Genomic DNA, 243,263 nt, shown 5'->3' with positions numbered 1-243,263 from the left:
TCGATTGGCTTCAAATTAGTGGGAAAAGTTCAAAGTTTCTTCTTCTGTTGTCTGATTTTTCAAGCTCATCATCATGAATATGATGAACACTACTATAGCAATATAGGATTCTCACACAGGTTACTCAATGAGAGCATTCCTATCTCAATTAAAGGGTGTATCTACTTGTTGGCCAGAACAATCAAATAAACCAAATTCCTTGTTAATGTGCAACTTCTCAACTGGGTTTTATTTAAATTAAGATTTACATAATGCAGTCACATGCCGTTCTTCTTCTTTTCTCCAATATATTATCCTTCATCCATTTTGTCTTGTTTTCTTTTGTGAATAAAGATGTTTCTTGGTTGCAGGAAAAGCAGACCAAAGCTCACATCTCGCATCTTATGTCACATCTTCTTGGGTGCCATAGTGGGGTTAGTCACATACACTCACCTAGCTAGATGCCTGGTGTCCCCCCCATTAATTAACTTCATTTGATGCCCAGTGTCCCTCATTAATTGGATGTCATTCATTCATTCTGTAAACACTGCATCTGAAATAATAATTTAACTTGTTTTCAGGCCAACACTGACGCAATATTTCTTTCTTCTTGGGATACAATATACATCTGCAACCTTCTCTTGCGCTTTCATCAATGTAGTACCTGTGCTCACATTTTTAATGGCGCTTCCATTCGGGTCTGTAGTAGATCAATTCAATCCTCATCACTAATTAGACTTTTGAATGAAAAAGATAGCTTCTCATTCACTTCTCCTTAATTGAAAACCATACTAACTATTCCTTATTTTCTTGTTGATTGAATATGTAATTAATAATCACCATAACAGTCTAGAAACTGTAAACCTGAAGAGCAAAGCAGGGAGAGCCAAGCTGTTAGGGACAGTGGTGTGTGTTGGGGGAGCCATGATGCTAACACTTTATAAAGGGTTGCCATTGACAAACCGACCGAGTTCTCAAGCCTCGACTCAAATGACAAACCAGGCTAGCAGCAGGTTTAGCCCACAGAAGAGGGCTGAGAGATGGACCATTGGTACAATAGCCCTGGTTGCAGGCAGCATCTTCTGGTCTTCATGGTTCCTCATTCAAGCACGGATTAGCAAGCAATACCCCTGCCAGTACTCTAGCACCGCAATTATGTCATTCTTCAGCGCAATTCAATCGGCTGTACTGAGCTTGGTCATTGAAAGAGACATTTCCTTGTGGGTTCTGAGAGGGAAAGCAGCCATCTTAACTGTCTTGTATGCTGTAAGTACCCTCTATCCCCATCTACAGTCTCTGAATAATGCACTTCAGTTTAAGCCTCAAGTCTCTTTTTGAAGAAATGAACACACACACATATATATAGAACAATACAATAAATGACAAACCACATGAAGTGGGCTCTAGTCGGGTGCTGGGCTGTGCTAGTTCAGGGGCCCATATGGGTAAAGTTTCTGGGCCCTGCGAAAAGTTGGGCAGGTCTGCACTAGACACTAGTTAGTTCCAAGCGTTTTGCCTAGAGCCATCAGATGTTATAATTATGTACACATATATGTAAAATATAAAAACCTCCCTTCAGGTTTTTAACAATCATAAAAACCTTCCCTATATTATTGAAAAAAAACCTGCAGTTACTTTCTTTTTTTCATTGTCATGGATGGATTAAAAAAAAAATCTTGAGTGTGATAGATATTTACTAAAATACTTCCAAAAGATTTTTTTTTTCAATTTTAATTAAAAAAAAAATCTCTAAGTTAGAGTGAAAAGAATAAAGTTATTTTACTCTATTAAAAACGTTAGGTCAGGTGAAGTTTAAAAGGATAAATCTGATATTTTGAATTATATTGACAGATATCAAGTGTAGTTTCCTAACATTGAAGTCTGCTTTACTTGAACAAAGATGGAAGGGAGGCAACTGCAGATTTTTAGGAAACCATAGGGAGGTTTTTATGAAAATGAAACCTGAGGGGAGGTATTTATGATTGTCAGATTTATTTTTTATCCTTTTAAGACCATTTGGAAAGAAGATTCCTGATGTCTGCTTAAGTGGCAGGCCAGAAGGCCCCACCATGCACATGTATGGCCCATCCCATTGGGAATGACTGCCAAAAAGTTGACTTGATCCAACTTAATTACCCAATTAGCATGTGTTAATATTAAGCTTAATTTGATGCAAAATAATTTTAAGAGAATTAAAGAACCATATTTTCAGCTAAACTGGTTTAGCTTCTTTGAGGTGCTCCATAAACTATTCTATTGAAGGAGGCTTGAGACGGAAAGCCCTTCAAATGACAATCGATTTGGGCTAGCTTATAGGCTATCAGTGTGGGCTCATTTTCCAGAAGCCGCTATGCTTCAGCGTTCAGCCAGTGCCCGTTTGAAAGGAAAGGGCTAATCCTATGGCGGCTTTTGGCTTCACAAGGTAGGGCGAGGGCCTCACCAGGACAGCCTATAAAGTATAAACAGTGTTTGGTGAAAATTCCGGGAAACCCAATTTTGGTGTCCTACAGCTGAGAAAACGGCTTTGCATTTAAGCTTCTTTGAGTGGCTTCTCCAAAGTCCAAAGCCGTTCTATCAAAGGCTTCAGGCTTCAGCCCTCCCAATGGAGCCCTAAATAAGTGACCAACCTAGGGCTAGCTATATATAATTATATACCCTTCCCCTGTCTAGTAGTGTGTATCATCTGATTTCTGCTTTTTCTGAATCAGGCCTAGTGATAACAGGGACCCTTTTTAAAGGAGGCACAACTCAAGCATTTAACCACCTTGCTGCTGCAGGTTGCAGCATTCAAAGACCGGCTGGCTCAATGGTCCTTAAGCCCTAGATCCAGCCGGATCATAAACTTAACTAACTATTCATGCACTGTTACTTTCTCCTCCTGATCACTGAACTTGAATTTGAATATGAATCTGAATGGAAAGCCTTGGTTGTCTTAGGGAATAATGGGATCAGGATTAAGCTTTGTGGGGATGTCATGGTGTGTAAAGAAAAGGGGACCCCTCTTTACTTCAGCATTCAGTCCACTCATTCAGATAATTGTAGCCATAATTGATTTCTTTATTCTACATGAGCAACTAAACCTCGGAAGGTTAGGCCTCGATCAACAATTCCAGTGAAAGTACTGATTCCATATTTATCTCTATTTGCACAATCTAATCTTGTTTTGTTGTCATTGCAATGAACAGCGTATTGGGATCTGTTCTTGTGATTATTGGACTCTATATTCTCTTGTGGGGAAAAAGCAAGGAGGCCCAGAGTTGCATGATCAAGCCCCAAGCAGTGGAAGAGGAGGAAGCTCATCAGGAGGCACCAGTCTAAGTAATTTGGTCTGGCTATTGATTGCTCATGATGTCAAACTACTGGAGTCTTCACAAAAATTGCTTGGCTGTATTTCTTTTGAAGTACAGGGGGCAGAAAACAAAGTTTTGGATGTAAAACAGGCGAAATTTTCACTAAAATTTTTCAGGTACAAAAAAAAAATCCACATATTTTACAATGAAAGAAATCACTTATAAGATTGAAAGACTTGTTCCTTTTATCTTCTTAGATGGACTCTTAAGAGTGCATCTAAAACAGATTCCAATTCCATACTATGTTAATTTTAATGTGATGAATGATAAGCGTGTGGCCGTCTAATAACAACTGAAGTTGCTGACTTATTACTTTTCATTTTAATGGATAAAATGATTAAATAATCAACCATTCTAAATTATAGTAAACCCCCTAACTTCAGCTTTAGCCATTAAGGAGCCCCAAACCTACTTAAAATCTTATATTATTTACTAAAAGACAAAACAACAAGTTTTTTGGTTCAACCACTTCAGCTGCTATCAAATGGCCCCTTGGTGTAAATACAATTTTGGGAAGAGATAATGTTGTTTAGTAGAGCTAAGTCTATTATGGGAGATGCCTTGATCATGCACCTATTGTCAACACCTAATTTTTGCTTGGTCCCTTCATCCTACTTCTTTATAGAGACTCGAAAATTTTAAAATGTAACTAGATCAACTTAAAACTTTCCAAAATCTAAAGTTTCATATTTTTAGCATAATCCTCATGTCAAATGCCTAACTAAACTATACCAATAAACATAACCTTTGATTAATGAGAACATTGATATCAACATTTGACAATATATAAACTTTACTAACACGATCAAACACAATCCCTATATTTAAAAAACTAAAACTCATTTGCATGTTGAATTTCATGACCAAACTCCAAAGATTCACTGTTTTGTTCATCACAACTTTCTTTTTGACAGTCTTGATTTACATAATGTTTGAACCTCGACTTAACAAAATCAAATCCAACACATCCATTGCTTTAAGGAGACTATGATACAATCAACCCCCCCCCCCCCCCCAAATCCCACATCAAATTTATGACAATTAACCTTAAAAATGTCAAGATTCCATTTCAACAGCTTTGAAAGAATAAAACTAAACAACCAAGATCAATAGTCTCTTTCTCAAATCAACAAGCTCCTTTGTTTAACTACCCAATCAACAAAGATTATTAGTTGATGTTTATGATTAAATCAAAAAAAGAAATTATAACTCAAGAAATCAAACCACTCTCATTAAGTCTAAAATCCTCAAAATAGTGCACATATTCAATTACATCCTTAAATTCCTTTAGTTCCTTCCAAAACAAACAAGATTCCATTTTAAGGTTTTTTTTATTAGTTGATAAGCCATAAGCTAAAACCTTAATCTAAACCAAATCTTTCAACTCACATCTTTGATAAAAGATTTTCACTTTCATCAGATTTTAGATATTCAAAAATGCCTACCACAAATTTCATCCCAATGTAGGTTTATTTAGATTTGGGTATTAAAATGACAACCTTGCCATTGGAGTCCATGTGAATTGTAAATCACTTTTTTTTATGCCTACCACAAATTTCATCCCAATGTAGGTTTATTTAGATTTGGGTATTAAAATGACAACCTTGCCATTGGAGTCCATGTGAATTGTAAATCACTTTTTTTTTTTTTTTTTAATTCTGGGATGTTATGAATCTCAAAAATTGCATAGGTATCTATTATGAATCTCAAAGCATGATGTGGTTGACCTAAATAAATGAAAAGTTCGTTGAGGGAAAAGTATGACTAGTAACCATCCTTTTAGCTTTGATTCCATTTTAACACATCAAACTTCACTATACAAGAAAATACCATATTTTGGAATCAAATTTCAATTAGCTCACATGTAAACTTCACCCCTTTCACTTTCCAAAACTAGGTCCATGATGTAAACTTAGGGTTATGGCTACCCTAACTCTTATTACACTTTTCTTAATTATATTTTTTATTATGCACTTGTACAATTAAGTAGATTATCTTATCTAGTAATTAGGTTGGTAGAGAAGCCAGCCATGTATTGGTCCCTATGGGAAGACATTCACAAATTTTTTCAGACAAAGAAAGAACCCTGGAAAACCTATTAGACTTAATACTTTTAAGGGCTGTCCACTGGTTAAAATCTATGGAATTTTTTTCAGACTTTCCTATGGCTGACTTGTTAAGAAATTGGAAAGAGATAGCTACCTTTGCTCTGTGTAAGAAGACTCTTAGTCCCTCTTGGTCCCCTCTTCCCTCTAGATTTATAAAATTGAATTTTGGTGGTAGTAGTTTAAGGAATTCAGGGCCCTTTGGGATTGGGGGAGTATTTGGGAATGAGGAAGGGATTGTTATTTCTTTCTTCTCAGGCCCTATTAGAGAATGAAACTCTCTTAGGGTTGGGATCCTTGTAGGTTTGGAAGGGATTCAAAGAGCAAGGGAACTAACTATTAGACGTTTGATCTTAGAAGGTGAATCAAAGGTGGTGATTATTTGGTTGAAGAAAGAGGACAGTTTGTGGAGCTATAACAATGAAAAGAAAATTCTTATGGCTGTGTAGGGACATTGAGAAAAATACAGCTGGGTGAAGAGGACCGCTAACTCATTTGCAAATGGGTTAGCCAAGCAAGGGGTGAATAGGGACTCTATCTTTTGGGCTAATTTTTAATTTTTTTTATTGTATTTTGTTGATGGAGAGCTAAGACATTTTATCTCCCCCATTTGTATCTAAAGTTTCACAAGTCTTCACATAATTAATAAAGTTTTTTGTTATTGATAAAAAAAAAGTATCTTTATGTCCTTATGTTACTTTGATGTCTTAGATTTGATAAAATAATTTGATTGTAGGATATGAGTTAAATTAAGAAATTGTGGACAAAGTAGTTGTAAGTAAATATCTATGCAAAAAAAGAAAAAAAAAAGAAGAAGAAAAAAAGATATTGATTTGGGTTAAGATTTTTGAGAGGTATATGTTGAAGTATTAATAATGCATGAAGAGCCTTTAATAAGGCCCCATAGATACTATAAGACACTTGGTACATCCATTGGAGTTACTATTGCATGGCCTTCATTTTTGGTAATATTACAAACTTATATATAATTATTTTTTTACTTCATATTTGTAGCTATATATAATTAGATAGCCAAAAACTACTAGTTTCCAGCAATCATTTCTATTTATTTAGTTTGTTTTTCTTTTTGTTATTTTTTTTTACAGGTTGTAGAGGAAGAGAGAACTAGAAGATGATTAAAAAGAGCATTTTTTACAAGTTAAAAGGAATTCTTTTGGATTCCAACTTTGACTTGTAGGTTTTCAAGAAAGAAGTCATCTACTAGAATAGAAGAGGGAAGATAATAAGTGTTGAATAAAGTGTTTTTTTATTTCTTTTCAGTTCTTAAAAAGAGGATGAAAGTCGACTGGAGTATTTTTTTTATTGTTTTTGTTTAATCATCATAAAACAATATTCACAACTTATGGTTAAGGTGTATCTTTTTGGATGAAGTATATATATTGTTTTATACATGTATTGTATCTCAATGTTATATAAAAGTTGCCACAAGTTTTTATCTTAATGTTTTACACAGGTTTTATCTCAATATCTTTTGCGCTCTATGTAAAGAAGTCATCTATTAAAAAGGAATAAGGAGAAATTGAGAATTGAATATCGTGTTTCTTTTTTTATTCTTAGAAATGAATGAAAGTTAATTGGAGTATTTATTATTTTTGTTCAATTATCATGAAACAATATTCATAACTTATAGTTAATATATATCTTTTTGAAACAAGTTGCTACAGATTATATCTTAATACCTTTTAGACAATATCTAAAAAGTCATCTACTGTAACGGAATAAAGAAGAGAATGAGAGTTAAGTGTAGTATTTTTTTTTTCCTTGTTCTTAGAAAGAGGATGAAAGTCAATTAGGGTATATTTTGATTATTTTATCCAATCATCATGAAACAATATTTATAGGTATCTTTTTAAATGAAGTGGTATAGATATGTTTTATACAGGTTTTATCTCAATATTATATACATGTTATTATAAGTCTTGTATATGATAAAATAATATATTTTTTTTAAATCTAAAAATCTTTAGAAGCCAAAAGTGCCTCTAAAAATTAAAGCAGATATCTTTAGACGGGGCCAAAGATATTTTGATTAAAACATTTTAATTGAGTTGCTTCTTCTTCTTAGATTGTTTTTAGAAGCATATAAAGTCATCTAAAAAGCAATTAAGGCATTCAAATGAGCCTTTAAATTGGACTTTAGGCACTTTTAACTACCTCTATACATGACCAGTGGCAGTGCAATAGAGACAAAGTTGTATGTACTTCTAAAAGCCCAATTTAGATGTAAATATCTATCCACCTCTAATTCTCAATCAAGTTCCTCTAAAACATATAGAGCCAAGTGTCAGCATTTGATTTTTGCTTGATCTGCCACTTGAACCTCCAATTTACCTCAAACACCTAATCAAACCCTTTTGATCACACCAAAACACCTAAAATCCCAACAAACCCAAATTTCGCCCCGAGAGCCTTCAAATCCACCATTAAATCTACCTGATACCAATCCAATGGCCTTAATCAACCCCCATCCACACTTCAAATATGTGCATATGATCCTTTTTGGTCAATTTTCTTAACAAAAGTTATTTGATACACATAAGAAAGTTGACTTTGGATCTCTTGCCCACAAGAGCTCTACCCACGTCTACCCACAATACACTACCTCCATGCATTAGAAACATCTCCCCATGTATAATACTATGTAAGAAGATGAGATGTTCCCCATGTGATTGCAATGTTTTCAGGGTAGACGTGGGCAGATTCTTGTGGGCAGGAGTTCCAGACTCAAGAAAGTTAGGAATTTGGGTTTACTCGCTCCTTGCAATAACCTCACAACCATGGTTCTAAATATCGATACAGGCCAATACGCCCCCCGGTAGGCCGTATCGGTCTGTATCAGTGCATTTTTTTGTGTTTTATTTATTTTTTTTTCAAAACTGGTTCAAAAGAATCAGTTTAAATCCTGGATATCCTCTGAACCATGGCCTAACACGATACACCCCCTGTAGGGGCATATCGAGAAACATATCAGCCAATACGTAATGATATTCTGAACCTTGCTCACAGCCATTTCCCATATATATTGAGAACATCTCCCATGAATGTACAGCCATATACCATGTATATCAGAAAGTTGATCAGGGGGTTCTTTATAGCTTTGGAAGAACTGAAATAAATTCTCATGTGAATCTTATAACTGCCAAAATTTAAAATTAATCTGTTGATAATCCGACTAGTGCGACTAAAACCACATGTCCATAAATATTAAGTCGAGGGAAACAATATTAATGAGAATCTAAGCCAAATGCGTTCAGTTGGGAATAAGGCCGGGTTCAGTTTAAATGGATAATTTGTTCTCTATTAGCCCAATTGAATCATTACCAACCCATACGACTTCCTAGGTCATGTATCATGCGAATTTGTTAAACCTTTCGGCTCAGTTTGGAAGTACAAATAGAAATATGTATAGTTCAAATACATGTAAAATAATACAAAATACAAGGTTTTGCACTGTACAAATTTGTATTTGTATTCCTTCCAAACTCAGACAAACTGCAATTGCACTCCGTCCTTTCATTTGTTAGTTTGGAACCTTCAATTAAGTCGCATAAATGTAATGCCGAAGCCAAATACGGGCTCCAAGTAATACTCGTGCAGTTATGAGAACCCTTATTAGACATGGTGTAATCAGGCATTTAGCCATCCTATAAGGCTATAACGTGAGAGCCCCCATCACCTACAACATAATCAATCATTACTGTATAAAGGATTCGGCCAGCCCCATGGGCCATGGCAATACATTACCACATTTAAATCTTAGGATAAGATCCGGTTGATTTTGTAGACAGCATTATCTAGGGAAGACCCATCACCCACCAATCAATGTTTAGTTGGTAATATACATTTAATAGAAGAATATATTAATATTATATAAGAAGGCTCATCCAACCGGGTAGTGAATGGAGATGTGAAAGCCTTCCCTGTGAAAAATAGAGGAAACAGAGGCCAAAGTAAACACATACACTTAAAAAAGCATTTCGACACAAGAATTTTAAATCACCTTCATAAATATAATTAGACAAACCCATAAGCCATGCATTCACATTAGCCCAGTAAAAAAATGGGGGACGGTCTGGGCTTGCAGTGGGCTAATGGGTGCGCTTTGAATTAGGAATGGCCACTCATCTTTTCAAGCAATACCAGATTCAGCTTCAGTCAAGAGGGCATCCCTCTCAGCCAACAAGTAGTCACAGAGCTCCAAGAGCTGATCTGCAAGAGGAGGAATACCAGGATTGCGCCCATCATTGTACAAATGAGCATTGTACCTTATTTGGCACACATCATGCCTGAAGTCATCCCTATTCTTGTACTCCATCCTCCTCACCTTCTCCCTAATTGTGGAGAGATCCATTGGATTTTTTATGATGTCAAGGTAGTCAGGAGCTTCTTTCTTGGATACTGGTTTTAGGAACAGGTAGGATACATCAATTTGATCTTTAAGGGCATCTACAATGCTCTCCAAGATGTTTGCCAACCCAACCTGTGTGCAAGCACAACTTATCAGATGCATATTGCAAGATATCAGTAATAATAGATGGATTAATGAAAACTGTGTGCAAGCACAACTTTAAGGGCATCTACAATGTTCACATCTTTTCGATGTGAAATCAGGGAAGTTCATGAAAACTGGGGTTCATGACATAAATTGTTGTGAAAAAGGCAAAGAATCATGTTTAAGGTATGGATTCACCATTTACACATTTTCCTATAACTCAGAAAAACTGATGAAAAGGAAAGTTTACCTCCCCTCCTCTACGGCGCTTTGTTTGTGGGGCATATTCTGCAGCATACCTCCCCAACTCGACCACAGGCCGCCTCTTGGCAGAACGGTCCCTCTCTGGCATTCTTCGATCACTTCTACTTGACCTATGCTCCTCTAAATATTCATCCCTTATCTCTGTTTTTTTCTTCTTTTTCTTCTTCTTTGCTTTCTGCCTTTCCTGTTCTTCCATCTCCCTTTGCCTGGCTTCTTCATGTCTTCTAATCTCAGCTAACCTTCGTTCTTCCTGCATCCTCTTTTTTTGCTCATAAAGCCTCCTTGTTTTCTCCTCTCTCAACCTGTCTGCAATTCTCCTCTTTTCCTCTTCCCACAATCTTCTCTCTTCTGCAGCTTTTCTCCTTGCCACCTCTTCAGCCAATTGCTTTCTCTCTTTCTCTCTATGTTTCTCAAAACTTGACAACTCCATCATCTTTTTTGTCTTTCGATGTTCTTCACCCAGTCCAGAGCTAGCTTCCTGTTTGACCAGATCCACATTACCAACTGTCTTTGTCTGCTTAATTATGATTTTCTTGCGAGGTTGATCTCTATCTGCCTCCGTTGGTGGACGTATCACAATAGATGGCTTCAGAGGTTCCACCTGGATATCTTCATTTTTCATCTTGTTGGAAATTTTTATCTTACTGATCTTTGTAGTAGGTTTAGTCCCAGTTTCAGCATCAGAAGTCATAGGTTTCTCAGAACTCTGCATAATCCCAGGTATTGTTTTCTCAGAAGGCTTGTCAACAGGACCATATTTGAGCTTCAGTGAGGGGAGTTTTGCTTTTAATCCCACTTTATTGGCATTTTCCAAGGTTCCTACAGTAGCAACCTTTGACACAGTCTTTTGTTTTAGTTTCTTCACTGCAGCTTTTTGCTGGGGCGGGGCAGAAGGATCAAGAATGGTAGATTTTCCTGATACTTTTTCCAGGCTTGTGTTATCAACCTGTATTTCCAAGTCTTCCCCATACTTCGGGCAGTTCTTGTTGGTCCTCATGTGCCCTGACTGGTACATCGGAGGGTAAACAATCACTATTGTAAGTAAAAACCATTCTTCATTATTTCATGGCAATGCAACATACCTGACCACATGCTCCACATACAAAACTTTCTCTTACTGGTTTGTCTGTATGTTTCTTTTCCTTAATAACCTGGATATAAAATTTACTTGTGAGGAATCTGACCACAGCTTACAAGTGGGAAGAAAAAGAGGGGGTGAGGTGGGGTTAGCGCTATTAACACTAAAAATGTGGGAAACTCATAACTTGAATATTTTCTTAACAGCAAGTTCTACAACATTTATAAAGTATATTTTTGCATGTTCTCGTACATTATTCAAACATCTAAAGGCGCATGCATGTCATGTATTTCACACAGTATATCCAGACAAACTACTTCAACCTGTGACTTGACACTCCTGTTAAACAAATAGCTGTTATATTTTCCTGAATTGATATTCTGCAGACAAAAAGCATTGACAATGAATTTGCCAGAGCAGTTAGCTGAAGACAAAGTGTAGATCCTAAGAAACAATCAAAATTTTGGATGCCAATAGCATCTGTGCTACTTGATATTTTCTCTGCCTGCAACTTTGATGAAACAATGAAATTACTGTTACAAAATACAAACATTAATTTTTTCATCTTTTCATGAAATGTAACATAATTATCAGATTTAAACCTTCCGATATAAAACAGATGGAAGTAATTTAGCACTAAAAATTATGTGCACCAGGATTCAGGAGAAAACATAATTATTGGTGTTTTTGGTGTTGGTTGCATCCCAATTAAATTTGCAAACATATTGAATTAGATTAGTTTCCTTATAATTTAGAATTAACTGACTAAAACGACAAAAACACCAAGATGGGGCTAGCTAGAGAAGGCGAGTCATGAGCTCACCTTAAATCCGTCTCCTGCTACATTAGTTTTCTTTTTCAGTACACCATTCTTCCCATTTCCTTTCTTTGATTTCATCTTTTCAACCTTCATCCAGAAAAATGAAGAAACTTTTTGTTATGTTATTTGATAAAGTGGTTTATCCACCAAAACCAAGTATGGCCTCTTTATAGGGAAAAAAGGCATGTAACAAGTAGGACGCAAACAGAATAGAGAAGCAATTGAGGATAGAGTCCATCAAGGAGGCTGAGTGACTCACTATTACCTCCATTGGCCCACGAATGATGTTCTCCTTGGATATAAATGATCCATCAGATTGGACAGTACGAATTATCTGCTTGGCTCCACTACCTTTTTTGGTTTGATCTGCATTTTCAGAATTAAAACCTAATTGGGATCCCAAACCTCCTTGCCATGTTGCTTTTGTCCTTTTCTTCTTCCTTCGCTCAGCCTCATCATCTGCAGATGATTTTTCATAACTGTTCATCATGGTATTCGAAAGGCCATTTATTCTATAATTTATCTTATCATCAACATTGTAGTTATTCCATTGGTAAAAAACATGTCCATACTGTCTTAAATACTGACTTGGCATTTATACTTTAATTTTTTTCAAAAAAATCTCAATTCTATTTGGCATATATTCATGATTACAAGCAATTTGGCATATAAGTTTCTATTAACATGTGCAAACTTATAGAAATTTCTAAGATGGTTTGGTAATGTGCATAGAAGACCATCAACAGCACCTGTATGAATAAGTGGTTTGTTACAAGTTGAAGGGGCTAGAAGGACAAGGGGTAGACCAAAAAGGACATGGGTAGAAGTAGCCCCTTGTCCTTATAGTAGAAATGTAGAATAAGTGATTTGTAACTGATCACCTTTTCTAATGGGTTCTATAGGTGGTCTTCTATACACGTGACCTAACCATCTATTATTTGTATCCACATGTCCCCAAAATTGCCCGTTCTTCTGTCAAAACAACTAATTGAAGCCTTATTCCACTCCCCACCAAAGGAAAAAAAAGGAATAAAAGAAACTAACAAGGCTTCAATTACACAATCTACTAGCTAATTCAACTATATTACCAAAATAATGGTTCTCTAAATAGTCATAATTACTTTATCTTGAGGGGTTGGAGATGGGAAGAGGTTTAAGTAAAAGTGGAAGAACTGTGTGGAATAAAGTACCGGCAACTGTGTTATGGGTATTGTGCCAACTGGCAAGAGAGGAATGCTAGGATCTTCCAAAAACGCAATTAAGTAGATTCAGTGGTTTAAAAGATAGTGGGAAAGCTACATTCATGGTTAGCATTTCATAGACGATTTAAAGGAAGAAAGTACAGCTCATTTTTTGTTTTGATAATCTTTGTAAACAGGCAGGAAATATCTGTATAGGGATGTCAGTATTGGGGTTTTGTATATATTCCTAATGTACAGCCTCTAGTTGTACATGGTTATTTTGATTAATGAAATTCTATCTTTACCTTTTCTCAAAAAAAAAAAATAATTATTTTATCTTAAAATAAGTTATGTAAAATTAAAAACCAAAGTTATGTATGTATGTATGTATGTATGTATGCATGTATGATGGTAATTGTAGGAAAAAGACAATGCCAAAGCATGTTTTGTTTAATGCAACAGGAGGTTCTCCTGTTTAAGCCTTTTAATATAAAGAGTTGCTTTCCATGCAAATGACATGGCATTACTAAGGTATTCTTTTGGCAGTAGCATTTCCCTGTATCCAATATAAAACGAACATTCTCTTGATATAACAATTCAATATATATACATATAACATGTAATAATAAAACATTACGTATTTTTGTTTCAAATCAAATATTCAGTTAAAACAAAAATGCAAAAACATAGTTATAGAAAAGATCCTCTTAAATAGTATTGTGCAATTCATTATATATATTTGTTTTCTTGTTATTTTCTGCTTATTTGTTAGCTGCATTTTCTTCACAAAATTCAGTGTCACAACCAAAAATGTTCTCATCAATTGGCAAACAAATTTCTAAAGTCATCTTTAGAGAGTGATTAGGAACTGAAATCAACCATACCATCCATGAGCATCCTACACAACTCTGCTGCTTCTGCAGCTTCATCTTCAATTTCCTCCTCTGCCTGAGCCTGCGATGGGCGTCTTCTCATTTTAAGTCCTCTAACACCATCTGCTTTATCATGTTTGGATTCATAATTACTTTCCTCCCCTTCTTCACACTCTTCAGCATCCAGCAAATTTTCAAGGTCACCAGCAAAGGAATCCAGGTCACTATTTGCTTCAGAGTCACTCTCATTTTCATCGCCATCAGCAGCTGAAAGACTCTGAATTTGGCGATCCCAAATCTCCTGGCATTTTTCTCTTGTCTGCTGCTGAAGTTGAAGAAATGACATTCGCTGTCCACGTGCATACTTGCTGATGGTTGTTGGATCAACCTTAACCCCTGATGCAGCCTGCTCACTTGAAAGTTTGCGTATCATAGCTATTCGATGCCACCTTGTTTGTTTTGTAATCTGTTCTTCAGGAACATTAAACTTAAGGAGAACCTAGAAATTTAGAACATCAAGGGGTTAGGGTTAGTGAAGAGAGAAAAAAGGTACATCTCCTTAGAAAATGTAACTGATATGGATATATAGATTTATTATAGATGCCATAACATAATATCATGCACTTCATTGTAAATATTTATTTTATTTATTATTTCTGTTTAACCCCTTCTAAAGGTGTTTTAGCATTTCAAATGAATTAAGAATATATAAATATAATCCAAACAGAGGACAGCCAACAGTTAGACTTCCTCAATGTTTATTCAAGCCATTTTCTCTTGCTTTCCTAGAAGCAGTCTAGATGCACCAATCTAAGAGATCAAAGAGAATTTACTAAAAATTCAAAAGCAGAAAAGCACAATAAAAAGGAGAAAATAAAGATAAAACACTTGGACCAAATCAATCAACCTAGGAAGCTAGTACACACACATGCATAGTGAGCGAAGTGATTTTACCCCATTTCCTATCCACCTATACCAAATGTGTGCTTCATACAACAGAATTTACCACATTTATATTGCAGTGTAAGATGATATAATCAGTCTTGAATTAAAGATCAGTTAATCCAAATCTAATGACTCTTTAACCTACATATGATGGAAATAAACTCAATAAGGTTTCTAAATAGGTCATGAATAACCTAAATGTCTTAGGGTCCATTTGATAATGGGTGAAGTGACTGAACTAAATGACATTGCTTTATCTGTCAATGGACAAGATAATTAATAACCTAAATATGTCTTAGGGTCCAAGTTCAGTTCCATCCATTAAGGAGATCAGAACCTCCATAATAACTTATTCACTAAAAGACAAAGCAATAAGACTTACCAAAAAACAGAAGAAAAAAAAAGCAAAGCAATAAGCTATTCAGTTCAGCTACTTCAGCTGTTACCAAACAACCCGTTACTCTAGTAAGGATTTAAAAACATAAAAAGAACTTGAAAAATATAGGAAACTTATCAAAAAGGTAGTATTTCAATTTCAGAAGAAATATAGCTCAACAATAATCCTGATTTTAGAGAAGAAAATAAAGAAAGGAGAAGAAAGAAGATGTTCAGGAGAAAGATAAAGAAAGAGGAAAAAAGAGAGGAGAGAAGAGTTGAATCATGTCCCTTTCTCTATCCCTCAATCAATTTATATATGTTGAATATTAAAAGATGCAGAATTACATGGGTGCCCCTAGTTAGGCGGCTGACCAAAAGAACAAAAGAAACACCAAGTATTGTGGCCCATAAAGAAGGCCCTCTACAGCTGAAACAAAACTAAGGCTCATTCAGCCCAACATCTCTACACTTCCCCTCAAGCTGAGCAATAATGTCAATCATGCCCAATTTGCTTACACAGTGTTGGAGCTTTGCCTTAGGAACTCCCTTGGTCAAGATATCTACTAATTGTTCCTCTGAAGAAATAGGAAGACATACTTCCCCCGAGGCCACTCTCTCTCATATCAAATGTCTATCTATCTCAATGTGCTTAGTTCTGTCATGCTGATCTGGGTTATGAGCAATGTTAATGACAGCCCCATAGGCCATAGCCCTATACTTTGCCTCAGTTGAAGATCGAGCAACCACAAATTGCTTCTTACTCCTTCAGGAGATGATATTTCTAATTACCATGGTACAATAACCCGATGTGAATCTTCTATCATCTATACTACATGCCTATTCGGCATCTGTATAGGCCTCTAACTTCATATGACCATGCTTGGAAAAGAGTATGCTCTTCTTAGGAGTTCCCTTAAGATAAAATAGCACCCTTTCTGCAATAGCCACATCTGTCTTAGGGGGGGCATGCATAAATTGGCTAATCACAAACAACTTGCTCCATTGATTAGACGGAAATGAACAAAAATAAAAACAAGATACTACTAATCAAAAAACACTAATCCGAAGCCAAACTTGCTTCTCTATAGCCAAAAACTATGGTTTCACAATACCCAACAAAATAGAAGAAAGAGAGAACTTATAACCACTCCTACCAATGACTTTGGAAGCTTCTCCAACCAAAGTTGACCTCCAAATAGGTTAATAAACTCTCCTTTAAGCTCCAAGCTATCTCTAGACCCTTTAATCTAATTTCTCTAGTTAGCTAGGGTTTTCAGGAAAAAAAAAAGAACCTGTCTTGAGCCTCAATCTGAATCTTTAATCTTCTCTAGGAATCTCACCCAACTGGGAAACATCAATTTTTAATTGATTAGTAATTTAATTCTCCACACATTCTGTGTGTCTAAAAAGAGAAAAGCAGGAAGTGGGAGCCTACTCTGATGCCAAGGAGAAATATAATCCAGCAATAATACTGGTTCTAGAGAAGAAAATAAATAAGAAAAAGAAAGAAGATGTTCAGGAGAAAGAGAAAGAACGAGGAAGAAAAGAGAGGAAGGGAGAGCTGAATCGTCCCCCTCCCTTTATCCCTCAATCAATTTATATATGCTGAATATTAAAAGGTGCAGAATTACATGGGTGCCCCTAGTTAGGCAGCTGCTCCAAAGAACATAAAGAAACATCAAGTATTATGGCCCATAAAGAAGAACCACTACAGCTGAAATAAAAACTACTGAATAGATAAACAAAACTAAGCCCATTCAGCCCAACCTCTCTACAATTTCCAATATCAACCAAGGATAGTGCAGTTAACACCAGCTGAGAACAAGAAAGTTTCCTTATATTGCTTATCCTATGTTATTTTCATTGAAACTTAGTGTCCTATAATCATGCCATAGAAATCCAAGTAGATATATGATTAGTAGTTTGGTTCTTTATAAAAGAACAAAACAAAAGGAAAACAAAAGAAAAAAAACAAACACTTCATCTTTGATGGAGCACTCTTTATTTAACAATAATAGAAATGAATAGACAAGGCCATTAGATATCCAAAAGCCCTTTCAGAAATAGTAGCTGGGCAAAAGTTGAATAGCAGAGGACATAGTGAACACAAATCCCTATTGGAGGAAATTTTTGCAAAGATTTTAGTCAACATTCCCTTATTCTAAGTGAAAATTTAAAAATACCAACTACCAAAGCTTTAAGCAAAGGAATGATGAATTAGAGAACCAAGTCCAATTAAAATGATTCAAATTGAATGAATAATATAAATATTAAGATTCAAAAATAAAATCATAAGATTTTTTTTTTTCAGAATAAAGATTCATACATAAGATTGGAATTGAAACCCTTGGGATTCATGATTAGAATTGTGAATTTTAATGTAAACCATAAGATTTTGACAACTAGGTCCAACATTGGGTGATGGCCAGGTCGAACATTGAGCAAGGCTTTAAGATATTGACAATATCTTGTAGAGCTTACGCAGAAACCATTCCAGAAATCCTTCATATGAATGAGCATACCTCACGAGCTGCCTCCATGCTCAATCTGCGAAGATCAGCATCTGTTCCAGTGACAGTTGAACCTCCTCTAGCAGCAGTTACCTTTTTCTTTACTATAGCACTTGAAACTGGTGCCTTTGGAGCAACTCGAACATAACTAAAACCTAAGCCCCGACCAGATGGATCACCAACACCAGTAATTTCAAGGCGCTCAATATTTTCTCGATCCTGCAAACAAAGTAAATGATACATGAAGACTTGAATAAATCCCAGGCTGATTATAATACATTGAAACATGACAATTAAGGAATTGCTTTGTTGATTGCATTAGCTGATTATAATATTCTATGAAGACAACCGCAATGACATTACACCATTACCTGCTGTAATGGTAAATCCCAGGCTGACAAGTGTGAGAATACAGGTTCAAGTCTGAGAGTGATCACTTTGTGCAAAAGAATGCAAAATGCCAGGACTATATCCAGTCCACCCTTTCCAAGACCCCAAATAGCTGGGACCAGCATTAGCTAATGGCCTTTTTTATCACACCTATATGACAACCACCTTGACATCAAAGACACTTTCTGTTCTGAAGCAAATTGTACGTCTTCAGTCTACAGCCCTCTGGAGCATAAAGGATGAATCTTTTTTTTTTTTTTTTTTTTATAACAGTATAATTGTATTAAAAGAGGGAGAGCTTCCCCCAAGTGACTCAATTTAGTTGGATGAACCTTGAGCTGATCCTATATATATGAAAACATATTTAAATCGAATCGAATCAGATTACATCAGAGATGGGGGTGGATCCATATTTGATTAATTTATAAATGGACTGAATTCAGATCACCCATAGTGGGGTCGAATTCAAACAATTGGATATCATTTGCAGCCTTATATGCTAATGACCTTCCAGTGGCATCAGTCCTAAGGCACCACCTCAGAAATGGCAACTTGTAATTATTACTATATTTAAAAATTAAATATAATTAGAAATTAACTAAGCCTAAAAGGTCCTTGTAGGGATTTGCATATATCAAAAAGTGGTATATCTGATACTGGAGTAGGGAATGTGATATCCTTTTGGATCTTCTATCATGCTGGTCTCCATTTTATGTACTTACCTCCAATTTCCTTCTAATTTTATGGGTTATACTTATTTCCTTCTAACCATAGATTGGCAAATCATCCAAGGAATATATCAGATTAACTTAATCTCAGGAAAAACTGTTGCTTGGAAGTAGATTTCACTTCAGAAGAACAGGCTCTAGAAAGTATTTCAAATAAGTATGGTTCAGTAAATTCAAGTGGATATTTCTTAATCTAAGAGGCATCTGTAAGAATCATCTTTTACCAATAAAAAATAACCCTTTTTGGATAATACTATGATGAAAAATGCACATTTCCGCTGATCAGCAAGAAATTGAAAAGAGATCCTACTTGACATACTAAATGACAATAAGTAAAGTGGATAAGCTTGTTCACCACTGGCCACATATTGTTTGACTTTCACTCCACAGGCATCAGAAATTAAGCACCACTTTCAAGGAAAATATACAAAATCAATTTTACCTGACTTGTACAGGCAACAAAATTGCTAGTCAGGTTCCACGGAGTTATCTGAAGTTCCCTCTCAATATGTGATGCTGCAGCTAGAGCAATAGCTTCATCTGGGAGTTGGTTCATTGCAGAAGACAGTCCAGTAGGGTGTGTCAACCTACTAATTCCTAAACGTTTGAGCCTGTGAAGACCAGCTAGCATGCTTTCATAGGTGCAAACCTGAGAATAGAAAATGAGTAAGAAGTCGCACTACAATAAAAAAAAAAAAAAAAAAAACTCCAAAACTACATGTAAACTGTTGGAGCTTTATTATCTTGGGCCAAATTTACAACATTAGGAATGTAATAGCCACTATAATTTGCACCAAAAGAATGAAAAAGAAAGCTATAAGAATAGTCCAAGAAAAAATTTCCCCAATATTTTCAACCACTATACTCAACCTCATAGTAAATATGATACCCAGATAAGATTTAGAAAGAAGAGGAGAGATTTCCACTTGGTATTTATTGATTAAAAAAACATATGATATGTTCCCTAGAGAAGTCATCTGTTGCACTTTGGGAAAGAAGGGGCTTCAAATAGATATGTTAATATCATAAAAAATATACATTAAGGATCAATAACTAGCATGCTAACTCAGGAAGGTGATATAAGAGAGTTTCTAATCATAATGGGCTTACATCATGGCTAAGTACTTAGTATAGAGGTAGTAACAGTGGTAGTTCAGTTGAGATTGATGATCAGGAGGAACCCCAAATAACCACATCCAATATCTTGGATCAAATAATGAATGATCCATAATGTGTGAGAAATTAGAGGTTAGAACAAGATGGTTAAAGTGGATAGATGGTGTACCATGGTGACTGGTATATACCTTGATACTAGAAATATTGCCTTGTAAATTTCTGGCAGTCATTTTTACTTGTAGTCTCAACCCTGCAGGATCTGTCAACCAATTATCCAATCATTCCCTCTATTATCTGGGTTATCTTTCAAGTGAATGACTAAATCTTTCACTGGTGAAGACTCAAATGCTAGAAAATTCATATCTAATGGATATTGCTAGTAAGAAGTTCGAGACTATCATCCCAATTCCCCTAATTGGATCATTGGCTAAAGCAAAATCTTGTTTTTCGATAAGACATGCAGAATATGGTAGAGTTCTATGGCAATGCACAAGGACAGCAATGATGTGGAGTGTTTGGTGTGAAAGAAACTATAGAATTTTTAGCATGAACATAATGAATCTGCTGAGGTTTTAGACAAATTGTGTAGTCTATAGTGGTAGTTTTTTATTATTTATTGTTTAGATAGGAAGTGGGGACCACAGCACTCTTGTTGGGTCCTTTTTGATAGTTATTTTAATTATTTTATCTTGTTTTATGTGTTAGTCACCCTATAAGGGCATATTGGTCTTTGTACTCTTTATTATTTTAGAGTATAAATAATAATGAAGAGGGTGGCCAGCATTACTGCTCTCTTTTCTCTCTCAAATCTCTTCTCTTCCTTTTCTTCTTTCTGCTCTTCTTCTTCAAGAAATACTCTTTTCTTTTACATATCTTAATTTCAGCACCTTTCTACTTGGTATCAGAGCTCCACTAAGGTTTCTTCTAAGTTTTTTCCATGCAGTCCTAGATCAGCCAATTGCATGAGGAGATAAAGGGCTGATCGATCTACTTCAGATTGCCCAGTTCTTGGATTTTTTGGTTTGGTCTAGCCATCAGGAGGGTGACCTATGTTTTGGCATCAAAATCAGGAAGAACTATAGTGCGGGGAAGAGTCCTAGTCAAGTTGGACTCTTCAATTTTGATCTGATTTTGGGCACTCAAGTATTGTTGGACTTCTCTAAGTATTCTATAGGGGGTGGTTAGGTTTCTGGAATTTTTTGGGCCTTTTGTAGTGGCCAATTCACTTTTCTCTCTGATGGGAGACAGTGGGAGGAGAGAGATTTCTCTCCAAATAGGGTTTGCTTCTTCCGAAAAGGTCTATTACCCTTGTGTATGAGATAGATTTGATCTTGGAGGCTCTCTACCTAATTACTTTCTGCTTTTGAACTGTTTGAAGTAAAATGGAGAGTTGGAATACCGAGTAGAAGTTCATCAGTAACATGGGTCTGGGTGTTGGAGGTAGTAGTGATATTTTTTGGTCTGGAATTATTACTATAGCGAAGTTTTGATGGTACAAATTATCTAGAATGGGCACAATTAGCCAAGATGGCCATTGGTGCTCGTTGGAAACTAGGGTACATCATTGGGGAAGAAAAGAAACCTGATACAGATCCCTCCCAGTGGATACAGGAGAAAAACATGGTGATGACCAGGCTATGTAACTCTATATTACTTCACATTAGTAAAAATTTTTTTGTGGGCTAATACTGCAAAGGAGATTTGGGATGGAGTGACTAGAGCCTATCAGTTAAGGAATCGGGTGATTAGTACAAAATAGGGAGATAGACCTCTTGCCACCTATTTCTTCATGCTGAAAATTCTTTGCCAACAGATTGACCACTTAGAAACTGTGGTTTGGGAGAGTATGAAGGATGCAACAACCTATCAGGGGTTGGTAGAAAAGAATAGTATGGAAGATTTTCTAACAAAGCACGGAGCGGATAGGAAGAAATTGAATAAGAGAGAAATTATTGGGGATTTTGGATCCACTGGATTATACATTTAAAATAGCGGAGAAAGAAAACAGTTGGTTCTTGGAACCATTGGAGTTGCTTGGCATTTTTTTCCATTGTTCTTTAATCACCGATTAATAAATTTAGCATTTTCAAAAAGAAAGGATATTATGTCACTCAACTCAATTTAGCATTAATCCCAACTATCTGGATTGGTTTACTATAGCAATTTAATGTAAAAAAGGAAAAAATCAAAGAGTTAAGAATCTTAAATATGTCATATGTCACAAATAAACGATTAGGCTAAATAAATTGCATAAAAGCTAAAAAAAAAAAAAACACTTTCTTGAGAAAAGGCGTCTCAAGGTGTGAGGCATGACTTCTAGGCATAAGCCTTTATGCCTTACCCTAATGCAAGCCTCAAAGAGCAAGCCTAAGACATCATTGGAAGAAATATGGAAACAACTATGGAAGAATTAGCTTTCATTAAGCATTACGAAGATGTTAGAAATGTTTCATACATTTCAACTTCACAAGATAATATCAGACCTTCCAACAGTTATAGCTAAATCTCCTACATAAACAAGAAGCAAAAGGACAAAAAAATAAAACAGAACTTACACTTTCTGGAGTTACCATCCTTCTGAGTTCTTCTTCCAAAGGAATGCGGAAATTGCGTTTCATAACCCAAAACAAATGTCCATTTGATATCCTCTGTTGTGTTGCATGCCCCCATCATTTTTCGAGATCAATAGATAAGGTTAATAGATATTAAAACAGAACTCAAAAGCAGAAGTGAACAAAAAATATATATGGAATGGCTCAAACATGAGTAGAGTAAATTGCAGAAGATATTGGAAATTTATTATGCCAGCTAACCTAAAATAGGTTTGGGTCTTCAAGAAAATGTGCAAATTATAGAGGTTCTTTTGTTTTAAAAACATAATGGACCAATCTCAAACCAATTTTGAGATTACCAACTAAAACCTGACCCAAATTTAAACTGAATCAGCATCAACCAAGCAAAACCTAAAAAATGGTTGAGTTCAGTTGGGCAGTGCAGCAAGAACTCACAACAATAATCATAATGCAAAACTACCTGCAAATCGGCACAGTGCTTCAACCTCTTCCGAAGAAAAGGTTCTGAGAGATTAGGAAATTGTGCAGACAACTCATCTGCTCGGATGCAAGGAATCAAGCCACGCTTTTCATTGGCACGGAATTCACGGTAAATACAAACTAACAGCCTGTTCCCAATATATGTCTGAAGGCTTTTTGATCCCGGAGAAATTACTTCCATGTGAGGTTCCTGAGTAGAATGTGAGCAAATTGTGAAGTTGTAAACAATTTAAAAGATGAGTTATGCCATCTTAATCATTGTTTTGCATAAAATCACCGTATGTTAAATACCAAGACTTCTTTTCTGAAAATGAAATCTTAGGTGATAAAACTGGATGACTCAACTAGCCAATTTACATAACAGTGAAGGATCAAACCATGTTTGTCTAAAATGTACAACCTTAAGATTATTATCATACCAAAATAGTGCAAGGCTTTCTGGAAACTCAAGACTCAAATGAGAATAAGAAAACCAGCAATAACTCATTACAAAATATTGCATATATCAATTAAAATTTAAAGCAAATCACACAAAATATTTAATTAAATCTAAATTTAGAAAGAAAATCATAATATCAAAGCATACTGCATACCTAGTAAACAAGCATAAACACAAGGGCTTCACGTAATAGTAAACAAGATTATGATAGAAAGCATCAAGGAAAAGAAATAATAGTATACTCATGTGATAGAAATGTTTATTTATAAATAACCTAACCAAATTAACCAACCTGTTGTCCAACAACATCTATTCTGTCAATACGTCTAAGGGAAAGTTTTCCCTTTGCAGAACGAACCAATAAATAGTCAGTTGATGCCAATTTGTGGGGAAATATGGGTGCTCTATACAAGTTTGTTTCAAGAGAAGACTGGCTACAACCAGGTCTGATATCTCCAAGGAAAGGTGATTTATCAGTAGGATCAAGACTGAGAACATTCCCCAGGCTGTTGTCTCCAATGCGCAATGAGGAGGTAGTTTGATCACCTGACACTGGTTTTTGATAATAAGTGCATAGTCTTGCACCCATCCCAACATTACCTAGAAGTAAAGGTCTTTCTTCACAATACCTGCAAATATCAGAAAACAATACTAAGAATAAACAATTAATAAATTTAGGAGCAACAGAAGTAGATGAATTCACTAAAGTTTCTCATCACTAACTAAAAATAGTAAATAGTAATAAAAGAGAAAGGTTAAGCTGTTATTTTCCAAGTATAAGGATTTAAGGAAGAGATAGAAACCACTCAAAGCTTTTGGTGAGTGGATTAGTGGGCTGGAAGATGAAAGTTGTATTGGGGGCAGCAGAAGATTTTTCAGAAAAGAAAGGAATCCCCTAAAATACCTAGCACCCACTGTTCCAACCCTGAAAGGATTAATGCCCCCAGAAAGACCAGGCACCCTGGGCAGCAATAGAGAAAATAAAAGAAAGAATCATGCCCACAGCACTAGACAAATCAAACACCAAGGCTTCCATCCAGCCCCCTTCCCAAAGACACATCAAATGACCAAAATACCCTTGCTGAAAAAAATACAAAAAAAAGTCGGAAAACTCCAGGGACTTGTTTACTCCTGAGTCAGCATCATTGAAGGAGTTCTTTTCTCAATCAAATATAGAATATGTCAAGGCAAGGATGCATCTGGAGGATGTGGTGAAAGAACAAATAGTAGGATGGTTATCGGTCATTATTTTTCCAAAGGCACTTTATCTTTTCAGTTTTTTGGTAATGGAAGGGGGCTTGATATCAGGGTCCAAGATTGGGTAATGGCCCTTTTTAAGGGGACCTTGATAGAGCAGTATAACAGGGACAGGGTTCATGTAGATAATCCCAAATAGTTGGTGTTAAGGATGAGCTGAATTTTGAGGAAGGGGGATACTGACCATTGAGGGAGATTTTTTCTTAATCTTTCCATTGTTACTCTCTCCTTTTATCTCTCTTATTTCTTCAGGTTCCTTTCTCTTCGTTATATAGTTTTCCACATATTCATCTTAATAATCACATTCCCACTATGAAAAAAGAAAGAAAAGTCTAAATGTTTTTGTTACAGAACTGATCTGTACTGGTTTCAGCCCTAGAATAGCAGAGAATAATAGCAGGAAAGAAAGAGAGAGAGAGATACAGAGAGAGAAGAGAGAAAGAAGAGAAGAAGGAGAGAAAAAACTGGTTTAAACAAGAGAAGGATCCTTTCTCTAGTCAGCCAGGTATTATCTACATGTTTCTGATTAAAGAACACAAAGACACTTATGCCCCAGTTATGGGACAAAGTAATTAAACCAGAACAAAGAAGGCACTACACCACACTCTTAATACAAAATGAAATGATCAAACTACCCCTTTATATATCATATAGTCCCATCTTCTTAAAAATGTAATCCACTCTTCCCCGACTCAACCCCTTGGTGAACAGGTCTTCCCATTAACTTCCTGTGTTTACATATGCAATACTTATTACTCCACTGAGCACCTTTTCTTTCACAAAGTGACAATCAACTTCTATATGCTTTGTTCCCCAATGGAAAACTGGATAAGATGAAATGTGGAATGTAGCTTGTTCGTCACAATACAGATTCATAGGGTTATCAATGGTATACCCTCATCTCTTGTAAGAGATTCTTCAACCATACTAGTTCACATGTAGTGTGCGCCATGGCTCTATATTGAGCTTTTGCAGTGCTTCTTGCTATCACAGCCTATTTCTTGATCTTCCATGTCACCAAATTGCCTCCAAGAAAGGTACAGTACCCTATGGTGGACCCCCTGTTAGATAGAACTAGCCCAGTCAGCATCTATGTACCCTCTATCCCAAGACTTCCTCCACTCTTGTATAACAAGCCACGATCTAGATCTCCTTCAAGTACCAGTCAATCTTTAAAACTGCATCTCAATGTGGAACCCAAGGATTCTGCATAAACTGACTTACTACACTAATTGCAAAAGATTGTTTGGTACTTGAAGGACCATAAACTAACTGCATAAATTGTCTGTCTAGCCGAGTAATGATCAAATAATTTAGCTTTCCCACCAGCCTCCAGTACCTTCTGAGGTCCTCAAACTCCTCACCTACATTACTACTCAACTAGACATTCGGTTCCCTGGGTGTTTCAGCTGGTTTGGCACCCAAAAAACCTGTCTCCTCCAACAAACCAAAGACATACTTCCTTTAGCATAGATTAATACCATGCTTAGACCTTGCTATCTCTATCCCCAAGAAACATTTTAACTTACCAAGGTCCTTAGTTTGGAAGTGATCATGCAGAAATGTCTTCAACTTGTCAATTCCCAACCTATCACTGCCACTAATAACAATGTCATCTACATATACCACCAACAAATTCTTCTCGAGATACGAATCATAGCTAGATATTGGATGATCAACCTGACATTGTCTCATGCCAAATTCATTCACCAGTTCACTAAATCTACCAAACCATGCACGTAGAGATTATTTAAGTCCATAAATGGTCATCTTGAGTCTGCACGCCTTACCATCCTCCCCCTGAGCAACAAACCCTAGTGGATGCTCCATATAAACCTCCTCAGGAAGATCACCATGTAAAAAGGCATTCTTTATGTCAAGTTGGAATAGAGGCCAATCATACATAGTAGCTAGGGAAATCAAAACATAGACAAAGAAAATCTTAGCAACAGGAGAGAAGGTCTCAATGTAGTCAATGCCATATAACTATGAACACCCTTTTGCAACCAATCGAGCCTTCAACCGCTTTACACTACCATCTAGTAAATACTTGACAGTGTATACCTACTTACAACCTATAGCATGCTTGCCAAGATGGAGAGTAATGAGATCCCACACATGATCATGAGCTAGAGCAAAGAGTTCTTCCATTGCTTGGTGCCACCCTGGAGAGGTAAGAGCTTCCTAGAAATTCTTAGGAATAGAAACAAAAGATAGCAAAGAAATAAGCTGTCGATGGGAGGTAAAAAGGTGAGATATAGAAACATAATTAGAAATGGAATGAAGAGTCCAATTGTGTTTACCTTTTCGCAAGGCAATTAGAAGGTCAAGGTCGGAGAGAGGGGGTGAGTCTGGTGCTGAAACAATTGTTGGATCTGTCAGCGATGAAGAAACTTGAGTAGCCAATACATGTCAATGCGTATACACTTGCCTGATAGGTGGTCGATCAACAAGAGGTTGCACTGGAGCCCACGACTAGGACACAACTAGAACAAGAGGAATGGGGTCCTCGATAGGAACTGAAAGTGGAGGTGGAGGAGAGACATCAAATCCAGAGAAGAATGGAACGGACTCAAAGACCATAACATTGGGACAAACAAAAGAACATCGAGAACTGGGGTTATAACACTTATACCCTTTCCGGGTTCTAGAATAGCCAAGAAAAACACACTTAGTAGCTTGTGCATATAATTTGTCCATTCTAGCCCCAATATTATGAACAAAACACACATTCATAAACCCTAGGAGTGAGAGGGAAAGGAGACAAGGTGGGAAACAAAACAGATAAGGGAGAATGAACTTCAAGGACAGTCATGGGCATCCGATGAATGAGGAAGCAAGATGTAAGGACAACATCACTCCAAAAACGTTTGGGTACATTCATATGGTGCAAAAGGGACTAAGCAGTTTCCAAGAGATAGTGGTTCTTTCTTACAACCACCCCATTTTGCTGAAGGGTGTAAGTACATGAGGTTTGATGGATAATGTCATGTTGTTCCAAATATTGTTGAAAGGGTGTATAAAAATATTCTTGGCCATTGTTAGAACAAAGAATCTGAATAAGTATCTCAAACTGAGTATGAATTTCAACATGAAACATTCGGAAAATAGAAAACAATTCACTCCTTTCTTTCGTAAGATAAAGCCATGTCATCCTTGAATAATCATCAACTAAAATTACAAAATATTTGTAACCATTGTATGACACTACTTTATTTGGACCCCAAATGTTTGAATGGACCAAAGAAAAAGGATTCGACTTACGACTATCAACCCTAGAACTAAAGGAAACACAATGATGTTTCCTATACTAACATGACTCACATTCCAAAGTAAAAAGACAACTCAACAACAGAACAAGTAACTTAAGTGCCTTAAGGGACGGATAACCAAGCCTGCAATGCCACTGGAGAGGAGAAAGAGACGAATAAAGAGTTGTTGACAACCCACCACCATTAAGGTAATACAGTCCACCAAGCTTCATTCCCTCCACCAATCTTCATCTCCATCTTGAGATCCTAAAAGCACAAGAAGGGTAAAAGGTGATGGAGCAATTAAGAGACTTGGTTAATTTACTAAATGACATAAGGTTAAAAGGAACTTTGGAAACACACAAAACTGAGGATAAAGGTAAGTAATCTAGGTTAACATTACCAATACCACAGATAGAGGATGGGTAGCCATTAGCAAGAGTAACTGTGTGATGTAGAGGACTGAGAAAGAGAAGGAAACACGCTTGGAGTCCCGGTCATATGATCGGAACCTCCAAAGTTAATAATCTGATGGCAAGGTTTGGATGCTACACAAGCCATACCTGAGTGGGCAAGGGTAGATGTATTCTGCTGAGATGTAGACTAAAGGAAGCGCTCATACTCGGAACATGGGACACTCATCATCTCTTTCCCGGAGACATCTGTAGATGTAGGTGCCTAATCAACTTGTTGAATTTCATCTCTCATACCACCATCACTAACCAGTAACCACTGCATGATTGGCCTAGGTACAGGGTGGCCCAAGTAGATCGAAACTAAAGTTGATAGTACATCCCTCCATTCCATAGTGTGTACATTTCCTCACACCATTAACACGTTCTCCCCCTGAATCTCGACCTACAATACACCCACCACCACAATTAAACATGGGACCACAACTACCACCACAACCTAGCTAAATTCCTCGAGCTCCTCTACCACCATGACCTTCACCTCCAATTACTGCAAAAGCAGACCTATCAGACATAGTAGAGTGCTCTAGATGTCCAACAGAGATCCTCTAGAGACAAACAAAAACTCCCTCCAAAGAGGGAAGGGAAAACTCACTTAGTATTTGTGCTTTCAACGATTCATATTAAGCTTTCAACCCTACTAAAAATCTTGTTACATCAAGTTGCTCTCTCTATTGTTTCTAAATTTTGACATAAGATGTAAAGGGGTGACAAACATTCAACTCATTCCAAAGATTCCTCATGCTAGCATAATACTCCTCAAGACTCTAATTACTTTTGCTGCAGATTAAAGTACTCTTGGTAAATCTGATATACTTTGGTAGTGTTATCTTGTCTAGAGTAAAGCTTCTTTGCATGGTCCCAAATCTCCTTGGTTGTATATAAGAACATAAAATCACACTATTCTTGGGTTCCATACTATTCCACAACCACATCATAATCTATGTACCCCCTTGTTTCCACTCATTGTAACTTGAGAATCAACTGAGGGTTTTTCCTCTCTCACATGCTTCGCCTTCTTCTTAGCCCTAAGAAAGACTTCTACAAAATTAACCCAAGGCACATAATTCTCACCATTCAGTTTAATAGAGGTCATCTGCACACTAAGATAATCAAGGGGAATCATAACACTAGAATTGTGTTCACTATTGTCTCCCATAGATGCCATAAAACAAAAAAAACTCCACTTGCTAGCCACCACACTACACACTAATGATTCGTTATTACTGAAAAAATATGTTAACACAGTTTTAAGCCCCAACTGTCACTGCAGTCCTACTCTTTCAGCACCATAAAAACAATTAAATGCATCAAAAACACATAACACTAGGTCTGCAACTGATCACTACTTGTTTCGCACTGTTTCACCCATATAACCCACTTGTTTAAACTCCACAAATCAGTCCTGCAGTAACCTGTTCACTACACACCTTAAACAGCCCTCTTTGATCCAGCAATTAGAGGGTTTCTACAAACCACATGAAACGAACACTGCACAACCAACTGGAAGAATGAAAACCTCCAAAAGGAAAAACGACAACTCATTTTCAACGTTTCTGTGAATCCCCAAGTAACCGATGAGATCTCTGCAGAGGTCTAGGGCAAAAGGCAATCCAGAAAATTCTGGGTTGACCTGAACTGATTACAGTGGCTCTGATACCATGTTACAGAATTGATGTGTACTGGTTTCAGCCCTAGAGCAGAGAATAATAGCAGGAGAGAAAGAGAGAAGAGAAGAAGAAAAAGGAGAGAAAACTGGTTCGAACTAGAGAAAATTCTCTCTAGTTGGCCAGGTATTAATTATATGTTGCTGAGTAAAGAACACAGAGACACTTATGACCCTAATTAAGTAGGGACATAGTACTTAAACCAGAACATAAAAGACATTACACCACACTCTTAATATAAAATGTAATGACCAAACTACTCCTGTATAGCCGACTCTTAAAAGTTTTCACTGATACCACAAGACTTTTACGAAAAGAAATACAGAAAGAAGATTTATCTCCTCTATATGTCATGGATTTACAATACTAGCAAATTCTTATGTACAAATGAAGGGACATACATTACAAGAATGTTTAAAGATTACTTACTCCATCAGGAAGACATGCCCATCTTTCACAGACAGATCCGACTTCTTCTTAAATGCCCCTGGAGGACGCAAAGACTTATTTTCACCAGGGATCTTTTGTGCCCTTGGCCACAAATGTATTTTTGTACGAACAAGATGCAGCACTGAATTTGGTCTAACATTTTCCATGGCAAGAGATTTAGCATCTTCAAGTTCCTTTCCAGAATAAAATATTTTAACTTTTTCTGATGGTTTAAAATCTGTGCAGGAAGAATTACAAAGTTGCTGTTAATATAGAAAAAATCTCAAATAACAAAAGGAGAAATGCATAAAAGAAATATTGAGACCAATCGGGATTCCACACAAGTAGCAATTAGAAAAAACAATCAATATAAATAACAAGTGTGTGAGAGAAAACTAGCCTAGCTTTTTTGAGCCTTTTGCTTTAACAGAAGAGACGGTTTCCTCTGCATCCACATGGAGTTTACTCCCCTTCCCTCCCAAGCTTTTCAATATAATTTTCATGGGCCCTTTTGTAGCTAGTGGTCCTTGTTCCTTTGCTGCAACTTCATTGTCATGGGGGTACCATAATGCCTTAGGCCTATGAAAATTAGCAATATCTTTACTGCAAAACAGAACAAACCAGACACTCTCAGCCCACAAAGAACATAATATAAGTAGAAAAATATTCAAAGGACTAGAAAAATGTGAATATGAAGAATATAGTCCAAAAGTGCACAATTTCCTATGATTAGAGCATGATGAAAGTAGGAATCTGCTGAATTAAAAAAATATGAAAGAAAGTAGTTTCTTGAAGAGAGAAGGAAGAGAGAAGGAGAAAAAGAGAAGAGAAGTTGAAAAGAAAAGAGAGCAATAATCTGGCCGCCCCCTTCACTTATTATTTACACTAAAATAATAGAACAGTACAAAGACAACTATGCCCTTATAGGGCGACAAAACATAAAACAACATATATAACACTCAAAAACATAATAAGATTTGGACTTACATAACTACTGTGGTCCCCACCTCCTATCTAACAACTAACATAAAACATCTACTCAGAAAAACATCATAAAACTAATTAATCTTCAACACTCCCCCTCAAGTTGGGAGTAAATGTCACACATTCCCAACTGGTGTAGATCATGTTCAAGCTTATTCTTTGCCACCCCTTTATTGAGAACATCAGCCAGCTGCAACTCTGAAGAGACATAAGGCAAACAAACTTCTCCGGTTGTTACCCTTTCTCTTATAAAGTGTCTATCAACTTCAATGTGTTTCGTCCTATCATGCTGAATTGGATTGTGGGCAATATTGATTGCAATCTGATTGTCACAGTATACCATCATAGGTTCCTCTACTTTCACCCCAATCTCACTCAAAAGAGATCTAACCCAAAGAAGTTCTGAGACACCATGAGCCATGGATCTACACTCAGCCTCTACACTTGACATTTCCACAACCGCTTGCTTCTTACTCTTCCAGGAGATCAAGTTTCCACCTACAAAGGTACACACTCCTGACGTAGACCTCCTGTCATCTAAGCATCCTGCCCAGTCTGCATTTGTACAGGATTCTAGCTTCAGATTCTCATGATTCAAGAAAAGAATGCCTCTGCCAGGGTCCTTTTTCAGATATGCAAGTATTCTCTCAATAGCTTCCCAGTGCTGAACCCGAGGTGCATGCATGTACTGACTCGCAACACTGACAGCATAAGAAATATATAGTCGTGTCATAAACAAATACAGCAGTCGGCCCACCAATCTTTGATATCTCCCCACATCCTTTACCAATTCACCATCCACACCATTAATTCTGTGATTTGGATCAATAGGAGTGTCTGCTGGTTTGGTCCCCAGCTTCCCAGTCTCTCGCAATAGGTCAAGTACATACTTTCTCTGTGAAATGAAGATCCCATGCTTGGATCTTGCAACTTCAATCCCTAAGAAGTATTTGAGCTCACCAAGATCTTTGATCTCAAATTCTTGCTGCAATGATTTTTTGAGATCATCAATCTCCTCCAGATCATTTCCTATCACCACTATATCATCCACATACACAATCAGAATTGACACCAAAGCATCTCCCCTCTTCACAAAGAGGGTGTGATCAGACTGTGTTTGTGTGTATCCAAAACGGATGAGTTCCCCTCTGAACCTGTCAAACCAAGCCCTAGGTGACTGTTTCAGTCCATACAGAGATTTTCTGAGTCTGCACACCTTTCCTTTACCAACATTTTCATAAAAGCCTGCTGGAATGTGCATATATACCTCCTCCTGTAAGTCACCATTGAGGAAAGCATTTTTGACATCAAGCTGGAACAAGGGCCATGAATAGGTGGCTGCTAGAGATAAAAGGATACGAACTGAACTCATCTTAGCTGCTGGTGCAAAGGTTTCCAGATAATCAACACCATAGGTCTGAGTATACCCTTTTGCTACCAACCTTGCCTTGTACCTCTCTATCTTGCCATCGTTCTTATACTTCACTATGAATACCCATCGACATCCGACTGTCTCCTGGTCTGGGGGGAGATCAACTATTTCCCAAGTTTGGTTTTTGACCAAAGCATCCATCTCATCTTGCATGGCTGTTTTCCACTCGGATTTGGAGAGAGCCTCAGTAACATTCCTGGGTATAGACACAAAATCCAAGGAAGAAAGAAAAGCACGGTAAGAGGGTGATAAGGCACTTTAGGAAAGATGGTGTGAAATGCAGTGGACTGTATACTTTCTCTTCCCCTTACGAAGTGCAATGAGAAGATCAAGGTCAGTGGGATCAGCTGCAACAATGGTGTTAGGGACAGAAACATTATCATCAGAAAACATAACAAGCTCAGGCTAAAGAGGAAGACCTAGAATTGTATCTACCGAATCTGGAGTTTTAGAAGGACTGACAGAGAGTGGTGTGGGTCGAGGATGTGTGGAGTCAACCATCATCTGTCGGCGCTGATATTGCTGTGAGGTTGCCCGTAGTGGCTCAGGTAATGAAACTGGAGGTGCAGGTGCTAGCTGAACTAATGCTGGCTGAACTGATGGTGCAGGTGGAGGTTGAACTGATGTAGATGCTGGTTGAACTGATGGATACACCATAGAAACAGGAAGCGGAAAAGATTGTGAGTTCTCCTCCCCAAAGCTCTCCCCCTGAGGAGAACCACTCGAGAAGAAGAATGTGGATTCAAAAAAGGTAACATCCGTAGTGACAAATCTGCTCCTCGAGCTAGACTTGTTCATGGGTTGGGTAGCCCGACGACCCGACCCACACCCCGGCTGGGCTTGGTCATATAATTAGGCCCGCAGGCCTGACCTCGGGCCTAACACAATAAGCCCGACTGTGTTTCGGGCCGGGCTTGGGATTTGTCAAAAAAGCCCGGCCCGAGCCCGGCCCGGCCCAACTCAGTATTATATATTTTATAAAATATATAATATGTATTTTATATATTATACAAAATATATAAATAATATAATATTTATTAAAATATATATTTATAATTTAAAAAAATATATATATATATATATTTTATTCTTTTCTTTATAATTTCAATCTCTCTCTCTCTCTATTCAGCCACTTCAACATTAATAATAGTAATAGTATAGGCTAAATTTCGGGCCTGGACCCAGGCTCGGGCTTTTTATGAGGGCCGGGCTCGGGCCCAAGTTGTAAGCCCGATGGTCAATTCGGGCTCGGGCTCAGTCCTTAGAAAAATTTGTTAATACACAGTAAAAGCCCGACCCGGCCCATGAACAGGTCTAATAACAGCAATACCTCTTTTGGTTCTGAGCATACCCAAGAAAAACACATTTCTTGGCCTTAGGATCCAATTTCTTGCGATGAGGACCAAGAATGTGAACAAAAGAAACACAACCAAAAACCCTCAGAGGTATATGAAACATCTCTCCATCTGGAAAAATAAGGCTAAATGGCACCTTAAACCCCAAAGTCGTGAAGGAACACGATTAATCACATGTACGGCTATAAGAACTGCATCTCCCCAAAACTGCACAGGAACTGAAGCACACACCATAAGACTCCTTGCCACCTCCACAATGTGTCTATTTTTCCTCTCAGCAACTCCATTCTGTTACGGTGTATATGCACAACTGCTCTGATGAACTACGCCATGTTCTAAGAGATACGTGGTTAGGTCCTTCTCAAAGTACTCTCTGGCATTATCTGATCTAAAAGCCTTAGTTCTCACTCCAAATTGTGTGAGAACCATCCGGTGGAATTGTCGTACTAAGTTAGGAACCTCATCACGTGATTTCATCAAATATATCCAAGAATATCGTGTATAATCATCCACAAACAAGAGAAAGTAACGGAATCCTCCCATGGAAGGGATTTGATATGGCCCCCATACATCAGTGTGAACAATATTAAAAGTAGAAGTACTTCTTTTATTACTTGGTTTAAAAGATTGTTTACAATGCTTTCCTAACTGATAACTCTCAACTTTGGGAAAAGACATTTCAAAGAACTAAAAGAAATGTCCCAAGCGATTGTGCCAAAGCATAATCTCGTCCACTGACTCCGACCCACTACTACTGTTGTTGCTAACATGATGGCCCTGATGTCTCGGAATCTCATCCAGAAGGTAGACTCCATTCACCTCACGACCACTCCCAATCATCTTCTTTGACTCCAGATCCTGCAAAACACAATTACCAGGAAGAAAGGTCACAGAACAATTCAAATTTTTTGTCAAAGAACTAACAGGCAGTAGGTTGGTATGAAGTCTAGGGACATGTAAAACAGAAGACAAAGTTATATCATTGGTCACTCTAACTGTCCCCTTCCCAGCAATGGGCATATGTGAACCATCTGCTGTAGAGACTCTATCTCTACCAAAACACAACTGATAGGAACTGAAAATGGTAGGGGCATTAGTCATACGCTCAGATGCTCCTGAGTCTATAATCTAGGGAGGTCCCTCCTTACCTGAAGTGGATGCAAGATTTGCAGTTGCAGATGAACTACCTGTATGTGCAAAGGAAGTGGTGTAGTTGGCTCCTGCATTCTGTTATCCATCTGGAAGGCTAGAGCTGGGTGAATCTTTCTTACTCATAAGCTGTCCAAACCTCTCCAATTCTGTTCTCACTGCTACTACTGCAATGGATTCCCAATCAGTTAGGGAGAGAGAGGGTGAAGAGTCTCCTGTAGTGGCTACATTTGCATTTCCCTTCTTGTTTCTTATCCGAGCAGGCATAAGATTTGGATGAAACTTCCAACAAGTGTCCCTGGTATGCTTAGGCTTCTTGCAATAATCACACACCAAGTCCTTATCTTCCCTTCTAGTCTCACTACTCCCACTGTCTCCATTCGGCTTAGGTTTTGTTGTACCAACCATAGCCGACTGGTCAATCCTAGGTTGTCTCAACATTACATGCCTCCTACTCTCCTCTCCAGAGACAAAAGCATAGGCTTGAGAGAGTGTCACACCCTCCCTAGAAAGAATATGTTGCCTAGCGATGTCAAATTCAGGGTATAGCCCTGCCAATAACTCAAAAAACCTATTCCTCTCTACCAATTTGTGATAAGTTGTTGCATCATTTACACTTTCCCATACCACAGTTTCTAAGTGATCTATTTCCTGCCATAGGGTTTTCAGCATGAAGAAATACACAGCAAGAGGTTTTTCTCCCTATTTCATACTTATCACCTGATTTCTTAACTGATAGGCTCTGGCTTCATTTTGCTTCTGAGAGTAGGTTTCAGTCACTCCATCCCAAAATTTTTTGCCCTCCCCACGCCTCCCAACAAAGAGAGAAGTGAATCGATCACTCCTAGAGGCCTAGAAATTTTTAAAACCAAACCACCCACTTTAGAAAATCAAAAGAAAACTAACAATACCTGGGCGCCCAAGATCAGATCAAAAACAAAAAGTGCAACTTTTCTGGGACTCTTCCCCGTACTCCAGTTCTTCCTGATTTTGATGTCGAACAGTAAATCACCTTCCTGATGTCTAGATCCCACCAAAAACTCCAAGAACTAGGCAATCTATAGCAGATCGATCAGCCCTTTACTACTTCATACAGTCAGCTGATCTAGGGCTGCATGAGAATGCTTCAAGAAACCCTAGTTGATGCATTGAAACCAAGTAGGAATCTGCTGAATTAAAAAAAATATATATGAAAGAAAGTAGTTTCTTGAAGAGAGAAGGAGAAGACGAGAAGAAGAGAAGTTGAAAAGAAAAGAGAGCAATAATCTGGCCGCCCCCTTCACTTATTATTTATACTAAAATAATAGAACAGTACAAAGACAACTATGCCCTTATAGGGTGACAAAACATAAAACAGCATATATAACACTCAAAAACATAATAAAATTTGGACTCACATAACTACTGTGGTCCCCACCTTCTATCTAACAACTAACATAGAACATCTACTCAGAAAAACATCATAAAACTAATTAATCTTCAACAATGAATATGCACAACAAATAGAGAAATTTAAAGGGTTATTTTTTTCCTTTTTCCAATAAAGTTTCTTTGTTATTCATGAGAGAGAGAATAACAAAATAAGAAATGAAAAGAGGGAATTAAGAATGACCATGATAATCTGGACATAGAAAACAAGATAATTAGTAAGCATAATACTGTAACAAAGAAGCTAGTTAATGCATGATTTTGATACCTAAATATGGCAAGAACATGGCTGGACAAGGTATAGAATACCAAAATTTACATTGGAATTTAAGTACCCGATACATCATGGCTTCCATGAATAAGCATCCGGTTACCAAAAATTTTAAATATTTCAGTTGAAACTCACTAGAAACTATAAGAGAAAGAAGTAATATGATAACCATCTAGAAAAATAGATAGTAAACAAAATTTACTTTGACAAAAGTTGACACAGCAGAAATTATCATGGCTTGATAAACATGAACCGTTCTAGAATCCTGAGAAGAAGCCAAGGGATGGTTTATTGAAGAAGAATCAAGTTGGAGATCACTTTTGGACTTGCAGACATGATCACCAACTAGTCTTGATTTCATATTAAGTCCCAGTGTCACAATAAGTAGGGAAATGAGAATAGATTATGTTCTAGGAAGATGATTGGTGTCACTTAAGTGAGGATCAAAATTTCAATACTATACGCCCCGTATCGAGCAAATCGTATTGTATCTTTTGGGTCCCAATACACCTGTTTACAGGTGTTTTAGGACCTCCCCCCCCCCCACTTTATTTTAATAAAAAAAACTCCCCAAAAATCAAGTTTTGAAAAAAAAGAAAACTTAAAAAGCATAGCACGCATAGTTTTTAGTACTGATACGCCTCTGCTGATACACGGGTGTATCAATACTTTGAGCCATGCACGTAAGTATGTTGTATGAAGTAATGGCCAATTGGCCAAAATTGCATAGATTATACACAGAAAGGGTAATTGTGAGCTGGGAAACAAATATCAGGGTTGCCACTCTTTCCTCTCCCAATGAAGATAGCTAAGAAGATTGAAAAGATCCAAAGGGATTTTTTTTGTCAGGGTTGTCAGGAGAGAATAAAGTTCACACAGTTAACTGGGATCAAGCCTGTCTCTCCCCAGAAGAGGGTTGTCTTGGCAATAAAAGAATAAAAGTTTTCAATGTGGCCTTAAGTGGATTTGGTGATTTGGAGTTGACAGAGAAGCTTGGTGGAGAATGATGAATCAATGATTGCTACTAAATATAAAGTGGTGATTGGATTTTGGGTTATCCAATTACTTCCTATGGCAGCTCAGTGTGAAAATAGATCATGAAAGCCTATTATGTGTTTTCAAAAGGAATCACCTATAAGTTGGGCAATGGTGGTAGATTGAAGTCCTGGCATGACAGATAGTGTACTGACAGACCCTTAAAGGAAGTCTTTCTTCAGTTATATATGTTTTTGGTTGATAAAAATGCTTCTGTGGCTAAATCCTAGTTGACAGGTGGGAGTGTGACTTGGTCAACAAGTCTCTTCAGGAATCCCTACAATTTAGAGATGGATAGATTGCTTGAGTTGTTTCAGATTCTAAGGAACCAAAATATTTAGGAAGGCCAACTAGATCAGTGGAGTTGGAAGTGGGAAAGCCATGGGACTTTTACTATCAAGTGGCAAAGAATATCAGTTTAGGGTGTGCTGGTGGCTTCTAAAGTTGGTTTTCTGTTGTGGTCTGCAACTTTAGAGAGATGCTTAACTAAAGAAATGGAGAGTGATGCTCATCTGTTTATCCATTGCAATATTTTTTTAAGGATATAAAAGGAAATTTCATTAAACTGAGAAAAGGCAGTAGATCTCATAAATAATGGTTGTCAAGTTGACAAACCAACTACATATCAGAAATCAAACTGAAAATGAATCACTATTACAAGGATGCAAATCAAGAGTGCTCCAGAAATTCTATAAAAGATCAGTCTTATGATAGCAATATGGCCAGGAGGTTATGATTGCATTTTATCAGAGCTGTTAATCTAAGCTGGGTTCACCTAAATCTTTGAAAGAGCTGCTGCTGACCTGGTCACTTCAGGAGCTGAGCAGAAGAGAACGGCTAGTTTGGCACTGGTACCAGCATCTGTCTCATGGATCTATGCTTCGAAAGAAATAGGAGAATCAACAACAAAGCAGGTCTAAAAAGGAGCTAATCAGGTTACCAATTGGTAGATTGAGGTCCTGGGCTTCTGTTTCTAAGGAGTTCTCCCATTAGCCAACCATGCAGCTTCTCCAGTCTGTTGATTGTGGGGTCTTTGGTTGTAATTTGACATGAATATAAAACCTACATGGGTTAAATGAAGTGCCAACTCTTTTGCTGATGGTTTAGCTAAACAAGGGATGAATAGGGATTCTCATTTATGGGCTCACTTGTAATTGTTATATGTTATTTTTGGTAGTTTTCTCTTTGGGTGAGATAAGAGAGCTTATCTCTCCTTTTCTGACTCTCTCTTTAATCATATTTTAATGAAATTGTTATTTGTTATTGGTAAAAAAAAAAAACAATTGTGTGTACCTTTGGGGTTTCCACCTGGATGTAGGGTGGGTCCCTGAAGATCTGTCATACTGTTTGCCTTTTTGCTTCTGAAAAAATTTTACTTCCCCTACTTCCAAAAAAAATGTACACACAAGGGTAACGCAACAAATGAATGTTTTGAAAACCAAAAAGGAACAATTATTTTTGAATGAAAGCATCATTCCAATAGAAAATTTATATTTGACATATGTATGATAATTGGTAGTACATCCAGAGTTTGAAGATGCTGACAAAGGAATGTTTGGTTCAGATTTTTTGTCAAACTTTGGAAAATCTGTTGATGTGTAGGTGCAGACTTTGGTTTGTTTTTTCCCGTCTTTGAAGATGCTACCTCTTCACCTTATCCTTATAATCCTTGTCATTATTACTAGTACTAGCATTCTCCCACTTAGCTCGTTATAACAGTGGGGCTACAGAAAAGTCTTCAACTGGTAAGATTTGGTGAGATCCAATTATATCTACAGTTAAGGCACTTACAAAATTTTAAGCCAGAGAATCCTTAGGTGATGTCTTGGTAAAGGTCCAATCCTAGGGTTGCATGAAGGAGCAACATACCCCTTCCTATGTATTTCTGTTGGCTGTTATGATTTCATTTGTATTTGTATTGGTGCCATTTTTCCACCTCATGCCTTGGTGCTGGCCCAAAGTTCATTTTTCTTCTAGGTAAATGCTTTTGTATATTCACCTTTTATGGGCTTATAGCCCAAATTAGGAACAGAATAGATCAAAAAGAATGTGCAAATGCCATTACACATTATGTATGTTTGTATCTGAGCATGTTTGTCCGTGGGTGTGAGCTTAGATTTATCATACACATTATAAATAACTAAATATATTCTAGGGTGTATATGACATTATAAATATGTAATATACATAGATATGTACATTATCATAAATACAGTGTACACATACATGAAGTCATCCATAGGAACCTAGGAGTAGCTCAAATAGGTGATAAAATGAGAGAAAGTAGACTAAGATGGCTTGATCACATGCATAGAAGACCATCAACAGTAGGAGTGATCATTCTTGGACCAGCACACAAATTTCTGGTCGGGGCCTAGGTTTCAAATATGTAATGTATAATATACATAATATTTTATATTATAATATATTTTATATTTTATATTATATGTAATATGCACGCAAATATATCTTGTTTTATATTAATGTTCGTTATTTTATATAAAATATAAAACTTTTAACGTGTAAATAAATATTCATGGATAGACACGTGTCAACACATGTGCCAAGCATTTCTAAAAAAACGCATGTGCCAACACATGAATCAACTCAAGTATGAGAATTGTCCTCCTAGGCAAGGCCTAATAAAGATGAAAGCAAGGCCTTCATTCTCATTCCTAAGCAATGTGGGGGTTGGGAAAATACTCAATGGTAACCCTCACTATTGAGTGTTGTTCCAAGTCCCACATTGTTCAAGAATGGGAATGAAGACCCTTGCCTTTAAAAGGATAGGTAAGCGAAGCCAAACTAAGTCTAGGAATTAAATGAGGTTGATTCCTTATTTTTAGTGCAATAGGCCACCAAAGCATAGCCAAGCCCAACTTTGCTTGGACTTGTGCAATATTTTCTTTCATGTATTAATATAATATTTAATTTAAAATTTTCTAAACAAATAAATTTTTTCATTAGACCTAAAAAGCCCATAAGTCTGGCCCTAGGCAGAAGCCCTTATCATTGGTGCTAAACCCAGACCATGATCACCCCTAATCAACAGCACTAGTTAGAAGAAGTGATTTGTTACAAATTGAAGGAGCTAAAAGGGCTAAGGGTAGACCAAAAAGGACAGGGGTTGAAGTACTAAGAAATTATTTAAGCACTAATAATTTAACAGTGGATATAGCATTAAATAGAATGGATTGGCGAAACAGGATTCATGTAGCCGAGCCCTATAGTCGGGGTATGATGATGATGACACATACACATGACTACAAATTATACAATATCGCGCAGCTAAGGCTAGGGCTACCCCAAGGCCTAAACCAAGCCCAACACGAGTTCAGGTCAGGCCCAAGCACAACCCAAAACCTGAAAACTCAAACAAAACCAGCACAAAAGATTGGGTTGCAGTGGGCTCACCCAAGTTAAGGCCCCATTTACAATTTACAACTAGAAAACCTGTTAGATATTGTCAATTATTTGTTTCCAGCAATGGCATCTAAAACGTGAAAGCCAGTTTAGATGCATTTATACCACATATAAGAGCGGTGTTCATCCTGCTTCATTTTGAAATACATAAAACTGAACAAGTTTTTTTTCCTTGAAAGGTAAAATGTGAAAAAAGAAGTTACCTTTTCACAACATTCACCAAAACAAAGGTAGGTTATTACTTGTTTCAATATTGTGCAAGTGTTGCTTAGTTAAAAAATGCAAAATCATAAACATATAAACAAACAAAACCATGGAAAGGTAAGGAATAGAGTTAAATCTTACTTGCTCAACTTTGGTTTCATTGTCTGCAACTTCAGGGCAGGTATTGAATGCATGACTTTGATCCCATGAGCTGCACGTTTTTTAGAATGTGATTTTAATTGCTGAGAGGTTTTCCTATTTGAATAATACTTGTCATTAGAAATATTAAACCGGCCAGCAGACGGCCCCCCTTGACCAGGTAGATCAAATGAATCCCCACCAGTAGACTTCACAGACCGAGTAACTATCATAGCCCCAGCATGAAAGCGAAGATGTCTACCTTCCTTGTTATCTAAAATTTCAAAAAGCATCTGCTCATCTTGAAGGTCAAGAATTAGTTTTGGTTTTGATATGGACTCCTTTGGTTCCCAAATAACGTTGTCTAACCAAGAACCCTCCAACATCTCCCTATTCTGTAAGGCAAGTCTTCCCAAGCGTTTAATTATGTCGAGTTGGCGAAATTCTCCATTATTGCTCTCCTTTCTTACTTCCGAGTAATTTGAACTGTCCACTTTCAAACGAGATTCTAACCTCAATAACTGGGGATGATTTTTTTTATCTGTGAATGGAAGGTTTGTCTGGTCTGAAAATTCTGTTGAACCAAAGGGATCCACTGACACAGGAAAGTTATGCAAGAAAAGATTATGTTCCTTCTCATCAGGCTCCATCTGGTGCTGCAATACCACATTTTGTGGCCTAGCCTCAAATTCTGTTTCAGCATTGTAAAATGTTTCAGAGCCTGGTCCAGACATCATACAACTCTCTGAGGAGTCATAACTCTTGGTGGGAGAATTGTCCCAAATAATTCCATCTTCCCAATCTTGTTGATCAAGAGGGTAAAATTTAGGATAGGATGGCGATTGCTGTCCAGTAAAAAGATCTAAAGATCTGCCCTCTTTCATTGGCTCAGCGCTAAGACATGAGTCTTTCCTTTGCCCATCAACCTGTGTAGCTCTAATATCAACCCCTTGCCAGCTACCAAAAATTGCTGATTCTGTATCACCATCCATTGCCAGTGCATTATCATCTTGAGTAAGACTTCCATGTTTCATGGCAACTAAGCCAGGGGAAGAACCCTTTAAGAAAGCTTCTTCATCCTCTTCAACAATATCAAAAGTATCCATGGCTTTATACCTCTCTGAGATCATATGAACAATTACAGAAATTACATAAACCCAAAAAATAAACCAGGATAATACAAATCAAATAATATAGTCAACAAAGTAACAGTGTAACTCTTAAAGCATAAAGTGAACTCTCTCATCAAAACCATGAATACCAAGCAGAAATATGAGTAGGAATTCCACTCTAAAGCTTGATAGACTAAACTCAGATAAGAATAGATGTAGCTAGAAGGTTATTTGGTCTTGAAACATCAAGCCCCCACCATGTTATTTACTCATTTCTTAAAATAATTTCACATTAAATCAAGAAAACATAGTTATCAAGGTGCTGCCTAGGTTTTGTGAGGTTTACCTACTGTAACCTATAGGCTATAGCAATATACCTACCTGAATGGAAATAAGGTGTGTTGGCTACAATATACTGTAACCTATAGGCTATAGCAATATACCCCTAAATAGGGGTGTGTTGGCTACAATATATCATAATTATTTAAAAGGTGACCTGAATGGAAATAAGGTGGTTTCACATTTTTCTACACAAGAATTTAAGGTTTTAGGCGTTAACTGCCCAGTAGCAGGAACTGAAACTGAATGCCAATTTATGTATGTATGTATGTATGGCAACTGAATCTTAGCAAATGGCATAAGTAACCATCTCAATGGTTTAATCTATATATATATATAGGCAATGTGCCAAGCTGGCACTTCCCTGCTTCCTGGCATTTATCTTTTTTCTGTTTTTTTTGAGTTTTATAATCTTAAAATTGAACAAAATAATTCAAGTGACCAATCACCTATAAGACTTTTAACACTCCTCATTAATACATCATTAACTCTCTCACCCCCTCCCTCTCTCTCTCCTCTTTTCCATTAACTCTTTTAATAATCTCTCCTCATTAATTATGCTATTAACTCTCTCTCTCTCTCTCTCTCTCTCTCTAGTTATACTTATATCTCCTTGAGTGTTCTTAAGTCCTATTACTGTTCATCCACATTTCTGTTCTATCTCCATTTGGTATTAGAGCCAATGATCCAAGCAACATCCAAACTATAGGTAAACAGTAGGTACAGAGTTCTAACCCTATCGGAATCAGGACTATTAAATCATTGGATACTGCCTAGAACCCTTGGCTAGAACCCAAAACTGTAGTCCCCTCGGAGAAATCACTTGGCTAGCACCCAAGTTGTTAGACTAGACACCTAACAGTTCCCCCAAGGCTAGAACCCTTGCACGGTTGCACCCAGGGCGAAGTCGCGTTAGGCCAAAAAGGTTTGGTGAAAGGCCATTGAAGTTGACTGCCAACTAACGGTTAAGGGGAAAGATAAGATGAGGAGATTGTTTAGGTCAGGATCCAGAAATGAAAATAATTCTGAGTATAGTACAAGCTCATCCCTTACAAAGTCTGTCTATAAAAAATATGGAAGAAATAAACTATAGTAATATAGAGAAATCTCTTCAAAACTGGACTATATCTAAGATGGCACCCTCCGAAATATATAAAAAAGGAGTAATTAGTCTAAAGACAGACTTTAACATTAGAACCATAGAAAGAACGGTCACTCTAGGCAACGAATCAGAAGATTTTCATCTTATAGATAGAAAGGTGATAGAGGCATATAAAAAAAAAAAAAGCAGATTATCATTTTATACATTTTGGTCTAATACAAGTAGCCATAAAACCATTAACAAGGTTGGGCCTCCAGACAGCTGCTCTAGCCTGTCGAACAGATTCAAGGCACAATAAATTCAGTGATTCCTTACTAGGAGTAATAGAAGGAAGTCTTCATCAAGGGCCAATATATTTTAATGCTTTTCCTAATTTCTCAGTGTCGCTAATGGACCCAGGGATACATGAAGCCTTAACCTTAAGACTACAGACCTAAGGCTTTGATATAAAACCAGGGTCAGAGAATGTAGCATTAGTCTATAGGGTCTATTTTAAGACCACGAATACCATCTGTCCTAATACCAGGATCACCAGAACAAGGGGAGTAACTACCCTGTTCCAGACCAACGCTAGGAATAATATAACTATTCCTAGGCAAATTATGTGGAAAGACGTAAAACTATTGGACAATTGGTCAATAGCTAATGCAGAACCTCCCAAACCTATGGAATCCACTGAATTAGCATTGATATTCAGTGAGCAGGATGGATCTGTTGAGTTGCGGTTCAGAAGAGCCTCTACTTCTTCAAGGCCCTCGTATACTGAACCACTGGAGGTAAGATCTTCTCATTCAAGAAGATCGGTAGATTTGTCAGAACCACCTCGCCCTCCTCCTGGCATCATATATGCTACCTATGAAACTCCTATAATAGATACACCACCTTCAGATTATCACGCAACCCAGAGGGGTAACCCCTCATTGAAGTCATACCAACCAATTGAAGCAGATTTTGAAATAAATATCTTGGAAATTGAAGAAGAATTCCAAATAGATAAAGACCTAATAAGGTTAGACTTTAATTCACAACTAATAAAGAAAAAAATGGTTCTTCGAAAACTTCTCTAAAAATGAGAGAGTGTACCCGAGAACTATGGAACAAAGATATGTTAGAATTAAAGGAAAATATTCCCTTCTGGGATTGGTTTCTAAAGAAAAAACAATTCAAAAACATAAAACCACCAGTAGAGGAATTAGAGCTTTGTGTAACAGAAATATTATCTAGAGCATGGAAAATTGTTTCTACAAGTAAAAACAGAAACTGATCATATCTGCCTCTAGAAGCCATTACAATAGGCAAAGAAGAGCTGATAGCTAGCCCTATCAAAAATTCTAATATAATAAAAGAAGCTGAGATAATAATACTTGAACACTGTTCTCAAATAATATAACAAAATAATTACACTAATATATGCCTAAATGTCTTAGAAAAACAGACTAACAAGATAGAAACAATATTAAATTCATAAGAAATCTCTAAACAAAGAACAGTAATCAAGAAAGAAAGGCATATGAGAATAATGACCGAATTTCCTCCTAATATGAAAATTAAGAAAGCTCCTCTAGATTTATCTAAAGTAGGTTGTAAGGAGCTATCTACAAAATTAATTCCATCCTCTAAATGGGAAAAAGGAGAAACATCTAAATCGTCTAAAATAGAGAAAATAGAAAAGGCATCTAATTCACACTCAGTAAACTTATTGAGTGAAGAATATGAAATCGAATTGGACTCAGAAGAAGAATTTCAAGAAAATCCCTTAATAGACCTAAATAAGCTCTCACACAAAAGTAAGGAGCTCTATTATCCTAGGCATATGCCGGTAGACTTATTGTTTGAAGAATCGGTTAAACCACAAATTAGTTATGATGGGAATACCTTTTACGAATGGAATTTAGATGGAAAATCTGAATACTAGATTCATGAGATGGTTCATCATATGACCATGTATGCTAGTGCTAGCAAATTGGCAAGAAATGAATAAAAGGTAATAGCCACGGTAATAACGGAGTCTTTCACAGAAAAACATGAAGGATGGTGGCTCCATTACCTAACTCAAGAAGAAAGGGATTATATCCTTAATTTTATAAAAAGGGATGAAGATGGTGAAATGGTCGTAAGTCAAGGCCAACCCATTCAGGATGCAGTAACTACCTAAGTCTTAAATATATTAAGTCATTTCATAGGAAACTGATCATATGACAGAGAGAATAAGCAAACAGCTTACTAATCTTAGATGTAAAACACTATCTGATTTTAGATGGTATAAAGATGTATTTTTGTACAAAGTACATAGGTTAACCACCTCTAGACAAGATTATTGGAAGGATCAATTCATTTCGGGCCTCCCTCCATTGTTCACAAAAAAGGTTAGAAACCACCTTAAGCATCTAGGTGGTGAAAGACTGTTATACACTCACTATACATTTGGGTATTTAGTACAAGTAGTAAAACAAGTAGGCTTAGACCTATTTAATGATTTACGTCTAAAAAGGCAAATTAAGAAAGAAAAGTTAGGAGATTTTTGTTACCAGTTTGGTGTAGCTCCCAAACCAACCAGCTATAGAACAATGCACAGAAAGAAAAAACCAAAGTTCTACAAGAAAAAATATGAAAAGGGAGCAAAGAAATCAAAGTATTCTAAAAAGAAGAAAGAACACAAAACCCCTACATTCTTCAAAAGTGGGAAAAGGAACACTGCTAATAAGTGTTTTAAAAACTCAAAGAAAATTAATGAGTTAAAAGAATCTGAGAGGGAGGAAGAGGTAACTTAAAAACGAGAATCTTCTACCTCTTTGATAACCTGCTACAATGGTGTTGTCTACACTTGTATAAACGAAACAAGTACAGAAGAAAAATTAAAAAGCATCAATATGCTTTTATTAGATGAAAAACACCTTGTAGAAATCCTAGAAGAAATTTCTGATGAGGAAACGAGAAAAAGAAATTTGCTCATAGCAATGCAAAATAAAGAAAAGGATAAAAAATCAAAAATCTAAAAGATTGTTTACAACAGAAAATATAATCTCATATGATGAAATTATGAAGAAAACTCGGGCCAGTACCTCGCGACCTCCTCTGATAGACCTTAAGCAAGAGGTCAATGATCTTAAGAGGGAAGTCAAGAAACTAAAGTCCAGAGTTGAACATTATAGATATTTGACAGATCAATCTGAGAAGACGTCAGAAGTCGAACCCGCAGAATTCATAGGAGAAGATGAGGAGTTTATATACTCTATTGAAGAAGTTAAGTACCAAAAATGGTACTCACAACTAACCATTCGAATTAAAGATTTTAGCTTTTCAGTCGTAGCCTTAATTGAATCAGGGGCAGATATAAATTGTATCAGGGAAGGAATTGTACCTTCCAAATACTTTGAGAAAACTTCTCAGCAGGTGAACGTTGCTGAGGAAAGAAAATTAGGGATTAAATACAAAATCCATGCGGGTCATATCTATAACCAAGGAAGTTGCCTGAAAACCACATTTCTCATGGTTAGGGACTTACGACAAGACGTCATCTTGCGAACACCATTCTTATTATCAATTCTACCCTATCAAATAGACTCCACACGAAGTACCACTACCATAAAAGAAATCTCAATCACCTATAAATTCTGTCAAAAACCCAAAATTACTACGCTAAATACTCTAAAAGAGAGTTTAAAAGGCAAAGTCAAATTTATCTCTGAATTATAGACAAAAATAAAAAAAATAATTGGAAAATTACTTACTGAGCCAAAAACCTAAATGGAAATTGAAAATTTCCAATCAAATGTAGAAAAAAGAAATATGCGTTGAAACTCCCAGTGTATTTTGGCATAAAAAGAAGCACATGGTGGATCTCCCTTATGAAGAAGGATTTAGCAAAGCTAAAATCCCCACTTAGGCCAGACCCATTCAAATGAATAGCAGATTATTATAAATTTGTAAAAAGAAATCCAAGAGTTATTAGCTAAAGGTCTAATTAGGCCACACAAATCCCCTTGGAGTTGGCAAGCATTTTATGTAGAAAATGCTACAGAAATTGAAAGAGTACTAAGGCTTGTAATAAACTATAAGCCATTAAACAAAGCTTTAAGATGGATTAGGTATCCTATTCCTTAATTAGGGAATCTTCTCTGGCAATCAATGAGGCTAATTCCAACCAATACATAACCAATTCAACAGAATCTGTAGTAACAATATCTCAAGAAGAAGCATCAACAGTGTCCTCTCATGTCAACCCAAGGGGTCCCTCCAGCGCCTCACTTTGGAATACGTCGACGGTAATCATTTCACAGTATGTGGTCTTAAAAAAGACCAAAAATACCATGAAGAAATTCTTCTTCATACAAGCTTTGCTAGAATCCAGCACTACAACAGAGACCCCGGCAAATCCAAGATAGCTTATTCAAATCTAGTAATCGTTAAATTTTATGACAAGACATCATGGGGAGACTCTAACAAACCAAGATTCATTACCAATCCAATGGATAGAAGACCCAGAATGTTTTGTTTTCTTCTTTTTTGATCAGCAAAGGAGAATTTTATTTGAAATTAGAGTTAAAAAGTTTTACAACTTTGTGTATGGGATTCAAGCTCCCACACTATTACATATTTCTGTCCCTCTTTACATTGCAGCCCAAAACAATTGTTTCCTCAAAGCCCCTTGTTTAGCAAGATAATCAGCTAGGCCATTTGCACTCCTTCTAACCCATTTGAATTCAACCTTTACCTCCTTGGGGATCTTTTCCACGTCCCTTATTACTTGCTTGAAAGTCCATGAAGTAGTTCTATTGTTTTAGGCCCAAGAGATGATCACCTTGGAGTCCCCTTCAACCTCAATATGCCTCATTCCTTGTTGCTTAGCTATCTTCAGTCCTTGTAGTATAAAGTGTTCTTGTAGTATAGAAGACCCAGAATGTTCAATTATTGGGACTATCAAGATGCTTGGTATAAAGTGTTCTTCGACCAGAATTCCATCTTCAAGCATTCATGGTTCATTCGATTTTCTGAAGAATTTCTGGGCCCATATTCAGATTGGGTCTATTTTTTATGGACTTCGTGGAGAGCATCAGACAACATCTTCCCCCAAAAGGAATTATTAGACAAATACTCAAACTTTAGACGAGGAATAAGTTACTTAGAATTTGATCATGTAAAATAGTTTGAATTCTTCAAAACATATCGCCTCCCTTGGATTCTAAAATGGAGCTATCATTTAGACACCTCTTGGATGCCTCCGGAAATTAAAAGGATTATTGAAATTAAATGGTGGGACAAATTTGATCTCGCAGTTGCCATCAAGTCGGTGAAAGAAGACAACGTCTTTCAGGCCCTATTTGAGTCATACATGGAAAAGCTTAAAAACAAATTCCCTGACCTCGACCCCATTGAGCCATCGCCACTGCAACTCTCTCTCTCTCTCTCTCGGCATTCAATTTCCCTCTCCCTCTCTCTCACCAACAGTGTCTCCCTCTCTCCCTCTCCCTCCCTCTTTTAACACTTCTCATTAATAAAACAAGTCACTAACCAAGTCACTTGAATTGTTTTGTTTAACTTTAAAAATAAAATATAAAAGAGACATGCTGACATGGTACATTCCCTTTTATATACTAGCCATTATAAAATAATGGTTATTTTATAATTAAGAGTAATTACTTTTTAAACTGTAACAGTAATTAACAGAAATCTAATTAACAATAATATAACTAACAGTAATTATTTTTATAAAATAATGGTTATTTTATAATTAAGAGTAATTACTTTTTAAACTGTAACAGTAATTAACAGAAATCTAATTAACAATAATAAAATTAACAGTAATTATTTTTATAAAGTAATGGTTATTTTATAATTAACAGTAATTACATTTTAACATTAATTTTAAAAATGGTTATCAGAAAATTACATTCAATTACCAAAAAACATAATGGTTAACAGTAATCTAATTAATAATAATATAATTAACAGTAATTATTTTTATAAAATAATGGTTATTTTATAATTAACATTAATTATTTAAACTATAAATATCAGAAAATTATATTTAATTACCAAAATTTGTCATAAATTAGCCACTGCATGATTTGCCCAGGTTGAAGGTGGGCCATGTAGATCATAACAAAAGTTGATAGTATGTCCATCCATACCATAATGTGGACACCTCTAACCATTACTATGTCCTCTGCCACAGGCTCCCCCTGAATCTCGACCTCCAATACCACCACCACCACGATTGTACATGGGTCCACCCCCAACACGACCAGGCTGAACTTCCCAAACTCCTCTTCCTCCACGGCCTCCCCCTCTTGTTACTACAAACGCAAATCTATCTGATATAGTGGAGTTCTCCGTAGGTCCAACCGAGATCCTCCGAAGATGGGAAAACACCTCTTCAAGAGAGGGAAGGGTAGACCCACCTAGAATCTGTGCTCTCACTAGTTCATATTCAGACTTCAACCCTACTAAAAATCTGGTCACATCCAACTGCTCTCTCTATTGTTGTTGAATTTTGACATTAGATGTAAGAGGATGATACACATTCAACTCATTCCGCAGATTTCTCATACTAGCTTAATATTCCTCGAGACTTTGATTACCCTGTTGTAGATTAAAATACTCTTGGTACAATTGATAAACCCTAGTACTGTTGTCTTGTCCCGAATAAAGCTTATATGCATGATCCCAAACCTCCTTGGCCATATCTAAGAACATAAAGTTCACACTAATCTTCGACTCCAAACTATTCCATAACCATGTCATAATTTGTGCATCCTCTTGCTCCCACTCATCGTACCCTTGAGAATCAGATGAGGGTTTATCTTCCTTCACATATTTTCACCTTCTTCTTAGCTTTCAGAAAAACATCAACAAATTTAGCCCAAGGCACATAATTCTCACCATTCAGTTTGATAGTGGTCATCTGCACATTCAAATAATCAGAAGGAACCATTACACTAGACTTGCATTCATTGATGTCTCCCATAGGTGCCCCGAAAAAAAAAGTCTACCACTCCACCCACCACACACCAATGACTGATTATTGCTAGAGTTTACCAACTATCAGAGGTTTCAGCAACAATACTCATTGTTATTCACCACTTTCAGCAACACCACTGCTGTCTTCCACTTTCAACACCCTAAACCACCCGAATACACCTCACATATATAGTACTATGTCCTGCAACACATCAAAACTTATTCCTCACTCCAGCACCCTTGCAACCTACCTATTTGAATCCCCACAAACTAAACCTGCACTGACAGTCCACTGAGTAAGTGGGGAATAAGTGATTTTATGGTCAAAGGCACTTGAGTCAATTATCCAAGGGATTTTATGATTACCAAAAATAGTAGCACAATTTGTAGTAGTACGAATATCTGTGTGAATATGCAAAGAAGGAATAGCCTTTGAAGGAGTAGATGCTATAGCAGTAAACTCCAAATAATTGATTATTCGGTTATACTTCTCATACTTAGCCCTAGCGGCTGCAAGTTCCTCTCCCACTAACTTCTCACCATTCTGCCCATGTTCACTCTATGAGGAGGTGGCTACATTTGCATTTCCACCTTTTCCACTCTTAATCCTTTTTCCATTGTTTTCATTCTTGAGTCTGGCAGGCACGAGCTCAATGTACAGCTTCCAACAGGTGTCTTTAGTATGTTTAGGCTTCTTATAGTACTCAAAGACATCTTTCTTCCTAGTGTTGACCTTCAGCTTCATCCCGGCATTAGCATATTGATCAACCTGTGGCTCTACAAACTGAACTTATCTTCTACTCCCCTCACTACTCACCATAGCATAAGCTTGAGACAAAGTCACCTCATCCTTTGTCAAAACATTCTGCCTCACAATATCGTATTCCGGGTTGAGTCCGCTAAGAAACTCAAAAACCTGATTTCTCTCCACCAACTTCCTATGTGTTTTAACATCCTTTGTGCATCCCTAAACAACAGACTCCATCAAATCAATCTCCTACCAAAGCAATTTCAACAAGGAGAAGTAGACAAGCCCCTACCTTAGATTATTCACATCATTCTTCAATTTGTAGGCCCGAGAAACATTCAGCTTTTGGGAATAGGTCTCCAAGACACTACCACACACTTCCTTTGTCATCCACCAATAGTGTTGACTAATATTGAGCTACATAAAGTTCAAAAACCCCCCATGTCCAAACCCAGAATCTGTGGGATATTTGGTTTCTCCTCTAGTTTGCTCCATTGAGTGAATAGATGCGAACGAAAATCAAATTAGGGCTTTACTGAGCTAGAATTGCTAACCCAAGCAAAAAAAATGCTCTTCAACCACCCAAAACTAGGGTTTCACAAGACCCAACAGAATTGGAAAAAAGGAAAAAGTTCAATCGCTCCTACTAGAGGTTCTAAATCACTATCCAATACAAATAGGCCATAAAGAACCCATAACAAAGGATGTTGAAACACATAGGAAGTTGGTGTTTCTCCAGTAGCACCAGCTTCTAAGTGTCTCTAGAAACCGTAACCAAAGTTCAAAGTATCGGAAACGCAAGGTGTATCGGAAAGGTAATTTTAAGAGACATATCGAGATACGCTTTGGAAACGTATAGATACAGACGAAAAATCAAGATACGCATTGATACACTAGAAAATTCAAAAAAGTCCTTAAAAAATATGAACAATAATAAAAATGAGTTTTATGTGATTATAACTAATTTATTTAAACATAAAAACCATTCTTTAATGATTTATATAAAGTATCGAGATATAATTAGTAACCATTCAAAAATAATAGAACTAAAATGTGTGTATATATATACTAATATTTATTAGTTAATATTTTTTTTGAAGTCATTTATTAGTTAATATTTATTATATATAGATTTAGATAATATTTATTATGTATACAAGTTAATATACACCTTAATTTTTAATAAATAAATATAACTTGTATTCATCTTATTATTATATAAATACTAATAATCAAATTTATAGCACTTGTTGGGAAACATCCACAAGGCAAGAAAGACTACTTTAAGTATAAAAAAACATATTGTTCTAATAAGTAATTTAAGGTTGGCATAATGGTTAGTTAATTAATGTTGCAAGCAAATGACTTGGGTTCGAAACTTGTTACCTTTGGTTTGTGATTTTTAACAAGTTATTTGACTTAAATAACATTTAATGACATATTAAATGCTATAATTAAAGGTAACTTAAATGAGCATTTAATTAAATTATATTAGCATTTAGTGACGTCTCAAACTTTAAAGGCTTAATTAAAATCAATATTAATGAGAGAGAGAGAAGATATAAATTAAATTTAAATTTAAAAAGGAGAGGGAAATTAAATTCGGCTGATACACAATGCATATCGGCCTATTTCGGGTTGTATTGGCCGATACATACCCGAAACGGACCGATACGAGGTCGGCACGGATCTATATCGGTCTGATATGGGTGAAAAAATACGAAACCATCTAATTAGTCATGTTCTGTGTATCAGAACTCTTTCGAAACGATACGTATCGGCCCGTATCGGCTGATATGTTACAAAATTTAAAACCTTGACCGTAACAAAGTTTCTCTAGTTATCTAGGGTTTTTTGGAAAAATATCCAAGAGCCTGCCTTGGGCTTCAACTAGAGACAAAAAATCTCCAAAAACCCTCCCAACAAGGCTACATAAGCTACTAATTAATCAATCGATTAGTTCTTCGTACACTGTGTATGAGCCAAGAAAGGAGGAAGACGTCGAAGGTGAGAACCTGCTCTAATACCAAGTTACAAAACACACCTATAATAATTCAGAAAATACAGAAAAGAAAAGAAAGAAGTTTCTACATGAGTTATTGGAAGAAGATGAGAGAAGAATATAAGGGAAGAGAGAAGATAAGAGTTTGATCCCTTTCTCTAGCCCCCAAAGATATCTTTCATTTCTTTAGTCCTAAACTGAGTACAATTCCATGAATGCCCTTAATAAGGCAACCAGAACTAAAGAAATAATATAAAAAAAACAAGACCATAACTGAGGTCCACTACTTAAAAGAACATAAGCATTAACATGACATAAATAAAGAAAGGAACTAAGGCCCATTCAGCCCATTCTCACTACATACACCCATTAAAGTTGAGCTTTACAACACCCTCCAGAGGGGGTAACTACTCATATAGTTGAATTTTATTCTTTCTGAAGGCTGTGGGGGCCACCTTTGCACAACTTCTTTGAAGTTCATTACAGAAAAAAGTTCACAAAGAGGTCTGAAGTTTTCTGGCAACAATTTGCCGTTGTCAAAATACACTCCTTTACTTCAGCAAGGCTTCTTTCATTTTCTTGGAATATTTTGGCATTCCTCTCCTCCCAAGTAGTCCATAAAATAGTTGCTCTAATACATTTCCACATTAGTTTCCCTCTCTTTGTTGTCAACCCAAAAGTAGACGGATCAAAAAGCATATTTACTTCAGAAGGAAAGGTTCTATCTGTGCACCTAAGCAACATAAAAACCCATCTTTACAGCAAAAGAACAAGATATCAACAAATGGCGGCAGTCCTTATTCTGCACAAAGTACACCAGTTTGGGGGCAAACACAAATAAGGCCTCTTCTCTGCAGGTTATCCAAAGTATTAATCTTAACATGATAAACTTCCAACAGAAAACAATTGTTTTAGGGGGAATGGGCATTAACCAAATTTCATTAACTGAGAACAATTGAGGGGAAAGAGTGGAACAAAGGGACTTGAAGAAAGTAGCACAAGTGAAGGAGCCACTCGGAACCAAAGTCCAAATTCTTCTATTAGGTTTGAGGGTGTCCAAACAAACAGAATCCAAAAGAAGAAGTAAAAGCCTAGAGACACGAGCAAATTCCTCATTCCTCAAGCCTCTACGAAACCCAAAATCCCAATTTAAAATCAACAAGAGAATCAGGGGAGAAAGCAACCTTGAAACAAGCTTCTTTTTATAGAGAATATAGAATAAAGTGAGGGGAAATGGACTTTTAGAGGTTGAGTACCCACTCAAACATCTTCCAAAAAGAGTACCCACTTGTAATCAGTAAATACTTTGTTTCTCATGCACTATAAAATATCCCATTGCCCAATATATGCCCCATGACCTTGTTTCCACCACCTATCGTGTCTTTTTATCTATCATTGACAGTATCCCCAAAATCCAAAAGTGTTGTAGAGGTCTTAATACATCCTGAATGGATAAATGCTATGAAGGAAGAGATTAATGCCCTCCAATAAAAACAATACATGGGAGTGTATCGGGAAGCCCCTGATACGATACATATCGACCAATACGGCCCGATACGTATCGAAACTTTGAACCTTGGAAAGACCTAGTAAGGTGCAAATGGGTGTTTTCAATAAAGCACAAGTTGAGGAGACAGTAGAGAGGTATAAGGCAAGGTTGGAGGCAAAAGAGTATACACAAGTTTATGGCAATGATAATGCTAAGACATTTGCCCCAGTAGAAAAGATGAATTCTATCTAAGTACTTATGTCATTAGCTACAAACTAGATTGGGAGTTGCATCCACTTGATATCCAAAATGCATTCTTGAATAGTGATTTAGAAGGGGAATGTATATGGTTCAGACACCGAGTTTTTGTGCCATGGGCAATGAAGACTAGGTGTGTAGGTTGAGGAAGACCTTGTATAGCTTGAAAGAGTCTCCAAGAGCCTTGTTTAGCAAGTTCCAGCAGATGGTTCAGCAAGTGTATTTCAAACAATGTCAATCTTTGTTAGGAGGATCATGGACAAGTTGCAATACTGATAGTATATGTAGAATTGTAGATGACATTATCATCACAGGCAACTAGGAATCTAAGATACAAAAACTAAGAGTTTTTAGCCACCCAAATTGAAGGGAAAGATCTAGAGAATCCCTACAGTATTTCCTTAGAATCGAAATTGCCTGCTCAATCACTCACAAAAGGGTATCTTTGTTTCACAAAGAAAATATGTCCTAGATCTCTTGAAAGACAGCAACTAAGGGAAAAGCCAGTTGATACCCCTATTGATGCTAATCACAAAGTATGTGATTGCGATGGAGAATCTTTGAAGGATGTGAAACAGTTTCAAAGTCTAGTGGGAAGACTGTTGTATCTCTCCATGGCATACCCTAAAATTGCTTATTTTTTGGGGTTCTAAGCCAGCTTATGCATTCCCTAAGGTACCACACTTGGAGGCTATTGAGAGGGTCCTCAAGAACTTGAAGAAGTATTATCCTAGAACTAGTTTGTTGTTCAAGAAGCACAACAGCATGAAGGAGGAGATTTTATACAAATGCAGACTGGGCAGGTGTTGTGGAAGATAGAAAATCCACCAATGGGTATTGTACCTTGGGTGGGAACATGGTGACACGGAGGACCAAAAAACAAAATGTAGTTGCAAGGCCAAGTGCTGAGGCAGCGTATAGAGCTATGGCACATGGGGTGGCTGAAGTACTACGGACAAAGAACTTGTCAAGAGAGCTGGGGTTTAATGTTCACAGCCCTGTCTCACTATTGTGACAATAAGGAACCCATAACTATTGAGACTAATCCTATTCTTCATGATAGAACCAAGAACATTAATGTGGGCAAGCATTTTATAAGGGAGAAGCCTGAGAAGGGGAAAGTCTACACTCCATATGTTAGTTCAAAAGAACAACTTGCTAATGTTTTCACAAAGGGACTTCCATGTCTGCGGCACAATGAACCTTGAGACAAGTTGGGCATGATTGACATATACAGCCCAACTTGAGGAGTTTTGTTAGTTTTGTTGTCATAGTGCTGTTACTGAGTTGTTATAAAGTTGTCCCATGTTAATTTTATGTTATTTTTCATTAGACTGTCAGTCGGGGGTATAGATGTTATTTCATCATTTTTATTTTGTTTCTCTATTATAAATAAAGAAGAGGACACTGCCAACCTATCTTTTGTCTTTCGATCCTTTCCCTTCCCCTCTCCCCTCCCTCTTTTCTCTTCTCTTTCTTCTCTATTCTCCATGGATTCTCTTGGTGAAAACAGTAACTATCTCAATGGTATAATATTAGTGAACTTAAATGATTTGTGTTACAGAAGTTGAAAGAGAATCAGCAATGCGTGACATGGTACAGAAGTATGGGTTACACTATTGCATAAAAGATACAACTCTTCTTTGAAGTCCAAACCATCAGGTATCCTTTTATTTTTTATTATGAACCATGGTCTGGAAAAAGAAATTAAAAAAAAAAAATTGAATAACAGCTTGAATTGAATATTAAACTTTTCCCACTATCAAGTAATGGGCACTTACTAGAAGGTAAGAGGTGCAAGGACCAAAATCAGTGATTTAAAAGGCGCACCTAGGTGCAAAGATGAGGCACATTTTAGGGTATGCACCTCACCTATGTCTTAGGCGCAACACTTTCAAAATGTGTGCACCTAGTGCACCTTGCGCTTCAGCCCATGTGTGCACCTTCTGAAAACCCCATATTTGCTAATGTTTCTCATTCATTCATCCTAATAAAAGGTATTTTTAAAAGACAATTCTAGTTCTAAAACCTGTTTTATAGGGATTAAGAATTTACGACCCTGATATGGACTTCTTTGGGCTTGCCTCGAGGGATTGGTACTAAGGTGGCTCAAAGAATCAAGAATGCATAATGTTTGACATCACATTAGCTATTTCAAGTAATGCAATTGAGAAAAAAAATAAAAAGATTTAAGAGTTTGCTTGAATATGTGCTATATGCTATGCCTGATTTTATTTTTAAATTTTCATTTTATGTTTTACATGTTATGTTTATGTATCTTAATTTGAGATAATAGGTTGTTTAAGCATTTATTTTAAAATTTAAGTTTATACTTTTAATTAATAATATGTTAATTATTTTGTTTTTTTATTTTTTGGCATTTTTTGAAATTTTCAGTTTTTGCCTTGCTTCAAAAAGGTGCACACCTCGCCTTGCACCTCTGGTGCAAAATGGCCCTTTTCACATTTTACACTTTTAAAACACTGAGCAAAATCAACAATGCCGCCAACCCTCCCCCCCCCCCCCATTGAAACTCTCTCATTTCAATTGGCAAACAGAGAGGGTCCTCTTCCCATTCTCTAGAGAACACAGGATAAATAGGGCTTCTATCACCTTCATTTGCCTGTATTGCTATTTTAGGCATTAGAATAGAGTCTTTGCCCCAATAATTTATTGCATGCCAAAATCTTGTGCATGTAGAAAAATTGATGTCCAGTGCATTTTTTCAAGTTTTTTGAATTATTGCATGCTGAAGTATGTTAAATGTTGTTTATTTTACTAGTTAGGATTTATAGGAAACGTGGAAGCATAAATCTTACCAACATGTAATATACACTATGTTATAGATCTTATTTCTACTCAAAAACCATCAACTAGTTGACAAGGTCTACCCTGTTGCCTAGTCTTGCCTTGCTTCCTTTATATCCATGCATGAAAATTTGAAACCATTAATTTCTGAATAGCCACTGCTGAAATATTACCACTTACCTTTAGAAACCCAATATCTATGGTCCCTCCTCTCCACTTTCTTTAAAGGCTCATGAATGCCAAAAATTTCGGAGAACCTTAATACCACCACTCCATCTTCTATACATAAAATAGGCAGTGATGTCACAGTTTTGGCATTTAATGAGTTCTGCATGATGTCAGGTCCATCCTAGAAGATCACATGCAACAAAACAAGTACAGAAAGAAATAAATAGAACAAGAAAATGAGAGAAGTAAACTCAAAGAAAAATGGATATCACAATTATCTACAGTATTCATTGCTAAACTAATGCAAGCACATGACAATGAAATGTGGTTTCTAGTCTAATTAAAGACTTTTCTGATCCACTCCCCATTCCCTCTAGCACCATCCAAATGTTGCTTGCTTATGATCACCAATATATGGATTTCCATGGGTTTTTATTCATATATTTTTTGAGAAGGTAAAAAGGCTTTTTAGACTGACTGAAACTGTAAGAAGACTTCACTTCCTATATTAGAATGACAAAAAGTATTTCTAATTTGGTTGTCTAAACTCCCAAATTAATAATCACCCTCTTGGAAATCATGATTTGCACCATTATATGTGGTTATCCTGTAAACCAATTCCAAAGGGGCCATTGCCCAGTGTAATGGTAAAATCTCAGGCTGGCCAGCATGAGAACCAGGTTCGAGTCCGAGGATAACAACTTTGTGCAAGAAGTGCCAAAAGATACGACACACCTGTAAACAGGTGTATCAGGCACCAAAAGATACGGCACAATACGCCCAATATGGGATGTATCATATAAATACTTTGAACCTTAGCTGGGACCAACATTGGGCAATGCCTTTTTTATTCTCTGAACACAGAGGAGCTGCTCTTTGATTAGAAAACAAGCCATATAGGTGGAGGTTGAAGGTTCATTATGTCATTCTCAAGTATCAGGGGAGAAATAGGTCCATGAGATATTTCTTACTTCTGTCAGTGGAGGAAAACCAAACCATGACACTGCAAATCAGTTACACTACATATGAGCCCAATGCAATTGATCCTATTTAACCTTTGTCGGTGTGTAGTTTGTCACTATATTTGTGTTCTTTTTTTTTCAGCTTCTTGATTCTTTCATCTTGATAAAGGGTTGTTTACCGAGCATGAATGAAGAGTTCCCTTGGTATTCAAAAGCGGTTTTCCGAGCGAATTATTTGGTTGTTTCGGTGTTCCTTTTTCTGAGGTTTTTGGTTCTAGGTATTAGGAGATGAAGTTTATGAAGTTGGGATCAAAGCTATGCATTCAGGCGGATGGCAATTGTATCAGAGTTTGAACTTTCCAGAAACGTTGCCAAACCTCCATGAAAACCTCACCCACAACTTGTAAACCACAACACCTTAACCAGTAACCCTGCTTCAATCCTTACCCACTCTGTGAAAGCCACAATACCTTAAACCAGTAGCTCTGTTTTAAACCTTACCCACATCTTGTCCCTTCAAATTGAATCCAAATGTTTTTCCTTTCACCATGTAACCTTATCCAGTGACGAACTGCTCAAGATAACTGAGCTGGGCAGGGATTGCACTTAACTCACAAGATACAGCTTAGATTGGTTTGTCCATTTTCTGGATCTGGCATCTGAGGATGATGGTGGCCATAAATGGAGCAAATACAGGGAGAAGGGGAGATCGTATTTCATAGAGATTAGAGAAAAATATGAAAGGAGCCCATGTGATCTTTTTGGAATTTTTTGGTAAAGGCCAAAGCAAATCCATCATTATTCCCAACGGAAATAAAGGAGAAGGATGGAGAGCTTCCAGTTCCCAAGTTGAAATGGAGCTGACCTCTGGAACAGGTATTGTGGAGAGTCGTAAGATGGAACATGTAAAGCCCAACACAGAGGGCAGGGAAGTGATTAACACAGATAAGGATAAATTAACTGTCACACCAGAAGTGTTAGCAGTAAAAAAAAACAAAAATTCAATCAAAGATGTCAATGAGAGTAGAAAGCTTGGACAATGGTGAAAGTATCTGGAAGGAAGCCTTGGTGCATGAGGTTAAAGGAAGACCGAGATGGACTCTAGTGGTTCAAATTGTTTCAGATGCTCTATGTTCTACCTTTCAACAATCATGAAGCGGTCCTATTTTTTTTTATCGGCAAATGAAATTTATTTTATTAGAAGATAGATAAAATTAACACACTCAGATGAAAAGACCGCCAACACAAGAACACAAGCGAGTTTACAATGAAGCCTAAAAAAGTTGCTGTCTTATGATCCCTTGCTTAGCAGGGGAATCAGCCATCCTATTTGCAGTCCTCATGGGGGTGCAAATGGATCGGATCATGATCCAATTCAAGTTCAATATCAGATATCCCCCAGTCAGATTTTAGATCAGATTGAATAATAGGATGCGATTAAAAAATCTGATCAAATTTGGATCACCCACTATATATATATATATATAAATGTATTAGTTACTTATATATTTATAAATATGTTTATATTGCATTTTTGTAATTTGTATATTATTTTTAATATAGACTGTTATGTTTTTTTAATAATTTGTTAAATTTTACAGAAATTAAATTGTATCATATCAAATTTAGATATCCAACATCCTAAACAGATTTGAATTCGAATTGACCTTTGTGAGATCTGATCAGATTCAGATATACCCCTATTCAAATCCAATCCAATCTGTTTGCATCCCTAGCTTCTCACCCACTTGAATTCAGCATTCAAGCAGTCCTAATTTCTGCGGAGCTTCAAGAGAAGGCTAAAAATTTCCTTGATATTTAGGACTACACTACTTAAGCGAGATACGGTTTAAAAAATGGAACCAGAAGTCAATGAGGGAAACCAGGTTAGCAAGGAAGTAGCAATGAGTTATTTGGGTTACTGGTTATCTTTTCCTTTGTGGAACTCGATAACATTGGAAATTAGTTGGAACTCATGTGGTTGTTTCGTTGGTGTTGCAAGGGCAACTGGAACCCTTACTAATCTTCAAGCAGCAACAATTCTTGTTCAAGCTAAAGATTGGTAGAAAATCCCTCACGTGGTTTAAGTGATTCGGAGAGTACAACATTCAAATCAAGGTCAAAATACTAGATGTAAAGAAATGAAGCTCGCACCTCAGGTCACTGGTGCTGATGATGACAACAGAAAATGTACAAGGCCAAACGCAGGAGTGGTCAACATTGATACCTGGACCAAGTAAACAGGTGATCAGCACAGCTGAGTTGCAAAAGAGGTTTTTGAGAGCATACAACAAGAAATACCAAAGATGGGAATATCTCTAATGGAGAAGAGGAAAATTACAAGATCAGTATGAGATAGGTTGATGTTTCCCATTCAGGGGGAACTGAGGAGTCTGACAAGGCTCAAGGTAGGAGTGATAACCAAATGAAGAAATTTTTGGCCAAGGAGAAAGATATGTGGAGAGGGAAAGAAGATTGAAGGATGCCACTTAAGTTATTAGTTGAGGGGTGAAATTCCTATATTGGCCCTAATGCAGACCAGGTTAGAGAATAGTCTAAAATAAATGAAGTACTTGAACAATAGCCAACCCATGTGAAGAGAATCCTCGAGCTTGTACAGAAGGTATCTAGGTTGAAGGCCAATTGTTCTAAAAGTGACTTAGTGTGGATTCATTTAGAGCAGAGGGAGCTAGGGGAGAGTCCAGCCATTTGAGGGTGTAATAATAAAGAGTTGCCTGACCAAATATCATGTGTTACCTGTAGGAGACTCTCCACAAGATCTAGGCTTTCGAGAAGTTGTCATAGCAAGGTTTACAAAAAATTGGTTGTATGGAAGAAATTATATTTCTATGGGAGGCAGGTTGCCTCATATAAAATCTACTTTCTATAACCTCCTGTTCTACTTCTCCTTGTTTAGAGCCATAGTCAAAGTGATAAAGAGAATCAAAAAAATTACAAAGGATTTCCTTTGGGATCATGGGAATGATAAGAAGGACCATTTGTTGAGTAACTTGAGTTGGAAGAATGTAACAAGTAGTAAGGAGAGAGGGGGTTCAGGAATAGGAAGGCTGAGACAGAAATACAGCTCTTTTGGGGAAGTGGCTTTGGAGGTTTCCCATTGAGATCAATTCTGTGGCATTTGGTAATCAAAATCATTCATGGGATATGCTCTAATGGGTGGGAGTGAAATTTTGGGAAGACATATGGCAGGGCAAGTGAGTGACACTCCCCTCTCTAGTGCTCACCCACGCTTGTATAGCCTGTTCTTGCATAAAAATAAAATCGTTGCTGATATGGCCACACCCTTGAAAATGGCAATATCTCTTGGAATTTGGGATTTAGGAGATGTTTGAATGATTGGGAGCCGAATGACCTGTTAGATTTCTTGCAAAATATGAATCCTGTTTTCATTCATTTTTCTGGACAGGATGAGAGAATTTGGATTCCATGCCCTTCTGGCTCTTTCTTCGCTTCCTCCTTTTTCAGAATGCTTGATACTGCACAATCCCAACGGACAGACCAAGTAAAGTAATTGCTTGGCAGCCACCACTAGCAAGCAGTCTCAAGCTCAATTTTGATGGCTGCTGCTTGTGTAACCCGAGTGATTCAGGGGTTGGTGGTCTGGTAAGGGATGAAACTGGCTCGATCAAGTTAAGCTTCTGTGGTGAAATTGGTGCTGGTATCTCTTCAAGGGCCAAATTGTTAGCAGTAAAACAAGTACTTAAACTGCTGGTACTATAGAATTGAAAGGGGGTGATCATTTAAGTTGACTGTAAAGTTGTTATCCCATGTCTCAACTCTGATGCAGAACCAGCTTGGATGTTCAGAGTACTGATTAGGGAGGCCAAAACCTGGGAGAAACCTGAACTGCTCATTCAGGTGGATTCCTTGATCAGCTAACTCCTGAGAAAATAGTTTAGCTCAAGCTTGGGTCAACTATGGGGAATGCCTGGGTCAGGGGTCCATTTGTATCCTGAATAGAGTCTTGTATGGTTTTATGCAATCAGCTATTTTGCTACCTTTGTACTGTCCCTGCTGTCTATTCTGGATAGATGTGGGTTTTCTTCTCTGCTACTAATACAATGCTGTTATTTATCAAAAATAAAATAAAATAAAGGTACCTTTGACCTTATTGAAAAGAGACTGGGCCAAATGGGTCCTAGTATCTTCTCTTGTAATATCTTTTCTTTTATTGTTGGCTAATGGGCCTCTCTTAATGGGCCTGTTATTTAGTTTTGTTTAATCTCTTTATGTTACTGCCTAGCTTGCCGCCCACTTAAGGGCATACTTGTCATTACCCTAACTTTAGATCTTAATAAAAAAAGGATTAGAGGAGAAAGGGAAGATAATTCGATTCTTCTTCTTCTTCCTTCTCTTTTCGCCATCTTCTTCTCTTGTGTTGCTGCTCTTACTTCTCTTCTTCCTTTTTCTTCTAATCTTCAAATTTACACCTAATATCTGAGGACTGATTTACATCTCTTATGAATTCTTCTAAATAGGAAAAACAAAGATATAAACAAAATCCACAAGGAAGAAAGAGACACCATTTTCCAGTGAAAGAAACAATCTATAATATAGGGATCAATTCCTTAAATAAAAAGAAATATTTACAGATCTATCAAACCAACCTCCTGGAAATCCTCAAAATCAACAGCCAGATTCTCAACTTCAAACTGTTCAATAGAAGCCATATTATTCTCAGGTGATTTCTCTTCCTCGCAGATTAATTCAATATGCTCATTTTGCTCATCTAAAACAACAATAAAAGTCGTCAGATTTGTGATGAAGCTCCAAAAGTTTTAAGTAATGGCAATTTCATTGAGTGAAACATAAACATAGATGAAGCTCCAAAAAATAAATCTGGATAAAAAAATAGATGTCACTATTATAAAAAGAAATGCAGCAATAATGCACAATATAGGAAAGAATAAATTTACCACCAACATAATTTATTTTGCACATAACTGGATGTTTCATTAAACAAGTAGAAGTTTCAAACAAAAGAGAAAAAAAGAGACTGGCCCAAACATATTTCAGGTAGCTTGTTCACTTTGAAAATCCAGCCCTCATATAGATAATATATGGATAAAAAGAGGACTAGCTTCCATTATGCTTTTTTTTTAATAAGTATCAAGAAAACTTTATTAAAAAAGAAAATACTAACCTGAAGGAAGGTGTTAAGATAACACCCTCCAAACCCAACAACAACTAGTAACTGCCTAGAACATAAAACAGAGAGGGAAATCAGGATATGAAACCACTCTTGACATCAACTGCATCACCAACAAAGCAATTACTAGGCTCAGGTAAATCTTCCACCTCACCAACTCTTCTCGGCCTCCTTCCTCATCCCAAATTTCTCCCCCCAAACGCTTCAGAAGCCTTTCTCAAGTTTTCTTCCTTCCTCTTCCTCTCTATTAACTTAGAAAAAAGTCAAAAAAGGGATGAAAGAAAAAGAAAGAAAATCACAGTAGAAAGGTTCAGTTGCTAGAGAAAGTATAGAAGAAAAGAAGAGAAAAGATGAAAAAAAAGTTTTCAAAAGAGACAATATCGAACTTAACTCTCTCATCTCTCACTGTCGACCCAAGTAATATTCAGCTTCTAAAGATGACAGAAATTATAATAATGACCTTAATAAGATATTTTAACAAATAGACTAAAAACAAAGGTAAATAAGGACAAAACTGCCCCTATAAACTAGACTTAACACTCCCCCTATAAATCTCCAGCTTGTTACAAATGTAATCCATTCAAGTGGGGCTTAAGCTTTGGGTGAGCAGATCAGTTAGTTGATATTCTGATCTCACATATGGTGTAACCACAGTACCACTTGTCACCTTTTCCCTCACAAAATGACAATCAACTTCAATATGCTTACTTCTTTCATGGAAGACTGAGTTTGAAGCAATGTGAGTGGCAGCTTGGTTATCACAAAATAACTCAATTGGCTTGTCAATAGGAATGCCTATCTCTTGGAGGAAATGTTTCAACCAAATCAATTCACAAGTGGCGTGTGCCATTGCTCTATACTATGCTTCAGCACTGCTCCTAACAACTACACTTTGATTCTTGCTTCTCCAAGTAATGAAATTCCCACTGTTAGAATGCTCGAGTCAGGGGTATTTTGGTCATTCTGGTTTATCTTCTTGAAAGTGAAAGGTCTATTGTATCTGAGTTTAAGTTATGTGTCCCATCTTATTTGAGGGACAAAACTGTCTTTCTTGTAACTCTAAGTTTTACGAATAAAATTCAAATGGGTCGGCTAGGAGAGTGATTTTTCACATTCTCTCTTCTAGTCTGGCCGAATACTCTTCTTCTTCTTTCTCTTTTCTTTCTTCTTCCTTCTTCTTCCTTCTTCTCTACTTTGACCTAGAATCAACTAGGGTTTATTCACATGGCATCAGAGCTGTAAGGTCGTATCCTTATTTCTTTCTTGTTGCTGTTCTCTTTCTGGGTTTGCCGCCAACTTTCATAGTCATCTTCTTCTTTTTTGACTGACCTGAGTGGAGGTTCGATAAGGGGCTGAAAAGGAGCTGTCGTTTTGTGGGCCTGGAGGTGAGAATGCCTCCGATCGTTGCTGTGGTGGTCGTTGAAGTGGTATACTAAACCCTCTATTCAGTATTGTTGAAGTTTGACCTGCCATAGAATTCTGTCTTGTTCGTTGACTGTAGAGTAAAGTAGACAGCAAGAAGTAGGAGAGGAAAGAAGAAAAGAGAGAAGAGAGAAAAGAGAGAAAGGCTGGTTCGAATTAGGGAAAAAAGTTAATCCCTTGATTCGGCCAGACCTATTATTATATTATTGACTTATTGAAAAAGACCTGAGTGCCCTTCTTTAAGTAAGAGGCACTCGAACTAACATAACAGTACACATCAGCATTCTCAACAAGTACAAAGACTGAAATACCCCTTCACTAACACCACTAACACTCCCCCTCAAGCTGGTGAGTATATATCATATAATCCCAGCTTGTTACATATGTAGTCCACTCTCCCCCGACTCAAGCCTTTTGTAAACAAGTCTGCCCACTGGTTTCCCGTACTAACATATGCAGTTTCTATCACCCCATTCAGCACCTTCTCTCTCACAAAATGACAGTCAACTTCGATGTGCTTGGTTCTTTCATGAAACACTGGATTGGAAGAGATATGAACCGCTGCCTGATTGTCACAGTAGAGCTTCATTGGAGTACTGATGTCATATCCTATCTCCTGTAGAAGGTTCCTCAGCCACACTAGTTCACAAGCAGTATGTGCCATGGCCCTATATTCCGCTTCTGCACTGCTTCTTGCCACAACTGTTTGCTTCTTACTTTTCCATGTTACCAGGTTACCCCCCAGAAAGGTGCAATAGCCTGTGGTAGATCGTCTATCAGACATAGAACCTGCCCAATCAGCATCGGTGTATCCTTCTACTACCAGTTTTCCACCACTTCTGTACAGCAAACCACGACCAGGAGCTCCTTTCAGATACCTCACAATCCTTAGCACTGCATTCCAATGTGGGACCAAAGGTTTCTGCATGAACTGACTCACCACACTAACCGCAAATGAAATATCTGGCCGAGTAATGGTTAGATAGTTTAGTTTGCCTACAAGTCGTCGGTATCTGCCAGGCTCTTCAAACACTTCACCTATATCACTGCTCAGCCTCGTATTTGTTTCCATAGGTGTCTCAGCCGGTTTAGTACCCAACAATCCTGTTTCTTCCAGTAAATCAAGCACATATTTCCTCTGGCACAAATTAATGCCATGCTTAGATCTTGCTACCTCTATGCCCAAAAAGTATTTCAACTTGCCAAGGTCCTTTGTCTGAAAGTGTTCCTGTAGGAATGCCTTCAATCTGTCAATGCCCATTTTATCATTCCCAGTCACAACGATATCATCCACATACACCACCAATATTATTTTACCTGCCGAAGAGTCAAGACTGAAGACAGAGTGATCAACTTGGCACTGTTTCAGACCAAACTTCTTGACCACCTCACTGAACCTACCAAACCATGCTCGAGGGGACTGTTTAAGTCCATAAATAGCCTTCTTAAGTCTACATACCTTACCATCCTCCCCCTGAGCAACAAACCCAGGTGGTTGCTCCATGTAGACCTCCTCGAGCAAATCCCCATGCAAAAAGGCATTTTTGATATCGAGCTGATGGAGAGGCCAACCAGACATAGCTGCAAGGGAGATGACGACACGAACTGATCCTATCTTAGCAACCGGGGAGAACGTCTCCGTGTAGTCAATGCCATAGGTTTGGGAGTACCCTTTGGCAACCAGCCGCGCCTTCAGGCGCTCAACACGACCATCTGGCAAGTACTTAACACTATACACCCACTTACAACCGACAGCCTGCTTCCCAGGAGGAAGAGCGGTGAGATCCCAAGTGTGATTATGATGCAAAGCAGAGAGCTCTTCTTCCATAGCACGGCACCACTCTGGAGAGGTAAGGGCTTCCTGGACATCCTTAGGAACAACCACGGAGGATAACAAAGATATGAACTGGCGATGGGAAGCGGAGAGGTGGGTAAGTGAAACAAAATTGGAAATAGGGTGAAGGGTGCAAGTACGCTTACCTTTCCGTAAGGCAATAGGAAGATCTAGGTCGGAGGCTGGTGTCGAAGCTGGAGCTGGATCTGTCGACGGTGATGAAGCTGGAGGAGCTGCAGCCGGTACACGTGGGCGATGTGTATACACGTGACGGATGGGTGGACGGTCAACCAATGGTGGCACCGGAGGCAAGGACGTAGGCATGACTGGAACCAAAGGAGGTGGATCAGCCACAGGAAGAGGAAGAGGAGGTGGTGATGTGGGGGAAGCAGCAGCACCGGACCCCACGAAGAACGGAGTAGACTCAAAGAATGTAACATCAGCACATACCAAGGAACGACGAGAACTAGGATGATAACACTTGTACCCTTTCTGAGTTCGGGAATAACCAAGGAAGATACACTTCAGGGAACGTGCATCTAACTTGTCAGTCCCGGGACTCAGATTATGAACGAAGCAGACACACCCAAATACCCGAGGAGAAAGCGGAAACGGAGACATGTTGGGGAATAAGACACTAAAAGGAGAACGACCATCAAGGATAGACGTGGGCATCCGATTAATTAAGAAACAAGAGGTGAGCATTGCATCGCTCCAAAAAGTTTTGGGAACATTCATGTGGTGCATGAGGGAGCGTGCCGTTTCTACAAGATGGCGGTTCTTTCTCTCAGCAACCCCATTTTGTTGCGGAGTATAGGTACATGAAGTTTGGTGTATAATCCCATGGTGGTCCAAGTATTCTCGAAAAGATGAGGACAAGTATTCACGACCATTATCAGAACGGAAAATTTTGATGTGAACACCAAATTGATTGCGGATCTCAGCATAAAATTTCTGGAAGATGGAAAATAATTCACTTCTTTCTTTCATTAAATAGAGCCACGTCATTCTTGAACAGTCATCAACAAAAATAACAAAATATCGGTATCCATTATATGACATCACTTTATAAGGACCCCAAACATCTGAATGAATTAAAGAAAAAAGACTCGACACACGGTTATCGACCCTAGAACGAAAGGGAACACGATGGTGTTTCCCAAATTGACAAGACTCACAATCTAAAACAGAAAGTTGACTCAATGAAGGGACTAAGGACTGCAACACTTTCAGCGAAGGATGACCAAATCTACAGTGCCACTGGAGAGGAGAAATGGATGACTGAAGAGCCGTTGACGTTCGTCCACCACCATCAAGATAATACAGTCCACCGGCTTCATGCCCTCCACCAATCTTCATCCCCGTCTTGAGATCCTGAAAAACACACATAGAAGGGTAAAAAGTGATGGAGCACTTAAGTGACTTGGTCAGCTTACTAACAGACATAAGATTAAATGGAAGCTTAGGTACATATAAAACAGAGGATAGGGATACAGGGTCTAGGTCAACATTACCAACACCACAGATAGATGACGTGGAGCCATTAGCAAGGGTAACAGATTGTGATGTTGAGCAATGAGTGAGAGATGAAAACACACCTGGAGTTCCCGTCATGTGATCGGAGGCTCCAGAGTCAATAATCCAGGGGTTGGGAGTGGATGCCAAACAAGCCATACCTGAGTGTGCAAAGGAAGCTGTGTTCTGCTGCGACTTGGATTGAACAAACCTCTCATACTCATCACGAGGAACACTCACCATCTCCTTGCCTGGACCATCTGAGGGAGTAGAAGGCATCGGGTCAGCTGACCGTTTCTCCTGTGTAGGGCTGAAACTGGTGTCACTAGTCATGGCATGGTTGGCCCACGTCGAGGGAGGACCATGTAAGTCATAGCAGTAGTTAATGGTATGTCCATCCAAACCACAGTGAGTACACTTCCGTGGACCCGAGCCACGTCCTCTACCACGAGCTCCCCCTGAATCTCTGCCTCCAGTACGACCACCACCACGGATGTGTGTAGATCCACCACTACCACTCCTGCCAGGCTGGGTTCCTCGAGTCCCACTTCTGCCACCTCGGCCTCTTGACACTGCAAATGCTGATTTATCGGAGACATTGGAGTCCATAGATCCAATGGAAGCCCTCCGAAGACGAGCAAACACCTCCTCTAAAGATGGAAGAGCAGATCCCCCTAGTATCTGGGCTCGTACTGGTTCATACTCAGACTTCAGCCCCACCAGAAACCGTGTTACATCAAGCTGCTCTCGCTGTTGCTGTTGAACTTTGACATCTGAAGTGAGAGGATGATAGACATTTAACTCATTACGGATATTCCTCACATTGGCATAGTACTCCTCAAGGCTCTGATTTCCCTGTTGCAGATTGAAGTAATCCTGATACAGTTGATATACCCTAGTGGTATTATCCTGACCTGAATACAGTTTCTTGGCATGATCCCACACCTCTTTGGCTGTGTCAAGAAACATGAAGTTCACACTGATTTTGGGTTCCATACTGTTCCACAACCATGTAATGATCTGTGCATCTTCCTGTTCCCAGTCTTCATACTCCTGAGAATTAGCGGGGGGTTTCTCCTCTCTTATATGCTTCACTTTCTTCTTCGCCTTCAGAAAAACCTCTACAGACTTGGCCCAAGGGACATAATTCTCTCCATTCAGTTTAATGGAGGTCATTTGGACATTCAGGTAGTCAGTAGATATCATGACACTAGGTTTACTATCACTGTTATCTGCCATTGCCGAACTCCCTTAATTCTGAGCACTGAATTAGGAGCACTACACACTGCACACTACACACAGACACTTCATCGAAATCTGCACACTGATTTCAACAGCTGAGAACTGCAACACCACAAACCCTACTCACCGAAGTCTGTACACTGATTTCAGCAGTATTAAATGTTGAAAACTACAACACCACAACCCCTACTCACCGAGGTCTACACACTGATTTCAGCGATATCAAAAGCTGAAAACCACACTTGTAACACCACCAACATTAATCCACAACTATAGGAAGCTTCACCATTAAGTAGACACTATTGCCATTCGAATCACACACAAACCAGAATAAACCCTAGCATAAACCCTAGCATACTGCAATCTGAGAACCCATCATGCGAACTGTACTACACCTCTCATGTATTCCATAACAAAAAAAAATATATAAAAAAACTTTACCTCATCGCCTGAAGGCCAACCATACGAAGGGCTGAGACACCACTGCACCACACGTACCAGCCCTAACTAGGGCTTAGAAACCACAGCAACCAATCACCAACGACACAATCGGAGGCATAGAGACCTCCTAGGGAAGAGGGCGATCACTCCTTTTCAGCCCTTTTCCCAGTCTCCAACTCACAACTGAGAACCCCAAGTGAAACCCTAATTCGAATGCGCAGAAGGCAGAATTCTAGCAAGTCTGATTTAGTGAACCTAGTTCTGATACCATGTTGAAGTTTGACCTGCCATAGAATTCTGTCTTGTTCGTTGACTGTAGAGTAAAGTAGACAGCAAGAAGTAGGAGAGGAAAGAAGAAAAGAGAGAAGAGAGAAAAGAGAGAAAGGCTGGTTCGAATTAGGGAAAAAAGTTAATCCCTTGATTCGGCCAGACCTATTATTATATTATTGACTTATTGAAAAAGACTTGAGTGCCCTTCTTTAAGTAAGAGGCACTCGAACTAACATAACAGTACACATCAGCATTCTCAACAAGTACAAAGACTGAAATACCCCTTCACTAACACCACTAACAAGTATCGAAGAGGGCTGAATGTGGACAGGTATGAACACTATTGTTGTTTGTCCAAATAAGGGACTGTGAATGTTTTCTTTTTGCTTCAAAAGTTGGTTGTGGTGATGCTCGGTGTGACTGATATGCATTTCAGTCGTGTTCCTCTGCATTTCTCTTCATATGTATGCTGAAAGAAGAGTTGTCGATTCCTGAAGTTCACAACAGCAGTAGATTGGTGGAGGTTGTGTCGTGGTGATTGGTGGTGGTGGTGGTTGTGTCCTAGACCTTGTGTGTAATCGGTTCTGCAGTGTGCAGCCCAAGTGTTTGATGTGAAGACTGAGTGATTTCAGTCATAGTGTGTTGATGGTGAATGGTTCTGCAGTGTGCAGCTCAGGTGTTTGATGTGAAGACTGAGTGATTTCAGCCTTAGTGTGTGGTGTGTAATGTGTATTTAAAGAAGCTGGGGTTGGTGGTGTTATAAGTGAGATAAGCCTTGTGAAAGAGTGTGAGGTTGTGTAGCATATTTGAAGGTGAAATAATTGAGATGGCTTCTTCTGTAGATGGGAATGACAACAAAAACAGCATCATGCTTTCTTCAGTGATTGGGAGGAGAAACCTTCCTCTAATTCCCCTGGGTTCAGTGATTGGGAACAAGATGATGCACAGATAATGACATGGCTTTGGAACAGCATGGAACCAAAGATTAGTGTGAACTTCATGTTCCTAGATACATCCAAAGAGATCTGGGATCATGCTAAAAAGTTGTACTCTGGACAAAACAACACAACTAGGGTATATCAGTTACACCAAGAGTACTTCAATTTGAAGCAAGGAAGTCAAAGCTTAGAGGAGTATTATGCAAGTTTGGGGAACATCCGCAATGAGCTAAATGTGTATCACCCTCTAACATCAGATGTCCAAATCCAACAAAAGCAATGTGAACAGCTTGATGTGACTAGGTTTCTTGTGGGCTTGAAGGCTGAGTATGAGCCTGTCAGAGCACAGATATTGGGGGGATCAGCTCTCCCTTCACTTGAAGAAGTTTTTGCCCGTCTTAAAAGGACATCCATTGAGCCGGTGGAACATTCTTCCTTCTCTGATAGATCTGGTTTGGTAGTGACTAAAAGGAGTGGCCGTGGAAGTAGAAGTGGTGGTGGCAGCAGTGGCCCTCCAAGCAACCGTGGTGGACACATGTTAAACCGGGCTAGTGGCCGAACTGGAGGCCGAGAGTCTGGGGGAGGCCGTGGAAGAGGAAGGAGTAATGCTCAGAGAAAATGTACACATTGTGGCTTAGAGGGGCACACAGTTAATTCCTGCTATGATTTGCGTGGTCCATCCAACACTTGGGCTAACCATGCTACATCTAAGAGTAGTAGCACAATAATTGAAAGCCAACAAACTGCCTCAACCCCATCCACACCCACTTGTGCTTCCGGGCAAAAAATGGTGAGTGTACCACGGGCAGTATATGAGCAATTCCTTCAAACATCTCAGCAAAACACAGCTACACTTGCCCATTCAGGTATGACTTGCTTAGCTTCCAAAGCCTCACCCTGGATCATTGATTCCGGAGCCACGGACCATATGTCTGGGACTCTTGATGTATTTCCTTCCCTTTCTCGCTCCTCCACATCTCAGTCAGTTACTATTGCTAATGGATCTACATCTCCTATTTGTGGTGTTGGTGATGTTGATTTCTCCTCCTTGTCTTTAGCATCTGTTTTATATGTTCCTAAGTTCCCGTTTAACCTTATGTCTGTTAGCAGATTAACCAAGTCTCTAAATTGTTCTGTAACCTTCTATCCTTCTTGTGTGTTTCAGGATCTCAAGACGGGGAAGAAGATTGGTGGAGGGCATGAAGCAGGTGGTTTGTATTACCTTGATGGTGGTGGCCCCCCAGTGGCTTTTCAGTCGTCTCTTACTCCTCTCCAATGGCACTACAGACTCGGTCATCCCTCTCTCAAGGCTTTGAACCTGCTAGTTCCTTCTTTGAGTCATCTTTCATCGTTAGATTGTGAGTCATGTCAGTTGGGAAAACATCATCGAGTCTCATTTAGTCCAAGAATTGATAGTCGTGTCTCGAGTCGTTTTGCTTTAGTTCATTCTGATGTATGGGGTCCAGTTAAAATTGTCATACAATGGGTTTAAGTACTTTGTAATCTTTGTTGATGACTTTTCAAGGATGACATGGATCTATCTTATGAAAGACCGTAGTGAATTGTTCTCTATTTTTCAGAAATTTCATGCTGAAATATGCACTCAATTTGGTGTTCATATGAAAATACTTCGCTCCGATAAAGCCAAATAATACATCTCTTCACCATTTCAGCAATACCTAGAACATCATGGAATAATTCATCAAACTTCTTGTGCCTACACCCCGCAACAAAACGGTGTAGCTGAACGGAAAAATAGGCATCTTCTTGAAACTGCTCGGTCCTTGATGATCAATATGCATGTCCCAAAGCATTTTTGGAGTGATGCTGTTCTAACATCCTGTTTTTTGATAAATCGGATGCCCATGTCAATCCGTGGAAGCCAATCCCCTTTCTCCGTGTTGTTTCCCACTTTGTCTCCATTTCCTCTCACCCCAAGAGTCTTTGGCTGTGTTTGTTTTGTTCAACACTTGGGGCCTGGAGTAGACAAGCTAGATACTCGAGCTACGAAATGTATTTTTCTTGGCTACTCGAGGACTCAAAAAGGGTATAAGTGTTATAACCCAAAATTTCATAAATCGTTTGTGTGCTCTGATGTCACCTTCTTTGACTCAATTCCATTTTTCTCAGATGTCGGGGTCTCTTCTTCTCCCTCTGTGGTTCCTCTTCCTGTACCGGTTATGGACCCTCTCCCCGTAGCTCCCATTCCTACTACAGATGCACATCATATGCCTGTTACTACAGAGAGGCCGCCAATTACTCAAGTGTATACCCGCAGAAGTGCTTCGGCCCCTCCTCCACTTCAGCACCTGTCGACAGAACCTGCTACTGTTCCTTCTCCCTCAGATCTTGATCTTCCAATTGCTTTGCGGAAAGGTAAACGTACTTGTACTTCTCATCCCATTTCAGACTATGTTTCAAATGCTCACCTTTCTGCTTCTCATTGCAAGTTTATATCATTCCTCTCATCGGTTCCCATTCCCAAGACTGTACAGGAAGCCCTTACCTCCCTGGGGTGGCGGCAAACATGGAAGAAGAACTCTCTGCTCTACAACATAATCACACATGGGAACTCACCACCCTTCCTCCTGGTAAGCACACTATTGGGTGTAAATGGGTCTATACAGTGAAACATCTTCCTGATGGCAGTGTGGAGCGATTGAAGGCACGGTTAGTGGCCAAGGGCTATTCTCAGTTATATGGTGTGGACTATATGGAGACATTCTCTCCTGTGGCTAAAATTGGTTCAGTTCGGGTGTTGATCTCATTAGCTGCTATGTATGATTGGCCTCTCGTATAACTTGACATCAAAAATGCCTTCTTACATGGTGATCTTGTTGATGAGATGTATATTGAGCAACCACCAGGGTTTGTTGCTCAGGGGGAGGCTGGTAAGGTGTGCAGGCTCAAAAAGGCAATCTATGGACTGAAACAATCTCCACGTGCATGGTTTGGCATGTTCAGTGAAGTGACAGCAATGGCATTGACAGGTTGATCATTCTGTGTTCAGCTATAACTCAAAGGATGGGAAAATCTTGCTAGTCGTGTATGTGGATGATATTGTCATAACTGGAAGTGACAGCAATGGCATTGACAGGCTGAAAAAATTCCTACAGGACCACTTCAATACGAAAGATCTGGGGAAGCTAAAGTATTTCCTAGGAATTGAGGTTGCGAGGTCAAAACAAGGGATCAACCTATGTCAAAGAAAATATGTTCTTGATCTACTTGAAGAAACAGGGTTGTTAGGTGCTAAACCAGCAGATACTCCTATGGAACTCAATGCCAAGTTAAGTGTGGATGTAGGTGAAGAGTTTGATGATCCTGGAAGATACAAAAGGTTGGTGGGAAAGTTGAACTATCTGACCATTACCTGACCAGATATATCATTTGTTGTGAGTGTGGTGAGTCTGTTTATGCAACATCCCCGGATTCCTCACTGCGAAGCTGTTCTGAGAATTGTTAGGTATCTAAAGGGTGCTCCAGGTCGTGGTTTGTTATACCAAAAGGGGGGAACTCTTGAGATAGTAGGGTACATAGATGCTGACTGGGCTGGCTCTATATCAGACAGGAGGTCAACCACAGGGTATTGTACCTTCCTGGGTGGCAATCTTGTAACTTGGAAGAGAAAGAAGCAAACAGTGGTGGCAAGAAGTAGTGCAGAAGCAGAGTACAGGGCTATGGCCCATACCACATGTGAACTAGTATGGCTGAAGAACTTACTACAGGAGATGGGGTTCTCAATTGACAAACCTATGAAACTATACTGTGATAACCAAGTTGTTGTTCACATCTCATCCAATCCCGTCTTCCATGAAAGAACTAAACATATTGAGGTGGATTGTCACTTTGTGAGAGAGAAAGTGATAAGTGGGGTAATAACTACATCTCATGTGAGCTCAGGAAATCAGTGGGCAGATCTCTTCACAAAGGGATTGTCTCGGGGAAGAATAAATTACATTTGTAACAAGTTGGGACTATATGATATATACTCTCCAACTTGAGAGGGACTGTTAGAATGCTCGAGTCAGGGGTATTTTGGTCATTCTAGTTTATCTTCTTGAAAGTGAAAGGTCTATTGTATATGAGTTTAAGTTATGTGTCCCATCTTATATGAGGGACAAAACTGTCTATCTTGTAACTCTAAGTTTTATGAATAAAATTCAAGTGGGTCGGCTAGGAGAGTGATTTTTCACATTCTCTCTTCTAGTCTGGCCGAATACTCTTCTTCTTCTTTCTCTTTTCTTTCTTCTTCCTTCTTCTTCCTTCTTCACTACTTTGACCTAGAATCAACTAGGGTTTATTCACACCCACAAAAAAAGGTACAATAGCATGTAGTAGACCCAGTGTTTTAAAAGCGCAAGGCGCAAGAAAAGCGCAAGGGCCAATTTTCACCTGAGGCGCAAGGTGAGGCGCACACCTTTTTAAGCAAGGCGCACACCTTTTTAAGCAAGGCGCAAAATTACATAATAAGTCAAAAAATTCAAAAAAAAATGCCAAAAAAATTTTAAAAAATCAAAAAATATTAAACATAATGTTAATGAAAAGGATAAACTTAAATTTTAAAATAAATGTTTTAAAAAACCTATTATCTAAAGTTAAAATACATAAACATAACATGTAAAGTGTATTCAAATGAAAATTTAAAAATAAAAGCAAACATATAAAGCATTTTCAAGCAACCCACAATCTCTTTTTTTCCTTAATTGCATTGCTTCAAGTAGCTAATGTGATGTAAAACATATTGCATTCTCGATTCTATGAGTCACCTTTGTACCACGCCCCTCGAGGCAAGCCCAAACAAATCTATGTTAGGGCCTGGAATTCTTATTTCTCACATAAAAATAATGATTTTATAGCTTTCATTGCCTTTTAAGAAGATATTTTATTGCAATGAATGAATGAATAACATTAGCAAATAGGGGGTTATCGGAGCTTCAGTGAGCGAGTGAAGCGAGCGAACCGGAGCGGTTTGAGGAAGTTTGGAAGTCATCCCTCCTCCATTAAATAGTACAGGCTATCTCTGGATGCTTTCAGGGAAGTTTGGAAGGAGCAGAATTGTTTGAATTTCTATTAACGTCATTGACTGAGAGGCCTTGAAACAACTCCGAATTAGCAGCCTAGAGATTAAAGAGAAAGGAAATATCTGAGATTAACTCTTCAAGTGAATTGATCTTGTTATCAAATAAGTGTGTTTCTTTCCTCCCAAACTCCCCACTTAACTACAGGTAGCACTGTTTTCTAGTAGATTTTGCCTTCTTTTGCTCAGGCATGTATGGATAAACTGACTCAACACACACACACATTGAAGGAAATATTAGGACATACTTCAATTGTGATAGGGAAATTCCCTACTTTGAGCATGCAACTTCAATACCTAAAAAAATAATTTAAGGAGCCTTGATCCTTTAATTTGAAAATGTTGCTGCAAGAAGTGCTTTAATTCAATAATTCCCTGTGCAACACTACTTGTGAGGACAATATCATCAACATACACAGCTGGAACAATCTTCACTAATGAAGTGCTCCTGCTAAACACCAAGTGATCAGCACTACATTGCTAATGTAAAGTAAATTTGGAACATACAATGTAAGACCAAAAGGAACGGAGATGGTTACTTGACCAACTATGGTGGAAAATGACACATTATCCAATCTCACCTTATCTCTCCCATAGAGAAGGTTATATGCCTGAAATAAAGTTAACTTACTAGTCATGTGATTTGAGGCTCCAAAGTCAATTATCCAAGGGGAATTAGATGTATGGGATGGCACATGGAAGCCAGTGGCAAAGTTACCTAATGTAATCGCAAAGGAGGTAGGAATAAGGCTAGAATCCATCTGGCGAAGTGTCCTACCATATTATTCCAAGTGGTCATGAAAGGACTTGATAATCTCTTCCCTGGGATCAGAACCAGAGTGATGCTCTTGAGGTACCATGGGACTAGTCTCTTGAGATGCCACATTTGTTGAGTTATATTTCTTCTGGTTTTGCTGAGTTGGCTTCTTACTTTGATCAAATGTTGATTTCTTACTCAATTCCTGAGCCCACTTAGGCTTCCCATGGAGGTCCCAACATGTGTCTCTATTGTACCTGAACTTTTGACACTAAGTGCACCAAAGTTCGTCTTTGTTGTCCACCCTCTTTTGCAAATCACCCTCCTTAAAAGAGCCTCCATTTGCACTTGTACATCCTCAGACTACCAATGCAACCAGCTCCCCCTCTACACAGTTCATCACTTCTACTTTCTTCAAACTGAACTAATGCATAAACTTCCCGAACTGAAGGTAAGTCCTTACTTCCCAAGATTTGTACCCTAATAGACTCATATGTAGGGTTCAGCCCCAAAAGGAAAGCAAATACTCACTGCTAGGAAACAAGTGAGTTGTATGCCTTTGGATCTTCATCACATTTCAATTCACATTTTGATAATCATCTAGCTCCTTCAAGATTGATGTCAAATTTGAGTAATATACTGAGAGACTTCTTTCCCCTTGCTTGCAAGTGGAGGATTCAGCTTGCAGTTGGTATATCTTTGCATAGTGCCTTTGCTCTGAATAGGTAGATTTTGCTTGTTCTCATATTTCACAAGTTTCAGCCCACATAAATATCTTCCTTACTTGTGGCAGCATGGAAACCAAGAGCCACGACATCACCAAACTATTCTCTTAGTTCCACCTACCATGTTCAGCACTTCCAGTCTTTGGTTCCTCCACTTTACCATTAATATACCCTATTTTCCCCTGGTTGTAATGTAGAGTTTAATTCCCCTAGACCATTCAAGGTAATTTAATCCATCAAAGGGAATTACAGCCATGGGGAAACTCATATCCAGCTCCCCATTCATTCTGTTTTGTCCTCCAGAAACCCCATAAGTTGCAGAATTCTCAGAGGACATGATTCAAATCACTATTCAGTTTCAACACACACCTTAAGATCCCTCCTAACACCAAAAAATGGTCCTAGGAAAATACCAGAGATGCAGTCCACATGCACCAACTCCAGTCTGGACACAATCTAAACACAGACCAGCTCCAATTCTCCAAAAAAAAAATTTAGGTTGATTTCGGCGCTGCACAGGTTTAACAGACAGTCCACCAATTTTCCATATCATCTAAACACACCAACTACCAAGAGAGATCATAAAACAGTGTAGTCATACCAAAACAAGGAAAAAACAGGTCATTCGTGACCTACGGGTATCCCATTCTCAGGTACAGGATTACACGTTCCATAGAAAAGAGGCCTGAACCTCACAATCCCTCTGACAACATTCAGCAGTCTTTTTTTTATCAGTGAAAGATAATTTTATTAATTTAAGAACAGATTACAAGTACTTTCTAGAGCAAAACAATATAGAAAGTCCCCAGAATACAAAGACCATCCGTCCTCTATTTTAACGCATTCAGCTACAGTTTTCCCAAAAAAGAGAAGGCCTATCAACTCCCTGTTTTAACAGAGTGTCTGCTAGTCCATTTGCTGTCCTTTTGGTCCACCCAAATGTAGAGTTAAATTTCTTGGCCAATAGTTCAATCTCCCTGAATGCAAGTCTGTATTTCCATGGTGCTGAACTCACTTGCTTAGCCCAAGAAATGACTAACAGTGAGTCCCCTTCTACTTCCAATTGTCTAGCTTCTAGATGCACTGTCAAACCTTGTAAGAGTGCCATTGTCTCTGCCTGAATCGAGTTTCCATACCCAATTGGTCATGAGAGTAAAGCCACATCTCCGAGATGATTTCTGAAAACTCCCCCTATTCTAGCCCTCCCCGGGTTTCCAAAGGAGCTGCCATCAAAGTTCAACTTCAATTTACTTGGCTCTGGTGGTTTCCAATCCACCTTGGTTCTTTCTTTATGCATTTCCATTTGTACCTCCTCCTTCCATTTTCTTATTACATCATTTGTTGAAACATCTTTGAAGATGTCTTATGTCTTTACCCAGTGTGCAGATCTGATTTTAACAGTTTCAATTACCTCTCCTTTAGATCTGCTCTTCTCGGAGAAAATCCTTTGATTTCTTTCTTCCCATATGGTCCAAACTACAGCTGCTCTTGTTGCCCTCCATAAGCACTTTGCCCTTTTTTTTTCTGTTGCCGCAGTACATTGGGTCTAAAAAGGCTCACCAAGAAAAACCCTATGAAACAAGACTGTTGGGTCTAAACTTGTACCATACATAGGTCCACTTCTCTGATCTCAGTCTGGAGAAGACAGCAAGATAAAGAGGAAGAAACTTGTTCGATCTGCTCTCAAACCCAGTAGAACGACTCTGATACCATATAAGCAGAGAAAAAGAGGAGAAAAGGGAAGAAGAAAAGAATAGAGAAGGGAGAAGAGAAGAGGAAGTGTTTGAAGAGTTCAAATCTGTCTGGCGGCATCAGCTTATTTTATTTTATATAGGGTGACCTTAAAAGGATGGGAAAAGACCCTTATGCCCCTACAGTACTTACAGTAAATAAACAATGATAAAAAAATTGTTTTAACAGAGCAGGCAAACCATAAACTAAACAAAATAAATACAATGATAAACTAAGCTATTCCAACAAGGACAAAGACATAAACAAGTCTGAAGTTCCAATCATATGATTTGAAGCTCCAAAGTCAATTATCCAAGTGTAGATTTAGAACCGGAAGCAAGACAATTTGTACACGAGTTGGCAAGGGTAGCAGTAGTCCTAGAAGAAGATAGACGAAGTCTTTCATACTCTTTGCAGGTAATGGCATGGTTTTAAAAACCAGACTAGAAACGGAACCGTTTTGGCCACCGGTTCCCAGATCAAACAATCCAACTGTCTGGTTCAAAGTCCAGTCAAACAATTTTAGGGTCCAAAACCAGACCTGGAGCCATGATTGGATCTCGGGTCAATCGATCTAACCATCTAGTCTGGTCCGGTTTTCAGAACCATGGGTAATGTTGACCAACTCCTCATCCTTACCCACTCCAGTAACAGGTGATTCATCAATAGGAACACTGTTCCTAGTATCATCTCCCATGGCATGGTTAGCCCAAGAAGAAGGTGGGTCATGCAAGTCATAACAAAAATTGATTGCATGACCTCCTACCACTACCTCTTCCTTCTCTCCCAATACTACGACCACCCTTAAAATCACAACTAATACCTCTAATTGTACCTCTTGCACAAAAGCCTCAACTACCACCACCAACACCACCTCTAGTAACTTCTAAGGCCAATTTCTCAACATAGTAGTGTACTCACTATGTGGGGTGGATGCTCTCCCAATGAGAGAAAACACCACTCTAAAAGATAAGGAAGGTCATTGCTTCCTAAAATCTGAGCTCTCACTAGCTTAAACTCAGACCTAAGCCCTGATAGAAATCTAGCAACATCCAAATGTTCTTTTTTCCTTTGTTGCACCTTCAAATCTGTAGAGAGAGGCTATCTATCAAAAAAATCTGTAGAGAGGAGCTGATAAACAATCAATTCATTCCTTAGCCTCTTCAAAACAACATAATATTCTTCCACATTTTTATCTCCCTAATGGAGAGTGAAGTAATCCTGATACAGTAAATAAATTCTTGTAACATTGTCTTTTTTTTATCAATAACAGTGTATTTTATTAATAATTTGGAAAAGCTGAATTAAAGGTAAGCAAGGATCCTCTCAACTACAAGAAGGTGAGTGGTTTTGGAGGAATGCATGTACTGGCTAACTACACTGACTGCATAAGAAATGTCTGGTCGGATGAGACAAAGATGAAGTAATTTCCCAACCAACCTCTGAAACATAACCTTGTCTTCAAGGGGCTCTCCACCTTCTGTTCTAATCTTGTGGTTTTGTTCAATGGGTGTGTCAATTGGTTTAACACCTAGCTTTCCAATTTCCTCCAGAAGATCAAGAACATACTTCCTTTGGGAGACAAAAATCCCATGTTTGGAGCGTGCTACTTCAATACCCAAGAAATAACGTAGTTCTCCCAAGTCTTTGACCTCAAATTCTTAGTGAAGTAATTGTTTAAGAGAGTCAATCACATGGGTATCACTCCTTGTCACCACAATATCATCCACATAAATAGAAAGTAGAGTCAAGGAGGAGTTTGTTTTCTTAATGAAAAGAGTGTGATCTGATTGGGCTTGGGCATAGCCAAATTTTCCAAGAGCTAGTCTAAATCTATCAAACCATGCTCTTGGTGACTGTTCCAGTCCATAAAAGGCTTTATTCAACCGGCAGACCTTCTTCCCTGCTTCTATACTGTAGAATCCAGGAGGTAACTCCATGTATACCTCCTCTTGCATATCACTATTGAGGAAGGCATTTTTAACATCCATTTTGAACAACGGCCATGAGAAATTTACTTCAATAGACAATAAAACTTTAATGTTCATCTTGGTTACCGGGGCATAAGTCTCCAAGTAGTCTATGCCATAAGTCTATGTAAACTCCTTTGCAACTAATCTGGCCTTATACCTCTCAACAGAGCCATCAGCATTATGTTTCATTGTAAACACCCAACCGGTTTCTTCCCTTTTGGCCGATCAACTAATTAACATGTATTGCTTTTGTGAAGGGCATCCATTTCAACTTTCATGGCATCCTTCCACTCAGGTATTGACAAGGCTTCTTACACTATCCTAGGAATGGGAATAGCAGAGATAGATGCCAAAAAGGACTTATAGGATGGAGGCAAATGATCAATAAGTCAGAAACTAAGAAATACAATGTGTTGTAAATGAAGTACAATGGCATTTCCCTTTACAGACAGCAATTGGAAGATCAAGATCGTCCAAAGGAGGTGAAGGTTCAGTAATGGGAGGCATCTCATTAGACTCAATGATGGGAGGTATCTCATCAGTAGTAGGATGTGAGGGAGCTGCGGTACCTAGATCTGGAGCCGCAGAGGAAACTGGAGTTGGCCTAGACTGCTGAGGACTGAAATCAACCTATCTCCACCGCCTATGAAACACCCTCAACTTCCTACACTTATGACAACCCTCCCCATTACACTCCCCTTCAGTGATTGGGACAGGTCAAGGAATTTCTTATGTGGGTGAACCCATCTCACTACTCTCCCCCTGAGAAGAAACTCTATGATAGTAGGAAACATCCTCAAAGAAGGTCACATCCATAGAAACAAACCGTTTACCAAAAGTAGGTTCATAGCAACAATATCCCTTTTGATTTTGTGCATACCCAAGAAATATGTATTTGGAAGCTTTAGGGTCAAACTTAAAACGATGAGGCCCAAGAATCTGAACAAAACAAGTACAACCAAAGGTTTTAAGGGGAATAGTGAACAAGTCCTTATTGGGATATAAGAGGCTGAATGGAATTTTCATATCTAGGACCCGTGAAAGAACCCGGTTGATGAGGTACACGGTTGTATGGATAGCATCCCCCCAAAAACGTATAGGAATATTAGAGTTTAGCATAATGCTTCTAGCTACCTCCAATATATGCCTATTCTTCCTCTCAACAACTCCATTTTGTTGAGGAGTACAGGGACAAGTGCTCTAATGAATGACCTCATGGTCAAGAAAATATAAAGCCAAGGGTTTTGCAAAATACTCTTTGGCATTATCTGATCTGAAAACTTTGATTTTGACTTCGAACAGGGTCAGGAGCATTTGATGGAAGTTCTGAGTCAGAGTAGGGACCTCATTTCGAGAGTGCATAAGATAAATCCAAGAAAAACGAGTATAGTCATCAACAAACAACAGAAAGTATCGGCATCCCCCCATAGCAGTGATATGATATGGTCCCCAAACATCAGTATGCACAATTTCAAAAGGAATAGTACTTCTTTTATTGCTCAAAGAATAGGTTATTCTACAATGCTTTGCAAGTTCACAACTTTCACATTTTAAACTAGACATCTGGACTAACTCAAACAAACTCCTTAAAGACCTAAAAGACAGATGGCCCAACCGATTATGCCAGAGCATAACCCGACTCACAAACCGCAAACAAGAGACCTTCCAACTTCTTTATCTTCCCCATGCAGACACCCTCCAATCAGGTAGATTCCACTCACCTCACAGCCAATCCCAATCACCTTGTCTCCAAATCCTAAAAAACACATCGATCATGGAAAAAGGTCACTGAACAGTTTTGATTTTTAGTGATGCTACTAACTAACAACAGATTGGTACTAAGTTTAGGAACATGCAAAACTGAGGACAAGGGGTCAGCATCCAATAATCTAATGTTTCCCTTCCCAAAGATGGGAACAAGGGATCCATCAGCAATGGATACTCTATCTCTACCAGAGGATAAGCAATAAGTAGTAAACAGAGAAGATAAACCTGCCATGTGGTCGGATGCACCAGTTAAACTCCATTCTGGAAATGTTTCACAAGAAAAAGAAGCAAATCCTTTAGGTTATGTTTGGTTTGGAGAAAAACGCAGGGAAAGGTAATGAATGTTGAGCTGGGGAAGATAGAGGGCGAGAGAGGTTTCAGAGCAGAAGGAAGATGGAGGTTTGAGGTGTCGATCGAAGCTAAGACGTTCAAGTTCGAAGAGGAAAGGACCAAAGGCAAAGTTGTACTGAAAACCAGAGAGAATAACAGGGTGACAGTGTTGGTGACAAAGGAGGTTATAGCATGGATGAAAGGGGGCTATCAAATCTGGTAAGGTGAATGGTTGGAAAAACTCCATGTCAGTTCCAGGCAAGAGATATGTAACAGAACTGAATAGAAACAAGAAGGGGTGGTTCGGCTCTGTGGTGGAGTTTCTTGGAACAAATGGGAAACAAATGCTTTGTGTGCTGAAAGAGAGATTGCAGAAAGGGTGTATGGCTTTTGTGCAAGTGCTGCAGTCTTACCTTGTAGCTTCGGAAGAGAAGGGAGTGGATGGAGGGAAGGCAACTGGCCAAAAGCTTGAAGACCAGAGTCAAAAAACTCAGGAGGAGGCAACATCGATTGGTACCTCAGGGAGTGTAGAAGTGCAAGGCCATTTGAGTCCTGAAATGGTGGTTGGTTGCTCTTCTATTCATCGAAGAATATTGGTAGGAGTGGGGAAGGAGGAATGGAAGAAAAGAATGGTGTTAGTGAATGATAAAGGGGTGACAAATTGGAAGAAGGTTCTGAGTACAGTTGCAGGAGAGTTAGGTGCTAGGAATGAAGCAATGTTGTTCCCTTTTGCGGAGACGAAAGCCGTGCTTGATGTAGGCAACCAAGAACTAAGCTTCAAAGCAGTTGTGGTAGATGGAGGTCTGATACAGGTTCAAAACTAGAGCCCAATCTGCAATGAAGTCGAAGCTCAAGATGGGTGTGTTTAGCTGAAGCCTGGGAGGTGTTTTAGTGAAGGTTGATAGACGTAACCTGAGTGCAGAGCCTGGGAGGTGTTTTAGAAAAGGGGGAAAGTAGTGGGTAGGTAGAGAGGGAGTCAAGAAAGAAGTGGAAATGAAGATACTTAGTTGGAACGTGAGGGGAATAGGAGTGCAAAAAAAAGAGCAACAATAAAAGAGGTGATAAGGAGCTATGACCCAGATATTGTTCTGTTACAGGAGTCCAAGAGAATGGAGTTTAATAATAGTTGGGCGAGGAGTGTTTGGAAAGCCAGGGAGATTAGCTAAGTGGTAGCTCCTTCGTGGGGTGCTTCAGGGGGGGGGGGGGGGGGGGGGGGGTTGTAACAATGTGGAAGAGGGATGCGGTTGAAGGCCTGGAGGAGCTGATTGGGAAGTATTCGGTTTCCATGAAGTTTAAGCAGCAAGAGGATGGTTATGTATGGGTGCTCACAAATGTATATGGACCAAATGACTACAGAGAGAGAAAGGAGTTGTGGGAGGAATTGGCTGATGTTAGAGGACTGTGGGATGGGCCATGGTGTGTGGGTGGGGACTTTAATGTGATTAGATACTCGGAGGAAACCAATAAGATTAATCAGAGGGTGACAAAAAGCATGCAAAAGTTTAACAAGTTTGTGGATGCCTTTGAAGCTTAAAGAGATTCCTTTAGCCCACAAAACATTTACATGGTCAAATCTCCAATCTAGTCCCATCTGCTCTAAGTTGGCTAGATTCCTGTTCTCTTTTGATTGGGAAGAACATTGGGCAAATTTGACTTCGAGAGCTCTCCCAAGGGTGACCTCGGACCATTGGCCCATAGTGATTTGTAAGGAGGAAAGGAGTGGAGGACCCGCCCCATTTAGATTTGAAAACATGTGGTTACTCCACCCTGGGTTTACCAATAAAGTAAGGGAGTGGTGATATGACTGTAACCCAATGGTGGATTGGGAGGGGATAAGATTCCATAAGAAACTACAATTTGTGAAAGCAAAGGTCAAGCAGTGGAATCTTTTGGAGTTTGGGAGGTTAGAAGAAAAAAAGAAAGCGTTGTTGGACCAACTCAGGAGAGGCTTGAGAAGACAGTTAAAGGATTGCCTGCATAAGGAGGAAATAAGCTGGAGGCAAAAATCTCGGTGTAAATGGTTGCAGGAGGGAGATAGAAACACTAGGTATTTTCACTCTTTGGCGGATGGAAAGAGAATGAGGAACTTTATCTCCAAATTGGTAGTAGGAGTTGAGTTAACACAACAAGAGGAGATAGTCAGAACTTGTGTGGAGCACTTTAAATCCATTCTAAGAAGGCCGGTAAGTAGAAGGGTGTGGGTAGAAGGTTTGGATTGGCCAGATGTAGGGGTGGAGAACAGGAGAAGGTTGGAAAGAAGATTTGATTTGGAAGAGATTAAGGAGGTTGTGTTTTCTATGGATAGAACAAAAGCTCCAGGGCCGGATGGGTTCACAATGGCTTTTTATCAAGACTGTTGGGATATTTTGAAAGATGATCTTTTGTTGGTGTTAGAGGAATTTTTCAGAAGAGGAATTATCAATCCGGGTGTGAACTCTACATTTATAGCTCTGATTCCAAAAAAGAAAGATGCCTCCCACCCGAAGAACTTTAGACCAATTAGCTTGGTTAATAGCCTGTACAAGATCATTGCTAAGGTGTTGTCATTGAGATTGAAGGAGGTTTTGCTAGACATCATCACACAAAACAAGGAGCTTTTGTGAGTGGAAGACAAATCACTAATCAAATCATAATTGCTAATGAGAGTGTGGAGAACTTTAAAAAGGCTAAAACGAAGGGAGTGGTCTGTAAGTTGGACTTGGAAAAGGCTTATGACTTGGTGGATAGGGAATTCTTGAGGAAAGTTTTGATCAAATTTGGGTTTGGTGGTAGATGGTGCAATTGGATCATGGGTTGTGTCCGGAATTGTCATTATTCAGTGCTAGTGAATGGGACAGTGGTAGAGTTCTTTCCAGCCAGTAGGGGTATAAGACAAGGAGACCCTCTCTCTCCTTTCTTGTTCATACTAATTGCGGAGGTCCTGGGGAAATTGATTCACAGAGCGGACTCGAGGGGTCTCATTAGAGGTTGGAGAGTCGGGAGGATGGAAACCCCCCTCACTCACTTACAGTTTGCTGATGACACGATTCTAATCTGTGAAGGTGGCAAAGTGAGCTTTATCAGGAACTTGAAGTTGGTGATACAACTGTTTGAGCAAATGTCTAACTTGAAGGTGAACTTTGGGAAAAGTTGTGTAGCAGGGGTGAATATGGAGGAGGGAGAGATCAGGGAAAGTGCAGAAGTGTTGGGGTGTGAAGTGTCAGGGTGGCCATTGAATTACTTATGCTTATTAGGTGACAACCCTACGAGGGAGAGCTTTTGGAACCCGGTGGTGGAAAGGTTTGAAAAAAGATTGGTCTCTTGGAAAAAGAATTACCTCTCTCTTGGTGGAAGAGTTGCACTAATTAAGGCCATGCTTGCTAATTTACCCATCTACTTCCTGTCTATGTTCAAAATCCCAGTGAAGGTATCTAACAGGTTGGAGAAGTTGATGAGAGACTTCTTGTGGGAGCCGGGAGAGGAGAAGAGGGATCCTAGAGTCAGTTGGGAGGTAGTGTCCAGGAGTAAAACTTGTGGTGGTTTGGGGCTCGAGAATGTTAGGAGAAGGAATATGGCTCTTCTAGGGAAGTGGTTGTGGAGGTTCCCCTTGGAGAAGGAGAAGCTATGGGCTAGAATAGTGGCAAATATACATGGGCTGGAGCACAATGGTTGGGATGCTGGAATCAAAGCTAGGACCACAAGCTTTTCTCCCTGGAAAGCCATTCACGGTCTACTTCCAATATTCTACCCCAATATCAGGTATGATCTGAATTCCGATAACTCCATAAAATTCTGGGAACTTGGGTGGGGAATGCCCCTCTAAAGGATCAGTTTCCTTCTTTGTATGCTCTATCTGATCTTAAAAATGAGCTAGTTTCATCCTTCATTACCCCGTCCTCTTCCAATTCTGGGCTTGGGTGGAATTTGGGTCTCAGAAGGGCCTTGAGGGATTCAGACTTTGCTAATATTTCAAGCCTTCTTGAACTTCTTGATAATGTTGTCTTAGACCCCACAAGGGCAGACTCTAGAATTTGGACCCCTACCCCCACTAGCTTCTTTTCTTGTGCTTCCTTTTTCAAAGTCCTAAGCCAGTCCACCAGTCCTGTAACCCCCCTTTCCCTGTTGATGAGGTTTGGTGCAGAGCAATCCCTCCTAGGGTTGGTAGTTTTTGTTGGGAAGCCTATTTGGAAAGATTCAACACTAGTGATCTACTCCAAAAGAAACGACCTAATACTAGTGTCTTGCCATTTTGCGAGGTCAATTTGGGAATGGGATTTTTCCCTCTTTGGGTGTAGATGGAACCCTCCATCAGATCTATAAGGCCTTTTTTCCCCTTCTGTCTTCAGGTGGCGTAGGAAAAGGGGAAGGACTATGTGGAGAGGTTTGAGGGCTGCAGTATGTTGGACAATATGGGAAGAAAGAAACTTCAGGATATTCTCAGCGGCTGAGAGAGGGGTGGAAGAACTAAAGGCTATCATTCATTTCAGGGCTGTACAGTGGCTGAAATCTTTGGAACTATTCGTAGGTTACACAGTGGATGACATGTTGAGGAAGTGGGGTGAAATAGAAAAGTGCACACAGACCAAGTCAATAATGAGTGTCTTGGACACCTCCACCTGCTGGGTTCATGAAATTAAATTTTGATGGGAGTAGTAGGGGGAACCCTGGACAATCAGGGATTGGGGGTGTCTTTAGGGATGATAATGGGGTCATTTTTGCCTTGTTCTCAGGCCAATTGTAGTGGGTGACTCCCTTAGAGCTGAGATCTTTGCAGTTATGGAAAGAGTCCAGAAAGCCAAGGAGATGAACATCAAAAAACTCTTAATTGAAGGGGATTCAGAGGTGGTGATAGGGAGGCTGAATGCAGACAGCAATGGTTTATGGAGGTACAATAATCAGAGGAGGAAATTTGTGTGGCTGGTGCGGGAGATGGAAGTTAAAATGTGTTGGGTCAAAAGATCAGCCAATTCTCTAGCTGATGATTTAGCTAAACAAGGGGCAAAAAGGGATTCAATGTTTTGGGCTAAGTTGTAATTTTTGTCTCTAAATATTCTTTTGTTTTCTTGATTATACTTGGAAGATAAGTGTGTTTGTCTTCCTTATGTAACCTCTTTGGTGAATTAATGAAATTGTTATTGATCAAAAAAAAAAAAATGTGGTCGGATGCCCCTGAATCTTATGACCCAACAAGGTCCATTGTTACCTGGACCTAAAGCATGATATGCTTACTAATGCCCGTGTACCTAAATGAGCAAATGCCAAAGTAGGAGTAGCAGATGTAACTAGTGGATGAGATAAGGGGGCTGAAGTACCAACTTCACTTTCTAACTGAGTCAGAGCAGCTCGGACAGTAGCTAAAGTGTCTAGGGATGTGGCTCTTGTGTTGGAAGAGGATGCACCATCAGTAGTAATAGCCACATTGGCATTCCCCTTTTTATTTCTAAGCTTTGTTGGCATTAAATGTTGATATAACTTCCAACAAGTGTCCTTGGTATGCTTCGGCTTCTTACAATAGTCACAAACTAAATCCTTCTTATCCTCCTCCATTATGTCCCTTTCCTTGTCACCCCCAAATTTTGGTTTCACGGCTGCTAGGGCTGATTCCATAGGCTAAAACTGTAACATAACCTTTCTCCTACTTTCCTCACTATACACTAGAGAATAGGCCTGAGATAAAGTCACAGTCTCCCTTGTGAGCAGTTGTTGTCTCACAATATCATACTCTGAATTCAGACTAACTAGGAATTCAAAAACCCTATTGGTCTCAACCTGTTTTCTATAGGTTTTCGCATCCTTCTAACTTTCCCACTCAATAATTTCCAGATGATCAATTTCATGCCATAAAGATTTCTGAGTGGAGAAATAAACTGAAACTGGCTTCTCCCCTTGTTTGAGATTATTTACTTCACGTTTCAGTTCATAGGCCCTAGCAACATTGAGTGGATAATAGTAAGTTTCCTTCATCACTTCCCAAATCTCCTAAGCTGTTTTTGCCCACAAATAATTGCGGCTAATATGAGGCTGCATAGAGTTACACAGCCAAATCATGACCAAATAGTTCTCTTGAACCCATTTGGCATATGAAGGGTCTTCCTTGGCTGGTTTCTTTACATCTCCATTCACATAACCTAACTTCCCTCTGCCCCCAATCGCCATCATGGCTGACTAACACCATTCCAAGTAATTAGAACCGTCAAATTTAACAGTAGTAATCTGAAAATTGTTTTCTCCCATGTTTCCAGCCCCCAAAACACCTTACCCTTGAGTCTTAAACTCAGCTCCTGCCATTTTTGTAATAGGTTTATCAGGAGAAACCAGTTCTCAGCAAAGGGATTCCCCCAAAAAAGGTTCTCACCCAAGAAAAGCAAGCTTGGAAGCTGAAACAAGTCTAGAAATCACTTAGAAAACATTTTGGAATGCTGAAACTGATTTACGAATCATCCAAAAGGTGTTAATAGTCAGGTCTGATCATAGGGTTAAGAAAAAGCCTAGAGAAAACATTGAGAGAACAGAAACAATTCTCAGTCGCACCTTCTAAATAGGTCACAATCAGGTCTGATCGTAAGGTTAAGAGGAAACCCTAGAGAAAACCCTGAGAAAATAAAGGAAAGCTCAGCCGCTCCTTCTAGATAGGTCCTATCTATCTCTGACTGGTGCCGATCTCAAGGAAAGATAGAAACTTACCCAGAAAAAATCTGATTGCCATTTCCAATCTCAGTCTGAACCCTAATCTTGATCTTTCTCTGATTCTTCCTGATTACCAAACACTCTCCAAGCCTCTACAAGCCCTTGGACAACTGCTAAACCCTTCTGGTAACCTCCAAGAATCAGCCGATGGATAGATCTTTCTAAGCTTCCAGCCCCAGGAAGTTCTCATGTGGTCGGCTGGATTAGACACACATGAGAAACCCTAGATTGGCTCTTATACCAAGTTGGCAAATCAAGACTGTAATCAGTCCAATTCTTGTTGCAATTCAATGAGGAAAAAATACTAGAGAAGAAGAAAAAAAGAAGAGAGAAGAGAAAGATGAGAGAAAGAGAGATGGCTTTAGTTGCCACCCCACTCAGCTATTTATAATAACATCAAAATATAGATGGCAATTACATTAATGCCCCTACTGCTTACATAAGCAAATAACTAACAAAACTAACATTGCTAACAGCAGCCTAACAACAAATATAAAGTAGGAACTACCCAACAGCAGTAGTGGGGACCACAATAAATAAAATAACGGCAATATAGCAGCACTAATTATAGCTCTACATCTCTACAGAAGCCACTTCCTTCCAAGTTCTCAAAATGTCATTTGTTGAGAAACCTTGAAAGTCCTCCATGGTTTTCACCCAATGTGCAACTTTAATTCTTACCAAATCCACGACCTCAATTTCTGATTGATTTTTTTTTCCATTAAAGATCCTCCCATTCCTTTCTTCCCATACAGTCCATAACATGGCGGCTCTCACTGCTTTCCACAAAATTCTTCACCCTTTTAGGTTGTTTCAAGAAGTTTGGATCAAAGAGACCCACCACATCCTGCAGAGGAGTCCACCCGCCCCTAAGAGAGAACAAAGTTGCACCCCAAAAAAAAGTACAAAAGGGCAGGATAAAAATATATAAAAGACGGTTTCATCATTGTTCTTACACAGAAAGCACATGTGAGGAGATAGGGTCACATTGAGTTATCTCTTGGTCTGCAGTCTTATGCACATCCTAGTTCACGCTCCTATTACTATTAAATTACATTGCATATATTTGTTTAGTCAAACTTATTCTATAACCTCTTTTTTCTAGTGCAGTTGTCCATAAACCTAATTTTGCATTTAATCCTTCACTAGTTTCATCAATTAATACTATGTCATTAGCAAACATCAGGCACCATGGGACCTCCTCTTGAATATGTTTGGTCAATTCATTTATCACCAACGCAAATAAATAAGGACTAAGTGCTAAACCTCTGTGACCCATTCTTAATGTAAAATCTGACATCTCTCCCATAGGTGTTCTAACATTGGTTTTTGGATCATCATACATATCCTTAATAGAGTCCACCCACCTATTTGGGACTCCTTTCTTTTCTAAAACCTACTGCATTACCTCTATAAGGACTCTATCATATGCCTTCTCTAGATCAATGAAAACCATATTAAGATCTCTCTTCTTCTCTCTAAACTCTTCTATCAATCATCTTAATAGAAAGCAATGTTTTAAAGCACGGAGGCATGACGCGAGGCGTTCCACTACCTAGAGGTGTGAGGTGTAGTTCAGAACGCAAGAGGCGTAAGCCTCCTTAAGAGGAGGGGGGGTTAGGAGGAGGATGAAGAGGAAGGGGGATTTCATTTTTTTCTTTATTTTTAATAAAAATCTTTTATATTAAGAAGAATAAAGATGCATAACAGTAGTTGAGGGGGGGGGGGGGGGGGCGAAGTCCCCCAGCCAAAGGGGCAGGGGACAAACCACTTTCTTTCCCCTTATCTTTTCTTTCCTTTTCTCTTTTTTTCTTCTCTTTCTTATTCTTTCCCTTCCCTTTCTTTTCCTTTCCTTTCCTTTCCTTTTTTTTTCTTTTTTCTTTTTTTTCTGTCATTTTATATAAGATGTGCATGAGGCGCATGAGGTATACGCCTCTAGCACGCCTCATGAAAAAAGCACAAGAGGCGTACACCTTTTGCACCTGAGGCAAACACCTAAGAGGTGTCAGTGCCTCTGCCATACGCCTCAGGGCATTTTGGGAGCGCCTTGCCTGGAGGCGCGCCTCCAGGTGTACGCCTCCCACGCCTTTTAAAACACTGATAGAAAGACGGCTTTCATGGTTGATCTCCCTCAAATAAACCCAAATGGGTGTTTTGAAATACTTGTTTCATGTGGTAACCTTTGCTCAGATATTCTCTCCCAAAGTGTCAATGTGACTCATAAGTTTAGTTTTGTATATCACTCTGCTTTTAAATATAGGTGCCATAGTGCTCTTTCTCCATTCATTTTCTTGTTTTCATTATTTTATTAAATAATTTTACTTAGCCATAATAAGTCTACATCTCTCATACATTCTCCACACTTCTATTGGGATACCACCAGTCTTTCCTTTCTTCATCTTCCTCCTCCACTAGCACTCTCTATATGTTACTTCCCAAGAATTCTCTATTTTCTTTATTTGTTCTGTATGTTCATTTCTCCAACTCAGAACCAAAGGATTTCTCTGCCCCTTTGCAAGTACCTAATTAAGGGAAACTGTCTATATGAATATATGATTCCGTAAATGAACCTTAACTAATAATGATATGATGATAATAACAACTTCATAATTTAAAATGGTGACAAGAGGTCACCCCCAAATCAAGAGAAACAAAAAAAAAAAAAAACAGAGAAAATTTAAAGCAAAAATACAACAAAAAACCAGAAGTTTAAGAATTCAAAGAACTCCAGAAATCTGCCCCAAAGTCTTCTTTCTTTAATCCTTGAAATTCTGGCAGAACCACCACCCAACCAATCACTGATGAGCTGATCCAAGCCACTACCTCTTCCAAACTTTTCTTCTTATTCTCGAAAATTCTTCTATTCCTTTCCTTCCAAACTTCATAGAACACCACAAATGGTATGCAATTCCACATCAGTTTGGCCTTAGAACCACCCTGAATTCTTGGCCAACAGCTAAACATTTTAGACTGGTCTGAATTTGACCACCTATCCACTTTAAACAGCTTGAAGAAGAAGAAGAACCATATTGAGGAAATGAAGCTGCAATGGTAGAACAAATTCATAATCTCTTCCTCTCCAAACAAGCACAGAGCAGCACATCTACTTGGAAATTGAAATCCACGACTCTTTAGGCAGTCCTGAATCAGAATGCACCCCCTGGCTATCAGCTAGGCAAAGGCTTCCACTCTTGAGAGCACTGGCTTCCCCCACACTCCCTGAATTAGATCGGCTTCCACCATATTTCTGATCAGAATAGAGTTTCCATCCTTGCATTCCTTCCACTGTCTGATATCACCAGCTGATGGATTGATTTTCATAAATTGCAATTTTGACAGCAGATACAAACATTCCTCCAGCTCCAAGTCGAGGAGAGGCCTTCTAAAATTTGGAGTCCACACCACAGAATCATTTGAGACTTCATAACATTCAGAAATAGGCACTCCCTTCCGAACCAACCTGTACACCTAGGACAAATCTCAAAATCTTCCCCACTCCAGACCAATCATCCTTCCAAAACCTAATGCCAGACCCACTCCCCACCCTCCAAGAATAACGAGGAAGCACTCCAAAGAATTTGATTCATATATCCAATCCTTCTAAACCCATTTGAATTATTGCATTACTTCTTTCCAACAAATCAATTAAGAAGTCAACTTTCCAATTGGTTACATGACTAACCAGACCACTTGATCACGTTCACCCACAACATCAAATCCTTGTTTACCACTTCCTCATCCTGTCCCAAGTTAAAGAGGGCTGAATAATCTCTACAATAAGAAATTCATCAAGCCTAACCTCCTTCTCTTCACCCAACGTGTTTCCACAAATCAGAGTCTTTGCATAACCATCACTCAAACAAAGAATACTACTTTCTTCCTCCCACTTAGCTCAACTAAAGGTAAATTGAGAAAACAATGCTGCATTGACTATATAGAGCAAAGATGTCACTTAATCATGATGGTAAACACAGTCATCCTATATGGCATTCTAATTTTCAACATTTTTTATGAGACTCAAGAAACACAAACATAGAAAAGATCAGCACTATGGGGATTGATCACTCAAGTGGGGGTTGAAGGAAACTTGACTGTGACATTATGACAAATTTTATAGCTATCAGCTCGGTGCAATATCCAGGGAGCAAATCATCATTTTTTTCTTCTTTTTTAATAGAGGGGGTTCAAAAGAAAACCAAGGAAAGCTCATTCTGCACTTAATTTCCAATTCTGTTAATAATTCACCAAAGACATCTGGACAATTAATAAACTATAGTGGGACAAATGTGAACCATTAACTAGTACCAGATCAAATTATTAATTTCAGAAAAGGTTGGTGATAATAAAAAGCAATAACAACAATTAAATTACATGGATACAACAAACATAATAAGAATGATTATCAGGTAAAACCTTGTGAAACAATGTGGGCTTCAGAGTTTTCATCCACCACCACCTCTTCCTTTTCAATATCTTCATATTCATCATAATTTTCATCATCAAAAACAACAGCTTTATGCTCCAAAGTAGCAAGAGAAACTTCAGCCGAGAAATAGTCCTTCTTAGGCAACAAATGATCTTCCTCAGTTGTGGCTTGAATCTCAGGCCCCTCATATTCCTCCTCAATGTCTTCGTAATCAACAGCATCTTCAGCTTTTTCATCATAATCTATTGGCAGAAAAAAATGAATCAACACTGAATCAGTATAGACATGTTTAAGAGCATCACAAATAAAATAATAAAATAAAATATTACTTATCAGAAAAGCATCACAAATATTACCATAAGTTCAGAACTGCCATCGAACAAGAGAGCGAGAATTGTATAAAATTACCACAATTTAGATCCTAAAGAGGAGACAAATTTTCTAGATACATTTGCATTAACAGTCTAAGGTCTATATGATCTTTTATATTGTTTAACTCGTCTTGTATAAAGAATAAAAGAAAAGAAAATAGAGATGAATAGAGAGAAAAGAGATGTGTAAATGTAGAGAAATGACAGAGAAAGAAATCTGTTTTGCAGAGAAAACTCAGGTGGGCATGCAGCCCGCTTCTTCTCATATGTCTCAATAATAGATAAAATGGCTGTTATACCCCAGACCATAACAGGAAAAAGACAACAACAACAACAATAATAATAATATTAAGAGAAGGCGTACACTTCAACAGTTTACTACTTGAAAACCAATTCAATTGTATCCTTCTCAAATGCTATTGTGTATGTACAAGTAAACCTATGTGTATTGAAGTGACAGGAACATCAAGACAAACCCAATTTTAAAGTTTCATCTTGCTTTCAACTCTGACAGCATATAGATGAAATGACCGAAGCTATCAGACAAATTATACATATAAAATCCCTCAGAGGAAAGCCTGGCAATTAGAAAGATTAAAAAAAAGGCAGAGCAGTGCACAAGATTCCCACCAATACAGGGTCTGGGGAGGGACAGATGTACGCAACCTTACCCCTGCACATACAGAGAGGCTGTTTCCAAGATTTGAACCCTGGTCACCCAGGTCACAATGGAGCAACCCAACCATTGTGCCAAGGCCCGCCCTCAATTAGAAAGATAAAAAAAAGGATGATTAAATACCTCAATATAGAAATATTGAAAGCCCATGATATGTAAGAAAAAGGATTCAACGGGAAAAAGAGAATTATCAGATTAAGATCAAAGTCTAAGAAAAGATTTTTCACCCTACTGAAATGGCATATACTTGAATTAAACATAGTGATATTCAGAATATTGATATCTAATTCTACTCTGCTTCCTTCTTATCTCTTCAATATGATGCGAGTCTTAAATCTTAAAATGTAATAAGCATAAAAGTTTAACCAATATCAATATGTTTGTAAATGGGATCAATGGATAACATTCACTTGATACCAAGTCATCAGTTTCAGAGTCAATTAAACCATAAAACTTGAGGATCATTCTTTCTGGCATATAAGGTCACCTTGCTCAGAACCATCAGATGGTGTTTGTGGCGATTTTATTGACAACTACATGTTAAACAAATTCATTAGTGTCAATGCATAAAAGAATGCAATGGAAAGAACACAAAAAAAAAAATGATGGGCCCCTATGATATAGACTGATCTCTTAAAACTGTATTAAAAGCCAGGAGCTATAACAACAAGATTGGAATTGCCATACATCAATATCCGTTAGTGATGGACCCAATTTGTCAGCCAGTGCAGAAAGATGTTCCTTTGCATCCTGAAAAAACATTGTATGTCAATCATCAATTAAAGGGTAAAGCAATTGGCTTTGTGAAAAATTATGGGAGGTAGTGATCAAAAAGGAAAAAGAAAAATTAGGGAAGATATCGAAGGAAAATATATAAATACATAAATAAACAGAAAATAGAACAAGAAACGGAACCATGAACACAGCTACAGTGTCAAGAAAACAGAAAAGAAGATTTCTTCAGTTGTCAAAAAGACAAAACATCACAGCAGCTAAGCTAGTATATGCAAGATGATGAAGAAAAAACTTCTTATCTGACCAACCAGTAGTCTTTTATAGTTCCTCTTAGCTGTGCAATCATAAAAGCCTCATTGAAAATAAAGAATGTAATGAGATAATACAGTAAACAAAGATCTACTTGCATCTATAATGGACATGGAGTTGGCATCTATATTAGCACTTTCAGGAGACGCATGCATAAGGATGCCAGTAACTAATATCTCTAATCCAATCAACAATATTAAGCAATTATTATGGAGCACCTTGACTTGCTAATAACTTGGTAAATATGTTGCTCGAATCACTCTCCATTATTCATGGAGCTCAAACAAGTATTGCAAAAGTTATTAGCCTTTCTAACTACTACCTCTACATATTTAAAGTTTTAATCCCCAGTTCCCCATATGCCAAGATAAACAAAAATTTCCCATCTCCTAAAACTGCAAGCAGCATGGAAAAGATCATGCCTAAAGGCATGAAAAATCAAAGACCACATTCTGAAATTTCACTTATCCAAGTATGGTTCATAAGAATTGTAATATTTTGACATCTTACAGGAGAAGATAATACGAGATCCGACATGAATTGGGGAGGATCCAACATTTTTACAGAAAATATCACTAGAACATTAATTTCAAGATATCATTGATACTTCGGCACAACCAGACATAGAAGTTCCCATGAATCAATGAAGCACAGAGAAAGTTGTGCTGTCATTTTAGTAGCTTAAGTAAAAAATAGAACTCAGATGCAGAAAACACACCCAAAAAAACTTTGTTTTTTTTCTAAAAGTGGAAAACCATTTTACATTATACCTTTTAATCTAAATCTCCTTTATAACCCCATCAATCTAGTCCATCAGCTTAATTGCTAATTTTGGGGGAAATTGGAAAAAGAAAAAACACCTAAGCATGCCCCTTGGAAATAAATGCATCTCTAGCACTCTCTGAGAGCCCATCCTTGAGTGTTTCCAGAATAGGCTCTCCTCCTGGAAAGACAAGTATCTAAAAAAGGGGGACAAACTCACACTCTAATTAAAAGCACATTATCTAGCTTGCCCACATTATCTAGGTGACAAGGTGCCCTTGGAGGCTCGTCTCGCCTAATCACTAAGCAGTTTTATACCATGTATTATAAAATACATATATATTCTTGATTTTTTGAGATAATAATTATAGAATAGACATTATTAAAGTAAAATATTCATTTTGTGTGTATATACTAATTTCATTTTATTATTTTCTTATTTGTTAGGGTTTAATTAACACAGACATTGCTAAATGCTGTATTGAACCCTCAAAAACCTCAAAACCTGAACCAATAAGGATGAACTTAAAATTTTGTCTAATCAACATTTTCTCAGGCATATCATATTGTATCTTTTGATTCCTAATACACCTGTTCACAGGAGTTTTTGGGAACCCTTTTTTAAATAGTGTGTGTGTGTGTGTGTAAAACTGAAACTTGAGAAAAAACTAAAAAATAAAAGGAGTATCGTTCAAAGTACCAATACACCTCTACCAATACGCAAAGGTGTATTGATACTTTGAACCTTGAGTTCAGCCCCTATATTTTTTGAATTTGTTTTTACTTCCCTCGTTCCCTTCTCACAAATAAGTTTATTTTCTTTTTTTTAATCCACAAAAGCAAAAGATCCTTTTCTTCATGTAGATAAAATAAACCAAAATTCTAAGCTTTCATGGTTTTCTTTAAAAACTCCTATGAATATGTTGATTTTCTATACTATAACATGAAGTGTATACTTTTCTTATAAAAATTATAAATAATTATAAGAAAATATGGTTATGGTACCTAGGGAACTACCCTAGGATATATGTTTTTTACTTAAAAAATCATCGCCTAGGTGACTAGGCAACAAGGCGACAAGCCCCCCCCCCTATTGCCTAACCTCATCTTGGCGCCTTGAAAACTATGCATTCCCTATTCCTTCAAAAACAGCTTCTGGAGAAGCTGAAAAGAGCCTTTCTTTCTCATGGATGGAAAGATGAAAACAAATTCACTTGGTCAATTGGGATAAAATCTCCACCCCTAAAGAAGCAGGAGGTTTATGCCTGCACAGAATTAAACAAATGAACATTACCCTCTTGAGCAAATGGCTTTGTGGGTTTAGTGCCCATTTGGGAGGGCTTTGCAAGGTGGGCTCCACCCAGACAGCATATAAGCAATGTTTGATGAAAAATCCAAAAAGCTTAAATTTGCTTTTTTTTCAGCCAAAAAAGAGTTTCCATTGAATCTTCTTCTAGTGGCTTCTCCAAAGCAGCTCAGCCAAAGCTTCCAGCCCTCTGAACTGGATAGCTTTTTATGAATCAATAAATGTAACTTTCATTAAAAGTAAGATAACAGTAAATACAAAGAGTACAAAAGGGCATATAGAACTTTTCTTAAGGGCAGAGTTGAGGAAACACTGTTATTAACAGACTATATTAGGCCAGATGTTTAGCTGCTAGAGTGAATGCATCCAGTGGTAATGAAACCAAGCCTAAAAGGAAATATTACCATAAACATCCCTTTGCTTTCCAAAACCTAACATGCACATGTTGATATGGTACGGATATGGACTAACCTTGATTGTTGTTCCAAAGGAAACCGGGCCCTTTGGTGATTGCTAAAACACCAGAAAGCATAGTCATGATGGTGAGAGTATTCTTGTTGGGACACATTGGCCAAATGATCCCGGCGGGGCTCGAACCCGCGACCTTCGGCTCATGAAACCAATGCTCTAACCAACTGAGCTACGGGACCTGTATCTAGATTATTACTATTATTCCTACTGGATTGGAGACCAAGAGATAACTCAGTGTGACCTTTTCCAGTATCTTGGTTTGATAATTCATATCAAGGGAGAGATTGAGGAGGATGTTACCCGTATAATTAGAGTAAGATGGGAAAAATGGAGGGGTGCACTTGGACTTTTTTGTAACAGGTAAATACAACTTAGATTAAAAGGAAAACTCTATAAAACAGTTGTACAGCCGGCTATGCTGTATGGAGCAGAGTTTTGGGCAGTCAAGAAACAACATGTCCAAAAATGGGTGTGGCAGAAATGCTTATGCTGAGATGGATGAGTGGAAAAACTAGAAAGGATAGTATCACAAAATGAAGTCATTCAAAGAAACTTAGGAGTAGCTCCATCGAAGACCATCAACAGCACCCATAAGAAGAAGTGATTTGTTGCAAGTTGAAAAGGTCACAAGGGCTAGGGGTAGACGAAAAAGGATAACGACCTGCATAGGAATTGTAAGAAATGATTTAAACACTATTTTACAATGGATATGGAATTGAACAGAATGGAATGGTGAAACAGAATTCATGTAGCCGACCCAATATAGTTGGGATAAGGTTTCAATGATGATTAGACTCCTACTGGAGTTATTACTTGAAAATTCACAGTTTTCTAAAAAACAAAATAAGAAATTGACAGTGGAAATATGAGATATACCAAAGTGCCAATTTTGTCATCTTTTCCCTGTTCATTATCAATAACAAAGAAAAAATAAAGGAACCTATAAAAACAAACTGCTAAAGTAGCTTCTAATACTTTGTGCATGACTAGGCCTATCTAAGGGTCCATTAGCTTCTCATACAAAAACTCAAAGTCCAAGAATATATGAGTTCTAACTCCCTGAAGTTGTTGTGAACAGAAAGACACAAACAAATCATCCCAATGACAAGTCTGAGCACCTCTTCAACTGGCCATTGCCTCTTCTTGAATATTCTTCTATTCATTTCCCCACAAATGGCCCAAAATATGGCCAATGGGGCAACTCACCGTATAGCATAATGTTGGCTGTTAAGGTTCCACAGTTTCCAGCAACTCAAGAGTTCACTGACCAAAGATGGAAATCACCAAGACACTCTGAAATAGGGTTGATCATATCTGCTCGGGCCCTAAAATCCTAGAGCTGGACAGCCCGACCCAGGCCAGAACATATATGTGTATGTATATATGTACATACACTCTGAATAGAGTGTGTGTGTGTGTGTACACCAAGACACTCTGAGGAGAGAAAGCTACTGTTTTGAAGGGTCTCACATTGTTGGTGTAAGATTTTTTAGCACAATATGCTGATGGGGTCTACTTTACTTGTACATCTTAGGAGCTTTTTTGCTTGGACCACAAAGCCTTCAGAGTTTTCTAAGCCTTTTATTTCTTCATTGATACAATTTTTATAATTTATTATCAGAAAATTATAGGATTTATATTATAAGAACCATCTACAGCATTTACTGTAGCAAAACAAAAGCTTTTCTATGTTTCATCAGCTTTCCAGATGCCAAAAAAATGGCAACCCACATTGATTACATATACACCATTCCTTCCTCAAAACAATCAATGCAAATAGCAAGTTGCACCAGCCATATGCTTATTAAGTACATACTTATTAATGGTAAATAAAATCATTTTCAGTAACACGTATGAGATTGCTTCAAATGAAATGTCAGATTTAGACGACCTGATACTAAAATTGGTGCTACAATCTACAATTGCAAATTACATACCACAATTATTGGATGCACAGAAAGTAAAAAATATAGGAAGGTTAAGGGAGGCTCACCTCATCAAGATAATCTGCATCAAGATCACCTGAATCATCAACATTTCCAAACATAAATCCCAAGAGTCGGCTCCCTCCACCAGACTCCTCATAATCATCCTCATCATCTGCCAAGCCAGAACTTTAGAACCAAACAAAAGTATGCCATGCTATAACCCGTAAATGATATATCAGCAGAAGTTTCAAGTCCAAAGCTTAAAAGGAGCAACTTATTTTCAAGGTACCTGCTTTCATGGGAGCATTTACATATCAATAAATAAGTGAATCATGCAGCATGCATGTCTATAAATGCCTGTTAAATATAAATGCAAGTCTAAAAACTTAACACAAGAAATCCAATTTCCAAGTATGACATGAGCATATTTATGAATGGATGTGCATTTATGATAACATCTGTATGTAAATTGCATGGACCTGTATAAGCATGCATATTCAATGTTTAAAATGTTAGAATCAGTGTTAACATGAATTGGGAAAAGGCCTATGACCACATGGGCTGAAGGTGCACATTCAATGTTTAAGCAGCACATTCAATGTAAAGTTGATCTGGAAAAGGCCTATGACCACATGAATTGGGCCTTTCTAGACTACATGTTGGCAAGGATGCATTTTGGGTCCAAGTGGAGGAATTGGATGAAAGTATGCACCACAACACTCAGCATTTCAATATTGGTTAACGGGTCAGCAAAAGGACAATTCAGACTCAAGAGGGTTAAGACAAGGTGACCATTTATCTCCATTACTTTTCCTCTTTGTAATGGAAGGACTGAATAGGATGGTGGGAAAAGCTTCAGATTCAGGAATATTAGAAGGATGTGAGGTCGGGAACAATGGGCTGAAGGTGCCCCTCTTGCGGTTCACAGATGATACACTTTTTTTGTGATGCCAAGATGGATCAAGTAAGAAATTTAAAACATTTTTTGGATTGAGGTGGTTTTGGTGCTAAAAGTCAACTTTTCTAAAAGTGAACTGGTGGCAGTTGGGGATGTGCCAAATATGCAAGACCTGGCCAATGTGTTAGGCTGCAAAATGGGAAGACTCCCCTCCAAATACCTAAGGTATTCCTCTTGGAGCAAAATGTATATCCAAATCGTTGTAGGACCTTGTGTCCCCGTCCTTGAAAAATTAGACTAAAAGCTGGCTTCATGGAAGGCTCATTACCTGTCCAAAGGAGGCAAGGTGACTTCAATCAAAAGTGTATTGGCTAGCCTCCCAGCCTATTTCTTATCCATTTCTCAGTTCCTTCTGGTGTGGCTGTCAAATTTGAGGAGAAAATGAGGAATTTCCTTTGGGCTGGATGGAAGGACTCGAACAAGTATCACTTAGTTAACTGGAAGCAGGGGTGCAAACCTTTAAACCAGGGAGGATTTGGAATTGGGAAGGTTAAGGCTTTCAACACTGCATTGCTGGGCAGATGGTTCTGGAGGTTTTTCTACTGAGCCAAATAGCCTATGGAGAAAGGTTATTGAGGAGAAATATGGCTTGAGAAGCAATGGGTGGGATGTAATAGATCCCAATCTTTCTTATGGGTGTGCAGTGTGGAAAGGCATTTGCAGAGCTTTTGATAAGTTCACTGAAGGTTTAAAACTTAAAGTGGGAGATGGGAGGAGGTTGTACTTTTGGATGGACCCTTGGTGTGAGGACAGTGCTGTAAAAGATGTCTTCCCAGCCCTCTTTTCTGCAGCAGTAGACAAGTAGCTTTAGCGACAGATTCTTTTGTGGTGGAAAATAATATGATTACTTGGACACCTTCCCTTAGGAGAGGTTTCAACGATTGGGAGCTGGATCAGGTGACCCATCTTTTCAAAATCAGCAGCTGAATTTGCAAGGAGAAGATACAAGATGCTAGAAATGGAGAAATTCTGGAGAGTTCTCTATCAAGTCCTTCTATTTGGGCCTTGTAGGAGAGGCAAGAGAGTCCTTCCCAAGCAAATTAATATGGAAAGCAGCAGGCCCTTCTAAAGTAAAATTTTTCCTGTGGGTGACTGTTTAAGGCAAATGCTTGACTAAGGCCATGTTGATGAAGAAGGGGTTTAATGTCCCCAACTTGCTCTGTGTTCTCTGCAATCAAGAAGTGGAGACATTGAGACACCTATTTCTGCACTGTAGCTTCAGTGCTTCAATATGGAACTACTGTATTAATGCTACAAACTTGAACTGGTGTGCTCCAGGGTCGGTGAAAGACCTGTTAAAAGGATGGCCAATCCAGGGTATGTCTAAAAAGGGGAATGTATGCTGGTCTCAATTCCGGCTGCAGTATTGTGGGCCATCGGGCTGGAAAGAAACCGCAGAATTTATTAACAGAAGTTGGCTTCAGAAGCAGTGGTAATCAATGCAGCAGTTGGTTTCTTAAAGAACTGGTTGTTTGTCCATAATATATTCAGAAACGAAAACTATTCTTCTTTTTTGAGAGTGGACTTTCTTGGAAGTTCCTAGTGGTAGTGGTTTGTTATGTACAGTTACACATTGTACAAAGGACCTTGTTTTGATATTAATACAGCTTACCATACTTTTCTCAAAAAAAAACTTGCCAGAACTCTCCCAAGATCAAATTCTTTCATCATCAGTTTGAGGATTAGGTTTTATACATTGAGATTCCTTCTAAAAGTTGGGCCCAAATTACTTCACCATTCACAAAATCAATGAAGTCTTCAACCACAGCTTCCTTATCTTGGGCAATATCAAAAAGAGAAGAAAACCTTTCACACAAAGAAAAATCCCCACACCATTCATCAAGCCAGAATTAGATATTATTGCCTTTCACACCCAAAAGAATTTTAAGCCAGAATTAGATATTGTTGTAACACATATCTGCAATACAGTTGCCAATTTATAATATTGTAATACCATCTCATGTACTCAGTACTCCACATAGCTGATAGAGCTGATAATCTTCACTAGGGAATACGTCAATTCCAGTAGCATTTCATGTCAGTACCCATGGAAATGGAAATATTAGGAGGAAATATGTCAACATTTTAAACCATGTCTACATTACAAAAAATATCCTGAGGGCACACCTCATTTCAACCATCAATTTTTTATTTTTAATAAGTTCTAAGAATTTATTAACTATCCAGTATCTATTGGTGCAAAATGCTTAAAGTTTCTCAGCAATTCATCCAAATTCTTGGTGATTGATTTAATAAAGGGATCCTTCATATATGCTTCATCTTCTTCTTAATACTGTTTGTTGTACCTTCTCAACTTGGGTTCCTACACTTGTGCCTCTTTCTTTAAAGCACTTTACCCTCTCCTCCTGTTGGATCATCTTTCCCTGTTAAAGAAGTGTGGTGTCGACCTATACCTCCAAAGGTTGGGAGTTTCTGTTGGGAAGCCTTTCTGGAAAGAGTTAATACAGGGGATCTACTCCAGAGGAAAAGACCCAACAATTGCTTGTCTCCTCACTGGTGTGTTTTCTGTAAATCCGATGGTGAGTCTAGATACCATTTACTAATTTCTTGTCAGTTTGTTAAAGTTATTTGGGTATGGTTTACTTCTCTGTTTGGGTGCAGGTGGAATCCCCCTTTGAATGTGCCAAGCTTATTTACCTCCATGCCTAATTGGCCAACCAAAAGGGCTAAGATCGTGTGGAGGTGTGGTAGAGCTGCGGTATGTTGGACTGTTTGGGAGAAGAGGAACTCAAGGATATTCTCAAATAAGGATAGAAGTGTGGAAGAAATCATGGAGATTATCCACATTAGGATGGTATATTGGTTGAGAACATTGGAATTGTTCAAAGTGTTCTCAATTGATGAGTTGATAAGGAATTGGAAGGAGATTGCAGATTCAGGCTCAAGTAGAAAGATTTTAAACTTTTGTTGGACTCCTCCACCTCAAGGATTTATCAAACTGAACTTTGATGGTAGCAGCATAGGCAACCCAGGGCCTTCCGGAGTAGGGGGAGTGATAAGGGATGAAACAGGGAATTTGTTAGCCATGTACTCTGGTCCGATTGGGGTGGGAGACTCCTTGAGGACTGAGATTTTAGGAGCTATTGAAGGGATACAATGGGTCAAGGAAATGAATATCAAAAAGTTGATTATAGAAGGTGATTCTGAAACTGTGGTGAATTGGCTAAAAGAGGACTGCTCTATGCTTTGAAAATACAGCAATGAAAAGAGGAAGTTCAAGTGGCTCACCAAGGACATGGAAATTCATTGTACATGGATAAAGAGAAGTGCAAATGCATTGGCAGATGGTCTAGCTAGGCAAGGGGTAAACAGAAACACTACATTTTGGGCTGTTTTGTAATTGCTGCATGGTCAGGATGTTCCTTGGGTAGCTGGGAGTTAAGACTTTTTAGCTCCTTCCCTTGTAACTCTGATTCTCTATATCATTAATAAAATTTCATTGTTATTGATCAAAAAAATAAAGAAAGAAAGAAATCCTCAAATTAATGAAACATTTTTTCACATTAGGTCCATGCCCTTGAGAAGCACAGGAGAGATTTTCTTTGGAAAGGAAAAGAGGACAAAAAGAATTTCCACCTGGTTGCATAGGCTGAGGTGTGTAAGAAAGGAGGTGTACACATCCAACCCCTACATTAAGTGAATCAGGCCCTTCTCTCAAAATGGCTATGGAAATTTTCTATAAAAAAGGAGCTATGGTGTACTTTCATATATCCCAAATGTCTACAACTGGCTTAGGATGCAATTCCAGTGCAGTAAACAACTCTTACGGGATGAAGAATAAGGAATTATTCTCTACTTTGTATCCTTCAACCAGGTACTGGCGAAAATATCTTTCTTCTACAGATCACTGGTGCAGCAATGCTCTTCTATGGCTCACATATCCCAATATTTCCTCCTTCAAACAAGACAAAAGGACCACAGTCGAGGACTGTTATGACATTATTGGAAATCAAATTGTATGGGCACCAAAACTGGCCCAGCCCAGCCCATGATCACCCCTAGTACCATGCCTCCTCTGTTTTGTTTCAGACTATTTGAGAAAAACAAATATGGAAAATAGGGGTTTTTTCCCTTCATTTATTTTTGTTGTTTTTGTATGTAGCCACCCCTCTTTGTCTCTCTATGTGCGTGCAACCATAGAAAGCACCCAACCCTTTCCTTGTTTGGGGAGGGCTGAAAATTTAATGGTCTTTCAATTAAGTGTAGTTTCTCACTTGTCATGTTAGTGCTTTGTCAAATCTTTATGGTCATCGACCTTTCTTTTCTATCCAGTACTTGTTAGGAAAAAACTGCAAGAATGTACTAGTTCCACAGAAAAGAAATATGGGAAGACCTTGCATTGTTTGGTAGTAAATAAAAAAAAAAAATTATTAAGGAGAAGAAAGAGATTACAATAAAAGTGATAAGGAATCACCCATAATAAAAAATAAAAATAAAAAAAAAAGCAATCCCAAACCCAGACCCAATCTCCTCTAACCAACAGACATTAGAATCCCAAGGCTCAAAAAGAACAACAAAACACCCTATCCTGACCACAACAGAACCCCAAAATTACAGACAGTATTAAAACTCAGTCATCCAACCCCTTAACTCCTAAAACCTACACCCTATCTACCCAACCCAAAAAAACCAAATCTCCAAACCCAAATAAAATCCTACACCCAAAGAACACGTCTCCAACTTAAAATTGTATGATAATTTTGTATAATTACTCAACCTCTGCAGTGGCAGAAAGTAGAACATTAGCCTCTTTACTTCTCTTGAGAAGTCTTCTTTACCCTCAGTTTCTAGTGAAAAATAGAAACTGAAACAGTCCAATTATTTTTCTGGCTTCTGAATCTTCTTACTGCATTAGTAATATTCTCAGGAGCCATCAAATCCTTAGAGTTATTATTGATCCTTTCTAACTCTAAGACAGAATTCTTCTCAAAGATTTGATACGCTTCCACCTCATCACCCTTGTTAAAATCATCCCCTTCAACTTCAGATGGCCTCCCACTGTCTTGCATGTTACCATGTCTTGCAATAACACCAATCTCAACAAGAATCAATTTGTCTTTCTCCCTAACCTTCAAAGGCCCACCACCATATTTTTCTTCCAGCTTCTTCAGATTTCAGTGTCATTCTATATTTCCCTTTTTTTTTGATAATTCATTCTATATTTCCTTTTCCACCTATAGATTTTTGACCCATAAGCCTTGTAACCTTCTTTCTCTTCACGTCCTTCCCCTCCCTTGTCAGAAGCATCCTCTTTCTCAAATTTCCCTAAGCAGTCCACACCAGCACCAAGTCCCTTTTCGATATGTGACCCATTTGTTGATTCAGTACCATCCCCCCTCAACCCACTCCTTTTTTCCTCCATCCACATCACATCCAAAACCCTCATCAGACTTCATGCTACTGCCCACATTTAAGGTTCCCTTCCCCCTAGAAACCTCCTCTCCCGCTTCTCTATCTTCCTCCCTTCCAGAAACCACTTTGGCCTTGCAAATTGAACCCTCCCCCTCCGCTAAAGCCACCACCCTTTCTCCCCCTTCTCCTACTTCCACCCCCTCTATGAAGCCTCTTCATTGTTTTGATAGTAAAACAAAAGTTTATTAATAGAAAAAAGAAATTACAAGAAAGGTGACAATAAGTCACCCAAGAGAAGAAAGAAGACTTGTTCATCCCCACAACCCCACCCAACTACCAAAAGAAAACACTCCTCCAAAGCCTCTTCATTTTCACCTCTAAAAACCATATCGGCCCCTTTTGACTCCCACCAATTATCTGCCGCTGAAGACCTTGCATGTGTGGGTCTCAGAAAGAACAAGTAGATTTTTTATCAGTAATTCTTGGTGGATTTATCCATAAAGAAAAGAGAGTAAGTAGAGAAGCCTGAAGATACAGTTTCTACATCAAGAATGGAGTTAGCTTAGCTCCCCTTCTCCCCAATCAATGGCTACTCAAACAAATTCAGTTTTGAAATTGAGTAGATTTATTATTGATAAGCAAAAATAGGTGGATTGAAATGAAATGATGACATTGTGGTTTCTCTTTACATTAAAATTAAGAAGTTTGCCATCTAAAATGAGAAATTTCCAAATCACTAATAAAATACTGCAATTGAGTAATTTCAGATTTTGTCCACAATGAACTTGTTTACAGTTTCATAACAACCTGAAGTGAAATAGTCTGGATTCAAATGCCATGTATGGCTACATGACCTTCTAACACTAATAGGAAATTAGTTTCCTTATTTATTTTATAAGTCCCTTGGAACAGTAACTTTCTGCACCAAGAAACAAAAACCAGAGAGGGCTATGATACACATTTTTTTGGTCAATTGTGGTGCACGATATGAAAATATTATTCTTTTACAATTCAAACAGTTAACTAACCTTCGTTGTGGGTGTCATGCGATGCGTTGCCTGACATTTCCCCCATGTTGTACTTACAGCTTCACACTAAGCAAAAGAAGGAAAAAGAGAAACATTTCTGTTATTTAGCACCAATTGACGATCAATGAAAAAAAAAAAAAAAGCAACTGACAATTCTTTTAAGTACCAAAAAACAAAGTGAGAATTATACCAGAGCAAAATGAATTAATATCGACACTCGACATTTTTTTCTTACAATGAGCTAAAGTGTCATAATACTAGAGCCCCTCGTAAATTGAGACCTAGAATCCCCCCCTCCCACCAACACATGTTACAATAAATGAAATCAAACAAATTCCAAATTGTGGGGCATATATACATATATTTTCAAGATGAAGAAACCCTTCATAAGTACAAACTAACAGTAAACCTCAAAACTAAATAATTTAATAAGTTGAAAGAAAAATCATAACCGGTCCCTATTACACGGTACTAATCTGTTCTAAGGCCGAAAAACATGGGTGAAAAAAAAAAAAAAGCAAGAAAACGCAACGAAGAAGCTTCCCATCAAACCTGATAAAAAAAGGGAAAATAAAGGAAGAATGGTGAGCTTGTTGTGCCAATCGCCCCTTGATACCAATAAATATACCATCATTTCTGTCCGTCCTCACAGAAAAAAACTAATAGACGACATACAACGAGAGGGATCCGGATCCTCTGGTATCACTCTAGGAAATCAATCCCTAGCATCACCCCTCAAAGTTTGCCACGTCGCCTTTAAGCGTGGCGGACTCCTTGTATGTGTGAGACACTAACCGACGTTACTTTTCAGTGACCGGCATCGCTGAAATCACAGCTTCCCCTTCTCTGGTGACTTCCGTTTCCCTCGTACTCTTCTTTGCCCTAGCCAGCGTCGGCACTCTGCAGTGCTATCATCTCAACTCACTTCTTCGGTTACAGACCTTCAGCCGTGACCAGCAAGGCAGCAAGTGGAGCTTTGGAGGTCGAATCGACGACCTGTAGCTATTGAGCGTGGGTAGCATTAGCCATTAACTCTCCTATAAATAGGACGTGTACAACGAGCTACGGTCCGAATCATCTGCGTTTGAAGCCGAATGATTTTTCTCTTGTATTCCAACCCAAACTTGAGACATAAAAGTGATTAGTCGTGCACCGTATAGGGATGCAATTTGAGCGGGATGTCCGATCTGATCCAACCCAAGTTTTGCACGGGTTGGGTCTGAGCTATAAAACTCAGATTGGGCTACTGTTGAGGCCTCATATAGCCTGATAGCCCAGACCAACTCAACCTGGCCCTATCCAACCTGATACACCTAAGAAATACATAAATTGATAAATGCATGCATTTTATTTATATAAAAATATACTTTTATCTAACTATATAAGCATGTATGTATAAAATATTTTATATGAGCTTTTGTAAATGAAATTTGTATACATTTTTATCTAATTATATATTTTCAATCAATTCTACTCTTTTAAGCCATAAGGCCCATATTTGTTCATACATTATTTCAAAACCCAACCCACCCAAACATGACTAAGCTTGGCCTAACCCAACCCAAGTTATATTGGGTTGAGCTAAGCTCAAGTTGGGCCTAGATCAATAAACTCGGGTTTGACCTCAGGTTGGGCCAAGCTCGATCCCAATGTTTGCACTTTTAAGGTTGAGCTTAGGTTAACCCTCAACCTAACCCAAGTTGCATCCCTAATTTTTTGGCTAATCAATTAAGATATAAAAGAAAAATGAAATTCTGTCTCCTTTTCTTAATAGAGTGCAATCCTTATTTTCAACAACATTATTGCCTCCATCCTCACCAACATTCCATCATAGTCGGAAAGCAAGTGCAAACTTACTATTCAAATAAAAAACAATAATCACACAACACCATCTCCATCGACACTAGTGTTTTGTAACATAATTCGCTTCAGCTCAATTTGGAAGGAGTACAAATGCAAATTTGTAGAGTGTAAAACCTTGTATTTTGTATTATTTTGTATGTATTTGCACTGTACATATTTGTATTTATACTCCTTTTAAATGGAACTTTCCGATGAAAGACCACAAAACCAGCAATGACGAGCAGGAAGGATTTTTTTTTGGGTAATTTCTCTCACATTTTTTCCTTCATATCCTCACTCATTTCTTATGTTCTTTCATTTCTTTTATTCTTCCTCTTTTCCTCTTCACCACACCATTTTCCTCTCCACATCCTGCCAGCTAGTTAGTCATTAAGGGTCCGTTTGGCATGTCTTTTTTGAGAATATCTTCTTGTAGCTCTGACAGTCAAAAGACGCATTGAGCTTTTGACATAAGATCTGGGCAGCCTGAAGACAGCTTGGTAGATGTGTGTCTTTCCGTGCGTTTGCCTGCATCTTTTCGTGTGAGATTAAAACGCGAAAGACGCAGGAAATCAGCCCAAAATGGGCTTCTCGCATCTTTTCGGCGCACCGTCTTTTGGCGGCTAGATCTTTCGCGAGCCAAACGGGAATAGACCGAAAATCGATCTTCCCGGCTTGTAAACAACCGAAAGACCACACAAAAAGACGTGCCAAATGGACCCGAAGTTATTTACTTGTTTTGTTCCTAGTTTTTTCCTCTCCATGTTCTGTCTTCCATTTCTTCACTTGCTTCTATCCTTCCCTACTATGTTCTTCACAATTTACTACTTCTATTTCCATTGGCCCCTCCTTTCCCTTTTCTTCATCCTCTATTTCTCCAATTCTCCCCTCCTTCACTAATCAAAGAAATGGGGCAACACTACCCCATGTAGCTCTCTCTTTATGATAGTCATCACATGTATGCATGCAGCTTCGGGCCACTACCATCCAAGCCAACATTCAAGTTTTTCAGCCATGATGGAATGTTGATGAGGATAGAGGCAATAATTTTGTTGAAAATAAGGATTGCACTCTATTAAGAGAATGAAAGACAAAATGTCTTTTCTTTTTTTATATTTTAACCGATTAGCCAATAAACTAGGGGTGCAACTTGGGTGAGTTGGGTTAGGTTGAGGGTTAACCTAAGCCCAACCCTAAAAGTGCAAACATTGGGATCGAGCTTAGCCCAACCTGAGGTCAAACCCAAGTTTATTGATATATGCCCAACTTGAGCTCAACCCAACATAACTTGGATTGGGTTAGGCCAAGCTTAGTCATGTTTCGGTGGGTTGGTTTTTGAAATAATTTATGAACAATTTTCTGTATAGCTATATGGGCTTTATAGCTTAAAAGGATAGAATTGATTGAAAATATACACAAATTTCATTTACAAAAGCTAATATACATATATGAACAATTTTTTGTATAACTATATGGCCTTTATGGCTTTGGCCTGTTAGGATCCCCCCTCCTTAGACATTGCAAGCGATTAACCTTTGATTAACAATCATTTTTTTCACAAAGTTATGCCCTTGAGATTCATTCCAAATCTGCAATCCAAGATAGTAAAAACTTTCATTAAAGCAAAAAATGAGTTATTCAATGATCATGTTCACTTCTCAACTTCAAAAGGTAAAAGCAAAATAAAAAGGAATAACTGAAGAGTAGTGCTAATCAAGGTTCAAAAAATCGACATGTATCGGCCAATACATATCGTATTGAGAGCTTCCCGATATGCCCCTACAGAGGGTGTATCAGGGTTTTGACCAGTTCAGGGGGCGAATGGACCTAAAACCGGCCCCTCTAAACTGGATTTGAAAAAAAAAAAACTAAAAAAACAAGTGATACGCCTCTACCGGCATATACCGGGTGTATCGATATTTTGAACCTCAATCCTAGTTTAGCAAAATAAAAGTAATAAAAGAGTCTTTAATGAAGCAACTTCTTTGAAAGTTGTGGCACCAATATTTAGAATATCCCTGGTGAAGTCAAATACACCCCCGTCAATGAGAACTTGAATAGCAAACTTCAATGGCCAACAATGATCGGTAACATGCGCAGGCACCTGGTGATAAGCACTGAATGCACTTGTATCATACTTCCTTGGCTTCGGTTTTGGGGTGGTTTCCATTGCAATGGTCAGAGATATCCCTTCAAAAGAAGAAAATGTAACAATTGAGCATGAGAGCACTGTAATTGGGTGAGTACCCTTCTTTCTTTCCTCTAGGGGGTTGGTTATTCCGATTTATTTGGACTGCAGGAAGTGGTAATGCTTGTGGTGCTAGTTTGGAGGACAAAGATGCATTAAGTGAAGTTGTCGGATGTGGGATTGGTATAGCTAATTGTTTCTTATCAATTACAGATGCACCAAGTGAACAATCGTGAATTGATGGTTTATGGGATGGGGATGTTATTTGTGGCAATGATTTGGATAGGAGTAAGTGGTAATGCTTGTAGTGCTGGTTTTGGAGGATGAAGATGCACTGAGTGAAGTTGTTGGATGTGGGATTTATATAGCCAATGGTTTCTTGCCAATTACAAATGCACCAAGTGATCGCGAGTGCGAGTATGGATATTGGAGATGTACAAGGAGGGGGTTAGGCACCCCTTTCCCAAGTCTAATAGGTGAGGCCCACATGAGATATCAACAAGCAAAAATACAAATAACAATCATTCAATTGAATATTAGAATAGTGAAGCAAATAAAAAACACAAAAGGTTTCCCCTAATTACATTTTTATTTTATTTTATTATTTTATTATTTATTTATTTTCTTTTATTATTTTTATTTAATTTTATCAATTGTTTATGTTATTTTCTTATGGAACCTCAGTTATTTTTTTATTTCTCTTATTTTTTTATATATTTTATATTTTCTAATTAATTTTACTTTTGAATCTTTTATATATATTTTTTATTTTTTTATTTTTATATATTTTGTTCATTTCATCATTTTTTAGTATTATTTCCATTTTAAAAGCTTATTTCCCTTTTTTTCTAAAAAAATCAAGCATCTATATTTATCCCTAATCCCATTTACTTATTCCTAAAGACATGTTAAAACATTTGCATCTCTTGCCACCTTTCTTTATTATATTTTTTATTCCTTACATTTTCAAATCTGCTTTATCCCCTACCATTCACTCACCCTCATCCCAACCTGCATAATTCTTTATCTAATGTTGAACTAAGCATTATGGATCAAACATAAACACACACAACTTAAGCATAGCAGTGATTACAGATACAGCTTGAGTAAACTACAAAGAATAGAGGGAATAAAATGATATACCAATATTCAGCATCTTCAACTATTCTACTTGAAAGAATTTTGAAATTCGATAAGTAGAGTAGAAGCAGAGAATATGAATAGAAGTAACAATAACCACTGACCGGGAAAACTGAATACAATAGATTCAGCTAGCAGATTCGATTAAAAAATCATCAATTAGGAAACCAAAATAAAACAACGGATTCAAACGAAATCTGCATATCTATTATCACATTAAACGAAAAGAGGGGTATGGAATAAGCCAATCCGGGCTGATACCAAGATTTACTGGAATTAAATAATCCGGTCTCTCTCCTATTAGCCACAGATACAAAGAAAACAGTCGAGCAACAAGAAAATCGATGAAACTCGTCACAGAGAAAAAGGAGACAAATCTTACCTTATCGAAATGTAGCCTGAGGATGATTGGCAACAGGGGAGGTCGTGGTTTATTCTGATTTTCGTCTCCGGGTTGCTAGCGATCGGAACAGAGAAGCCCTTCACAGACTGGGTCACTGGGATGGTTTAGAAGTAGAAACTGGCGTCAGAATGCCATTTTCGTTGACTTGTTAACAACAGAACCACGATTTGCTACAGTTGTTGCCGTTCGATTAGCGCAATAGACAACCAACCTCGAGATGCTAAGAACACAGCTTTTGTAGGTAACGAAAATTGGATCGATTCCAAGAGACGATGAGAAATCGCCTAAGAAAGAAACAAAGAAGTCCACGATTGAGATTTTTGGATAAAAAAGGAGAGTTAAGATGAGTTTGGCCGCATAGAGTTAAGATGTTCAATCCCACATTCAACAACTTCACTCAATGCATCATCATCCTTCAAACCAGCATCGCAAGAATTACCACTTGCTCTAATCCAAATAACCCAGAAAAAACAACCCCCCAAAGGAAAGAAAGAAGGGCACTCATCCAATTACCGTAGTCTCATGCTCAGTTGTTACATTTTCTTGTTTCGAAGGGATATCTTCAATCATTGAAATGAAAACCACCCCAAGAATCGAAGAAGAATGTATGATACAAGTGCATTCTGTGCTTATCACCAGGGCCTGGGCACACTACCGATCATTGTTGGCCACTGAAATTTGTTATTCAAGATCTCATCAATGGGGGTGTATTCGACCCCACAAGGGAAATTGCTGACATGGCACCACCAATGCCTAAGAAGTTGATTCATTAGATGATCTCATCAGTTTTATTTACTGCATCAGGACCTTCTTTTTCAGTTATTCCTTTCTATTTCCCTCTTACCTTTTGTAGTTTGAAAGTGAATGCGATCGTCAAACAACTTCTCTTTTGCAATAATGAAAGTTTTTGCTTAGCTATTTCATTTTTTTTTTTGCTTGTAATAAAACAATAGGTCTTAATAATAAGGCACTCCCCAAATTTGGTAAGAGATAAAGTTACTATTTTCCTTAGGAGGACTATGCGAGAATGACTGTCTTGGATCACAAACGTAGAATAAACCTCAGCATAATTACGTGAAGTAATGATTGTTGATTGAAGGGCCATGGCTAGAAATGTCTTAAGAAAAGGAGGGTAATCCTATCAGTCCAAAGCAACAATATCCACCATTGATAACTCAAACTGGGGCAGGCATAGGGTTGAATTCATTGTGATTGCATGGGACAAGCTTTGTAAATCAAAGAAAAATGGGAGGTTTGGATTTAGACAAATGTTGTTCAATAAAGCAATGTTCACAAAGCAAATCTAGAGAATGTTGAATGAATCAAATGGATTTTGGGGTGAGATTCTTGAACAGAGATACATAAAGAATACATCCCTATTTCAGCTCAAGAAAACTTCGGGTGATTCTATTTGGTGGGAAAATGTGATTAAGATAATGGACAAAGTAAAACAATGCTTATTTTGGCAAATAAAAAAATGGAAATAAAGCTCATGTTCTTGATCCGTGGATACCTTCCACTCATAGTGGAATCCCTTAGTTAAATCTTATTGTGCATAACCAAACAAATATTAGAAAGGTCAAGGATCTTCTAGATGTGAATGGAAGTTGGAATATTCCACTCCTAAACAATTTATTTACTGAAGAAACTGTAAATCACATAGTCCAAATTCCCCTAGACCAAACCTAGAGGGATGATGAAATTTTGTGGAAAGAATCCAAGAATTCTGAGTAATCTGTTAAATCTGGTTACGAGCTCTTTACATCCCACTTACTTTCCTACTGTTCTCCTGTTGCCCTATTGGCCACTAGAAGATCATTTGGAAAGCCAAAGTGCCGGAATAAAGACAAAGGATAAGATGGTGTTTCTTCACCACCAAGATTAGCTTTGCAATCTTCATTTGGGTGTCCAATAAACTATCGCTCCTACCCAAGGATATTTCTGACCAAATTTCTCATACTTTTCAGATTAATTTGGGATATAAGAAATGAGAAGATATAGGGTAAGCTAGTGGAACATCCCGTCCGACTCCTGGAAAGAGCAGAATCATTCCTTTTGACTCCACCGAAGAAACAGTCTAATCCAGCCATCCGAACAACAAATATAACTTGCTCTCCTGAGTCCATAATGTTCACAGATGGAGCGTTTATGCCTTCTACAGGTGCTGATGCAATTGGTTTTGTAATATTATCTAAGAATCTAACTACTATTTTTACAGAAGGAAGACAAATTCTTACTGCATGCCCAGCTCAAGCTGAATGGTGGGCTTTGGTCGAGGGACTGAAGAAGGCCATAGAACTTAACATCAAGTCAATTCTGTTTTTTTGTGACTCTCCAAGTATCGTAAATATAGTAAATCAGGACTTGGAGGCTGATTTTACCTTAGGCTCAGTTTGGAAAGAGTAGATACAAAATAATATAAAATACCAGGTTTTGCACTCTACATATTTGTATTTGTACTCCTTCCAAACCAAGAAGTTATTATGTTTTTTTGAGTATATATGTATTAGCCATATAAATAGGAATGTCAATCCTGCTGCACATCATCTCGCGCATAATGCCTGTAAATTTAACATCACTCTTACTGGCAGCAGTAAGACTTTATGTAATCTTCTCACTCCTGCTTAATACATTTCAGTTTGTTTTTTGAAAAAAAAAAATGCAGGGGCTTATGGTCAAGCCATGTGCTTCTAGTGACCAAGTAATTGAGATGGTCAATTGGTGTCCCTCCAAATGTGGAGAGCTGTGAGATCTAACCGTAAAACTCTTTATGGTAAATAGCGGTGGTAATTGGGCGGGTTTGGCTTGGGTTGAACTTCAACCCAACCCATCTAACCCGCCAACCCATTAATGACCCAGTCCACCAATTCATTAATGACCTTGATATATAAAATTAAATAGGTTGGGTTCAACCCAAACCCGCCTTGACCCAATCCAACCTGTCCAAACCCATTAATCTTATATTTATGTACTTAAAAGAAAAAATTAACTCCCACTTGACAAATAAGTTGGTCATAGCTTAGTGGTAATAATAGTTATTATTTACACAAGTGGTGAAGGTTCAAATTACATTACATGCATGTTATTTTTACACAAGTGGCAAAGCCATTTGATTATGTTTGGGGTTCGGGTTTCGGGTTTGACCGAGCCACTTAGGTTCAAACCAATCAGACCAACTTGAACTATCTAATTAGATTGTCTTCAAGATAATCAATTAGTTGGACCGGTTCAGCCAATGGCGGATTGACTCAGACCAGTCCATATCAGGTCGTGTACAGGTTTGGGACCGAAATGACTGGTCCAAAACGGGTCAAGGGAAGTACATCGGGCTGTTCCAAATTTGGGTCGGGTTGTACAAACGCGAGTTGGCCCAGATGATCCGTAGTGGATTAAAGCAAACCGGTCAGATTTTGGGTCAGATTGTGTCAACTCTAGTCCAAACCAGTCCGTCTGACACCTCTTCGAAATCGGGTTGACCCATCTTGGCCTAGTCTAGATCGGGTTGGATTTGGACACAGCTGACCAACCCAAACAAACCGAATCGAGGTGATCAGGTCTGTTCATATTTTGATCAAGTTAAACTGGTCCGGGCTCGGGTCAGGTTGATTTAGATTTATGTTGATTTGGGTGAAGTGTGTTGATTTGAAGCAAAGTTAATTTCAGTCAATAATTAATAGAAAATTAATGCATCAATTATAAATTATTTCACTCTAATGAAGAAAATTTTAAAAAAATGGCTAAGGAATTAGTTTGTATCTTTAGTGGCTAACCCAATAGTTATCCACAGCCCAACCCGACCCGACCCATTTAAATTGACCCAATGGGTGATCAATCCATTTCTAACCCGCCAAGTAAATGAACAAATTGGGTGGATTAGATACTGAGTGAGTTCAACGGGTTGGATGAGAAATTGCCACCCGTAGTGGTAAGGTTAGTGCAAAGTTCAAAATATCGCATTTATCGATAATTCAGTATATGTATATATATCCTATAATGCAAATGGTTTTCAAACCCGTCAAAATGTGAAATACCATAAGTGAAGTTTTTTAACAGTATCATCCTAAAAATATGATTGACAATCGAAAAATGAGCATTGTAATTTGTAGAGCTAGTTGTCAAGATTAGGTCACATGTTGGATGGTTACCATCAGATGGATGAAACCGTATATACAAAATGATGTTAAAAGAAAGATAAATCTTCGCTTTACTCCACCTATGTTATAGTGCCATTCCTCGTGTCAGATTCTTCCACGGTCACTATTTTATATATACAAATTCATAAGTTGGAGAAATTCGAAAATTCTTCAGGAAAGAGAAATGTGAATCCCATACACTTATTTGTGATAGGTATCTTCAACCCACAATTGAGCCCCTTGACCATTTATATGCACAAAAATTGATTGGATTTAGAATTCTTTGACTTGTTCATGCTTTATAAGGTGCTCTAAAAGCATAAAAGATTAACATTTTTAATTGGGACTCGACAATTCTCTAAGAGGGCTACATTTTTTTTTATAAGGAGGGCCAAAACCTAAATAGATGGAGGGGGAGGGTGGAGAATATATATGGACAGCCATTAGGGAAGAACAACAATTGAGATGGGGAGTGGGGAGAACAAACAGAAAAACGTTGTACAGAACAGTGCACAAGGCACCCATTTAAAGAGGCACAAAACGAACAGATAAAAGTAGAATAAAAATGCTTAAAAGCAAGGTTAAAAGTATCGACTCATATCGGCCAAATCAAGACCCCTTCAATACGCCCCTACAATGGGTGTATCAGGGGTCTGACCAGTTCAGGGGGTGAAGGAGACCTAAACCGGCCCCCCTGAATCAGTTGCAAAAAATAAAGGTGTAAAAATGCAGTATTGATTCGCCGGGCGTATAGATATTTTAAGCCTTGCTTAAAAGAAACTTTCGAAATTGAACAAATCCGTTTAAACTGGTCAAAGGCAAAAACGAGGAAATTGTAAATCCATTTGTCATTCTACCGAATTTACCCTAGAGATTCGTAACATAGACCCTACAGAGAAGAAAGGGTCATAGGTTCGCTCATGATGGGCGCGGCCATCAGCATCCATGAAGAAAAATTTGTGGTAATTCATGAATGGAGACGGCAATTACCCACATAGAAATTGCTGTCATGACGATTTTGGTTTTGGTTGTGGCATAGCATGCAATTTTTCAGACATAATCCTCGGCCACCAACTAAACTTACTTCTAACATAAGCCCATTTTCTCCAAGGCCCCCCTTCCCTTCCATTTTTTCAGTCAAATATTCAATAAAACTATTATTTGTTCCTACTTTCAGAACACGTGAACACTTATCGCTGAATACGGGTTTCGTCCACCACTGACATGACTAACACTTCCATCTGTGCGTGAATTGGTCCTCACACAGACCTCACAAAGCATTTGAGTGTTGTCACTAACCTTTCGGCTTCCCAATGTCTATACAAGTAAACTCACTAGTCACTACTGCTTCTCAGGGTTATAGATTCATCTATCCATCAACCCCACCTTATTCCATTGATTCTCCAAATCTTAGAGGAAACTTCTCAAACACTCCCACTGAAGAGTGGTGCTGATCAATGTTATTCCTGAGCTCAGAATTTCACCCTAACCCCTCTCTAACACTGGACGTGGATCAGATATCAAACCAGCAGGTTCGTAAAATGTTCACTTCTATAACAAGTAAACCAGTCCATCCATCAAATTCCCACAGTTCACAAAAAGTGGACGGCTGACCATCTTTAACCCAGCTTGGCTGTACTTCAACTCCATTGCTCAACTGACCCAACTTACAATCCAGTTACAACTGAACAAGCTCAGCAAGTTTTCAAGTGTTGCCTCACAAAAGGATTCCATATGCTCTATTGTGTGCATTTGTGCGTGATAACGAGTGCAAAATTGCCTGTAGAGAGTACAAAATAAAATTGTTTATTGCAGATAGCAAACCATTTACGAATTCAACCATCACCACACACAAGTTACGGGATAAGGAGGTAGAGTTGATATTTCAGAAATGGATATTACGAGTCTTCGGGATTAGATGGCTATCATCTTTACTTATTCCTCTTCTTCAGCTTCCTCCAGCCAGTTCACGAATGGCTCCAAGGCCTTTACAAAGGTTTGCCTGCAATATTTTACCACATTAAGTTAATGAACTGCAAAGCTTTAATGGGAAATATTCAAATACTCAGGATACACACATGCTGCCCAAACCCAATACTTGATCTTGTTTGATCAAAAGCATACTCTGTCAGCACTATAATGGTTATTTCAAAGCAAGCAAATTCTTTTGCCTTGGTTCTTACAAAGATTCACTTTTTTTAGGAGGGGCATGTCTAAAATACTGGAGGGTGAAAGAGAACATTTTAAGGCCATAAACCATTTTAAGGCCTCTACCAGGGAACAAAACAGAAAAAAAAAAGCAATGTTAATGTATCAAGACTATATAAATGCACACCTTCCCTTAGGATTTGATCCCCTACGGAACCAGAGAAGAATGGTATCTTCTGCAAGCACATCCAGGTCATACAGTGACCTAATAACTTCTGGGAAAATCTTCATTAACTTGGCATCCTCATAGCATTGAATCTGAACTTTGTACATGAGTTCAAGCTCCAGCTTCCCATTAGTACAGAATGTATTTAAAAGTGGTGCCCATGTTTTGACCTGCACAAGACATCAGACACCAGACTGTTTGGATATATCTCAATCATGGTTTCTATGAGATTCATATAAAAGTCTACAAGTTGAAATGTGCTTGTAATTTGTAGAGCTAGTTGTCAAGATTAGGTCACATGTTGGATGGTTACAGAACAAAATATATTACATTCTTGAAATTTTATGCTCTGTAGATGCACAAACAAGCTTATGCTCAGTGATCAAGATGTTAGAAACTTGGAATATGAGCAGTGTTTAGAAAACAGGACCAGATCGGCCAGTCAGACCAATTGAACTGCGCCTAGGCCCATGGATGGATTGGTCATACCCTAAAACCGTAACTCATACAAAACTGGTCAAAACCAGTTGACCAGTTTAACTGGAGAACCAGTGCACCGGTCACGGTTATATAAACTACCTGGTCGCTAAACCGCAACAACAGAGAACCTATGACCTTTTGTTTGTGTGTATTATCTTGTTACCATTAATCCACTTCTCTACTTGTGTTCACACACATATAATACACATGTATTTTAAAGAAAATGCAAGTTGAGCTTGAGCCATCTATCCATTACATTCAAATATGATAATATTTGTAAAATATATTATATATAGTATTTAATGTGACCAGCACTATATATGTATATATATTACATCATTACAGTTTGGCTGCGGTAGAACCTCTAACCTGTGAACCTCTCGCTGTAATGGTTCTATGCCTGGTCTGGTTCTCTAAACATTGAATATGATTATATGAGCACTTCTTAGACCGAGTGCATCCCAAAGATTGCACCTTTCTAACAACTCTAACAGTGTGCACTCAGGATATGTCAGAGAAGTTAATGTTGCAGAAAGTCATTTTTTCGTAGGCAAATGGGCTACACAACGGGGTTCCCCCCCAAAAAAATAATATATATATATATATATATGATAAAAATTAAAAAAACAGGGGTGAAGGCAGTATTCGATCCCTGTGGTCATACTAAGTGCTTCAAGCATTCAACAATTCAAATATATAAAATTTTCAACCTTTTTTATTTGTCACCTAGTTTCTTTACATCAAGTAGCTAGTTTGCATTTCCAATCCTAGGAGATTGGTCCTTCATCTCCATAAAAGCCAATTAAGGCAGGCCCAAACATGTCCGTGCTGGAGTTTGGGCACATCTACCAAAATTTTAGCCTGTATATACAAGGAGGTTGGTTTTGTAATTTTAGTTGCAGCTTTTTTATGACCAATTTTAGTTGCAGTGCTTTCTATTTTAGGTCCAAGGCCTCAAGTATTGGAGATGACTTTTCTTTTGTTTAATTTAAAAATTAGTAGATCATTATTAGTATACAGATCATACTAAAAGCATAGTTGTCAAGGTGACGCCTAGGCGACAAGGTGCCCTTTGAGGATCGCCTCGCCTAATCGCCAAGCAATTTTCTACTTCCTACTATAAAATACTTTTTTATTCATTCTTTTTTGAGATTATAATTATAAAATAGACATTATTAAACTAAAATAATCATTTTGTGTGTTTATATACTAATTTCTTTTTATTATTTTCTTATTTATTAGGGTTTAATCAACACAAACATTGCTAAATGCTGTATTGAACCCTCAAAGACTTAAAAACCTGAACCAATAAGGAAGAACTTAAAATTTTATCCAATAACACACTACTACTACCAATACTTTTTATTTTCTTCTTTTCCTATAACAATAATAAGGGTTCAACCCCTATATTTTTTGAATTTTATTTTCCTTCTTCCTTTTCTTCTCATGAATATGTTGATTTTCTATACTTTAATATGAAATTTATACTTTTCTTATGAAAATCATGAAAAATTATTAAACAAATATGGTTATGGTACCTAGGGAACAACCCTAGGGTCTATGTTTTAAACATAAAAAAATCCATCGCCTAGGCAACGCGGCGACAAGGTGCCCCCCAGTCACCTAGCCTCACCTTGGTGCCTTAAAAAATATGAATAAAAGGTATTTTGGTAGTTGATAAACCATTACAAAAAGTGTAAAAAATAGAGTTCATAGAAAAAAGACAATTTTGAAAAGACACACACCTGGGCTGAGGAGCAAGACACCAGGAGCACACCTTTTGAAATGAGCTATCAGCTATGCCTTTTAAAACACAGATCAGACTCTGTTTGACAAATGGATCTCCAATTGAGATGTTTAAAAACTAAATGACCTCCACTAAGGTGATCCTCTATCACCTTTCCTGTTCATCCATGTAACTGAAGAGTTGAGTATACCAACAACCAGAGCCATGCAAGGGGAAGAAGGTTTTCAACGGGTGCTGGTGTAGGTGACATTGCATTGCTACAACTTGCAGGTGATACCCCATTCTTTTGTGAGGCTTCAAAAGAGCACCTGGAAAACCTAATATGTTTACTCAGATTATTCAAGGTGGCATCAGATCTGAAGGCAATTTACGGAAAAGTGAGTTATTTGCCATGGGATAAGTTCCAGATGTGACAGATTTGGCATAGACCTTATGTTGTTATGTGGGAATACTGCCAACAAGATATTTGGGTCTGCCTCTTGGTGCTCGATGCAAGTCCAAGGACCCTAGGATTGAAAAGTTTGACAGAAATTGATGTGGTAGAAAGCAGAGCGAAAGTAGTTCTCGTCAATTGCACTAGCAGCTCTATCCCCTCAGTAGTGGCTAGACAGCTAGAGAAGATAAGGAACTTTGAAGGGGTGGAAGATGAGTTTTAAGTAGTATAAGGTCCGTCACCTATGAAGGCAAGAAGGCCACCAAGAATTAGAAGTCTGAAGAAGTACAATACAACATTCTTAGGGAAATGGTATTGGGACCAGGGAGTTAAGGAGGAAAGTTGCAGATTCTTGTTAGCATCAACAGTATGGGGGCAGTTTAATCATTTTTATCTTTGTTTAATGTGAGGTGTAATGTTAAGTTATGTGTCCCATACTTAAGAAGAGGCAAAATAGACCTTTTGTTTTATCATTGAAAGCTATAAATACAACCTGGCCGACTAGAGAGAGGTTTTTCTCTCTTGTTCGAACCAGACTTTTCTTCTCTTCTCTTCTTCTTCTCTCTCCTATCTCTTCTAACCTTATTATGCTGCTTTTCTCAACTCAATACTAGTGCAGATTTAAACTTCATCAAATCTAAATATGGTGTATGGGAGATGGAATGAAAGCCTGGCAGAAATGTTCAGTCCTTTGGCACTTCTATTTGAAAGGGTTTCTGGCTAAGAGGGGGCTTAGTCAGAGAAACCCATTATCTCCTTTCAACCTTTCCTGTTCACTCTCTTGGCGATGTTCTCAGCAGAATATGGGTGTTGTCAACGGTTGGAGTGTGGAGAAGGATCAAATAGTGGTATCACATTTATAGTTTGCGGATATTGTAGTTTTTGTCAAGATGATAAAGGAAGGGGAGTAAAAAACTTGAAACTTTTCGTTGAGTTCTTTGAGAGAATCTCTAACTTGAAAGACAATCTTGGGATAAGGTCTGGCTGGTTTGAATTTGGAGGATGGCATCACACAAGGATGTGCTGAAATTTTGGGTTGTTCAATCTTCCGTAGGCAATTAAGTATCTTAGTTTACCACCATTAGGAAGTAACCCTATAGTTTTTTAGAATCTAGTGGTGGTTGGTTTTCTAAATGGCTGGCTGGGTAGAAGAAAAATTGCATATCTCTAGAGGGTAGAATCACCTTGATCAAGTCTACTCTTGCCAACTTACCTATCAATTATTTCCTTGTCTTTAGAATGCCATCTCTAGTGACTAAGACACTAAAGGGAATCATCAGAGACTTCTTGTAGGAACTGAGAGAAACCAGAAAAGATCATCAAATAAGAATCATCAGACTTCTTTGCTGGTCTATATGGCTAGAAATAAGAGTTTTTTATCTTCAAGCTTAGAGGTAGAAAGCCTGGTGGAGGAAATTGAGCGGTGTATTGGGCTGCCATCCTGAAAGATTTCTCAGGTTTGGGACCAGTTCAGTTTTCAAGCAATTGGGAGGAAATTCTTTTTGAAGACAATGTACATGAAGTAAATAGTTGATACACTTTAAACTTGTATAGCTTCATCTAGTCTGAGTAGGCCGGTATGATATGTGCTTTGTAATATCTTCAGGAAATCTCCCCCTTCCTTTGAGTAACAGAATTATATATACTTATCAAAAAAATTACACATATAATTTAAAAGATATATAACTAAAAAGTGGTAATATTTATGGAAAAAAATACAATAAGAGAATAACACAAACCATACCTGGCGCAGAGCCGCATTAGCATTCTGCTGCTGGTTTTTACCAGACCACTGAACGGCATCCATTAAAACATCCCATAAGATCCGTACAACTTCAATATCAGGCAATTTAGCATCCTTAAAACGCTGCTTCACGTTTTCTATGACTTCAGAAATATCAGTATCTTCTGCTATTTGATTTGTCAATGCAGACTTCATCTCCTTGAGTTTAACCTCAAACATCTTCTTCTCATTGTATTCAACCAAAGCTACAAGCCCTTCCTTGCTGAACATCAAAGAAGTGCACATGCATGAACTTTAGTTCAGCACTCATGTATGCCAAAAAGAAGACCAAAAATAATTACAACAAAAACAAACCAACCTTCCACCATTAAACAGATATGCATGCATGAAGACCATAAAGAACAACAAAATAAAGACAATAAATGAGACAGAATACCATCACAGAATAAAGAATAAGAATCAGAAGATAGCTAAAAGGGAAGCCCAGTACACAAGGCTCCCGCCAATGTGGGGTCTGGGGAGGGACAAGCCTATGCAGCCTTACCCCTACACATACAGAGAGGCTGTTTCCAAGATTTGAACTCTGGTCACCCAGATAGCAATGGAGCAGCCCAACCGTTGTGCCAAAACTGATAGGAATCTTGAAATTGTTCATAACTTCAAATTGCCAAAATTACCATTTGCTCTAAATAAATTGACAATCACAAATATAAATTTCTTTAATAAACTAGATCCTTTAAAACAATAGAATATCTGAAATTCTACTTATCATTAAATGCCACTAGATCAACTCTTAAATTTAAATAAAACAATAGAATAACTGAATTGGTTAGAAAAATAATAGAAACTTTTATTGTGACAATTAGGTTATATAACTGCTAATAAAAGAATGCTGACTAGATTCCAGAGCTCAGACAATCATCAAATTAACAGTTTGAAACTTATTCTAGAAGAAAATATTATCAATATATCCTTAATATTCATGTGATGCATTTTCAGCAGTTATTTGTATAAATATTTTGTAAAAATTAAATTATCCTTAAATGGAAACACCCACGTGAAGTGTTCAGCAAAACCTTCAGGGGACCGCTTTGCAGATGGAAAGAAGTCAAGGAGATTGTCCTCCATTTTACCCCGCTTCAGAAGCGAAATCAGATCATCAAGGCTATTATCTTTCAGGTATTCCTTGAAGAAGTCTGTAATGAACGAAAGAACTAGCCCTTTGCCCACAAGATTATCTTTGAGCAGTGGCTGGAAAACTGTCTCCGGCGGAAGCCCTGATAGCTTCTGGGAGAATGTAAGGGCTGTAAAAATTGCAAGTTTCTTCCTCTCATTCTCCTCAAAAAGCTCCAATGACTGGAGGAACCTTCGCATAACATTTTCGAGGTTCTTTATCAAGAAAGGCCTCCGGCGCAATATCTTCTGAATATATAGGACAGATGGCAAAATAGCTTCACGTTTAGGCTCACAATCTATAACAGAATAACTGTGACGCTCCCCCTCATCAGGCTTTGTTGTGCCAGGTTGAGTACGCCCCCCTGTGAAGACTACCTGCAGTTATAAGACAATTAGACCTTACACCAGAAATAAGAACTTGAAATAATTGTTAGGTGAAGCAAATTGTATATCAGCATCCTATGTTTTTAATTTTCAAGTTTCAACCATTACTCAATGGCATTCTAGAAAGTTATTTATCTAAATGAATAAAAAATACAAATAAAAACAAAAGAACAAGACAATGAAATGAAGAAAAAATCAATAAGAAGACTTTCAGGTCTCTTCATCCCTCCAGGCCTCCCTATATCCAAATTCTTGTTTCCTTTTACATGGGTTATAGATAAGTTATATATGATTAACTGACAAAACCATTATTTCTTTTACTTCCAAAGTAAAATTTATTACTATCCTTAGTTCTCTCTTTCTTTTTTTCATTCAAACATTTTTATCCTTAGTTGTCCATTAAATATAAAACCAAAATAGTGAAAAATGTATTGGTTCAGCCAACCCAAATAGTTAGAACAAGACTGATGCGGAAGAAGAAAATGAAGATTTCTAAGCATTTAATTGCTTAGAAAAAGTTATAGATCATATACACCCCAAAGGAACTGTATAAGACTTGTTCACTGCCAGTCAAAAAATCTGTTGTAGTTCTCATACATTTGTACACCTTGTTCACTGCCAGCCATGAACACAAGTTACCTTTGATTTTCCCAAGCACCACCTGCGCATGGCTCCTGGGTACTAGACAAAATAATACTGGCAATAACATGAAGGGCATGAGATGATATTATAACATAAATTGGCAAAAACATTATAGGTATGTGGATTAGCAATATTACTGCACACAAATGGACATAACTAGCAATTAACCAGCTTGAAAGACATAAAAATAAATCTTCTTAGTTTTTGTTTGTGTGATAAATTATTTGATTGATCTATTAGAATCACTTACACTTTCTATAACTTAAAATTTTGCTTGAAACTCACTATATCATGTAGTTTTGACTCTTAAAGTTTAAAGGACAGCTTCTCAGCAAATTATTTTGTTTATTAACCTTGGTTTCTTATATTTGCTTAATTGTTTGAATAAGATAATAATTTAAAAGGGTGTAACTATGCTCGCTTTATCATTTTATAAAATGCCATTCTATACTTTTTGCATATTTAACAATGTTTCCACCAGTCTAAAATTTTCCAATATTTCCATGCCATTTTTGGCTAACATGTTTCTTGTATTTTGATTACTGATATTTCCATCCACCGATGCCAACATTTTAAACCTTTTTAAGGCCCAACCTAAAGAATTAGCCACTAGGGACAGAATCCAAGACCTGGTCCAACCTAATTTTTTTAACCTAATGTAAAGCCCAAGTCAACCAGCCCAACAACGCAAAGCCTGACTAGGACTTTTCAAGCTTAATGGATTCCTTTCCATGTTTCATCATTATATCCTTTTTGGGTTGTAAAATCCAGTATAGAGGGAAAATAAAAGATATGCTTAACACTGCACACATTTGTTGTGTACATACTGAATAATGCACTTTCACATAGAATACACAAAGAAAAAGCTATACAAGATGATCATCAGCTCATAGAATACACAAAGAAAAAGTCTGAGGATTATTAGAATAAAACAATCAACAAACTCTAAGAAAATAAAGTCAAAACCTGTCTCAACATAAAGCAGCAACAATGGAATCATGAGGCCAAGAGACATCATCATAACCATAGCTCTGAAGCAAGTCACAAGCCAGATTTTCTAAGGAGCCAGTAGTACACTTACCTTACAGTTATTATATGATCCAATCTCCAATGTATAGCATAGAGCTCAGACACTAGAGGAATGCCAAGGCTTTGTAAACAAGCCTTAATATCATACCATTTTTCACAGCCATAAAATGGTGGTCCTCAACCAACTCTTCTCTGCAAATCACTGTGGTTGAGGTGAAGAGCATATTTTTCATTCTGTGCATGTTCCTTTCATGCCAAAGCTCCCATAAAATAACCACAGGCAAAAAACTAACCACTGCACCCCATTGACTCCCATGGGCAGAAGCGAAGCTAAACTACTCATTAATTCACTTGGAAAAAAATTCCCCATCGAACTCAAGGAGAGACAATTTCAAAGTAAACGGATCCATTGTTCTCTGACAAAATACTCCCTATAAAGAGATGATGAACATCTTCAATATTTGGTTCTTACAACAGTTGCACCTCAAGCAAAAAGGGATCAATGCCAGCACATTGGTGTCTACTGGGAGTTCACGTCACCTCCCCGGTGTCTACTGGGATCAATGCCAGCACATCTCTGCCCCACATCACTTCCCCGCCATGTACTGAGAGCATCTCCCGATGATGACATCATGGGTTCTGGTACTATCATCGGGAGATGTTCCCAATACACGGTGGGGATGTGCTGTGGGGCGTTGTGGGGCGAAACATTGTGAACTCGTCTACTGGAAGCTTACTTTTCAAAGATCGTCATGCCAAAGAAGACAATTTTGGAGGCATATAAGAAGTCCAAATCCATTTCCAACCTTTCCACCTTTGTTTTCTATCTCTCAGCTTTTCCTAGGCTGGTTTTTTGGTATTTGCCCCATTGGAAGTAGCTGTGCACACAACCATATCATTCTTGTTTGTAGTAAAAAATCCCTCAGCTACAATATGATTTAATGTAGAAACTTTTTTAGTTTTTTTATCAGTAACAGAAACAGATTCATTCAAATTTAAGAAATATAGTACAAGTGAATAGAAAGAAGGGGCAAGGGATAAAATCTCATAACTCCTCCCCAAATAAAAGTTACAACACAACCCAGAATAAACTATTTCTCCCCACCCCTTGTTTAGCAAATGCATTGGCAAAGGCATTTGCATCTCTTCTGACCCAATCACAAATCCCTTGCAACAGATTCATGGCTTTCCTCTTCTTATAAATATAGCACCACCATCCAGCCTCCTCTTCTTTCTTGAGCCAGCTTATTACAAGCTTCGAATCACCTTCAGTTAACAGTTTCCTAACGTTCAGCTCCTTTGCCTTTTGAATCCCTTCCATAACTGTCATGATTCCAGCCCTTAAGAGAGTCCCCAACACCTATTGGACCCAAGAAGAATGCAATGACAATCCCCTCCTCATTCCTGAACACTCCAATGCCAAATGGGCCCGAGTTGCCTTCACTACTACCATCAAAGTTGAGCTTGGCAGCACCTCTCAGGGATGGGGACCATAATAGGTCCCCATTATGGTCTGACAGCTCAGCCTCAGAAACATCCTTGAATAGCTCTGACAGTTTCACCTAGTAGATCACCTTAAAGTAGAAACATCTAGTTGGTTGTCAACCTCCTTCCAGTTCCAAGCACTATCAACCCCAAAAGATCCTTAACTTGGACGACAGTTTCACCTAGTAGATCACCTTAAAGTAGAAACATCTGGTAGGTTGTCAACCTCCTCCCAGTTCCAAGTAGGGGTGCTCACGGATCGGTTAGGGTAATTTTTTGGACCGGACAGAACTGTTCGGTTTTTCAATTTAACCAAACCGAAACCAAACCAGTGCAATCAATTAGCCGGTCGACCGGTTAACCGCGGTTCAGTTTTTCAGTTTTTTTGGACTTCAGTATTAAAAAAAAAGGGGAAAAACCTTCCCCGCCGATGGTCTGGAGAGAGCGAACATGAACAGAACTGAGACTAAGAGTGAAAGAGATTGAGGAGGTACGAAGAGAAGATTAGATTTCTTGGACATCTAAGCTTGGGCTCAGGAAAGGCGGCATCATCGCCGGCGGCGGCGGAAACGAAGCCGGAAGCACCAGTGGCGTCTCCCATGACGGCAAACAACAATAACGGAGGGAGAAGCAAGACACCGAGACACCCACAAATAATAATGCCAAAGCCCTTGTTTCATAAACAGGTGAATATACCGGTGGGCTTACGAGTGGTTCGTAAGCACCTAGGGAAAGCCGGTCAACGTCTTTAGTGATCGCCGCCATAAAGCCAGTGGCATTTCAATGAAGGAGTTCACCATTACAGCAGAAGGGCGGGATCCAGAGCGCTATTCTTCATTGCAAGATATCGTTTCATGCTTCTAAAGACTAAAGGTAGTGTTATTCTTCATTGCAAGAGATCATTCAATGCTTCTAAGTTCTAACTAAAGGTAAAGATCGGTATTCTAGTCTACATTGTAAAAGAGATAAAAGAGACAGAAGAGACAAAAGAAAATAAATGCTTGAAAATTTTTGAAAAGACAAAAGAGAAGAAAAGCTTTAAAATTTTCGACTTTCGAGACTAAGAGACTGGCAGACTCCAGTCTAGCACTCTGGCAAAGGCAACTAGCACTCTAGGAGAGGCACTCTAGTCAAACTTTCAATTTTCAAATTGAAACTTTAACTCTGAAAGTCTCTCAAACTGCCAAAATTGTTATTCAATTTTTAAAAACAAATAAAAAATATAATATAGTATATATAATATTATATAAATATATATTACTTTATATATATAATATTATATAAATATATATATATATATATATCGGTCGATTCGATTAATCGCCGGTTTTTTTAAATGGTTAACTGAAACCGAACCGACCGATTCGGTTAACCGATTTTTCGGTTTGGTTTTTCGGTTTTTTTGCTCACCCCTAATCCCAAGCACCATCAACCCCGACAGGTCCTTAACTTGGTCATTCCTATTGATCACCTCATTGCTAAGGAAAATTTTGATTAAAAGGACCAACCCTCAACCAAACTGATTTCCCCTTCTAATAAACCTCCTTGTTTTCTCCAACAACTCATGGTGTAAAGCTAATTTTGTCCTCCAGGCCTTGGACCTCACCCTTGTCTCCTTCGCTACAAAAATACGTTAAACTTTAAGTTATCTCAACACAAAATGTTCATGTATAGTGAATGCTCAAAACAGGGTTTCCAAAAAGCCTTGAGCCTGAAACAATACTCCACATCAGAGAGGCATCTAATACTCAAACGGCCTTACAAATTGGGATAAGCATAGGTCCTTCCAATTTGTCCAATGGTGCTTCTTTGAACCATCAGTTGCATTCCAAAGAAAATTAGAGAATAACTTTTCAATTCAGGCAAGGAGAGTTTTCAATGTGGCAAACGTAGAGTACAAGTATAGGCATACTACTCAAAACGTTTCTGATTAAGACCAGCTCGGCATTAAAAGTAAGAAACTTTCCCTTTCACCCAACCACCCTCTTAGAGATCCTTTCCATACACTCTTCAAAAAGAGAAGCAATAAGCACCCCAAGATAAAATTAAACGAAAATCATCTCTCCTATTAAAACAAGTGCACCTTTCAATTATACTCAACATGCTAGCTGATGCCTTTCTAGAAGTAATGAAACATCTCTTGGATTTATTCACCAACTGGCTAGATGCACTCTCATACTTACCAATGCAATTTAACCTCCCTTAAAGATTTCAGTTCCCCTGGTAAATATGATAGTGTTATTTGCAAATAAACTGTCTAATCAAGGGACAACCCCAACATACAAGATAACAGTCTGCTTTCTATCAACCATCAGATTTCTAAGACTCCTACTTCGCACCTCTTCTACAAGAATAAACAGATAAGGGTAAAAACGGTCCCCTTGTTGGAGCCTCCTCGAAGATAGTGTTATCTACAAATAAACTGTCTAATCAAGGGATAACCCCAACAGTCTGCTTTCTATCAACCATCAGATTTCTAATACTCCTATTTAGCACCTCTTCTTCAAGAATAAGCAGATAAGGGTAAAAAGGGTCCCCTTTTTGGAGCCCCCTTGAAGATTTAAAAAGCCATGCATGGTCCCATTCACCACAACAGAGAGCCAACAACTATGGACTGTTTTACGTACCAAATCAATCCACTGAGAAAAGAAACCAAAAATGCTCAAAGTATCGAAAAGGACTTCCCAATCCAACCAATCATATGCGTTAACCATGTCCTATTTCAGCACACCATTGCCTCCTGCACCTCTCCTATCAATTTCATCTGCAAGCTCTTGGACAATAGCAATGCTATCTTGGATGCTTCTACCTTTCACAAAATCTCCCTATTCTACAAAAACCAACTTAGGAAGCACACTACAATTAGTCATGATTTTAGCAATAATTTCACAATGAAGCTACTCAAACTTGTAGGTCTGAAATTCGAGAAAGCACAAGGGTTATTAACCTATAAGAAAACGCTCTCTACAGCCTATTACCATTAAAAATAGCAACTATTGCATCCACCATTTCATTTGCTATTATATTCCAGCAAGCAGTCAAAAAATTCCCTGTGAAATCCATCAGTACCCAGTGCCCCACCCTATTCAACTAGAAAACAGTTTCCCTTGCTTCATCCCTGTCAAGGATTTGGAAAAGCATAGAGTTGCCTTCATTAATAATAAGAGAAGGAATGCAAGAGAGAAAGGTTTTTGTTGCCTATCACACCTTTAGATGTAAGAGCCTCCCAAAAGTATGATGCTGCCTCTTCAATCAATTGGTTAAAATCCTCTATTCATTGGTCAAGAAAAATGGACAAGGGCCTAAAGGTACGAAAATTCTCCAAGTCGTTAACAGGTCCTGCTTATTCCTAGTTCATGAATCTGACAACAGGAATTATTGATCCTTGGAATAAGCTGGTGGATAAGTTTGTCACCAAGTGGTTTACATTGGAGAGATGCATGACGATGGTGGATCTGCACAACATTGAATAGAGGGTCGGAGAAGGGTTGTTGGACTGTGTTGCGATTCCAAAATGTCACACACTCAATCTTAGATGAATGGGTAACAGAAATGAGACCAACATACAAAATCGGCATCGAAGACCACGAGCTGCCTAAATTTTTTGCAGCTCTGGAAGTGCGCTGAGATAATGGCCAGCACAGTCAACACACTCCCCTCAACACAGCAGACAAGCACATCATAGTGGGACCAGTGCCCATAACAGGAGAGCTACACTGTGGACAAGAGGCAACACACAAATAGAAGTGTCAGGTGTGGATCCTACAAGAGGGATGATGGGCCGCCACCACCCATACCTCCACCTTTTGGAAGCAACAAGGCAGAGGTAATTCTAATAATAAATACATTAGTAGAAGACAAGGTGATCAAGCTACCTCCACCCCTACTCCACATTGACCTAGAGAGAAAGAGGCACAGCAAACGGTGTTGTGAGTTCCACTAAAATACAAGTCATTATGTAATGGAATGTTTCATGCTACAAAGAATATTCACACCAAAAGTAAAATTAGATTACTTTTTGAAAAGACTGCCAGTGCAAGTAGAATGCAACTCCTCCCCAATCACCTATCGGAAGGAAGCATCTACCCTTCAGCCTCCCAGACACACTAGTTCTGTGATTACGACCGAGCAATGAATTAATGACTTCTTCACGAAGAACGGAGGTGATGAAACAATCTGGCAGACAGCGGAAAGAGCGTTGATAGAGGTTCCAGAGATCCAACGCACATTCGAAACAGCAACAGAGGAAGCATAGAGTTTTTGGCTGATGATATGCTGGCAACTCACCCTGACCACACTAGCCACTCTACATCGCAGCCAAGAGGTTTTGAGATGCAGCAGCCCTAATTGATCGAGGAAGTTCAGTAAATCTAGTATCAGAGCACACACTTCAACTAATGGGCTTGTCAAATGACTCAATTACAGGACTACCCATTGAAGTCTTGGTAATATTTCAGCCACCAGAGTTCTTTCTCTTTAAATTAATATATTGAATTACTTTATTTATCAAAAAAAAATTCAGCCACCAGAGGCTCCGCTGTCCTATCACTATGAATTGGTCCGTTCATCACCAGACAAGAGTTTCAAGTTGTCCCAGAGCATACAATTTACATGTTATCAATGTAAAGCACGGCATAGCAGGAGGATCGTATAAATATCAACAACAAGGGTGTCATTTGAAAAGTCTGGGTGCACGTAGAGGACTCCATTTACTAAACATAACTGGATGATGATAGAGAAGCCCACATCGCCAAAATTAAAGGAGCGAGACTGCCAAGTTGCAAAGAAAAAAAGATGCCAACTTCAGCAACTGAAACCAAGAAGACAAAGCAATGCGTTAAAGTGACAGAACCTCATGGGTGCATCTACTACACATTGGTGGAGGAGAACATCGAAGCCACACATACTAAGCCCAAAAAGGCAAGGACCACAGAAGAGGTATGTGAATAATATAGTTCAATTAATATTGTAATTAACGAATACAAAATAGAAGTATCTGCTGAATATTATGATCTCCTTTTAAAATTATGAAGATGTTTAAAATACAAGTATACCTCTATTACATGATTTACCAAATTTGTTCACAACTGTTCAGTTAAACCCAATCCCACCATCAGCACAATCAATCATGCCACCTCCCCTGACAATGTGCATGGTAATGTTACAACAAATTGACAAATTACTTTACATGAGTACATTCGCATATTTGTTTCTCATTACAAGCAAACATCCATCTTGGAGCATAGAAACCATTAAGCAAACAATAACAGAATACAACACCATCTTCAACATCAACCAGGCACATTAGGACAAGCAAAACTTTTAAACCTAAAATCATCACGCTGCAAACTCTAACTAGATTAGCAACTTGAAATAGGTTGAATCGAATGAATTAGTAGAATATTGCAACGAGACAACTCCCCAAAACACTTACAAGACTCAAATAGTGCAGTAGAGGAGCCTCTAGAGGAAATCAACGTCACAGAACCAAAAAGCAGAAAGAGACTCTTGTTTATCTCAGCCAAATTATAGGGTGAATACAGAGCAAACCTCTTCTCACTATTGAAAGGCATGTCACACTTTAGAACTCAGCAATTTAATCCAGCTCGTCATACTAAACCTAATTTGCTCTAACCACAGAATTCCAAGATGTCTTCACATGGTTGTACAACTAGATGACCAATCTAGATCGCAACTTTGTCAACCATTCTCTTTAGAGATCTAAACAAAACCTACCCAAAGAACTGTTCTCCTTCCTTGATGCCCATAGGAATATAATCAAATCTTCATGTTGCTCCTCACATAGGCTTCAAGACATCTATAAGGAATTTCTACTACCAAGTGATGCCATTTGGGCTCAAGCACGCCAACACTACATGCCATTTTGGGGGTGCCTCCTCTAGGCGTACGCATCATACACTTTTTTCATGAGGCATGCTAGAGGCATACGCCTGATGCGCCTCATGCACACATCATGTAAAAAAAACAGAAAAGAAAAGAAAAAAAAGGAAAGGAGAAGAAAAGAACAGAAAAATGAGATCCTCCTTCCTCTTTTCCCTCCCCTCTTTATCCCCCCTCCTAGGCTTGTGCCTCCTTGTGTTCGAGAGGCTTACGCCTCTTACGTTCTGAATTACGCCTCACACCTCTAGGTAGTGGAACGCCTTGCATCACGCCTCCGCATTTTAAAACATTGGCAATGACCTGTGCATTCCACAACATGATGGACAAGGAGATTAAGTGCTATGTCAATGATATTGCGGCGAAAGCAAATAAGAAAGATGACTATACAAAAGTCCCTTAGGAAGATATTCACCCATGCAAATAATATAACCTGTGATTGAATCCCCATAAGTGCACCTTTCGTGTGGAGTCAAGAAAATTCCTAGGCTACAAGGTCGATCAAGTAGGCATACACTGAGATAACACCTAGGTAAAGGCTGTCTTTGAGCTCCCTCACCCTAGGAACGAGTCATAGTTGAAGACTTTCCTAGGCAAAGTTTCATATCTTCAAAGATTTATCCCAGATCTAGCACCAACAGCTTCTAGTGGTATGATGAGCACAGTAGAGCATTCAAACAGATTAAGCAGGCCTTAACCAAAGCACCTACTATGTCCCCACCTCAAAGTGGTAAAGAATTAAATTTATACATCACAGTGAATCAAAGTAAGTAAGTTGCCTCATGGCACAACACAGAGACAAGAATGCCCACATTTACTATGTGAGTAAAACCCTAAAACAAGCATAAAGGAATTATTCACATATGGAGCAACAATGTCTAGCCTTGGTGTTCGCAACACAAAAATTTAGACACTACTTCTTGGGTCAATAGATTATTCTCGTCGCAAGAAATGACCACATCAAGTATTTTGTTAATCGACCCCCTCTCTCTAGAAGGCTAGTGAAGTGGTTGATGTAGCTAAGTGAGTATACCATTGAATATACCCAACCCAACACTATAAAGTGACAAGAAATAGTTGACCTTCTAGCAACCTTTCCATCAAATGACCCCTTGGAAATCTCAAAGAACATATCAAGAGACTTTCCCATAATCGTAGTGGTAGAACTGTAGAATATGGAAAATGGGTTACTTCCCAAAAAAACGATGGAGAATGGGGAGTTAGCATTTGACAACATACGCCAATTCCTCAACAGGAGCAGGTGTTACCCTAGCCTCTCCCTACGACGCAACCACATCCTATTCTTTTAAGCTCCAATTCCATTTCCCACATAATATTGCAAAATAAGAAGCCCTTGTTCTAGGACTAACCATAGCTAGGGACATCGGTGCCAGTAAAATCCTAGTAGTAGCTGACTCGCAATTGATAATGGGGCAAATAGACAAAACAACCACAATGAAAGAGGTCTCTTTGTTACCCTATAGAACACCCATCCAAAAACTAACCAAAGACCTCACCACCACCTATCAACATCATAGTCATGCCAAAAACTGCTATGCACTTGCAGGTTCCATGGGCCACTCTAGGATGATACAACCTTGCAACAAAAATACCACAATCTGCATCCAAATGCAAGGTCAGCCATCCATCGACAGATTGTCCCATTGGGTAGAGACGCAAAACAAGATAAGGTCTACGAAGGAGATTGGAGACACCCCATAATCCAAAAGCTTACAAACCCTACCTCCTACGATAACAAAATTCTCCTACGCTATCAATTGGCAAATGGGGTCATATGCTACAAGATGGCCAATGAACTCAATGACTAGGCACTAAGGAAAGTAGGTTAGTACTAAAAATACCATGAGGTATGTTGTGGAAACATAACTACCACCCTGTATAGAAGACTACAGTGCATGGGATACTTTTGAAAAGAGATGAAAATTGATGTGATGAGAATACAAAATAACTGTAAAAAATGCATAACAAAAGCAGACAAGTATGAGTGTCGACACCACTGACTTGCAAGTCATCCTTTAATGACAAACCTTTGAGATGCATAGTCGAGGATGAAGTAGAACATATATCTCCAATTGTCCTCAACCACATGTTTAAAGCCATGCTGGAGGAACCACATTTGCTAATAGTGGAAAGGCTTCGCTCTTGTCTAAACCTCATAATCAAACTACAACAAAAGTGGGTAATGGTTTGAGTACAACATGTTCAAATGTTGTATAAGTTTGAAAGGTTTATGTTAGCTCCACTAACTATTAACCAAGGCCCTATCAAGCCAAGCCCAAGTACAATCCAGGTCATTCCTATTGCTACACCAAGAGAACTTACTCCCCTTGAAACCAATGTCAATTAAACCTATAATATGTACAAAGTCCAAGAAATCATGCATAAACCCATAATCCAACTCTTTCCCTTTGATTTTTTTCATCAACAACAAGAATGGCATTTAAGTCCCCAACAAGCATTAATAGCAACACAAAACAAGAACCAATGGCTTCTAACCATAGATTTCACCTTTCCACCTTACATCATTTTGCATAAACAAAAGATATGATAGAAGACCACCATCCTACTCCACCACGAATGTTAAATGTTGTTCATGATCCACCATGAAGGGTCCATGCCTTTGGTGAGGGATCATGTGATCCTTGGTTGGGCATGAGATTGATTAACCAAATGGAGGTTAGTCCCTTTATTTGGCATTCCTCTCTTTCTTTTAACAATAGTAAACCATCCTCCATTGGCTCATTCAATGTAGTATTATCAAAGTCATCTCCAGATTGGTCAGATAGTGATTCATCTACAACCACTACCATTGGGACCTTGAAAAATCGATCAAGACTATTGCCTAACATATGCTTACACCTTAACTAGTCCTTTGATTTTAGGACCCTCCTCTTGAAGGTCAATCTCAACATGAACAACACTTGATCTATCATCTTACCAAGGGCTACCAGATTTAATCGTTATTCAAAATGTCTAAAACCAAGTCATCCACAGTTTTTTCACTATCAATAACATGAGAGGTTATACGACCATCCCTTGTATAATAAGTCAAGCTAGTTGTACCTCCAATCGGCCTAAAGATAGATATAACTTCCTTCTTTGTAGGGCCAGCCCCTTTTTTCCTTTCGACTTTGGTGGAGTAGGTGGACTATCCTTTGAAACCTGTGTCTCTTTCCTCATCTCACTCAAGCCAACCTCAGCTTTCTTTTTCTTTCCTTTATTCTTAGACTCCTTCCATTTGTAACTAATGTGGACAGAAAACAACTTCATGCAACACTTCAAGTATACAGCAATAAGCACAAGAATTACCAAGTTGAAAACAACAATACAAGTTGGATTTTTAGGGGTTTCAGACCTTAACCTGAAGTAGAACTCCTCCTGGAACAGTTCCACTACAGTAATAATGGCAGCAAGATGGCCTCCCGCGCGGACATGCAGCGATGGAGGGATTGGAAGGTTCAAAAATGGGCCGACTCCTCAAAATCCAAGCTCTCAGTACTTGAAAACCCTAGTTGGGGCTGAGCTACAGCTCAAATAAGAGAGAAAGAACCAAAAAGATCCCTCCAGAAACAGCCCCCCTTCTCTTTTATAAGACCTAATGTCTTGTTGGTCCATCCAAATAAAATATTTACACATAAGCCCCTAGAATGTTTCCCTTTCACAAGCAACTCCTTGAGAACAAAACTAACTTCAAATGAACCCCCAAAAGATAACTTTTGTTACAAAAAAGACCCAAGAGACCAAAACCCAACAGATATGCACCCAACAGCCCCTGACCAGAATCTGACTTATAAAATGACGAAAATACCCCTGGTTCCAAATTGTCAACAAAGCTACCTAAAAACAACAATTTGGGATCCTGCTACAAAAACATGCAAAACAGAATACATTCACATTTTTTTCAATTTTCTTCTGTTTTTTGCCTCATCAATAACTCCCCTTATGGCCATGCTTATTGCAGAGACAGCAGTAAGAAGGCAAGTTTTCATAAACAATTTAATGCCAAAAACCACCCATGCATAAACCAATCCATAATTGCTAGAGATATTCCTTTAATGAATGATGTTCAACACAAACCCTCATAGCAGTAGTTCTTGTGAGAGACAAAGTAGCAGAATCTACCTTCAAAACTCAACCAGCCATCTGTGTTATCAAGTTAATATATTTGTCATTGTAGAGATTGAGAGGTAATCTAGGAAAACTAACCCACATAGGCACCATATAAGGCCCATACCCTGGATTGAAATTAGGCATCCACTTGAAAACCCTAGCAGAGAAAAATCCTTAATGATGAATACCTCCTTTGAGCCAAACCCTAAGGAAGCCATCCTTCTATTCAAATCTAATTAAGTCATGCCTAACATCGACCGAAGTGACAACAATGACCTTTGTGATCTTCAGCATACCTTTAATGAACTCCGTAATCTCCAAAAGTGAAAGCCACATGCACACTTCTCAAATCCCAACTAGCAGATCTCAAAGAAAAAGGTAATTTTTCAATCTCCTCTGTAAAAACAACTACTGGTTCACCCCACTTCAAGGTTCGGTCCTTCAATGCTATGTCTATTAGCTTGGGAAAAATAGGCATGAGAGCTGTAGAAGATTAAATCATGGATCCATAAGTGACAGTGGGTACATTACCAAGTGGATCACCCGAAGGAACCCTAGGTGCCACCATCTCTCCCTAAGTAGCTATTACCATAGACTCAAAATACCAATATCATACCATATTTTTAACAAAGTTCTCAGATTCGATTGGGTTGGGTTTGGGATACCTAAAGCCTAAACCACAACCCAGGATGAATCTTGGCCCAACTTCTCAGTCCCAACCAAAGTTCCAAAAAAACCAAGCTAAGTGATGTAAAAAGTTTGGGTTAAGTCAGGCTGGATTTTGATAGTGCCAATAAAAGCATTAAAGATCCATCATTGCCGACATTGTACATAATAAAAGGAAAAAAAGGAAACAGAGAGAGAGAGAGAGAGAGAATTCATCAAAAAAAGGAGAAAAAAACACATATCTTGGTAAAACTATCAGAATTTTTTTAAATACATAATCACAATGAGCATCCATAATTGCAAATACATTATTTCATATAGACAAACAGAAGGGGTAAACAATTTCAATGGATTCATTCTAGTTAAAATATTACTAAGCAAAAGAAAAAAAAAAAAAAACTCACCCTCCAAAATATCCTATAAGCACTTCCATTGGCATCCTTCTATAAATTATATCAAAAATTGAAACTAGTGGGACATATAATTATTTAATCTATTTTTTATGTTCCTGATCTATCAGAAAAAGCACCAAACAAAATTTTTATTTTTTTACTTTTTACTTTCCTCAGAACCTTTTTGTTTTCCAGCATTCAGAGTTTAGTGAAACTGAATGGCACCTAAGTCCAAGAACCATTACTAATATTTTTGAGCCAGCTCACAACTACTCTTCAATACCCTTCTACCAAAATATTTCTATAATCAAGAGTTTTGGCAGTCCTAATTAATGCAAAACAGCCAATAAACCAACCCTTGTAGAATTCCCATAGCCTACAGGATTGCAGAAAATAGTCATGATTTTCCATGTCTTAACACAACCACCTATGACTCAAAATACAAGAGCCTTTTCAGGCACTAGAAGCAAAAACTTTTTGTCCCTTGGTACCTACAACCTAGCCCCCTTTTAAGTTGCTTAAATGCTATCATCTCAGCCAAAGGTACAAAATCTGCCAAATAAACCCAAGAGACCTCTCATAGAGCTTCTTTCCTTTTTATGTGGAAGTTTAACTAAAGAATTTGTGGTCACAGAAAGAACATAAGTTAAATAAGGGTTCATAAAGAAGAAAACGGAATTTTCTTAGTGCATCAAAATACTTGCCTCAAAAAATGTGTCACCATATCTTGAGAAGTTAAGGTCTGAGGATTCGATGCTCTTGGCAACAAGTTCCTGGAACGGCAAATGTTTGGTTAGGCAATAATAAGACTTAAGATAATTGAACCACAGATGTTTACTATCAACTGTTAATCAATTTCAATAATCATTATAGGATGACAGATGAATGAATCCTTCAAAACTTGCTTAACAATCTAGGATTAAAAATAAAATGCCTAAGATGAATTCTTTAGTAGTTTATCATGTAACAATTGACAGCATTTCCATTGTGCACAGGAAAACTTACAAGATCACCAGCATTATCCAGATATATCTGGACCACTGCATCTGCAAATGTTGCAGGGTCCAGAGGTGCTGCTATATTCCGTTTGCGGGTCTTAATCCGCGCACCGCTGCGTTTGTAGAAAACAAACATATACACAGGGTTTTAATAAGTTCTGATTATCAAATTCAATGTGAAAAGCAGAAATTAAAAAATCATAAGCAGACATGATTTATCTTCCATCCATTAAATAGCACATTTCTCAAACAAAATCTTAGAATATTATCATAATCAACCAAATTGTTGAAAGAAAATGTTATACTGTTAAACCTTAAGCAGAAAACCAGTCAACAAAAAATATCAACACTTACGTCTACTTAAAATACAAAGAAGCAATTATCCTATTTTGCACAGAAACTCATTCATGAAGACTTATCAGAATTCCAACAAAAAAATATACCAATAAACACCAGAGGTTTTAACTTAGCAGCTAAATCTGAACTCCATTGTGTTTTGACAAAGGTAAAAAGAATCTCTCCCCACAAAACTATGTAGGGGATCCATGAAACATAACTTCACAATTCAACTACTAGCTTTCTCAGAAACTATGGGGGTGTTCTGTTAGCGTGGATGAGAAATTGGATGGTGTATTCTCAACAACACTGCACCTGTAATGTGGTTGAGAACACACCACGCCACAGCAGAATAGGTGTTCTGTACAGTGGACAAAAATGGGTAGCCTGAACCACATGGTCCACACCACACTCATATGGGTGTTCTGCTGGGTGTAGTGATGTTCAAGCCACACCGTGTTTTGATTCCATGTATCCCGGATATACAATGTGAGATAATCTATGATGTTGATCAAGAGTTCTTTTTGTTTTTAAGCAAAATACAATTTAATTTAACATGTGATCAATTTAACCATAGCTAATACAAATTAATAAAAAACTAACGGATGAATTCAAAAAATTAATAATGACTAAAAAATAAGTAATATAAGAATATAAAATTCACACAAAAGAACTAACATTCATGATAAATAATTAACAAAAAATTAATCTATAACTATTAAAATTAGTACAAACATAAAAAATTAAAATTCCTACTTTTAATACCAATTAATAACAATTGTATGAGTAAGATAAATACTATTAATTATCTTACCATTACAATTGTGTAAATTAATATATATATGCAAAATACTGGATAGGGAGAGGATCTTGTTGCATGGTTGTGACCACGAGATAATGGTGTAACCGGAATTTTGGGGTGTGGTGTTGTCCACACAATGAGATGGTGGGTTTTAAACCACACCACACCATAACAGAACACATTAAAGTGGTGTGGTAGTGTTTTGAAATCCACTCTCACGGGTTCACTACACTACCAAACACCACCTACATTTTTGGAAGTGTCACACAAAGCGAATATCTGACCCTGAACCATATCGTGTTATCATCAATAATTGCAACATTATGGCTCATTTTCGTTAACATGAGATGATGCAAATAGAATCTTCCCTCAACGAAAGATTTCAAGATCTTTTGACAATCTGTACAGTTTTCCTAGGAAAAAAAATCAATTTTCTTGCATAATATATGAATTCTCAAAATTAAATTGCTCCAAAGGTATTCCTTCTAAATGATTTATAGGTTTGGCTGCATGTACAATAGTCCAAATTGCAATTTATCCCATTATTGGAGGCTTCATTTTCCACCAACACTAGCTGATTTTAGGGAACCACAATACCACATAAGTTGAAAGCTAGATACTTAGATGAGAGGAGTGTAGGATGATCAAGGCATTGAAAGAAGGATTGTCAACCCCTCCCCCAACCTTTTTCTCTTTTTCCTCCAGTGAGTTGATGGTCAATGGTTGTTAGTGGTGGTAGTTGTAGTAGCAAATGAGATTCTTGTTGCCAGCACCACTTAAGTGTTAAGGTGGCTAGGGTAGATGAAGATGATAATTTAAGTATATGTTATAACTCTGTAATACAATTCTTTAACATAAGAAAATGATCATAGTAAAGGAAAGCTGATAAAAGGCCTTATAGTACTGCCAATCCACTTAGGTCGGATCCATGGGATAAAGTATATAATTAAGATCAAATACATTATTCCATAGGTAAAACTTAACTTTGACAGTTTCTGTTTAAGCACTCTGAGAGCTTCAAGAATGTGTGAAGAAGATTTGTGGATATCAAAGCAAAGAGTTTTATATGGAGATTAAAAACAAGAATGGAACTCTGGGAAGATCAAAGAAGGAGAAAAGGTTTGGTGATCGGTGGTGTGGTTTAAAGGCTTCTTGGCTGGAGAAACTGTATTAAAATTTATGGGTTGGCGGTTAATGGCAATTGTAGATGGAAACCGCAAGGGAAGTTTTATCAGATAACAAGATTGCTATGCCAAAGAAAAGTTGTTTTGTAACTGTATTCTAGAAGGAAGATGGTCTTGGAGATGGAAGAAAATGGCAGATGCGTTGCAACTCTTGCCTCTCAAGTTCAAACCAAGGAAAATAAGAGAAACTTTCATTGAAGAGAATAGGAGATTCCAACCAATTATATCTTTGTAACTACTAGTGTAGTCACTGTTACAAAACAGTGATAATCATGAAACGTCGTAAATTCGATAAGATCCAATAAAATTGATCCATCAACTTGTATACTGAAAAGAGGAAAGCCTAGAAAGAGAACAAAAGACAATCTTTCAATAACCAAGTTTAATATTTAGCTGAAGTATATAACTAGTTAGCATAAGAAGAGATAAATAAAAAAAATTAAAAAAGCATTTGGAAAAATAAGCTCAAGAACTGGTAGAGTGACAAAAACACAACATACCCGAGAGTGGGTCTCTCCTTCGAGCTGCATGAAAGAAGAAAACGTCAATACCCACCAAAAAGTCTCAAACCCAGATACATCTGAGAAAATGAACAATAAAAAATAAGATTTTGATCCCAAAAGAGGACTCGAGAGTGTCAGGGTTCTTGACGCCCCCTAAAGAAAAGTTTTCTCTTTTCGATTGAAAACAGAGAACAAGGAAAATCCCTCAGATATTTCCAATATAATTCTAATATTTCACAGAAAGGAACAGAAACTGGAAATTAGAACATCCCAAGAACTGATCCCAGAAAAAACAAACCAATACCAAGATCGCCAAAAATACCATAACAGATCAGAAAAGAAAGAACCGATCTTTTCGCTACACAGGCCATTCCAGAAATCAAAATGGAAAACTTTAAAATAAAACCCCATCAAGAAGAAACAGATCTGTTGAAAACATCGGAGCAAAAGCAAGACAAATACAATAAAACCGAGATCATTTGATGTACGAACAACAGAAAGAAAGAAATCTGATGGAAAACCCAGATCAGAGTTGGACTAACTACCTCATAAACCAAGACCGAGATAGATCAAAGAGCGAGCGAGCGTGACTGCGTTGGAGTTCCGAAGGAAGATAATGAGAGACGGCGTGGTATAGTAAAGGAGAGAGGATATTTATTTATTCCTTTGTTTGTTTGTTTGCAAAAATAGAAATTTATTACGTCGGTCGATAAAGCGAACCCTTCCTTTCTCCTTCGAATCGAAAAATAAAAATAAAAAATTGGAAGTGAGAGAGAGAGAGCGATAGGGAGAAATGGAAAGAGAGAGACGAAAATGAAAACGAAGAAAAAGCAAAAAGAGATGCTGATTCCCTCGTTGGCGTGTGCATTTATTTGATTTACGCTTCAAACGATTTCCGAAAGAGCCTTTTTACACGTAAAATGCTTGCCGCTCTTGAAAACGGTTCAAAGCCTGGGATGTCAATGGGTCGGGTTAAGTGATACCCGACCCGACATGTTGCGTTTAGGTGGTATCTACCTTAATCGGGTTTTGGATTAGCCAACATGACCCGACCGTTGATAGAATAGCATTCAAACACTTTATTCATGGATGAATCCGTACACATAGGGAATTGCAAAAGTAAGCTTTGATTTATACGTGCAATTGCCGTTGGGGAAGCTTCATTTCAACACCAATAGATAGGCGTTTATTCACTATTTTGCAGATGTGGTGACAATGGCATCTAAAGTGTCAATAAACAGGTTCATTATTGTTTTTCTTAGTTTTTCAAACAAATCAAGTGTAAAACTTTTAATTAATAAATGTCCACACTTCCAAACACATACTTGTATCTCTTTCTCATTTAGTTAGGTTGGGGATGGAGTGGCCAATTAAAACCGTTGACATCAGCCCTACAAGGGTTGGGCTGGTTTGAGACAAAGTTTTTTTTTTTATATATATGCAAATAAAACTTAGGCCTTGATTGATTTGCAGGAATAGGGGTCTAGAATCAAAATTGGAATAGGTCATTCCAATTCCAACTGTTTGGTTGGATGGAATCTGAATCACATTCACATTCCTGCAAGAATGGCCATTATTGCAAATTGATTTTGGAGTATAAGGCTTTGTGAAGAATACAAATACAAATATGTACAAAAATAATACAAAATATAAGGTTTTTCATTGTACATATTTGTATTTGTATTCTTTCCAAATTAAGCCCTAGGCTTATCTCAATGAAGAGAATCACAATAGATGCACGAGATTGTACAAGTTCTAGGGCTTCTCAATTTTTCTCACCTCTAAAATTATTAAAGCTTATAGATCTCTTCAATGAAAATAAAAACTTATGTTAACTTGGTCTCTAAAACAATTAAACATTGTATACAATGATAGCATACTTTTTTTCTTTCTTTTTTTAAATCAAGTTAGAGAGCTCTATTTATAACTATTTGGGGAGCAAGTAACTATTTTCTAGTTGTTAGAGGGCTCTTACCAAACATAGTAATGATTCAAAATGTCTATAATATGATAGAAGGCTTGCTAAAGATAATAATAGCCATCTAAGCCTTCAAATGGTCAAAGTTCATCAAAGTAGTTGAGTATAATATCCTAGTAGTCATCTACTAGATGAAAGGAGGAATCATTTTTTTCTTCCTATGGCTAACTAACTCCTAGAAGCGTAAAACTGGCTATGTCGGGTCGGCACGACGTGGCTCGCAAGTCGTCCCAGACCGTGTTGCCCTTCACTAGGATAACTTGGGGGGTCAGCCAGCACGGCCCACGACCCAAGCTCGTATGGGCCCGTGTCGTGCTGTGCCACAGGCCGGGTTGGCCCGTGGGCCAAGCCTTGGGTCAGGTCGGGCCGTGGACCGAGCCAAAGCTATTTATTTTAAAATTAAAAAAAAAACTTAAAATTTTAATTTTATATTAATTTTGATGTATACAATTGATTATAAATACAAAAATTAAATAAATTAGTATAATAAAATTGAAAACAATTGCTTATTTTATTAATATATTATATACTATTTTATTATATAATTATAATTTGTATTATATATTATATATAAAAAATATATAAATATTATATATATATATATAAATAATATATATGGGTCGTGCTGGCCCATGGACCTAAAACCCTAGGCCCAACACGACCCACATGATCGTGCTGAGCCAGGCACGACCCGCATGTCATCATGCCAGCCCGATCCAAAGTCAGGTCGGGGGCGGCACGACCCAATTTACACCTAGTAACTCCTCCTAATCAGTTGATGGATAAACGATCCAACTTGGCCTGTCAAAGTTTGTTGACTATGCAATTTTGGGTAATTGACCACTCTACACAATTTGGGTGTTTTCATGCCCCAACTATCACAGGTAGTCAACTGTGAATTTCATGCCTCAATTGTCACAAGCAACTATGGATTTTTTTGGCAGTCGACTATATCACACAGTTTAGCATTCCGTGCCACTATCACAAGTAGTTGACTATATTATTTTAGATAGTCGATTATATTATAGAGACTGGGTAATTTATGCCTCTATTGTTAAGATTAGTCGACTAATGACAACCCAAGACTTTTAAACCTTAGAAATATTTGTCCAAATGTTTGGTGATTGTAAGAATTGAAAAATGGGCTCACTTGCCACTTGGGCTGGGAATAGAATCGCCACCCATCAAATTAGGAAAGGGAGGTGATGGGACCTCTGGGATTTACATCGAAAAGCGTTTTGACTTATTAATGACTCCAATACCTAAGGCACTGGTTGAACCAGCCTGGGTAAGACTCAGATAGGGAGAGGGAAGGGGTTAGGCACCCCTCTCCCGGGTCCAAAGGTGGGGCCCGTATGGGATACCAAATATGCACAAATTAAAGTAAGCAAATCATTGACTAAATAAAAACAATTAACAATCAACAAAGCTAAGGAAAAAAGCATGAATGAACCATCACAAGAAAATTCCCTAATTAATTATTTTATTTTATTTCTTTATTTTATTTTTATCATTGTTTATGTTATTCTCTTATGGAAACTCATTTTTATTTTCATTCACTTTTTTTAATTTTCTATTATATATATATATATATATATATATATATATATATATATATATATATATATATATATATATATATTACTTCCTTTTTTTTAATTATTGCTTCCCATTCAAAGCTTAGCCTTTCCTCCCGCTACCCAGATGGCAGATAATTAATCACCTAATTTTGTTATATCATATATTTTTGTGTAAATGTGCTACAATTTTTATTATGTATATATGTGCATATTTTTTTTATTTTCAATTTCTATCCCTTTTATTACCAGATCGATTTTATTATCATTTTTCCTATTCTTTTTTTTTTTTTTTACTGCAGTGTGTGAGTTCTTGCCGTCCTAGGGATTTTATTTCAAAAATCTTCTTATCTTCCCCAACCCGGGATAAATCAAATGATCTGCAGGTCTGGAGCTTCCTACCTCAGTCCCGGGATTGAACTACACAATGTCTTCAAGCTCGTCCGATGGGGGTAAAACAACAATAACACAACTAACTAAATTGTGGACTAACAGAACCGGCAAATCTAGCACTAAACAGCAGATATGTGCTTAGAACTAATGTAAGATATAACAAACAAAAGAACAATAAATTCCAAAGAATCTGCAACTTCTCTAGCTTCTCCATTCAAACATGATTTAAAATTCAAAGACAAAGAAAGATTAAAAAAAAAACGGTTCTAAAACTCGACCATAAGGATCTGATTATCAGCTATGACGTCGGCCAAAAATCCACAGAGGGCTCGACAGAACCTCATTGGTGCCTCTGTCATTCGACAGTCAGATGCAACATTAGTGAGAAAATAAAAATGAAATCTAAAGGAAAAAATGCAGAATAAGTTAGAACTTACCTAAGATGGGATTTCGGCCTGATTTGATCAAGAGAACAGAGAATTCCGGCTGAGATTACTAGACTGTTACAGCGGAGAAATGTGTATCAACGCCGACAGGATTATCCCTTGGACGGGAATGACCTTGATGGACTGCAGTCATGGGGTTGGTGGAAGCAAGACCAGTGTCCAAGTGTGAGTCTCGCCGACAGATTGAGAATGTAAGCTCGGATTAAAGAAACCTCAGTCAACTAATATGAATGCCCTTTGTCAATTCTGACTCATCAATGATGGATTTCAGTTAACTCTGGTGAGTGCCGCTACTGATTTTGGTTCAGACGGGGAAGAGAGCGGAGGACGATGGATGACTTCAGAGAATGATGGGAAGAGAGAGAGAGAATAAAGCAGAAATGGGGAGCTGGGCAGATCCACCACCGCTGCAAGTTGCAGCGGCGGTAACGAAACGGACAGAGAGAGAGAGAGAATGGGGGAAGAAGAAGAAGAAGAGGACTGAGAGAGTGAGAGAGGGAGGGTGATCGGAGATTCGGAGGTAGGAGAGAACGCATGGGGGTGTCCACGGTTCGGTTAACCGAACCATGACACTTTTTTCTAAATCGAACCGGTAGTACTTTCCAATTTTCCAAACCGAAACCGAACTGGTACCACCGGTTTCGGTTTTTTATATTTATAATATATATTATACAAATATATGTATAATATTATATAATAAATAATAAATGATATATAATATATTATAAATATTTGAAAAATATATAATATATTTATAAATAGATTATTATAAATATAATATTAAGTATATATTTATATATAATACGTAGAAAATATGTGACATACATTAAAAATATATATAAAATATACATAAAAATAGATATACCAGTTGATTCGGCTAACCGTTGGTTTTTTTGTAGGTTAACCGAAAATCGAGCCGATTCTTCGATTTTTTAAAAATCCCAAACTAAAACCGCATTTTGTGATTTAGTTTTCTTGGTTTGTTTTGATTTTTTGGTTTTTTTTTGACACCCCTAGTGCCGCAACTATGTTTTGGTTGAGAGGAGGAATAAGGGGAATAGTGTCTTCCTTCGAGTTTAGATTGAATTAGGGCCAATGAAAGTTTAGATTGAATTTATATGGAAGGCAACGGTATTTTCATAATTTTGGGAAATCTGAGGTATATCTTAGTAATTTTCTATAAGTTGGGCTAAACTGGGTCATAGGGTGGTCAAACTGGGGTTCTGGATGGGTGATTGAGATTTTGGGTCAAAGATGGAGGGTTGAGTTGGGTTTGACTATAGAGGGGGGTTTATGTATATGGGCTATCGAGATTGGTCGAAATAAAATCTTTTTAGATGGAAGGGTAAATGTGGGTATTTTTGGCTAAAATTTGGCAATGTGAGTTTTTTCGGGAATATAGGTTGATTATTGGGGTCAGATTGGTCCAACTGGACCCGGATCAGGCAGATCTAGAAAGGGCTTGATTTGACTAATCTGGAACCTTAGAGTGGAATCTATGCTCGATGAAGGGGTAAACGAAGGTAGTTTGGGGTGAAATTTCACAAGGTAGGATTTTTGGGCAGTCTAATGTGATTGGTAAGGTTAAATTGGTCTATATGGGCTTGGATCGGGTGGATTTGGAATCCGGTCAATCTGGAGCCTTAAAATGGAATATTGGTGCGATGGAGGGGTAAGCAAAGGTGTTTTGGGGTCAAATTTTACAAGTGGGTGTTTTAGGAGGTCCTAGGTCTGATGGTGGGGTTAAATATAGTGGCTAAGGTGTAAGTAGGGGTCAATTGGGGCCATCGGTTAAGTATCGGGTAGGTTTAACAGTTTATTTGAGGGCTATTGGGATAGAATTTGGGTGTTTTGGGTTTTGGGGTGTTTTAGATAGAGCAGAAGGGTCTGATCGGGGATTTGTAGCGAATTGGAGGTTCAAGCGACGGACCGAGCAAGATTGGGTGCTAACATTGATTCTCCATTTAGGTTTCAATGTTGATTTTTAAGAATTTAAAATTCTCCATTTAGGTTTCAATGTTGATTTTTAAGAATTTAAAATTTGTTTAAGTGTAGGAAAGCCTAGGAACCAAACATATTTTAGCCATTAATCTCTAAGATTGATTCCACCAAATTTGGTCTTGTTGAGCATCGTAAGAAATGCATCTAAAGCGATTGGTTACATCAATAACCTACAAACATGACTCTTAAACCAAGGATTGAACAAATAAATAATATAATTGCAAATGCTAGAGAGGTTAGCGATTGAACAAATACAAAACAATAAGCACAAATAACTAGTTGAAAGTAAAGATCGACTGAAAGTAAATATAAAAATGTAATAGACAAGATGCTATGAGGTTAGTGGTAAAGCGGTTAAATAAAGAATAAACAATAGGGGTGAGCATAATTGGGTTTAAACCGAAATTCAGTTTTAGTGTGTTCGGGTATATGGCTGGACTTTGGTTTTTTATTTCGACTGTGTAATCTTCGGGTTTCGATTTCAGGTGTGGTATTTAGAGGTTCGATTAACCGAAATAACCAAACCTCTAAGGGTATAATCAATAATTATACAAGCCTCTTTAGGCCAAAACAAAACCCTTGATCTATAAACGGGTCAACTATAGCAAACTCAAACTCTCCGCATGAAGTAGCCAACTCAAATTTCGACGCTGGCACCAACAGACGATGGCAAGTGAAGTCACAGGTGACAGGTATTTAACATTTATTGTTTATTTTTTTTTTCTTTTTCTTCTTTCCTCATTCCCTCTAAATTTTTTGACTCTCTAAAACTATGAACCTCTGAAGTATGAAGCAGCAAACTCCGATACCGACAGACTGCGGCAAGTGAAGTCTCAGGTATTCACCTTTTCTTTTCTTTTCCTTTTCCTCTTCCTTAAATTTTTTTGAATCTACCGAGAGTCCAAGAGTCTGAGTTACTCAGTGAAGGTCTCGACAGAGTCTGAATGTTTAAGAGTTTGAGTGAGCTTAAGAGTTTGAAAGTTAGAAAGTTAGGTATTAATCTTTTATGAGTATGTGGGTGATGTGTCTATTGCCATCAAAATTGGTGTCATTAATATGCTGTTCTGGAGAAATAATAAGTTTATTATAGTGATTCATTCTTAGTCGAACATCTCTTAATGGTGGTTTTAGTTTTTTTTTTTTTGGTAAAATGGTATTTAATCCATTGCTTGTAGTAACTAAAGCATGTGGTAATAATTATTTTTTGCATATTGATATTCATCGGTTATCAAATGGATATCCCATCAATTTAGGATTTTTTTTATTCTTATCAGATGGGATTTGAATACATGTTTTGCCATTTTGGGGAATATGAGTATATAACTGTTTTTTTTTTCATTTCAGATTTTACACTGATTTTTTTTCACCTCTACAAGTTTTGATTGGGGGTTTGGACTTAGTTTACTTGGTCTTGGACTCTTGGTGTGCCCTTTACTCTTAACCATGGCTTCAACAGTTGCATCATGCAATGTAAGTTAACTCATTCCCTTTTTAACTTTTAACTGTGATATCATGCCATTAGTTTCATTTGTTTCTTTATATATATATTGACTAGTATTCATGATGCAAATTCATATCCCAAACCTTCTAGTCAAATGGGTTCGAAAATTACTACAATTACAAGTATAATCTCTAAAGGAAAGAGAAAAGCCATACAACCAAGGTCAGAAGTATGAGAACACTTTTCTAAGCTTGTTTTAGATCAGGATGAGTTGAAAGCTAAATGTAACTACTATGATAGGGAATTTTGGTGTGACCCTAAAAAAATAGGACTGACTCACTAAAAAATGACATGAACATATACAAGAAGAACCCTTATAACTTAGATATGAAACAAACAAAATTGAATTTGCACCAAAACTCAAAGGAATGAGATGGTGAGAATATGAATCCCCTTGGCCTTAGTTGTTGGAAATTTGACCAAGAGGCTATTATGAAGGGTTAACCCATATGGTCATTATTAATAAGCTTCCATTCAAGTTTGTGGATGGTTAGGGTTTTAAGAAATTTATGACCCTTTCTTGTCCAAGGTTTTGTATTCCAAGCACAAGTAATTTGGCTTTGTCATTTTTAAGCCCATGGATGGAGGAGACTGTGAGTAAGGGTGTCATGGACCGGTTTTGGATTGGACCCTGTCCAGTCCAAAATCAATTTGAATGGATTGGATAGATCAACAAGACATATTGGATTGGACCAATCCGGTCCAAAATATTTATTAGATTGGATTGGACTTGGTTTTTCCGTAATAAATTTATATTGGATTTTGCTGGATTAAGACAATATCCGGTCCATTGATATAAAATAAGAATATAGAATATAGGTGTCAAATGGACCATATTTGGGTTGAAACCAATCTAAATCAAAATGAATTTGAACAGATTGGATGGTTTAGACATTGAATTGAACCGATCCAAAATGGTCCAAAATATTGATCGGATTAGATTGGACCTGATCCATTTATAATGGACTCACATTGGACTGGATTGGATTGGACCAAATCCAGTCCAATTGACACCCCTAACTGTGAGCCATCATTGATGCTTAGTTGTACTGGATCAAGTTTTTATTAGTTAGCACTTAGCAATGCCAAGTGAGTCTAATTAATACCAACACATGCTAGAACTTGTGACATACTTCCTATTACATAGTTATCAGGTAAAAATTTCTAAAGTTATGATGTTCTGGTGGAATGACAAATGTTCTGAAATGTTTGTTGTATTGTAGTTTATTGACATCTAAAAGAAACTCTTATTTGATAATCGAAAAAATCTCTTTGTATAAATTCTGATCTTGATGAATCACAAGAAGTGGCAATGTTTAATTAGGGAAACCCAATAGGATTTCAATTAGAGAGTGAACATTATGATGTCTTCATTGAATTCGTTGGCTCAGTCTCGATATGATGTATTGGACTGTTTAATCCGTTCTTTTTTATCACTTGATTGAAGAACATGGGAGGAAAAGATGCCATACTGAATTAATTTCGTTTTTAATCGAAACAACCAAATTAACCAAAAAAATTTCGGTTCAATTTGCTTGGTTAAATCAAACTTCGGTTTCGGTTTTAAATTTTACTAGTTCGGTTTTAAATCAAACAAACTGTTTGCTCACCCCTAGTAAACAATAAATACAAATAATTGCAAAAATATAAATAGTAGCTGAAAGTAAATGAACAAAAATATAAATGGCTACTGTACTAAAAGTGTATGCTGAATTTTGTAGCCAGACAACACGGACCAACTACAAATAGGTAGTTGTGAGAAAAACCAACTACTTTAAGTATAACAAACTTGAGATAGTAGTTTTTGAACAATAATAGAAATCTCAATGATTGAAATCTAATATTTCTTGTTGGTCCATCAAATTTGTCAAATTTGATTTTGGACTGGATGGGGTCAAATCCAAAATCGGTCATTGACACCCAAACACATAAGATTTATAGAGGTTTGGTAGAAACCCTTGTCTATGTCCTCCACCTCAAAGCACCCCTAAGGATTTCCACTAACCAATTGGACATATGAGTGTCAGCAAAAGCTTTACAACCAACAGGACTATTGGGTGCCTGCAATTCCTTAACTAGCAGGACTTGTAGGTACTTTGTATACCTTACTAACATGCAAGGTTCAAAGTATTGATACGATACACCCTGTATCGAGCGTATCGTATTGTATCTTTTGGTCTCAATACACCTATTTACAGGTGTTTTGGGACCCCATTAATTTCAATGAAAAAGAAAAAATATTTCCAAAAATCAAGCTTTGAAAAAAAAAACATTAAGTAGTTGTTTTTTTATATCAATACACCCCTATGTCTTGCTAGTAGGACTTGTAGGTGCCTTCAATACCTTGTAGTTGAACCTACAAGTGTTAGCAAGACCTTGATGGTGTTCAAACTGGAATGCCTTCCTACACTCAATATATTACAAATGAAGCATAATGTTTCATGATACAATAAAAGACCTCGAAATAAACAAATATAACAATATACAACTCAAATATATTCAATTGCACTAGTTTATATCATGATTTTTAGCTCAATGAAAATACCCATAATAGATGGTTGAAACTATACAAACTCAAATGTTTTTTACCTTTTCTCACCTCTGAAACTATTTAAGCTCAAAAATCTCTTTCACAAAATTGACTCTTGCTAACTTGCCCTCACAAATACAAGTATACACTATTCATAATGATAGCCCAAGTTGTTTTTCATTTACTATGAATCAATCTAAACACTTATGTTTATAGAGGATTTGAGAACAAGTGGCTATTTTCTAGCAGTTGGAACCTAGAGGGATCTTGTCATTCTTAGTAATGATTTAAATGTGCTCCAATAGAGTAGAAGGCTTTCTAAAGATGACAATAACTAGTTGGTAGTTGTCTACTTGTCAAAGGAATGAATCTTTTTATCTTTCCCAAATGAATAATTCCTCCTGTTTGTGTAGGTTAGTTGATTATGCATTTTTTGGTAGTCGATTACTTCTCTTAAATAGGGATTTTTTGACTCAACTGTAATAGATAGTTGACTATGCCTTTTAACATACTCAAATAGGTCTTACAAATACTCTCGTTGCTCCTTACTCCTAAAATAATTGATCTCCATTACAACACTCCTCCAGACCTCCAAATCTTGTCATCACATTTCTAGACCTCCTGATCATCCTTCAATTAAATTTTAGACCTAAAATTTCCATTTTGCCCCTCATATGGAAAAGATTCTAATTCGACCACTTTCATTGCTCGATACTTCCAAAATCATAAATCTTCATCACGACACCTTCCTCCAAAACACCTAAACCTCACTAACACCTACCAACACCTCTCGCCCAATTAGTCACCAATCTCTAAACCTTAAAAACACCCATTTCGTCTCATATGAAAAGATTCCAATTCGACTATCCTTATTGTTTGTCACTCTCCTAATTCAAGATCTTCATCGCGACATACTTTCTAAGACCTTTGAACCCTACCAATACCTTCCCCAACCTCCCAATCGACCATCCATCCCTCAAACTAGTTGTGATGATCTAGAAGGATTCTAAACATGCATGTTAAAACTAATTACATGTCTAAAAAGGATATTAAACTAGTTAAACATAAACTAGTGATTTCAACGTAGGAACTAAAGATAAGCTAACAAGAATGATGCTATGAACACACTTGTTTATGATAGATGATCTAATGGTATGAAATTTAGATGGCGATGCTAAAGAAAACCATGATTTTTAATGTAGAGAAAAACTCCTAGGACTACTAACAAATGCAAAATAGAATTTTTAATAACAAATTAATAAGTAGAAGAAAAAAAGGCAAAAGAGTATGATGGGTCCTTGTATGTAGCTATATTTGCTGAGAAGAAGAGGAGGAAAATAATGAAATTTTATGCTAAAAAAGTATATGAAATTAGGAAGAATGAAATAAAAAAAGCTAGATGAAAACTATCAATGAAGGCTAGGTACTAGCAGCTATTTTGGATGCAAATCATAATGCTAAAAGCTAGCTAGTGTGGTATGGATGTTCTAAATTCATCTATATGCATGATCTAATTCATGATGAGAATACTAAATTAAGAAACTAAGATGCAAATAAAGAAAATATAATGCAAAGAAAATAGATAGTATGAAGAAGAAGAAAGAACTAACTAAGAATGGAAACGATGAACTTTGTTCATTGAGTAGGGAAACTAACATACAACTAATGAATGATATAGCTATATAAATGACCAATGGCATTCATTCAAACAATAAATTGCCTAATTATCAAAAAACTTAGAGACTTGCCTACAAAGATGTGTAGCCAACCCAATGCTTGATTTGAGAGAAATCCTTCCTTGATGCTCCCTTTGTTGTGCTGGATTGGTAGTCTCAAACTATATATGTTCTTCTTTAATGATGCCCTTTAATTTACAAGAATTATCAATGTCTTCTCAATATTGTATGGTGTTTTCACTGTAGAGCTAAAGACCCCCAATCCCCCTTGGGTCATGGGGTATTTATAGAAGAAGTAGGGAAATCCTTGTTGTGCTTGGACTAGTAGTTTCCAATCCTAACACAACAAAGAAACATCTCTACAAAATAAGGTGTAAAAATTCCCCAACAATCCAGCCTTCAAAAAGCCGACTGAGTATCGATTTTTAAAAAGCCAGTTGTTCCAAATCCTAGACTATTCTTGTTGATGCTCAGTTTGGTCGAGGACAACACTGTCAACTCACTTCCAAGCCTGAACAAGACCGAGGTACCCGAGGTCCGAGGACTGGCGTAGCCGAGGATTCGTGTCCAAGGTGATTGAGATCCGAGCTTGGTATAGCTCCGGAAGACGCTGGCCGAGAAGGCTCTTAACACCTGGGCCGAGGATCGACTGAAGAGGTCCAAGGTAGACCGAGCTCATCTTGATGGGATCGCACTCGAAGCTCGGAGAGAGGTCGCAGATGCCAAAGCTCGAGCAGCGGAGGTCGAGGTGAACTTCTAGAATGTTGTCGTTGTTTGGCAGCAGACTCCGGAGTACTAGAAGTTCTTGGCAAACTACGGGTCCGATGCCTACTTAGAGGGGATTGAGGACACTAAGAAGGTGATTTTGAAGCTGGTGCCAGATTTCCCGATCGACGATCTGAAGGTGCTTCCGGACTCCCTTCCTCTCAAGGATGGTGCCAAAGTTCCCACTGAGGTTATTGACACGGGCGCTGAGGACTTTGCCATTCCTCTAGCTGAGGGCGAGGCGTAGTTGGTTCCAATGCTTCTTTTCTTTGTTTTTTGTTATTGTAAATGTGCTCGGTCTTTGAGGCCAAAAATATTTGTAAGCTGAACTTTGAATATATTAAATGGAGCACTTTTTTTTTACATTTTGTGCCTTCTTTTCTCTCTCGCTCTCTCTCTCTGTCGAGGGATCCATGCCCCTCCCCTTCGAAAGGTCACAAGTAGGCAAAAAACAGTCCGAGGTGGTTCGTTACTTAGACACTCGCTTTAGGGAGTTAGAGGGCATGACCGAGGCTGAGTTATGCCACCAAGGTGTAACTTGCCAAGCTTACTTTTATTCTCTTTAAGTATCGACTTAGGCGAGGCCGAGGTGAACCGCTAAGGTAATCGAGGTTACGTTCTTAGGCGAGGCCGAGGTGAATTGCCAAAGTAATCGGGGTTACATTCCTCTTTCTTTTGTCGTGCTAAGTGCTGTGGAGCCGAGGTGGTTGTCTACCGCTGATGACTGGGGCAAGGTGTGTAACACTTTGGCCAACCTTGCTCACAGTTTCTTGGCGAGGTACTTAGATTAATCGTGTTTGTTTGTTATAGGCTGAGTGTGCTGGCCGAGGTTGGACGGACGTTTGGTTCGACATGAATCGTGTGTCCTAACAACAGTCCAGTCTGAGAGTGTGGGCCTTGAGAGAGGCTGTGCACGTTGGCTGGTCGTGTGGCCGAGGGTCCTGGCCACTTAGTATAAGAACTTACACATTAGGAGATTAAGCCGAGGAGAAACTTTGCACTGTTATTCACTGTTTAGCCAATAGGAATTACAATCATTGATAGTACATCCAGAGATTTTCTGAGTTCCATGTCTGAGGGACTAGTCTTCCATCTAAGTGCTCGAGCCAAAAAGTGCTTGGGCCGACGACCTGCTTGACTTTGTAGGGACATTCCCAGTTGGTGCTGAGCTTACCAACGCTGGGCTTGGGAATCATAACTTTTCTAAGGACGACGTCTCCTTCTCGGTAGTGCCTTTATTTGACCCTTGAGTTATAGTAGAGTGCCACTCTCTGCTGGTAGGCCGCCACCCTGATTTGTGCCTATTCTTGGACTTCTTCCAATAGGTCTAAGTTTTCTCTGAGTGCTTCACTATTCTCGGCCTCATCATACGCCTTAGTTCAAAGCATCGGCTAGCCGATCTCTACTAGAATTATGGCCTTGGTGCCATAAGTTAGGTTGAACTGGGTCTCTCTCATGGCTGTCCGAGGTGTCATCCGGTATGCCCCACAGAACCCTGCTTAGTTTGTTGGTCCATAGGCCTTTTGCTCTATAAAGTCTGGTCATGAGTTTATCTAGGATAGTTCGGTTGGTGACCTTAGCTAGGTCGTTTGTTTGGGGGTAGCCTACCGAGGTGTACTGTTATTTGATGCCGGGAGGCGCACCATTCTTTGAACCTTGCGTCATCGAACTGCTTTCCGTTGTCTATGACCCGCATGTGGGGGAGGCAAAAGTAGTAAATGATGTTTTTCCAAAAGAAACTTTGAATCACTCAGGCTATGATAGTTGCTAGGGGCTCGACTTTGACCCACTTGGTGAAGTAATCAATGGCGACGACGAGGTACTAATTGTTTCCTATTGCTTAAGGGAAGGGGCTGAGGAGGTCCATGCCCCATTTAGCAAAGGGCCAAGGGCTGTTGAGGGTTGATAGCGTTGTGGCCGGCTAATGGCAGATGCTGTAGTGTATTTGGAACTTGTCACACTTCTTTACCAAGCTCGACTGTGTCCTTCTGGAGTGTCGGCCAGAAATTCCCTTGCCTCTGTGTTTTTTGGGCCAGAAATTCCCTTGCCTTTATGAATTTCTCGGAGCACGTACTCACCCTCCTCTTGACAGAGGCATTGGAGGTAGGGCAAGGTAAACGATTTCCGGTATATCTTTCGTTCGAATAAAGTGTAATGAATGGCCTGACATCGGAGTCGCTAGGCTTGGTTTCTGTCATCGGGCAGCTGCTCGGCCAAGAGGAAGTTGATGATGGGATCCATCCATGATGGCTCGGCCTGGACTGGGAGCACATGAGCTTCTTCGATGGATGGCTGAGCTAATTTCTCCATGCGAACTGTGCAACCAAGGGCAACGCTTGAGATGCTTGCCAGCTTAGATAAGGTGTCAGCTCTCATGTTCTCAGATCACGGGACTCGCTATAGGGAGAAGTGTTGGAATTGGCGAGCTAGTTCTTGTACTTTGGTGAGGTATTTGGCCATGCTCTGCTCTCTTGCTTCGTATTCTCCGTTAACTTGATTCACCACCAGTTGAGAGTCGCTGAAGGCCTCAATGTGATGTGAGCCGAGGTCCTTAGTGAGTTGTAACTCGGCGAGGAGGGCTTCGTACTCGGCTTCATTGTTGGATGCCGAGAAGTCAAACCTTAGTGCATACTCCACTTTGACATTGTTTGGGGTGAGAAGAATGAGGCTGGCTCCACTTCCTTTAGAGTTGGATGATCTGTCGACGAAAAGCTTCCAGGTGGGCCAAGCTTCCTCGGCTGGCGGAGGTTCTTCTTTTGGTTCATCTTCGAGGGTTCGACTGAGGGCTCAGCTGAAGGTGCATTTTGCCACAAAATCACCCAGGCTTGGGCTTTGATCGATGGCCTCAACTGGTACTAGTGGTCAAACTCAAAGAGCTCAATGACCCACTTTGTCTGGCGTCTCGAGGTCTTGGGTTTGGGGAGGACAAATTTGAGAGGTTGATTGGCCAGGACTGTTAATGGTTTGGGCTTGAAAATACGACCAGAGTTTCCTGGCCAAAACTCCTAGGGTGAAGGCTAGCTTTTCTACTTTCGGGTATCTGGTCTCGGTGTCGCAAAACCCCTTGCTGACAAAGTAGGTCGGCCTCTCTGTCTTCTCTGATGAGGACCGAGCTGATGGCCCCGTCCCTGACTGACAAGTATAAGTACAAAACATCTCTTGGGAGGGGCCGAGTAAGGAGTGGATGTGAGGCAAGGTAGGTCTTTAGTTCTTTGAAGGCACGCTAGCACTCTTTCGTCCAGTGGAAGTCCTTTAGTTTTTTGATGGCTTGGAAGAAGGGTAGGCAGTGATAGGGGTGGATTCAAGTCGAGCTGAGCCGAATAGTACGAGGCTTGAGCTTAGCTCGAGACTATTCTACAAGGCTCGAGCTCGATTCGAGCCAGAACCTTGAGCTCGAGCTTGACTCGAGTAAAAAATTCATAAGCTCGAGCTCAACTTTGAGAAAAAATATTTTATTAAAAGAAAATATTATATATAAAAATATTTTTTGTTTGCTATTTAAAAAATTAAGAATTATATTAATTAATAATTATAATGTTTTTATTATATATATTATTTTCTATAATTTTATATATATGTATATATATATATATATATATATATATATATATATATATATATATATATATATATATATATATATATTCGAGTCGGATCGCGAGCCCCATGAGTTGGTTGAAACCGAGCCGAGCTCGAATAGCTCGTGAAAAGCTCGGCTCGTTGCCACCCCTAAGCAGCGGTCGGCCGACTTTGACATGAAGTGGTTGAGGGAAGCCACTTGGCCGGTCAGTCTCTGTGTCTCTTTCACCAACTAAGGTGGTGCCATAACTAGTATGGCCAGAATCTTGTCTAGGTTGGGCTCTATGCCTCGTTGAGTGATGACGAAGCCCAGGAATTTTCCCGAGGTGACCCCGAAGGCACACTTGTTGGGTTTAAGTTTCATGCTGAACCTCCGCAAAGTGTCAAAGGTCTCGGCCATGTTTGAGGTGTGCGCTTTGGCCTTCAGGCTTTTCACCACCATATCATCCACTTAGGCTTCAACGTTCCCCATTTGATTATTGAAGACATTGTTTACAAGGTCTTCTCCTCGTAACAGTAGGTGTCGTCCTTGGTAATGAACATGGTCTTCTCTTCGTCCTTGAGGTGCATCTTGATTTGGTTGTATCCGGAGAAGGCATCCATGAAGCCGAGCAACTCGTACCTTGCGGTGGCGTCAACGAGGTGGTCTATCATCGGCAAAGGAAAATTGTCTTTTGGGCAGGCTCAGTTGAGGTCTGTGGAATCAATACAGATCCGCCACTTTCCATTAGCTTTCTTCACCATAACCACATTTGACAATCAGTTAGGGTAGTGTACCTCTTGGATGAAGTCGATGTCGAGTAGGTTGTCAACTTCCTCTCGTATGGCCTTCCAATGCTCCGGTGCAAGGTTCCTCTTTTTTTGCCAAACAGGCCAAGAGTTTGGGTCAACGCTCAGTTTGTGAGTAATTACTGAAGGGTCAATTCCGAGCATGTTAGTGGCAGATCAAGAAAAGATGCTAGCATTAGTTCTGAGGAAATTACCAGTTCAGATAGGCTCTCTAGGGGAAGGTTGGACTCGACACAGACTATTTTTCTGGGATCGGCCTCATTTAGGGGAACCGAGACAAGGTACTCATCTAGCTGGCCTCGACTCGCTAGCTCTTTCCCGAGGTCGAGACCCTTACGTGGTAGTGCTTCTTTGTTCTTGCCCTTCAATGTCGCCACATAGCACTGACAAGCTGCTTGTTGATCCCCCCGAAGGACTCCGTCACCGTGCTTAGTGGGGAACTTGAGGGTGAGGTGGTAGGAGGAGATGGCTGCCTTCAACGCGTGAAGGGTCGGCCTCCTGATGATGGCATTTTAGGGGGAGCCGATCTTCACGGTCAGGAACTCTGTCTTCCTCGTCACCAATCGAGGTTCTGTCCCTTCCGTGACTGGTAGGGTGATTCTTCCTTCCAGCTGAACTACATTGCCGGAGAAGACGACGAGTGGGACGTCGACAGGCTAGAGGTGCTCAGGCGCCAGCTTCATCTTCTCAAATGCTCCGTAGAAGAGGATGTCGGCCAAGGAGCCGCTATCTAGCAAGATCCTCCTCACCAAAAAATTTGCGATGATGGTTGAAACCACAAGCACGTCGTCATGGGGGACCGTGACCCACTTCAGGTCCTCGTCTGTGAAGGCGAGGGCTTCATTCTACTTCGGCTTCTTGGGGGCTGGCCCTTGGATGTTCATCTGCCTGGCGTAAGCCTTGTGAACCGAGTCCAAGGCTCCACTCGAGGCCAAGCCTCCGACTATCACGTCGATGATGCCGATGAGCTGTTGGTGGTGGTGGTGCTACTAGGTGGACGAGGCTCTTGCCTTGCCTCCGATGTACTGCTTGAGGTGACCACGACGGATGAGGGACTCTATTTTGTTCTTCAACTCATAGTAGTTTTCGGTGTCATGGCCGGTGTCGTGGTGGTACTTGCAGTACTTTTTCGGGTTTCCCCTTTTGGGGTTCCTCTTCAACTTTTCAAGCCACTTCACATACTCCTCCTTGCCGACCTGCATCCGGATTTGGGTTCGGGTGGAGTTGAGTGGCGTTTATTGGTTGTAAGCCAAGGCCGAGGCTAGTAGCTTCTTGTTGTTGCTATTGCGGTGGTGGTCTCCATTCTTCCTCTTCTTCTCTGGACCTTCGTGGTGGCGCTCAACCTCCCTCTCTTGGCCGAGGCCTCCTTGGCCGCGATGTACTTTTGTGCCTTTTTGAGGAATTCCGCCTTGGACTTTGGCGGGGTATTGACTACTAAGCACTTTAGGGCCGAGCTGGGGAGGAGGTCTCAGACCTCGAGTTTTTCCTTCTTGAAGTGGTTGATGTAGGACCGCAGGCTCTCGTCGCGCTTCTACTTGACGGACATCAACGAGACGACACTCTTCTGGCATTGCTTGTTGCTGATGAAGTGGGCGAAGAATGGGTTGGAAAACTGCTCCCACAAATTGATTGAGCAAGGTGGGAGGCCGGAGAACCATCGCTGAACTTTCCCCTTGAAGGTCGCTTGGAAAGTCCGGCACGTCAGCACGTCGAAGTACCCATAAAGGAGCATGGGTGCCTTGAAACTTTCCAAGTGATCGTTGGGGTTTGTTGTCCTGTCGTGCATCTCTAGCACGGGAGCTTTAAAGTGCGGGAAAAGGGGCTCGGAGATGATGTTCGAGGTGAATGCATCCATCCTTCTTGTCGGATGGCTCTAGCCGGCCGAGACGTCGGCTCGACTCTCTCTAACTTGGCAAAGCTCGTCCTTGACAGCCCCGATCTGGGCTTGCATAACCGTGATTTGAGGCTCGAGGGAGACCTATGCCTCATCCCGATCCTCACGGACTCGGTGGGGGTCGGCCCAAACCCTTGAGTACTTGGATGCGGGGCCGTGGCCATTCCTTCTGGCACGACAGTCATTCAGGAGATCGTGGAGGTCGGAGACTTGAGAGGGAGAGGCACAATGTTGACCCTCAGCCTTGGAATGGGGGTTGTGGTGGTCGGGTCACCGGCCTTCGTCCCGGGAACTCTCTCTTCTTTGGTGGCAGTGGTGCTGCTTGGAGTTCTGGCGATAGTCGTCGGACTGTTTTGACTCTTCTCCCCTTTGGCAGGGAGGTCTTGCATTCCGAGGGGGCTGTCTCACACGTTGGCGGAGCCGAGGGCTAGAGGGTCCGTGGACTCGCGCTGCCCCTGATGGCTCGACGCTCCTACGGGGCGGCCACCCTAAGGGCGGCCTCCTGCTTGGGGACACACCTCCTCGACGCGCCGGACGAGGTGGTCATACCAACTCCAAATTGAGCTCCTTTTGTTGCATTGGAAAGTAGACTCAAAGATCTTTCTGGAGACATATAATTTACTATATAAAATTATTTAAAGATTTGAGATAAAAATAGTCCAAGTAAGTGTTTGTGATTGGTCCAGCCAACCCAATTCTATTGGATGGTCAATTTGGCTTGAATTTGGGCACAAAAGTTACTAAAATGCTCAAATTCCAACTACACCTATTATTCTGATATAATTAATTTTTACTTTTTAGCTCAAAAATGCCAAAATACCATTTGTTGAAGAAGTCGCTAGAAGATCACAATCGGCTAAAGAACACTTGGAGTAAACAAAATTGTGCAAAAATGGGGTGTTTAGAATAGGGACTGAAAAGGGGGACCAAAATGGATATCTATTAATTAACTATAGCATTCAACCGCTTCACAACCTTTGCCAAAGAGGGACAGTTGTAGTAGATATACTCCATTTTATCCCCATCCTTTCTCCAGTTTTGGGTAGAAAGATGAATAGGATTTTTTTTTATTTATTTATTTTCACATCAAAACCTTATAATATAAACCATGCATGCATGCATGCAACTAGACCACAAAAGCTTCGATTGTGAGCAAGGACTTGAAAAATTAAAGGAACATATACTTACCCAAATGCCAATAATTTACCAAAATGCATAGTGCATAGGGTCAATCACACAATTATTGACCCTGTAACTATTGCCTTAAACTATGCTTCTCATTTTCCTAGATTTTAGGTCGAGAACCTGTTTAAGTTCATTCCAAGAGTGATTGCCCTCCAAAAATTGAATTTTGGAGCCGAAGATAGGAGTGAAATTGGAATTCATCCCTGATCGCTCAGTTTGGAAATAGTATAAATACAAATATGTAGAGTGCAAAAACTTATATTTTATATGTATTTATATTCGCCTTCACCTTTATATGTAAGGGCCTTGCCAAAGCTTTTAACACACAATAAATCTCTCCAAGAAGTCTCCCATGATATTCCAATTGTGTAAAACCTAAAAGATTTTCTATGTGGAAGGTTATCACTTGTGGAGCTTTTCAATTTTCTTCATGATATGATTCAGTTCAAGGCTTAGTTTATAAGAGGTTCAAGTTCGCAAAGTTGGGTCTCAACAGTGGGAAATTAAGCAATCATAGGTAAGTATGACCCTGTTGAAGGATATGGGAGCATGAACCCAAAAAAGGGGGTTGACTCGTAGCTTTGTTGTTTAGGCTCAGTTTGGAAGGAGTACAAATACAAACACATGTACTATAAAAATACATATAAAATATATGGTTTTGCACTTTACATACATATTTGTCCTTCCAAACTAAGCCTTAAATTACAACATGTAAAATTACATTGATGCATGTAGCTTAGGCTTAATTTGAATGCGGTGTAAATACAAAATTCCACCCATGTATTTGAAAAACGGCCCACCAGGTAAGTGCAAAAGATGAACCAGTCTTGTAAAAGTTTTACACTTATGTTTGTTTGGAAGACAAATGTAAATTATGAGACAATCAAATAATTCTCCAATTACTGAAGCTAACAGTCGTTGGATATCACGTCTAAAGGCTCTTAGACCCTACGCCACCATGGCTTCGAGGTGCACTGTCCAATTCATGCACGCCAGCTTCACTCGTTGCCCATCTTCATCAACGATCCACCGCGAATTGGTGTTGAGAGTCAGAGCAACCACCGGAGAAATTATCAAAAAAGCAAGAATGACAAACAATCAGAAGAGTAGATCCAAAGTCCTGAGGATGGTAGAGCCCTTCTTTAGTAAATCCTCTCTCCTCCACCATCGGATGATGGACGACACCCAAATATTGGCATCTCCTGGTTCTCGACAGACGGTTGGATTTTTAATGATGGAAGGATTTGGAAGCGGTCTGGCTAACAATCTGGGCTCGAGCTCCGGAGGAGGTTCCGAAAGCGGTGTCGGTGGAGATCCAGGGAGAGGTGTTTATGGTAAGAACAACGGTAGATGGTTCGGAGATGCTAGAAGGGAAAGGACTTCACTCGTACAAATTGGTGGCCATGGATCCAAAATGGTTGGATTCAGAGCAGGAAACGAGAATAGTAATAGAGGAAGACGACAAGGAAACAGAGGATTGGGGCGAAGATGCGGGAGGCTTGAAAAAAGGGGGCTTCAGGTTTTTACTGTCTTGGCGGCGGCGAAGGTTGCAACGATGGAGGGAGAATGAATGGGTGGTGAAAAGGCGGTTAGAACCAAGGCAACACAGAGGTTGGATTTTTCAATGATGGAAGGATTTGGAAGTGGAAAGGACTTTTGTCGTACAGGTGAAACAGCGGTTAGAAGCAAGGCAATGCAGAAGTTGGATTTTTCAATGATAGAAGGATCTGGAAGTGGAAAGGACTTAAGGTTTTTCAATGATGCTAGAAGGGAAAGGACTTCAGTCGTACAAATTGGTGGCCATGGATCCGAAATGGTTGGATTCAGAGCAGGTAACGAGAACAGTAATGGAGGAAGACGACAAGGAAACAGAGGATTGGGGTGAAGATGCGGGAGGCTTGAAAACAGGGGGCTTCAGGTTTTTACTGTCCCGGCGGCAGTGAAGATTGCAATGACGGAGGGAGAATCAACGGCTGGTGAAAAGGCGGTTAGAACCAAGGCAACACAGAGGCACCGGAGACGGTGAAGAAGCAGAAAGGGAAGGTTTCAGGAGAAAGAGTCGTTGCTTTTACTGTTTTACATCGAGAAGCCTTTCGGTCGAGCTTTACATAAAAAAAATTGATGTATATACATCGATTATCGAGGTAAGAGGTGTTTGAAGTTGAAGGTGAGGTTTTACACTGATATTCAATTGTGCAGTCTTAGTCTTTTTTAGAGGACTGATGAAGAATAAGTTGCTCCATTAATCGCTTAGATCTCTCCAGTGGGAAAGAGCCTAAATGAGGCACCTCCACTTTTAGCCCATAAATTTGTAGTTCATATGCATGTGGGGCTATCTTAAGGCATGAGGGGTGGTTTTGACCCTGGGCCTGTTTGGTTTGAAGGAAAAATAAGGAAATGAAGGGGAAAGATAGGGAAACGTATACAAAGTTTGTAAAGGATTCTTTATCTCTCCCTTATTTCTCCTATTTTTTTATTGAAACCAAACACAACATTAAGGAATTTTTTTTAGACATAAAAAATTCTTTGTTTTCTTAATTTTTAATTTTATGCTAAAACTAGGTGGAAGCTCCTTCTCTCCCTCTGCTATGGCCCTAGCCCTATGCATATGGACCAACTACCACAAGTTTGGTACTGGCTGGGCTCTATGCTTCGTGTACATGTTAGCGCTCAGTTAAGCCATGTGGTTGTGTTTAGTTTGTTCTCATCAAAACCCCTGTTTATGCGGGTTCGGATGTAGTAGGCATGTTAGATAAGCACAATGAATGAGCATATAATAGCTGTGTGACACATGTCCTAGTTAATGCGTCTTTCATCCAAACATTTTTATTTTATTAGATATAAATTATTTATTATTTTATTATCTTTGTCAAAATAATTAAAAATAAAAGACAATGAAAAAAGAAAACGTAAATGAGTCCCAACTCCCAATATGTTTAGGTTTCCCTTTTCCTTTTTCATTGTTTTTATTTTTAATTATTTTGATAAATATAATAAAATAATAGATAATTTATATCAAATGAAATAAAAACGTTTGAATGAAAAACTCATTAAATAGGACAGTTATTACGTATTCAATCATTGTATTTACTAACATGCCTACTACATCCGACCCGGTCCATGCGTGGTCACATCAGTCATGACTAAAGTACGATTTACAGTTCTTCTAGACCCGGCGACACCAATGAGAATTGTGGCTCATTGGGAGGATGCATGTCGTTAGAGTTGAAAAGTAATGCCTTTGTCGAATGGTCATCAAAATCTAGAGTGATAAGGCTGATAGAATAGTGGGATTAAAGGAGTGTCAATCAGGTGCTTGGACGCAAACAACATGAACATATCACGGATAACTCATATATGATGTATTTGATTGGAAAGGGATAGAAGTTTCCTTCTCACACATTGGTATCACGGATAACAACATGAACATATCATGGTATCGAATATGGTTCGATCGTTTGATCCGAATGCTGACAAAAAAATAAAAAGAAGATCAAAACCATTCGAACAATTAACCACCCGATTCCACGATTCGCTCATGCCCAATTAATGGATGCATGAATTAATACACACTAGAATACACAAACCGATGCAATTTGACTTAGTTACATTTAAAACACCTTCTATATGTTTTATTAAATCGGTAATCAATTGACTGACATACTGTTGTTGCCAACCACGAACAGTTTCAGCTTTCAAGGGATCAATTGAAATACACACTAGATTCTAGGCTAGGCTAGAAACTTATTGAAGAGGGCTTGGAATTTGTCCATTTCTTTGTGCGGTAGAGCCACAAATATATTCAACGCATTTTGGCCTCGCTCAATGTCAGGGAAGAATAGAATAACATCTTTCTTGTGATGGATTATAGGGCAGCAATATTTAGGCCTTCCCCAAGGATATTTCACTTCCGAAAATCCTAACTTCCACCATGAAGATATCAGGAGGTCGCAGAGTGGGTACCCTTGATACAACTCGCCCCAATCAATGGCAGACCTGATGTACTCATCTGTCATTCTGGTGGCACCCTCGAAGACCTTCTCCACCAAGCTGGAGAAGGGAGCATTCTCAAGCTCATGACAGGAGGCCATCGCATAAGCCGTAAGCACGGCATTGCCGGTGTATGATGGAGGAAGAGGTGGAGTTAGCTTTGATCGAACATCAACTGCATACAGGACTGTTGACATCTTCTCTGAAATATCATTCTGTGTTATGTCAGCAGCTGCTGCCAGAGCTTTACACCGCCACACATGAGCCGTGACGACATTGAAGCTACTACTGATACGGCTTTCCCCAACTCCAAGCTTTGCTGCCTTTTGTTTTAAGTTGTAAATGTCAGACTCGGTTAACCGGAAAATCTTGAAGTCGAGATCCTCCGGTGCAGGTGCAAATACTGGAGTATGGGACTGATCAAACTCATCAACATTGCCTTGGGGGATTTCAAGCTTCACTAGTTCTGGGTGAGAACATGTGACGCGTGGTGGGGATCTAGCTGCTAGCAGTTGACGATCATTGCAGGGCGTCAGCACAAGTGGCTTGTTATCAGTAAGAGAGGCCAGATTTTCCAAGAACAATTTGACGCTAATACCGTCGAATGTTACGTGGTTTGTACATAAACCCAACGCAAATCCACCGCATTTAAATGTTGTAACCTGCAACAAAAATAATTGACCATCTTAATTACTTACAAATCAGAACAATATTTTATTTATTTTTTTGTCTTTTTGATATCAACATTGGGAGGCTAGTGACAGTTTGAAAATTTATGATATCAACAAAGTTCGGGTAATACGGAGCAATAGGGAGCTCATATTTAGGACATCTGGGATTTATGAAAATTTTATATTTTTTTGGTTTTTATTTATGTTTTTTTTTTCATGTTTATGTGTGATTTATGAAAATATCAATTTTTGTGAGTATTATTTTATTCAGCTAAGTGATACATATCTTATAAGTGGATGAATAAATTTTGCATGGAAGAAAGTTGTCAAACATTTGGATGGAAAAAAAAAATTATTTTTTAATAATAATCTTTTATGGCACAAACACCATTATCTTATTTACTTGGGAAATAAAAGAATAAAGTTTAACTATTATATAGAAAAGATATGATAGCCAAAAAACGTCTACCAATCAACTGAAATCATAAACTTGGTAGTCAATCACGTGTTATTTATCAAAATTCATGGGTGGGTTTTGATTGCTCAAAACTCTTTCTATACCATGTCTTTTATGCATCATAGATTTTTCCAAAAGAATATGGGTAAGTGGCTTCCTAAAAAAACGAATGGGACTAGGGGTGCAAATGGATTGGATCATGATCCGATCTAATTCGAGATCGGACCCTATTTGGTCGAATTCGGGTCACACCTGATTGAATCTTCGGATCAGATCGGATAATAGGATCCGATCAGAAATCGGGTCAGATTTGGATTACCCCCTATCCGATTCGAATATACTCTAGCTCAAATCCGATCCGTTTGCATCCCTAAATGGGCCCTTAGTTCTTCTTATTAAAGAAAGATAATTGATATTATCTAGCATTCCTTCACTCAATCAAAATCAATCAATTGTTTGTTCTCCATTCCTTCAATACATTTGTGTTTAATATATTTTTAGTATTTTGGATTCTTTAGGCTGTTTTAGTTCCAATAGAAAATAAGAGAGAAAAAAGTTGAGGGAGATGGAACTAGCCCGCAAATGTTTCAATTATTTTTACTAAAAGGGTTTTTTCTCTAACATTCTTCTTGGGTCTTTCTCAAGGAAATTTTGTCCCACAAATGATTTGAAAAAGCATTACTTTGTTGAAAGAAAAACAAATAAACCGGTTTCTTGGTTGTGTACCATATATATCTTTTTTTTATTCTGGTACCTGCCCATGAGAACTCTGCCCATGCCTACCAACAATACACTACCCCCCGTGAATTGGGAACATCTCCCTCTGCATAATGCTATGCAGAGGATGAGATGTTCTCCATGTATAACTGCGATAAATGTGAGCAGAGTTCTCATGGACAGGAGATCCAGACTCTCTTTCTGGAGGTAAAAGTTAAAATTAGAAATATTTCTTAATTCTAGATTCAAAAGCATGATGAATTTCTCTAGTAGTGAGATACCATGTTTCATAAAGAATATACTATTTAAATAGATATTCTGATGAGATATTAGTTCACCTTTTTCAATTTTATTTTTAACTTTTCTATTTGAACTTTGAGCCCAATTTTTCTTTTGAAAAGAGTAAATTGCTAAACCTCCCCTGAAGTTTCTGATCATTTTTGAAACCTCTCCTGAAATTTGGTAATTGCAATCACCTCCCCTGAACTTCTTGACATAATTGCAATTAGACCCATTTTATTATAATCCTCTATTAAGAGGCATTAAAATGTCCAAAATACCCATGCAATTATTTTTGAACAAAATGCTTATTTTCCAATTTTTTTCTTCATCTCAATCGTTATTCCAAACCCTTCCAATCTCTTTTCCAAAACTGATTTATTTTTCAAACTTGCCCTTCATATCCATTGCTCAAAGGTAATTATAACTTTAAATTACTTTATTGTATTTTTTTGTTGCTCATAAATTTTGTATTGTTTTTTTTTTGTGTGTGTAGAAACCATCCTTAATAGTAATTGCATGGGTATAGTAATTCCTAAATATGAGATGAAACAAAAATATTCATGTTAGAGAATACTCTTTTAAAAAATATAAGCAGCATTTCTGAAATGTGGAAATTTGTTTTTTTACTGTGCAAATAGCTCTTACTAAAGAAAGATGAAAAAGAGGACTACGGATCTCCTGCCCACGCCTACCCACAATACACTACCCCCCGTGAATTGAGAATATCTCCCCCTAAATAATACTATGCAGAGGATGAAATGTTCTCCATATATAGCTACGATAAACATGGGCAGAATTCTCGTGAGCAGGAGATCCGGACTCGAAAAAAAGTCCTACATGCAAATAAATACACACCAATGGCTTTTAAAATGAGGCCTTCTCATGCGTAATATATTATAACCCTTTTACGCTAACAACCATGTTGACACATTAAAGATTGCTTGACCATACATAACTCCTCATTAATTATGTGCCACCAAACAAGTAACAATAGTAGGATGGTGTGAGGATGCCAGCTAGCTTAGTTAGGTAAGGTCTTGGCTAGGGGTGTCAATTGGACTGGATTTGGTCCAATCCGGTCCTGTCTAATGTGAGTCATTATAAATGAACTTGGTCCAATCCAGTCCAATGTATATTTTGGACTGGTTTAGGGACTGCCCAATCTGTTCAAATTTCTTTTAATTTAGATTGGTTTCAATTCAAATCTGGTTCTTCGACACCTATATTCTTATCTTCTATCAATGGACTAGATATTGGCTCAATCCAATATAAATTTATTATAAACGGACCAGGTCCAATCCAATATGTCATATTGGTCTATCCAAATTCAATATGTTTTATTGGTCCATCCAGTCTATCCAAATGGATTTTGATTTGAACGGATTCCAACCCAAAACCGGTCCATTGACACCCCTAGTTTTGGCTAGTTCTAGTGGAGAATTGAGATCAAATCATGCCATGGGGATTTAGGTTTGGGCATTTAAAAATGTCTAACACAACACATGTTGTGCACAGGGGTATTCTCTACCCTCCTTTCCTCATAGAATTAATGCTATTTATTTGATTAGCATGTGATAGTTTAAGGGGAAGATGTTCTCAAATCGTGGTTGTGATGTGTTGTGAGATTTGTGTGTGACATGCTCTGTGAGGAGTAAATCCAGTTTCAATTGAGATGCCATTAGTTGGTGTAAACCAGCCTTCCTATTTCTTCTAATTCTTTCCACTGCGAGCGGGTGGGAGTGGTTACTAGTTTGGGTAAGCATCCTAACCATATTGTTCGTCAGATTACCAACAATTGACATATTTGAATTCAGATTAGCTAAACGCTTTAGCTGTCCAACGTGTTGTGGAATCAATGATGAAGTTCCACACCAGTATTTAATACTCGTGTGAATCCTTATCGTTGGTTCCACAGTCTGTTGAACTGGTAAAGCATTCAACTAAACCTTGCTCGATGTATTCACACTTGATTGGACAGTGTAGCCTGTTGGAGCTGCTGTATGCCAATAAAGAGGTTGTTTGGCAAGTCTTTCTGGGTAGATTTTTCAACAGCCTAGTAGACAAGATGTGCTGAGCTCTTGGGTTCTTGTCTTTAAATATAAAGACTTTCGGGTTTGCATCATGGTCTATTCAACTGTTTTGTGAAGGCTATTTTCAGCATGGAAAGACCAAATACTTCGGTGCCATTAGGCAAGTCCTTCTTAAAAGATCTTTTGGAAGACCTGACAACTAAAAGAATATGTAAGATTTTACATTAAGATTTTAGTAACTTGAAGATCGTTTGGTTAATTAAGACACGTCTTTCCGCACAAAGACAAGTTGAAAAAAGCGAAAAGCTCAATTTGAAGCTTTTCAAAAAAAGCCCGAAATGGGTTTCCCACATATTTTCAATGTTGGAGCTTTTGATTGTTAGATCTTTTCCCATCCAAAGGGGAAAAGATCAAAATGCAAGCTGCTGGGCTTTTAAAAAGCCAACAGCCCTTGCGAAAAGACACAACAAACAGGCTTTCCGTGCGCCCGTCTATGTGTCTTTCAATATATGCAATACCAAATGAAAAAAAAACCCATTCTTTAGTCTTTTAGATAGACCAAAAAAACCCACTGAAAAAGATGCCAAACACCAAAGACTATATATAGGAAATTAGGCAGCTCAATACCTGGACGACACAGAGGGGGCTGTCATCTGCATCCAAGTTGTCCACTTTATCCATGATAAGTTGTCGAAACGCTGGGTTAGGGTAGACCAGGTCTCCGATCTCGTCCAGTGATAATTCACTGGAAGCCACCCAAAAACCTATCCCAGCGGAGTTGCAATCGATCTCTAAGCGTCGTTGTTGGGGATTAAACCTCAGCCTTCCAGCCAAGAAATCATATGGCATGAGTATCTTCTGAAATGCAGCTTCGAGTATGTCGACCACAGTTTCCGGTGGGAAATCAGGATTTGCCGGAAAAAAATGGACAGTTTCAACATTGAAGTTGAGAACTTGATCCATGTTTGAAAGGAAAAGGGACCGTCTCTCGGTTTTCTCTGGTGGGATGATCCTAGAGGAGCGTTGTCGTCTTACCTTTAGATCGGTAATGAGAGATAGTGGAGGGTTTTGGCAGTGTGTTTCCATTGATATTGAAGGGGATTGGGGAAATCTACACAGGTCGTGATTGTAACCAGTAAGCCTTCAGGATTTATAGGCCTTCCAAAGCTTAGGATATAGTGCTGTTATCACTATCAGTAGTTGAGTGACAAAAGTAGTTGAGTAATTTAATAAAAAAGCATTATAGCCCCCTCATATTATATTGCCGCCGATTTATTAGTGTGTTGTTAATGGTGAATAGAGGAAATAACTTAAAGGAGCGTTTGGTACAGTGGCCATATGTTAGGAGTGATCATGGGCTGGGCCAGGTCGGGCTTAATTCTCGGCCAATGTCACTCATATATAAAACATTACATATGTATATATTAAATGACATAACATGTATATAAATTTATTTTATACATTATATAATATAAAATATTACATATAATATGCATTATAAATGTCATGTTATAATATTTATATATAAAATATATAATATAATATAAAATAACATGTATACATATATGTACATTATACACAAAATGTGTAAGTTTAAATATATGCGGGCGGGGTTAGATTTGAAGTATTAATCCCAAGCCCGGCCCTAAAATTTGTGGGCCTGATGTGGGCCCGGGCCGGTCTGTACCGGGTTTGAAGTATTAAGCCCAAGTCCGGCCCTAAAATTTGCGGGTCTGATGTAGGCCTGGGCCCAGGCCGGGCTTGAACATAAAACCCAGGCTCAAGCCCAGAATTTCTGAACTGGGCTGAGCCGTGTTTGAAGTATTAAGCCCAAATCTGATCTTAAAATTTGCGGGCCTGATATGGGCCCGGGCCCGGGCCGGGCTGAAATAATCACCCCTACCTTATGTTGGGGTTGGGTTTTGGGTTGATCAATAGAGAATACGAGTTGCCACATCATTATAGGAGTATTATTTAAGCTAAAAAAATGCATGTGTGAGAAACATCAAATTTGATGTTTTAGGTATAAATTACAATTTTGCATTCATCAACTCAATACTTTTTCAAAATATTTTAAGTATGAAAACTCCTAACAAATTTGTTTCGATTAAAGCAATGCAATGCCAATGTGCCAAATACCTTTTTAACCACTAAAACATTAAACATAGAATACTTTCATAACCCCAAAAATCATATAAAAAGCCAAAAGAAATCAAATTTCAACCTAAATGGGATCCATTCAGGCTTTCACAGATGTGTTTCTAGGAATCCAAAACGCCACGTCGAAAAAGTCTCACCAAGGCTCCATTTACATATTTGTATTTGTACTACTTCCAAGCGGAGCCTAAAATGCAAAAAAATAAAACAGATGGTTCCTTAAAATTGTCACAAAACATCTATAATAGCAAATCAAATACATTTAGGGCACAAAATAGACTTATTTCGTCCCTTTTCCAACAAAAACTCAAAAAAAAAAAACTAAATCATCATAGCCATTTATGTCTCCATCCATGCAGCCATGCAGGAGAATATGGCCATGGGAATTAATTCATCTCCGGCCCAAAACTTGAAAGAAAGAGTAATTTTGAAGTGGACGCTACCCAATAGGATCTTCCCTCTTCTTCATATTCAGGTCCAAATTTAGGGTTCGTTTGGTTTGCAGGAATTGGGGTTTAGAATCGGAATCGGAATGGGCTATTTCAATTCCAACTGTTTGGTTGGGTGGAATCGGAATCCCATTCTCATTCCTGTTGGAATGACATTCCCCTATTTGAGGGAATGGCCATTCCCTATCCCTCCCTTGGGAATGAAATCTCATTCCTGCTGATTTTAATTCCCATTCTCATTCTCTGAACCAAACAGATTATGGGAATAGACCATTTCGATTCCAATTCCGGAGGATTTTGATTCTGATTCCGACTACGAATCAAATAGATCCTTAAAGAAGCGCAAGATCTCTATTATCATCATTCCAACTCTCAAATGTGAACAATGGGTCTGTTTGGTTCGTACTCCGAATCAGAATCAAAATCCTCCGGAATCGGAATCGAAATGATCCATTCTCATAGTCTGTTTAGTTCAAACAGGAATGAGAATGAGAATTAAAATCAACAGGAATGAGATTTCATTCCCAAAGGAGGGGCCTCAAAGGGGGGAATGCCATTCCAGCAGAAATGGGAATGGAATTCCGATTCTGTCCAACTAAATAGTTGAAATCGGAATAGCCCATTCCGATTCCGATTCCAGACCCTTATTCCCGCAAACCAAACGGGGCCGTAATGTGCTTATGTGCCACCACTCCAGTCATGAAAACATTAGCTTGGAACTGCTGGGGAGGGAGTTGTCCGTCGGCAGTTCGTCACTTGAATAAACTACTCCATCAAGTGTGACCAGATATTTTCTTTCTTTCGGAAACTCACTGTAAGGCTGATAAAGCTTTTTCTATTTTAAATAAATTTCAAAATTATCGTTATTTTGTTGTTGATTGTATGGGTTGGGCAGGTGGTTTATGGCTTAGTTGGGATGCTTCAATTTCACTTCAAGTAGTGCATCACACTTCTAAGAACTAATATTTGATTGTAATCTGGTGGATTTGGGCTTTAAAGGGTGCTTGGGTGGCCCGGCCAATTTAGGTTTAGCACCTTCAGGTAGTGACCATTCACCCATTGTGGGAAGGGGTACTTTTTTTGGGACGTGATGTAGCTTGTATTCTCTTTTCTTCTAGAGAGAGAGAGAGTTGATCTCTTTCCGTGGGGTTTCAGTGTAATTATCTTCATGTTTAATGAAAGCTTTTCTCTTATTGATAAAAAATGTACTCCATGCTTAATATAAGGGATCCAGCTTTTGACACTCATATTGCTACTTAGCTCGGACCAGCAATCTTATAGCTCGGCTCGACCATCTACCACTGTCTATTGACTTGAGCGTCAGAGTACTTACCCGGGGATAACTCCTCGGACCTCTGACATCTCCTCTCTTGATCGTAGGTCTTGAAGCGCGGCCTCGTCTTTGCAGCTCAGCCCTGCCCTGCCAGTAAAGACTATTTGGTTGTTCTCCTCAGTTTGTGCACCCCCTTGGATTTAGCAGCATCAGATTGACACCATCTGTGGAAAATGCACAAAAAGCCATTCCCGAAAATCCTTCATTCCTCACTATGCAATGAAGAAAGCGACCAAGATGCCCAAGAACCAGCCCGAACGATCAACATGCTGATCTCCGTCTCGGAAGTCTTGGCATCGTAGCCCTTCGCATAAAGAAATTCCACAGCCTCTAGCCGCGGTTGATTCAGTGCAATTCTGAGCAATGCAAGAGAAGGTCGACAAGATCTTCAAAATGATGTAGAACATAAGGATCCGCGGCACCGCCTAGCAAGACCGTCCCCCCTCATGCCTCGGTGCATACGAAGGATGATCCTTGCCTTGAGGACCCCAAAGCGCACCGAGCGGACAAGGGTGCAGCGCGGTCCAACCAAGAAAAGCAAGACACAACAAGAAGGTCAGCCCCCTCCGCCCGCTCTCATAGTAGGATGCACCAAACCATATGGATCCTCGCCAAGGAAAGGCTCGGTAAATGAACGCTACCTCACATGATCTTCGTTGCCGAGTCCAGCTCCGTGAAAGACCACACCGCGCACCCCAAGAAGGAAAGGGCAATGCACACCGCAGTCCCAGACCATAGTGATAACGAGAAGCACGATGCTGGTAGTAGATCCGCCCATGCAACCAACTGTACCCACTGCCAAGGAACCTCCCTTCACCCAGGAGATTGTGGACGAGGTACTTCCCACAGGATGGCGGGCACCTCAACTTGATAAGTACGACAGAAACACTGATTCTGCCGACCACATCAAGGCACTGAAGGCTCAGTTAATGTTGCACGGATCTTCCAAGGGCCTGATGTGTAAAGCCCTGGTGGTCACCCTCACAGGTCCAGCTCTAACCTGGAATTCCTCTCTGCCTCCAACACTCAATAGCATCATGCGAGCAGTTGGAAACTCAGTTCCGTGCATAATTCACAGTGAGTCAAAAGCATTGTAAGACCTTAGCCAGCCTCATGCAGGTACGACAGAGGAAAAACGTGTCCCTTAGGGACTACCTAGCGAGATTCAACAAGGAGGCGCTATAGGTAAGGAACCTGAACCAGTTTGTGGCTGTCACCACTATTCAACACGGCCTCCGCTCATCCCCATTCAACTTCTCCATCTCCAAGAACCCTCCGCAAACCCTGGCTGCGCTGATGAGCCATGTGCAGAAGTATATCAACGTAGAAGAAGTGCAAACATAGCTGCGAGACGAGGAAGAGAAGCCCAACAAGAAGAGGAGAGATATTGAGGAGCGGAAGTCAGAAAGATCAGACCGGGACCATAAGAGGCGAGACCGCCAAGTAGACCATAGACCATAGACACCCCCGCCGACCTATCAGAACATCACGCCGCTCAATATGCTGTAATCTGAAGTCCTAATGCAAATCCGCGACCGCAATTACGTTCGTTGGCCTGAGAAGATGAAAACGCAAAGCAACAAAAGGAACCACAACAGGTATTGCAAGTTCCATAGAGATCATGGTCCCGACACGGAGAGCTGCTTTGACATGCACAACCACATTGAAGACCTAATCAGGCACGAATACCTTGACAAGTTCATCGAAAAGAGCGAGAAGCTGGCACAGGAGGAACAATGCATGGAGGATGCTCGACCACCGCCCCGAACACCCTGCTTGTGTGATCCACATCATATTAGGTGGAATTTCCACAGGAGGGGAGAGTAGCTCGGGGCGCAAGAAGTATGCGCGACTATGCGAGATCGACAACCAGGGGGCACAAGAAGAAGTGGCCAATCTATCACATTCACCGATGATGACGCAAGATGCAACCTAGCTAGTTTAGAAATGCGACAGTTGTCAACGACATTCCAATCTCCATCACCAGCCTGCAGTCCCCCAGAAGCCGATCACCAGCCCATGGCCATTCACACAGTGGGGGATGGACATCCTCGATCCCTTCCCCACCGCGGTTGCTCAGAAAAAGTTCCTCCTGGTGGCGGTGGATTACTTCACCAAATGGGTGGAAGCCAAAGTTGTGGCACACATTACTATGCACAATGCCTGAAACTTTTTCTGGCAAATTGTCTACCGATTTGGTATTCCGCACGTCCTCATCACAGACAACGGGACATAGTTCACTGACGGAAAGTTCGAGGCCCTCTGCTCCGACTTGAAGATCGATCATCGGACCACTGCTATACACCGACCCCAGAGCAATGGGCAAACCAAGGTAACCAACCGAACCTTATTGCATGGCCTAAATACTCGGTTAGACCAAGCCAAGGGGAGGTGGGTTGAGGAACTGCCGAGCATACTTTAGGCATACAGGGCTACTCTGCGGACAACAACCGGAGAAACACCCTTTAGCCTAACCTACGGAGCTGAAGCTATGGTGCCTGTAGAGATTGGCTCTCCAACCGTCGGGACCGACCCCTTTGATGAGGACTAGAACGACGAGGACCTCCGTGTAGAGTTAGACCCGATTGAGGAAGCCCGGGACCAAACACATGTCAAGATGGTAACACAGCAGCAGAGGATGGCGAAATACTACGACACCAAGGTCAGAAGACGCGAGTTCAAGACAGGTGACCTCGTCCTCTGCAAAGTCATAGTGCCCACGCTCGAGGAAGGCAAGCTCGGACCAAACTGGGAAGGGCCATACAGAGTCACCAAAGTTTATGGTCCAATCTCCTACAGGCTCGAAGACCTTGATGGCCGACCAATATTGTGGAGTTGGAACACAGGAAACCTTTGGATGTACTATCAATGATTCGATGATAATAAAGAGCACCTTGTTCAAGCAAAGTGTTGATTTCCCGACACACCACATGCATGCACACTACACAACACACACCATTGCACGAGCACCGCGCTACATGACTAAGCTACACGACCACGCTACACGACCGTGCTACACAACAGAGCTACACGACTGCGCTATACGACCGCGCTACATGACCATGTTACGCGACCAAGCAACACATGTGTAGCTTAGTACAACTCACTGACTTGAGTGACCTCTGAACGACTCGTGCCTACAACGCATAGCTCGGCAGCGTATTGCCGACCAACCTGATTCGGCTGACCTCCGAATGGCCTGAGCCCACAACGCATAGCTCGACAGCGTATTGCTGACCAACCTGACTCAACTGACCTCCGAATGGCCCGAGCCTACAACGCATAGCTCGGCAGCGTATTGCCCACCAACTTGACTCGGCTGCCCACGGCCTGAGCCTAAATCGGAGAAGAATGCCCCCGCCCATCAAGGCCTGAGGATGGTCAATCAAATTCCACTCACCTACCGACTAAGTCGGTCAAAGCTAGCCGAGCAACGACTATCCCTCGAAGGGCTCCAAAGTCTCCCGAGACCGAAAACTGAGCATCCCACAGATGAGAGATCGGAATGCACTCCCGCTTCGCCAGTCGGAGGCTGAAGATCTCGGCCAACTTAAACCTCGGCCAAGGCAAGGCCGAGGGACCAAAAAAAAAAGATGGTTGCACACAAGTTTAGAAGCAGAGAAATTTCATGAAGTTAAATAGCCAGTACAATAGATGAAAGCTTGACATATCGAGCCATTACAAGAGCAATAAAAAAAAGAGAGATAAAGGAACCCACAACAGTTCAATCCGTGGAAGGGAGATTGGTTTCCTCATCATCTCCATCTTCATCATCATCGCCACCTCTGCCTTCCTCATCAATAAGTTTATCCGAGGCCGGGGACGTTTCGTCGTCGTAGGCCTCCCAAGTCTTTGCAAGACTGGCTAGCTCGGGACTATGGCGCAGTGCTCTCCGCTGGAAGACGTTGAAATGTGCTTAAAACAACGAACACAAGTACGAGCTTACTTGAGCCGTAACCCGAATAAGTGAGCACTCTAATGTGTTGCTCCCATTACTCCCAGCCTCTTCGGTGATGTAGGCCGTCATCATCCCGCGGAGCAACTGCTCGAGAACTCCGGGGGTCTCTAGACCATCCCGACTGCGGACCGTCCAATGCGGCATATCGATGTTCAAGCTACTGCTCCCAACCTCAACCTATGGAGGGAAGGCGGCCTGGCGAGCTTCACCGGGTTCCACGACCACGACGTTGTCTCACCCAAAATTATTACCCTTGGCTACGCGGTCGTTGAAGTGTAGCTTTAGGTGTCGAATCCACAAAGATGCTGATTAAACCAACAAAAGGAGTTATCGCTAAGAGTGAATAACCTAGAAAAAATGATTTTCTAAAAATAAAAAGAAGAGCAAAAATATTTGAATAAAAGTAACGATGATTAAATGATGAAAAGTAGTTTGTGATGAACAAGGCTTCCAAATTCACTTGATCGATTTGCTTAGCTGGTATCAACTTTGATTCATATTTATTACTCAATTGCAAGTTTCAAATCCCAAACAAACAATCGAAAAATATAACTTTGAAACCAACGACAAGAACAAAAGCATTTGTTCTAAGAGAATTAATTTTCGATGAAGAACATAATGATCTATTCTTACAAGCTACCCAAGAACGATAACTTATCAGATTGATAGTATTGCAGTCAAGGATCAACTCATAAAATAAATCTACCCAATCAATTATTTTCTAACAAATTGCACATAAAAAGAGCATGACTAATATTATATGGAAATTGAAGAATATAATTTCAGGGTTTATCAAAATAATAAAAGAAATCTGTCAAGAATAAAATTAAACATTGAAATCTCTCAAGGAATCAAAGTAAAATAACAAGTAAAACTCATCGATCAAGATCCTCCCTAGCCTTGTTGAAGCTTTAGCCGTGTTTGGATGTCATTCTCTCATCTTCTCCTCTTTGAAAAACTGAGAGAATAATGCCAAAATAACCTCTGCAAGTCGTCCCCCTTTTAGGTTAGATTTTTCCTTTTGATTGTGGTGCTAGGCTCCACAATCTGCTCAACCCAGATCCGCTTCTTATCCCCCAAGTTTTACCTAGATAGAGATTTATTTAGAAAAATCTATCAACAGATGAATTATAGCTCTATCTCTTAGCTATCCATAGCCTCAAGAATCACCGAATTTCAACATCTGTAAAGAAAGATATGCCCAAAATACTGGACTCTATTCAGAGTAAACGGGAAACGAATCAGCACTCATACTTGGGCCATGGAACTTTGGTTTGGGTTTCTTGGACCTATGTTTGGGATTTCCTCCATTCAATTATTAATTATTTTAGCATAAAAATTGCACAAATAATAAAATTAATATTTATAAAATTATTATGGAGAAATATTACTTTTAAACTCTTTATTTTACAAATGTCAATTGTTGAGCACACTTTAGATTTGCATTTTCACGCTTTCGTCAAACGTCCTCATCGTCGTTCCCCTACTGCCGAGCTCTCTTTTGCTGACGAGTCCGATGCTTAAGTTAGCGAATGTGTAGGAGTAATCTTTGAGAATGTAAGGGAGCTCGAGAGTATTAGTGTGCATACCTTTCTGGGTGGATCTAAATGTCTTATATAGGCTCTTGGAGTCAGGTAACTGTCTTGAACTCTTTGTGGATTTGTTTCCTTATTTTCAGGCGCATTAAGGTGTCTGTTGCTAGATTTGCACAGCAGTTACAGGTCGCCCGTGAGTCCTGCGGCATACGGTTTGACGAGTTGTTCCTATAGTCGCGGTAACGGTGTTCGAGTAGGCGTGGCACGCGGGACGGTTTCGTGTGAGTTGGTGGGGCGAGCTCGCTCCAACTCGGCCGCATATCTAATGCTGACTGCCACTTGTTACTTTGGTAAGCTGCTTTGCTATGCTGGGTGTTGTGTTATCAGTAGCGTCCTCGCGTCGATAATTGTGTGGGGTGACCAAAATGCCCCTCATCTATTGCCCTCCACTCTCGAGTCACTGCTTAGTAGATGAAGAGAGTAGAATCTCTTTAGGGCTTTTTGGGTCAGCTTTCCTCAACCGTCGATTCGGCTTGGTCTGCTCTCGTATTCGGTTTGGCTTGTCCAGTTCGGCCTGATTGAGATGCTCCGAACTAATTTCACTAAGCCAGTTCACTGACTTGGCGCTAGTGTTGTCCGGAAGCCATATGTCATTGTACAATTCGGAGGACCAAATTTCCCCTCATCAATTGCCCCCCACTCTCGAGCCAGCGTTAGCTCGGTGAAGAGAGTAACTCTCAGAAAGGGTAATTGGTCCGGCTGGTTTGCTTTATTAGTTCGGCGTAGGCATTGTAGATATGGTAGTGCAAGGGCTGTTCGCCTACTACCACGTAGCGAGATACTTGTCGTTCTATGAGCTGAGCTGCGTTTCATTCTCTTGGCGATACGCTTTGTCAAAGGTTGGATCTATCTAGATTGGCTATGTAAAATATCTTTTGTAGAGCTGCTTACCTACTATCACATAGCGGGTTTTTTGTAGTAATATCTTTTGTAGAGCTGCTCGCCTACTATTACGTAACGAGCTGTTTGTGGGAATTGGAACAGGAGAGCGTACTACAACTTTGTAACGTAAGGTCCATATAGCATCAACCTAGCTCTGCTTCTGCCTTGGTGGGATGAGCCGTTTACGTGAAGTATCTAGGGCTCCCTGTCCCATCTCGCTATCTCGTGAGGAGGGGGCGCCACACTGGATGAGGCTTCTGCTTTTGGCTCTATCTATCCGAGCGATTGCGAGCTGAAGGTACATTCGGCAAAGAAGTTTGCTAGGACTTGCGCTTTTATTGCTACGTGCGATTCAAACCAGATATCATTTTTACTGAGCTCGATTGCCCATTTAGTGAGTCTTCCCGAGGTGGTGACCTGCTTTTTCTTTGTGGTAAGCTGTTGTGCACTTCTCTTTGTGACGAGCTGTTGCGCCTGCTCCGAGGTGACCTGCTTTTTCTTCGTGATGAGTTGTTGTAACTGCTCTGAGGCAACCCCTTCTCTTTGTGACGAGCTGTTGCGCTTGCTCTGAGGCGACCTGCTTCTCTTTGTGACAAGCTATTGCTTGTCCCTTCCTTGTTGTATGCTTTACCTCTTGATGCTTCCCTGGTTGGAGCGGGCTGGCTTCTTTTTTTTTAGCACGTTGATTATGCCTTCTACACCTTTTCTTGGTCCTCGTGGATGAGTTGGCGAACTCAATTCTGATAGGAGCCATAGCTCGACTCTCCACTGGTAGTTGGTTGTTAACGAGGGTTGTGTTGTCAATGGGAGGTTGGTTGTTCAGGTTGTTCTACCATTGATTGTTCTACTACTGATTGTTCTCCCATATCTACATCTAATTGTCACCGGGGGTGGGGGGTATGAATGAAAATAAGCAAACAACTCCACAAAGAGCTCAAGACAGTTACCTAAGTCCAGGAGCCTGTATAAGACGCTTAGATCCACCTAGAAAGGTATGCACACTAATACTCTAAAGATTCCTTACATTCTCAGAGATTACTCTTACACATTCGTTGATTTAAGCATCGGTGTGCCCTCCCCGGGTAAGAGCTACCCGGGCACTCTCACCTTCTTCTCTTTTTACAGCTTGCTTCAGCTCGGATACGCAACTCGCAACTCATCCACGTAGCTCGTTCACACAGCTCAACCTAGCCAGATTGCTGCCAGTTGGAGTCCGAGTCACTGCACATGAGGGAGCGTCTAGATTGTGCATCATCTATTGGTGGGACCATTTTTGGCTTCACCAATTGGCATTGTTTGTGGAAAACATAGCAAAAAGACTGTGTTCCCTTTCATTCATCTCTTTATCTCTCTCATTTTACTCAAAGAAACATTTAAATGGCATCTTCCGGCAACCCTTTCGCCAACAATGTCAATGGCCAAGTGTCAAAAATCACAATAGGCCAAATCTACCACTAGCCGATGTGCAAGAAACTATGAACATGCCACGCCCATCTCCAATTGTGGATCCCGTGGCACCTCCCACAGTGGTGGACATACAACAGTTTAACGACTTGGTACGATGTGTGCACATCATGACCGAGCAGATGCGGTCATGGGAAAACAGATTTGTCTTTATTGTTGGGAAGCAACAACAACCATTCCAACAACAACAACAACAAGCTGAACAACATCAACAACTACAACAGTATCAAAAACAACAGTAGTATCAACAACAACAATACTATCAACAACCCCAGTAGCATCAACGGCAACAATAGTAGTAGTGTCAGCAACAACAGCAATACCATCAACAACGCCCCATGGTACTAGATCAGCCAACTCTACGAGACGGTCAGCAAGTACCGCGAGGCAGTCAGCTTTGCAACAATCATCAGAAACCTCCTAACAACCAATAATTCCCTTTACACAATAATAACTTGAATCGTGAGGACCCACCTCACCCATGAGGACCCACCTTTAGATGATGGATAGGGAAGATGCGGCAGTCTAGAATGAGCCGGTACCCGTAGAAAGCCAATCAGAAGCTCCTGTCCAGTCCAATCCATTTAGCTCCACTAAATGTACTAAAAGGAAGAACAAGCGCTAAGTTCTCACCTTCTACAAACGATGAGTTTTCACCTTTTAATTTTCGTTTCTATTAACTCAATGACATTTTTGAGCAACACTAACATAAAGAATGAAGAATCAATCACTGAAGGGCAAGAACATTCGTACCTCCCTGTGACAATTAGATGTAGATATGGGAGAACAATCAGTGGTAGAGCGACCCGAACAACCAGCCTCCCATTGATAACACGACCCTCGTTAACAACCAACTACAGGTGGAGAGCCAAGCTATGGCTCCTATCAGAACTAAGTTCGCCAACTCATCCGCGGGGACCAAGAAAAGGTGTAGAAGGTGTACTCAATGTGCTAAAAAAGAAAGAAGCCAACCCACTCTGACCAGGGAAGCATAAAGAGGTAAAACATACAACAAGGAAGGGACAAGAAACAACTCGTCACAATGAGAAGCGGGTCACCTCAGAGCAGGTGCAACATCTCGTCACAAAGAGAAGTAGGTCACCTCAGAGCAGGTGCAACAGTTCATCACGAAGAAAAAGTAGGTCACCTTGGAGCAGGTGCAACAACTCGTCACAAAGAGAAGCAGGTCGCCTTGTAGTAGGCGCAACAACTCGTCACTAAGAGAAGCAGGTCGCCTCAGAGCAGGTTCAACCGCTCATCACAAAGAGAAGTAGGTTACCTCGAAGTAGGCTTAACAGCTCGCCACAAAGAAAAAGCAGGTCACCACCTCGGGAAGAGTCACTAAATGGGCAATCGAGCTTAGTAAATATGATATCCAATTCGAATTGCTCGCAACTATAAAAGTTTAAGTTCTAGTAGATTTCCTTGCTGAGTGTACCTTCAGCTTGCAATCGCCCGTATAGATAGAGCCAAAAGTAGAAGCCTCATCCAGCGCCCCCCCCTGCAAGATAGCGAGCTGGGACAAGGAGCCCTAGATACTTCACGTAAATGGATCATCGTACCGGGGCAGAAGCGGAGTTGGGTTGATGCTATATGGACCTTATGTTACAAAGCTGTAGTGCGTGCTCCTGTTTTCGTTCTGACAAATAGCTCGTTATGTGATAGTAGGCGAGCAGCTCTATAGAAGATATTTTACAGAGCCGAACTGGATATATCCAACCTTCGACAAAGCGTATCGCCAAGAAAATGAAACGTAGCTTGGCTCATATAACAACAAGTAGCTCTCCACGTGATAGTAGGCGAGCAACTCTTACACTACCATATCTACAATGCCTACACTGAACTAATAAAGCAAACCAGCCAGACCAATTACCCTTTCTGAGAGTTACTCTCTTCGCCGAGCTAACGCTTGCTCGAGAGTGGAGGCAATTGATGAGGGGAAATTTGGTCATCCGAATCGTACAACGACATATGGCTTCCGAATGACACCTCAGCGCCAAGTCAGCGAAGTGGCTCAATGTAATTAGCTCAGAGCATCTCAACCAGGTCAAATCGGACAAGCCAAACTGGCTGTGAGAGCAAACCAAACTGAATCAATGGTTGAGGCAAGCTGACCCAAAATGCCCTAAAGAGCATCTACTCTATTTGTCTTCTAAGTAGTGACTCGAGAGTGGGGGGCAATTGATGAGGGGCATTTTGGTCACCCCATACAATTATCGACACGTGGGCGTTAGTGATAATGCAGTGCCCAGCATAGCAGAGTAGCTCGCCAAAGTGACATGTGGCAGTCAGCATCAGGTACGCGGCCGAGCTGGAGCGAGCTCGCCCCACCAGCTCGTTCGAAACCGTCCCGTGCGCCGTGCCCACTCGAACACCGTTATCGTGACTACAGGAACATCTCATCGAATTGTACACTGCAGGACTCGTGGGCGGCCTATAATTGCCGCGCAAATCTAGCAACTGACACTTTAATACCCCTAGAAATAAGGAAACAACTCCACAAAGAGCTCAAGACAGTTAGATGAGTCCAGGAGCCTATATAAGATGTTTAGGTCATGGACAGGGGGTATGGATGTTCTTTCCCCCCTGTGATTGATTCTTGATTCTTTATGTTAGTGTTGCTCAAAAATGTCATTGAGTTAATAGAAACGGAAATTAAAAGGTGAAAACTCGACTTTCTAGAATGTGAGAACTTAGCGTTTGTTTTTTCTTTTAGTACATTTAGTGGAGCTAACTGGATTGGACACGACAGGAGCTTCTACTTGGCTTTCTATGGTTACTTGCTCATTCCGGACCGCCGCATCTTCCCATAGACGACACCTATTGATGAAGCCAAAAATGGTCACACCAATAGATGATGCACAATCTGGACGCTCCCTTGTGTGTTGTGACTCGGACTCCTATTAGCAGCAATCTGACTGGGTTGAGTTGTGTGGACGAGCTGCGTGGATGCTCTGCGAGTTGGGTATTTGAGCTGAAGCAAGCTGTAAAAAGAGAAGAAGGTGAGAGTGCCCGGGTAGCTTTTACCCAGGGAGGGAACTCCGATTCTTAAGTCAGCGAATGTGTAGGAGTAATCTCTAAGAATGTAAGGGAGCTTGATAGTGTCAGTGTGCATACCTTTCAGGGTGGATCTAAACGTCTTATATAGGCTCTTGGACTCAAGTAACTGTCTTGAGCTCTTTGTGGAGTTGTTTCCTTATTTTTAGGCGTAAGGTGTCAGTTGCTAGATTTGCACGGTAGTTATAGGTCACCTGCGAGTCCTGCGGCGTACTGTTCGACAAGCTGTTCCTGTAGTCGTGGTAATGGTGTTCGAGTGGGCGTGACGCATGGGACGATTTCGGGCATGCTGGTGTGGCGAGCTCGCTCCAGCTCGGCCGCGTACCTAATGTTGACTGCTACATGTCACTTTAGCGGGCTACTCTTCTATGCTGGGCGCTACGTTATCACCAACCTCCACGTGTCGATAATTGTGTGGGGTGACCAAAATGCCCCTCATCAATTGCCCCCCACTCTCGAGTCACTACTTAGTAGACGAAGAGAGTAGAAGATCTTTAGGGCATTTTGGGTCGGCTTGCCTTGATCGTTGGTTCAGCTTGGTTTGCTCTCGCAGCCGATTCGGCCTGGTTGAGATGCAACAAACTAATTTCACTGAGCTAGTTCATTGACTTGGCGCTGAGGTGTCATTCAGAAGCCATATGTCATTGTACAATTCAGAGGACCAAATTTTCCCTCATCAAGTGTGATACAAACAAAACGTGGTGGTGCTCATTTATTTATGTACCTCCAAACAAGAGTAAACAAAGGCTTGTTTGGAATTGGATTAAAGATATTACTACTAATATCATGGGTCTATGGTGTTTAATTGGAGATTTTAACAATTTTAAATCAATTGAGAATAAGTTAGGAGGTAGGGAGCCTCTTCCAAGTCAAATTCAAAATTTTAATCAATTTCTGAATGGTTGTAATCTTATGGAGCTTAAAATGAAGGGTAATCACTTCACCTAGAAAAACAAAAATACTTGGGAAAGAATTGACTGGGTATTTGTAAATGGAGATTGGAGACTCTTATTCCCTAATGCTTCTCTATCTAACTTACCGTTCTTTGCATCAGACCATTCACCCCTCTTTTTGCATACGAGTTTGATGAATTTTTTTGGTCCCAAACGTTTCAAATTCGAAGCTATGTGGTGTATGGGTCCAAATATCTCTGAGGTTGTTGGTTGAGGTTGGAACATTGATGTTAATGGTTCTAAAGTGATCAAGTTTATAAAAAAGAGAAACAACCTTGCAAAAGAGCTAAGAAAATGGAGCAAAGTTCATTATGGCAACACCTTGGAAAAGAAGAAAAATCTAGTTAGTAGAATAAATCAAGTTTGAAAAGACATTTATGAAAATCCAAATAATATCTCCTTATTAAATCTTGAAAATGCTCTTCAAAAACAACTTGATAAACTATTGGAAAGGGATGAGGCTTATTGAGCTCTAAGAGCAAGAATAGACTGGCTCAATTTGGGAGACAGGAACAATAAATTCTTTCATACAATGGCTACTGTTACAAAACATCGAAATAGAATTGTTAAAATAAAAAATGACGAGGGAGTTTAGATTAGTGACCAACCAGGAATTTCATCTCACTTCACAGAAGAGTTTAGGCAAATGTTCAAATCAGAGGGTACCTATGGTATTGATAATTTCATAGATGAAATTGATTAATGTGTTACTGAAAAACAGAATGCTCAAATCTCTAGGGATTACAAATGTTGAGATTCGTGAGGCTCTTGATTCTATGAAGGATCTCAAGGTTCCAGGTCCAGATGGTTTAAATGTATTGTTTTTCAAAACATTCTGGAATATTATTGGAGATTCAGTGTGTGATGTAGTTAAAGCTTTCTTCCATAGTGGAAAACTGTCTAGGATTTTAAATCAGACTTTTGTCACTCTCATCCCAAAAAGGAAGAACCCTGAAACTGTGAATGATTGCAGGCCTATCAGTCTCTGTAATGTCATTTATAAAGTCATTACTAAAATCCTTGTCAATAGGATTAAACATCTTCTAGACAAAATAATATCCCTATATCAAAGTGCCTTTGTGCTGAACAGACAAATTAATGATAATTTCCTAATTGCACAAGAGATGATTCATTCGATGAAAAAGAAGAAAGGAAGCTTTAGGATTATGGCTTGTAAAATTGATATGGAAAAAAGGCATGGGCTATTGAAAAAGTTTTGAAGAAATTTGGCTTTCATGAGAAATGTATTGCATGGGGTTATGGAGTGTATTAAAACGATCTCTTACAAGATTTTAATCATTGGGAGTCCAATAGATGAATTTAAACCCAGTAGAGGTATTAGGCAAGGAGACACTCTTTCTCCTTACATTTTTGTTCTATGTGCTCAAGCTCTTGCAAAGAAGCAAGGGTAAATGAAAAGTAGGTTGGGTGTAGAGTTTCGAGAGGGAGTCCTAAAATTCCCATCCTACAATTTGCAGATGCTTGTTTTATCTTTGCAAATACTACTATTCTTATGTGCTTGAAAGTTAAGGAAATCATTATAAGTTTTCCTAAGGCCTTAGGCCAATGTCCAAATTTTAACAAATCTACTATTTTTTTTTCTTGAAAAATACATTGCATAGATTCCAGAAGATGCTCTCTAAAATGCCCAGAATCCCTTTGGAGACTAAATCCAATTCTTATTTAGGGGCACCCATCATCACTGGAAGATGCTCTCTAATGCTCTCTAATGCTCAGAATGCTCCAAAATATGGTGTTATCAAAATAAACTTTGATGCCTCTCGAAGTAGTGAGGGGAAATGTCTAGTGGCCTGTATAGTCCGGGACCATCTTGGTAAGGTGCTAGCGGTCAAAGCATACAAACTTGGTATTTGTTCCATTAACCAGGTTGAAGCTTGGGCTGCATGGGAAGCCCATGTCCAAGCTTCAAATTTCAGGGAGTTTCCTATCACCATAGAAGGAGATTCGTCTCTTGTCATCTCTTGCCTCAAAAGAAAGGTGGATGTTCCTTGGAATTTGGAAGGTACTATCTCAAGCTGCATACGGAAGAAATATCTGTTTGGAGGAGATATTCACTGTCAACATGTCTACAGACAAGCAAATCAGGCGGCTGATTGGCTGGCTCGGGAAGCTCTTTCTTCTTTTTCTTCTTCTTCTCTAGATTTTAGTATCTTATCTCTTCCCCCTTCTCTTCTTCTTTTTTAGTTTTGAAAATGTATTGAGCTAATTTGATTAGTAGAGTAATGATAAAATTGTCACTTTTATGATTTGCCTTTGTTTAAAATTTAGATATGGAGCAGCTGAGTCAATTCTTGTTTTCCACTAGCTATTGTAAGTATTTGGTTGTGATATTGTAAAGAAGGCATGGGAACTGAACGGTAAACATTTATTAGGTTGGGGATTCTAAGTCATGACATCACCACTAGGTAGGAATGTTGATTGGAACATTTTCTTTATTTAGATAAGCGAATGTTGATTGGAACTTGGCTCATTAGATGGGAATAGACCTGTTCATGGGCCGGGCTTCGGGCCCAACTTTATACTGTCTCGGGCTCGGGCTTCGGGCCGGGCCCATTACAATTTTGACAAAAGCCAAATCCGAGCCCGGCCCATGGACAGGTCTAGATGGGAACAAATAGAAACTTATTAGGCTACTGCCCCCCACCAATTGTGCTATGCTACACATGCAAAAAAATAAAACAAAATTTCTAGCCTTTTTTCCACTATGAATTGGTTAGATGGTTCAGGGAAAACTAATGGAGGAATTAGTTAGATGCTTCCTTATTTATGATTTCGATTCAAGTTTATTTACAATTGTCTCCATCCTTTGTGTTGGAATTCATCTTCATTGAATTTTGGGAGAAGTAGAAGTTTTTTTAAATCAAGTGTTTTGAATGAAACTAGATATTTCTAACAATGAGCGGATGAAATTTGTATTTGTGGCTTAAATGTTTTCAAATGGAGAATGAGCTTTTAAATTTTATTTGTATTTAATGTTTTGATTTTTGTATTTCATTTCAATTTGGATGAATGAAGAAAAAACAAGCTTATTTAATAATTGAAAATAATTATAGGTTATTTGGAACAAATTCCGGGTTATTTGGGTGGGTGGAAAAAAGCGACTGCCACTAAAAAATTCATGGCTACCGCTATATTCAATTTGGCATAAGATCAAAGAGAACTAGAGACAGTCGCAACTACCACTAAAACTAAAACTGCTGCTTAGAATTTAGTCTCTAGTTTAGTGGTAGTTTGTGATTGTTGCTAAAAGCCTTATTTCTAGCGGTAGTTTTTGCCGGTAACACTTTTAGCAACAGATTTTAGGACTTCTATGTTAAAAGTCATTTTTCCTATAGTGTAAGGACTTGAAGTATCCCTTAAACCATCTCGAGAGTTTCTTAGAGTTCTTGCCCATGCACAAAGAAGTGAGCCCTCTTTTTGTCTATAAATGGTAGGGTTCATGATGTGAAAGGGGCCATTTATCCAAAATTTGGACCATTCCATTGATTCCATCACTTTTGGTTTTCATACCCTCAACTCAAACTTAAGGCTGCAACCGAATCAAACTCTAATTGAATAGTTCAGATTCAAATTCAATTAGACTCGATTCATTTTCGATTCTAATCGAGCTTGAGTTGAGTTCGAACCTTGAGATAAGCTCGATTAGTTCTTCGAGCTTGAGCTTGACCAATAAAAATTTGGTTTTGGTTCGATTAACACATACACACACACACACATATATATATATATATACAAATATAAAACTATATTTTTATATTCTATATAATAAGAATATACTATATATTATAAAAATATCATATATAATATACAAATATATTTATTTTTGAGCTTTCTAGCCGAATTGGAACTTGAACTTGAACCTAATAGTATTTTAGTCAAGCCAAGCCAAAACATGCAAAAAATTCGGCTTGACTCAACTCGGCTCAATTGCACCCCTAGATTTAAGTCTGAGCTTTCCAACCCTAACTTGCATCACGATGTTCTTTATTCCCTAAGACTTCCATTTCCATCTCTCTGAACTAGTCTAGTCTTTGACGCCGTTATTCTTCGCAGCTTCTTATTCACTCTCTCCAGAACTTAGACCGTGTTTACAATGCCAAGCCTACATGAATATTTTCCAATTTCTGTGATTCCATAGCACCCACATGGTGTATCTTGCAAACTCAAGAATATTAGCATTCTTTTCATTTTTATCTTTTTAGGTCAGTTTACACCATTTTTTCAACTGTTCATGTTTTTTGTGCTATCTTACAAGTAGTGAGTATATAATCGATCAGTTGTTTCTTCCTTTACACAGAACGGGCAATACCCCTCCACATCTACCCCTCTTCTTTTGAGGTTCTATTTGGTTAGAATTCTATAGAGGAAGACTTTAAATTTTGGTGGGCACTTCAGTGTCCAGATCCTGTTTGCCCAATTTGTAGTGGGGTTAGTTGTTTCCTCGTTCTGTCTACACAAAATGCCATATGCTGATCTCACTCTGAATTTACCTTTTGGATGGCCCCCACACTAGTTCATCCCATGGTTTTTAAAACCGAATCGGTCAGGGGTCCAGTTATTGGTTTGAACGTTCCGATCGTTTGACCCGAATAGTCGGCCCGTTCTAACAAAAAAAAAATAATTTAAAGAATGATCAAAACCGTTCAAATGGTTAACTGGCCGGTTCAGCGGTTTGCTGATCAAAATCAACGGTTTTGGGAAAAAACAGAATCGATCAGGTGATTAGTTTCTGGTTTTTTCAGTCCGATTGTCCAGTTCTGGCCGGTTTTGAAAACCATGGTTCATCCTCTTTTGGATGGGGCGGTATAAGGGGATAGTTCTTCTTTCTTCCCAAATGTTATTGGGATGATATTAACCAGTTTTTTCTGATTTCCGTTCTCACTTTTCATGATCAATATAATTCTTAAATTAATAGGCTAGTAAATGTAGGTTGATGTGAGGGGATTTTCTGATTTCCATTCTCGCTTTTCATCGATTTTTCTCTATTTTCCACTCTCCAAATTGACCCAGATTCCGCCATCATCATTGCCTTACACTAACACCAGTCTCTAAGTGTTCGGTTTAAAGGTAACTATACAAAAATACACCAAATATAATATTAATCAATTATTTATTTATAATAAATATTTAATGTACATCAATCTGATTGGAGGTAAGAGCATACACCGTCTAACACCATCATCACTGCCTTACACTACCATGCATACATTTAGCAATAAGAGCCCATTTAAACACTTCACAAGAGCAGAGGAAGAGGTCCTCTAGAAAGAACGCCATAGGTTTTCCCTATTTTAAATCCATATTGATGTGGAATATCCAAAGGAGTAGAGAGGTGAGAACTTAGAGAGAACAACAACAAAAGTATGTTTTGGGGGAGGATGAACCTTGAGATTTGCCACTAGGGTTTCATCTTGATAGATTTTTTAAGGAAAAATTTTTTAATCTATTTTTATGGTTTAGCTAATTGACTAACTCTATCTTTACTGTCTAAATATTTTCTTAAAATACCCCTAAGTTTTCTGACAATTGTCATTGTTGCTAAATCCTGACAAAAATGATGAAATGTCAATTTACCCTTTCCTTAAACCTCGTCTCAAAAAATTTATCCATAGCGTCGGAGAGGAGAAACTTCATTACCTGCAACGGTTAAGCTGCAACTTCCGATTGGAACCAAAACCAAGGCTTTCTCATCTCCTCACCCATTTTGAGTCGAAATCTTGGATGTTGAGAACGTATAATTGGTTCAACGCGGTGATTTCTCTATTGTTTCTCATCGCTGGGAGATAGACGAACAGGGGATTTTGGATCTGGGAGGTGGAAGGAGGCTTAAGGTTCATAGGACAATGGCGAAAATTTAGGGGACGAGTTGTAGTGGCGGTGACAATCCGAGAAGGGATTTTGGATCTATCGGATCCAAATATGCTATTGCAACGTGTTGCTGCTGAGTTTAAATCCGGTGATGAAACAGGGGAAGTGAACGAGAGAGAGAGAGAGAGAGAGGCCGGAGGTGGTGGGGGTTATCGTCGCTACTGGTTAGCAGAGTCTGATACTACACCTATCCTTGTTTTTCCCATTGCAACCTTTGTTCTCATCTAGGCCACCACTTCTTGTAATCGACAGGGTTATGCATCTCGGACCATAGCTTGTCTGAAAGTAGAAGCTATGTTGGGATCGAAGGCAAACAATAGCTCCAAGTTCAACATCACTCTCAACCGCTCAAGATCTTCTTCATTTCGTCATTCGAGACACATCTATGTGACGGAAAGCATGTTTTGAGGAGACGAAAAGCTTTGTCTTTGGTAGTCTTGATGCAGGAAGCTAGGTTTTTAGCTAGGACCAAGCCATTTAGGGCACCGCCATTTATAGAGGGAAACCTTGGATCTAGAGAACCTCTCCACAAGCCCGACGGGAGAGAAGGAAGAAAACCTAGATTTTGAGATGTGCTGATAGACCCAAATCAGAGAAACCCTAAACACTGTAACATCACCGTTCCGCTCCCGATCTTGGTTCTGTTTGGAAAGGATATTTTAGGAATTTAAAAAAATTATCAATCATGTGATGTTACATGTGAACAGTTTATGATGAATAATTAACGGTAAAGAAAGTTTTAAACAATTATAAAAAATAATAGTGATATTTTAAGATAATATATAAATAATAAGAGTGAATTAATCAATTAGCTAAACCATAAGAAGTTTGTCCTCTTTTTAATCGAATTCAATCTCTTTCTCCCATGGAATTGTGAATTCCTTCCTATATTTCCCTTTTTGAATCCCATTAAACCACTAAAATCTAGTTTCCTCGTGAAATCATTTATACATGCCTTCTAGTCTAGAATTCTAGCAATTTATTTGAATATCCTCCTAGTTATTTGTTATTTGTTGCTTTTGTCCTCTTTTCATTTAGTTTGTTGTTATTGAATAACATTAAAAAATTGATGTCAAATGTTGATATACTCTATCACGAAGGCGATGTGTCGTTAAAGGGTAAAATGGGTAGAGTGGTAAGGATAGGTTTGGTGAAGAAAATATAACATAAATGAACTCTAATACGAAAGAAAGGTAAAAACTAATCTGTCTATTAAACCAGGGGTGCAGATCCAATGTATAGCAAAGATGTCAACCACTTACCGAAAGCAAGAGAACACATTGAGACTGATAGCTTTGACCAATAACATCAATTTTGCAAGCGTTATGGAATTCTTTGTCAATCTTTTCAGTTTAATTAACAGGCCAATTTTTCCTAGTCAAACTTGTAAACCTGAGTCTTTTTCTTTTAGGCATTGATCTATATATTGAAATGCAAAAAACAAATCTGGGTCTGTTTTCGATAAAAATTAAAAGTGTCGCATGATGTCACTTGTAAGTAGGGGCGTCAATTGGACTGGATATGGTCCAATCCGATTCGGTCCAATGTGAGTTTATTAATGGAACAGGTCCAATCCAATCCAATGAATATTTTGGATCAATTTATACAGGTCCATCTCAATGTCTGGACCATTCAATTTGTTCAAATTCATTTTGATTTAGATTGGTTTCAACCCAAACTCGGTCCATCGACATATATATTCTTATCTTATATCAATGGATCAGATATTGGCTTACTCCAACTTAATCAAATATAAATTTGTTACGGACAGATCAAGTCCAATCCAATCTAATAAATATTTTGGACCGAATTAATCCAATCCAATATGTTTTGTTGGTCTGTCCAATTTTGAACTAGGCGGAATCCAATTCAAAATCGGTCCATTGACACCCTTACTAGTAAGCGGAATGTGACGACCAACTAATGAAATGGTAGTATGTGTCATATTATGTCATACTTTGGGGCTTTGAAACCTTAGGGGGTGCAAATAGTTCAAGGGTGCTTTAAGTCATTAACCTTAGGTGTTGATTAGATGGGTACTACCTTTAAAAAAGGGCAAATTATTGATTCCGCCATCTCTCAAATTAGTGACAATTTATAAATAGATGGAGGAATATAACACAATTACACAATTCAATGGGTAGATAGGTGATAAGTGGGAGTTTTACAAAATAAAATAAATAGATAAATATAAATTTGTGAGGTGGGACAGACTATAATTTTCACTTAAAAAGGGTCTAAACCAAAATTTGCATAAAATTCGAAAGTTGATTATTGGAGTTTTTCAAGTAATCTTATGACCTTTTTATTGGAAGTTTATATTGAAGTTTTGATTACCATTGAAATATTTTGATATAAAACACAAATTTTGCGTAAAATATGTTTAGGATGAGGAGGCTATGCAACGAATAAGGGTTTTCTAGTAATAATATTTGATGCTGAACGCAAAGAGTCCGCGTTCTATGAACCCGTGTTTCGAACTCTCTCCCTCCATTTTTTTCATTCTCCTCCACCGATCCTAGCACAACAACATTCACCGGTGCTCTCACTCCATATCGACATTCGTGAATGCGGAAGCCATAGGCGGTGAGAGGGATATAATTCGACATCCGGCATCCAACACCTGTTTTCAGGCCCTTCTTCTTCTTCTTCTTCTTTGTTCAGTGAAACAGGGCCCAGTGTAAACTACGGTTTTTCGACCTGTGATATCCCTCTTGTCGTCAATAAGGTGGAGGAGAATGAAAAAATGGAGGGAGGGAAGTCTTTTGTTTTTTTGTTTTTTTGTCTTTTTGTGTTGAGGGCCAACATTTCTAATTGGCAGGTTTACAGAAAGCGGACATTTGAACTTTTCTTAATAATTTTTAGGTAGGGGTGCAAATGGATCAAATCATGATTCAATTCGGATTAACTTTTGTGATTTGGATCACCCTCTATCAATCCTATCCGATGTATATTATATAAATATAATACATATATGTTATCTATTTATTTATAAATATATTTTTATAAGTATATATATGATGAAAGGGATTAAAAAATACTTATACTTTTTGTTTTTACTTTATTTAAATTAGTACATTTTATTTATTTTTTAATAATTTATTATTTAAAAATAAATCAAATTGAATCAAATTCAAAAATCCAACTTACCAATAAGATTCAAATTATCAGATCCGATCGAATCAAATCTAATCCAACATATAAATAATATTAAATTAGATTCGTCGATCCATTTACAATCCTACTTTTAGAATAGATTTTTCCTATATATATCAGGATAGATTTTTCCTTTCAATAAATATAGAATTCAGTACTCGAGAGAAAAGTTAGATTAAGAGTTGGTAAGAATTTATTATGTTAGCAGTCATACTACGAAATGCTAACTCACAACATGTTTTTTTAGATGGATCGTATATTCGACTCGGCTGTAATCATGGGACCTACTTGAAAAATGAATGCGTATGAGAAAAAATGTGAACTACTTCAAGTAGGACGTGTACGTGCATAATAAATCAGAAAATAAAAACTAAATAGTTTAATAAAGTAGGGGACGGTTGAGCTATCCCCGGTAGGTGGATTGGTTGACAGTCGCTATCAAAACCAAATCCCATTTCTATCCTGGCTAGAGATTAAAACACGTCTAATTTCATTATGTAGCGTTTAATGGACACTCGGATCTGCTGATCGATTGAAGTCTGGATCTGTTTCTCACACAGCGCATCTCACACCGAACTCACATCATGTTTTCGTCGTATATTAGGAACATATTTCATATTTGAATTTATTATTGGGGTTCTAGCAAATAAAGGCAACTTTTTGCCCTGAATATCAATAAAAGAATATTTTTATAAAATAACAAAAATAAAATAGATTTTTTTGAAAAATATCAAGAAAGGGCAATGATACTGTTCATTGTCTTCCTCTACCCTTCCTCTAGTGATGAAAGCCGGAATTCTCTTTCTGTACCGGTGAAGGAAAACCGAAACATGAATATGGTTGTCTCCATTGTGCCACGAACATGAACACGAAGACGAAAACTGAAAGACAAATACAGTGGTTGTCTCCACCTTGAAACCCTTACTAAACCCTTATTGGAGCGGTTCATGATGAATACAGCAGTTTCAAGGAGGTCCTTGCCGCTGCTCCAGTTCCGCTGGCGAGGTTCAGGATGAATATAGCGGTTTCGGTGCTCTAGGGTTTAGTAAGGGTTTGAAGCTCAAACAGGTAAGATCGTTTAACTGGTTGAGGGTGCGGTGCATTAATGAGGAACACATGTGATTATATTGTTTTGGACAACTCCGTGGTTGGTTCCGATTTAGTTGTGAGGTTCAGGATGAATACAGACGTAGAGGAAGACAACAAACAGTATCATTGCCCTTCCTTGATATTTTTCAAAAAAAAGCTACCATATTTTTGTTATTTTATAAAAATATTATATTTTATTGATATTCAGGGCAAAAAGTTGCTCTTTATCTGCAAGAAACCCTTTATTATTCATGAGGAGATCTTTTCAATACTGGGTGGAATGAGTCCGGATCTCTTGCCCACACAAACTCTGCCCACTTCTACCCACATAACATTGCAATCACACATGGAGAACATCTCATCCTCCTACATAGTATTATGCAGGAGGAGATGTTCCCAATTCATGGGGGTAGTGTGTTGTGGGTAGAATTCTCATGGGCAGGTGATCCGGAGTCGGGTGGAATGTGGTTGTGAGGTCTGTATGAGACATGCTCTGTGAGGAATAGATCCCAATTCTGATCGATCGACTCCTATCATTCACTATGTAAACAATCACAAGTGTATACACCATTGTTCCATATTGATGAGTTCACATGATAGTATACAGTCCAATGAAGCACATTATATTTTTTTTTGATAGATAACGGCACCATTTGGTAAGTTTTTTTTAACATCTTTGGAAGATCTGACAGTCAAAAAACATAGTGGGCTTTTATATAAAGATCTTGATAGCCCATGTGAAGACGAGACGAAAAAAGTCAAAAAATTTCATTTAGAGTTTTTCGGCAAAAGTCAAAGTTTTATTTAGAGTTTTCCAAAAATAGCCCAAAATGAGTTTAACGTGAATTACCGAACACAAAAAGATGAGTTCACATCTCCACCCCACAAAAAGTTGCTCCACAACACCCCACAGCACATCTCCGCCGTGTACTGGGAACATCTCTCGATGATAGTACCAGTCCCGATGATATCATCATTGGGAGATGTTCCCAATACACGGCGGGGATGTGCTGTGGGGCGGAGATGTGATATCCGAAAAGACAGCCAAATGGGGCGAATAGATTAAAAGCGAACTGAATATTTACAAAGTTTCTAACATTAAGGAAGCCAGCTAGGATATTCCAAAAAAAAAAAAAAGTGAAGTAACCATCCTGATGATTTTTAGCTAGCATGGCTATCCTATACGCTGTAGTATTATACCTTACGTGGATAAAGTTAATATTACATTACAAAATAAAGAAAGAGTTCTAAATCTTCCACAAAATATTTAGAATTGATATTTGAGGGCCACATTAAGGTTATGTTTGGTTTGACCGAAAAGGTAGGGAAAGGAAAGGAAAGATAAGAAAACCTATACAAGATTTGTAAAGGTTTTTCTATCTTTCCCTTCCTTTCCCTACTTTTTCCTTTAAATCAAACATAGACTAAGGGAGTCTGGTCGAGTAGACATCGATCCCACCCGCAGAGCTATTAGAGGCAAAAAGAAGACCCTGCAAATTATATTGCTTCCAGTTCCGCTTGTTCACTTCCACTCAGAGGACCCATTCTTCCTACACAAGAGAGATCAGCCGTTCATGCAATGCAACCATAAGAGACAGAATTATTCTTAATCAGGCAGATGATCCCGATTAGTAGATCTACAAATTGATCAGTTAATCTTTGTAGACACTCAATGGACAGGGATATTTCGATCCTTGAACACTCTCTCATTCCTCGCAAACCATATAATAAAGGGCTATAACACATGATTTTAAAAAACGACTCGAATTTGACCATTGGTTTTTGGGTCAATAGTTTGATCATCCGTTTTGAATGAATGATCTGTTCTGATAAAAAATTAAAAATAAAAAATAATTAAAAACCATTGAATGAGTTAATGGGTCAATGGTTTGATCGTTCGAATCAACGAATCATTGACTTATTTAATGGTTTTTGATTAGGGACCGGATTTAGGATAAAATAGAACCGATTATCTGGATCGTTCTCAGGCCAAACGATCCGACCGTCCGAATGAACGACGTTTTGAAAACTATGATACAACATAACATGAAAGAATGGAATCAATTAACTCTTTACTGGGGAGAGATTCTATTAATGTGTCCTTCCAAGAATTCTAAAAAACAGGATTTAAATTAATGTTCCACAAACACAGTCCCTCCAAAACCATTGAATAGATTGACGGGCCAATGGTTTAATTGCCTGGCTCAATAAATCGTTGATTGATTCAACGGTTTTTGGCTAGAAACCGTATTTGAGATAAAACAAAACGGATTGCCTGAATAATTCTCAGGCCACAACCGCTGGAGTCAACGATGGTTCTAAAACCATGATACAACTCTTTACTGAGGAGAGATTCTATTAATGTGATTACGTACACAGTCCCTCCAAGAATTCTAAAAAACAGGATTTAAATTGATGTCTCACGCCCGTTGTCTCCGTTCTGTGAGAAATTAAAGTTTATCTCTGATAGGGACGTACCCAAAGATTACTCTCCAAACAAACAGTTGAAAGCGGTGTGGTATAGGGAGTCCAAATCCACCTAACAAGACGAGAATTCAGAAGATAAACGATTATTTACCGGCAAACTAAACTGACGTAAATGATTGACTTTTAATGTTTACATGTTTATGATTCGCAGCGAAGCGAGTATCCGAGCTATAAATACAAAAATCAATTATGATTTTTTTGGATTTTCTTAGGGAGTTTTATTAATTATTCAGTCCTCCCCCTAAACTTTAAACTTTTAGTACAATTTGTACAGTTGGAACAGTAATAAGTGGGGAATGAATCATAGGCTGAGGTGTTGATTAATAAAATTGAAAATTTAATAAGGCCTTTGTTCACTTTTTGGTAAGTTATTTAAATATAATTATTTGGGTAAATTTTTTTTGGGAATCACTTATATGGTTAACTGTATCTATTCATGTTCTTTTATTTCTCAAGTAAAAAAGGAAATGACCATTTTAACTATAAAAATTTATTATTAAAAGGGGCATTTTTATCCCATTTAAGCATGGTTTTTAAAACTGAATCGGTCAGGGGTCCGGTTACTGGTTCGAATGGTCCAATCGTTCGACACGAACAATTGGCCCGTTCTAACAAAAAAATAAAAAATAAAAAAAAAACTGAAAAACGGTCAAAACTGTTCGAATAGTTAACCAACCGGTTCAACGGTTTGCTAACCAAAATCAACGGTTTTGGGGAAAATGGAACTGTTAGGTGACCGGTTCCCGGTTTTTCTGGTCCGACTGTCTAGTCCAGTCCAGTTTTAAAAACCATGCATTTAAGTGTATGAAACTTTCTCCCTAAGTGGAAAAGTTATTTACCCACCTAGGAAATGGGTATTCAGTTCTCTTGGGTAAGTAATACATATAAAAGTAAACTTTCCCTGATCCCCCCACATTAATCCGAAAAAAGAACATGGGATTCTTGATCAATGGAAACCAAAATCCCATTAACCAGATTTCCCCTATCAAAATCCAAAAAAAAACGAACGCCCCTAAAAGTCTAGGTGGAATGATGATTGGTGAAGTCCATTTTTGAGCAGAAATTGGGTCATGTATTCTTGCCAATATGTTGGGTGTTAGCCCCTAATTCTATATTGGGATTTTTCTCTACTTTTTTCTTGGTTATTCTTTCCAAGTTCATTTTCCCTAGGGCCCTAGAAGATCAACTCAAATTTCCTACTCAGTTTTCCTATCCACTCTTTACCCGTCATGAATTGCAATTCATGGCGACTAAAGAGTGGTTAGGAAAAGCTAGTAGAGAAAATCCCTAACAAATGCCATAGTGTGCAACCTCAATGGTTCTGATATGGAAGTGGCTTGCAGTGAGACTTTTACACTTGCTTTCTTTTTCTTGAGATGTTTATATCGAACTTTCAATAGAATGGCTGTAGCTTTCTAATGTTCCTTCTTGTTATGTAAGGGTGTAAACGGATCAAATTCGAATCGGATCAAGCAATACCTGAATTCGAATCCAATTAGAAAATTCGATATCCGACGGATATTGAAAATTAATATCTGAATTTGAATCCGATTAAATATTCAAATATTCTATTTGATTTGAATTTGATTAATTAATTATTTTAGATAATTAATAATATATAAAATATATATTTTATTGATATAAAATACATAAATATATAAATTATTTAATAATTTAAATATTATATATATAAATTATATAAAATATTTTATATATTATATACAAGAATGAAATAATAAGTCGAATTCAGATATTTATCGAATTGAATTGGGTCATATCTGAATTTGAATCTGATTAACTATTTGGTATGAATAAGATCTCTGAATTGACCAATTAGATATTCAAATTATCCGAATTTGATTCGACTATATCGAATATCGGATTTCGGAATCGGATTTTCGAATACCATTTACACCCTATTGTTTTGTAAATACTAATTTTATGTTTATATACATATGTGAATTGAACATTTTCCAAAGTTGGGGGCTAACTCCATTGGCGCTTGGTTTTCGATCAAAGGCTAGGAAGTTGTACAAGATATGTACTATGCTAGGGGTCGTCGAGGATGAATTGTGCAAACAATAAACCACTCGCTACCAAGGCGTTGTTAGGGTGATAGATGACGATTCAAGTTACTTTGTTGCCTAATTCCTTTCTTTTATTTATTTTGCTAAAGCAACATCTTTGCTTGTGGTTTCCTTTCTATTGCCTTGATCGTTTCTTCCATCAATTCATCCTTCACATTTTGAAACAGGTATGTATTCACACCAGTGTCCCAGGCCTAAAGAAACCTTTCTTGAATTCTTCTACTTTTCCAGTTGTTTATGAGCATCGGGCTGGTTGTGTCTCTAACATGGTTTTAAAAAATGACCCAGAAATAGAACCGTTTTGGCCACTGGTTTTTGGGTCGATGGTTTGACCTTCTAGTTTGAATGGACGGTCCATTCTGATAAAAAAAAATTAAAAAATAATTAAAAATAAAAAAAAAACGACCAAAAATCATTGAATGGGTCGATGAGTCAATGGTTCTACTGCCCAGGTCAACAGGTCATTGACTGATTCAATGTTTTTTGGCCAGAGATTGAGTTTGGGGTAAAACGTAATCGGTTGCCTAAACGGTTCCCAGGCCCAACGGTCAGCGACGGTTCAAAAACCATGGTCTCTAATAGTTATTAACGAATTCTGGGTGGCTCAAGTGCAAGAGTGGAAAAACTTTGTGTCTACTCACTCTAGGGCAACAACTATTAAGAAACTGACTCAGGCTCCCCCTACTAAGAAGATGAGAAATAAGAGGGATGAGGCTAGATAAGGATGTGAAGAAGCCTTCACCCAAGAAGCCTTGCATTAGATCTATATATGAGGCAAGCCAAAAGAGTGATTCTACCTGCTAATGAGGGTGAATATAGCTACCTCGAAGAAAGAGACTGATACTTCTACATGACAATGAAGAAAAGGAGTTTCTGGACCATAACTTATTGCTTTTTTTTTGTAAGAATCTTGGTTATTAATGGAACAGTAACATTCAACAAACCAAATTAGTTATGGTTATCATCATCAAGCATTCTGCCAATAAAGCACATTATTCCAATTCTCTACCAACTTGATCTAATATTGTACATCTCATCATTAGACTGGAACTGAAACTCCTATGTCTTCAAAATTCTTACAAAATCTATTTAAATTCTACTTATATTTATATTTTGATCCCTTTATCCAGGTTTCTTAGCTTTTGGCCCCTTTATCCATATTTTCTAGGTTTTGGCCCCTCAATAAAAAATTCTAACTCCTCCCCTGCCCACCGTGTAGATGTATTTACAGTGTGAGATTATGTTGGTAGGTTGTTGGGTTGGACAGATTATCTACAGACTCCATCAATTTCCAAGCATATGTCAAGTCCACGTCTAGTAGTAGTCTACCTTTCTCGGATTTTCCGCCTGGACAGAACCGATCAATTTCCGATCATGCATTTAATTCCCTGCCTTGACAACGAAGCTGATCTATTTCCTTTCCACCCTGCAGGCCTGCATTAACGCCCAACCAAATATTATTGGTCTGCTGTCTAATAAATCCTGAAGTTAAACCAGCTAGAGTTCTGTGAATGTCAACCATGCCGGCAACCATATATAATCACTAATGAGCCACGTCTAAGACTCCTCACTGTTATCTTATTTCATCTGTAACCCTAACCTCAAGTGTCAGTCTTCTAATCAATGAACTTAATGCATTTCTTAATGAGTTAAAGACGGTTGAAACCGCACATTAAATCAGCCTATTGTGTGCTGCCAACCCCAGTGGTTCTGGTTCGACGTCAACTTCAGGAATCAGGACAAAAGCAAATCAGATACCACTAGCTGTCATCATGTACCGATCCGCTTATATATGACAGCAGTACATGCACAGTCCTCCTGAGTCCTGTATCTCCTTCCTGCGAATTAAAGCAATATATCCCCCATTTGTGCTGCTTTATGCTTTGAGGCAGCTAATAGTAAAACTGCAGAGATTCAATGGAGTTGTCATTCATAGGGTATGAAGCTTTCAGCTTAGTATTGCTTCTCTTCATCTCCATGATATGGTACATACAACACAGGAAGGAAGTTCTAACCCAATGGCCATTGCTTGGTTCGTTCCCCTCCCTCCTGCATCACATTCACCACGTCAATGAATGGTCAGTGGAGGTTTTCCTCAAGCATTGCACCGGCTCCGTCGTCTTGAAGGGTCCCATCTACTCAAAACTCGAGTACCTGGCGACTTGCCATCCCAACAACCTCGAGTACATGCTCAAGAGCAACTTCGTCAACTATCCTAAAGGCCCGGATTACAAGGAGAAGTTAGACATCCTTGGCGATGGAATATTCAACATAGATTTTGGGTTGTGGTTAGAACAGAGGAAGATAGCTCACTCATGTTTCAGGTCTTACGACTTCCGAAGCTTCATTGCAGATACGAACAGGAAGGTAATCGGGGACAAGCTTGTTCCTCTGGTAGCTCATATGGCCAGGCAAGGGTGTACGTTTGATTTGCAAGATTTGTTTCTGAGATTCACATTCGATACCATCATGATTATCTTATTTGGAAGAGACCCAGAATGTGTTTCCTTGAAATTTCATCCCAACAAGTATGCCCAAGCCATGGATGATGCACTTGAAGCTGCCCTTTATAGGTTCGCAATGCCCAACTCGCTTTGGAAATTCATGCGTTTATTGAAGATTGGAACAGAGAAGAAATTGGCCGACGCATGGGAAACTCTGGATCTTATGATGTCAGAAAGCATTTCTCTAACAAGAGAAGATATTCTTAAAGGAGTAGAAGGACATAATCTGCTCTATATGTACCTGAAATCTCAAAGAGTAGAAAGAAATGATCTGTCCAAGAGTGGTGAGAAGTTTGTTAGAGATAACATGCTCAACTTCATCTTCGCGGGAAGAGATACAACGGCTTCGGGTCTCAGTTGGTTCTTTTGGCTGGTTGCCAAACACCCTCATGTGGAAGCAAAGATCTTGCAGGAATTAAGGCTTGCTTGCATGAAGAAGGTCAGAAACAAGTGGCCATGTGTGTTTGATTCAGACGATCTCAGATCCTTAACGTACTTGCACGCAGCGGTCTGTGAATCACTACGGCTGTATCCTCCGCTTCCTCTAAATAGCAAGGGAGCTGTTAAAGAAGAAATCCTCCCTGACGGAAGCATCACTCGACCCGGGATGCAGATCATACTCTGCTTTTATGCTGTTGCAAGGATGCCATGGGTTTGGGGGGACGATTGTTCAGAGTTCAAACCAGAGAGATGGATTTCTGAAGATGGGACCTTGGACAATCAACAGATGTCCAAGTTTTTCACTTTCAGTCTTGGGCCCAGAACTTGCATAGGGAAGGAAACAGCAATCAACCAGATTAAGTTGACTGCTGCAGCTCTTCTCTACAACTTCCATGTTCAAGTCTTGGACAGTCAGTCGGTTTCCATAAAGCCATCTCTTGTCCTTCATATGAAGAATGGGCTCTTGGTCAATATAAAAGAAAGAGTAAATTGGTGATATGTTTTATTTAATTATTAATATTGTATGTTCGTTCCCTACAAGCAGCGATATGCATGATTGATTCTATGGCCTGTTACACTAATATTCTTCTTAATATGTACTCAGGATAAGTACTTTTAAAATAACAAGAAAGTTGATTATTTGCTCCCATACAGCTTCAGTTCATAGCAGATTGCTCGCATATATATTTACCGGATGGGATTCCATGTCATAACTGGTTACTGCAGGTTATTTCACATGACATTAACTTTCCTATGAGACATGGGATTTATTATTAATTTTGAAGATATTTGGGTATCAATGGTTTTGCAATAACTTCATCCATGGAGTGACAGCTTTTGTGCCTTTAGTAGTCATATTTTGTCAAATTTTTAAGAAAATTTAACAAAACTTTTTGGGATCTTAGGAGTTCCAATCCTTTATTATTATTATTATTATTATTATTATTATTATTATTATTATTATTATTATTATTATTAATAATAATATACGTACGTTCAAGTTTTAGGTGAGGTCCTTTAATACGTTTTTTTAGCACGCCCCTTAATATGAGAGCCCACCGGGCTTAAATGGAGTTTGAAAGTGTGGACAGGCACACAGCCCCTTAGGCAATCACGGTCGTCATCAATACATATCAATCTAACTCACCACTAGACCTGTTCATGGGCCGGGCCGGGCTCGGGCCGGGCTTTTACTGTGTATTAACAAATTTTTTTATGGCCCGAGCCCAGAAATTTAGCCTATATTATTATTATTATTAATGTTGAAGCAGCTGAATAAAGAGAGAGATAGATTGAAATTATAAAGAAAAGAATAAAATATATATATATATATATATATTAAATTATAAATATATATTTTAATAAATATTATATTATTTATATATTTTATATAATATATAAAATACATATTATATATTTTATAAAATATATAATACTGAGTCGGGCCGGGCCGGGCTCGGGCCGGGCTTTTTTGACAAATCCCGAGCCCGGCCCGAAACACAGTCGGGCTTACTGTGTTAAGCTCGAAGTCAGGCCCGCGGGCCTAATTATATGACCAAGCCCGGCCGGGGTGCGGGCCAGGCCGGGCCGGGCCGGGCCGTCGGGCTACCCGACCCATGAACAGGTCTACTCACCACATGGCCATTGGACTGTTGTGATAGAATACATACTTAAATATCTTCAAAGACTTAAAAAGGTAAACTATATTTTGGGGTAGTGATAGATAAGTATCTGAACTTTAAAATGCAAGACTTGAGTATCTTGAATTCTCAAAATAGACACTTGAGTCCATCATTCTATGGGGTAAAATCATCACTAGAGAATGTCATCATCAGAAAATTTGAATATATTATTTGTTGCCTATGTGAGAACGTCATCATGCGGAGACGTCCGATTACTTGAGAATGATCTCAGAAATACATGATAAGGGTATTTTTGGCATTATGTAATGTTTAACTGACAGAATGGACCTATGTGTCTATTTTTGAAAGTTCAGGGTACTCAAATGTTGCAATTGATCCCTATCTATCACTTCCTCCAAAGTACAGGGTACCTTTCTGTAATTTACCCAAGAATTAAAGATGGTTGAATATACAAATGTTGAGTTCTAGTTATATCCATATGATAGAAAGTCTTCATATGAATTCATCTTTCTTTTGAGCTCAAGAGTAGTAAACAAGGCGGAATATACATTACTACAAGTAGCTGCCAAGGAAACTCTTCAGATAAAGAAGTTTGTCCATGATCTTGGAGTAGTTCCCACTAGCATATTGCCCATCCCCTTGTTGTGTGTAGGGCTGTTCAAATTTGGTTGATAAATCGAAAACCAAAAACCTAACCGAACTAAATTGAATAAGCTAATTTGGTTCAGTTAATTCGGCTATTGGTTTGGTTCGGTTTATATTTAAAAAAAAATCGGTTTTCGGTTTCAGTTCGGTTTGATTGAAATTTTCAACCAAATCGAACTAAAAACTGAACTAATGCTGTTATTTAGTTAAGTATATTAAACATTAATGTTTTATTTAATACTTTATGCTAATTAATAATTATATTTTCCAATGAACAATTAATAATAGTTAATTAAAACCTAGACTCATTATTAATTGTTTATTATTCATTAATCATTAATTACTTTTGAAAATGGCCAATTTGCCAGTTCCCCATTGGCATACAGCTTTGGGCCTATTTTAGCTTTTAATTAAGGGTAAAATACAAAAACCTCCCTTGAAGTTTTTGACAATCATAAAAACCTCCCCAATAATTTTATTTTAGCAAAAACCTCCCCTTTATTTTTAACAAAATTAACAAATATCTCCCTTCCGTCAATAACCAAGACGAAAATGTTAAAGAGATAATCATTTTTTTCAAAATACCTATTTTACCCTTTCTCGAACACTGTTCATCATCTTCCTCACAGTGCAAAACGGCAAAATGAAAAGTAGAAACCCCACAATCAAATTAAAATGACAAGGGCAATTTTAAAATAGGCCCTTCTCACTTTGGCCCAACAACGAATTAATTACCGATACACCTACCAAACAACCTTTCATTGGGTATGTCTGTATATCCTACCCCCCACAACCAAGTGTAGCTGTAGGGGTCAGGGATGGTCTCTCTAGCAGAACTGCCCTCCACTAAAGGTCTGGCCGAAGGACCAGCCAGCAGGGGCAACATTGTAGGAGACTACGCTACGCCCATCACCGGTGGTGAGTGGTGACCTTGAAAGACAGGCTCTGACCATTGAGGTAATTGTTGCTCTGCCAATTTTGGCCCCACCTCCTTGACATTGGTTGCCACCCAGTCCTTGACCCCTTGATGGAGACAGCATGCACATCACCAGCACCTCCGAGACCGGATCTGCTCCTCACACCTGGCGCCACACACGTACATCCTATGAGAACATCTCCCGTACTTATTTGTTATTATTCACGGGAGATGTTTCCAATGCACGGTGAATGTGCATGTGAGGCGCCCATTTGTGAGGAGCAGATCCCTTCACAGCACCTCTGACATTGGTTATGAGGACTAGATTGAAGTATGAATGGCCATTGATGGTGAACCTGATTCCCCCCTCTTTGTGCAAGGAACCTTTCAAAGACCCACAAAAGAAGAGCATATCTATCATCAAGATTCTATTTCTTGGCGTGGGGAGAGAAGGGAACCACCCCCCCTCCCCCACCCATATATGAACATCCACAAAAATCACAAAGACAAGCATGAACATTCAGAAAGCATTAAGCCTAGAAAAATAAACTACAGAGAGAGAGAGAAGAGCAGGACCGGAGGCTGTATTTGGTTTTTTGATAGAAAGTGAGAGAGATTAACAAATTCCCTCAACTTTTTGTCAAACCAAACATAGCTTAAGGTACACTAAGCTAAATAGAGGACCAAGGAAGTACAAAATTACCTTCTATAAGCCACTAGAACAATCCCAACTCTGTACTGAGCAATGTGTTGGAAGACAAGCTGAGAGAGATCAAAATGGTGCTGGGGAGGGTTACACCAACCCCCTGCATTGTTAGGAAGGGCATTGTTGGGTGGGCAGAAATTAGTTGTTGTGACGACAATGGAGCCAAGCAGGCACCACTTTGGGTCGTTCACACACCTAATCTCAAAACAAGCCCCACAACTCGGGCCATTATTGAACAGAGTGTTACTCAGAGATGCAGTACTAGTCCCGTAACCCTGGTTATAGAGGTTTCCATAGCCGCAACCCCTCCTGCAAAGAGGAAAAACAACAATCAAAAGAGAATGTCGAAATAGCTAGTTTTCTAGCTAAGGTACGCCTTGGGTTCTTTATAAAAACCAAAAAAACAAAGAGAGGAACACACGGTGAAAAGAAGGGAAGTATTGCCGTGTGAAGAGAATGTTCCTCATCTCTCTCTCTCACACACACATTCCTCAATCTTCATCAATGACATCTTTGTGTCTGGTGTGGAAGCCTCAGACAAAGAAAAGAAGAAAGAGAGAGCAAGAGGAGACACAGAGATGCCATTAATGAAGATTTAAGAATGAGAGAGAGGGGGGGGGGGATGATGAATAGTGCTATTTTGTGTTGGTGGGGAGAGAGAGAATCAAAGGGAAATTAAAGAAGAGAGAGTGCACCGCCATTCTACGTTTTGCGTTGTGAGGAAGAAGATGAACAATGTTCAAGAAAGGGTAAAATAGGTATTTTGAAAAAGTGGTCATCTCTTTAACGTTTTCCGTCTTGGTCATTGATGGAAGGGAGGTATTTGTTAATTTTGTCAAAAATAGAGGGGAGGTTTTTGCTAAAATGAACTATAGGGGAGATTTTTGTATTTTACCCTTTAATTAATAATAGAAAATTAATTAAAACCATTGGGCTTTGGGGTCATTCTAACTTTTAATTAGTAATAGTTAATAATTAATTAATTAAAACCATTGACTTTTGGGGCCGTTTTAATTTTTCATTAATAACACTTACTAAATGCTTGCCATTTATGTGGAACCAGGGTCAACTAAACCAAATCGAGTCAAATTCGGTTAGGGTTGGTTTGGTTCTAAAATATAATTTGGTTCGATAATATAATTCGGTTATAGGAAATGTGAAAACCAATAGTCGGTTAGGTCCTTGGTTTGAACCTAATCGAACCGAGCCAAACCAATCGATTGTACACCCCTAATTGTGTGATAGCACATGGACTATAGCTCAAGTTAAAGAATCAAAAGTACACTCAAAGTCAAAACACATTGAGAGGAAATATCACATCATTTGAGGAATTGGGGGAAGATGAGACATTTAAATATAGAAGGTAGCATAAGCTAAACATGTTCATTATGGGTTAGGCTTGGGCTTATCTTTTCTTTTTCCAAACTTTGGATGGGCCCAACCTAAAGCTCATGCCCAAAATTATACAATCTAAAACTAAGACCAAAATCTGATTCGTGAATAGGTCTAGCATTAGTAGATAATGTGACAAACACATTGACTAAGCCATTATTACAAAAAGTATTTGAAAAGCACATGCATGAAACTTCAATTTATACGTGATTGGACTGAATTATTATACAATTTGTGCCCTAAGCTCTAATAGAAAAATGTAAAATGAAATTACTATGAATGAAAGTCAATATTTCATGTGCCACTTGGTATGTTTTTGTGAGTTTCTCTCAAGTCTTGTTGGCCTTATAGGGGTCAGCATTATCCCTTAAGGACACAAGGGGCCTAACATCCCCACCCACAATAAGGGATTAATGCTATGCCTTCACCATCAACTCAAGCTTTTGGCATAATGGTAAAGTGTCATCGAACAATGACTTGGTATCAAAGCAACGTTGTACGTTTGAGTCCCCCGAGTAACGCTGAGGGGGAGACTATTGGTCTTATAAGGGTCAGTGTCATCCCTTAGGAACTCAAAGGGATTAACATCCCCACCTACTACAAGGGTTTACTGCTTGGCCTTCACCATTAGGTTGAGCTTTTGGCATAATGGTAAAGTGCCCTTGAACAATGACTTCTTGTTACCTAGTTTGCTAAACCCAAGAGGGGGTGACTAGGGTATAACTTAAAACTTTTCCCAAAACCAAGAAATCTCTAGGCTTCCTTGAATGGTTAGAACCGAGTGTAGCAAAATGAAGGCTGAGTGTGTGCATTTGTTCAATGTTACAGTTGAAGAAAGTGAATGAACAACAACTTCAACTAACAACAACAAATAATTTGTAGCTAAAATGTAAATGAACAAGATGATGAAGTAACGACTGCAAGTATGTGCAGTAGATGAGCAATAGAATAAAAAAACTGCAACAGGTAAACATAAGAAACAATAAATTTGCAACTTAGGCTCTGTTTGTTTGCGATACAAACGCTAAACCGGTGTATTTATGTACCCTGGTTTGTGTTTGCGAGTGATTGTTTGAAATGTAAAAAAGTAATGATTATCAGAGCAAAAATGTATTTTTTGACAGTTTTTTACTCTGAAAAGAGAACATTATTGTACATATTTTTTTGATACAATTTTGTTCTTTTGATAATTAACTTTTTGACCAAAATTAATGCATTGGAATATAAGATAGTTGGAGCATTTAATGATGGGCCCACACTTTTGCACCGACTTCAAACAAACAAGATCAATGCAAAACTGGTTTAAAATGTGAACCGTGTTTGCATTCATGAACCGAAAAATGGGTAAATATGTAATGTACATATTTGCATTTGCATTGCAACCAAACACAGCCTTAGGCTCAATTTGGAAGGAATACAAATACAAATAGTAGAGTGCAAAACCTTGTATTCTGTATTATTTTATATATATTTGTACTGTACATATTTGTAGTTATAGTTTTTCCAAACTGAGCCTTATGAGCAAGATGGTAAGATGGTATTTGCAAGTACGTTCTTTGTGCAAATTAAAGAGCAAGAATAAATTAAAGCACAAAGAAAGAAGAAAAGACAATGTACACATATTTTTATAGAGGTTTGGTAGAAAGCTTGCCTATGTCTATTACATCAAATATCCTTTAAGGATTTCTATTAAAAAAGCAATTGGACTTCACGAGCATCAGCAAAGCCTTTATAACCGTGAAGGTTTTTCAAGGCTCTATAGCCTTGGATGGGCTTCTGAGTGCTACTCAAACTCAGCAAAACTTATGGGTGCTTGCCCAACCTAAAGTAGTAGATCTTCATGGTCTCTACCAAATCCTGATTGGAATTTTAGGTCTCGATCAAAACCTCTACTAGTGTTCTCATCCTTGAGTACTGCTCGTTTGCATCAGATATTACATTGAAGCTCAGATACATGAATGTCCCCTCAATAGACTGATAGAACAGATACAATTCAAAAACTAGCCCAAATACAAGACAATACTATGGAGAATAAGGGATTAAATGTGACAAACTCTCTCAAAAGCTCTAGGGTTGTCACATTCCAACCCAAGGGAAGCACAAAAGAATTAAACTCATGGAAGCACATGAATCCCTTTGGTTTTCTTGCAAAACCCATCCATCTTCACATGCTTTTCACACATTTCTTCCTCTTCTTATACAACTTTATATGCTAAAGAATATAGTCGTTTTTTACTATTATTTGAACGTTGGAGCTCATTAATCCTCTATTGGTACAATTTTAAAATATTTTCCAACTTCTTTGAATTTCCAAGGAGGATAGAGACATCAAATTTCAAACAGTTGAATAGAGATCATATGAAAAGTTTTTCTTCATGTTTCGGTTGACTAATACAAATTATCAATTGACTACAATGTCCCAAGTCAATGTTGTCAAGGATAGTTGACTATAGGTTCATAGGTAATCTACTATAGAGTGACTTTGCTCTCTTATGTCAAGGGTAATTGTCTATAGGTTTTAGGTAGTTGACTACATGCACTATTTACAACATTTTCCTATGGAAAATAGTCTTAATACTTTCTTTTGATAGTTTACTACTTTAACAATTTTAACCTTATAGCATTTATAGATTTTCATTCCAAAGGCTTGAGAATCAATCTCTTTCTAAACATGATTTTTCACATTCTTAACTCAATTAAAATCTAGGAAAAGGCCAAGAACCAAACCAGACTTTAACCATTGGTTTCTAAGGTTAGTTAACCGAGTATGATTTCATTTAAGCCCATGTTGTATACCTTGTATCTAGTCTATCAAGTCCTAACAAGATGAAAATAAATTAAGGGGCCATTTTGCAAGTCTTTTTGGGAAGATCTTTTGGTAGCTCTAGCAGTTAAAAGACGCCTTGAGCTTTTGCATTAAGATCTAAGCAGCCTGAAGCCCGTTTGGCTAAGGTGTCTTTTTGCGCGAAGACAAATAGAAAAAACGCAAAAGCTCTATTTGGAGCTTCCTGAATCGCTCGTTTTGGGCTTCTCGCGTCTTTTCAGCACGTCGACTTTTGGTGGCTAGATCTACCATGAACCAAATGGGGAAAGACCGAATCGTAGTCTGTCAAGCTTGTAAATAGCCGGTAGAGTACACGGAAAGATGCGCCAAACCGGGCCTAAGTAATTTGGTGCTTGTTGATGTCTTCTTTTTCTTCTTCCTTTGGTATAAAATCTTCCTTTGTAGATGGTGCTTGATGTCTTCATTTTATCATTTGAATCATCATCTTCTTTGAAGAGCCTTGAGTATCTTCATTACATCGTAAGAACCGGTTTCTCTTCTTTACCTCATATAAATGAATTTTTTTCATCATTGTTAAGATCAAATAAGGATTATCAGTTTCCTTCTTAGTTTCATATAAATAATTTCTTTTTCATCTTTGTTAAGCTCAATTGAAAAAGTTTCATTGCAACTGCACATTTACTTTTCAAACGATTAGTACCCTCAATGAGTTTGTTGTCATCCAAATACATAGGGTCAACATTCTTCTTCTTTTGATGATGACAAACCATATAAAAATGATAACAATAATAGGTTTACATTGAGAGTATACATTAAAATCTTCAAATGATTTTGCTACCAAACTAATCAAGTGTAAATATAACATTCAGTTGATGGATGCATTACTCATTTACACCAATCAATAAGATTTAATATTCTATGCACAACTATGAAATTAAGGTAATAGATATAACCATCAAGCACTAGAATAGCCATATTAGATGATGAACACTTGTTGCTAAAACTTACATAAATAGATTTAGGAATTTGAGCAAAGAATAACTGGTTAGATTTCTCAAATGTCACAACCAAGCATAATATAACCATTTATAGCTCTCCTTCAATCATATAAGTGATTGCATTAGTATTCTCCCCTTGAATTATTATTCTCACTTAGGGAATACTCCATCAAGTTCAAAGTAGGGAACTACTCATTTTATCTCCCCCTAAAACATATAAGGGTTGTTGCAAATTTCATATAGGAGTAAAACTCCCCATTTTTTGCTTGAGAAGATGTTTTCTATCATTAGCATATCTTCCCTCGTTTTTCTTGTAACAATGCATCATTTTTCAATCAATACTAAACTTTTCCCCCTTTCTCCATCAACAAAAAGGAAGGGAGGGATAAATGACCATAATCTCATCACAAAACAAAGAAGAGAAAATATATGATCAAGTGGAGAGAAAGTAAACATATAGAAAAGTTATCAGTTGGTAATAAGATATATTTCCATAATTAGCTCCAATGGAAAAGTGAATGCTAAGTCTTGGCTGAAACTTGCTTTTTCAGTAAGGTGAGAGAACATTTACTTCCCCTATCAAGGATGACTCTTTAGAGTGAGGCATTTTTTCCCTTGTCTTGTATTTTAATTTTTGCCTTTTCTCATCAAAACACAATGGAAGGAATACATCATGGTTTTCAAAACCAGACCGGATCAGATGGTCGGACTGAAAAAATCGGGAACTGCTTAGGTGATCGATTTTGGTTTTCCCCAAACTCGAAATTTTTTCCCAAAACCATTGATTTTGGTCAATAAACCATTGAACCAGACGATTAATCGTTCGAACCGTTTGAACGATTTTGATCATTTTTATTTATTTAATTTTTTTGTCAAAACGGACCAATCGTTTAGTTCAAACGGTCAAACCGTTCAACCCGATAACCAGACCCTTGACCGGTTCAATCTCTAGGTCATTTTTAAAAACCATGAAATACATAATCATATATGAGCAGCCGCATATGTGAAACAAATATGCTTAACTCAACATGAAATAGAATATAACGATTACTAATGAAAGCAGAATCATGTACTATGGGAACAAAGTAATTAATTGGAAAATAAGATTATCGATCATATTAATATATTCAATCCCAACAAAGCTTATTGTGCATAGTAATTGGTACAAAATGCTTTAGTAATTATGGGTTTGAGCATAAATGTTCCCCCAACACAGATATGCTCCCAAATAGGAACAATTTCTCATAAAGGCACAAGAGCATTTTGTAGTCATTTTTCCTCTTTATTATGATTAATACTGCTTAAATTAATATTTATAACTTCACATCTCATTCTTATTTGAACAGTAATGCATCTCCTTCCTTATTTGATATTATTAAGAATTTAGATCATCAAAGTAAGGCTGCAATTGGATCTTATCAGATAGGGTAAAGGGTATATTATTTATATAATATAATACTATATTATAATATATAATATATATATATATATAACTAAAGGATTAGATTGGGTCGTGGTGCATCGGATTGAGATTTATTCTAACTGGATCCGTTAATTAAAGAAATTGACTTTTTTTATTTGATTCGATTTTTCATGATCAAGGGAGGTATCCAAATCCGACTCTTACCGGATCAAATTAGATTTGATCGGACTTATTTGCTGCAAAAGCACATAATTAAGGAGAAATGGTGTGCCAAAGGAGAAAGGAGTGATATCACATTATAAATTCCTCTTGAAACATTAGGCTCAATTTGGAAAGAGTATAAATGCAAATATATATAGCGTAAATACATACAAAATATAAGGTTTTGCACTCTACATAGTTACTTTTGTACACTCCTTCCAAACTCAGCTTTAAGCACAAAATGTAATAATTTAAGATGCTCAGGTATATTATTGAAGCCCTGAGTCATGTAAGGGGATGACTGTATACCTCATGAACTTGAGCACATTTGTTCAAACCTTGTCAATTCTTTTGAGGAGTAGTATATGTTATATGAATCTCTCCTTTCCTTTTTGAGAAAATGATTTCTTTTCTTTTATGATATTATTATTCTTTTTATATAAAAAATTTGTTTTTTACTCTTAATTGCTTCATTCCCTCCCATTTTCAAGTCATACCTAGGGATGGCAATTTTTCCCATTTCCCCAATCCCCGTGGGGATCCGCCCTAAACGGGGCAAGGATGGGGATGATTTTCCCCCACGGGGACGGGGATGGGGAAATTTTCATCCCCGTTAGTGGGGACGGGTGGGGATGAGGAGAGCATTCCCCGCCCCGTTGGGGCCCCGATCTCCGCTTTGTGGGATCCCCACTAATATATATGTATATATGTATGCGTACGTTATATATGTAAATATGTAAACATACATCTATATATTAATATTTTTAAAAATATGGTTGAATATTTTCTAATACGAATTGTAAATGTTAAATTATTTTATTTTTATTTTTTTAAATAAAATAAAAAACAAAAACAAGATGGTTAGCATTATAAAGAATCACAGGGAATGGGGATCCCCACAGGGATAGGGATCCCCGTGGGGATGGGGATGGGGATAACCTTGTCCCCATTAACAGGGATGGGGACGAGGACGGGGATGGGGATTTTCGCAAGGACGGGGATGGGGAGAGACTCCCCATCCCCGCCCCGCCCCATTGCCATTCCTAGTCATACCTTGGATAGCTAATCACAGAGAGAATATTTCCTAAAGATCCTTCTTAAAGGACAAGTTTTGGGCAAGAAGGGGTTTTGGGATTTTATAATACGTATGGACAAGTATAGGATATGGTAGTATATAAGCTTTATGTACTACATGTTTAATTTAATAATATTTTAAATTTTATGTAAAGAATAATGGGATTCTAGCAAATAAGGGCAACGTTTTGCCCTTAATATCAATAAATTATATAATAAGTAAAGTAGGGTAGCTTTTTTGGAAAAATATCAAGAAAGGGCACTGTTGCTCATCTTCCTCCTCAGTTTCTATCTTTGTATTCATGTGAATGGATCATAAGATTCCGATCAAGTTATAATCAGAAATGCTCTTTATGTCCCAAAAAGCAAATCGGTGGCTACATTCGAGTCTTTGGTTTGTTTGGCAATCTCAGACAAAGTGTAGATGCGCCGAGGAAGGCGAAGACGAACTTGGGCAAGTTAGGCAGTAGAAGCACGACCACTTGACTTGTAAATGAATTTCTTTTGCTTTGTTGTAGTCTCCACTAAAGCAACTGGAACCATTATAGTAACAGAAATAAGTTTTACAAAGAGAGAATTATGGTTTAAGGTTGGCTGGGATTTGAGGTTGTTGACGTCACTTTAACTAAAAAAGCAAGAAGACATTCCACTGTGCCACCTATGATTTTACCTAATATGGTTTCTCATGAGGATCGGGTCTTAGTTGCCATCGATGACCTTAACCTGCCACGAATACAGGGCAGAGGAGGAAGACGAGTGACAATGCCCTTTTTTTATATTTTTCAAAAAACCAACTATCCTATTTTAGTTATTATATAAAATATTATTTTTTATTGATATAAAGGACAAAAAATTGCCCTTTATCCGTTAGAAACGCAAGAATAATTTATATATTTTTATATGCCTTTATCAAATAATTGAAATTTTTATTATTTATTTGAAAGGATGTGAGGCGCTGATTTGATATGTTAAAAAGGGAATGAGATAGGGTGTAGAATGATTGATGTGGCATAATGTTTAGAGGGTGAGAAGTAAAAGTACGGAATTCGGATGAATTGAACGGGACGTTTGTTCGGATAGCTGTGAAACCGATGACGAGATTCCACGTCTGTAATGTGATTAGTGCGAGACCATATATTTTAGGGAGAAGTACGGATCAGTCCAGTTCAGAGTTTGCCACGAAATACAGGGGGAATGCATCCTGACCGTGAATTGATGTCAAATTCACGGGCAGGATGTGATTTATAGGGGGAAGAGGGCTAGCTGTAGGGGTGGCTGGAATTCAGAATTCTACATCGTGTGTATTCGTATTTTTCCCTATATTTTATTAATGACGTGGAATTTTATCATTGGTTCCACAGCCAGTCGAACAGCATTCGTGTTCAGTCAAACCTTATTCAAAAGTACGATTCCAAAATGATGGCTGTGGCATAAAACCACGTTGCATCAACACAAAGAATGCGTTTTATTTGTGTGGGCACTGTAGGGGTTTTATTCAAGCGGAGATTTGGAACTTGACATCTCCAATCTATGATACCAATTCATTGGTTTCCAACTTTTCAGGTATCTATGCCTCCTCCGCATCGTAGTGGGGCTCCAAGAGTTTATCCGGTTTGACACGTTGGTCAGATTTGTCTAAAAATTTGAACAACTGAGCGACAACTGACAAGTGTTCAACTGAAGGGGAGACGGGGAACTCTATGAAATTACATACTACTTTTGTGGTCAGGAAGGCTTGTAACAATTTTGTGAACACGAAAAATTCACCAAAGTCGTGCTTGTTGAAAAGGGAGACTTCAGAGCTCACAGCAGCCTCTCTCTCTCAACCACTACTTCTGTTGTTACAGGTTTCAAGTATTTCACGGGATTCTCTAAGGATCTAAGGAAAAAAAGCTATCGAAATTATCGGGATTTTCCCAGTATTTTTTTCTCTGATTATCGTTGAATTTGGAAGCATTAGAGAGCTCAAAGTTCTGTGAATTTCTTTAAAGAATTTCGTTGTGCGCACTTTTGGAAGGAGATAGATTTCTTTTTGTTATGTGGAGATATTGGGTTTGAGGCTATTTTCATTCAAGTTCTTGCGCTCGTTATTGTGTTTTTGGCTCTCGAATTTCGTTTTGGGTAGGTGTTATAGATTGAGATTCGGTGGTCTTGGGGGTATTTCCGTGAATTGTCACTGAATTGGAGGATTGTAGAACTTTCTTTTCGGTGCCTGAATTGAAATCTTGGTAAGAAATTCGTCCGTTGAATAAATAGAAGTACAATACCCTTTAATTTTTTTCTAAGGGGTTTTACCATTTTACCCTAATTAAGAAGGGAGTGTTATTCTTTGATACTAATTGAAGCTGCTATCGAGGAACTGGTGCTGTCTATACTCATTCTGGTCATTTTCGTTTAGCCAATTTCAAATTTTAAGGAGATTGGTTTCAGGGTGTTTTATTTGCAAATTGTGGGAGCTGGGCGTTGAATTTTCTGAGGATGACAATCGAGTCTTTACCTGGAAGCTCAGGGTATTTGGACTCAGGCGCTGGAAGAAAGAATTCGTATTTCAGCAACCCTTATGTACTGGGTCTGACTCTGACTGCTAGTATTGGTGGCTTGTTGTTCGGGTATGACACAGGTACTGATACAATCTTCTGTGCTATTGCTATGTTTTCTGTTTATGATTTATGAGAGGTATTAGTACTATTTCTTGAACGTTCTACTCGTCTTGATATTATCTTGTTTCTTTCTATTTAGTTGTAAGTGATGCATCTGATTTAGACTTTAGCAATGATCAATTACTCTTGTAAGTTATAAGTCAAAATGCTTGGATGATAAAAGTATTCAACCTTGAAGAGGAATACCAAAGTCCTGATTGGAGAAGGAAATGGAAGATATCCTCTATATCAAAGTAGGGGGATGTTAACCATCCAAGGTCTTTCTCATGTTCTTTGATTGTTTAGAAACAATTGCTGCAAAAGCTCTGAAAAGAAATAATATAATTGCATCTTCTCCATTGGATATTTAATTGGGGATTCCTTGATGGATATGGCCAATGTTTTTCATATAAAGTTTGTTTACTATAATACATTTTAACTTGCTCCTAGATGTGGTCCCTGAGGATGATGATTGTATTAGCTTACCGCACTAACAACATAGGATGTGTTAGGTCGAGTCAAACAAATCTAACAACCTGCTTATCAACCATTTATATATACCCTTAATTTTATGTAGCTCATTTTCTCAACATTCAGCTTGTTGTTAGGATCAATGGGAGTATCAATTTTATCTCTTAACTTTCTAGGAATATGTCTGGGTTGGGGAGTCTCCTTTGAAAGATGTTTTTCCTTCCATGCTCGTTCTCTTCAACCTGAAAGAAAGACCTGTGTCGGAGTTCATTCAGTCTCCTTCCTCTATTGGGTTGAATTGGAACTTGGGTCTTTTGAGGAACCCTAGAGAGTCTGGAATTCCTTTTGTCTAACCTGTTGAGTATTTTGGATAACATAGTTTTTAATGCTCCTGCAAGTGGTAGTCGGGTTTGGTCTTTGAGTCCTAATGGGATGTTTTCCTATAAATCTTTTTTCACCTCTCTTGTAGCCACTGCATCTTCTCTTCCCTTTTCTGTGAAAGAAGTATGGTCCCCCAAAAGTTAGTTCTTTTTGTTGTGAAATTTTCCATGGGAGCATTAATACTTGTGACTTGTTGCAAAGGAAAAGACCAAATGTGTCCTTGTCCTCTAATTGGTGCTTTCTCTATAAGTTGAATGGTGAGACTGCCTACCATCTCTTAATCTCCTGTCCCTTTGTTTGTTGTATTTGGGAATGGTTTTGTTCTCTTTTTGGTTGTAGGTGTAATCCCCCTGCCAGTTTGGATGGGTTGTTTTGCCCATTTGTTTTGTGTACAAAAAAGGGGGCAGAATTTTGTGGGGATGTACAGGAGTAGCAGTGCTTTGGACAGTTTGGGAAGAGAGGAACACAAGAATTTTTGGGGAAAAAGAAAAGAGTAAGGAGACAGTCATTGTAATTGTAACCCTAAGAGTTGCACATTGGGTGAAGAAATCAAAACTTTTTTCAAACTTTACAGTGGAGGATTTCTTTAGGAATTGGGGGGCAATAGAAAGGGGTGATGCAGTCGGAGCAGAGCTTATGGCAGAAATTTTTGGGGTACAAAAGCTAAAGAAATGGGGATTATAAAGTTGGTTATTGAAGGGGATTTGAAGATAGTAGTTGGGTGGCTGAAGAAAGGTAAGGCCGTAAGGGAGTGGTTTGGCATTATTGAAATGAAATTATACATTTCAAGTGGATTTCAAGGGAATTGAAAATCCAAATAAGAGGGTAATAAGGTCAGTTAATTGTTTGGTGGAGGGTTTGGCTAAGAACGTGTTCATAAACATCAATTGTATTGGGCTCAATTGTAATAGGGTGATGGGGTGTTTGTTGCTGTAACGGGTTCACAACCCCTTGTAACCTTTTCTAATTTAGGTAATTAATTAAGTTTTCTGTGTTGCTGATAAAAAAAGTGTGGAATAAACAGGTCTTGGAAATGTGCAAACAAGAAAGACAGAGCTTGTAGGGAAAATGCCAAGGTTGGATAGGCTGAAAAAAGAGGATGCATTGTCCAATGAAGGGAGAAGAGAGAGAAACATTTTGAAGGAAGAATTGGAGAAAATATTTCATTTTGAGAATGTGATGTGGAGGCAAAAATCTAGAGTTTTATGGCTTAAGGAAGGGGATAAAATAGCGCTTCTTTCTAGGCCAAATAAATTTCATTCTTAGGCTAGAGGAGGATGAAAGGGTGGTGGATGACCAGGAATAAATTGCAGAAACTATTAAAAATTTCTACATTGATTTGTTCAGCTCCTCTCCATGTAGGAACTGTTTCCTTGGTGATTCGTGGTTGGAAAGAATTGGAGGGGTCCAAAAATCTTGGTTGGAAAGGGAACTCGAAGAGGAGGAAGTATGGGCAGCAATTAAGGTGATGAAGTGAGACAAAACACTAGGGTTGGATGGATTCAATATTTTTTTCTACGTCTTGTTGGGATATTGTCAAGAAGGATTTTATGCAGATATTTAAAGAAATGTAGATTGCAAAGTTCATTGAGAAGGTGCGAAAACTACATTCATTTCCTTGATTCCTAAGGTGGAGGATGCTTCGAAGGTAGAAGATTTCAGTCAATAAGTGTAATCAGTAGCCCTTATAAGATTATTGGAAAAGTTTTGTCAAGAAGGTTGCAATTAGTTTTGCATGAAGTATTAGGTCCTACTTGAATGGCTTTTGTAGAAGGGAGACAAATTTTGGATGGGGTTTTGGTTGCAAGTGAATGTGCTGATGCAAGAATTAGAAGTGGGAAGGTAGGTGTGATTTGTAAATTGGACATTGATAAGGCTTATGATCATGTGGAATGGGATTTGTTAGAAGTTCTGGATGGAATGGGATTTGGGGAGAAATGGAGGAGCTGGATTTTTCCAAGCTTCAAGAGGCATTAGACAAGGTTATCCATTTTCCTGCTTGTTTTGGTCTTGGTGGCAGAGGTGATGATCAGAATGTTGGTAAGAGGGGTGGAATAGGGGCTGTTTGAAGGTTTTCTAGTTGGAAATGGAGAGGTGTTGATTTCACATTTGCAATTTACGGATGATACATTGATTTTTTTGGATGCTGCAGTTCTAATATTAGGAGCAATTTTGAAATGTTATGAGATGGTGTCTGGGCAAAAAATTAATCTGTTAAAGAGTAATGATTGTGGTGGGGGGGATTTTGCATTTTGCATGCACATATATTTGGCTGCCTATTTTAGATATAATTGATCAAAGATTGGCGAGTTGGAAAGGTAGGTATTTGTTGTTGGGCGGAAAGATTACTTTAATTAAGAGTGTTTTATCTAATCTTCCAATTTATTATCTCTCATTGATTAAGGTGCTGTGCTTCAGTTGTGGAGACGATTGAGAATTTGAAAAAGGAGTTTCTTTGGAATGTTAGGGGTCATTATAAGAAATTTCATCTAGTGAAGTAGGAAAAGGTTTCAGGGATAAGAAGGATGTGGTCTTGAGATTAGGAGGGTAAGAACTTTTAATAAAGCTATCTTGGGGAAGTGGTTATGTAGGTTTGGGAGGGAGAGGAATTCATTGTGGAGAAGGGTGATTGCTTGCAAATAAGTTAATTATGGGTAGGATTTGAGGGAGGTTAAACCTTCATATGGAGTTTGTGTCGACTCTAGAAGGGGAAAATGAATTATCATTCAAATTTTTTGAATTTTGTTTCCTTTAATGTTGGGAATGGTGAACACATTAGGCTTTGAGAGGATGATTGGTTGGGGATAGGGAAGCTTTGTGATCTTTGTCCAAGAATGTATAGATTGAGTAGAAGAAATATCTCAATTGCTCAATGCTATGAAATTATACAAGGTGGAGTGGTGTGGTTCCCAAAGTTAAGAATGGCTCTTCTAGACTAGGAAATGGAGGAATGTATTAATCTTCTAGCTAAGATCCAAAGAGCTGAGTTAAATCTGGAAAGAGCTGATTCTAAATGGTGCAAGGAGAGTAATAAGGGAGTTTTCACAACGCTTTGGCAAGGAATCAAGTAGATAGGGAAACTGTTAAAGGTGTTTGGGGCAATCCTCTCCTGTTTAAGGTAGTGCCCTTTTGCTTGGATTGTGTCATTGGACAGCATTCTTACACAAGATCACATCATGGGTAAAGGCTTTCATTTGGCAGGAAGATGCTAACTTTGTCTTCTAGAGGATGAACTTGTGCTTCACCTGTGTTTTGGTCACTGCTATACAAAGATTATGTGGGGCTCCTTTTCTCAGTTTTCAAAATGGATATGTGGAACCCAAGATCTTCAAGTGAAAGTTTGGCTCTCTGGCCAGCCTTGAACGGAAATAGGAAAGAAAGATCATTTGGAGCTGTATACCTTTTGCATTTTGTTGGGAACTTTGGAAAGAAAGAAATAGAAGTTTTTTTTTGAAGACAAGCACAAATCTCATGATCGTCTTGTTTCTAGGTATGTAATAGGATTTTGGAATGGGTCCTGATTCTTTCAGAGTTTGAGAGCGGAGGCGAGGCGGTTGTGTTTCATAGGGGTGAGGCATAAGCCTTGAGAAAAAAAAAAAGAAAATGATATAATCCATAAACAATAAAGACATGAAAACATAACATTAGGATCTTATATGGCTTGTATGATATATTAGACATGGATTTATTTATTTTTATCAGTATATTAGACATGGATTTATGGTTCAAAGTATCCATACACCCCAATATGCTGAAAGGGATGTATTGAGTATCAGCACTTTGAACCATGCATACCTTTTTTTATAGTTTTTTTATTTTATAAGGTTAGTTTTATATTATTTTATTATTAAAAAGATTTTTTTAAAATACCATAAAAAAAGGGGTATCGGTACCCCAAAGAGACACTACAATTTTGGTTAGAATCTTATCGAATTAGTTTTTTATTTTTTTCCTTTTTTTTAATTTTTCCCTAGAATAACAAAACCATAGAAGTCAAACTTTTCAATTTAGGGATATGAACCAACATTGTTTTTAAGAACAAGGCATTCCTATTTCCTTTCTTGCACTAGTATGCTAGTGAAGAGTGACCATCTATATGATGCATGTGCTTTAGAAGAAATAGATTATCAAGTATGAGACAAATGGGCAAATGGTTAAGAATAAAGCATGAACTGTAAGGCAAGTTATTTTCTTATACATTTATATGCAAGTTTCTATTATTTGCATGTTTATTTATTTGCTCATTACACCAATATATACAAAACAAGGCTTTTTTTTTTGTCTTAAATTTATGTTTGCCCCTATGTAAACCTTCATATTCCACATTAGCATGCTGAATAGTTGAGGCCTAAACCTTGGACATTTTGAGGCCAAAGGCCCAAAGGCTTAAGCCTCAAACAACTCAAGGCCTAAGCCTTGCTGGCGGCGAGGCCATTGAGGCTAGGCCTTTTTTTGTAGCCTCACCTCAAGAGCCTTTTAAAACAATGTTTGAGAGGAACAATAAAGAATCTGCTGACAGTTGTAGTTAGGTCTTAGTTGGGCTTTTTTTTGGTTTTTATTTGTTTTGTAACATCCGCTCTATTAAGAGCATACTTTTCTTTGTACACTTTAGTATAAATATTATTGCACAGGGCGGCAATAATTTTTTTTTCTCCCCTCGTCTTTCTTCTCCAACCTCATCCTTCTTTCTTCTTCTCTTGTAAACCTTTCTTCTGTTCTTTTTCTTCCATTTTCTTTATTTTTTCTGGTTCTTTATTGCCTACTTGGTACCAGGGCCGTTTTAAGGATACTTGGTGTGCATCCCATGCAGTCTTGAGCATTGTTTTAAAAGGCTCTTGAGGCAAGGCCAAAGGCCTAAGCCTCGAGGCAAGGCTAGAAATAAAGATAAGTTGTTGGAAGTAATGTGATTGGGAAAGAAATAAAGATATGTAAAGTTTGACATGCTTGAATTGTTGAGTGCTTGAATATGTTTTATATGTTACATTTGATTTTATTTTTGCATTTCACTTTTAGTATGTTTTATATGTGTTGAAGTTTGACCTGCCATAGAATTCTGTCTTGTTCGTTGACTGTAGAGTAAAGTAGACAGCAAGAAGTAGGAGAGGAAAGAAGAAAAGAGAGAAGAGAGAAAAGAGAGAAAGGCTGGTTCGAATTAGGAAAAAAAGTTAATCCCTTGATTCGGCCAGACCTATTATTATATTATTGACTTATTGAAAAAGACTTGAGTGCCCTTCTTTAAGTAAGAGGCACTCGAACTAACATAACAGTACACATCAGCATTCTCAACAAGTACAAAGACTGAAATACCCCTTCACTAACACCACTAACACTCCCCCTCAAGCTGGTGAGTATATATCATATAATCCCAGCTTGTTACATATGTAGTCCACTCTCCCCCGACTCAAGCCTTTTGTAAACAAGTCTGCCCACTGGTTTCCCGTACTAACATATGCAGTTTCTATCACCCCATTCAGCACCTTCTCTCTCACAAAATGACAGTCAACTTCGATGTGCTTGGTTCTTTCATGAAACACTGGATTGGAAGAGATATGAACCGCTGCCTGATTGTCACAGTAGAGCTTCATTGGAGTACTGATGTCATATCCTATCTCCTGTAGAAGGTTCCTCAGCCACACTAGTTCACAAGCAGTATGTGCCATGGCCCTATATTCCGCTTCTGCACTGCTTCTTGCCACAACTGTTTGCTTCTTACTTTTCCATGTTACCAGGTTACCCCCCAGAAAGGTGCAATAGCCTGTGGTAGATCGTCTATCAGACATAGAACCTGCCCAATCAGCATCGGTGTATCCTTCTACTACCAGTTTTCCACCACTTCTGTACAGCAAACCACGACCAGGAGCTCCTTTCAGATACCTCACAATCCTTAGCACTGCATTCCAATGTGGGACCAAAGGTTTCTGCATGAACTGACTCACCACACTAACCGCAAATGAAATATCTGGCCGAGTAATGGTTAGATAGTTTAGTTTGCCTACAAGTCGTCGGTATCTGCCAGGCTCTTCAAACACTTCACCTATATCACTGCTCAGCCTCGTATTTGTTTCCATAGGTGTCTCAGCCGGTTTAGTACCCAACAATCCTGTTTCTTCCAGTAAATCAAGCACATATTTCCTCTGGCACAAATTAATGCCATGCTTAGATCTTGCTACCTCTATGCCCAAAAAGTATTTCAACTTGCCAAGGTCCTTTGTCTGAAAGTGTTCCTGTAGGAATGCCTTCAATCTGTCAATGCCCATTTTATCATTCCCAGTCACAACGATATCATCCACATACACCACCAATATTATTTTACCTGCCGAAGAGTCAAGACTGAAGACAGAGTGATCAACTTGGCACTGTTTCAGACCAAACTTCTTGACCACCTCACTGAACCTACCAAACCATGCTCGAGGGGACTGTTTAAGTCCATAAATAGCCTTCTTAAGTCTACATACCTTACCATCCTCCCCCTGAGCAACAAACCCAGGTGGTTGCTCCATGTAGACCTCCTCGAGCAAATCCCCATGCAAAAAGGCATTTTTGATATCGAGCTGATGGAGAGGCCAACCAGACATAGCTGCAAGGGAGATGACGACACGAACTGATCCTATCTTAGCAACCGGGGAGAACGTCTCCGTGTAGTCAATGCCATAGGTTTGGGAGTACCCTTTGGCAACCAGCCGCGCCTTCAGGCGCTCAACACGACCATCTGGCAAGTACTTAACACTATACACCCACTTACAACCGACAGCCTGCTTCCCAGGAGGAAGAGCGGTGAGATCCCAAGTGTGATTATGATGCAAAGCAGAGAGCTCTTCTTCCATAGCACGGCACCACTCTGGAGAGGTAAGGGCTTCCTGGACATCCTTAGGAACAACCACGGAGGATAACAAAGATATGAACTGGCGATGGGAAGCGGAGAGGTGGGTAAGTGAAACAAAATTGGAAATAGGGTGAAGGGTGCAAGTACGCTTACCTTTCCGTAAGGCAATAGGAAGATCTAGGTCGGAGGCTGGTGTCGAAGCTGGAGCTGGATCTGTCGACGGTGATGAAGCTGGAGGAGCTGCAGCCGGTACACGTGGGCGATGTGTATACACGTGACGGATGGGTGGACGGTCAACCAATGGTGGCACCGGAGGCAAGGACGTAGGCATGACTGGAACCAAAGGAGGTGGATCAGCCACAGGAAGAGGAAGAGGAGGTGGTGATGTGGGGGAAGCAGCAGCACCGGACCCCACGAAGAACGGAGTAGACTCAAAGAATGTAACATCAGCACATACCAAGGAACGACGAGAACTAGGATGATAACACTTGTACCCTTTCTGAGTTCGGGAATAACCAAGGAAGATACACTTCAGGGAACGTGCATCTAACTTGTCAGTCCCGGGACTCAGATTATGAACGAAGCAGACACACCCAAATACCCGGGGAGAAAGCGGAAACGGAGACATGTTGGGGAATAAGACACTAAAAGGAGAACGACCATCAAGGATAGACGTGGGCATCCGATTAATTAAGAAACAAGAGGTGAGCATTGCATCGCTCCAAAAAGTTTTGGGAACATTCATGTGGTGCATGAGGGAGCGTGCCGTTTCTACAAGATGGCGGTTCTTTCTCTCAGCAACCCCATTTTGTTGCGGAGTATAGGTACATGAAGTTTGGTGTATAATCCCATGGTGGTCCAAGTATTCTCGAAAAGATGAGGACAAGTATTCACGACCATTATCAGAACGGAAAATTTTGATGTGAACACCAAATTGATTGCGGATCTCAGCATAAAATTTCTGGAAGATGGAAAATAATTCACTTCTTTCTTTCATTAAATAGAGCCACGTCATTCTTGAACAGTCATCAACAAAAATAACAAAATATCGGTATCCATTATATGACATCACTTTATAAGGACCCCAAACATCTGAATGAATTAAAGAAAAAAGACTCGACACACGGTTATCGACCCTAGAACGAAAGGGAACACGATGGTGTTTCCCAAATTGACAAGACTCACAATCTAAAACAGAAAGTTGACTCAATGAAGGGACTAAGGACTGCAACACTTTCAGCGAAGGATGACCAAATCTACAGTGCCACTGGAGAGGAGAAATGGATGACTGAAGAGCCGTTGACGTTCGTCCACCACCATCAAGATAATACAGTCCACCGGCTTCATGCCCTCCACCAATCTTCATCCCCGTCTTGAGATCCTGAAAAACACACATAGAAGGGTAAAAAGTGATGGAGCACTTAAGTGACTTGGTCAGCTTACTAACAGACATAAGATTAAATGGAAGCTTAGGTACATATAAAACAGAGGATAGGGATACAGGGTCTAGGTCAACATTACCAACACCACAGATAGATGACGTGGAGCCATTAGCAAGGGTAACAGATTGTGATGTTGAGCAATGAGTGAGAGATGAAAACACACCTGGAGTTCCCGTCATGTGATCGGAGGCTCCAGAGTCAATAATCCAGGGGTTGGGTGTGGATGCCAAACAAGCCATACCTGAGTGTGCAAAGGAAGCTGTGTTCTGCTGCGACTTGGATTGAACAAACCTCTCATACTCATCACGAGGAACACTCACCATCTCCTTGCCTGGACCATCTGAGGGAGTAGAAGGCATCGGGTCAGCTGACCGTTTCTCCTGTGTAGGGCTGAAACTGGTGTCACTAGTCATGGCATGGTTGGCCCACGTCGAGGGAGGACCATGTAAGTCATAGCAGTAGTTAATGGTATGTCCATCCAAACCACAGTGAGTACACTTCCGTGGACCCGAGCCACGTCCTCTACCACGAGCTCCCCCTGAATCTCTGCCTCCAGTACGACCACCACCACGGATGTGTGTAGATCCACCACTACCACTCCTGCCAGGCTGGGTTCCTCGAGTCCCACTTCTGCCACCTCGGCCTCTTGACACTGCAACTGCTGATTTATCGGAGACATTAGAGTCCATAGATCCAATGGAAGCCCTCCGAAGACGAGCAAACACCTCCTCTAAAGATGGAAGAGCAGATCCCCCTAGTATCTGGGCTCGTACTGGTTCATACTCAGACTTCAGCCCCACCAGAAACCGTGTTACATCAAGCTGCTCTCGCTGTTGCTGTTGAACTTTGACATCTGAAGTGAGAGGATGATAGACATTTAACTCATTACGGATATTCCTCACATTGGCATAGTACTCCTCAAGGCTCTGATTTCCCTGTTGCAGATTGAAGTATTCCTGATACAGTTGATATACCCTAGTGGTATTATCCTGACCTGAATACAGTTTCTTGGCATGATCCCACACCTCTTTGGCTGTGTCAAGAAACATGAAGTTCACACTGATTTTGGGTTCCATACTGTTCCACAACCATGTAATGATCTGTGCATCTTCCTGTTCCCAGTCTTCATACTCCTGAGAATTAGCGGGGGGTTTCTCCTCTCTTATATGCTTCACTTTCTTCTTCGCCTTCAGAAAAACCTCTACAGACTTGGCCCAAGGGACATAATTCTCTCCATTCAGTTTAATGGAGGTCATTTGGACATTCAGGTAGTCAGTAGATATCATGACACTAGGTTTACTATCACTGTTATCTGCCATTGCCGAACTCCCTTAATTCTGAGCACTGAATTAGGAGCACTACACACTGCACACTACACACAGACACTTCATCGAAATCTGCACACTGATTTCAACAGCTGAGAACTGCAACACCACAAACCCTACTCACCGAAGTCTGTACACTGATTTCAGCAGTATTAAATGTTGAAAACTACAACACCACAACCCCTACTCACCAAGGTCTACACACTGATTTCAGCGATATCAAAAGCTGAAAACCACACTTGTAACACCACCAACATTAATCCACAACTATAGGAAGCTTCACCATTAAGTAGACACTATTGCCATTCGAATCACACACAAACCAGAATAAACCCTAGCATAAACCCTAGCATACTGCAATCTGAGAACCCATCATGCGAACTGTACTACACCTCTCATGTATTCCATAACAAAAAAAAAATATATAAAAAAAAACTTTACCTCATCGCCTGAAGGCCAACCATACGAAGGGCTGAGACACCACTGCACCACACGTACCAGCCCTAACTAGGGCTTAGAAACCACAGCAACCAATCACCAACGACACAATCGGAGGCATAGAGACCTCCTAGGGAAGAGGGCGATCACTCCTTTTCAGCCCTTTTCCCAGTCTCCAACTCACAACTGAGAACCCCAAGTGAAACCCTAATTCGAATGCGCAGAAGGCAGAATTCTAGCAAGTCTGATTTGGTGAACCTAGCTCTGATACCATGTTGAAGTTTGACCTGCCATAGAATTCTGTCTTGTTCGTTGACTGTAGAGTAAAGTAGACAGCAAGAAGTAGGAGAGGAAAGAAGAAAAGAGAGAAGAGAGAAAAGAGAGAAAGGCTGGTTCGAATTAGGAAAAAAAGTTAATCCCTTGATTCGGCCAGACCTATTATTATATTATTGACTTATTGAAAAAGACTTGAGTGCCCTTCTTTAAGTAAGAGGCACTCGAACTAACATAACAGTACACATCAGCATTCTCAACAAGTACAAAGACTGAAATACCCCTTCACTAACACCACTAACAATATGTTATGTTTATGTATTTTAATTTGAGCTAGTAGGCTTCTTAAAACATTTAGTTTAAAATTAAAGTTTGCATTTTAATTAACACTACTTTTTAATATTTTTTGAATTGTTTGCATTTTTTTGAATTTCTTCAAAATTTTTTGTGTTGCTTCAAAAAGGTGTGTCTCACCTTGCACCTTGTGCCTTGGGTGCAAAAATCCGTTTTTTTTTTTTTTGGCATCTTGTGCTTTTAAAATAAACAGGAGACACAAGATAATACAAGGTACATAAAAAATAATATTCAAAAAAAAAAACTTACATAATATGGATCTTCATGACTACAATTACTGTTTTTTTTCTTAACTTGGTTATACCAGCAGAAATTCTTTTAGATTCCTGAGTTTGAAATCCTTTAATCTTGATATTAAATGGTGCATCATTTGCATCAACACTCTATTTCTCAGTTAATGCTTCCTTGTTCTGAAGTGTCATATTTACCTAACATAGTGAAAATATTTATTGCAGGTGTTATATCAGGGGCTCTTCTCTATATTCGAGATGATTTTGAGATGGTTGATCGTAGTAACTTTCTACAGGTACAAGTTATAAAATTTGTTCTATTTGCTCTGGTGTTTGAATAATCAACTTGATTGACTTTTGTTTCTCAGAAAGTTACTGAATCCTGACAATTACAGGAAACAATTGTTAGCATGGCACTAGTAGGAGCAGTTATTGGAGCTGCAGCAGGGGGTTGGATGAATGATGCTTGTGGACGTAAGAAAGCTACTCTTTTTGCTGATGTGGTGTTTACTATTGGATCAATTGTGATGGCCGCTGCACCAGACCCATATATTCTTATATTTGGAAGGCTTCTGGTTGGCTTGGGTGTGGGTGTAGCATCTATTACTGCTCCAGTCTATATTGCTGAAGCATCCCCATCTGAAATTAGGGGAGGACTTGTGAGCACAAATGTTCTTATGATTACTGGTGGACAGTTTCTTTCTTACCTTGTGAATCTTGCTTTTACTGAGGTCAGGTTTATTTTAATCTTCTGTTTTCTGTGATTTATCTATCTCTTCTTTATTATAGCTATTTTGAAAAATACCCAATAAAATTCTTAAAAGTAAGAACTAAAATGAAATTACCTAGTATATATATTATAGTAGGTGGATTGAGAAAGTTGTTGAGGATTTTACTGTTATTAGCTTCTTTTATTTTCTTATTTTGTTTAGTTAGCATGTTGGGACTACAATCTATTAGTTATAAGTCTTTTAAGCTGTAGTTTATGTTTCTTTTTTAAGTTGTAAGCATCAGCCGCCCTATCAAGGGTATATGTCTTTGTACTTATGTTTTTATGTAAGTATAAAAGTTAATGGGAGAGGGTGAGCAGCATTATTGCCTTCTCTTTCTGTTCTCTATTCTTTCTCTTCTCCTTCTACTCTTCCACAAATTCTCACCTTTCTTCCTCTTTGCAATTTTATTTCTGTTCTATTGATTTCTACTTGGTATCAGAGTCAAGATTAAACATTCTTGAAGCAGATTCATGCAGCCCTAGATCAGACAACTGCATAAAGGAATAGAAAATTGATTAATTGGCATCAAGATCAGGAAGACTAGAGTGAAGGAAGAGTCCTAGTCAGATTGGACTCTTGGTTTTTGACCTGGAATTGGGCACTCAGATCTTTCTGGATTTATTGGAGCTTCCTACAGTGGGTGGTTCAGTTTCTAGCAAGTTTTGGGCTTCATAGTGAGGTCGATACAGTATTCTCTTGCTTCTCTCAGTTACCAGGAAGGGAGATTTCTCTCTGGGCAAGGTTTTCAAAGGAAGAGCTCCCCACTTATTCTGCTGAGATTGATCTGATCTAGAAGTATTTTGTTTGTTTTTTCTTATTGATTTAAGCTGATTAAATTGATATGGAGGGCTGTAGTGCTGAACAGAAATCTATCGGTGACCTAGGTCTGGGTGTAGGAGGTACTAGTGATCCTTTTGGATCTGGGGTTATTACTACAATTAAATTGAGTGGTACAAACTATCTAGAATGGCCACAATCAGCCAAGATGGCTATTGGTGCACATGGAAAACTAGGGTGTATTAATGGAGAGGAGAAGAAACCTGATACAAATTATTCCCAGTGGGTGCAAGAGAATTACATGGTAATGTCTTGGCTGTGTAATTCTATGTTACCTATTAATAAAAGTTTTTTGTGGGCTGATACTACAAAGGAGAATTGGTATGGAGCAATTGAGATTTATTCTCAGAAGCAAAATGTATCTAGAGCCTATTAGTTGAGGAATCAAATAATTAATACAAGGCAAGGAGATAGACCTCTTGTTTGGGAGAGTATTGAGGATGCAACAACTTATTAGAACTTGGTAGAAAAGAATAGGGTGTTTGAATTCCTTGCTAGACTAAACCCTAGATTTGATATTTCTAGATTAGGGGTGAGCAAATGGTCTATTTGGATAAAAATCGAACTGAATAAACCGAAATCTTTAAAACCAAAATTTTAAATGAAAAACTGAACCGAAATCAAAATATTGAAAAACCTAAATAACCAAAACCAAAATTTTCGGTTCGGTTTTCGGTTAAAACCAAATTTCAACACTATATATATTATAGTGTATATTTTAATATATAATATATACTAAAAAATATATGTTATACAATGTATATAATAAATTACATATTTTAATACAATATAATATATTTTATACATATTATATATGTATTATATGTTAATATATATTCTAGATAATAAAGTTCGGTTAATTTGGTTTTTTCGGTTAATCAAATTTCTAAACATGAAAACCGAAACTGAAACCAAAATTTTACAAAACCGAAATAACCAAAAACTGGAAAAACCGAACCGAAAAAAAATGAAATTGAAATTTTTGGTTTGGTTTTTCGATTTTAGCCGAATAATGCTCACCCCTATTCTAGATAGCACATTCTTTCTGGAGAAAGTGTGACCCTTTCTCAAGCATATACTTTTGTGTATGGAAAGGAGAGTGGGAGGAATGTAGACAGTCTAGGATTGACCAATCAGCTATGGTTAGTACAGCCAAACCTAAGCCCAATGGAGACAGGGGGAGTAATGAGATTAAACTAGAAGACAAGAAGGACTTGGTATGTGACTATTGCAAGAAGCCTAAGCATACTAGAGATACCTGCTAGAAACTCCATCAACATCTTATATCAGCTCGGGTTAGAAACATGAAAGGAAATGCTAATATGACAATCATTGGAGACTCATTAGGACCTCTAACTCCAGCTTCCTTGGAGTCCATTGCAGTAGCAGCAGTTAAGTCAGAATTGGAGAAGCATGGGTGTAAGCATCAAGAAATGGCCCACTTGGGTTGAATTTGAGTTGCCACCTGTCATTCAAGTGAAATGGAGGTGGGTGATAGGACCTCTGGGAACTATATCAATTGGGTGTTATTAGTGTAGTGGTGTCCCCCTTCATCAAAATGGGACTTACCCAAATCATCATCTAAGCCTTGTTCCAGCTATATGGTTCTGCTACATGACCCTGGTCTGATGTTTTCAATTTACTTTTTATTTTAAGTTAATAACTTGCAATTACTTCAAGAAATATTATCTCTTCAAAGATATTTTATTGTGGAAAATAAGGGAATTCAGGGGCACCCTCCTAATGACACTGGTAGGAAGCATTTCTTTGACACTCTATCCTCAACTTGTGATTGATTGGGAATTGGGAGGACAATAAGAGAAGCTCTCTTTCTCTCTTATTTAGTTGCAAGAAATTCTCTATGTATGCTTTGTGTGTACTTTCTTTATTCTTATGGTTAGAGCCTAAATTTCAGTTTGCTCAAAATCTATGAATGCCATTTTCATGATAGAACAGGTCGCAGGGACGTGGCGCTGGATGCTTGGGGTTGCTGCTGTACCAGCTGTTATACAATTTTTTCTTATGTTGCTTCTTCCTGAGTCTCCCCGCTGGCTTTATATGAAGGTACAAAAATACTTTGTTCTGTTTCCTTTCGTGGAATTTATTTGTAGACTGCCTATTTTTTGTGCCATTCATTTTCAACATGAGCCTTAACTGCAGAATGAGAAATCTGAAGCTGTTGCTGTACTTGCTAAAATCTATGATCCTTACCGTTTGGAGGAGGAGATTGACCAACTATCTGTTGCATTGCAAGAAGAACTTGATACAGGGAATGCTATCAGATATCGAGATATTTTCAAATACAAGGAAATCAGACTTGCATTTCTGGCTGGTGCTGGACTTCAGGTAAAAATGAATGACTGCTTCTAAGCTGTATGAGTGTTTTTAGATAACTGGATGCTGCCATCATTGAACTGTCAATACTGCCTTGGCACATGGCTCAATATGTAGCTTTTAGTGGTAGGCCATAATAGTTTAATGGTAATTGTTGGCCAAGTTCATGGATGCATGTGTGCGTCATGATTTTGAAACCAGACTGGACCAGGCGGTTGGGCAGTTGACCTGGGAACCGGTCATGGCTCCAAGTCCGGTATGACTGGGATCAGACTGCATGGTCGGACCGTTTGACCCCGGGAACTGGTGGCCAAAACAGTTCCGTTTCTGGGTCGGCTTTTAAAACCATGGTGTGCATGTACACATACATATTGCATGCTTACAAGAAATTAAATGGAAGGGGGAAATGCTAAAGAAATTGATGCTACAAACTATAGTACAAGGGAGAAGTAAATAATAGAAATGGAGTAGCAATAATGGTAGATAAGGATTAAAAAATGAAATTGTAACTATTAAAAGAGTTAGAGATAGAATAATTCTAACTAATTTTAGGTGAGGAAATCATTAACATTAAAAGATAATTTAGGAAAACTTAAAAAGGGGTTTTAATCGAAGAAATTCCAAATGAAGAGAAGACTTTCATAGGAGGACATATAAATAGGTGTGCTGGGAAAAGAATTGCAGGATATGATACGACACATGGAGGATTTGGATTTGGATAGAGAAATGAAATAGGAAAACAATTTTAGAATTTTCAATAGCTTATAATATAGCATTAGTAAACACATTTTAAAAAGGATGGACATTTAATAACATTTAAAAGTGGATTATATTTTAAGTTAAATAAGTTTTTTTTTTTTTCCTTACTAGGAGAATAGAACAACAAGGATTGCAAAGTCATTTCAGGGGAAAACTTAACCATGCAGTATAGATTGTTGGTGGTAGATGTGTACAGTAGGAAATTGAAGTGAATAGAAAATAAAGTAGGTGCCTAAGAAATAGGTGTGGGCAAATCTAGAAGGAGAAAAATTAGCACAATTTAGAGGTAGGTTAATAATAAAAGGAAAGTGAAATTTAAATGAAGACATTAATAATATGTGGCTGGAAATTGCTAACTGTATAAAAAAATAGTAGCAAAGGACGTTTTAGAAGAATCTAAATAAAAATAGCAAAATGCAAAAGAAACTTAGTGGTGAAATGAAGAGATTCAGAGTACAACCAAAGTAAAATGAGCATGTTATGAATATTGGCAGAAGACCAAAGATGTAGAAACTTGGAAAAATATAAAGCCATAAGAAATGAAATTAAAAAAGAAAGTAAGTGAATCTAAATTTAAAGCATATTATAGACTTCATCATAACTTAGGCACTAAAGAAGGAGAAAATGGATTTATAAATTAGCAAAAATGAGAGAAAGGAAGGCAGAGATTTAAATCATGTTAGATGCATCAAAGATGAGATCAAGGAGTCTCAACAAAAGATGAAGAAATAGAAGAAAGATACAATAAACTGCTTTGAGAAATTTTTTTTTGATAAGTAAACTGCTTAGAGAAATTATTAAATGAAGAACATTTAGAGGGTGCTAATGAAAAAGGGGTTTATAAATGTAGTGGCATTAAAAATAACATCTACTTCCATAAAATTAGAATTACCAAAGTGAAGTAGTTACTAAATAAGATGAAGGGAGGAAAGGCAAAAGTACCTGATGGTATCCCAATAGAGTTGTCAAAGGTTATTGAAGGGGTAAACTTATTATGGCTTAAGGATTTTGAAGGCCAAACACAACATGGTAAATGGTTTGATTATGGAAAATGAACAATGCAGAATCTGCTTAGGTATTCTATTAACATTGACTTCTCTGATTCTTGGTACGGTGCGTTGCATTAACTTGTGCAAGAAACAAAAGTACATTTTGGTTGTTTCAAATGCACATCACTCAATGTGATAAGGTGCAGCCTGTGAGATCTGAAGTTGTAAAAGTTTAACATCATGCATGCTAGGCTTTATGCTGCAACATTGATGTCAGACACCTAATTCCGCTTGCCTGCTTGAACCTAAAATTATCTATGTTGATGATAGGATAAAAATGAAACGTTATAGTACTCTTACCATTTTGAACCACCTATGGTTTTCTACTTCTGATTGCATGGTTCATATAATAGGAACTCTTTTGGAATATTGCCTTATAGGGGAATTAAAAAGTAAAATGGCAAAACTAGATTAGTGAAAATCATGGACCAGAATGTCAAGAATTATTCATTCATTCAGAAATTTGAGTTTGCAGGCTTTTCAGCAGTTCACTGGAATCAACACAGTCATGTACTACAGCCCTACAATTGTGCAAATGGCTGGGTTTCATTCTAATCAGTTAGCCTTGCTCCTTTCCCTGATTGTTGCTGGTGTGAATGCTACAGGAACTATTGTAGGTATTTACCTGATTGACCGTTTTGGGCGGCGGCGTTTAGCCCTAACCAGCTTATCTGGTGTAATTGTATCCCTTGTGGTCCTCTCTGGGGCATTCTTCTTACAGGCATCTGGTCTTTCATTGGGACTTTGTGAGGAAGGTGTTCTGCGTGGCAACTGCAGTAGTGGATATAGCTGGTTTGCAATCTTGGGACTAGCATTGTACATTGCTTCTTTCTCACCTGGCATGGGGCCTGTGCCATGGGCTGTGAACTCAGAAATATATCCTGAGGCCTATCGAGGGGTTTGTGGTGGTATGGCAGCAACCGTGAATTGGGTGTCAAATCTCATTGTAGCACAGACATTCCTGTCAATGGCTGCTGTTGTGGGGACTGCTGTGACATTCCTGATTCTTGCAGGTGTTGCTGTACTCGCTTTCTTGTTTGTGGTTGTTTATGTGCCAGAAACAAAGGGGTTGAGCTTTGAGCAAATGGAAAATTTGTGGAAAGAGAGAGCATTGGGGAGTGGGAATGACAGGGAAGGCCTCCTTGGGAGGAGGAATGGGTTCTAAGTAGTTATATGCCCCTCGCCTTGTATATTTAATAGTATCAAATACAGGGTTCCTTCACAATGGGTTGGAATAAAAGCTCAGCTTTGAGGTTTGTTATTCATGTAAGGCCAATCATAATGTTCTTAAGGAGCAAATGGACATCACCGCCAGAAGTTTGGAATAAAATAAAGCAGAAGCAGGTCTTGTTCGAGATCATAATGGCCGATGGATATGTGGTTTCCCAGATTTTCTTGGTGATACAACTTTTGATGTGGCTGAAAGTATGGTCTCTTAAACTATAACTTAAGCTGGTTCAGGAAAGATGGTACAACAGGCTGGTGCTCGAATCGGATTTTCAATCTAATGTTCTAATAATGCTTCAAGGAGTCTAATGTATGGTGTCTTGGTCCTTTATATGATGATAAACTGAGTTTACTACGTAAGTGCCCCAATGTGGTTATCAGGCATTGTCATAGAGAAAGCAATCAGTGTGCTGATAGACTTTCAAAAGTAGGTTCAGAACAATCTAGTAGATTGCAGATTTGTGCTGTTCCTCCTTGTATTTGTCTTACTGTCTTGGTTGATATGTATGGGGTGTCTACCCTCGTCGTTGTATTTATGCTTAGCTTAATATAGTTTCTTTTATGAGCAAAATAATCAATTAATAAATTGATTAACTTTGGGGTTACATGTAATTCAAATAAATAGTTTTAAAATAAAATTAAAAAAGTTGATTATTAAAATCAATATTTTTTAAATGTTCATGAAATGAATGAACCATTAATCCATTAATATATATTTATGTTAAAATGATTTACTTAATTTTTGGTAATTTATAAAATAAAAAATTCTAGATTAATTAGTTTAGTAATTAAAATTATGAATTTCTTATGATATGAATCTTAAGAAATTTTAATGGATCTTATATAATTTTTAAATTAAGATTTATTTACTTGTATTTGTACCACGATAAATTTATAAAAGACCAGGCTCGTCTGATCTGGCCTGAACTAAGATCGAGCCAACTTCCCGTGTCTTTCCATTTGAAGACATTAAAAAAAAAAATTGAAAAGTTTGATTTAGAGCTTCCTGAAAATAGCCCAAAACGGGCTTCATGCGTCTTTTCAGGGTGGCATCTTTTGGCAGCTAGATCTTTTCCCAACCAAATCAGAAAAGACCAAAACGCAGATTGTTGGGTTTCTAAACAGCTGGCAGTCTACACAAAAAGACGCACCAAACGGGGCCAATGTGCTCTGCGCTATTATCTCAGGCGGCACAACTCCTCTTGGGTTCAAACTGCCCTCTCATTCTAATGAGTTCCAAAGCTCCAAAAGCTTGATTAGGGTTCCCATTGGCCAGGAACTAGGGATTTGGATTTGATTCTCTAAGAAAGGTTTGATCTAATTGATCATCTCAATCACTCCTGAAAGGGGCAAACGAAAATCCTATATAATGTGGCATCCAATGCCAATTCGAGCAGAGACTGATTGAGATTGTGATTTCTCCTTAATCTCAGTCTAATCCCAAATTTGAAACAAATCCAAAACAAATTGGAAGTTAATCCAAGTTAGCATGGGTATAGCGTATAGGATAGGGACTCAGGGGTTCTAATTTGAGGCAACAATCATCTGATTCAAAACCAATCAAAAGTAGAGTACCACTTGAACTTAGAGACTTTGTAATACTCAAAAGACATGCATCTTCAATAGTCATCTAGTATTGGATTGAGTCCAACATAACCTAGACCTGATTAAGAATTAGGCTATG

General features: G+C 38.6%; 5 protein-coding genes, 1 non-coding gene and 2 pseudogenes across 14 annotated transcripts in view; 3 read left to right on the top strand and 5 right to left on the bottom strand.

The window, feature by feature from the left end:
- LOC104586098 (WAT1-related protein At3g30340-like) overlaps positions 1-6,903 on the top strand; it is a 7,522-nt gene extending 619 nt beyond the window's left edge. The window contains exons 2-6 of one of the 3 annotated variants that reach the window (XM_010243225.3): positions 351-413; positions 561-677; positions 828-1,245; positions 3,165-3,445; positions 6,541-6,903. In XM_010243225.3, coding sequence (XP_010241527.1) covers positions 351-413; positions 561-677; positions 828-1,245; positions 3,165-3,445; positions 6,541-6,547 — 886 coding nt within the window. In that variant the 3' untranslated portion in view covers positions 6,548-6,903. Of the gene's footprint in view, positions 1-350; positions 414-560; positions 678-827; positions 1,246-2,915; positions 3,068-3,164; positions 3,503-6,540 lie in introns of those variants that run through there. The other 2 variants (XM_010243226.3, XM_010243224.3) reach the window with 2 other exon arrangements.
- Positions 6,904-9,127: 2,224 nt separating this feature from the next.
- Positions 9,128-111,477, bottom strand: LOC104586096 (transcription initiation factor TFIID subunit 1). Of its 5 annotated transcripts, none has more exons than XM_088896519.1 (22): positions 110,922-111,477; positions 110,370-110,435; positions 103,076-103,182; positions 98,187-98,249; positions 97,987-98,032; positions 96,440-96,694; positions 64,794-64,915; positions 59,216-59,384; positions 42,221-43,337; positions 31,199-31,401; positions 30,799-31,036; positions 24,014-24,350; positions 23,263-23,472; positions 22,785-22,877; positions 19,556-19,762; positions 18,008-18,214; positions 14,175-14,661; positions 12,369-12,568; positions 12,113-12,196; positions 11,294-11,362; positions 10,198-11,217; positions 9,128-9,935 (listed from the first exon to the last, which is right to left on the bottom strand). In XM_088896519.1, exons 2-22 carry the CDS (start codon positions 110,413-110,415, stop codon positions 9,585-9,587), a joined length of 5,631 nt encoding a protein of 1,876 aa, XP_088752645.1. In that variant the 5' UTR covers positions 110,416-110,435; positions 110,922-111,477; the 3' UTR covers positions 9,128-9,584. The 5 variants fall into 5 exon arrangements, with proteins under 5 accessions (XP_088752645.1, XP_010241523.1, XP_088752646.1 ...); XM_010243221.3 differs by having other exon boundaries at positions 12,375-12,568; XM_088896520.1 differs by having other exon boundaries at positions 111,165-111,376.
- TRNAM-CAU (transfer RNA methionine (anticodon CAU)) lies at positions 101,188-101,261 on the bottom strand. Its single transcript has one exon. It is a non-coding gene; the product is annotated as a tRNA-Met (tRNA).
- A 10,381-nt stretch (positions 111,478-121,858) lies between the features above and the next one.
- Positions 121,859-147,363, bottom strand: LOC104586095 (uncharacterized). The gene is made up of 8 exons (XM_088896518.1): positions 147,025-147,363; positions 146,477-146,500; positions 143,662-143,767; positions 143,357-143,429; positions 127,911-128,400; positions 126,854-127,115; positions 122,411-122,619; positions 121,859-122,077 (listed from the first exon to the last, which is right to left on the bottom strand). The coding sequence occupies exons 1-8, from the start codon at positions 147,027-147,029 to the stop codon at positions 122,011-122,013; spliced, it is 1,236 nt and encodes a 411-aa protein (XP_088752644.1). The 5' UTR covers positions 147,030-147,363; the 3' UTR covers positions 121,859-122,010.
- Positions 147,364-170,398: 23,035 nt separating this feature from the next.
- Positions 170,399-176,082, bottom strand: LOC104586094 (acyltransferase GLAUCE). The gene is made up of 2 exons (XM_010243219.2): positions 175,568-176,082; positions 170,399-171,445 (listed from the first exon to the last, which is right to left on the bottom strand). The coding sequence occupies exons 1-2, from the start codon at positions 176,024-176,026 to the stop codon at positions 170,525-170,527; spliced, it is 1,380 nt and encodes a 459-aa protein (XP_010241521.1). The 5' UTR covers positions 176,027-176,082; the 3' UTR covers positions 170,399-170,524.
- A 31,331-nt stretch (positions 176,083-207,413) lies between these two features.
- Positions 207,414-208,937, top strand: LOC104586107 (alkane hydroxylase MAH1 pseudogene; annotated as a pseudogene).
- A 2,488-nt stretch (positions 208,938-211,425) lies between these two features.
- On the bottom strand, positions 211,426-215,926 carry LOC104586106 (expansin-A1-like; annotated as a pseudogene).
- A 5,971-nt stretch (positions 215,927-221,897) lies between these two features.
- On the top strand, positions 221,898-242,150 carry INT1 (inositol transporter 1). 3 transcript variants are annotated; one of them, XM_010243217.3, is made up of 7 exons: positions 221,898-222,452; positions 222,655-222,844; positions 234,826-234,896; positions 234,996-235,331; positions 238,167-238,274; positions 238,371-238,556; positions 240,828-242,150. In XM_010243217.3, the coding sequence occupies exons 2-7, from the start codon at positions 222,703-222,705 to the stop codon at positions 241,515-241,517; spliced, it is 1,533 nt and encodes a 510-aa protein (XP_010241519.1). In that variant the 5' UTR covers positions 221,898-222,452; positions 222,655-222,702; the 3' UTR covers positions 241,518-242,150. The 3 variants fall into 3 exon arrangements, with proteins under 3 accessions (XP_010241519.1, XP_010241518.1, XP_088758145.1); XM_010243216.3 differs by having other exon boundaries at positions 222,623-222,844; XM_088902019.1 differs by having other exon boundaries at positions 221,898-222,844.
- The last annotated feature ends 1,113 nt before the right edge of the window (positions 242,151-243,263 follow it).

This window comes from Nelumbo nucifera, chromosome 1 (assembly GCF_055504915.1).
Source record: "Nelumbo nucifera cultivar China Antique chromosome 1, China Antique-T2T, whole genome shotgun sequence".
Classification (NCBI taxonomy): Eukaryota; Viridiplantae; Streptophyta; class Magnoliopsida; order Proteales; family Nelumbonaceae; genus Nelumbo; species Nelumbo nucifera.
Note: the sequence above shows the minus strand (reverse complement) of the source record. Positions and strands in the feature narration are given on the sequence as shown.

Bases quoted from the DNA above. Each gene is read 5' to 3' on its own strand.
- LOC104586096 (XM_088896519.1), bottom strand. From the start codon at position 110,415: ATGGGGGAAATGTCAGGCAACGCATCGCATGACACCCACAACGAAG. The intron at 43,338-59,215 runs GTAAGTGGTAAT...ATATGATCTCAG, and splicing joins TAGATATTGGGTTTCTAAAG to AGAGGTATAAAGCCATGGAT. The intron at 19,763-22,784 runs GTAAGTTCTGTT...TTCTATTCTCAG, and splicing joins GGATGGTAACTCCAGAAAGT to GTTTGCACCTATGAAAGCAT.
- LOC104586095 (XM_088896518.1), bottom strand. The intron at 143,768-146,476 runs GTATGTTGTGTT...CTACAAACGCAG, and splicing joins AAGGAGAGACCCACTCTCGG to CGGTGCGCGGATTAAGACCC. The intron at 127,116-127,910 runs GTGGGTGTTTCC...TTTGATGTTCAG, and splicing joins GGTTTTGCTGAACACTTCAC to CAAGGAAGGGCTTGTAGCTT.
- LOC104586094 (XM_010243219.2), bottom strand. From the start codon at position 176,026: ATGGAAACACACTGCCAAAACCCTCCACTATCTCTCATTACCGATCTA. The intron at 171,446-175,567 runs GTATTGAGCTGC...TTTTTGTTGCAG, and splicing joins GCCCCCTCTGTGTCGTCCAG to GTTACAACATTTAAATGCGG.
- INT1 (XM_010243217.3), top strand. From the start codon at position 222,703: ATGACAATCGAGTCTTTACCTGGAAGCTCAGGGTATTTGGACTCAGGC. The intron at 222,845-234,825 runs GTACTGATACAA...TATTTATTGCAG, and splicing joins GTTGTTCGGGTATGACACAG to GTGTTATATCAGGGGCTCTT. The intron at 234,897-234,995 runs GTACAAGTTATA...TGACAATTACAG, and splicing joins ATCGTAGTAACTTTCTACAG to GAAACAATTGTTAGCATGGC.